Source organism: Pseudonaja textilis, chromosome 4 (genome assembly GCF_049901715.1).
Source record: "Pseudonaja textilis isolate UNSWEBS1 chromosome 4, rPseTex1.2, whole genome shotgun sequence".
Taxonomy (NCBI): domain Eukaryota; kingdom Metazoa; phylum Chordata; class Lepidosauria; order Squamata; family Elapidae; genus Pseudonaja; species Pseudonaja textilis.
The window spans coordinates 58,833,505-59,065,058 of record NC_141993.1 but is presented as its reverse complement, the minus strand read 5'-3'; the positions used below and the strand labels follow the sequence as shown (position 1 = coordinate 59,065,058).

Genomic DNA, 231,554 nt, shown 5'->3' with positions numbered 1-231,554 from the left:
TACTGGAAACCAGCATGATTCTGTTAGAAACAGGTCATGCCAGACAAACCTTATTGCCATCTTTGATAAAGTGATTTATAAATTGGGGGATATGCAGTGGATACTATATACTTGGACTTCAGTAGGGCATTTAACAAAGTAGACTACAGCCTACTTCTTAGCAAGATAGAACAGTGGAATAAACAGTACCACCACCAGATGGATTCACAGTTGGCTGACCAACTGCAGTCAGCATGTAGTCTTCAATGGAGCTACATCTGCTAGAAGAGAAGTATGCAGTGGGGTAGCTTGGTTCAATCTTTGGCCAGATGCTCTTCAATATCTTCATAAATTACATAGATAAGCAGATAGAAGGGAAACTCATCAAATTTTCAGATGATACCAAGCTGGGGGAAATTGCCAACACTTTCTTGACATAATTGACCATCGGGCCCTCTCCAACAAGATATAGTTCAGTGGTGAAATAATTGTTTCCTTCCTGCACTTAGGAAGGAAAAATGAAATGCATAAGTATAAAATAGGATGTACTTGACTCAACTGTAGGAACTGTGGGAGGAACAAAGAACCCTAGTAGATCACCACTTAAGTATGAGTCAACAGCATACTGCAACTGCAAAAAAAGCCAATGCAGTTCTATATTGCATCAGGATTATACTTCCCTAGTGAGACCACACTTGGAATACTGTGAGCAGATCTCATCACTGTAATTCAAAAAAGATGCTGTTGCCCTAGAGAGAGTGCAGAGAAGCAACAAAGGTAAATAAAGAGCCTCAAGCATAAATCATAAGATGAACGGCTAAGAGTACTAGGTATTTTTAACCTAATGAAGAGAAGGCTCAGGGAAGACATGATGGCAATCTTCCAATACTTGAAGGGATGTCACAAGGAACAGGGCATCAATTAATTTTTCAAAGCACAAGAGTACAGTACAAGAAGTAATGGGTAGAGGTTTGACAGAGGGAGATTCACCCAGGAAATAAGGAGGAACAATCAATCAATGCAACAGCTTGCCTTCCGGAGTTGTGACTGGAGGCTTTCGCTGGAGGCTTTCAAGAAAAGATTGGACTACTATTTGTCAAAGATGGAATAAGGTCTCCTGCCTTGGGAAGGGGATTGAACTAGAAGATCTCCAAGATCCCTTCTAACTGTATGAATCTATGAATTAGTAATCATAAACAAAGAAAACAGTATCTGGAAATTGTTATTTCTGGGAAAACAGAACACAATAGTTTGTAAGACAATGCTAAATGAAAGCATTTTAATAGTTTAAATTCAAACTGCAATCTGTGAATTAAAGCAGCATCTCTATCAAGTTATTAAGATGGGATAAGATCATATAATTTGGAATAGGCTTTGAACCACTGTCTCAGCAAGCAATATCTACACTAGAGACTAATAGCAAATTCTGGGCTTCCAAACATTGTTATGTTGATATAACTGTAATGAGGACTGTTTTATTTCATCTCAACCATAGCTGGATGATATCAGAAAATACTTTAATTTGCTCTTGGGGATTCTGCATGGGCTGAAATGCAGTTCAGGGTCCCTCTGAAGTCCACAAAATTTTGGCATAAAAATGCATAGAATTGGATTATTAGCAATCCTATTGGTCTCTAACATTAATAGTACAGATAAACTGGATTGTACTGTTCCTTAATAAACACTTCCTTTTGGGGTGAAATATTACATTTTAATAGAAGAAATACACTTAATTGTTCCAATGTGTACCTTTTTTATTCTACAACATTATTGGGTTTTACATAACAAGAAACCAAATAATGTATATTGCATTACAAATGTCAAACAGAGTAGTGGGTAATGGCTTTTGTTTGAAGGTTTTGTTCTGCTCCTGCCATTCCTCTGGATGTAGAATTGATAATCATATCATTCTGATACTTTGAAATGCCATCATTCACAAGAGACAACTGAAGTGCAATAGAAATTCACAATGCTATAAAGACTTGACTTATGGTGATATGCCTCATGACATGGTTGTTTTCAGTGTATTGCAGTTATAAAAGTGACTTCTGATGTTATATGCTTTAGTTTCTGTTTTTTCAGCTTTTTAATGATATCTGAAATAGATTTTTTTTTACAGCAGAAATGGTGAAGAAAGGAGCAAAAAAAAAATGAAGAAATGGTCAGTACCTGGTGAAGTATGGTTGTTGGTTAAAACATCTGACTAGACAATACCCACTCATTGTCAAGCAGTTTAACAACAGACGTCAGGGAGGTGAAACTGAAGATTGATTAACATTTTGTAAAACTTACCTGATAATAAAAGATCCAGAAAAAAGCAGCATAAAGCAACTATAGGGCAATTACCTATTTACCAATAACTTTCAAATTGTTAACTGGTATGGTAGCTAAGGAAGTCGAACAGCATCTAGTGGAAAACAAACTCTTTCTACCCGAGCAGAAAGGAAACTGGCCAGACAGCAGTGGAACAAAGATCCTAACTGACAAGATGAGTCTGGAAAACTGAAAGAGAAGGAAGACCAACTTGAGTGTAGAATAGATTTATTACAAGAATGGTTTCAATGCCCTGCCACATGACTGGATACGCAAGTGCCTAGAAATAATAAGAGTTAAGAGTCAGAATTTTGTGAAAAGATCAATGTCACAATGGAAGACACAGCTGCCACTCAATCATGATTGATTAGAAAAAATTAACATCAAGAGAGGAATCTTGCAAGATAATACATCAAAAATATCTTCCAGCCTATCCCACTTCCTTAACATGGACAAAGCTGTATAGAAAAGCATTATTTTTTGTAAAAGGCGAAAGATTTATACGATCTGACGAGAAACCAGAGTCCCCACTGAACTTATGGTCATTCAGAAAATTTTACAATGTGCAGAAATGGACAATCTAACCCAAGCATTAAAAAATAAAGGATCTTCAATTTATTCTAGCAATTGGAATCCTTTGTATATTTGGCTTAATCAAAGATAGTTCACCGCTAAGAAGACTAAGGCCGACGATAGCTTTGAAGAAGAAAAGACCTTACTGACAGTCACAAAATATGGTTTTATTATAATTGTCTTTCCTACCCTTGTTTTCCCCACTTTTCCCCCCTTCTCTTCCCTTTCCCTCTTTCCTCTCTCAAACTTTCCTTTCTTTCCCTCTTGGCTTACGCCAAGACTGGTGCGTCTCTTTGTTGTATATAATTTATAGCTGTGTTGTTGTCTTTTTTTAAAAAAAGTAAAATTAATAAAGTTTATTTAAAAAAAAATAAAAAAAAAGAAAAGCATTATCTAAAATAGATTCACAGATCAACACTGTCTATATATGCAACTAAGATATCGCCATGGAGGCTGGACATTATTCTCACCATCAACAGGGGAATAGTGGATATCAATTAAGAAATATAAAAGAATCAAGATGTCCTATGGAAATAATATCAGGAGTCTGAATGCAGAAGGCCCTACAAATACCATCCTTCAAGCTGACAACATCAAGCACCTTAAAGTCAAGAAAAGGTTAGAAATGAATACATCATGAGATTGAAGAATATTTTAATATTCAAACTTGGTGGAAGAAATACCACTGAGACAATTAAAACCCTAGCAATTCCAGTCATTAGATACACAGCTGGAATATTGTACTGGACACATCCTGAACTAAAAGCCCTGGCAATGGAAAAAGATGACAATGAACTATGCCCTTCATACATGCAGCAAATTTATAAGATTCTATTTAATAAGGAAAATAGGTTGGTATGGAATGTGCAAATATACAAGCCAGTTAGAGGGCTTTGGAAAAAATATCTGAAGATAGTGAAGATAATGCACTGGATCTATGACATCATGAAGACTTATTGAGAACTGGAAAAGCCAAACTGTCCTACAAGGAAGATCAAATAAAGGATAGAAAAGAGATATGACAAGACAAAGTATTATATAGCCAGTATTTTTAAAAATATTAAATCAGGCATATTACAAGTTCTGGAAATGTCTAAGAGCAGGAAAAAGAGACACACAGGCTAGTTCTGGCTGCACATTTTTAAAGAAAAAAATCCCTACAGAGCCAGAATTGAGAAAGCATCAACAGACAGCAAATGCCGCCTTTGCAAAGAAGCTGAAGAAACAATGGACCATCTAGTTAGCTACTGCAATATTACATAGACTGACTAAAAACAATGGCAAATAAAGTAGTGTGAAATACCATTTGCTTGCAAGCAAGAACTGGTAGGATCACAAAGCAGATAGAAAATGTGATAGAAAATCAAGAAATTAAAGTGTTCCAGGACTTCAGAACAGACAAGCACATACTATGTAACATCCCAGACTTAACAACTGTTGATAAGAAAGACAAAAAGTTTGGACAGTGGACATGGCAGTAAATGGACACAGCTTTTGTTGTTAGTGGAAGAAAGGTGATCACATCACTATAGTTATATTCATAGCCCATACTAGTGTATTTAATTTGCCTTTAGCTTATTACTTTCTGCGAAGTAATCCTTATGGTTTGCATATCATGGGAAATGACTTGGCCTTCTCAGTGAATGAAGCCACTATGATTTAATGTTGCAAGTGACACTTAAAGCAAAATCTGGATGGGATGAGCCATCTATCTTTCTGCTCAGGTGGTAATATTTCTAAGTGGGCAGGGCCTACATCCGTTCAAAAAAGATTTCTCTGTTAAGCAGAATGGGTAAGCTATGCCCATAGACTTTCCTATCATATAATTCTAAGAGTTCTGTAATTATTATAATAATCCATAAAGGTATTGTATGATTGAGCTCATTTTATCTATGGAAGTTTTGTCCCTCTAAGCCAAAGCATTCTTAGAGAAACAGTAGGGAACCCTTTAAAAACAAACAAACAAAACAGTATATTCATCTTTATTATGTGAGGTAACCATGATTTAAGTAGAGAATTTCACTCTATTCCTGCAAAAATGAAAGAAATAAAGAGAATGTTTGACAGAAAAATAACACCAAAGGAAGCAAAGTGTGGTTGTTGTCTATATATAGTTATGAATGGGACACATCTGATTTTTGTTGGAAAGGCAACATCTGCAAATCTATTGGAAGCAAGTGCTTTCCACTTCTGCTAGAGTGAGCCCCATCTGGGCTAAGATAATGATCAACACTGACAAGCTGCAGGGAAAAGCTTTGACATGTTCCCCCAGCTGCAGGAAGAAATTATGATCCAGGATGCTGGAGGGAAGAGATGTTTAAAATGCCTCCTAAAAATCTAATGCACTTTATTTTTTTTTGAGAGAAAAGAAATGTTTTAGTAATTGAAAGGAAGGGAAAAAAAGGTGAGCATGATCTCTTGGCCTAGTGAACACCAAATACCCCATATTTTGATGATAGATAGTGATAGATAGATAGTTAGGGCAATGGGGTGTTACAGAAAACATTTGCTTTTATCACTGGACCAGCTAGGAGAATGACAACATTATTAACACACACAGTCATCCAAAACCTACAAAACTGTAAAAAGGAAGGAGTTATCCAGTAAAAGCTTTACTGCAGTGAGGGTATTATATACAATAGAAGAGTGAGATGTTGCTGCTCCATTTGTATTTTCTCAAATTACATTTCTCCAATTGACATCTGAATATAGGGGATACAATATAAATTATATCATTTTATAAATTAAGCTTGCAGAACTCGAATGGAAGATTTTTGACATCTACTGTGAATATATCTAATTATACACCCTTTACATTATATATATTTTGAATACAGTGGACTTATTTGAGCTTTTCTACATTTTAAATACATATCAATTTGTATTGTTGTAATGTATTAAATACATTATCAATGATAAAACCCAAATGTTATACAGTAGTTTCTCTTAAGGAACCTGTTCCTATGTTACTTTGTAACTAGTAACAGTGAGTTTTCAAGCAATGAGATTAGGTGATAAAAGATCACTAATCTTTTATGTTACCCAGATACTTCCCAAGATGCTGTATATTTCAGAAACCCATATCCATACATCCCCATTACACCAGGGGTGTCAAGCTCAATTTCATTGAGTACTGCATCAGGGTTGTGTTTGACCTGGGTGGGCTGGGATGGGCATGGCCAGGGTGGGCATGGCCAATTCAATGTCACTCGTGTCAGTGCCTTTGATGGCTCGATGCTCTGCCAGTGAAAACAGGCTCCCGAGCTCCATTTTTGGCTCTGACAGCATCCTGCAAGCCCTATTTTCACTGGCAGAGGATTGTAGGAGGCCATCACAACTGAAAACAGAGATTGGAAGCCCATTTTCGCTGGCAGAGGCACCACAGGGTGATACTTCACTGTTTCCAGGGTGGCCCACAGGTCAGATCAAAGCATCCCATGGGCTGGATCCGTCCCACAAACCTTGATTTTGACACCACTGCATTACACTATTTTCCTTGTGTTAAGCAACATTATGCAATGTCTACAACAAAAACATGAAACAATCTAAGCAACCCCAGGAAATTTAAATGGCACCTCAGTCCACAATTGGTTGTACTTTACTGCATCCAATTGCACAGAATAAACTACTCAAAGGACAAAAATTCAAATATCAGCAGAACTGAGACAGTAGCTGAGATGGAGTGTTCTATCAGAAAGATAAGAGTCTTGACAGAAGGTAGGAAATCAGTCAACCTGCATAAATGTAGCATGGCACAATCATTTCTGAGAAAGAAGCAATTTCAGACTAAAGAATCTCTCTAAGAAGACTGAGAAAAGGTTGTCAAGAAGCAAAAGCCAGAAAGTCATGTAAGTGCCAGACAAGCCTGATAAATAATTGGAAAGCTTACGGTTCTATAAAACACATTAGGATAAAGAGCATAGTAGAGCCTAAGATATATACTTTCAGATTAAGTCATCCTGATTTTATTTTGTTCAGTATGTTTCTATATCTTTTACCCAAGGTGCTTATAAAACTACTCTGATGTGCATGCTTGCAAACATCCCATGATTAAGATTTTATACAACAGGTTTCCAGTCACACAGCTTCATGAAAATCTGTTTCCAGCTCCCAGGCAAGCCTTAATACACAAAACACAAACCATCCCATTTGTCCAGAGGGATTAGAAATAAGGCTTTTGATTATGTGCTATTCCTACAGCAATAATCTTAGCACAAAAAGGGCTTTGTAAGCAGACAGGTAAGACAGTTAAGAAAGATGAGCTAGCTAACTAAAACAATTAGATATCATACATATAAGTCTCCGAGGTGGGCCAGTCAAGAGTGGACATGGATGTAGGCATCCACTACCAGACACAATTATAAAAAAAATTACAATTCTTGCATCTTGACAGCAAACATATAAAACGTGTAAGACATACAGAAGATACACATTTTGTCATTTGCCCCCCTTTTCCGACCCTTGTATATGCTACATTTAAAAGGCAGCACAGTCCTTGACTGAATTTATCCTAGGTTATGTTTCTCAGAATTCCTAAATAAAAGACAATAGTGAAATTGTCCTTATAAAACAGCTGAAAATCCTTGTCTTATTCAATAGAATGATAGTATTCTAAATTACACTATAAATTACCTAATTCTGATGGTCCTCAGCATGTTTCAACAAAGTATTCATAAATGCTTTCACTATCAATAAAGCAAATGTATAATTACTAATACTGAAATGTCGGATACTTCCACCTTTTCAGTGATCTTGCAACCTGTTTAGTTATAATGATGTGATACAGGGGCTTTCTAGTCAATAAAATAGGACAAGAAAAATATACTTGATCTTTTTTATTTATAGATGGCTGTTTTTTTTCCAGAGCCTTCTCCATTTTATTTTAATTAACTGCTTTAGAAAATATCCGGCGTGCCACAGTCTCAATATAGACTGAAAAGGTAATATTAATGGAATACAGCACCCTACCAGATTTTTCTCCTATTTATCTACATGAACCAAAATACTTTCTATGGAAATCTCAAAGCTGGAAAGGGACATATAGATTCTGGAACATGAGAAAACAACAAGGTCTTGTTTTCAGATAATCTAATCAGCAGAGTATTCTTTTATCACTTCAATCCTAGTTTATAAGCACAGATCTTTTATTATAACAATCACACTGGAATTGGAAGATTTTGCAAATCGGTAACCAGCAGCAGAAATGTGTGATTAACCTTTTGTCACCTGGCACACAAGGATCCCACACAAGGGTATTCATCGCTGAATAGTTCTTTTTAGTTAGAAAGAAAAACTTTAAAGGTGATTTGCATGGAGGAAACAACAGATACAGAGATGATACCAAATCTACTTTCCTACTAACTATATTTTGCATTTTCTTATTTTGTGAGCAACACACTAATTTCTGTTCTGAATTCTGGAAATCTGAAATCCATCATATCTCTGATCTGAAATCCATCAAATCTCTCAAAGCTTCATCACACAGGTACAACTACTCACAAGAAATGTAGACATTGAACAAATATTGGAAGCCATTTTTAAAAGCTGCTGCTATGATTAAAGACAAGTCCAATTAATAGTCTTTGGACAGGTTGGCTTGTCTAAATATGTTTTTTGTTTCTGTAATAATCAGATTTCCTGTTGTGCTGTTTTATTGTGTGATAATTAATTTCCACAATATTTTTGCATTGAAGCAAATTTATTTTCTTAAAATGTTCTATATAACTCTGAGTTTGATGGGGCTGTTTACATAGATGGAGTGATTAAAATGGAGGGAATTAGTTGTTCTGAATATAAATATTTGGCTGGTCATTATCAAAAAATTGCTTAGATAGCATGGTACTTTGAGTGACAAGAGCTTTGGGATGGAGGACAGTGGAGAAAAATGGAACAATGCCAGCGGTCAGATTTTTATCACTGGATTTATCAGAGGAAGATGGTTTGGTGATAACTCATTGGGTGGGTGAGGAATCATGACTCAGTCTCTCGACATACTTTCTCTTTTATTTTAGTTTGTGGCAAATATATAGTATAAATTAGGTCACAAGAAGCATATTAGTATAGTTATAAATTTATTTATTTATTGGAATTTGTCAAACAAACAATAAGAGAGTAAAAATACAATGACAGGGATGATAGGCACGTTAGTGCACTTATGCATACTCCCTCTAAGTGGTCACTTAAGTATGAAGAAAGGTCCATGGAAGTCCATTTGTGATTGAAACTGTGAATTCTATCACATTAATAGTGCTTTCTGTATTGGTGCAGCTGGTGCAAAGTACAGTGGTGCACTGGTGCAGGAAGTTATGCCAACCAGGCATTTGGCATATATAACACTTCTGCTCAGGAAAAGTGGACTTAGTGGCCCTAAATGGTTCCTTCTGATCTTGTGGTTACTAGAAATAGCTAAAGCAACTATGTACTAGCCCTATATGAAAATTAATATTTACACTGAGAAAGCAAATCAGACAAAAGAAGTGACATGGCTGGACAGTTTTCGTATGTGCTGCAGGCACTTTCTTAAGACCAGGCTGCAAGACCTTTGTCATATGAGCACAGACAATCTGCTTTAGTTATTACCCATCTGTTTCATACCAATTGATTAAAGCTCTTAACAATTGACTAGGGCATCCTGAAGGAAGTGAGCTGCTTTCTTGTCTTCAGGACTGTTCAAAGCTCCTGGGCATATATCCCATGCAGGTGAGCCAGCAGTATTATCTTCTTCAATGCCCATTGCCCACAGCTCTTGGTCCCTGTATCCTTGGAAAGACAATAGATAAGTAAACATCTTTGGCAATGCAATACCTCTTGTTCCTATTGTGGAAAATATGCTAGCCATAGTTATCAGAAAGTTGAGAGAGCTTTCTGCATGGAATATTGCTCCTTAACAGATTTCTCAGATATTGCAATAGGTAAAGGCTCTTTATCAAATCAGTCTCCATTCAGTATTTTTTCCTAGGTCAAATATTATGGCAAAGATTGAGAGGATTTTCAAAGCATACCCTCCCACCTCCTAGGCCTGTTTTTGTGGGGAAAATGGAAAGAGAAAGAACTGTCTTGAGTAACTTATAAACTAATAAAGACAGGATTAAAAAAATAGAATAAATAAATACTCAACCAAAGTGACAACTTTAGAAAAGGGTATCCCTAGTGCCTAATAAAATATTATTAAGAAGATTTTTTGAAGATTCATCAAACTGAAACAATTCCTTGAAGCTCTGCACACCTCTAGTATATACTAGCCAAGACAGACCACTTATCAGTCTTCTGTCAGCTAACGCAGCAAGAAATTGCAAGAATAGATTCAAAGGCCACAAAATCTCAGATAAATTGGTTTACTGTAAATTGTAATGCTAAAGAAGCATTCAAGAAATCAGTTATAAATTAAATGCAAAAACTATTTATGTGAAATCAAAATTCAAGTTTTTGTCATTCTTTCTTCTGTTTACATGATGTAAAGCCAACCTGTTCAGAACAGGAGTGATATTTACATTTATCTTTTTATTTTGTTTAAAATAATGATATGGCAGTAGTCTATTCATAATATTCTGAGAATCAGAGTTGGTTGCAAAGTCAACCAGATATTTAGACTGGATTTGTATTTTTATTCACCTATTGAGTCCTTCCAAATATCTAGGATAGGCAGGCATTGTGGTTTGATAGTGTTAAAAATATCCTAAAATGTAAGGTGTTCCAACTAAAACTGCAATTTGCAATTGACCAATCATGATTTTGTCAATTACAATAATGTTCAAGTTATGCTCCAATTGGTTTGGTATTACACCCAAACTTCCTTTTACAATTGGTACTTTGCTTTATTTATATAATCGTTCTATATTTATTTGCATGTTGTTTTATTTTGTTATTTTCTCCAGTTCTTTATCTTTTATTTTGCTGTCTCAAGGTACTGCTGCATCTACTATTCAGACTATTTTGACCCAGAGTCTTTAGCTTCTTAAGTTTCTATTACTGTAATCCTTACCAATAAAGGAGAATATTTGTAGCTGTTGAAAGGGAATAGCCTTACACCATCAATCGAACCTAATAATATCTGATTAGCATCATCCTGCAAATCCCAAGAAAGATTTTTCTTCCTCGCACCCAACCTTATTTCTGGTGTCTTTTACATTTAAGATGCTCAAATTCAACCCTGCTCAAATTTACCCTAGTTCTTGACTACTGCAGTCCTGAGTTGATGGGATTGCAGACCAGATGACTTTCAACTTGTTAAGACTACAACCTACTTCCAAAATAAACAATAGCACAGGCACATCTTTGATTACTTGAAACAATGCATCATATTGGCTGAAAATCCACAAATGAATGGTAAGACATGAATGACAGCAACACCAAAAATGTATGAGATACAACTTTGGAAGTTCCACAAGCCACCCTGGGAGGGAAAGCATATTTGTTTACCCTTGATTTAATGAATAAGAATAATTTTAAAGTAGTTTTGGCATATACAATAATGAATTAATTAGTTTCTGTAATTCTCTCTCTGGTGCAGAGAAGCAGGCTATGGTTATAATAGCAGTACCACCTTCCACTTTCTTTAGAAAAATTAGGAAAGATGGATTCTTAGACTGGTTCCATTGTATGCATAATTAGATGCAGGTATTTTTTCTAAATGTATCAATGGAACCCACTGAAGTTCTCTATTATTTCAAACTACCTCTATATAAATAAGTACTATAAATTTAAAACAAAGTATCCATTGTCAGTTGTCTTTCAAAATAAAAATTCAGTTGCTTTTAATTGTTCCTTCTATACTGCCATATGTAATATTTTGTACCCCATTTGCAGGATAATGGCAATGGTTTGAACTGAAACCAGAATGACTTTAACCATTGTATATATGAACTGTAAAATGAACCAAAGATAACCTGTTTAACTACATGAATAACAAGTTCTAGAGAGATGAATATGAAATATATTATCTGCAAAACTCAATTTTAGCATATGGGAATTGTATTTCTCCCTATACTATTATTTTCCTCCTGCCCTTATAAAAATTACTGTTAAGCATTGTTTTTCTGATTTATTGAGAAAAAAACAGTTTGTGTGGTTCCCCCAGTTTATGGAAAACTATGGAACTTTTACATATATAATACATGCACTCAATAATTATATTATGCCAATTTAGGACAGTAGAAGCTGATCAAAACTATCTGCCAGAAGTACAAAATTAGTAGGAGCTCCCTAAGTGATCTTTTATCACTTAGGGAGCTCCTTCTAATTTTGTACTTCCTCTCTTATGAGAAATCTCCCTAAATATCCATAATCCTGAAATTCTTCTCAGAATGACAGTCATAAGATGGGTAATTAAATGGCAGCTACAGAGATAGACTGCTAGAGAACCACAAAATATGCATGAGTGAAGCGATAATACCATCCCAAAGACCTGCATTACGTACAATGTCTGTGGAGATTCTCAGTCATCCAAGTCATGATTGTCCCAGGTGCTTTTTCAAAAGGAAACTGGACTTTCTTTGTTTTTGCTTGAAGACTGAAGAACTGAAGAAACTTCTTGGATGACAAGTGAAATGTCTTCAAGCAAATACAAAGAAAGTCCAGTTGCTTTGTGAAAAAGCATCTTTGGATTAGGTTAGAAATTATTAGAAATAATTCTTTTGGTGGCTTTAGTATATTTGTCATGTGTCTTTTCCACTAGAAACAGCCTTAGATTCAGGAAATAATATGCAACCTTTGAAACTGCCATGAAGATTCATTACATGGCATCTTCTGCTAGCAAGCTCAGGAGTTCTTCCATGTGGACAGACAGTACTAATCAGAACAGCAGATAAATCAAATGTTCTGAAACTTTTATTTACAGTTTCTTATTTGAAACACTATCCAGCCTTGTCTGAGGTTTATAGCCATGAATGAATAGGAAGAATGGCCTTTGTTCAACAACTTCTCAACATTCAGCATTTTTTTATTGCTTTTGGGACACATGGGAGCTGAAATATATAGGAATTATTTTTAATGTTTATCTATGTAAAATTTAAGATATGTAAACTTATACAAATCTGCTTCTTCGTGATCTTTTTTAGGAAATGTTAGTGATGATGTGCTCTTGGCTATCCAGCTTATGGCTGGCCAAAGCTACGGAAATTTAAATTCATGAACCATTAAAATACTTCCTTATTATCTTTCTGCTGAAGTAAACTTTAAATGCAGTACAAATTCTGCAGTTTGATTATATCATGAATAAGTTATACTATAAATCAGGAATCTGGAGTTTAATAAAAGCATATTCACAATGACAATACAATATAGAGAAGGGTATTTTTACCCTATACATTTTAAAGTGATGTTAGGATTATGAAAACTAACAGTAATCCCAATCATAGTAATTTTAAAAATAGGCAAATTCATAGTAAATATTTATATACCAAACTATTAGTGTTCATATTTATTCAAATAATAGGGTATTTAATTAAAATTTGTTCATTATACAAAAACATTTTGTGTGAAACCAATTTAGTGATACTTTTTGTTGAATTACTGAATAAAATTTCCATCACTCAATAAAAAGAGACATTTTTCTATTTAGTGTCACTTTTATTGACCATGGCAAGAAGACATGCTTTATTTTCAAGAGACATAATCATCTTAATTGTATAAATCAAAATACATAAAATGTAACCTTTCATAAAGAAAGTTATTTAAATATTGTGCTTGACCTTTCCTACAGCTTTTCCAGAACAGCACATCTTTCTGAGAGGTAATTATCAAGCATGGAATTTACCTTTTGCTCAATTATGTGTACATTTTCATCAAGCTGTCTGCCATGACCTTAAAATCTTTCTTTTGGCTATTCATTATTTCTGTGCTACCACAACAAAAGGGGGTTGGCTCACAGAAAAACACTCCAAAGCTGGATCAAATCAACTCACCAGAGGGCAAATGGCAAGGAAGGCGTGTCCTTCCATGCAGCAGTGGCAGCAATGATCACCCCACCCATTTCTCACCCTGTTTAAATCCTTCATACCAAAAGGAAAGAGGCACCACTGTTAGCTTAGTCAGAGGATCTATGCATGCCATCCATGCCAAAGGGTAACTGGCAAGGGGTGGCTTTAAAACACAGGAGGATAAATTGGAGGAAGAGATGGGGGCAGGTGAGGGAAGCATCACTTTTCTTTCATTTGTATAGACTAGGGTGAATCATTCTTCTCCTAGTCGGAAAAAAGGCTATCTACTTGTGGGCTGTGTGAATTCCAAATCTGCTTCTCCATTTTTCATCCTCACACACACACACCGCCCCACTTTCTGATCTACTTCACTGTCCTGGCAGCCCCACCCCCTTTTTTAAAAAATGAGCCTCTTGGTTGGTTACATTGGTACAGGGAATAACATGAAATCCACATGTTAGGAGGGTGAGGGGATATGTTAATATGTAGGTAAGAGGGGCATATTAGTCTTGTTCCAGCACATAATAATCCTCTTGGTGGCCATGAAAGGCACCCTTGGTTAGAGTTACCTATGCCTGCTCTACTTGTAATAAGATGAACTACATTATAGCCAGTCACGGTAGTATGATAAGGGTGGGAAAGGAAAAAAAATCTTTTAAATGGAAAAAGCAAAGGCCATTTTCAAATCCCTTGATATATCAACTATTGACTATGCACCTTCAGGCACATTATTACAAAGCTCTGATTTCTGCAATTAAAGCTTCAATTTGAATACTTTTTCTGTTTGAAACTTAACATCATTGTGATGAATATAAAGTATCTGGGTTATAAATATGATTATTTATTTGTACTTTATTGTACTGAAATTAATCACAGCCAAATAATCTGCTATAAAAGCTTTCCTGTTATATTATCTCTGCATTTGAAAATATGCCAGAAGCTCAAAGATGGGCAATTTTTAATGAGCTGTTTGTAGTAATGAAGGAGCAAAACACTCCCCAACCTCCCTTGACTTCTTTACAAACTTTGAACAGCTGTTCTCTCATAATTTTTTACAAACACTTTGTTGGCTCATCGAGAATGCTCTCTTAATGTGCATTCTTTTAGTTCATGAGGGTAGCACTAAAATTATGCCAGCATAATGTTTTCTGTTTCAGCAGCTCATATTTATCCTGTTTTAACAGCAAGGAAGTCAAGTGGTGCCTCTTTAATATTTTAATTCAGAGTGAGTTAAAGGCAATGATTAGTGGCTGGGTTTCCCTCCCTGGTAGGTTTCCCTCCTACCAGACTTTCTACTCTCACATGTAGGATAGGAAAACCATGAATTTAATGTAGCCAGGAAGAATTGCGTGGTGGAACCTGGCACTTTTCTTAACAATAAAAGCTATTATAGCTATGTGGACAGTGTATTAATCACATTGAAAACGATATAAATATTCTGCCATAAAAAAGGAAGAGGGCTGACATATTGATGGCATGAAGGAGAGACACAAGATGAAGCAAAAAAAAGTGCAGAGGAAAAATACCAGTTAAACTTTTTCCTACTGCATCCCATTTCCAGTTGCCCCCTTTTTTATTGACAGGTTACTATGAAAATCAGTGCTTCTTGTTGCTCACAATGGGAGCAGTAGTAGAAAGGAATCTTAATGAACTTGCGAGAGTTCTTCATAACAATTTTCTATTACTGATCTTTCACACAGTTCTCTGTGGCTATTTCTGTGGAAGTAAGATGTCATGTCATGTGGGACATGGAATGAGGAAGCTGGGAGGAAGAGTTGGAGAGGCAGCATGGCAATCAAAATTTCTTTCTCCAGTCCGCAAGTTATGCAAACAATACCATCCCAAAGTAGCCACAGAGTAGCTGTGGAAAATGGATAAGGCAGATTAGCAACACAGAACTGGCAAAATCACTTTCCAATTTGGTACTTTTACAACTACTTTTATTAAGATTTAACTATAATATCAAAATCTTGCAAATCCGATCGTATTGTACCTTCTGTCCCTTCTTATATTCCAGTGAATCACAGCAAAGTAGTCACTTGAATATTATTTCATTTCTCTGGACTTAAACATGTTTCAGACCCTTTTGCCCAAGTAATATGCAAAAAGCACAAATAACATGACTTTTGCATATTTCAGGAACATTCTATCATCTTATTATTACAGAAATCTAGTGCTCCTTCACAGGAATGCTGGTTTGTTTTTTTAAAGGAGTGCATATGTGTTCTTCTGTAATTATATGTGTTAACTTGTAGTTGTCTCCTGTTTTGTGACCTCCGTTACTATCATTCACAATGGATGTTATAGCTGAGAGCCCTATTAATCTATGATAGCCAGATGAGTCTAACAACACTTTTCAGTGTTTTAGTCTATAATAGCAGATCTAACACCAAGGCAAGCACTGAAGATAGATGTCAGGTGCAAAGAGCACCAAGGCAACTCAAAGGACATTCATAAATCTACAAGGGCTTGTCCCTCTGCCTCATCTCCATATTGCCTAATTATTCTGCAAAACAGTTAATACATTGGCTTCTGGAGATAAAGTACTGGCAGAATTAGATCTCAGTTGCCTCTGCTCCATTGGACCTGGAAGTGGAATGAATTCGAATAATTCACTACATCACATTGTAGCCTTTTTAGAAGGACATATTTGAAGGTTTTCCCAGCAGTTACTACAGCCTTCTGAAGGATTCATTGAAGAGATACAAAAGATGAAAACATGTTTCGTATTTCATATACCTTTTCTTCCCCATTCCTCCAGTATTTTCTCCATTTTATGTCTCCATTTTATGCAGCCATTTTAGTGTGGTTGGTGTATTATTCATAGTTTACAGAGAAGACAACATTTTTACCAGGACATCTGATCAAGTGACAAGCTAAAGAAGTAAACATAACCCTCTATCCTGTCCTGTGACTTCCAGCCATGCAAACTACATTTTTGGACAGCAAGCTGTGATTGGAAAAAGAATCAGGTAAGAAGTTTTAATAGTCTCAAAAGAGAAGGAGAGTTGGAACTGGACTAAACAGCTCATGGAGATTGGTTTTGGGGAAATTGGACAGTAAGAGACACAAGGATGGCAAAATTGGAAGTGACAAATTTGGGCTGCTGAACAACTGACATATAACACAAAGTGAGATTTCCTTACCCAGTCCAAAAATCTAGAGAGAGAAGAGGATTCGAAAAAATAAATAAAAAGATTCATGTTTTATATCAATAAAAGGCTTGTTTGCTAAGCCTAACTGAATCCTAGATTAATTATTTGGAGAAGTTAATAACAGCTACATGGTCAGATAGTCACATCATCATCTTAGCCTCAGCAGGGAGAGTGTTAATTTTGGAGTAATGGAACAATTAGGTAATAAAATTGATTGCAGTCCATTCTCCACAGACACTGGAGGAAAGCAAAGGAAGGTAAGTTTGTCTGCATTAGCTAAATTTTGCTCATTTAGTTGTCTTCCTGAAAAAATCTTTCTACCCATTTTAGGCTAAGAATAAAAAGAAAAGTTGATATAGTTCACAAGAAGATTCTTGCTTGCTGTATTTTGTCAAACCTCAGAACTCAGAATATACATAATATTTCATATGCTAAAAATATGTCATTTTCTATACCAACATAACCATTCACTTGCATCTTATCTGAGATTCATTATATTATTTAATATTATATTACACTATTATATTATGAAATAAGGGAGGGGGGAGAGAATAGATGATAGACAGACAGATCATTTTGGAAGATGTTTAAACCCTGAGCTTTGTACTTGGATTATATTTTTCAAGCAAATGGCATCCATTGAGAAATTTGCTGCCAAAACTCAGGGAAAATGACTATTCTTGGAAACAAAAAGTTCTTCATGCAAACTAAAAAGACATTCTGCCTCTGGTTGAGTCAGTAGAAATTACATTTATCTCAGCAGGAAGTTCTTGCATATTTAATAAGTATTTCAATTGGAAATTTTCCATGTAAAGAACTGCCTCATCTGAATATACCCATTTTATATCAAGGTTTATGGGTGGAGAAAAAGAAATAAATTATTCCAAAAAACCGGGACAGACAACAGAATTGTTTCTATTATTTGGTTCTAAAGTAGGATTTATTTATTTTTTAAGGGAGAGGTGCTACAAATTAACTGAAGTATTTTCATAATGTAATAATCAATGTAACTACTTTTGAATCAAGTCTCTGGAATTTAAATTCAACAATAGTGACATATTTATTTAAATTATTTTAAAATAAACTCTACTGTGATATTAATTCAGTTTTTCATTGCAATGATTGGACAGCCTATTATATTGAGTGGCATGCTGTTTTGAAGATGTTGAATCTTGATAGAAGAAAAGTGTTGAATTATTATTTATTGCTTTTATGTTTATAAAACATAAAATTATTGATTGTTGCTTTTCTGTTTATAAAACACGTTCACCTGCTCTGAACCTATAGACTACATAAATCTGCATTGATTGCTACATGGCTTCTGGCTACAATCAGTGCTGTTTATTACCATATATGGCACAGGGCCTGGATCTCTGAGACTGCTTAACTCCAACTGGTTTGGCCCAACCAGTACACTCTAGCAGAATGAATGTATTCCTGGTCCCCTACATTAAACATGGTCATCTTATGTGTTTTTCTCTGCCATGGCCTCCACCCTCTGGAACAACATCTCCCCAGGGGTGGAATTCAAATTTTTTAACAACTGGTTCTGTAGGCGTGGCTTAGTTGGTGGGTGTGGCTTGGTGGTCATGTGACTGGCTGGCGTGGTCAACTCAACATCACTCACATCGAAGCTTGCATCTCCTTGCCTGGCCTCTCATGACTGTGGAGATGCTGCAACAGTTGTAAGTGTGAAAAGCGGTCATAAGTCACTTTTTTCAGTGCCATCGTAACTTTGAATGGTCACTCCACACAAGCAAAGTACCAGCAAAGGAGGAAAAAATAACTCCAGAGACGTTCCTGATACAGGAAGTCTAGTCCTGCCAATAATGTAATAAGCGTTAATGGAGAGGCAGTTTCTGTAAGCAACACTAGAATGTTTCCTTCCTGCCTTCCTTACAGGATTAGGCCAGTAATTTCTTCTAACAACCAGTTTTCCAAACTGCTTAGAATGTTAACATCAGTTATAGCGAATAGGTGTGAACCTGCAGAATCCCACCCCTGCATCTCCCAGCGCTAAGGATAGTTCTCTCTCTCCTAGGATCTAGAAAGCTTTGAAAACCTAGCTTTGATCTCAGGCCTGGGGTTAATGTATTGTTGTTTTACGGGTGGGCACTGTTTTATTTTGTTTGTGTCATTTTTAGTTCATTGTAATCCAGGCTGTTTGTGTGATTTTAGGTTTTATCTGTTTTTATAGATTTGGGGTAAAGGCTGTATGCTTTTCAGAGTCTATTAAAGTTGGCAATGTTGAAAGTGTTTATTATGAGAATTAACAGTTGGAGACAATGGGGAAAAAGGCAATGGGAAATTGCCTGAATTGGCATACAGGCATACATCAGAGAAAGAGAGAACAAATAGGATTTAGGATATAAAAGAATGGTTCAGATCAATCCATAAAATAAATCAATAAAAGAATTCTAATTTGTATCTAGCTCTGCTGCTCCTTATGTGTATTCCAGGTGGTAATACTTCTCCTAATAGGGAAAATTCCTTTACTTGTCTGAAGCCACTCTCAGAAGATACTCACCTTTACCTCCCAGGATCTGTTTTTTCCCCTTATTCTCTCTCTTTAAGCCACTCCCTATGGACAGTTAAATGTTTCTGCTCCTGCCTGTTATCTCAGAGTTTTAATGTAAACTTAATGGGATGGGACTATTCCATCTTTATTACCTGATATACTGTATATCTGTTGTGTTTATTTTTGAAAATTGCAGTGGGTATGTATGTGTAGTGATGAGGCATTCTTCCTGGTAATTTTGGTTCATTCCAATTTTGTGGCATTATGATTCTATCACAGTTTAGTAGTTTAGACTTAAGCTACAACTCTAATTTAGTTGAACATAAATTGCATTAAACATTTTCAACATTACTTCAAAAAAAATATGTGACCCCCAAAAGAAGACATTTACATAAAAGACCAGCTGGATTTGTGTGTTTTTTAAAGAACAATAATATATAATACACCACATTTTATGAGAAAGCCATCAAAAGATATGCAGTTTTACAAACAGTGTAAGTAGGATTTACTTAATCTTTTACCATTTGTATTATAATTGCTGTGATTTGTCTAATATCTATGTTAACTACAGTAATATTTAAAGTTTTGCAATCAAATGCCTAAAACATTCAATGTATTTAAATTTAAGATTTTAATTCTGCAAAAAGCATTCTGCTGGTGTAAGCACCAAGCACTAGATACATTTCACCTTTAGAATGGAAAAACTAAATGCAATACTATTCTATTCTGGTGTGCTGCTGAGACCACAATTAATTAGCAGACAGGAACAGCATTTGTTATGGTCCATAGCCCAAGTAAACTAGAGAATGCTGACTGATAATTAGATGTTGACTAACTTAGATTTCTACAAAAAAAATGGTAGGTACCCAAGAGCTCTGTTCAATTAATGATTGTAATAAATGCTTTCTGCATTGTAAATGAGAATCTAATCAAACTAGCACCTGTCACAGGTGTTCAATACTACTTACTATGTTATAGTTCTGAATCACCTATCTAAGGGTTTTTCTATAAGACCTGTTACAGAGGGTGGAAAACACTTCAGCTGTTCTATTAAAAAGATCTGAATGTACAACAACATGATCAGAGTCAGTTGGATTGAGATAAGTGGTTATAGAAACCAAATAAGTAAGCAAGCAAAAATTGTCTTCAGCTTACTTTATTCCCAACCTGTAGGCACATTCCAATTATGTTTTATCAAATTTGCATCTGGACAAGCCTAACTCTGTGGTTTCTCATTCTAACTCTAGTTCCTATCTACACATGCAATAGATATACTGATCAACAGTTAGGCTAAGTGATAGCTGGTTAGACATGACTGATAAATCACTGGATTTTCCTACCATTATTCCAAATTGATGGAATACTTTTTCTCTTTCTCTCCCTTCTTTTTTCTTGCTCTTTCTTGTTTTCTTTTCTTTTCTTCTCTCTCTCTCCCCCTCCCTCCCTCCTTCTCTCTCTGTTTCTCTCTCTCTCTCTCTCTCTCTCTCTCTCTCTCTCTCTCTCTCACACACACACACACACACACACACACACCCTGGTCTGGGATGAACAGAATGATCTGGCGAGCTCCAGTCAGCAGCAGGTGGAGGGAAAAGGAAGAAAGGGAGGGTGGGGGGTGGCGTGCGGCTGCAGTCCTCCCAAAAGCAAAGCACCTCCATGCAACGGTGGCAGCAAGGTGTTGAGCACTCCCACCCCCACCCCGGTCCTCCCAAAGGCAAAGCACCTTTTAGTGCAATGGTGATGGCAGCAGCAGGTCCTTGATCACCTGCCCCTGCCGTAGCCCTCCCCAAACACCTCTGTGGGTGGCATCCTGGCCTGCGAGGGAAGCAAGCAAGCATGGGGAAGGGCTCTGGTTGGTGCCACGATCTCCCGCTTGCTTCCCAAGCTGCCCTGGCCTGCGAGGGAAACAAATGGGAGATCTCAGCACTGGAGCCCTTCCCTGTGCATGCTTGCTTCCCAAGTCAAAGTGCCTCCACATGTGGTGGTGGGGGCAGTGGGGCCTTGATCACCCCCTTGGCCCTCCCAAAGTACCTGCACATGCAGCAGCGGTAGCCAGCAGGTCCACTGCTGCCACTGCACATGAAGGTACTTTGGGAGGGCTGGGGGGAAGGGTGCTCAAGGCCTCGCTGCCATCACTGCTATGTGGTTGGGAGAGCACCGTGTGGTGGCTTAGCCAGGAAGCCAAGCCTGGAGATGGGGAGCAGGTAAGTAGGCTGGGCAAGGGCCAGGGAGCCCCAGAGATGGCCGTGGGAGGCCCGGGAGGCCTGGAGATGGGCACGAGAAGCCCAGGGAGCCCTGGAGATGGCTGTGAGAGGCCCAGGGAACTCTGGAGATGGCCACGAGAGGCCCGAGGAGAGTGGGGGAGGGGCTAGTACGACTTGCAGGCTTTCCTGTGCAGACAGGAGCAGTTTCCTGAAGGTAGGGGCCAGGGTCTTGGAAGCATTTAGGCCGGCAGCAATGGCTGGCCTGGAAGGCAGGCAAATGCAGGCTGTCATGTATGTGCACGATGTTGCACATACCTGATAGAGACTTACTGGGCAGGGAGCAGAAAACCAGGTGGAGAGGAGCAGGGCCAGCCAGAGGCCTGATTTACTCGTTCATAACAACTGGTTCTATAGAACTGGGCAGAACCAGCAGAATCCCATCCCTGGTCTTAATGCTGGCTCCTTGAATAAAGGAAAATAAATATTCAAAATCTAGTTGTGGAAACAAAATTGTTCCGGAGAATATACAAGGATAATGACACTGTATTAACTATTTCAAAAGCTTATGGGGACTTGCCATTCATCTTTTTTAATCCCTACGAGAAACCTCACTATAAAATTATTGAGCTGAACATAATTGTTGTTGGATGTCATAGTAGAGAATCATTTATTTATTTATTTGCTTATTTATGTTTCCTATTTTTAAACTGCTGATCTCTCTCATAGTCATGGCCACATAGAATCTCAATGAGTCTATGCAGCAGAATTGTCTCCTTGCTATACAAGATAAGGAAAAAAGATATTAACTGACTAGTAACCAAATTCTAGATAATAAAAGGGAAAAGTACAATTCATTGCGTTGATTATAAGAAAAATTGCATAGGTTTCAAAGGTTATGATGGAATATAGTTCAATTTTCCCAAGCACAACAGTAGTTACAATTATTGAACAGTACAGGCTCACTACAAACTAATTCAATACTTCCAATGAAAGGAAATAGCATAAAGCTATTTCAAATGTTAATGAAGCAGAAATAAGCATATTTTATTTTGCTCATATAATCAGGGAATATTTTTCATAAAGACTACAAACCTTAAACTAAAACAACTGAACCAAACAGAAATTGGTTAGCTCACTTTAATATCCTTTTCATCCCTTTTAATGTTCCCTTTATCTAATCCAAATTGTACACTGTTTTCAATAAAATCAATATACAAAGATAAATACTGGTAAGTACTAAATAATCCAAACAATATAATCAAGTCAGCAAGCAAATTCAGTGGTCAGCAAATCAATCCAGGTAAATGCAGCAGAAATTAATCAATGAATTTGCAAAAGTTCACCCACCTGTTCTATAACTACAATGATATTTAAATGTTGATCAAAATCTGCAGTTGACAAACAATGACCCTCAAAGTTATATTACAGTATTGTTAATCAGACTCTCATCTTCTCATTGAAGAATGACACTGGGATAAAATGGAGATCAAGATAGGACAATATTCAGTGTACCTGTACTTTATATCTGCCCTCAACTGAAGAGTGTTTATTTATTTGCCATCTCTGAAACTTATAACTGAAAACCTTGGCCTGAAGAAGGAAACTTGGCTGCCATTCAAACCAGTCAACTGGGAGGGAATCTGACCGATTTTCAGAATGCTTGAAAATTTAGCTTGGTGCGTTTTGTAACTTGCTTTCTTATTTGATGTTACAAATGTATTACTTCATGTGTTGTTGCTTTCTATGGTAACATCTCTGCATCAGTCTGTAGCATGCCTAGCTCCAATCTTAAAGTATAATGTGAATTCCTTCGTGAAATTTTCCTTTTGGATTTCACTGAAATGTAGGGACACTGCTGATCTCTGTAAAAATCATTATGCAATGAAAGACAACATATTTTCACATGTTTCTTGATCATCTTGTAACTGAGTTATTTCAAGAACATTATACTAACCCAATGATAATTTGATCAAAATATTCTCTTTTGAAAGAAAGAGCAAAAACAAATTCTTTGTAATAAATTGAATGACAATAATTACAAAGAAGTGCAGCAGATTTTTTATAAATGTATAGTTTCAGCTTTCCTAATAAATGGCCATTTTCATAAATAAATCCTATTATTTAATTGAAATCTTTCTGGTAAATTGAAATTGTGGATTCAGCTGTTACTTCCTGTAGCAACAGAATAAAAATGCTCTATCACCTATGTTATGGCCCTTTAAATATTTAGATAGTACAATCGCATCGTATCTTAATACTCTTTTCTCCAGGCTCAATTTATACAACTCCTTCAATTTTAGTACACTTAGTCCTCTGAGAATATATTTCTCTATTGAGGATCATGACTTCAAATCACTTTTATTGAAGGCAAAGTCAGATCAGATCAGCTGGTTCTTCCTTTGATCTCCACAGTCAACTGAAAGCATTTTATACAGATGCAACTGTACGATTTCAAAACTGCATGTGTTCAACTATGTATGTGATCACTCTTCTTGGAAGATATTTATTTCTATATTTGCAAGTACTCTGCCTTTTCCTCCAAGAATTTATTGTTAGCATATAAAACATTATTTACTACATTTTCTACAGGTCTGAAAGAAAGAATGATTGATCCAAAATTATTCAGATAACCTCTGTATTTGGGAGTGGAGCTGATCCATTAATCATGACACTTCAGTGATACCTCACCTTCATGGATATGGTTACACATCTTTAGAGTTCCTTCACACTTCTAAATCCACAGTGCTCTTTCTTTAAATAGCATGACTATATGGAGAAAGCTATTCCATCTCTTCCAAGAGCACCATCCCAGCAAATGTGAAACTGACTGACCCAGGACTCAGACTATGTTATCAGGAAACTATCAACAAAAATGTCAGAGGCTGAAAGAAAAGGTTTCCAAAGCAAAACTACACATGGATTTGAATTTTCTAGAGCCCATTCAAGATTTAAGATAGGAGTCAAAATATGACTCTGAAGGCTCATTTGGGGAGCACAGAAGAGTAAACAGCCATGAGACTGTCTGGTGGTCTGAGAGCCCAACCCACTATGGCTTTCATCCTTGCCTCCTCAAATTTTAACTTTTTGATACTTGTTTATCTTTTAAGATTTTACTGTACACTGCCCAGAGTCCCACTCTCAGGAAAATGAACAGTTTAAAAATGTGAAAAATAAATACATAAATAAAAATATGCCTACAAAGAGCTTGGGCATCCTTTTTAAAAAATGCAACTTATCCACATACAATCTATAATAAAAAAGTAAAACAAAAATTCCTCACACTTCCTTATTCATGTAAATTCATCACCATCTGTTATTTTATAAATTATTCTTGTGAAAGTCAGTATATTATCTGAGGATTAGGCCAGTATATATCAGTATATCTGATTTTGAAAGGCAACGGATTTTTTTCAATTAAATTCTGCAACAAGCACACCATGTTTTATTTTTATTCACGTTAAGTTTCTTCCTTGTTTTTTCCGCTTTAATTTTTTTTTGGCGGGGGGGGAAGTAAAATTGCTGGACATTTAACATCTATTGATTAATGAGCCCAGAATTTTTGTTTATGAGTTTTTCTTCCTATCTACGTTTCAGGTTTTTATTTTCAAAACATTGTGAGAGCCCTGTTTAATAGATGTAGATTTGTTTTTCTAGGCTCAAAAGATCCAACATCCACTGAATAGTTTGCTTTTTGCTATTTTTCTAAGAGTCATTTATACTTTGCTAATGCTCCTCAGATAAAACATCCGAATGCAATTCACAATTTGAGCAACCTCTATTACAATGCTGGTTACACTGTAGGTTCTCCACCTACTTTTATTTTCAGAGGCCACTATTAGAAGTCTTCATAATTAATTTCATTCTATATTTTCCAATGATTTTATTAAGCTTCTTTTAAAATCTTATTTTTCTTTTCTTACAATATTTTTCCATTTGGTGTCATTCTTGATTATCTTTCCTTGTCTTTTTTGTTTGATATGAAAGGCTGTGCCCTGTTGTCATGTGTTCTGATTGCCTAAGGCTTTTATCTTGATCTTTTCTTGGCCACTCTAATAGCTTTTTTAAAAACACCATTTGGTAGTTTTCTTATTTGAAGTCTTAGAAGTACATTTTTTGCTTCAGTTTTCACAATATCTTTTATCTTTTACTTCATCTCTTTAGTTCTCCTTTGAATAAATTTAGTGCATTACACTGCACCTTATCCTGATCTTGTTTGTAACTTTCCAGGTCATACAATGCTAACATATTCTTTAATGTTGCAAAGTTAACCCATATATCTGAACCAGTAATTAATAGTCTCCTCCATAATTTACATCTGAGAAAATCCTAGCTGAATAGATTTCACTGTTTTTTAATATGTAGTCTCTTTGATTCTGATGTTATTGTTAGGATGTTCATGTCTATATTTATATTTCAGATATTATTTAAAAATTATCTTTACAATACTTCTATTTACTTTTATTATTGCATTTACCCAGCTAAAGTTTTTGTGATTCCAAGTTTTTCCATTTTTCCAATTTGGATGACTGAAAATCTCCATGGGCAGAAACTATTAATTGTCCAGTAAATAAATACTGCTGGTAGATGACACGTTCAAACAGCAAGGACTAACAGAGGCATCAGCTGAAAAGAACATACATTGTGCTGCTGCATCCTCCCACACCAGTTTTCAGCTTTCTCAGAGTTGCCCCTATAAATGAGTTAAAGTGAAGCAGTTGCTTCTAGATGTGAGGGATCAAAGAATAACACTGCAACTTAACCCAATTTGGCAACATGTTCTAAGTAATAGAAAGCTTCCAAGAGAATGTGTGAAATATTAAATTGCTCCCTACCAGTTTTGTTGTTGCCACCAGTGTCTTTAATGTTAGTATGCAAGTAAAATTAGAATATAACTACTATATCAGATGGAAGGCGAGTATGACAGCATATATTGGAGAATATCCTTTAGAAAGAAGAACTACTGAAACAGTATAGTTTGTGTGTGTGAGAGAGAGAAAGAGAGAAAGAGAGAAAGAGAGAGACAGAGACAGAGACAAAGACAGAGACAGAGACAGAGGGAGAGGGAGAGGGAGAGGGAGAACTGGTACTTAATAGAAAGGGGAGCTTGTGTGATGGATTGCAGTGAAACAGATCAGAGCAGAATAGGAGACAGAGGAGAGTAAGGATAGTCACTCCCTAAAATGTCCCAGGGTATACCAGTTAGAGTAAGAGTGGTAAGATTTTAGTCTAGCAAGATTCTGTCCATTGTATGTAAGCAAAAAAAAAAAAAAAAACTGAACCTGACTAGATTGTTCTATGTCCTTCAGCTTAGCTTGACAACGTCATATTATCACTGATTGGAAATTGGATTAGGGTTAGGCAGGATTTTATGTTTAGAAACTTATCATGACATATAATTGAATACTGGAGAAATTACAAAATAGTTTCTTATTGAATAGTATGCAATGCTCCACTGTTTGCATGATTACTTTAGCTTATTTTAGTGGGCACTGTAAACATTTTACTGTGAATGTGATTTAGCAAGCACATTTAAGTTCAGTTGATTTTATATGAAATGTATACAGTCCTTTTAGCTTTTATTAATTGGTATAATTATGTATTATACTGAACAAAAATAAATGTGTGTTGGCTAAATCTTTTCACTTGAGAAGCATGCTATCTTCCAAGAGGAGAAGTGACAGACTAACTGTCAATACCCATCAAGCTGAATAACTGATATTCTTTCCAGTTCAGTAATCTGAAAATAAAAGTATTACAATAGCAGCTATAACCTCATATCATATTTGATTTCAATGCTATAAGAAGGCTTTGACATCTTCTCTAACTGATCACCAAAAGACATTGAGTAGGTATGAAGGATTGAAACACTATTATGATAGAGCTACAAGTCATCTTCACTCATATAATGGAAAGAGCAATGACCATTATGATGCAATTTTATCTATTGCTAAAAATGGATAAAGAATTGGAGATCAGCTATCTGAGTCACATATTTTCTTGAGTATGGTTTTAATTGGTCAAGGAAAGATTCTTCCATTTCAATCTCAATATGGTTATTATCCCAATAAATATTTGATTATGACCACAATTGAGCCCAATATTTGAGTCCAACAATAGGCCTGTACTTCAACATACCTGCCACCTAAAATAAGGCCTCAACAGATAAAGAGTAAGGCAAAATACATGACTTGTATGGTGTAATATTTCTGCTAATACGGGCCAAAGTCTGCCCTCACTGTCATGCATTTCTATTCCCTGGAGAAATTGTTGATTTCTGTTGTATGAATGGAAAGGTCACAGTAGGGAATTTACAACCTCTACCTAATTAATTCCTCCATTTATATAGCAATGATAAACCTGCTGTAAACCATTTCAGGAAGAACATCAGACAATAAAACTGCCTCTTCCGAATGACATGGTGTCCAAGTTGTCCTTTCAATGTTTCTCTGCTTAAATAAGAAAATATGACCCACTGTTGTGGTTAGCCGGCAGCAGGTGCAGATGGCTGAGGAGAGTGAGGATTCAGATGACGGGCCAGGACCATTAGGGAGTGGACTGCTGCCTTCAGAGATTGTGGGGGCTGGTAGCAGTGATGAGGTTCCCGAGGAGCCTGTGCCAAGTGCGTGTGCACGAAGGATTGGTCAGAAGAAAAAACAGTTACAACAGCATGGGCGACTCAGGAGTAAGGCTACAAGGTAATGGCCCATTCTTCAAGAAGATAAAAGCCAGCTGTGAAACTAATCTTCTTTGCAGAAGGCAAAGAAGTTTTGAAGTTGGCCTCATGGACATTACAGTTGGTATTTGAAGACTCTTGTAAATTATTTCTTATATGTTGTTTTTTGTCAGACTTGAAAAAACTTGGCAAGGCTCTTTCTTGTTGGAGCTAATTAGCTGGAAGCAGCCTTTTATCTGTGAAGAAACAGGATTCTTAGCTGAAACTTAAACAGATTATACTTCTGCCTTTATCTTGTGTTTGCTTTCTTGGAAGCAGATTGGGTCGGAACACCCACTGGGCTAAAAGTTGTCAAGGAATTTCTTAGATATTAATACTACGTTGTCCTGAAAAGTTCAGCTGATAAAAAGTTCAGAAACCACCACGTGCTTAAAAGTTAATAATTAGTGTTTCATTCATCCTTTCCTTAGCAAGTCATTCCTTAGCTTTAATATTAATTCACATAAAGCACAATTTAAGTTAACTTTTTTCATTTAACCATAGGAATAGTATGCTTAAGATTTTTTTAAGTGGCAGCCAATAGTGCTATGCTAGGCATTTAATCATTTTAAGGGATATTTTTTTATAAATGAATCAAGTCATCCCTTAGGGTTTTCCTTGAGAGAAAGGTAAAGGGCAATGATTTCATCTTAGTTTTTTTCTTATATAACAATAAATAACCACAATGAAAATTTGTCAAAAAAATAGTTCTGTTAAGCTGAGATCTGATGCCACTTCACACACATTTCAGTCTCAGCTTCATTATACCTTATTTTGAGGATGCAAAAAGGAATATTATCTCCAGAATACTGGATTATATTAATTTTGTAGAGACATGAAAAATATGAAAAAGGAAATAAGTTTAAGGAAAAGAAATAACTTTAAATAAGTTACTCTTCTCCAGGTAGAAAGGCCTTTGATCTAGCAGATGCTTCTTTTGATGCCAGATCAGTGTTATAGGTCATAGAGGGACTATTAATAAATTTACCTCCATAGTCTGTAAAATAGCTCTAATAAGATAATAGAATATTTAGCCATAAATTATGTCCCATTTTTCTCATCTCTTCTGTGCAGAAGAACATCCAATGACTAAGATTTTTATCAAAAGTGTATCAGCATACAAGCAACAGACATGTGCATAATATAGATCATTTTAGCTTATTCTTTTGTACATAGCCATTTTATTTTCGGTTTTCATTACAGATTAAAAATATTTACACATATTATATGTATAATTCATATTATACTTATAAGAGCTTATAAGTAAAAAAACATAGTCCAAAAATTTCCAATTGTCTTATTGTTTTATATAATAATCAGTATATCAGTCAGATTGTAAAATAATTCCAAATCTTTGGATGTTTTGAGAAGCATTAAGTAAAAGTTGAAATTTAGAAAAATATATTTAAGGTTCATCTGTAGTTAAAATAGCTTTTGTTTCAGCAACTAGTGGAAGAAAAAGAAGGCAATAATAGACCTTATGGGACAATGGCAAAGATAGGATCAAAGTCATGGATTATTTAGAGAATTCAGATATCATCTTTATTGTAGACAATAAAGTTAGTGTTCACCTAGTCTAACCACCTGTTTCATAATGACTAGGAATATATCTTTGGGAAGCTTATGATTGAAAAAAAAATTAAAAATTATTAAACATTTATCTACTGTTTGGCTCTTTTATCTTGTATTTGACTATATGATACAAAGGATTTCTACAGGTGAAGTTGGTGTCAAAATGTTATTGGATAGGGACAAGGGGAAATGTGGTGGACAAAGTCAGGAGTAACTTCAAAGTTGCCTTGACATAAAACAAAGAGGATGACTATGTCCTATTTTGCAATATATGACACTCTTCTCTATTTAGGTAACATATAGAAAGTCGGTTGGACTGAGATGGCCTACTAAAGAAATTGAATAAATTAATAATAAAAAGCATTCTTTTAGATTTGAGGTGTGTAAGATATTAGAAAAATTGGCAAACTAACAATGATCAAAGCTTTTTTTTTTCCCCTGCGTTGCATGTTTGAAAGATGTGGCCTTTCAGACTGCTCCTGTTTCATTCTAATCCTCTTTGGGAGCCACAATGTTAGAACTTGACAAAGAAGAAAGCAGAATCTCCTATAAAGGCTGCAGCTGTCATTTTCAAAGTGGATCTTTGTTAGAAATGTCACTAACAGTGTCACCTTTCCTAGTAAGCTAAGTATCAATTTTGTTTTCCCAGTTCACATGTGAGATGCTTGTCCAATTAGTTTTTATCAGGTTAAAATAAGAAATTATAGAGCCATCATTTCATGGTGCAATACACCTACAAACCTTTTGTTATAACTTAATCAACTGTATTTTTTTCAAACATCTTTATTTTTTCAACCAGTCATTATACTGTGACAATTGTTGGGAAAGTTCTGTGTTCTATACATTTAATCATCCACCACCCAAGCTGATCCCTTGGGGGAAAAATCCTCTAATTTCATCATACTGCTGCTGTTCTCAGGAGGCATTTCCCACATACTTTTAACTTTGCTTTCATAGATGGGAAGAGAGCAACATTTAAAGGCCAGTGAGGATTTCTATGCTTTCTAAAAAGAAAAGTTTATTTTCTCAGAACTATGAATATTGCAAGAAGATTGCTTAAAAACTATAGTGTGAAATGAATTCTGTCTTTCCCTATGATGGGGAAAATGCCTCTGAAGGTGATAATGAATAACAGAAAGTTCTTAAGATAAACTTTTAATGTAGATTTTTAGAACTATTTAAAATTGTATTTTTTAACACAGAATTATTGGTTCTATGTATTATTGCATTTGATACAAGTGTATTTGATTGTTGTGTACTGCTTTGGTACTTTTGGGGCAGGGCAAGGCAATATGTAGATAACATAAACATATACATAAATGCAGACTTTTTCTAAAAATCTGAAATGGCAGATAATTTATTATCTTGTGCAAAACTATCTACATGGCCTAACCTGAGACATAGTTTTGAAACTGGGAAAGTCTCACCATAAAGAACTGGAAGATGCAAAGACAGGTCTATATTCTTGTGACAATGACAATGACTTCTCCCTCCTCCCCTGCACACACATTTTCTGAAATAAAGACATGCCTTGTTTGTCTATTCCAGTTTAAATCATCTTTCTCTTTACTGCTAAAGGAAATATCTCAAAAGAAGATTGATTCCAAATTAAATGTCAGTCAAGAGGAGGAATTCCATTGTCAGTCAGACTTGAATTGGTTCACTGTTTTTGAAGATTACTCATTCCATTTACAATGCTTGTTTAATAAAACGCCCTTCAATTATGATAGGTCTCTCCCCACACCTTCTTACCTATCACATAAGCAGCATGAACTAGTACTATAGCCAAATCTTCACAGAGGACTAACCTAGTAAAACTTACACTTAGGAGAACAGATGTATTACCTGTTATTTACAGTGCTAGCAGCTGTTTCATTTCATTTTCTTTTCAGAAAGGAGAGGTTGTATTTTCCAGATAAATATAGCTATATGTCTGTACATTAAATTTTCTCACAACTGGTAGTAATTATACTTTTATAGTTATATAAATTAGGCAAATATAGATACAGGGGACTAGATTTTAATCAAGTCATCTTTAGGCATATATGCATTTACTGTATAGATACGTTGTTTTTTCTTTCTTCCCTTTATTCTTTCAGAAATTTTATTTTCTTGTTTTTGTGGTTCTTCTTCCAAGGACTAATGTGAAGAATCCTTTTAGTGTTGTGGTTGTCAAATGCAATTGCTTATAGACTTTGGAGGTTGTGCTATAAAAAGGCTATTGAAATCTAGATAAAAATTGAATGAATGCTTGAAAAGTGTACATTGTGCACATTTATTTCAGTTCTTATTTTTTATCTACATTTATCTTCCCCTGTGTAAATACTTGATATTGCCAAGAATTGAAATGAGAAAGGAATGGACCCAGGCTTGCTGGCTCTGTATGCCAAATTCACTCTTCCGTCTATGCTGTCAGGTAGACAATATGAACTTTGAGTTGAATATAAACAAATACAATAAGCTTTGCAGGTAATTTCTTTTTTGTCCACCATCAATTCTAACATGTGGAAAGATGAATGCAAGACTTTTACCAAGAATCAATTAATAAAATATAATGAACAACAAAATATGGTCCTTTCAGAAGAACTACCCTTTCTTTTTCTTCATGCATTTTAGCTTTTTGAAAGACTTATGTATTTGTATATATTTAACATCTTGACATGAAAGTTCAATTATGTCATCTAGCACTGATTCCCCACTACTTTTTCCATAATCTCCCTAAGGAAGAGGAGATTGTACGGAAATTGACTGGATTGTGTCTAGCTATATATGGGACTTCAGACAAGCTCATGCTTACCATGGAAACCAAGAACTCCTTGGCAAATCTGGGTCCTTTCTGAAAGGCAAGGAGGCTTGCCTTCTCAATACTAAAAGTTTAATAACACAAAATGTACTGTGGGTTATATTTAGGAACACTTAATTTGCATAATGGAATATGAAAATGACTTGTAGACTGGAAGAAGAGCCATAACCCAGACAACTTTTGCATATCTCAGCCCATAGAAGGAGATAAGGATGGGAAGCATCCCAGAAGGGACTTTTCTCTAAAAATAAATGTAATGGAAGGGAGAAGTGCTTTCAGACTTGCAAAATTCTGTTACTGTAACCTTACAATAAAGGTAATATTAGTATTTTTAGTTTGTACTTGTTATCTGTACTGTTTTGAAGGGCTGACAATTTTTGATCCATTTGAGATCCATGATTAATGTCTCCATTATCCTAATGAGCATTATTTAATACAGATTTGTTATCTTGCAATGAAAACCATTCCCTATTCCTGCCTTAAGAATACTATATTGTAATTTCTAATTGAGAATACTTAAATGTGCCCCTGTACCTATGGTTCTTTTCAAAATGAAACACTAAAATGTTTTTAAGAGCACTTCAAGGCAAATAAGTTTTATGCACAACACTCCTATCAATCTATTCTAAATAAATGTATAAGATTCTGAGAACTTTATTGAAAATAATTGACAGAAAGCAAAGGTAAGGCTTTGGGAAAGGAGGCAATAATGAAATGTAGAGCAGAAGAAATTGGGAAGGTTACCTATTTTAACTATTCAATAAGATAGTTATCTGCATTAATCTTAGTTTGTTTGGAGACAATAAAGTGATGCAGTAATTGTTTATCTGGATCTGTAGATTACAAACTTACTTAAGACAAAATATAAGACCCACTGTTTTTTTTTAATTGCATAGGTATAAAAGATGCTTTCCCTACTAAGGCTGGCTAAAAGAAGTTTGGAATGGAAAGGAAGATTGGATGAAACAAACCAAAAGCAATCTTCAGTTTTGGGTAAATAGGGGTATTACCAGTAATGGGATGCTGCTGGTTCGCACTGGTTCTAGAGAACTGGTAGCTCCAGTGAATAGTTGTCCCCACCCACTCAGCCCCTGCCATTTCCTGTCCTATATTTCCTTATTTTTAGCTCAGCTGATTTGCACAGCAGAGTGGATTGCCGCACCTCAGCTGTTTTACTCACCAGCACTGACATAGAAGTGCAGTCTCATAGAACTGGTAATAAAAAAAATCTGAACACCACTAGGTGTTACTATCAGTGAATTCCCTAATTGAACCCATTATCAATAATGTTCAGCTCTTCCAGATTCTACTAACTCTTGATATTCTGTGTAAAAATGTGGATTTCCTACCAGTCTTTAATGCCTGTGCCAGCCATCTATCTTAAGCATGGATTTACATTGTCCTAACTGTAATTTTATACTTTTACTTGATTGGAAGCTCTAATGCTTAATGGAATTTTCTTCCTTCTATCGAAGGCAGGACTGTGGTATAAAAGGATTTTGAAAGCATTGATTGAAGATAGTGATGCACATGCTTGGAATTAAAGGACAACTTCCTACTATAATATGTAGTGTACATTTCTTTTCACAATAAAATAATCCATTCATATTCCACTTTAAACCCTATTATTCTTTGCTATGAATATTCTTTTTTTTCTTGCTTAATCTTGCTTAGAACCCAAAAGGTATATCAAGATTCAGAGAAGAGTGACATTTTAACATTCAACAACTTATATAAAATTAAGCATACTCTTAATTAAAAAAGCATATATGAAGTGTCCAAAGCTGTCAGAATGTGCCATCTATGGATATTTGAGAAACAACTTTATCTATGGTTTCATAATCATGGGTGCGTATGTATAGTAAGAACAGCATTTAGATTCAATTTTAAAATTATTAGTCACAATCATATGTAACAAGAAATATTCATACAATCAGATTATTTTAAAAAGCCAGAATATAATACTTTGTAAAGTGATCATAGTTGTATTAAAATCATTATAATCAACAATTAATCAGTTGGATTGCCAATGCTGAAAAAAACTAAGAATTCAACTATTATATCCTGGTTAATGGAACATGAAAAGTTAGGAGCCAGGCTCTTGAAGTCCACTTTAAGACAGATTCTGCTAGAAAACTTGTATACTTGTCATTATTATTTATTAAATTAATATAGTGATTCCTCTTTATAGAGCTCAATTCTTCTACATAATTCCATGGATAGAGTCTCTGAAATTGAATGTCTGTCTCAGAAGAAATTTTTATATGGGTCTCTTTATTAATCAGTATGCCATGAAAAATATATGAAAAATCATATAAATACAAAAGGATCTGTTTGGTGTAGTCGTTAAGATGCTGCCCTAGAAACCAGGTGACTGTGAGTTCTAGTCCTGCCTTAGGCATGAAAGACAACTTTATTTATTTCCTAAATTTCCCTAAGCAGAAGTACTCCCCCTCTTGAAATTTCTGCTTCTAGAACATAAGTAGCTATGTGCTGCCTTGTGTATTTCCTGTAAAAAAAATTTCTACAACACCCCTTGGAGATCATAAAGGTGGAGATAAATTAATAGGTCTACAGCCATCAAGTAGAAGATCATTATTATCTCCTGTCTGATCATGCAGGAGAAACATATTATGAGGCCCATCTACAAGAGAATGTCATCTGGCAGGATTCAGAAAGGCAGCCTTTTATGCTGTAGTTCCTGTCTTTTGGAATATCATCCCCTGATGATACTCCAAACCTGCTGGCTTTTCATAAAGAACTTTCACAATAAAATGTCTAAGGAGATTCTCAATCATCAGGCGTCTCCAACCTTGACAACTGTAAGACTTGTGGACTTCAACTCCCAGAATTCCTCAGCCAGCAAAGTCTTAAAGTTGCCAAGGTTGGAGACTCCTGATGAAGATCATGGTTGCCCCAAAGGAGTTTTTCAGAAGGCAACTGAACTTTTTTAAAACTGAAGAAGCTTCTTGGATTAGAAGTGAAATATTTTCAAGGAAAAAGTCGCCTTCTGGGTTTCACATTAAAAACTTTGCTCTCAAGACTGGGCCACAATTCTGTGGGTTATTCTATTGTCTGGTATTCTCAGCTGCTATTTATGTGGTCTTATTTCAAAGAATAACAGAGTTGGAAATGACCTTAGAGGTCTAGTCTAAGTCCCTACTTGAGCAGGAGAATCTATTCCAAATATTAGCCTCTACCTAGGATCGAACTCACAACCTCCTGATTGTGAGGTGAGAGCTCCACTTCTAGACCACCAGAGCTGCCCTAATGTTTATGTTTTATGTTTATGTTGTTTATGTTTTTAACCGCTGGTTGTGTTTTAGTTTGTTTCTATTTGGTTTTAATTGTTAGCTGCCCAGAGTCATGTATATGAGATGGGTGGCCATATTATATTTTTATCTCTCTATTTTCTATCCTTATCTTTATATTTAAGACTCAAACCTGTATTTTGGGCCAGTCCTAACACAATGTATTATGTTCATAAATGAACTAATGTGAAGAATAAAATCAACTAGCAGTTACAACAATTGGAAATTATGAACTATGTATTATATGTGACTAGTATAACATCAAGGACAAATTTCCTGTGAAGATTTTTTATGAAAAATTAAATCCAAAATCTTGCTCAGTATAAAAAGCAAAGCTAGTAACCTTTTCAGATCTAGTCCTTGAAATTATCTCAAGTTAATAGATTCAATTAAGGGCAGCTGTGTGGTTGACAGGCAAAATAATGGTAACATTTTGCTTGGCATTACACTTTATGGCTTATTTAGGTTTTGAGAATAAGCATTAGACCATAAGTATTTGCAGTTATTTAGGGATCCATCTTGTATTACACTATATATGGATCATATTTAGACAAAAAAACAGAATTGTTAATAAAGGTTTGTTTATGGGCATTTTTCCTCAAAGTTTTCTCTTGTGACATTCTGTTTAGTCATCTTTCCTGAAGGGATTGGAGCAAATTAAATCTGAGAAAAATATTAATAGATGATATTCACAGTTTTTCAATTCTTGAACTTTCAAGCACCAATGTCCAGCTTTTCTTTTCTTGATTACAGGGCAATATTAAAAGATTTGTGCTTCAACTAGATCTTGGCACAATTTCAGCATATGATAGTTCCCTGAGGTGCTGCAACCTTTTCAGAGGAGTTACATAATGAGAAAGTTTAAGCAGAATTAAGCGGGTAGAATTCTTTTCTGGTGCCCAAATTCTCTTTCTAACAAATTTGCCTTTGAAGATCATTTTCCAGTTTTTCTTGCAAAATGTCAGGCTGCAATGTTGGACCAATATATAACTGCACAGTTCATAATAAATTTAACTGTACATAATTCATCTTCATATCAGTTATTCTGTCGTGAAGTGTGAATATTCTGAAAGAAATAAGTATGAAATCCATTTTCACTTGACATGGTGTATCTGGAGTAAGTAGGGGAAAAAATCCTACCACAAATTCCTACCCTTTTTTAATGATTGTGGCACTTAGCTGGCTGTTTTAGCTTCATCGATGAACCACTGTATAGCAGTACAGGAACTTACGGTCTGCTGGAGGCTAGTTCTGGTAGAATGGAGTATTCTTGGTTTGGAGGCATATATAAGCCACAATAATTAAGATAATTAAAAAGGGCCAGTTTGGTGTAACAGTTAAAGCATAGAAAGCAGGAGATGATTACTTCTAGTCCCCCTTTAGGCACATTGTATATCTGATAGTGGACAGAATTTATACCCTCTGAAAGTGGTGTAGGCTTGGGAAGGAGCTCACTTACTTTCTCAGAATCAAGGATACATCCTCTTCTCTTTCGTTCTGTGACAGAATATAGTCTGGATTCCCAGGAGAAGGGGAGTGCATTCCAGAAGAGGAAAAGAATTTCAGGTAGTTTGTGTGGGAGAAAAAGATTTAAGACTGCAGTTTAGTAGGAGTTCCCAGAAAATGTGTGCAATGGTGCAAGTTGCCTGCCTTATTTTGGCAAAAATTGAGAGGAGCAATAAAGAACTGCTTATAAGAACCTCCATCTGTCCCAATCTTCTTGTTCTGCAAGCGTTTCTTGTTGCTTCTCATAGTTCCAGATCTCCATTTTTAAGAATTGAAACACGAAGCCAAAAGAACTTCTCCCTTCTTGTGTGTTTTCTTTCCATTTTTTAAGTTCCGTTTTCAGTTCTTCTAAGAGTGATACCATTTTAAAAACTTTTAAACAACCACCCAGTTAATTTTAGTCATCTAGATGCAAAATCCAAAAATCACCAAGTAATCCAAATAATCCAAGGCTGTTTCTACTTGCTTCTTTTTTCCACTTTCTCTTCCTGGGGTTCTATTATTTTGTTACCAAGTTTCCATTAAAATGTATCTTTGAGGAATCTTGTTAAAATTTCACTGTAAGTTCCTTTTAATTACAGTTCCATTCCTTAATTCCAGGCAATCTTCTTCATTTTTCCAGATCCTGCCCTTCTATTCTTTTTTTTAATCCTTTCCAGCTTTTAAAAACTTTTAAATGTCCAGAAATCTTTATTATCCCTTTGACTTTTATTTTCAGCTTAGATGCCTATTAATGTCAAAGTGGATTTTTTTTCAGTTTCTTGCTTAAGTCTCTTAGCTGTCAGTATAAGGAAGGGAAGAAAAAAAAACCTAATCCTTTCCCTTCTCTCTCTCCTTCGCAGCTTCAAAATCTTCTTTGGGAACAATGTTGTTAAGTTTAAATTCCAGGGTACCTTATTTGTTGCTTTTGCTGTTTGACCCAGTCAACCAAAACTTTCTCTTCTTATCTTCCTCCTGCACATTCTTTTCCGGTTGAATTCTTTGTGGTGGACATTTCTGACCACCTCTACAACCGCCTTCAGGAAAGGAAGTAATGGCCAGCTGGGGAGGAGAGATGCGGCTCTCCTCAACCCTGCAGGCAGTCTCCCCCATCTTCACCACCTCTATGGGGTGGCTTAGCCCCAAAACCAGCCGGCTCGGGGCACTTCAGCGACAAGCAAAGATTGAAGCCTAGGAGAGAGGAGGCTTCGGTCTGTCACTGAAGAAGCTCAAACCAGAAGAAGCCATCTTTAATGATCAAATAATTTTAAGTTGAGGGAAAAAAGAAAAGGGGGGAAAGAGAGTGAAAGGTTTAAGATTAGAAAAAACAACCAAAAAGAAGAAGAACAATTTGAAAGATAACTATAATATGAGAAAGCAACAGACGAGGGGATTACAGATGAGAGAGTTAGAAGTAGAGAGACGAGGGGGTAAAAAGGGGAGGGAGAAGAAGACGGGGAAGAAGGCAAGGAAAAGAAGTTGTAAAAGACAGAAACAAGAAATGGAGAAACAGGGAAAAGATATAAGGATTGTAACCATAAGTTTGTTTAGAGATAATGGGTGAAAATTTAATTGTAAAAGGGATTCTGCAAAGGTACATAAGATAGCTTTGTTATATTACAAATAGAAATAACTTAGAAACTATGATGATGGATAAAATATTTATTGTACTGCAGTGGGATGTTTGTTAATAAATAAATGAATTAAAATGATTGAGAGAATTAAAAGGGAACATTTTTAATTATTAGTATTTATAAAAATATAAGTGAGAAATATGGGAAAAAAAGAATTAACTATGGAAAGTTTGTAAGTGTTCCCAAGGAAGTATGATATTCGATTGAAAAGAAATGTTAAAGATGTTAAGATTTTAATGCATATTAATGATAGAATTAAATTGGAATGGAATGTGTTTTATTTACACACACACACACACACACAAACACACACACACACACACACACACATATATAATTTTTTCTTTTTAAGAATATAGTGTCTATTTTAAGAATGTACCAAGCAGAATTTGATTGGAAGTTATGTATTATATTGAATGCTAAAATCTTAAAGCTATACATTGAAGCTTAAATAAGAGCTTGAATGGATAAAATTAAGGGATATAAAGGTGTCATACTCTAATTGGTAACCACAGGGAAAAATTTGCTTAATAAGAAAAGATAATGTGAAATTGTAACAGGACAGACAAAAGTATAAATATAATGATTTGAATTGAGATAATTAAAACAAAGTTGAAAAAATTAAAAGAGGGGAAAATTATGTAGAAAATATAAAATGGTAATAAGATATGGAATAGAATATAAAAATGAGCATGAAATTGAGTTTTGTGTCTGTATGAAGAAGTGATGGGACCATGCTATTTTCAAAAAAGATGTTTTATTTGTATGTTGTTTTTGTGAAAACCCAAAAAAAAATTTCAAAAAAAAAAGAACCTCAATCTGTCTTTCTTGGTTTTCTGACCCTAACACAGAATATAGAATAAGAGAGTTGAAAGGAACCTTGGAGGTCATGTAGTCCCACCCCCCTATGCCAAAGCAGGAGAAACTATACCATTCTGGACAAATGGTTATCCAATCTCTTCCTAAAAACCTCCAGTGATGGAACATCCACAACATTTGGAGGCAAGCTTTTCTGGTTAATCCCCTGTCAGGACATTTCTCCTCAGTTGTAGGTTGCATTCCTTCTTGATACATTTCCATCCATTACTTCGTGTCCTATCATCAGTGCTTTGGAGAAAACGTTGACTCCTCTTCCTAAGACAGCTTTTCATTTATTAGAAAACCACTATCTTGTCATCTCTAATCCTTTTCTTTGTTAGACTACACATACTCAATTCCTGCAACCATCTGTATGTTTTACCCTCCGGCTCTCTAATTGTCTTTTTTCCTCTTCTCTGCACTCCTTCTAGAATCTCAACATGTTTTTTGTATTGTTGTGATCAAAATTGGACACAGGGTTCTAAATGTGGTCTTACCAAAGCAGTATAAAGTGGAACTAACACTTCATATGATCTCGATAGTATCCTTCTGTTGATACAACATTAGCCTTTTTGGCAACTGCAGCACAGGCTACTGGTTCATATTTAAATAGTTATCCATTAAGACTCCTAGATCTCTCTCACAGTTATTGCTGTTAAGCTCTGTATGGCCTATTCTATACCGGTACATTTGGTTTTTCTTGCTTAAATGTAAAACCTTAGTTGTATCACCATTGAATTGCATTTTGTTGTATAGGGCGCAGGTTTCAAGTCTGTCAAAATGCCCCTAGCTTAGTATCATCTGCAAGTTTTATGAGTTTCCCCTTCTATCCCCTCATTTAAATTGTTTATGAAGATATTGAAGGCTACTGGACCTAAGACAGAATCTTGGGGTATCCACTGCATATTTCCTTCCTTGTAGAAATCATTCCACTGAGGGCTATTTCACCTTTCCCAGCATTAAGGTCTTTTCTAGAGAGCTGGGTCTTCACATAGTGTGTGAAGTGAGATAATATGTGCCTCAAATGATAACTCTGGATTAATTTGTTTGTTTTTTGTCTGCCCATGATGTATCTCAGGTATCTTCTACAAAATCTCATCCTGCTTCTTCAAAGTCCAGCTTTCACTTATATGGAGGATCATAGGAAATTTTAAAAATTGCAATCCCCAGTCTAGTTCAGGTTTCCTAGCAAAATACTACTTCTCCACAAGCACCAAATTTTCTTTGATAGGTAGTCCTCTGAAACCTATTTATGATGCTAGTAATCTGTGTGGCAGATATAGCATTTTGTACAAAGCCACTGAATTAGCATGGCTAAACCATATAATACTTAATGGCCACTATGATTTTGTATATAGACATTCCCTCATGAGATTTGTGCCTACTCTGATGCTGGTAACAAATTATTAGCAACAAATTTTTACTGGACTCAGTGGACTGTTAGACTGCTTACCTGTAATTCATCCAACTTTGTTAAACTCCATATATTGTACATCTGTGAAGGAAAAAAAAAGATTTGGGAAATGAAACATTTTACATTCATTCAGTTACAATCCTTTTATAACTGTTTTCTATTAGAATACTTCATAAAATGCTTATGTCAGTATATCTAGATATATTTTATGATATATGGAAGATAAAAGTAAATAAAATTATTTTAAATAATATTGCTTTTCATAATGCCCAGTACAAAGTTTCCCCAATTATATTGTATACCATACAGTGTTGCTTTAGACATCCTAGATATAGTAATGAGTTTATTCATAAGTTCAGCATTATTGCCTATAGTAAATTTGAAAGAAAAAGGTCTATCAATAGAAGAATGTTATGGTCATTGGTAAATTCATAATGAATTTACCTATATGTTAATTGAAGAGGATTAAGGTTTTCATTATATTTTTAGAAAATGCAATGTGAGCTGGAAATTCTAATGTGGCTAGAGACTAGAAAATAGCAATATAATATATTGTGTTATGGTTTTCTATATTTATCTAAGTTCTCCCACATGACAAAGAATCTCAAGTTTCAAGGCTGTTTAGTTACAAAGCATCCACAGACAGAGAACATGATGAGCTCATAAGAGGTGATGAAGACAATGATAATAGTAAAAAAAAACCACTAAAGCCATGTCCTTCCTTTTCATCAAAACTGTGTATAGTACAAGATAGAAATATTTTAAAAACCCTGGCTCAGTGATGTCAAAAGGAATGATGTAAAACTAAGATAATTACATTGTATGCAGACTTCAAAAAGGCCGTTATATGGAAGAAAAAGCACAAAAAGCCCCAAAGAAAGCACCAACAAATCAATTATACATTGATTTTAAAAACACACTATGGATACAGCTGAAATTATTTGACAAATTGGATATGAGATGACAAGTGCCCAGACTGGAAGACAGTTGTGAAATATGGAGAAAAAATATTGAACTTTAGAGGTGCATGTTTAATACGGTGGAATAAAACTACAAGGAATATTGATAGCTGACACCATGAAATGGAAGAAGAGTTTCTCATTTTACAAGGTCACATAGACTTGGAACATGGTATAGGATGTTGACTATGACAAATTGAAGTTCTTGATTCAAAGTGGAAATGAAGCATAGCAACCTGAATTTTATAGAAATAGGTGAACAAAACTGAATTGGAACAACTTTAAATCAGATGATTAATGATGTCATGAGATCATACAAAGAACTGGAGTAAAAGACATTCACAAAGATAATTGCTAAAAATGCATTTGGCTCTAACTAAATGCATGTCAAGAACACATGAATTAATGAATACCATTAACCTGTCTATCATAAACATTCATACACTTAATACATGTGCATTGATGAAGAATTCTACAGCAAATAGCAAGAAATGATAATATGAATAAAAATGTAGGATTGTAAAAGTTGAATAGATGGGCAAATGTAGAATTACTTCTTTATTATTTATTCTATTGCTTTATTATATTTACAAATGGCTACTGTACAAGTAAAAAAAATCAGTAAAACAAACTCCAGAATAAAAGTCTACACAAATGCAATATATTAATATTATTTTAAAATGTAAATTTTAATGCAATTAACATAGTCATCTCTGTTAAAAATATATACTAGTCATGAAGTTAATTAGTTTTCACAACTTGTATTCTTTCCCATACGCTCATCAATATTTGCAACTTTTGTCACCATTATTCTGTATGATACCAATATACAAATTTACTAAGGGACATATTTTCTGAGGAATAGCTGTTCCCAAATATTAAAAAGAGTATGAAGAAAAACTAAAATCTTAATTTACATGTTTCTATAGAAACCATGGTGTCTATCGGTAACATATTACATATATTCCAATTTATTGTATTCAAATGTGGAGTTGCAGGAAGATTGGGGTTTTTTTTTAGCAATAATGGTTTAGAATAAAAATGACTAGAAAAGATTAATATTTATTTTTCGTGCAGAAAGATTACAGTTGTTGAATGTAAAAGATTGAGATGATTGGAACTAAACTGGAGTACAAAGTACAAATTGATGATGCTGTTTAACTGAGGTAAGGATTTCGAAAAGCTTATTGTGAATACAAATGGAAAATAAGAGTTAAAACTGAATTTCAAGAGAGCAGATAATTATAACTTGCATTTTTAGTGAATTCACAGCTGTCAGCTATAAAAAAATCAGGTACACATGTGAATATTCAATTTTATTTATTGCTAAAAGCCTATGCACAGGCATCTTCTCAACTAATCATCCGACCTGATTAGAGCTAGGTAAGTTTCAGTAGCAATCAAGGGTGGTTGGACTTAATTTATTTGTACGAACTCCAAATTGATCCTTTGTTTTTACCCTTTTCCCTGGCTCTGCCTGTCCTTCTCCTATGCCTAACTGAAAAACAGTGAAGGTAATTTTGTTTTCTAATGCTACAGAACAGATAAAGGTGGCAATGAACTAGAGAAATAATTAGATTTATATTCAGGACAAAGGCACTCAAAATTATGAATAATAAATGTGTTTATGTCATATCAAAGATCAAGCAATTAAAGAAATAGTTTTTCTAACATAATGTGTGGCTGTAAAAAGTGGACCCTAAGAGAAAGAAGAGAAAGAGCACTGAATTATGGAATGGAAAATGGTTGGCAAGAATGGACTCATGTTTCATCCATCCCAACTTCAACTGGCATGGATGAAACAAAGACTAAGTGTTATTCTAAGCAAATGATCAGTAACCCAAAACTTACATCTTCTGGGCACGTAGAATATACATAACAGAATAAAAGTGATTACTACAAGATGGATGGCAGAATTAAGATTATCACTGGAATATGTTTGGGAGAAATAAAGTTCATAAGCCGGGTTAGAGGGCATTTATGCATATAGATATCAGGGATCAAGCCCAATTTGATGGCATATAATTAACATTAGTAAAATTCTAAAAGCCTTCTAAATGTCTCTTAAACATCTAGGAAGAAAGATTAATTTGAAAACTAAATACAGGAAAATTATTTTATAGTAAAAGATAAAATGATCATGCATACTCTTTAATTATTTCATAACTAATAAGGGCAAGAATGTTACATGCCACTAAGGAAATTTCCACTGAAATTCTTTTTCATTTTAAATAAATTTCAAATGCAATTTTAATTTAATCTATTGACTGAGAATTAGTCAAATACATGGAAAAGATCTTTTCTGCCCAACATTCCTTATTTCTGCCACTCCATTTCTTAATAGATAGTGGCTTTCTTGCAGCTATATTCTGCCTCTTATAATTTGAAAGCTAAGTCACCAACTGTGCTTCCATGATAAGAACAGTCCCTATTTATAAATTAAAAGTGACAATAACTTTATCTCAATTTGTCTTTTGGGAATTTGCATTTGCAGAGCTACTGTCGGGCTCCATTAGTGATGGTAGATAAACTGAGCCTGTCAGCACATTTGCAAAAGCCACTGAAGCCTGACACTCTATACTTCCAGGATTGTGCTTTGATGGGATGGTATGGTCAACGGTGATGAGAGTGGGAATCCGGGAAAGCCCCTGTCCTTTTGCGGCTTTTGGAATCAACTGTAGTGCTGCAATGGATGATGCAGGGGGGAATCTGGGTATATAGTTTACTCATGAGTAGGTAAGGTTCATAGACAAAGGATAGATTGTAGAGATAGGAAACAATAGACAATATAACAATATAACCGGATGATGACCTAAAGGGTAATTAAGGCGCTAATTAGGGGCAAGTACAGGAGATAGGAGCGTTTAAGTGGGTGTGTTTATACCTTTAAATAGAATTGGAAGGCAGAAGCTTCCAGTGCTAACCTAGACCGGATTGTATGCTGATCTTGTCGGATGAGAAGTTTGTTGTTTGACATTAAACACCTTGAAACCTGCTTTCTGTTGTTGTATGGTGGTTTGTGTACAAATCTGCGAGCTTTCAGAAGACCAGCTGAGATATACTCATATACTCAGCATATATTGATATTTGTGTGGCAGGAAGAAATATTCTTCTCTTATTATCTAAGTGATTTTATTATTGGGTTTATTGCCCAGATATCTCACTAAATAGCTATTTATGGGCTATAGTTAAAAAATTGATTTTTAAATGTGTAGTTGAATTTTCTACATCAAGTCAGGAAAAACTAATTTTGCATCTTGCTCCATGTATTAGCTAATGTTTATACACATAATAAACTTTGGACTGAATCTTGAAAAGGTGTTTGTTTTTTTTAAAAAAATGAGATAGTTCTTGTATATGTGAAATAAATTCTTGGCAACCCTGAAAAATTACATTTTTGAAGAATACAAAGGAAGAAAATGAACAGAACCTTTTCAGACCTTGTTACTCTAAAACTTCAAAGTGTGTATCAAAGTTCACCTCAACAAAATTACTTCACAATTATATGAGAAGGCAAGTTATAGACTTTTGTCTTTCAGTAACTACCTAATTTATATTTTGAAAAATTAAATTAAGTGGCACTATTGAAAGCAACTGTGCCATTTAAAAATGCCTCAGAGTAGCTCATTCAGGGAAAGTTCATCTTTAAAACATTTTCGCCAGAAAAGATGGAGCAAAGGTGGCTTAGCCATTTTAACTGACAAAATTTTAACAGGATATCTGAACTACAGTGTTGGAATGACATGGTTAATACAATAAATAAGAAGAGAAAACCATATGCTACTAATGGAAAATAAGTCATAATGGCTTTTAAACAGTCCAGGAAATTTTTGTGATTACTATTGTTGGTAATTGCAAAAGTTGGAAATTACATTCTAATTACATACTAAGCTGCCTACTTGTTTGCCTTTTTTCTCAATTATCTCTATACTGCCTTTGTTAAAATTCTTTAACATATTTGAATTGTATTTTATTTTTTTTATTTTTTTAAAACTAAACTCCCTTTATGCTTCCTTCAGTGTCCTTATATAGACTGATGCTCAGACCTAACTGCCAGCCTGTTATTAAATTGTTCTGGCAGGTCAGATGAAGAGAAAATATTATTTCTTTTGCTTGAGATGTATGCAGAAACTTCTGGAGGAAAGATAAGTTCTGCACTATTGCTATTCAAAGACGAAGAATTTAGGATGCCAAATATCCTGCATGCACAAACACTTTTACCATGCCACAGAAAAAGTGACACTGATTAGCATCTACTTTTCTTTATTTTACTGTTTTTATTATATATGCATATTCTTCTTTTTGACTTGTTTATTAATTTTATAATTCTTCCTTAGGACCGTAACACATTTTAGCCCTGATTCTTTAGCCTAATTTTGTAACTTATCTCATAGACAACTTGCTCACATTAGTGACCAATGGAAGGTACCTTCCATTTCCACTGGTAGATTCTACTTACCAAATCTAAATTAAAGATTTGCCTCATTATTTACTTCATTGTTCTTGCTTTCATTTCTGCAGGAAAAGTTCCTTAAGGCACTGCATTTTTATCATTTATTCTGATGATGTTTAATGTGGTGTTTTTTTTGCCATGACAGCCTTATTGATTATAAAGAATATTTCTTTGTTGCTCATGATGATTTTCTTTTGCATTGATTGATTATGTGCCTTGATCAGTACTGAGTCTTAATAAACACATAGATAGCTCTTTTGTTTGTTTTATTGCCAGCTTGGCTCATCATTTCTTCCAATGGTTGCATTCATTTTTGCAATAATCAAGTCCACCTGCCTTGCTACTACTTGTCCTCTACTTTTTTTCATTCTATCTTTCCCAGTATTGCTGACTTCTCAAAAGACTTTGAATAATGTACTGAAAAAATAATAATTTGAGCCTAATCATTTGTATCATGAGTAATAGATTAATTAATGTAAACTATTTGTTTGTTTTCCTGACTTTCTGTGGTATTCTCTGGAGTCATCTTCAACTGTTAAAATGGAAAATAATTAATATGAATTATCTGCTCCAATTTTTACTTTCACAGAATGTCACAGGAATTCTGATCCTTATAGGCATAAGCGAAACACAGCAAGTCATTATTTTTCCAAAGATTTCATTAAAAAAAACAAGGATATTTTTTAGAGCTTGCTTTAAAATACAACTGGGAAAAGATCAACTAGAAAACAGAGACAGCCACAGTACTCTCTGTTGTTATATAAACAGCCATGTATTTTTCAGGTTTCTTTGTGAATATGAAACAAGTAGCTGCTTTCCTGAAAAACAGTGAAGCATTTGCACAACATCCAAAGCATGTCTGAATCATTTTTAAGTGTATACAGCTCTATCATCAGGTGAATCAGTAGCAAATATTTGCAAGTGCTGAATATGTTGGGTTACTGGCTAGATACAGTGCATTTAGCCCTTCAAAATGTTGAAGTGACATATGAAGAAGTTGGGATCTAAACTATAAGTGAACGTAATAGGAAATTAGTGCTTACATGTCATGAAAGTTAAGGCAAGAGCCTTGAAATATCAATTTCCATGCTCCATTGACTGTGAATGAAATTGCAAGATCCTTCACTCTTATCTTAAATTAGGATATTATTGTGTGTGTGTTTGTATACACCAATTCATACATATACCAATACATTCATACATCAACCTACACAAACACATACTTGCTTTTCATAAGCATCTTTCCTAAAATGAAAATCTCTACTGGAATTAACAAAGATGGAAACAAATTCAAAGTTACAGAAATTTGCAATCAATTCAGAAATCAAAACACGAGATCTCAAACTAAGAACAGGTAAAATGAGCAGTTGAATGAAAATTGGGAGAAATAAAAGCAACATTGAACTGAATAAAAATGTAGCCATTAGGGTAGCTTATAATTTCAAGAGTCATGTTAGCATAATATGAACCTGATCACATTAAACACTATAATTTCCATGGGTGAGTTTTGATTAGACATTTCACTACTAGGAACTTTCATTCCAAGTTTTTTTCCCATTTTCAGTAAGTCAATGACTTGAATTCACATATTTGAATTGGATGTAAACCCCATATGAAATAAGAAAAAAAAAACCTTCTAAAAACTGGCATTTCCAATATTACTATTAAGTAATTACTATAAAATTATTTTTTAGTTCTTCTTATAAATATCATCACCTTTAGTACTTTGAAAATTAATAATTGTTTCATGTTTTTTTGATAAATTATTAGGATTACAGTGTTCTTTTAAGGCATAATGAAAGGCAAGAGGTGATAGCCTCATCATCCACATATAGAAACATAAGGGTATTTTTTCTTGTTAATACAAAGGATGGATGATACTGCTACACAGTTGGTTATAGAGTTAATATATAAAAATTAACAATATGGGCAGCCAAATGCATTTTCTGCATACTGCTTTTTTATGAAATTGAGGTCAAAAATAAAATTGTTTATGTTGAACTTGCTATGAAAAGCAAAAGCTATATGACTAATTTTCTATATGCAGCCTCCTGCATTTTCAGAGAGAAGTTTCATAGTTTATTCCTTCTGTTCACTTGCAAGTTGAACAGTCTTATCACCAGGTGTCATTAGACCATATAATAATACCTGACACTCTTCCTTCTCTTCAGAAAAAAACTTCCTTGACTTATACTATTGAGGATAACTGAATATTAGCACTGTCTAAAGGGTTAAAAATAGAAGTTTCACAATGTTTATTAGTGCAAACAGTGCATCACTTTTAATGCCATTAAAGTAATTGAAACTTTTGTAAATGTCTTGTAGCTGCTTCAAAAGTGCTTCTAGCTGTCTCTAGGTTCACATGCATTTGCATTGCTGACATTGCCATTTTGAAAACCAGGCACAGCTTCAAACTAGCCTGGCAGCTTTGCAATAGGCTAAAATAGAAGTGCTTTGTGTTAAGGTGGATCATAAAACATTCTTTTTCAATGTTTTGCAAATCCTACTCAATATCAAATTCAGTCAGTTGGTTGAATTTTAAATCAGCCAACCATGTTTCAGCTGTATGGATATTGTCAAGCCATTGGTGATTGCCTAAAAGCAAAAGTGATCCTTTTTCAAGTACAATTCTCACAGTCTCTTTAGCAAGATTCACTGAAAAGCAAGGAATACAGTGACAAGAATTCCAAAAACTCAACATTTAGATTTTTAAAAGCAGAAACTTGAAGTTAAGTGAAACCTTCTTCATTTTCTTTTTAATTGCCTTTATGCGAACTAGTGAAACGAAGTGCCTTTTTCACTGAGAATGAAGGAACTTACAGGTGGTTGTTTATATAATCACTTCTTAAATCTTTATTAGATTCACAACTGATATGAACTTATATTTCTGTTACCATATATAATTTGTGACATAAAACAAGAATAATTATATCCTACAGTTATCCTGACATGTTAGCTTAATCTTAAGAACTAATTGTGATGCATTTTCAGATTTATTGTATGTTCAATTTTTGCAGTCTATATTTTGCATATTAAAAATTATGGCCATAAATTTTGTCTTATTTATGCATTATATTTTTCTTGGGAAGGAAGGGAAGGAGGGAGAGAGGAAGGGAGGGAAGGAAGGAAGGAAGGAAGGAAGGAAGGAAGGAAGGAAGGAAGGAAGGAAGAAAGTTTTCCAAGGAATGAAATAAACAATCTGTTATACAAAGACATTGATACATTTGATGTACTGCTGTCTTCTCTAGAAATAAAAATACGACCAGTATGACTCAACCAGTCACTGCTTTTTAAATCTCTGCTTGACTTCTTTTCTGAAGTGAAATCCTTTTGTGTTCACATACAAAAAGAATCAATTTCTCACTTGTTTAATGACATAATGACCTTGAAAAACTGTCATAATTCGAAGTTTTTTATCTTATAAAGTCAAATTTAGGAAAATATTTTTTTTACTAACAGGACTCTCTCTAGTGGTAGATATAAATCTGTTTCAAGGTTCAAATCCAACTACACACACACACACACATACACACACACACACAATCTCCATTCTCAAAAGCCTTCTGTTGTATTTCTGAAAGCATAAAACACAGTTTAATGAACATATTGCTGTTTCGTTTAATGTACATTTCCAGAATGTTACTAATTCACCAAGCAGTTCTTGTTTGTCTACGGAAAGTTCATATTAAAAACTGGAGGCTGGGAGGGATGGATTAAAAATAAGGACTAATGGTTTTTTTCCCCCTATAATGCAGGGTTCTGCTATGAACTGGCCTTAATGTATTAACTCTTGAATAAATACAAATCAGGAAGACATGCATGATTGTCAGCTTTCTCTCTAAGGAAGAAAAGACTTATTTTCTCAGTATACAAGCCAAATTTCTAACAACCCCATTGGCTGTCATGATCCTGATATGACTCAACCCAAGTAGCAAAGACTTCTTTGGCAGTCTCCCTTCCAGTTAGACTCTCCATAAAATGTGAATTAACAAAGGGTGGCAGTTCAAATTGAAATGATGAGTATGTAAATAATGTCTGGCTGTCAATTAGGAAAACTAAACATTTACCAAGGAAATTATTTATCTTATGGAAATCAAGTACCTGTAATATTAAATATATTTTTCAGTATTATCTCCTAAAATCCATGTAATGTATCGATCATTGATCATTTCTGTCTGCTTTGGAATTACTGCAGTAAAATTAATCAAGACTAATCTTACAGTTGAAAATACTTTTTTATATATTAGATTGCAAAAATTCCCTTCATCTAAGGACTACACTCCTCTATGAAACCAAAAGGAATATATTCCTAGGGTAGAACTACATGTGTTTTTTGGTTCTGCTTTAGTCAGTGTTTTGGAGAAATCTAAACAATTTCAATAGCAATAAGGACTATTTGCATAAAGCTTGGTATTTTCCTTTTGGCATTTTCTTTGCATTGTTATTACTATTAATTTTCTCATCAGTCCTTATCACCCATCCCCTCCCACTTGTGACTGTATGACTGTAACTTTGTCACTTATATCCTCACAATTTATATTGACTGTTTTCTATTATTTGATTGCTTATTGTACCCTATGATTATCATTAAGTGTTGTACCTTATGATTTGTGACTCTTGATGAATGTATCTTTTCTTTTATGTATATTGAGAGTATTTGCACCAAGACAAATTCTTTGTGTGTCCAATCACACTTGGCCAATAAAGAATTCTATTCTATTCTATTCTATTCTATTCTATTCTATTCTATTCTATTCTATTCTTCATTAAATCAATAAGCTATGAATATGGTATGAAAAAACTGTTAAGAGAGCTTCCGGTTGAACTTCCCTGAAGACGGACCGAAGACCGTTATCTTCCACTGCTTCAGTCCATGCTTCTTTGTAGGAAAACTCTGATCACCTTGATTTGGGGCAGAAGCCGCCTCATGGGGTGGCGGAGGAAGGGGAGACCGCCATCCAGGTACAGGGGAGCTGCATATCCCCCCTTGGCTTGGCAAACACTCCCGCCCCAAAGATGTCTAAAGTGGTGGTCTAAAATGGCCACCCTGAAGGGGAAGAGTCAGCTAGAGTAAGATTGTGCAGGAGAGAGGAAGAAGCAGACAGCATTGGAAATGGGATGAAATTAGACACTATAATTAAATGAAAGGTACTCCAAGATTAATCTTTAAGAATTTTTAAGAAAGGGATCAAAGCAGCAAACACAAAGGGGAAAAAAAGGGTGAAAATTGTTTTTGACAGCAGTGGGGCTTTGAACCGAGAAAGGTAGAAGCTGGAAGAAGACATTTAATTAATTTGGATAAATATACTTTAACACTATATAGGTACTATTAAGGCTGGACTTGAGAGTGTCAAAGGGGAAATTTAAATACTAATTGGAGATTTGACTTTTATCTTGGAAGATTGTGGTTTGAAAAGCCTTGAATAGATGAACAATTTTTAAAAAAAGAGGGTAAAGATTTGCTATAACAAAGAGTTCCATCTAGTGATCAAATCTAACTTGTTCTTTTTTTTTAAGATACTGATTCTTAAAAATTTTAAGAATATTGTTATAATAAAACAAGAACTTTGAAAAATTGAAACATTAAAATAAAGAAAGAAGCATGAAGATTCTGCCTTGGGATTAATTGCTAATTTTGGCATGGACTTGGTATTGGATTACTTGTGAATTAAAAGTCTGAGAGGAATAAAACAAAAGTTGACTGTTGGAAATCTCATAGGCATTATTTTTATTAAATTAATAGACAGAAAGGTGTAAAATGGTGGTATTCTTAATTCTTCTGGAATTAAAAATGGAACTTAGAAACATGAAAGAAACATTACAAGAAAGAGGTGAGTCATTGGGCTTCTTTTTAAAATTCTTGGAAAACGTGATTTCAGAATATGAACAACAAAGACAAATTCCAGAGGAGAAGGTAGAGCTGAGTACAGAAGAGGCCATTTTTAACTATTGTCTGAAACAAAGAATTGTGAAAAGAAGAGGGAAAAGAGTGGGAAATAAAAATATGAGATATAAGAAGATAAATAAAAAGGGGAGTATTTGTAAAATTAAAAAAGGCAAAAAGAAACAGCATAAAATTAAAGGGTGGAGAGAAGGTATAAATAGGCAGGGGAATAAAAACTGGAATGAAAGAACAAAGAGGAAAATGAAAGGGAAAAGAAGAGATAAGAAACAGTATCAGGAAACAAAGAAATATGGGAATTGTAAAAAATGAAAAGAAATTGTGTATTTGGAAGACACAGAGAAAATGGCTGATTAAGAATTAAGGAGATTCTACAAGATGATGGGGATAGCATAATCCTACTTATGAATATTCAAGAAAATAGGGATTTATAGATTACTAGGATGAAAAATGGAACTGATATTTTTTGGTACTAGAATGTATGCTCTCTTCTCATATGTACAAGGATAATAATTAATGGAATATGCTTACTAAATATACTGAAATAACTGAAATGAAATATGAGGGGGGCTGAAATGGAATTAATATCAGGGCACAGGATTAAGTGAACAGATTAATATGTTTTCTTTTTTGAAATTGTAAATAAGTTTTACGAAATTAGGAAGGGGAAAAAACTATGCACAATCTGATTAAAAAGATACGCTATGTAGCTTTAAAGGGATTATTATTAATTTTCTAGGTAATAAAAGTTACATGTTTAATGGAATTTAAAGGGGAGATAATTAATGAATATGTAAATCATAGAGGTGGCATACTTAAATTAGTAATTTAGGGGAGAAACTATTTCTTAAGATGATTGTATTAAATTAGAATCTATGGAAGGATGCAATAAGAATATGCGTTAAAGTATGCAAATATGACAGACAAAAGTATTAAATTATAATAATTGTGTAGATATGAGAATTACTAGTGATTTAAATAAGAGGAAAGCATTTGGAATAATACAATAAAATAGAAAATGTATAGAAGCATTGATAAGATAAGAAGTTTAACGTAAAAGTTGAATACGTAACTATGGTCATATTTGTATGTAAATGTGGAAAGCTCTAATCATGCTGTTCACTAAAAATGGATGTTTTTAAAATATGGAAAACTGAAATAAAACTTGTTAAAAAAAACTGTTAAAATTATCTTGGAAACAGACCAATATTTATTTTGATCAGATCTACTATCTGGTGGAAAACATTGCATTAGACAACCATATTTGAAAACAAATACTGCATTCACCATAGAAATCAGCTTATTCACTGCTAGCTAATTTCTAGCTATTTTTCACCATTAAATCTTGAGTTTCCTGATTCTTCAGCTATAATCAGTAATACTCAAAGTATGCACAAGAAACTGAAGTTGCACTGGTCTCAAGCTACAGGATACATTTTCTAAGATCTAGCATAAGCGAAGATGTTTTCCTACAAATGCACCCCCTTCCAGTTTCACTTATAGGAAAGATGCCTGTTTTATTGCCATGTTAGCATGGGATCATTCTCCAGTGCATCTGACGGCATCACAGTAACTATCTTCCAACAACTTCCAATATCCATCCTTCCTGAGAAATAGTTTAAGGCCTAAAGGGAAATTCAAATTCTTTTCTCAATCTATGCCCTGGCTGATATCTGCTAATATTTAGCTCGAGGATTACAGCTTCCAATGAATAACAGACTCAGAATAGATTGTTCCAGCAGACATTATAATTTTCCTCGACCACCTAATCAGTGGTGGGATTAAAAAATTTTTACTACCGGTTCTGTGGGCATGGCTTGATGGGCATGGCGTGGCTTGGTGGCATGGCAGGGGAAGGTTACTGTTAAATCCCGTTCCCTCCTGAGTCCACTAACCTGCTTTCCAGCTCTGTTCTCCTGTGCAAGGCAACAAAAGAAGACCCAGTCAATCAGCTAAGACTCAGGAGGCAGAGTATAGATGGGGGCAGGATCAGTCAGAGGTGGTATTTGCCAGTTCTCTGAACTACTCAAAATTTCCACTACCAGTTCTCCAGAACAGGTAAAAACCTGCTGAATACCACCTCTGCACATAATAATATTCCTTTACAGGGCTTTTGCTCAATAGATTCAAATTCTTCTTGAAAAGGGGAATCACTCAGAAAAGATAAAATAGGTCTGCATCATCCCTGTTAAAAAAAAAATCAAGTGTAGAATAAACTACAGAAGCATAACTAAAAATCATCCTTCTTTGGGGTAGGGGCTTCTAACCATTTCCATTATGTTTTAGGAAATTTGTCCTGGCAGGTATATGAATTCTGAAAAGTTTACAGATAGCACTGTAAAAGTTATAAGAGGTCACAAACTAATTTTCATTTGTCATCCATATCCAGACCTTGCATTGTTATTATGTTATGAGAAATTCTCACTATCTCAGATGTTGACATTCACTATAATAGAACTTCCTGCATTAGCCAGACATGAAAGCCTAGATGGCAAATCAGTGTCTGAACCCTTCTTGTTACAGGTTGGAGACTTTCTATTAACCTGGCAATCTGAACAAGATTTATTGCATCACTTACTATTACTGAATTCCACCTCCTCCCCACACACAAACACACACATTTCTTTGGTATAGAAGCTCAAATAAAATTGCATCCAGAATAAATCCTCTGACTAAAGCCTAGGTCTTACAAACAGGAGATGGTGTAATATATTCCTGGGCTGTAACACTTCAGACTAAAGAAATAAATATTTGTGCATCCATTCTCTACATGTGGTTGCTCCTGAAGACCATCTGGAAGTTATGATTGCTCCAGAAGGCAGTGGGATGCACAAGTCTGGCCATTACATGTTTTGTCCATATTACAATGCTACTATGTGAGCTCTACTGGTTTATAGTTTCTTTCCCAGTACTGGCCCTCACCTTCAAAGCCCTGAATGATATGGGACAAGTTTAACTGTTAGACCACCTCTTTTGGAAGTGTCTATGGAGATTCTCAGTCAATCCAGGTCATGATTGTAGCAAAGGTACTTTTTCAAAAGACAACTGGATTTTCTTTTTTTCTTTTCTTTTCTTATTGACTAGAAGACTTTTCATTTCTCATCCAAGAAGCTTCTTCAATTCAGAACAGAAGAAGCTTCTTGGATGAGAAGTGAAACATCTTCTAAGCAAAAACAAGGAAATTCCAGCTACCTTTTGAGAAAGCACCTTTGGGATCTCTCTTGGAAGATATCTGCCCATTCCGCCAAGTTTGATAGGGTGGATATGTTCCAGGTCCATTCCCTTAAATACTACATCACAAGGTCTAGGAAGTGTATTTTGTCTTTGGCAGCCTCTGCCCTATGGAACATAGCAATTTCCCATGATCCCAGAAGGGTTTGAAGAGCTGGGTCTCCTAAGTATGAGGCTAAGATGAGGTTGGAACCCAATATATTTGAATATGAATGGGGAAGGTTGCTTTTGGAACTTTGTTCTTTTTATAATATTTATGTTGTTATGAGTGCTTAAGGTGAATAAGGTGGACAGCTGAATGTGTCTTTTAAATAAATAAATATTCCATGTAATAAATAGCATTTTCTGATTATTGTAGCTGTTTTGGAATCATTTATTGTTGCTGATTTTCTCCATTCCATTACAGTTTAACAAGTACAGCAAAAATAATTTTATATTATCAAGGATATATTACCTCTTAAAATATATTAAATTTTAAATTGTAATGAACAATTTAAGTTCTTTGCCAGAGGACTCTTATTAATATAAAATTTGCATCCCAGACAAAGCACCTTATTTTTCCTGATTTTTTTTTCAGCATGCAATAAAATGTCCTCTTTTTTTTTTTTGAAGAAAACACATTATAACCCACAATGTAATGATGAAAATAGAAGAGTTATTTTACCTTGTTTTCATTGTCTGCCTTTTATATATTATCTGGTAGTATTTCTGTTCAGGAACAAATTTTGCAGTTGTTGCACATCTCTACTATGTCCTGCTACTCAAAGATGTCATTAATTGTATAATAATTGACTATTTAATAGAGCATCAAGATATTTTTGTCTGGAATTAATTCACTTTTGTCTGTGCATCAGCATGTTCATGCAATGAATCAAAGACATCTTTCTATATAATATACAAGGTAGTACGTTATATTGAATCAAAGCTGCCTTGGAAAATAGGAACTTAAAACTGGTAGATGCAAACCATGATATATTAATGCACATGATTTACCAGCATAAATGTTCAGGAAGTGAGTTTATGCATTATGCTCCCTCAAACAGTAATTTGATATGCTGTAGAAAATTTATGTACCCTACCTCCAAGCAGAAAACAGAAGCAATATGTTCAATAGAATGCCAGCTTTTTTAAAAAAAAATGGTATTATCTCTTTTGTATCAAACCCCACAAATGTACAAATCATAGTTTATATTTGAGAACGTTGCACATGAAACATATGAAGTGGTCATTAACATCTAAATGACATTTTAAAAAAATGTTACCTATTTTTATCTGTCTTTATTAATTTTATAAATAACTCAAAGCAGCAAATATATCTGATACTCCTATCTCCTCCTATTTTCCCCACAACAACCACCTTTGAGGGGAGTGGGGCTGAAAGATAGTGACCGGCCCAAAGTCACCCAGCTGGTTTTCATGCCTAAGGCAGAACTAGAATTTACCAGGTTGAACCCCTTATCATCTTGATGGATCGACCATAAATTGTCTTTATATTATCCATAATTCTTGGAATATTATTAATTCATTAGTTTTATATGCTGCTAACTTATTTTTTTTTCAACTCAATGTGGTATATGTACTAATCCTTTTTTAATTTCTTTACAAAAACAACTTTGAGACAGTAACAGAATAACAGAAACAGCTTCTGTTCCTAAAGGAAGAGTAGAATTCACAATCTCCCAGTCTGACACCTTAATCACTACTCCAATTTTCCTCTTATTTCACATACGATATTTTGTTCCAATCAAAACAGACAAGCTTATCTTAGCTTTGCACAAAGGGTCATCACAAATGAGAATAGGGAACGTTATTTATAACTGAGCTGGTCAACATCTGAAACAATAAACAAACCTCAGATCTAAAAGCCACTTGGTTATGCTTGGCTCCTAATGCTAAGAGTTCGATCCCCTCCCAGTCTCAAGTACCGTGATATATGAAAAAATTCTGATCATATGACTCCGATACTAAAATTAACAGAAATACTAATTACCACTCAACTATACAATTATCACTAGAGGATGGCCTGGTCAAGAAAGGCCAAGCTCCTAATTTTCTGTATGAAATCTGCATAAAGATGATGAGTCCCATTAGTTTTGTGAGAAACTAGCTTGGCTCACACAACATGCAAAAATTATGGGGTATGGTATAGGTTATGCTATGGTTCTAGAATAATCTATGGCTGAATGTATTTATGCAATTCTCTAATCCATGAAGAATGGTTTAAACTTCTGGAATGAGGTTCCTCCTAAGATCTGTATAACTCCTATCTTGTTCATGCTTCAAAGAGCCAAAAAAAAACCTGGATGCCCATTTTGTTGGATGAAGTTTGCTGGTATTAACATTGTTTTATTTGCCCAGGTCTAATTCTATTGTTTGTCTCTGCTACATTGTTTTTGTATTGTTTTGGTATATTGTGAACTGCCCAGAGTTATCTGGTGACATCAAATCAAAATAAACTTTGTATTTGCACAATGCATAGAGCCAAATAACAGGTACACCACAACTTGAACTAGGCCAAACTTTAGGACTGACAAGGTTCCGAGTAATGAACCCAACCAGTTCAGAAACTCTGAGACTTTTGGCTTTCTCAAAGAACTGCTTTATTGAATACATCATTTCAGCACAGTTGAAAAACAAACCAGCTCTGGTTTTCCTGTGCTTTCAGTATAATTAAAGATTAGACAGCTCCCTCCCTCCTTGTCACAGATCACATTGTCCAATTAGGTGTTCTGGCGTCTCCTTGGTACCCGTTTCCAGTCTCTGGTGAGTATCTGGTAGGATGACCTTGGTTCCCACAAGATAGTAAGTTGTTGATGTCTGGTATTATATTCCAAAGCTCCTTCCTCCCCCAAAACTGTCAAGCTGGGAAATGGAGAAAAAGGCTGTGACAGATCCAATCCATTTCAAAGTTGACAAAGACTCTTTAAGGAAGATAACTATTGAAGTGAGCCAAGCTTTTCCACATGCACTATCTCCCTAACATAATGCCAGGTTCATTTACTTTCTTTCCTAAAATTCAGTAGATGAATTCCCACAGTCCACTAAATAATAATGGAATTTATTTGTTTTTAGCTTATGAGCTAACAAAGATGGGTATTGTAGTTTACAAGACAGCATTTTCTGTTTTAGCACAATGTGCAAGTTCTTCCAGTTGTCATTTATTGTATTAATCATGACTAACACATCATAACTTACCACAGCACAGTGAACAATCATTCAACTGTATGCCAACGGCATTGTCACATGACATATCTGGACTTTCCCCCCTTCGCTAAACTGGGTGGGGCAGGGCCAGAATGTGACACATCCAGCCCATGGGCCACGAGTTTGACAAGCCCTGCTGAATGTAAACTCTCTCCAATTACAGCCCCTTTCTTCACTCCTATAGGAATGAATTATCCTATTAACTTTTACAAAAAAAGAGTAACAATAACCTATCACAAAGTAGGGATAACATCATAAAAACCTAGCTGTGGTCAGGATCTCCTGCACATTAATTTTCTAAAACTTTAGGCTACTCTTTTATGTCACCTATACCTTTATTAAAATTATTTACTTGATACCTGAATAACCTTTGTATACTGAACCTTCTCATTTAAATTCATGTCTGACAGAAGTGGATATCATATATAAGACAAACTACCACCTTAAATTAGTAGCAGATATGAAGGATTGGCTTAGGCTGGTAAAGTCCAGACATTTATACTTTTACAGTCCTTCACCAGACAAAGCTGAGATGCTGCAATTTTGATAGTGGATGACATGTCTGTGCTATGGTTTTCAATGATTGGGGTGTTTTCAGCAAATATCTTACTCAGGGTTAATCCACTTTTTGTAAAAATGAAAGTCCTGATTTCAAGGTTATTAAAAGAGACAGAGGTATTCATCAGTCTCTATTTATGGCCTCTAACACATAATTTTGATGGAAGCAATTACCAAATATACATTCCAGTTTATTGTGGAATGCCAAATTTTGCATTGGGGGAAGAAAATGACTCTTGAATATATGCTCTGAAGCATGAGATTTGATTACCTTTATCGTCACTTGCAAGGCCATTAACACTGCAATAAAAGAACATAAAAGCACCCAGCCCTTTCCCCACAATCTGTTTGCTGTACCTTTCCTTGTTTAAATTTTATTTTCATGCTTTGAACTCCATAGATAAAGACTACAATTGGCAATGTTTTCATTACAAATCTTTTTATAGCTAGAATGGATTCCTAGAATCTTTATTTCCACTCAAATTCTAAAGTAAGACTTGCAGCAAAGGCTTTTTCAAAAAGAGAACAAAAGGAGATGTCGTTCTTTTAATCTTTCTGCTCTTTCTAAGATAGCTTTCCCCAATTTTCTTGAGATATCTTATACTGCAGCTCCTAGAATATAAAATATTATAGCTGTAGAGTTGCAACCAAACAGCCCAAAGCTTTGCTCTTAAGAGAGAGGTGCTATGTATAATTCCAGGAAAAATATGCATCTGTTTGTTTTGTTCCACATTAAAAATAAAATATGAATTTTTTTCTTTGCTTTTCTTAGGATCCATTATGCTTTCTGTCATTAATCAGCTAATATGTGGAAAGGATAAAAAGATTGGAAAGATTGTATACCTTGGACAAAGCTTTGATGGTACCTGCATACCAGATTTATAGACAATATAAATAAGCTATTGGTCCAAGGATGGATGTGGTCTCCAGAGCTTTCCAAAAAGAGTTATCAAATTATATTTTTAATATAATGTGTTTGATTCATTGGCTGGTGACCCACAATTATTTTTAATGAATAAACAAGGCAGCTAACAAAACCTGAAAAAAGCAGAATATAAAATATTAAAAGGCAAGCTAAAATTAATACTAATCATTTTATCTTTAAAATCCCAGGAAAACAAGTGCATTTTTACAGATATCCTAAAGGCTGTCACTGAAGACCAAATGCAGTATCAGGGGAAATGCATTCATAACATTGGAACAATGCAGAATAAAAGCTTCTTTCATGCTGCAGAGAGACATCCTTCTCTTACAGCAGAGAAATCTTAAAAGTGGTTTTCTTCTAATTGGGAAATAAAAGCAACTCAGAGTGAGAGCACAATTCTTTAAAAAAATAAAATTAGTTTGTACAGGAAAAGCAAGAACATCATCCAAACCTGCTCTGTGAAATCTTTTAAATATGAGGCAATTATTTCCAATCTTCTATCTTGTTGGGGTAATCAAGCCAGGAAATTAACAATAGGGGCTATAATAGCATCTCTAACAATTATAAAATATGTTCCCTTTCATCTTTTCAAGATCAAACCTTTGGGTATGATCAGGGGTGGGATTTTAGCAGTTCGCACCTATTTGCTAGAACCAGTTGTTAACATTCTAAACCATTGGAGAACCAGTTGTTAGAAGAAATTACTGGTCTAATCCTGTAAGGAAGGCAGGAAGGAAACATTCTGGTGCTGTTTACAGAAACTGCCTCTCCGTTAACCCTTATTACATTCTTGGCAGGACTAGACTTCCTGTTTCAGGAGATTTTCCCCACTCCTTTGCTGGTACTTTGCTTGTGTGGAGTGACCATTCAAAGTTACAATGGCACTGAAAAAAGTGACTTATGACCATTTTTCACAGTTACAACTGTTGCAGAATCCCTACAGTCATGAGAGGCCAGGCAAGGAGATATGTGCCTCGATGTGAGTGATGTTGAGTTGGCCACACCCAGCTAGTCACATGACCACAAAGCCATGCCCACCAACTAAGCCACACCCACAGAACCGGTTGTTAAAAAATTTGAATCCTACCCCTGAGTATGATCCTCCTCTACTCACAATAGAATTAGTCCACATGAGAGAGTTTTTTTTTCCTGGCCCAGAATGTGACATTTACCAATCAGGGCAAAAACTAGAAGATATTTTAGCATCGTATATTCAACATTTGTTGAATTTTAGCTATTGAATCTGTAACCCATGTTTTATTTTAAAATCTATATATACCAGCAATTAAACTTATAAGCCCAATAATTACAAAGTCTATTTTCCCTCATAATGAGGAGATCATAGCTTTTCTTTTAAGTGACCAATGTATTAAAGGCATTTTTATCCATAGCTTTACTCCATAGATATTGGCTGGTATATTCTTCACAACTTTGATAGTATCTGGCTTTTATGTAATTCATACATGCAATGTATTCCTTAATCCTTCTATGTATTATAAAAATTGTTGATTTGATCTTAGATAGTAAATTAATAAATAAAACTGACAGCAGGTCATGCAGGAAGCAAATACCAGGAAAAGTTTTGAAAGTGGTCCTGCTTTGCCTGTGAAAATTCACTCCTGTTTTATCTGAGCAGGTTCATAGAGACCTTGTATAGGCAAAGCAACAAGCAAAAACAATGAGTATATTTGACAATTTTGGCTGGGAAAACCATATCCTGCTTGTGAGGATCCAACTTAACTGGCAGAACAAAGTCTAAATTTAAGAAGCCATGAAAGATAGCTAAACCTGTGGCACTAGCAATTTGCCAAAACTATCTGCCAATCACCGTTTTTATTTTTTTATTTTATCAAGCAAAGGGTGGGATCAAAATAGTTGTTTATTCTTTTGGACAAATCTGTGGGGTTTTTTTTCAAACTTGGTAATAGCAATAGAAATAGCACTTAGACTTGTATACAGCTTCATAGTGCTTTACAACACTCTATAAGCAGTTCACAGAGTCAGCATATTGGCCCTCAACAATCTGGGTCTTCATTTTACTGACTTCAGAAGAATGGAAGGCAGGTTAGGATTAAACTCCTAGCTGTGAGAAGTTAGCCTGCATATTGCATTCTAACCACTGCACCACTCATGATAACTTCAAAATATGTGGAATTCCTGCTGGCATTACAGTTCACACATCTTCAAGTTGCCAAACTTGAAAACATGGTTTTAGAAGATTGCAGTATCACAATCTATAAAGCAGAGCCTTTGCTTTATCTTGTGCCTAGTAATCCATTAGTTCGTAGTCATTTTGCACCAATGGCAAATTCTGGATGCTGTTCTGAGTCAAATAAAGCTCAACCCTCTGCATGCAGAGAGAACCCCGATTCCTCCCTGCGCACATTTTATATATCCAGAACATGATATGAGTAAGTCTACGGTGTTCTTTTAAAGAAAAACCTTAGACAGCCTGCTTCAAATTGCATGTGCTTAATCTAGCAGTTGGAAATCACTGGTCTAGAAATCAGTGCACATAAGCTTTCAACTGTCTTATTACATAATGCTGGTGAATCTCATTAGCTCTCATCACCTTGCATATTCTCATTAGCAGGTTTTTTTTTCACATGCTGTTCCACTTTTTGACAAATACCATTCCTACCTATTGATTAACAATTCCTAATATTTATTCAATGGGAATGTTATTTATTTTTCTAGGATCACAGCTTCTGATCTTCTGTGTTTTCACACAGGGGCAGTTTGCATTATCAGTTTGAATTTGATCTTTTGTATCTCTTGGTGATGTAGGAACTAAATATAAAGCTCTTAATTATGCAGACTGAATGCAGTACATTGTATTTTTTAACTGTTTGCAGATTATTTTTCTTTTGCAGAAAAGAATCTGGAAAAAGACTGAAGAAAAACAAGGCCAAGTGGATTAAATGGAAGACCTGGGAAAATAACAAATACTATACGACAGGACTATCAAATTCCTGGCCCACGGGCTGGATGTATCACATGCTGGCCATGCCCACACCCAGTTTAGCGAAGAGGGATATGTCATATGACACCGCCGTGATGACATGAATTTGACACTCATGCTATATGGAAAGAAAATAGTAAAATTTTGACTCTCTGAACAGAAATAGTTAAGATGCATATTAGAACTACCATATCTGGACTGAAAATCAACATTGTTTATAGAAGACAGAAAAAAGAAGGGGTTTTATATTATTTCATTCCTGCATCTAATATGTGTCCAGGTTCTTATGTTCAGATTTGGTAGCAATAATGACAGTTCTTCTGCACTTTTACTGTAACTGTGCTACACCAGCTCATCTATATCTGCTGGCAATCTAGATTAATACTCACAAAATGTTGATATATATGTTAATACATTTTAGCTAACTACAGTATGTGTACAATGTTGGTGTATCTCACTTCTATTTTTGGTAGCAATTAATTCTCTTTCTATGTCCCCTTTAAAAGTCTTCCATGCTGTCTGTTTGAGTTCAGAATGTAAGCATGGTTTGTCTGGTCCAGGGAATCCCTGAAGTCTAGACTGAGGTGTCGCTTCTTTTTTTTTAAGGTGGCAAATGCAAACCACCATATAGTGTTGCCAAGGAAATTACATGACTGTTTCGATGTACTTACTGAAGTGACAGTTTGACTCAGAGAAGATTATACTTTTAGTACCTGATCAGATTCATTTTTAGTATTCCTTGGCAGCTCTTAAAATATTATCTGCAGGCCTTCTAATTCCTCAGAGAAGCAACTACTATTTAGTTCTGAATTTCTGGGAATTATATTACATGCATTGAAAGAAAACTTCTAAACAAGCAGTACTGAGGCATGATGGTACAGAGGTTAGAATGTAGTACTGTAGCTTACTTCTGCTGACTGCTGGCAGTTCAGCAGTTCAATTCTCACCAGCTCAAGATTGACTCATCCTTCTGAGGGTGGTAAAATGAGGACCCAGATTGTTGGTGTCAATATGCTGACTCTGTAAACTGCTTAGAAAGGGCTGTAAAGCACTGTGAAGTGGTATATAGATTTAAGTGCTTTTGCCATAATCTCTTGTCCACAAGGGACATGGTGGCTCCATGGCTAAGATGCTGAGCTTGTCAATCAGAAACTTCAGCAGTTCAAATCTCTAGCACCATGTAATGGAATGAGCTACCAATACTTGTCCCAGCGTCGCCAACCTAGCAGTTCAAAAGCATGTAAAAATGCAAGTAGAAAAATAGGGACCATTTTGGTGGGAAGGTAACAGTGTTCTGTGCACCTTTAGTTATGCTGGCCACATGACCATGGAGAGATCTTTGGACAGCGCTGGCTCTTTAACTTTGTAATGAAGAGGAGCACCACCCCCTAGAGCTGGAAACGACTAGCACATATGTGCAAGGGGAACCTTTACCTTTACCTTGTCCACAAACATGTGTTGCAGGATGAAAATGTGCTGTTCAAAGACTTCTGTAAGGTTTCCAAGCACATTGAAAAGAATAGTGGTCTCTTTCTCTCTCTCTCTTTCTCTCTCTCTCTCTCTCTGTGTGTGAGAAAGAGAGAGAGAGAGAAAGAGAGAGAGAGAGAGAGACAAACAAAATGTTTAAAAGTTATATTTATGTAGTTACTTATCAAGCACAACTAAATTATATTAAATTAACCAAAGTATCTTTACAATCCCTAAGGCATGTTACCCCTCAAGTTTGATAATTCAAAGTTGAAAAGCACATAGGAAAGTCACTTGATAAAGAAAACAGATTCAGTGTAAAGAAATTATCAAAAATAATAGGACAAAGTATCACATTGATCTAGCTTATTGATAATTGCTGGTTCTGAGGGGTTGGGGCTGACGTCACAATGATACAATGAGCTTTTCCGGGGCTCCGGGACTGGTGTCTATATTCCCGCAGCTTGATGATCCATTTGGATCTAACCCATCCCATAGAGATGGTAGTCAAGGAGAGCTCATCCTGTCAATCCCAAGGACACCGCAAAGTCCCTGGTTGATTCAGGAAAAGCTCTCCAATCCACCTGTGGAGGATAGCGGCCATTGAAGCTGCTGGAAGGTTGGGACAGCTCCGGAATGGAAGAAGAAAGTGTGTCGGCTCTGGGTGAGATTTTTATTTTTATTCTGGCAAGAAATAAGAGAGAACCTTAAGGGAGGGAAGATTCTAAGAATATAGAAGAGAGAAAAGGAAATAAGCAGCGAAACGGAGCCTTTTGTCAAAACCAATTAGAACTTTTTTATTGCATTTTTACTAAGGATTTTTTTTAACTGGACTGGACTTTATAACTATAATTAATGGAAGACAAATTTTAACACATATTTTAAAGGGAGAACTTGGATATTTTGCTAGTTTTCTTTTTTCTCTTAAAAGGGAATTCTATACATTAGAAACTTTTCAGGTTTTTTTCCCTTTCTTGGTTGCATCATAATGAAGGAGTGAAAGTCAAGCAAAGTAAAGCAACAGGCTTTAAAAAATCTTTTTGAAGAAATTGAAGGAATAAATTGTGAGAAAATCTTCCTAGTTATAGACTGTTTACATTAAGAGAAGATAGAGAGCTGAGCACTGAAGAAATATTTATGCAGGTTTTCCTCTTGTAAAACAATTCAAATGGCTGGAGATTGAAGTTGAAAGAAAAGAGTCTACTGTGACCCTGGACTATATTTTGTTGAAATTTGTTGAAACTTTGATAATGTGCCTTGGCACATTATGTATGGTAGCAGTGATTTACTTTGTGACACATTTTTAAACTTAAACTGAACCTTTTCTTTTTTCTTTCTTTTTTTTTTCTTTGATGTCTGGTAGTCATTCTTGGCCTGAACTTTCTGGATTATTTTTTTTTTAAAAACCCTTCAATTTGGCTTTGGTCTTATTGTTGGAATATAACATTTTTTTCTCTTCTTTTTTGGTTTTCCTGTTCCCTTTTTAATACCATTTGTGGATTACTTTATATTTCTAAATATTTTTTCACCTTTTTTCTTGCTTTTTATGTTTTTTTATATTTCAGTCTCTCTGGCTTTTTGGATGAAACTGGTTTTTCTACATAACTTTTTCTTTTATCTTTATTTTTATTTTTAATTCTTTTTCCCTTTATAATTGGATTGAAGTAAAGAAGAACCTGAAGATTGTTTTTTGTGTTATAAACAGATACTTATTGACTAGGACTGCAACTAATTGGAGATGAGGAAGACAACTGCTACAGGCTTATCAATTCTTCCTTCCTCCTCTCTGCTCAGCGGTCAGCGATCAATTCACACTATGTTACAGTAGGAGAAAGAGAAAGAGAAGAGAGGGGGAGGAAATGGAGGTCACATTGCAAATGGCAATGCAAGCAATACAAGAACAAGGGAAACAAATGGAAAGAATAGAGGAGAGAACAGAGAAAGAGAAACTAGAGAATATACAACAAATGACGATGAAGAATGAAGAAAGATTTCAAAAGATAGAAGAAAAAGGAGATCAAACAGATTTTAAAAATTGGAGAAACTGATAGCAGGCTGACAGTTATTGAACAGGACAAAGGAAGTAGAATGTTGGCCTGAGAGATGGTAGGGCAGATTTCTATCTCAGATTTCAAAATATCAAGAAATACAAGGGAGACAAACTTGCAGAAATAATTATAGAAGTGCTGAAGTAGTCTTGAAGATATCCAAAAAGAAAATGATGGATAGACTAGATGAAGTGTTTCAAATGCATACAAGATATGCAATGAGAAACAAATTACCTAGAGAAGTCCATGAAAGATTTACTAAGAAAGCAATCAAAACACAAATATTACAGAGTGCAAGGGATGCATTGAAATATAAAGTAAAGGAGATTACAGTCCTAAAACAAGTACCAAGAAAAGTGAGAGACTTGAGAAGAGAATATCAATTCTTGACAAAAATTCTAATTAAGAAGGAAATGAATTATAGATGGTTGATTCCAGAAGGTTTAATATATACTTGACAAGAGCAAAAACATAGAATGGATTCAATAGAGAAAGCGGAATTATTTTATGGTGAATATTTTAGAGGAAAAGAAGAGGAGAGAATACGAGAAGAGGAATTATATCTGATTATAAATTATACAAGAAGAAGAAACATTTTTAAAAAAGACAAACGCAACAAATGTTAGAGGAAGACTACAAAAAACTTGAGAAAGAACTACAAAAATATCTACAAAAGAAGAATATTAAAAATAAAATGGAAATAGTTAAACACAAAATGAGGTTGATGGAAAAAGAGGAGCTAGCTCAAAAAATCAGGAGAGTTAAATAGAACTTCTTCGAAAATGCAAACAGGCAGATGGCTGGCATATAAACTGAAAAAGGAGGGAGAAACAAAAAAGATAATACAATTAATAGATGATCATGGAATGGTTTATAATGGAAATGAAGAAAAAAAGAGATAGTACAGATGTACTATGACAAACTTATATGATCAAGAGAATATCAAAGAAGAAAAAATTAAATAATATTTGCAAAAAGCAGAGCTATCCCAAATACCCAAGGGACATTAAGATAATGTTAGAAGGGGAAATATCAATGATGGAACTGACATAACAAATAAAAAACTATAGACCTATATTCCTGCTAAATGCAGGCTATAAAATATTTGCCTCAATAATGGCAGAAAGACTCAAAGGATACTTGAATCACTTTATACACTCTGGTCAAAATGGATTTCTGCCTAAGAGGCAAATTAAAGACAACATGAGAATAATCTTGAATACATTGGAATATTATGAAACACACCCAGAGAAGCAAACGGCCTTGGTATTTTTAGATTTGCAAAAGGTCTTCGACAATGTAAACTGGCAATTTATGTTATTGCAAATGGAAGTGATGGACTTTGGAGAAATATTCATTAAGGCAATTGAAGCAATATATTATAAACAATCTGCAAGAGTAATGATAAGTGGAGATTTGATAGATAATATTAACATTAAAACAGGAACTAGACAAGGATGTCCTCTGTCGCCACTGCTGTTTGTACTGACTTTGGAGGTATTAAATAGAAATATCAGGGATAATAGAGAAATAAAGGGAATGAAAATAAAAAAGGAAGAATATAAATTACAAGCATTTGCAGATGATCTGGTTTCCATATTGGAGGAACCATTGAAAACAGTGACTAAATTGATAGAAAAGATCGAAGAATATGGACAGGTGGCATGACTAAAAAGAAATAAAGATAAAACTAAGATTTTAGTTAAGAATATGACTGAAAAACATAGGAAAGAATTGACAGACAGACTGAATATCCAGATCACAAATAAAGTAAAATATTTGGGAATACAATTAACAGCAAGATGTGGAACATTAAAGGAAGATAATTATTATAAATTAAAAGAACAGATTTGAAAAAATGGGAAAATTTACAACTATCTCTAATAGGGTGAATAGCTACAATTAAAATGAACATACTACCAAGGATATTATATTTGTTTCAGACAATTCCAATTAAATTAGGAAAAGAATATTTTGAGGACTTAAACAAAATAATGTTGAAATATATATGGCAGAGAAAGAAGGCAACAATTAAATTAAAATTGTTACAAGGTGCTAGAATGAGAGGAGGTTTTGGATTACCCCTTCGGGAATTGTACTACCAGGCAGAATCACTGATGTGGGTGAAAGAATGAATTGTTTTGAGAAATACTAGATTGTTAACACTGGACGATCATGATTTACAATTGGGATAGCATGCATTTTTATGGTATAAGGAAAGTAAAACACATGGGTATTTCAGGAGGCATATTTGAGATGCTTTTTTGTCAACATGGGAAAAAATAAGGAAACAACATTATATGAAAATACCAATCTGGTTATCAACTATAGAGACATTCCCATATCCAATCATTTTTAAAATGGAACACATAATTAGATATAGTGAAATACTAAATGAGAAGGGTGAACTTGAAACAAAGCAAGAATTAGATGGACAGAGATAAAGTTGAATTGGTATTCATATGTGTAAATACATTCTAGATATAATAAAGATAGTAAGACAAAAGACTTTTACAAAGAACTTATTGAATTAGATAAAATCTTAACAGGTACTGAGGAAAGGATGATTAAAAAATTATATGGCTATTTACTTGGAATGAAATTTGAAGAAGAAGCTAAAGAAATAATGATAGCTTGGCGGGGGGGAATTTTGGATATGGGATAGATTTAGAAAAATGGCAGAAACTATGGACTCAAAACTATAAATTAACAATGTCGACAGCATATAATTTGTATAAGTTGTTTACAGGTGGCATCTACCCCAGCATGGATGCAAGGATGTTCAAGTACAATTGGTGAAATGTTGGAAATGTCATCAGATACTGGATCATATTACCATATGTGGGGGATGTGTGTGGAAGCGAAAAGATACTGGACTAAAATTCATAATGGCTGGAAAAAAATGACAAAGCAGCATATAGACTTGAAACCAGATATATTTTTATTGGGTATCTTACCTGAAGGATACAACACAGAATGGACATATTTGATCATTAATGTTTTAACTGCAGTTAGAATTGTATTTGCTCAAAATTGGAAAAATGAAAAAATCCCAATAGAGGAGGAGGTGATTAAGAAAATAATGGAATGACCAGAGATGAGTAGATTAACATTGGCAATTAGAGAGCAAGAAGAAAAAGAATATTATAAAATATGGGATTCATTTTATCAATGGCTAGATAGAAAAATAGGAAAATGAAATATATTGCAATATAAATGCAATACAATAGTAAATATAATACAATAGTAATGATATGCTACAGTATAATTGATTATTGTGGAATGAATTACAATATGAATTAGAACTAGCAAAAACTGAAATTTGCTCTAAAAGGATAATGTGAACTTGCAATTAAAGTCTAATGATTATGTAATAATATAACATGACATGGAAAGTTGATTAATATAATCTGAATGTAAATTTAAATCTAAGAGGGAAAGACTGTAGATATTATGCACAAGAAATACATACCAACCAACACAGTTTACAATTGAAAGGAGGTTTTATTTGTTTTTTTATGTTTATGTTTGTTTATGTTTGTTGTCATAAAATAAAAAAAATTTACACAGAAAAAGATAATTGCTGGCTCTGAGACTAAATTTCAAAAGTTCATTCTAATCCCAGAGCAGAATTGTATCTTCACTTTAAACTGCTGCACTGAGATGATGGTTAACAGTAGTATTACAATTTATGGGTGTAGAATACTGTATTGAATATCTATTTTTGTAGAGTTGTTTTTTACTTTAATTTAAAAGATTTTATTAAACAATGCAATTTTTAAGCAGAATTTACTCCCATGTGCTTTTTCTCATCTCCATACCCAAAACTGGATCTAGTTTGTCTGATAATCCTAAGTGAAGAGAAAGACCAGGGAAGACATGATAGCAGTGTTCCAATATTTGAGGGGCTGCCACCAAGAGGAAGGGGTCAAGCTATTTTCCAAGGCACCTGAAGGCCAGACAAGGAATAATGGATGGAAACTGATCAAGGAGAGGTTCAACCTAGAAATAAGGAGACATTTTTTGACAGTGAGAACAACCAATGGAACAACTTGCCTTCGGAAGTTGTGGGAACTTCATCACTGGAGGCTTTCAAGACAAGATTGGACTGCCATTTGTTAGAAATAGTGTAGGGTCTCCTGCTTGGGCGGGGGGTGGGGGGGTTGGACTAGATGACTTAAAAGGTCCCTTTCAACTCTGATAATCATAAAAGTTATGAAGTCCTATTTATTCATATCAGTGGCGTTTTGGGTATATTTACATGTTGTGATTGGAAGGACCAATCCTGTTAGGAACTTTGAATCTGATGACTGTTAGATGGTGGATTGACATCAGAACCAGGAAACGTTAATCTGATGGGCAAGCCAGTTAATTAGCACGTTACTGCAAAGAGCTCTGTCTGTTTGAATTTCAAAGGGGAGTCCTAACAGTTTTGCTTGCAGTTTTGAATGAGGACGTTACTGCAAAGAGGTCTGTCTGTTTGAATTTCAAAGGGGAGTCCTAACAGTTTTGCCTGCAGTTTTGAATGAGGACGTTACTGCAAAGAGCTCTGTCTGTTTGAATTTCGAAGAGGAGTCCTAACAGTTCCTGTCAGCAGTGATAATAAATATTTTGAATGAGGACACATTTGATTTGCAGGACCGGCCTGAACCTTCAACCTCCTCTGCTTCTCAATCAGGTTATCAGCCGGGAATGGCTGACAATGAGGAACTTATGGAGACTTCAGGTGAAGATAATAATTTAGATGATTGCTGGGTGGATGTCAGAAGCAGGCGTCTCCTTACGAGAAGAAACCAACGGGAGCACAGGAGGAGGGCAGATCAGTAATTAGACTAATTAGCTGCTGCTCTATAAAGGGAGAGAGATGACTTTGCACTTTGTCCGGAACAAAGTGTTTGTTTGCAAGGAGAACCGAAGATTTTGGCTTGGAGGATTTAAACCTGAAATATCTTGTTGGGACTTGGATTTATTTCGTTGGAACTATTAACTTGGACTATTTTGTGGAGGCTATCTACAGCTGTTATCAGTGAAGATTCCTGTTTGCTGCCTTTATTTGCGAGGACTGCTGCTTTCAGCCTTATCTGTTTATTTTGGAAGGTGGGACATAACATTTACACATGACTGTAGTGCAAAATTACTTATCATTAACTGAAGCATTAAATCTTGAACCAATGATAATACAAAGGGAACTCTCTTGTCCTTTTATAGAGAAGGCTTCATTTCACCAGTGATTTCTAAAGAAATAATTAGGTTGAACATCAGTTTGTTTCTATTGTCAGTTTTTGAATTAGCTACATCCAGACAAGCTGCTTAATGACTGGCAATAAGTTACCTCCTGAAAGAAAGAAGTAATCTGGCATTCCTAGTTCTCCAGAGGCAGGCAGTGATCATCTTATTTGCTGCAACAGCAGCTTGAAATTGTGCTGGAGTTGCCATCTGGCATGTGAGCAGGGTCTGGGTCTAAATGTGAAATGTCAAAGGTAAACAGGAAATGTGATGATCTTTTCAGTCATTTGCCAATCTCTAGTAGATTCTCTTTATTAAGTGATGCAAAACAATATGGCAAGGTTACTCTGATGACAGCTTTATCATATCATCCATCAAGCTGTCTTAGGAGTTGAAAACATTTTATAGCCAACACATTCCAAGTTTGTACACCATATTAAACCATCTTTCATTTAATCAATGTTTATTATCTCTGCAATAACATTTGAATTATATGCAGTTCTGAGACATAACAATGGTTTACCAACCATAATTGCTGTATTCCTACAAATGACAATATGCAAGCCAAAACTAAAGAAATAAAAGGGATGGAAATATAACCCATTCACTGAAACCACAGTACCAATAAGTCACAAATTGTTAAACTTTGGCATAAGTCTCGATGCTTAAGCCTAGAAATGTGCCTGACTTAAAACAGTTGTTTTGGAAAGTTATAGAAGGGACACATGATAGATTTCAAGGACAGGTGTTTATTTTAAATTGTTAAAGTTAAAATGAGGAGCTGCTTGTATGTTATATTCACATTAACAGGCAATTTTATTAGAACTGTTCAATCATTAATTATCCAGAATTGTTATGCCTGCACAATTCCTCAGCCCAAAATACAGAGTACCCATTTTAGCATACTAATGTTGCAATGGTAAAAGCCTTTGGAACAGGTTGTGTTGCTAATTGGAATCAATTAGGATAGCATTGGAGCATGGAGCCCAATCCTACTAAAAAGATTTCAGCAGCTACTCTTAGATTAGCCACTTCAAAGACAAGTGTTGGCTTCTCAGGAACATCATTCAGCACTCAGGAAATCATTATTCCTGTGAAAAGTCACAACATTTAATGATCCTCAGGGTCTAGTAAATTATGTAAACCAAATCAGTCTACACAAACATATTTAAAGATACCAGTTTAACCTGAGGAAATAATCCAGTTTGAAGAAATGTACGATAAAATAATCTTGATGGAATTATCTTTGCTAATCTTTTGTTTATACATTTGCACTTAACTTGAATTAAGGAAACCTTATTATAGCTACAATATATATCTCCAATAATCTTTAAACCCCCTTCAAAAAAGTTGATATTTTCTGTTTTGTGTTAATGTATTTCCTTATGCAGGAAGTATAAATTAGACAGGATAGGAAAGAAAAGAGAAAAAATTTCTTGACTAATTCAGTTGATTGGCTGACAGTGTAGAAAATATAGTTAAAATTCTGAAGTATTTCTGTATTCATAAATCTCACAGAAGTTCAAGAAAACTTCTAAGCAGGATCACAGTAAATGCTGAGCTTCTGGCAAGGCTGCTGATCTTTGTCATTCTTCAGAGAGACTGTGTAATTGGCAATTCTGCTTGTAATTTGTAGTTTTCTTCTGTTCTGAAGCAGAGATATTCCATGCCCTAAACCAAAAAACATCTACTTGGTTTCTCATTAGTTTATTATATTTTCTATTTTGCAAATCTCCATCAACTATCTTAAATAAATGACCAGTGTACTTCCAATAAGCACAGTGACAATATTCAATTGTAATGAACAAAACAATTAAATTTTAAAGGCATAACAATAACCTAAACAGAAAAAAAAACCATACCAACTATGCCCAAACTTTGATCATAGTTTCATAATGGGATTATACTTGATGATCAGCTTTTTAAAGTTATTTGATGGGTAGGGTATTTCAGTGGTGAAAATTTTATATGAAATAAGTGAAATTTACAGTGGCTAACTAGTTACTACCAGGAAATGCCTTTCTTAGTTACTGGTCTTTGACACAAAATCTGACAGTGTAACAGGCACATGGATTTTGGAGTGTATAAATTTTTAGATTGTAACCAAGTCTCCAATTCTTTTCTTTGGTTGTACATTCAAATGGCATGTGCTATAAAAAAAAAAACTCATCCCAAAGCATTCTGATTGCACAACTCCTGACAAATCTTTTCTTCTTCTTTTTGCAATTAAAAATATAAAATTCTAGCATGGTGACGAATCAAATTACCAAAGAGATAAAGCTTAATGCCTTCCTTACAGACGTGTCAGCTTTTTGTGAACCAATTTCAAGCAGACCAATGGACTTGTTCTAATGAGGGATTTTGTTTTACATGTTTATAGCAATGAAAGTGTAAAATGTTTATATATAATGTGAATTTGATGAGTTGTGATTCCAGTTGTACTTTATGGTTACTGCACTATGAACGATAAGTAGAAATTTGGATTTTATAAATGAACTAATCGATACAATAAAACTAGTTACATATTATTACACTAAATTAAAATGATTGCTACAAAGAAATAAAATTCCAATAATTATTATAATTTTGTTATAGCTGATATTACTTTTTAAAGGGAACTGGTTTCCACCTACTCCTTACTTTTATAAAGAAATAAACATTTTTGCACGGCCATATTTCTTGAATGTGACATGGGAGACTCCAAATGGAAGTCATGCATTTTTCTGGGGTTTGGCCTAGGGCTATGTATAAAAGAAAGAAAGTAATCAACTAAATGAGTTGGAGAATAAGTTATCATAAGCAGAAATGTCTGTGGTAAATAAGCTGGTGGCAAAGTAAGGAAAATAAAGTCACAAGCCACTCCAACATCATTTTTGTGACTTTGTACCCAATATTAAAAGGGTATTACTTTCAATGAAGCAGCAAGAGCTTACAATTGCAGTTGCTCTTAAGAATCCAAATTAAATTGTGGGTACCTGTCCAAATTTGCTTTTTTTTTAAAAAAATGGAAAAAATACTTTCTCTAGCAAATTGATTAATCTCATTTTGTGGTATGAGTGTAAAAGGAAAAGAGGAAGTCCATTAGCCAAACATTAGAAGATTTTCAGCATCATTAAATTAAGAAAGGAAAACACATTTGAATATATATATATAGTTTAGTTTAAATGTAATATAGTAAAACATTAGTGTATGTATTTTGACTTCCAAAGGCAGTTTACATCATCAGTGAATTTGATGAATAAACAAGTTTAGTGCAGACAATGCACAGGCTGGAACCTATAGAATTCAGCAACTGTAGTTCTCTCCTGTTCTTGGAGTGTTTCCCTATTTGTAAATAACTGGAAGAAAAATGTGTGGGTGATGTGAATATTAACTGCTGGGAATCTTATTACAGTACTGTGAAAATCAAAGCTAACTTGGTGTAGTAGTGGCTAAAATAGCAGATTAGAAACCGGGACATTGTGATTTGTAGTTTTCCTTTAGGCATGAAAACTGGCTAGGTGATTTTGGGACAGGTGTGTTTTTTTTTCCTCAGCACAACTGGTTGAAGATAACAGAAGATGGAGGCATTATGCATAGAACCTGTAGTTATAAAAAGTTATTATAAAAATAAAAATAATAGACCTGGCATGGCTCAAAGCAGGAAAATTGAAGAAAGAGACAGAAGCGCTAATTCTGGCGGCACAAGATCAAGGCTTAAGAACAAATGCATTCAAAGCCAGTACTGACAAACAGCAATTGCAAATGCCTCCTCTGCAAAGAATCTGAAATTAGTGAGCTGCTGCAAGAAGGCTGCACAGACTGCCTACAAAGAAAGGAATGACAAAGTAACAACAATTGTGCACTGAAGTATCTGCAAGAAATATCATTTGCCTGCTGGCAAGAACAGGTGGGACTAAAAAATAGATAAAGTAATAGAAAAATGAAGAAATAAATACTTTGTCACTTTATAATTCAAGCAGATAGACACTGCCATATAATTCCCCAAACTTAACAACTGTTAATTAAAAAAAAGACAAAAATGTCGGTATAATGGATGTGGGAGTAACAGTAGAGTAGAGAAAGAACTGGAAAAAAATCACAAAATAAAAAGTCCTGCAAATAGAAGAAGAATGATTGTGGCAAAAGAAAGCAAAAATAATACCAGTAGTAAAAGGTGTCTTGGGTGCAATCCTAAAATATCCAGAGCACTACTTGAACACAATCAGCATTGACAAAATCATCACCGGTTACTTGCAAAAGGCAATTAAGCTTTAGCTGTAACAGCTAAAATGGGCGTTGGTCTTACCTGACACGCCATTTCTAGTCGAGCTGCGAGGATCATCCAGAGAGTGGGACGTGCTCCAGTCTGCGTCTGTGTAGGCTGAGCTTAATTACTCAGGAACGCTCCACCCTCAGTCACGTGGTCCCTTGTAGCATTACCCAGTTTATGCGAAGTCGAGAGAGGAGGAAAGTCGTCTAACTCTCATCTAACTAGACTTAAGGTATCATTGGCTGAAACAAGGTTCCCCCAGACGGAAAAAAATAAAAAGGGTGGGGCTGGATGATCCTTGCAGCTCGACTAGAAATGGTGTGTCAGGTAAGACCAACGCCCATTCTCCCTCAAGCTGCTCAGATCATCCAGAGAGTGGGACATACCAAAGCTTGGCTGTCCTATGGGAGGGAATCTGTCTGGGGTGGAAGCTCCCCTGGGTCCTCGATGACCCGCTGGAGGACTCGTCTACCCAACGAAGCCTCCGCTGACGCAAAGATGTCAATCTTATAGTGCCTAATAAAAGGGGAGGGGGAAGCCCAGGTGGTGGCCCGACAAATGTCTGAGATTGGAGCCTGGGTAGCCGAGGCCGCAGAGGTGGCCGCACTTCTGGTGGAATGCGCTGTAACCCCGCTGGGAACTGGCAAGGCCTGAGACAAATAAGCCTTGGCGATGGTGGCTCTGATCCATCGCCCGATGGTGGAAGGGGACACCTTGTGGCCTAAGGACTTGGGCTGGAAGGAGAGAAATAAGGACTCGGACCTTCTAAAGGGTTGCGTGCGGTTAATCTATATGCGGAGGGCCCACCTCACATCTAGGGTGTGCCATCGTTTCTCCCTTTCCCGCGAAGGATTGGGACAAAAGTTCGGGAGTGTAAGCTCCTGAGACCTGTGGAAGGCTGAATTGACCTTGGGCAAGAAGGTCGGGTCGGGGCGTAGGACCACCCGATCGGAGTGGAAGATACAAAGGTCCTTTCTCACCGAAAGGGCAGCAATCTCCGAAATTCGACGAGCGGAGTAATTGCCACCAGGAACACTACCTTAAAGGTCAAAGTTTGGAGAGAGGATTCTCTAATAGGCTCGAAAGGAGGTTTGGTTAGGGCCACCAGGACCTTGTTAAGGTCGCAAGTGGGGTACTGGTGCACGAGAGGGGGACGGAGGTTAGTAGCTCCCCTGAGGAAGGCCCTGATACGGGGATGGTGAGAGAGGGGACCCAGATTGTCATCAGAGACAACGGTCGAGAGGGCCGCTACCTGGCGTCTCAAGGTATTAGGTGAGAGACCTTTTTTGAGCCCATCCTGGAGAAAATTCAAAATCTGGACCACTGAAGGCGAGAGTGGGTTGACCATGGAGGAATGGCACCACCTGCAGAAGCTGACCCAGGTAGCATTGTATATCCGATTGGTTGAAGGCCGTCTGGCGGCCAGGATCGTGTTAATGACCGGGTCAGATAAATTCTCCTTCCTCAACTTTTCCCGCTCAACCTCCACACAGTTAGTTGGAGCCATTGGGGCTCCGGATGTTGAATGGGCCCCTGGGACAGGGAGATCCTGTCTGGAGGGATTCTCCACGGAGGAGACACCGAAAGGTTGCGGAGATCCGCAAACCACGGCCGTCTGGGCCAATAGGGAGCCACTAAAATCAGTTCTGCCTTCTCCTGGATCAGTTTCTGAATGACTCTGGGAAGTAGTCCAGAAGGGGAAGGCGTACAGGAGTCCCGGGGGCCACGGACAGCGAAGTGCATCGTGATTCTCAGCCCCGGGGGAAGGGAATCTGGAGAAGAACCGAGGGAGCTGGGTGTTGCAGGGGGATGCAAAGAGATCCACTGACGGGAGACCGAAGATCATGGTCGCCTCCCTGAAAAGGGATGGGTGGATGCGCCACTCGGACTGGTCCATGGTGGCCCTGCTTAACCAGTCCGCTCGGGTGTTTGAGGCCCCCGAAATGTGTTCTGCTTTGATCGAGAGGAGGTGACGCTCTGCCCAGCGGCAGAGTCTTTCAGCCTCTCTCATCAACCGGATAGACTGGGTCCTGCCTTGCCTGTTGACATGGGCCTTGGCGGTAACATCCGTGAGAATAAGGACGTGCCGCCCGCGTACCTGAGGCAGGAAATGGCGCAGGGCCAGGTGGATGGCGTGGAGCTCCAGCCAGTTTATGCTGCAGGCCTGCTCTGCTTGGGACCATTTGCCCTGCGTTGTAAGGGACTGGATGTGAGTGCCCCAGCCGCTCAGGCTGGCGTCTGTGGTGATGATGAGATGCTGGGGATCTTTGAAGAGATGACCCCTGTTGATGGCAGGGTTGGTCCACCAGAGGAGAGACGAGAGGACCTTTGGAGGTACCTTGATGGAGGATTTTGAGTTGCTTCTGCCGGACCTTTGAAACGGGAGCAGGAGCCACTGCAGGGACCTAGTATGAAGACGGGCCCAAGGAATAATAGAGATGCATGAAACCATTTTTCCCAGTAATTTAGACAATTCTAATAGAGAAGCCCTCTTTGATCGTCTAATAACCTGAATTGAATTTTGAATACTCTGGAGCCTTTCCGGGGAAAGGAACACTTTTTCCTGCACTGTGTCAATGATGGCCCCCAAGTGGGCAATTCGGGTAGAAGGGACCAGTTGGCTCTTTTTTTGGTTGACCAGAAAGCCATGGGCCTGGAGAGCAGAGAGGGTAGTCTTGGTGTCCAGCTCTGCTTGGGATTGGGAATGGGACAGGATGAGGATATCATCCAGAAAGCAGTGGAGCCGGACCGGGTAGTCCCTTAAGTGAGCCGCCAGGGCCGCGAGGATCTTAGTGAAAACTCTGGGAGCGGAAGCTAACCCAAAGGGAAGGGCCACATACTGGAAATGATGGTGATTGTAACAGAATCTAAGGAATTTAGAGTGGGAAGGCCGAATTGGGATGTGGAGGTATGCCTCAGAGAGGTCTATAGAAGAGAGCCAATCTCCTTGCCTGGTGCCCTGCAAGATGGATTGAAGGGTGTGCATTTTGAATTTGCAGAGGGTTAGGAAGCGGTTGAGTCGTTCGAGGTCCAGGATAGCCCTCCATCCCCCCGAGGACTTGGGAACCACGAAGAGGTGGGAATAGAAGCCCTGGCCTTGTTGAGAGGGAAGAACTGGCTGGATGGCCTAGATGGAGAGTAAGTGGTGGATGGCAGAATCCATCAATTTGCGTTTGGAGGGATCCCTAGAGGGAAGAGATGACATGAAAAACTCGGGAGGTTGAGAGTTGAACTCCAGAGCAAGCCCAAACCTAATGGAGTCCCTGACCCATTTGTCGGAAGTGGTAGAATCCCACAGGTCGGCGAAATGTCTCAGCCGACCACCAATGGGGGGAAAGAGACAGGATCTATTTGGAGCGCCGGAAGGGTCTCCCCCCAGAACCCCTGAAGGGACGCTTAAATCCTCCGCCCCTCCTATTTCGATCGCTCGAGTCGGAATGATCCTGGGGATATGGCGCTCTATACGAGGGAGGCCTCAGGTATCTGGGGGGGGAAGGGGGACTGGTAGAAGGACCGGGAGGACCCTCTTCGAAAGGGCTGAGGGGTTCGGGAGTCAGGCCTCTGAAAAAGAGGAGGAAGGAATTTCTTCTTTCCCCTAGTTTCGGCCAACAGGGGGTCCAGGGCCGGCCCAAAAAGCTTCTCCCCCTTAATGGGGGCGGAGGCCAGCTTGACCTTGTTCTTCATGTCTGCCTGCCATGGTTTGAGCCAGAGCAGGCGGCGGGCAGTGACCTGAGACGCTAGCGCCCAGGAGGAGAATTTAACCGAATGGTACGTGGCGTCAGCTGAAAACTCTGCCGCTGCCATGATTTTGGCTATGTCCTGAAGCGCCCATATGTTGGATGGAGGGATGTGTGACTTCAGTTGACGGAGCCACCGGATAGAGGATCTGGTAAAGAAGGAGGCTGCGGTGGCCGATCTAATGGCCCAGGCGTCTGCTAGATGAGCCTGACGCAAGGCTAACTCAGACCTCCTGTCCTCGGGTTTGAGGGCCTCCAGGGGGTCACTCAGGGAGGAGGATGAGGCGAGACCAACAATGGGCTCTTCCACCTCCGGGGTATTGAGGAGGGAGCAGAAACTCGGTTCGAGGTTAAAGAACCTCTTATCCTGAGTGGATGGGGCCAGAGGACCCCCCGTAAAGCCCAGTTGGTTAGAAACCAGATCATGGAAAATGGGAGGGGCTGGAATCACATCCTCGGCAACTACGGGCTGCTTGAACATTGCATCCTCCGGTTCCTCCCCAGAGGAGAGGGGGGCAGAGGGGAGTTGAGTGGCCAGGCCTGAGGTGTTCTTGGCCTTGAACAAGATGGACTTGAACATGTGGGGTTTGAATAGCCCCACAAAAGAAGGCTGATCGGGGGTAAGCCCCTCATCCTCCGACAGCTCTGCTTCCATCGGGTCTAAATCCGAAAGAGGTTCCCCATGGAAGGTGGATCCCCATTCAAGGTCCTCCTCCTCCTCCCTGTATTGGTCTAAAATTTCCATTCCCTCCTCCGGTTCCCTTTCTGGAAGAGGGCTGGCCACCCGGGAGGGTACCTGACCAGCAGCGGGGTCCAGGGTGGGCATGGACCTAGTTGGCACAGGCTCTTGTGCAGGAGCCGTCTGAGGAAGGCTTGGTCCGGCCATCTGCTGCATGCCTTGAGCTATCCTCTGTCGGATAGCCTGCTCCATCCAAGTTCTCATGTACTCAGGCATCTCGATCGTGGGCGGGTCCTCCTGTCTTAGGCCAGCGGCCGTGGGAGTGAAGGTTGCTTCAGGCATCCGGCTGGTTGCTGGTCCAGGGCGTGAGACTCCTGGGATGAGCTGTGCCTGGAGAGAGGGAACAAACTGGAGGGGGCTGGAAGTAGAAGGGGTGGCTGGGGGTGTTGGTTGAGTCACCCGAGAGCGCCTATCGAACTCCCTCTCTAGTGCCTTATGACGCCTTAAGGCGTCCCTTTGAGAGGCCTTAGAAGCCTCCTGGGAGGTTTCCTTAGCCTGTCTGCGCACATGATGGGACTTAGATTTTGCCTTCAAAGAATGGCGGGTGTTAGGGTTATCATCTGCCATGGTGAAACAATAGAAGAATCAATATGAATATATATATGTGTGTGTGTGTGTGTGTGTGTGTGTGTACAGGCGGTTGGCATGCCTAGGATACGACCTGGGTAAGGCTGGGTATCCAGAAACTGGCCCGCGCCCCTTTTTGGAATTTGCAATGAATAATCTGAAAAATATGACCAAAAAAGGAAAAAAATTTTTAAACTGCCACAGATATAGACTTTTAATGTACAAAATATATCCCAACTGGATAAGGATCCAGGAAAAACATACTGCAGAGGCAGTGATGGGAGGCTAAGTCTCTCTAAGCAAATCTGAGAGAGAATAAATGCCAATTGAATGAGATTGGATCACCAATGTAAAGAAATATGAAGATATTCTGTATTAGGGTGGCTGAATAACAACCTGGCAGTTGGTAGAAAGAAGAAAGCCAATTAGCCAAATCAACGCCAGAAATACAAGGCCTCAAGCAGCTTGCCCCCCCTCAGGGAGGGAGTGGCTGCACTTACTTCCCCGCCCTGAGTTCTGCTGCGGAAGCCAACACTTTTACACCAACAAATAATAATATAAGGTACTGTTTCTTCCCTTTTGAGGAGAGAGGGAGATAGAGAGAGCGGCCCTACTAGGCCTGGAAGCCTAAGGCTAGGGCCAGCAGATCGTCGCAGCAATAGGAGGCCTACAAAATGGCGCCCGGCCACGAGGCGATGCCCAAAATGGCGGCCGCCTGGAGATCGAAAGCGAAAACGAAGCGGGCTGCTCAGGGCAGATGTGTCCTGCAAGCCACAAGGGCGAGGACGCTAAAATCGCCTCTATCTGGGCGATTGGCGTTAATGGAGGAAAAACCAGGAATAAAAGGATCCGGACCTCTAGAAAGGTACAAGGACGGCAAGGCAGGAACGAAAAAGAAATAAACGGCGGGGGGGGGGGTTAGCGCTAAGCGCTGCTAAGCCGCCCGCTCAACCCCCTGGGGGTGAAAACGCACACCCCTGGGTCCCAAGGCACCCTCAGATGCGCAGAGGCTAAGGAAAGAATAAACTGAAATCAAACCTGCAATTATACTATTATCCTGCTTGAATCAGCCAAGAGTGGAAGCACAGACAAAAAAGCACACAGCCTAACTCTGCGAAGGCTGAGCATAAACTGGGGAACACTACAAGGGACCACGTGACTGAGAGTGGAGCGTTCCTCAGTAATTAATCTCAGCCTACACAGACGCAGACTGGAGCACCTCCCACTCTCTGGATGATCCGAGAAGCTCGAGGGAGAATATTGCAAGTTTGCAACAATATATTTAATACCATCAAACAACATCTCATTTCAAATCCTTGAGAATGACTCTGTAGTCATTCTGTAGTCATTAAAAATGCAAATCCAGCCTAACCATCTAATTATGTGATCAATAATATTAAAAATATACACCAACCATAGGTTCATCAGTTTTTTCTTTGTCCTACATAAATCAACCAATAAAGCCTTGGAAAAAATATTAAATAACATATTATGTCTATGCCAAGATCAGAATCATGATAGCCATGGGTATTCCCTGTGACACTCTGTGGAAATAAAAATTGGATTTGAAAGAATGAAGATAGGAAGACTATTGATCATTGTTAGAGCAAACTCCAAATGGACAGCAGAGACAAGTAACAAATTGAACAAATCAAAACAGAGTTACCACTTGAGGCACAAATGACTAGGCTCAAATTATCCTGCTTCAGACACATTATGTAGAAAACTAGCTCTCTAGTGAAACTCTTCTACTGTGAAAATGGAAGGATAGAAAAGAAGAGGACAACCAGCAGCAAGTAGATGCACTCAGTTACAGTAGCAATGAGTGCATTGCTGATTGGAAGAGCTGAAAGATCAGGTTAGGAACAGATCATCATGGAAAAATTTATTAATAGTAGACAAAACTTAATGGCATGTTAATAATAATCATCATCCTCTGATATAATATACAATATTAATATTTTATAGTAGCTGTGCTTCCAGAATTAATGCAGCCATAGATTTCGTTGTCAGTGCAATCATTGCTGTATTTCTCCCTATGACTATTGAGTGAATTGACCGCTACAATAGAATGGCTAGGATTTTTTAAAAAAACCTGATCTTAAACTTGATAGTCCTTGCTTCTTTGGCTTTTCCTCCATTAATGTACTTACCACTTCATGTCTCTTGTGTAAGTCTCTTTGCCTCCACTCTGATGCCTATTGGCACGAGCAAACTTATTGACATGTGAAATTTGCTTTGGTTTAGCTCTTTAGGTTAACCCTGTCACTTACAGCTTGCTTTATGTGCAAGCCATGCCAAGTCATCATGTTTTGTTCCGCAGACTGTGGCTTAACACAAGAATTTACCCTATGAAACCATTCACAGTGTAATGACAAAATGTGTATATCTAGATTTTATTAAAAACAAAAGAAAATACCATCAAGTTGTGGCTGCTGAACATTTCTTGGAAGAAAAAAGCATCTAATTAAAAACATGTTCAGGCAATTATTTCTAAATCTTGAAGAAACAGAGGCTAGATGTATTCCACCTTCATAAAGGTAGATACTTCATGGTAGATACTGCCATGGCCCAGCTGTAACTATAAGTCCCGTGAAGTCCAGCAGGGAGGCATACTCTGGGTCCAACCTTAAGGAAATCTGGGTGCCTGGAAGAAAGCCTTTTTTGCTGTGGTGCCTGCCCTGTGAAACATCATTCCCTCAGAGATTGGGCTTGCCCTGACCCTACTGGTTTTTCATATGAACTTTAAAAAAACACTAATTTTGTGCCAGAGCCTGTGGCCAGGCTATCTAGTTGAGTCTGTATGTTGCTTACATTGACTGTGGTCTTGTTTTCATCTTGTCTCCTGGTAATTATTTATTTGTTATTGATTTTATTATCTTATCTTGCTTTAATTGTAGCCTGGAGTCATACATTTGAGATGGGTGACCATATAAATGGAACAAATAAATAAATCATCTTACAAAAGCATCTTTTAAAAGTGTGAATAGCATAAAAGACACAGAGGTAATGCTAACCTTTTAAAAAAAGAAATCCAATGAAATATACTCTAATATCCAAAATCAATAGAAAAAATAGTATTTGCATTAGAACCCTTATTCTATACTCCAATAATGGTGTATTTTACTGTCTTAACATATAAAATGCTAACAAAAATCTGAAGTTGATATAAATAAAATTTCCCATAGCAATAAAATATCATTGATATTCTTTATTTTCCAAACATTTTTAAAAAGTCCTATTGCACATGATTCATTGGAAAACCATTTGTTTGGCTTTGTAAATATTGCTTTTTTCCTTCCCTCATAAATCCTATTCTCAGTCTTTTATTATTATTTATTATCTCATTTTTCATTGTATTATATTGGTTGCATATGATAAACACTTCTATTTAAACTTTGAATATTTAATAAATTGAAGACCTGTTAACATTGTCTGAGTCTGGAAAGGATTTTAAAGAGTAAGCACAAGTTTCTATATTAGTAGAATTTGAAATCTTGTTCTTTGTTTGTTTGTTTAGAGCAAATTAAAGCAATCTTCCAACAACACCATTTGTTCTACATAAACAAATCAGCATAAGTTATCAGAAAAATGCCATCATTTAGAAAAAGATCACAGTATATTTATCCTAACTGAAAAAGTAGTGAAATTACATTGATTAGCTTGTTTTCAAACCAATATTATCTGAACTGTTACATGAACAATTTCAGTGTGACTTTATTTCTGTTTAAAATAAGGTTTAGGTTTAAAGATTTAATAAAAGATTAACACTCATTAACAACATCTGCATTATATTAATTCACATTTTGTTTCACAAAACTTTCTAAGTTTGAATTAGTTTTTAAAGCAACTTAACCATCACAGAGGTAGTGCTAACTGACTTAATTGTAGGGTTTATTGTTGATTTAGAGACTTATATGTGGTTTCTTCATTTCTTTTCTGAAAATTTCTATTTATGTTTTCCCAAACCATGACGATTTTAAGTAGTGTCTGTGATTAATCACATTAACAACAGAACTGTAATAAAGTATTCAGACACTTCCCTTCAAAAAGTAGTAAAACTCTGAAATTAAGTGGCATCTAAATAGAAATGAACTTATTAAAAGAAAAAAGAATATTTATATGCCAACTGGGAAGCTATTTTATTCTAAGATGTCATTAAACCACCCCTTTGTGCTTTTTAATTGTGGATTAACAAAATTAAAATTGATGTTATGTCTCCTGCTGTTCACAGAGGGACAGAAAATATATGGCTTTCAACAAAGGCAAGGAGCCCATGAAGTTAATAGCTAAACTTTAATTGATTTCTATGGTCTTGGATTTCAAAAGCATTGCTTCCATTTTGTCTTTCTGCCTATCAACAGCCCTGGCAAAGATAGCAAAGAGAACAATCAAAAGATTTTTTTCAGTACTATTAGAATATAGCTACTGTTAAATAATAAGTTAGTAAGATGAGAATATACCACAGAATAACTGGTAATATCCAGAAAACGTTAATATTGGAAAGGCTTCATCTAGTTGGTTTATCTTTTATTTCTTTTTATAGAAAGCAAAGTAGGGTGCTTTGAGGATCTTACCTGTAGTGGAATACAGACTTGGATAGGCTATCACTTCTTCTGGGGCTAGTGGGAGGGTTTCAGTGGTGGGTTGAAAGTTCCACAGGTAGATATTTTTGTTGAAAGAACAGCCCATGGGGAGAGGGGGGGAGGGAGGTTGGAGTTAGTGGTTAGGTCCTTGTGAGACAATAACAGTTGATATGGGATGGCCACCTTCATTGGGATGAGGATATTTTGCTAGTAAAGTTCCTAGGATTTGTTGAAGCCATGATTCCACATGGACAAGGTCTTGAGCATCACTTTTCCCCATTTAATGAGAATCCCTTTGAGTTTTAATAAAATGGATGCTATCTCAATTATCTTCTCGCAATTACCAGTTGGGTTCCATGGCTCTTCTAACATGTACAAGAATTTTTTTGGGGGGGTGGGGGGAGGTGTTTTCCATCAAATTGTTACTGTCTTATTGGAGGACAGGGAGCTTCCGGTAAGAGGTAGTAAGAGGCTGTTGTTGTCCCAATATTCCATTCCTGAGGAAGGCATCTTTGGGACTAATGTTGTTAGAAAGCTATTGATCACTCTTGATCTTTCCATTTTAGGAAAGATTGTTAAGTTAGTGGTGGTGGATTAACCTTGCAGCACCCAGAGAAAGTAGATTATCTAGATCCTTTCAGTCAGGACTTTGGTCAGGAGACAGCATTGGTTGTTCTTTTAGATGATTTATGTCATGTCCCGAATGGGGACATGTGCATTTCATTGTCATATTAGAAGCTTTTGACACCATCAACCACGGTACCACTGGGCCGACCTGCAAGGACTGGGATAATAGATGTTATTTCCCAATGATTTCACTCCTTCCTTAATGGGAAGTTCCAGTCAGTGTTGATGGGAGAAAAGAAGTGAGCTCAGTGACTCCTGATATAATGGGTGCTACAGGAGTAGGTGCTCTTTTTTCTGTTTCTGAACATCCATACAAAGCTACTAAGACAGGTCATCCAATGGTTTAGTGTTTGCTATCATCTATATGTTAATAATGCTCATTGCTATTCCAGGCCATGACTGAGGTGCTGCTGCTGCCCTTTCCAGATATCTGGAGGCTGTTGTGGTGTGATTCCGAGATAACAAATTGAAGTTGAACCATGGCAAAACAAAGCTGCTGTTGATGTGTTGGCATCCTCTGTTGTTAGGCAGGCAGTACCCATTAGGGGAAAAGTTTGCAACTTGGGAGTGCTTCTGAACCCATGGCTCATATTGCAACACAGATACCCATGTCTACCTTCATAGCTGGTGCAGCAGTTGTGGAGTTACCTAAGGAAGGAGGACTTTCTTAGGTTAGACTAATGCCCTCTTCGTGGGCTATGCTTGAAGAGTTTGGGGCTAGCCTTAAGGAGCATACAGAAAGTACAGCTGGTCTAAAATACAGTGGTCAGCATCCTTTCAGACTGGTTAGACTAATGCCCTCTTCTTGGGCTATGCTCAAAGAGTTTAGGGATAGACTAATGCCCTCTTCATGGGCTATGCTTGAAGAGTTTGGGGCTAGCCTTAAGGAGCATACAGAAACTACAGCTGATCTAAAATGCAGTGATCAACATCCTTTCAGGCTCCCAGCATGGAGAACTTATTGCACCAGTTTTGCAGACCCTACATTCTGGCTCCAGTTTAAGGTAATAAAAAGCTCTTTTCCCATGAGCATTATCCCGTCAACTTCTTCCAGATTAATAACACAGGAAGGAGCCATAGTGGTGCAGTGGTTAGAATGTAGTATTCCAGGCTAACTCACCACTCATTCCAGGAGTTTGACTCTGAGTGGCTCAAGGTTGACTCAGCCTTCCATCCTTCCATGGTTGGAAAAATGAGGAGCCAGATTGTTGGGGTCAATAAGCACACAATCTTGCCTACCGTCCCTGTCCTTTTGTCCCCAATTATTAGTTCCTATTTCTTATATTTAAATTTATCTTTATTCTTGTTTCTGTTGTATTGTAAGCTTTTGACAAATAAATAAATACAAATACAAAATATGCTGACTCTGTAAACTGCTTAAAGAGGGCTGTAAAGCACTGTTAAGCGGTATATAAGACTATTGCTATTTCTAAAGACAACCAGATGAACTAATATTACTTTATTCTAAGGCTACATTAACAGAATTTTTCAAGTCTGAAAGTAAAAATCTCTCACTGTCACTTTGAAAGCGTGCTCAATTAGGGTGGGCATTTCCTAAGTTTCTTTCTCTACCTATTAAGCCACTGGGGGGCTCTTCTTTCTTGTCTAATCATTTTCTGGGCAGCATTTTCAAGGTGATTCTCACAAACTATTCCATGACCTGACTGTTTAGATCTAACAGGGAGAAACAGCTGTAAATTTCATAATTTCAGATTTCATGGGCTGAGGCAAGAAGACATTGAAGAGATCAGAGTGGCCCCCTCCTTTTGGCCTTTTAGAAATTTTTAAAATATAATTGCTTAGAAGAGTTTTCCCCTAATTTCTATTTAGGTTATTTATAATTTAGATTGTATGGTTTTATTTTTATTCTGTTTGTACTGGCTTTATTCCTGCCATGGATATTTCAATCTGTATCACTTCAGAGAAAGCTACCAAAAGTCTTTTTGGATTGCAGCAACATAAAAGTACATTCCATAAATAATAAATAAATAAATAAATAAAACTGAAGCCAATCACCCAGGTTCCCTTCCTATCATTTTAGGAGATTTCAATCAAGCAAATTTAAGGAAAGAGCTCCCAAAATATTTCCAGCATGTACATTGTCCCACCAGAGGCAAAAATACTTTAGACCACTGCTACACAACAGTAAAAGATGTTTATAGGTCTTTACCACGAGCAGCTGTGGGACGCTCTGACCACTGCATGATTCACCTTGTACCTGCCTATAGACAAAGACTTAAAACCATGAACCCAACAATTAAATCAGTGAAGACTCGGGTCAGATGAGGCAAAGCTGAAACTCCAGGCCTGCCTCGATTGCACCAATTGGAATGTTTTTGAAGATGCCTCTACACATCTAGATGAGTTCACATATGTCAGCTTCTGCAAAGACTTATGTGTACCAACAAGGAACCTGAAAATATATAGTAACAGTAAACCTTGGCTCACAGCTAAACTTAAGCAGCTACGTCGTTCCAAAGAGGAAGCCTACAGAAAAGGTGACAGAATGTTATACAACCAGGCCAGAAACATATTAACAAGAGAGATCAGAGCAGCAAAAAGAAGCTACTCTGAAAAGTTAAGGAATCAGTTCTCAACAAATGAATCAGCAAACATGTGGAAAACTCTTAACATCACTGGCTTCAGCAAATCTCCTTCCAAGGCAGAAGGAAATCAACAACTAGCAGATAACCTGAATGTTTGAAAAAAAACTACAGCCACCTATCTCCACAACCCACATCTCAAACACACCAACAACAGCCAAGCCTCCTATAACTGGCCCCAATCCATTGGGTTCACAACCTCTGGTGATCACAGAAAAAGAAGTGCAAGATCTATTTCATGGACAAAAGCCAGGAAAAGCACCAGGGCCAGACAAAATAACTCCTTCTTGCTTAAAAGTCTGTGCTGACCAATTGGCCCCCATCTTCACCCGAATCTTCAATAGATCACTAGAGATGCGCTAAGTTTCTTCCTGTTTCAAATGCTCTACCATCATCCCAGTGCTAAAGAAGTCCTCCATCAAGGAACTGAATGACTACAGACCAGTTGCTCTAACATCTGTAGTTATGAAAATCTTTGAAAGGCTTGTGCTGTCCCACCTGAAAACCATCATGGATCCGCTGTTAGATCCCATGCAGTTTGCATACAGAGCAAATAGATTAACAGATGATGCAGTTAACATGGCTCTGCATTACATCCTACAATACTTTGAATCTCCAAATACCTAAGCAAGGGTCCTCTTTGTAGACTTCAGTTCAGCATTCAATACCATCATTCCAGACACTCTTCTAAGTAAATTAAACCAACTAGCTTATAAGAACATCCGATACCTGTACAATCAGCACAGGGGTCCCCCAAGGCTATGTGCTTTCTCCACTTCTCTTCTCCCTATATACCAATAACTACATCTCAAATGATCCATCTGTTAAAATACTGAAGTTTGCTGATGACACAACAGTGATTGGTCTCATTCACTGTTAGTGTTTGGGGATAAAACCCTGAGCTGAGTGCACAGCAGCAGTCAAGCCAGGCAGCCAAATGAGAGAGAGGCTGGGCCCTAGAGTATACACACACTTGAGACAAAATACACTGTTTGTGGTTTAAATAGGTATTTAATTCATACAGAGATTAAGAATAGTCATTCAGTCCATATGTCAGTTATCCAGTTTATCTATCCAGTTATCAAGTCCTTTAAACAGTAAATACAATGTCTTTATCTGCTTGTATATCTTCTTCTTATGATACCTTTCTCTCAAGTACAATGCTGAATCCACAGCTCACCAATAAACAGTCCTTGTGTTCAGGTGAATTGGTATCTGGCACAGTAGCCTCCAAGGTAAGCAGATAGACGTTCCAACAACAGTAGGCAGCAGACTAGGAACAGTAACCAGGTGCATGCAGAAGCCGGACTCAGACAGTTGCATCCAGAAGCCAGACTCAGACAGTTGCATCCAGAAGCCGGGGTTATTACGTTTCCCCTCCTACCTATATGGCTGGCTGCAACCGCACCCACAATGACATTGCAGTTTCTTGTGCTTAAAGCTACAAGCACTTAATCCTAGGTTTACATATTTATTCAACCCAAACCAGTTGGAGTATCCATATACCCAACATTCTCCCCTTTTGGGTGATATAAATATGTAATGCCTTTACATTCTAAACCCATATTTTTTACATCTCTCTAGATGCTTAAGAGCACCTTGGGCTTTAGTAAAATGATCAGCTACATTGTCCTCCGACATGCAGTATTCCAGCTGTATCAATTTACTCTGTACAGATTCTCTTACATTAAGATACCTCAAATCTGTATGTTTACTTCTCGTTTTAACTGCAATACTTGTAGCCATTTTAATTGCTGCCTGATTATCCTCATGTACAACTATAGGGTAGTTTACAGTTATACCCATATCCTGCAACATTTGTTTGTACATTATCAACTCAGTACATAATAGTGATAAACAGGAGAATTCTGCCTCCATAGTAGACAAACTTATATGCTGTTGCCTTATTGACTTCCAGCCTATTAATGTCTTACCCAGCATTATGGCTGTTCCTGAAGTCGACTTTCTAGTATCTCTTTCTGCTGCAAAACTAGCATCCGCATAAGCACTCAATATGAGATCACCTTCTGGTTCTAAATACAGTGCATGGTGTAATGTTCCTTTAAGATATCTTAGGATTCTTTTCAATGCTATCCAGTGACATTGAAGCGGGTCATTGTTGTGCCGTGCCAGCTGATTAATACTAAAAGCAATATCTGGCCTTGACCAATTGCTAATATATGATAAGCTACCAATCAAAGATTGATATATTGCCTTATCAAACTTGGGACTTTGTGTATCCATTTTGCAAATATCCTGACTCATTGGAGTCTTTGCAGGCTTACAAAGTTCCATCTTATAATCTATTAGCAATTTAGATATCTTATCTTCCTGAGATATCCTAAACCCTTTCTTTGTTCTCAGTATATTCAATCCTAGATATCTCTTTATCTCACCTAATTGCTTGATTTTTACCTTCTTGGCTAATGATGCAATTATTTCATTTGCTTCATCATTAGTCTTAGTTATCAGAGCAATATCATCAGTAAACAATAATAATAATGATATCTTCCCATTCTTTTCTCTCTTAAATAGACATGGGTCAGCTAAACCAGCTTTAAATCCTATATTGGTCAGTTCCTTCACAATATACTGGTTCCATTCGTAGCCCGATTGTTTAAGACCATAGAGGCTCTTCTTTAATAACCAACAATCATTATCATTATTATTGTCTCCTTTAAATCCATTAGGCCTTTTCATATATACAGTATGTCTTAGTGGAGCATGCAAGTAAGCAGTTTCCACATCTAAATGGTTAACTATATATTGCTTGCTTGCTGCCCACACTAATGCTGCCCTTAACGTTGCTGCTTTAAGACTAGGTGCAAATACTTCATCATAGTCTTTTGCACTTTGTCTAAAGCCTTGGGCTACTAACCTTGCCTTATGGATTGTGTTTCCATCCTTATCAGTTTTTATTTTAAAAATCCATCTGCAGCCAATGGGTTTTTCATTACTAGGTAATCTCACATTTTCATACACCTTCATATCCTTCAGAGATTTCAATTCTTTATTAATTGCTGCATACCATTTTTCTTTCTCTTTAGAAGGATACCTTTTTATCTCATCCACTGTATTTGGGATTCTATTTACCTGGCACACTGTGTTAGCCTGGTATCTATCAGGCGGTCTAGATACACGTGTAGTCCTTCTGGGTATTACTGGGCTTGTATGAGGACTTCTTTGTGTTACTACTTGGTCCTTTTCCTCATCTTGCTGAGCTATTTCTTCCTTTTCTTCTTCTATGGGCACAATTTCTTCCTGTACTTCTCTCTTTACTTTATTTTTAAAGTTACAGGGATACTTAATGGGATTTCTGTAGGATTCAATAACCACTTCGTTATTGTTATCCTGCTCTAACTTATCCCATCCTACATGCTCTAGAAATTGGGCATTGGCACTACATAACACTCTAGATGTGCCTTTCTCCCAAAATCTATATGCCCTATGGTTAGCTTGGTAACCAACAAAGAAAATTGTTTAGCTCTATGTTGCCCTTTACGCCTGAGTTGTGTAGGGATATGCACCCATGCTGGTGCACCAAATGTGTGCAGGTAACTCAAATCAGGCTTCCTGCCATGCCACATGGTGAATGGTATTTCACCAGTAGTTGAGTTAACCACATTATTTAATAAATGGTTAGCACACATTGTGGCCTTCCCCCACAAAGAATCAGGTAACCCAGAATAAGTTAACATAGTACGGGTCATTGCCTGCAGAGTTTGACCTCGCCTCTCAATAAATGCATTGTGCTGTGGTCTGTATGGTGCAGATGTCTTATGAGCTATTCCAGCTGCCTTTAACCTATTCTGGAATTTGCTATTAACAAATTCCGTGCCATTATCTGTCACCAAGGTTATCAGTTGCCGTTTGCTTTTCCTTTCAGCAAACTTTAACCAGTTGAAGAAATGTTGATATGTTTCAGTTTTGCTTTTCATTAAATAGCAAAACCCATATCTAGAGTAATGGTCCATAATGCTCAGTATATATCGAGCACCCCCCCATACTGGGTTTCTTTGGACCAATAATGTCTGCAAATACAACTTCTAAAGGTTCTTTAGTTTTAAAACCATTTAGCCTATTTGCAGGCAATATCTTACTCTTATCTTCACAACAGACATTACAACGCAAATACTTATCACAGGGTTTTAACCTTATTCCTTCAGATAACTCAACTGTACGTTTTAGCATTTTAAAATTTACATGCCCCAAACGCCTATGCAATAAATGGATACATTCATCATGAGGCTTGACATTATTAAATACAGTTTGTGCCTCCCCTTTCTTACTGTCATGTAAGACATATAATGCTCCATTTAAAGCTGCAGTTACCTTTTTGCCATCTCTTTTCAGTAGGCACTTATTATTCTTAATATCACAATTGCTAAACATGGCCAGTTCAAAGGATTTCTTTGGCTTCTTTAAATTCTGGCTTTTTCCTTTTCTGCAGAATCTTGCCAAATGTCCTCTGCCTCCACAATTAAAACACTTTTTAATTGTGTATGCCGTTGAAGATAACTTCTCTTCTTCCGGGTGCTTTTCTTTACACAGCTGGTTTCTCTCAGGCTTTGAAGATAATTTCTCTTCTTTATTCTTATCTTCCCTCAGCTGATCACGTTCACTCCTTCTCCTGGCTTCCTCTAAGAGCCTGCCAGTTATCTCAGTTACTGATAAACTGTCTTTTGGCAATACCTCTAAGGCAGTCACAAAATCATCATAGCTTCGATCCAGAGAAGACAATATGATGTATACTTGTTGCAACTCATTAAATACAAGCTCTTTTTCTTGCAATTCTTGAAAAATGCTTTTCATACAGTTTAAATGAGTCAACATATCTCCATTTATCTTAAGATGTGTTCTAAACAGCTTCCGTGTAAGATTAATATGAGCTCCTACACTGTCTCGAACATAAATCCTTTTAAGATTATCCCAACATTCTGCAGCATTTTCCACTCCTCGGATATGAATGAGTTGCTGGTCAGACAGGGTGAGACCTATGATGCACAAAGCCTGCTCATTCTTTCTTTCATAGTCCTGTATCAGTTTATAATCCTCTTCATCATTAGGATTTAAGTTTGATACATCTGGTGGGTTTGTAATTATGTCCCATAAGCCTTCTCTTCGTAGCAGTAAACTACACTTCATTGACCATGAAACATAGTTTGTTCCATCTAGTCTGGCTATCATGGACAGACTTGGCAAATTTACTTGTGCCATTGCTCTGGAGAAAAATAACTATTTAACAAACAGTTTGTCTTTACAGTAATGTGTAACTCTTTGACCAAACTCTCACTGGTATATCCTGGTTAGCTAGACTGTGCACACTGCTGGGCCCATAACCATATGTTAGTGTTTGGGGATAAACCCCTGAGCTGAGTGCACAGCAGCAGTCAAGCCAGGCAGCCAAATGAGAGAGAGGCTGGGCCCTAGAGTATACACACACTTGAGACAAAATACACTGTTTGTGGTTTAAATAGGTATTTAATTCATACAGAGATTAAGAATAGTCATTCAGTCCATATGTCAGTTATCCAGTTTATCTATCCAGTTATCAAGTCCTTTAAACAGTAAATACAATGTCTTTATCTGCTTGTATATCTTCTTCTTATGATACCTTTCTCTCAAGTACAATGCTGAATCCACAGCTCACCAATAAACAGTCCTTGTGTTCAGGTGAATTGGTATCTGGCACAGTAGCCTCCAAGGTAAGCAGATAGACGTTCCAACAACAGTAGGCAGCAGACTAGGAACAGTAACCAGGTGCATGCAGAAGCCGGACTCAGACAGTTGCATCCAGAAGCCAGACTCAGACAGTTGCATCCAGAAGCCGGGGTTATTACGTTTCCCCTCCTACCTATATGGCTGGCTGCAACCGCACCCACAATGACATTGCAGTTTCTTGTGCTTAAAGCTACAAGCACTTAATCCTAGGTTTACATATTTATTCAACCCAAACCAGTTGGAGTATCCATATACCCAACATTCACGACAACTATGAATCTGCATACAGACAGGAGGTTATGCAACTTGCCTCGTGGTGTAACCAGAACAATCTGGAACTGAACACACTCAAAACTATAGAAATGGTGGTAGACTTTAGAAGAAACCCTCCCATACTACCACCTCTTACAATACTAGACAACACAGTATCAACAGTAGAGACCTTCAAATTTCTAGGTTCTACTATATCACATGACCTAAAATGGACACTTAACATCGAAAATGTTATCAAAAAAGCACAACGAAGAATGTTCTTTCTGTGCCAACACAGAAAGCTCAAACTGCCCAAGGAGTTGCTGATACAGTTCTACAGAGGAAGTGTTGAGTCTATCATCTGCACCTCTATAACCGTCTGGTTTGGTTTTGCAACCCAACAAGACAGACATAGACTTCAGAGGATAGGACTGTAGAAAAAACAATTACTACCCACCTGCCTTCAATCAAGGAACCGGATACTGCACAAGTCAAACAGAAGGCTGTGAAAATATTTACAGACCCCTCACATCCTGGACATAAACTGTTTCAACTCTTTTCCTCAAAATGATGCTATAGAGCACTGCACATCAGAACAACTAGACAGAAGAACATTTTTTTCCCGAAAGCCATCACTCTGCTAAACAAATAATTCCCTCAACACTATTCAACTATTACAAAGTCTGCACTACTATTACTGTTAATCTTCTCATTACTCCTTATCACCCATCCCCTTCCATTTGTGATTATAGGACTGTAACTTTGTTGCTTGTATCCTTATGATTTATATTGACTGTTTCCTAGTATGATTTGATTGCTGATTGTACCGATTGTATCATTAAGTGTTGTACGTTGTTTCTTGATTCTTAATGAATGTATCTTTTCTTTTATGTATACTGAGAGTATTTACACCAAGACAAATTCCTTGTGTGTCCAATCACACTTGACCAATAAAGTATTCTAGTCTAGTCTAGTCTAGTCTATTTAGTATTCAACGCAGGGTAGAAATCTAATACTTTAGCACCCCCAAGAGATGCCCATTCAGCCTCTGTTTAAATATTTTCAAAAAGGTGAGTCCACTGTTCCTGAGGCAACCTGTTCCGTTTGAACATTTATTGTTAGAACATACTTCTTTATGTAAAATTGAAATCCTCTTCTTTGTAATTTAAGCCCATGGCTTCATAATAAACCTTTATCATTTTGGTTGTTCTTATTTGGCCACACTATAATTAGCCCATATCCTTCCTAAAATGTTGTGCACAAACTGTTGTAGACACAATATTCCAAGGATAGCCTAGATACTTTTTGCTGTACTGCTACTCCTGCTACTCATTTTGTTGGACAGCCATCTATAGGGTCTCCTGCTCAAATAGGTTCCTTCCAACTGTTTTATTTTGTATTCTGTATGTCCAGATTCGCTTTAATAAAAGGGAAAAATGTAAGCGGGGGCTATAACTGTTAGTTGGATTCATGGTTGGCTGAATGGTCTTTAAAGAGATCCATTCAGCTTGGAGAAAAGTATCTTGCTTTGGGATATTGGGATATTGCTACAGGGCTTTTCCCAGGCTTCACATTGTTCAATATTTTATCCATAATTTGGATGAGAAGGTTGAGAAATTATTTATCAAATTTCAAATGATGCTAAACTGACTGAAGATCTAATGTTATTAAGTTAAAGGAGATCTAGATAACCTTGAGCAATGAGCTGAAACGAATAGAATTTAACAAGGAGAAATGTAATGGTAGGAAAAATGAAAGTACAGGGAGGGAGAAACCGGACTGGGAAATAGTATGTGTGAAATTTAAACATGAACCAGCACTGTGTTGTAGTCATTAAAAAAATCAAATTTATTTTGCCTTCATCAACAGGCACATAGAATTCAATCACAATACTTAATTCACTCCACTCTGCTGTTCATGCCCCATTTGGAACATGCAGCTCTTGAGTATCCCAGTTTAAAAAGGGCAATAGCAAATTGGATAAAGATATTGAAGGAAAAAAAGAGCTGCTGAGTTGGTGCTCCTCAGTCATCCTGGAGTTATCAGAAAATTATATGTAAACAAACAAACAAACAGAGGCATGACATTTACTGTCTGAACTATACCATACCTCTCTAGCTTTTGTTTCAGATCACTAAAGTAATCTGCTTTCCTTCCAAATTAATAGATGGATAACATATTATATTTTAGCATTCCCCTTGGATGGTTTCACAGTTATAGGCAAAGGGAAATGCCGGTTTAACAATGGTACAACCAAAGACAATGAAGCTTTATTATTCTTGGACTGCGAGTGAGATGAAGAGAAAATTAGAGACACAAAGGTATGCATTGGTTTCATCCAGGATGTTGACCTTACCGTGCCAAGTCACGGATCTCCCATCGAATATTTGGGCTCAAAACTTCTCTCCTAACAAGTGCTCCTTTATATTTCTCTTGTGGTGGGAGCTGGGGTACGGAGTCCAGCGCAACCAACGACTACTACAGAATTGAAAAACTTTTTTTGCACTACGCGTCGAACGCAGAAAGCAGAAGAGAGGAAGATATGTTAAGGTAGCCACGCGTAAAACTCAATTAAGTTTACGCTTGTTTACGTTCAAACTCCACCCCGCCTTGCCTGTCCGGGACAGGCACCTCCCATCGAAGGGCAGAACTGTGAACAAGTTCGGGAAGGTAAAAGGACTCGGTGGAGGTTAGCGATATTGACTCTGGCTGGTAAGGGAGGACGAGGAGGTTCAAATCTTATGCCCCGCTTGGGCGACGCAGGGCGGTGGGGAGCCGAAGTGGGCGGGAGGTTCGTCGCGAGGAAGCTTCTGAAAGCGGGCTTGTGACCTCTGCGCTAAATGAGCGGAGGCGATTACCGGAATGAGGAAGGGCTGTTCTTCAAAAGTGAAAATAAATCGTTCAGCTTCAGGGTCAATCCTTCTCGAAGCTGTCGGCCTGGATTTCCACTTGACCTTTTAAGGCTCTCCCACTAGGTCAGACGCAGCCTGAGAAAGTGCCAGACTGTCACTTTAGGCTAAAAAGAGAACTTTTAAAATGAGCAACTCGGCTGACTTCTGGGATGTCCTCGAGATTAAGAGGCAATCTGAAGAAGAAACGCTTTCATAAAGGCGAACGGCTGTTAAAAGACCCCGGTATTTCAGTGGCCATAAGAAGCAGGTGAACTCTTTGTAATTAACAAATAGCTTTTCTTATTGGGATTAATGACTTCTGCAGAGGACCAGATTGGAAAAGAGAGGTGGCTTCAGATAAATTTGGAGCCTAGTCGATTCAAGCTGATAACACACTTGCTGTTTATTTTTAACTTTTTTAATTATATATTTTTGATATCTGTGCATACCAGATCTTATTGCAGGTTGTTAGTACCAATTTTTAGTACAAAATACAAAGTAAAGAGATACTGTCATTCTTGCATTTGTTTAATATCTCAGTGCCATCTGTGATGTTACCTAAGCAAGCATCTAGATTGTTTTCCACATGTTTACATTTATAAGTCATTGAAATATTATCTGTTGAATTAATGTCATCCCTTCTGTGCAGCATATGTTACGTTTAGGATTGTCACTAAAAACCAGGAGTGAATGAAATATAAACGTTTTATACTAATTATGAGTCTTAAAAATTTAGCTCTTTCTATTTTTAAGCCAGTGAAATTTTTATAGGATCTTGAGCTCTATAATTTATGTTTGTGCAGAATAAAATAGTTTGTAGGTGTAGTTCGATACTGTAGGAAAGAAGACACCTTAGTTCTTGAACCCAGTGATTCTAGAAAGACTGAAAATGAGTATTTCTGTTTAGAGGGTAAAAATATAGGCTAAAAAATGTTAGCCATATAACTGCTTGGAAAGTGGGAACAAATATTTAAATGCATAAAAATGATCTAGATCCTTTTCTGCATCATATAAAGCTATTTTAAAAAGGGGAAATTGAAAAGTATTTAGTACTTTAAAATATAATCTATAGTTACTGAAAATGCTTCTTTCCCTATCCATTTAATTGCTTCTCTTTATATCTGTCTATATCTGTCAGTCCTCTATGAAGAAATTGGATTTTTGACTTAATTTAATCTGACATAGAAATAGATCCACTGGCACTTATTTAGAGTATTAGGACCATTCCGCTAGTGACTCTTATCTATTCTGTTTGCTAAACTGGTTTGCCATGAAGATAAAGGTGCATAAGGAATGTAGAATATTTCATGACAGAATTACCATATAATTATTGGTGGTAAGGAAAATATTGCTTCTACAGTACTAAATACTAACAATATCAGAATTTCTACCCTTCTTAGCTAAAAACTACAGTTCCATTGATCATAAGTCTTGCATTCTACATAGTATTATTGTTGTACATGCTGAAAAATCACTATCATTTTAACTTGCAAAGTAAGTGATTATAATATGCATTATTTCTAGGCTATCTGGCTTCTTTTAACATACAATGGGCTTTTATTTCATTCATTTTGTACAATGACACTCTTGTCTGGTTGCATGTTATGTTTGCAGTACCAGAGATATGAAAAATAGTCCTTTTGTTTGCAGCACTAACTTGAACTGCTTTTCTTTTGGAGATGATTGAAAAGTACTGGAAGTGTCTGAAGATATTGGCATCTCTTGAGCAAACATAATAGAAAGCTTAGTGGAGTAGATCACAAAGAATTTCCAATTCATTTATTCAACAGTACCAAGAAAAATGGTGATTTCCCTAGTTGAATTAGGTTGCTAATATTTAAAAAGGAGAAATACACAGAATGCACAACTTTTAGACTTTTTTAAAAACACCTTAAGTGCAGTGCTTCTGCTACCATACGAGGAGAAGAAGAAGGGAAGAAAACTGAAGAATGGAGTATTTGAGAACATTCCAAGAAGCTACACAGCTTTCTCTTCCATACAATTATATTCCATACAAATATATTGATGTAAATTTTCCTGGGTTTTGTTGTTATTTGTAATTCAATCTCTAGCTAGATTTAGCCAATATATGGTAAATTTATATTGTTCAACTTCATTTGTTTGTTTCTTCACCAAATTTAGTCTCATTCTTTTCTGTTGTGAGAGAAATGCTCTGCTGGTGGACAGATATATGGTAGTATCTATCTAGGCCATCTTCATGATTTATTTCCAACATTCCATTGAGTTGGAAAGTACAGAAAAATAGAGGAAAGGGCATGAAATTTTTTTCCAGTCCCTTTACTTGCAGTAGCTATAGGAGGAAGCTATATTTTATTCTGTATGAGAAACTGTATAAAATAATGTTACTGTTGTGTCTTATGTCTATTACTTTGCGTGCACTGGGAAACATAGGACAGACATTCTGGGCATTGTTCACTGCTGCTTCCATAGAAATATATTGGAAGATTTTTTTCTAGAATATTTTACCCTGCTGATCCAGCCAGGTCTGATCCATTTTCAAATTCAACTTTTCTTTAGTTAGTCTCTCACCCAATACCTGTTTTATTTTTGATGGCACTCAGACAAATTTTCAATAATTTCCTTTATATTAGGTGATTATGAGTGACTCATTCTTTCTCAGGCCAACCTATTTTAATGTTGTAGGGAGCTACTTAATGCTATGTATTGAGCTACTTAATGAATGAATTAAAATTAAATAACAGGAAATAGATTATTTTAAAAATGGCAAGGCTGCAAGTTAGCATGGTGTGACTCAAAAAAATGTTAAAAATTGATGTGACAATGTGATTTGTTTAACCCATGTCTGAATTCTGCATCTGGCCTTGATGATTGGAATAATTCTATTTCTATTCCCTTCTAAAGAGAAGGCAAAGTATGAATACAAGAACTAAATGGTGGGTTGGTTTGTTAATTGCTCCGGCATGGAAATTTTTGATGAAAGGATATAATAGATGGTGTTGAGCAAAATTTAGAAAGTGCAGAGCAGAGGTGTACTGACCAAATTTTTATTCTTCCATAGTCATTATTTTACTATTTAAGAATTTTTATACTACATTTATTATTTTTATATATGAATGAAGGCAGTGAACATATTTAATATTCCTTCCTCCTATTTGCCTCACAACAATTCTGGGTTGACCGGAGAATGACAAGCCCAAAGCCACCTAGCTGCCCTTCATGTTTTTAAGATAGGACTAAAATTCATCATCTCCTGATTTCTAGTTTGGTGCCTTAACCGCTAGACCAAACTGGCTCATTTCTCATTGAGATATACTGTATATAAGCCCATATTTGTCTTAAAATATGCTACAGCACTATTGATTTGCAAAGATATTTCCCATAATTTGGCAGAATCTTCACAATGTACAGTTAGTTCCCAAAACAAATACTAAATAGTACCAGAATGTTTTTCAACATACTTAATAACACACAGCTGCAAAATGACTTATTTTTATACATTTGTCTAATCAAGACATTAATTTCACTTTGCATATCTTTGGTAAGCAGGTGCATTTGTAGCCAGTTTTATGCATTGGTGTAAACTGTCTTGATTCTGAAGCAATTTTTGATGTGGCTTTCTCCTGTATCCCCTGCATAGGTTTTTTGTATGGTTAGGAATTTATATTGATCCCTTGTAATCCCAGGAAGATTCCTTTGTCATGTTTCTGCACCTTGGATCATTTCAGAGTTTCTTATCATCTCTACAGGTGGTCTTTGTCAGGGACCATGGTAATTCAGTCAGAAAAGTGGTGAATAAGTGAAAAATCATGTAACCACAAATGTGCTTATGAATTTATTTCAGCTTTCCTTTGCTTTACAGCATTAGAAGGGTACGCCAAATAGCCATGTGAATCCAAAGGGCAGGGAAGTTTTCCAGAACTTTACTCATGAGGAATCCAGGTAAAGGGACAAATCTTGCAGCCCTTTTTCCTCACTCCTTTGGAATACTCCTACCGGTGCTGGGATAATTAAACAAGAAAAGAATTGATGTTTCTATTTACATTCATTGAAGAAGAAAGGATTACAATAAATGGATACACAACAAGAGAACGTACATTGAAAGGAATGTGCTAATGCCCAGTATTTGTCTAGTGTGCTTCCTGGAAGCCTCTTAGGAGGCAAGCCTTTGGTATGATACTGATTAGGGTCTTGTCAATGTCAGGCAGTAGCATGAGCCACCCTAGGGTTCTAATCAACTACTTAAGGTTACAGAGCTGAGCTTGTTTTAAGAATATGCTACACTGCCAAGAAAGCAGCTCAGGAAGAGACAGCTTGATTAGGTAATCCTTACCCTCTGCAAGGGAGGAGGGGAAAAACAGGTCAAACACAGAACATGTACTAAACTATATTGGTGAACCTGTGTGTTTTTGAGGGGTGGGCAGGCTGCAAAGTTTGTATATGTGCACTTATCAGGACATTACCTGTACATCTCTCCATCTAGGGCTAAATTTTGTTTTTAACTTTCAGACTGCTGGCTTTGAGATAAAATTCTGTACAACATGCCCATAACCAGTGTATCCGTCGTGTGTTAATGCTGGTAGCCTCTTAGTCAGTCCTTTTCAAGTGTAACCACTTTGCATAGGTCCCATCAGATGCTTCTGGCTTTTGTCTCCTGTGATTCATGGATTAGGTTTCTCTTGGACAGAGTACTCATCAGATGTATCCACACTTGGATTTTTCAATTTCTACCAGTTGGGTAGAAATTCTGTTATGGTAGGGATGGACAAATGATTTCCGTCTAAGCTATCCAGCAGTCTTGTTAAACTCAGTAGTAGAAATATTTTTCCCATTTCCCCCATATTAGGCTTTATACTGTAGTGCAGGAGTGTCAAACTCAAGGCCCGGGGGCCGGATCTGGCCCATGGGGTGCTTAGATCTGGCCTGTGGGACCACCCTGGAAACAACGAAGCACTGGCCTGAGATGCCTCTGCCAGTGAAAACAGAGCTCAGGATAGCAGTGAGCTTCATTTTCGCTGGCAGAGGGTTGCAGGATGCTGTCCCAACTGAAAATGGAGGTCAGGAGCCCATTTTCGCTGGCGGAGCAGTCAGGTAACCACAGGCACCCTCCCGACATGAGTGATGTCATGATGGCCATGGCCAACCTGGCCATGCCCACTGACCCTTCAAGGTCAAACACAACCCTGATATGGCCCTCAATGAAATTGAGTTTGACACTCCTGTCGTGTAACTAACATATACAGGAATTACCAAAACTGTAAGATAGTTCAGTGCTCTAGCAGCATATTTGTTCTTTATAAACCACCTAAGATTTTCAGTAATTAACATCAGTTTAAAGCAGTGTTTCTCAAACTTGGAAATTTTAACTGTAGACTCAGCTCCCAGAATTTCCCAGTGGTGAAAAATAGCTTGATGTAGCCCATCCTTATGGGAAGAGGAGCTGAGATATTCTCAACCAGTTATCCTCCTCCTATAATATTCTAATTGCTGTATCCCACATTTTTTGTTCTAGATATCTGTTTCAAATATTACAAAGTAGAGAAGAATTACAGCAGGCTATTTGGAAGATAAAAACTGTGAGTAAAGAAGAGGTTAAGCCCTCCCAGCTCCTTTTTATTTAAAATTCACATTAACTTTGTCTAACGCACACTCACATAAATCATCACAGGGGTTGTACTGCATTGATGTGTAAAGTGTTGTTTGCAACTGAATAATATTATAAAACAAAATTTAGATTTTGTCTCTCCTGCTGCTGTAGACGGCTTACAATTAATATGTTGCATTCAATAATTTCTTTTCTCTGCAGGTGTTGGATTACTGTTGGAATTCATGGTTCAGCCCTAGCTAATTTATGCTCGCCATGAAGAAGAAATTATAAATAATTATAACAGGAAAAGAAGAATTTGAAGTTAGGGCACCGAACACTAAAAGGTTTTATATGAAATAAGTTGCAAACAGTTATTTATAAATGTTGGGTCTTTCTCCAGAGATTTTAAAAATCTTAGAAATTATTTTCAAATTTTTATATATTAAGTGTAATTATTTATTACACTTTATTATTTTTCTGAGTATTGATCTCTTATGCCTAGCAACTGAAAATTAAGATTCACTTATCTAAATGTGTCCATCCTTGCTATTAATTATATGCTTGCCTACTAGGTAGGTTCTGTGACAAACTAGGAGATTATTATAAACTCCTTTTATCTAAGAATGTAATGCCATGTTTCACAAGGATATTTCTCATAAATCTCACTAGTGGTGGTATTCTACTGGTTCAGCCCAGTTCTGACACACCGGTAGCGCTGAAGAGCAGCAGAGACTGAACCGGTTCTCTTAAGACAGGGGTCGCCAACCTTTTGGACCTCAGGGACCACCAATCTCATAATTTTTGATCCCAGGGACCGCTAACCAGTTCTGTGGGCTGGCCTAATTTGTGGGTGTGGCTTGGTGGTCATGTGACTGGCTGGATATGGCTTGTATGTATATATTATAAATTCTTATATAAATATTGAAATTTTTATTAAAAAAAGAACAACTTTTACCCAAAATCAGACAAAACAGACAGGCAGATTGAGTTGCTCACAGAATCACAGATTCATTCAGAGATCCATCTATCTGCCATCAGCTAGCTCAGTCTGTCATATAAAATTTGCTTGCAAGCCAACTCATAAAATTTGCTTGCAAGCAAACTCACAAGATTTACTCACAACACACCATGTATGTAAATATTGATTTTTTTATTAAAAAAAGAGCAACTTTTATCCAAAATCGGGCAAAGCAGGCAGGCAGATTGAGTTGCTCACAGAATCATTCAGTGATCTATCTACCTGCCATCGACTACCTGAGTCTGTCACATAAAACTTGCCGTGAGTCTGCACTGAATAATAGAATCTTCAGTCCTAAGGGAGATTCAGCTATGCTTAAAAGCAGAGCCGAAGATCTAAGGACTAGTTAGAAAGCAAGAAATCCAACCATTTCCTGCTTCCTAGCTAATCTAAATCTCCTGGCACAGCAGAACAGCTGATGGTCGGAAAAAGGAAAAATAGCAATTTAGCAGGCAAGTTTGTCAGGTGAGTGAATGGGTGGAGAGCGTTCCCATGGGCCATGTGGGCGGTGCAGCCTTGTGTTTCTGAGCAACCTGGATTAATTGCTTTGGGGGTGCTCTGGGCTTGAGATTTTTCTGCGACCCACCAAAATTTTCTCACGGCCCACCAGTGGGCCATGGCCCTCCAGTTGGCGACCACTGCTCTAAGACGTTCTGTGGGGCCCACCCGCCCAGGCTCCCATACGTTTGAAGTGCAGCTGCTTTGCGCAGCACAGCAGATTGCTGCACATCAGTTGTTGAAGCGACAGGGAGAGTGCAGGATTGCAGGAGGTGAGTCAGAAGGCTTCTGCACTTGTGCAAAGTGCATATTTGGCATGCGTGTGCGTGCAAAGTAGGTGTGTACACGCAAAGCACACCACCAAGCCATGTCCACCAAACCAGTGGTAAACTTTTTTGAAATGTACCACTGAATCTCACCCACATGGTTGCACGATTATCCCTCTCTGGGCTTGATAGAAATATCTAAAGTATGTTCCGTTCTGTTTTTCCCAGGATAATCCTGGAGGGAAAAATTGTTACTAAATGGGTTAAGAAATCCCCACCTAGAAATACAAGTTGTCAGTAGATTCAGTCTGACTTATTGTATGTACATTTTATAGGAAAACCTGAAAGGAGAGGATCTGCCAACAAGGTTTTAAAGTATCCCTCTATATATTACATATTCTTACAGATTAATACTATGCCTATGTCAAAATTAGTTAATATGATAAAGTGGTAAATATCACTTTTGGTTATTTCTTATTATTTTCTAAGAGTACCTAGGAGCTTAATTTGCTTGATTAAACCTCTGAGGTAATGTAATAATGTATATCAAATTAGTATTGTATCTGGTGTGTTTTTAAAATTAAAGTGAAATGTTTAATTACATTCTGATTGGTATTTAGTTTGTTAACTGTTGACATAAACACTAAAACAGTTAAATAAGTCAGACTGCCTATTATTATTTTCATTTCCTATTATTATTTTCAGAGGAATAGTGAAAAGTACATTTAAAAATAATGAGAGAAGTAATAGGATTACTTAATCCTATTTAAGAATAGGATTATTAAAAGAATACCCAAAGCAGACCCCAGAGTGTTCATTGTGGTAGAAATAGCCGACTTGCATTATTTCCCTAGCCAGATAAGATGCCATGCTAAAGTAGGAAAGCTTGCTATCTCTACTATTTCACTCTTCCAGCATAAGTTTTTGGTGAAGATGGGAGAATATAAAGGCAAGATGCAACCTGGGCTTATGTCAGGTCTGTCCCAGCTTGGGTATTCAGGAAAGAAAGACATGTGGTTACAGTGTAAGCAAAGCCAGGTCTAAATATTCCTGCATAAAGCCAGTGATTTTCTCTTTTCCCAGGCTCTTCCCCATTTGCTCATTTCATTAATGTTTTCACTAGTATTCAAACGAGTGTAATGGTAATAGTTCTAAAGTTGGAGCCTCTTTGATAACCATTTGCATTCCATTCTGTGTTCTTGGATTTTTCAACCATTGTCTCTTCTCTCAGGTTGGTAGCAATAGCAATAGCATTTAGACTTATATTTAGCTTCAGAGTTTTTACAGCACTCTCTAAGCAGTTTAAAGAGTCAACATATTGCCCCCGACAATCAGGATCCTCATTTTACTAACCTCAGAAGGATGGAAGGCTGAATTTACCTTGAGCCTGGTGAGGTTCGAACTGTCAAATTGCAGGCAGCCGGCAGGCGGCGGAAGTAGTCTTCAGTACTGTATTCTAACCACTGCATCACTGCAGCTCCTGGTACCTCTGGTGCCCGTCATCTCCCTTCCTGACATTCCCCTACTCCCACTCCCCCTTTTATGGCAGGATGCCATCATAGCAAAGCAGGGCTAAAGTGATGAGATGGCAGATCTGACCGTTACTTTGATCAACTATCCAAAAAGCTTCTGAAGGTTTAGCTTATCCTTGCAAAACCTTCTGCATTGGCTTTGAATTAAACTATTTTTTAAAATGTGCTATTTTCCCCCCTCCCCCCCAAGTTAAGACTAAAGTAATTTTACAATTAAAGACAGAGATGAAAATCTCAGTTTGGAGTATTTGTTTTAAATATATATTTGGAGTGTTTCGTTTGAACTAACATTGTCAGATAATCATACAATGCTAAACTGAAAGCAATCTTAGGCTGTTCTACAAATGATTCCTTTCTCAATTAACCTCTCAGACCTTTAATATTAATGATAGAAAAATAGAATGTAGGTTGACTTTTATGAGTTATGCCCATTGATGACCTATTGCCATTTGCTGATTAAAACTGCTGCTTTTTATTAAAAATATAAAAAGGCCATTGGTTTGTCTGCAATTGAAAAATAATTATCAGACCATTGAACATATAGATCAAATTTTAGCAGTATTTACTCATATGTGCCCATTTGCCCAATTCCCACAATATAAATGATAAAAAAACACAATTTGCATTTTAACACAGAAAACTTTTAAAAACTTTTAAGGTTCACTCTGAAAAGATTTTGATTTAACCATCCATATCTTTTTGATCTATTAATGTTAATAACCAGCTAAGTCAACATATTTTAAAAAGATGAATGTTTAAATTTTGTAACAAATTTGTGGGGAAAGATCTTGGACATCAACACATATTCTGTGAATGTTTAAAATATTACAGCTGAATTATAATTTCTATATTTGTTGAGGTAATTCCCTGTTAGGAGAATGAGCGCATACAGGGAGACGTATTTGAGAGTAGTGTTTGAATAATACACATACAGCACACAGATACACTGTAATGTAGGTTTTTACTTCCAGAAAGTTTAAGCAAAGTCCAAAAAGCAATCCAATTAAGTCATTCACAGGTAAATCAGTCAGTTTTTTCAATCCAGGGATAATTCATTAACAAAGTCCAGTGTCAAAAATAGTTCAGTAACAGACTTATATTAAATCCAAAAAATATCAGTCAATTAGGAAAAATGGCAATACTCTCCAACAGAAGGAAACAGAGACTTACTCACACTCTCTTCTGAGACCAAGGCTAAGACAAACCAGGTTTCTGGCTCCATCTTATGGTCGTTTGAGAAACCATACCTAATTACAGTTTTGTATTTTCTTAAAGATACAGTTTTAAAATGTTTATCCTGGTTTATATATTTCTAACCCAAATACCTGTTAGGTGACTTATATTCCTAACAATATTTATCAAACTATTTGTAAGAGGTTTAACTGAAGGGACATAACCTTTGCAGATGTATATACAATATGTTGTTTTTTTCTCTAAACTATAGTGTTTACTATTGTGGTGTTTTAGGTGTATAATTTATGCATATTCCCAGTAGATAAAATATCTTGACTGGGGAGACTGGGAAGAAGACAAAAATAACTTCATTCTAGATTCCAGAATCTTTTCTGGGCTATTCTTAGTGATGTTCTCTAAAGCAACCTTACTTTTTTCCCTCTAATCTTTCAGAAGATCTCACCAATGGTTGTGCTTATTTCTGCTGGTTCTTCAGTTATAGACTCAATCACCTACACACAGGCCATGCAAAATCTGTGCAAAAATTGGATCTGTGCAAAAGCAGATCCAGCAATATCCAATAACCTCCTCCACAGCTTAACACCTCTGTTCTTTTATATGTTTTCAGCTATAAGGCAGATATGCCTACATTCAAGTGTTTTGATTAGGCTTGAAGCTTCTTGGTATTGATATGATTCTAAACCTGGTTTTGCTACACAGAAAAATTGTCTTGTTACAGGAATATTTTTCTTCCTCCTTGCTTATCTCTTCTTTTAAGAATTCCCTTTTTCTGGATATTCTTCCATGCAGTTGTCATATTGTAGAAGATGAAAGTTGAACATGAATGTCTCCAATTTTGCTGTTTGTGTATTATGGGGAAGTATCCCTTAATACATAGACTATGATTAGAAATGATGTGAGCTTAACTAGTTTTACATATTTTTCTGGGGTAGTTGAGCAGATTTAACAAGAATAAAATAAAAGAGAATTAGCTGATATGATTATATTGCTCAAACTAAGTAAGACTTTCCTTGAGTAACAGTTCTATGAAACTTAACTTATTTTGTAGATAGAATGGGAAAAAAGAATACAAAAATATTGTATATTTCTTAATTTAGGTTCCTGACCACAACTTCTACTTGTTTATTACTGCCTAGTACCCACCTAAAGTGGGAAAGTATCTAAACTGGGGAAAAACACATTTGAAGGTCTCCTGGTATTAACTTTGTTATTAACTTTACATAACTGTACAAAAGTTTTAAAAAAAACTTCTGTCAATGTATTGTTCAACAGTAAACCAGTTATAAAATATAAAAAGTTTCATGAAGAGCAAAAATATGTGGCACAAAATGGCAATTACTATCGTGTTACATGTTAAGGAATATAACTTTAAAAACCTTAAACTTTCCTTGTTTGTGCAGGAATAATATGATGTTGGAGTCTTCAAAGAAAAAGATATGTAACTTCTAGAGGGTTTTATATGTTAGGAAGTGCTTTAAACTTAAATAAAAAGTTAGCACTACAGTGTAAACGTCTTCTTATGTGAATGGGCCTAAAACTAAGGATGGACTTCCATCCCTGAATGATCAAAATAAATAAAACTAGATATTCTCTGACTATTGATTAAAATTGGACCAAAACATTGATGTATAATCTCTAAAATAGTTAATTCCTGGTTTTATCAATCTACAATTTAACTCCCTAATTGTACGTAAGAATAGTTTAACTGGGAGAGGATATAACCAAGAACTATACTGGAATTTTGGAGTTGCAATCTAAAAATAGTAAGCTGAGAAAAGATAAAACTGATTTCATGTCATTTGCACTTAAATTCAAATAACATGAAGACTAGATATGCAGAAGAGTCCATATTTTAAATACCTTCAAACAAATAAATATGCTTAATCATCATTCCAAATTTGAGTGAACCCTTATGTATAATTTTTGAGGAAGAGAGTTGTGGTATTGAATATAACTATTGGTCTTTCTTCCTAGTTCTCTATTCATTACAGTACATTCGTTCACTGAGGAAGCCACATTGTAAGTAATTATTCCTGTGACCATACATAACTTGGGTTACTAAGTAATAATAGGTAAAGGTTCCCCTCGCATATGCATGCTAGTCGTTTCCTACTCTAGGGGGAGGTGCTCATCTCTGTTACAATGCCGAAGAGTCAGCGCTGTCTGAAGACATCTCTGTGGTCATGTGGCCAGCATGACTAAATGCTGAAGGCATATGGAACACTAATGTTACCTTCCCACCAAAGTGGTGCCTGTTTTTCTATTTGCATTTTTACATGCTTTTGAACTGCTAGGTTGGCAGAAGTGCTAAGTAATAAACATGTTCTATTCCATTCATTCTTCTGGGAGAAGAATCAACAGTTCCTCTATCAAGTGCAGTTCACATGATTAAAATGTGTACCTGCTTGTAAAATTCAATCCATGGAAAATAATTAATATTTACATATCCCTGTATTAAGATAAGAAACCCTGAACAGGTTTTGAGGTGCTCTTACATGAGATTACAACTTTTGTACAATTTCCCTCTGAGCAGTTCTTCAAATTCAGGGGATAAGTGATAATAGGGAATAATCTCTGATAATGTTCATTGTTGCAGAAGGGTCCAGTTCAAAATGCTAGTTTTGATCTGCATGGCATAGGGATAGGTTATTTGAGGGACCACCTCTTCCCACCTACATCTGCCCATCCCTTCAGATCAGGCAGAAAAGGTATGTTGTGGGTGTTACCTGTTAAGGAGCTGCACCTACCCTCCTCTTTTCACTCCACCCCAATTTCCTGGCAACAACTCCTGTTTAAGCAAGAATAAAGTCTTCTTTCTAGTTAAAATAATCAGAATCACTGAGGAACAGTGCAAAAGGAGGACATAAAAGAAGAAACCAGGGCAAATCAGTAGGCTTCCAGTTCATTTCAGGGGCTATAAAGATCACTTAATCCAGTATGAAGAATATGATGCTTAAATCAGACACTACCTAAAACTAGTTGTGACTATTTTCCTCCCTTTCTGCAGTATTCTGACTTTCTTTAGTATCAGATACTGGGCTATGTACTGTATATTACTTGTTTTAATCTTTAATTACATAATTCATAATCTTTACTGTTATTTTATGAACCTCAAAGTACAAACATTCACTTATGCATTTTCACTAAATACAGCTGAGTAAAATAACAATTTTTACTTAGGGTTTCAGCTTTCCTTACTATATTCCATAAATTTTAGTAATTATTTATAGACTAATACTGGATAAAACAGGTTAAAAGAGTGTGAAATAAGGATGGTTTACTAGCTTTCTTCACATACTCGTAAATATTGTATAGATTCTTCCTAACCTTTCTTTACATAGAAATGTAATGCCTCCCACAACTGTTCTGACCGACAGTATTAGCCAAAATTAAATACTTAAGAATGCAAGATCATGCAAAATGACTAGCAGCAATATAGCTCAGCTTGTGGTATTGCAGTGTAGGATTTCTGGAGCCATGTGGGTGCTTAATTTGACATACTTACTGAGCAGAAATGAGTATTTTTAGCCATAGGCTTTCTTCTTCCTTCTTCGTTGTTGTACACACATTATCAGTGCCATGTAACTATCAAAGAAAAGGTTATATTTCTAAAGTATTTCTTTCTGTGATTCTTTCTTTGATCTAATGTTCTACTTCAGTGTCTCTTTTAAAATGCAATAGATTTTCTGTAGGTTGGTTTATATTTAAAGATCCCAAAAATAATAGAATTTTTATAATGGAAGTTGGGAGAATAATTACTTATAAAGATATGCCAATATCAGAATAAGCAGCTTGTCACTAAGCTATGTAGTAGTAAACTGCTTTTTGAATACAAAGACAAATAAAAAACACCCAATAATTTGTTCAACTGAGGATTCTAGGGACATATCCTTTTTTTCTTTTCTGTTTGAGAAGAACCAGAGTGCCATACTAACAGTTACAGAGAATATTATTGAATATCAGAAATAATTTGGCATTCTGTTCTTGAAATGAGAAAAAAATGATACACTTTTCTTTTGCATAATTTAGCACAGTTAAGGAAACGTTCTCCAAAGGAAAATAAATAATCCACCCTTGTCTTTAAACAAAGAAATACTGTTTTAACCTGTGGAAAGCTAGTTACAGAAAAAGTAACTAGACTTCCCTGAGAGCTGAAAGGTGTCTCTCCCCACCCTGGCTTTTTTCTTTGTTATTCTATTATTCTGTCTTATTCTGTCTTATTGACAGAATTTTAGGTGGAAGTCTTTTGTGTATATCGACTGACATAACCTCAGTGGATTATATCAGTTTATTTCCAACATTCCTACTATTTTCAGTGTTCAGAATATGCTATTTCTATAGTCAAAGCTTCACCATTTACTAAGAGAAGAATTAACAGCAGGCTCGATTTAAAAAGAAAACCCAAAAGTTTATGGAAATGCATAATACTTTTCAGATTAAAACGCCTAAAGGATTGGGACAAAAATGGTCAAGGAGAATTAAATTTGATAGACATGGCATGCTGAAAAACAAAACAAAATGCAGATCAAAAACTGGGGAAATGGAACAGTTCCTGGAATCCTGACCTGATTTTGTGTAAGATACCAATTATCTGTGCAACTGTGCAGAGTCATATAATTGACCAAGTACATTTTAGACCATCAAATCCAACTGTGTACAAATTTGAAAAAAATCTAGGGAAGTGCCTGTCCAACCTCTATGTATTTAGTGAAAGAAGCCTTTGCCTGCCTGGGTGATTTGTACCATTGAATCTCTTGTTAATTTTTCCCCTAACATTTAATTGAAATCTGCCTTCCTATAACTTAACTTCATAATTCTCGGTCCTGCACTATAGAAAAATAAGGAAGAGATCTTGGTTTTTCTTCTGAGTGACATCTTTCTAGAATGGCGATTACATCTAACACATCTGTATTTTCTTCTTAACCCTAAACATGCCCAGTTGTTTCACCTGTCTATCTTTGTTGTCCTTTTCTGAACCTGTTATAATTCTTCTGAATAATTTTCATATCAAGGATCTGATAACTGGATCTTATCTGTCAGAGAATTATACTTGGCAGATCCCAGGATGGGGGAGGGAGGGTCTTTTCAGCCATGGTACCTTATAGAATCTTCTTTCCCTGGAAATGAGGTTAACATTTATTATTTTCGCAAATAATTGAGAAAACTGGATGAATTGGTACAATTGTTATTTTCTCTTTTCAGATGAAGATTACTTGGCTCCATGAAACATCTGACACCCCTCGTCCTTCTTGCCTGTGGCTCCTTTAATCCCATAACAAATATGCACATGCGTTTATTTGAACTAGCAAGAGATCATCTTCATCAAACAGGTTAGTTTATTTAATGTCTCCAAAAACTGAGTGAGCTGTGTTGCAGTAAGGAGTCATTTGTATCTCCAAAAATGGGGGAACATTTCACATTATTTCAACACATTTTAATTTCTGTTAATTAAAAGTTCAAGACTTAGACCAATTACTTCACAGCATCTAAATTGAAAGTTTACACATTTACTCTTTCTTGAAGTAAAAGTGATGATAAGGAAATATAAAATTGTTCCTCGTCAGTATAATTAAGTTTTAACAATGGTTCAATAGAATAATTGCAGACTAACTTGTGATGAAAGGAGTCTTAAATCCTATCCCAGATTCTGTCTTTTTCTCTTTTCGGGGTGCCATGAAACACTTAAACTGCAATGTCACATCTGTATGCTAATTTTATCACTTAAGCTAAAGAAGTGATATAGTCTGCAATTTTAGCTAGGAAGAGAAATCAGGGGAAAAAAGCTTCTATATATTCATTATAACTTTCAACTGTTTCTTTAAAATAGAAATTACACAAGAGGAAAAAACATGTTTTTGCTGCTTCTGTGTTTGGCTGTAATGATCCAAGTAGCTAATGATCCAGGTAGTTGACTGGGTCATGTTCACTCAAGCATTAGCAATGATGTAAGATATGGATGAGCAGGTTCATTCAGTCTCAATATCACTAATAAATGAACTGTAAGACATGAATGTTTGGAAAGCATCAGGAAATAGTTCACAAGCAATAGCAGTCAATGATGAGCAATCTAGAAATGTTGTTTTAATGGTATACTGCTATATAAAGTCACTCACAGGCTTAGATTTCAAGGTTAACCAGGACCTTATAGTTTCAGTTTTGGGTGACAATGCAAATAGATAACATATTGGTCTCTCTTGTTAGTTGTGGAAATGGAAGATAATTCTTACAATGGTAGACAAGATTTAAAAGGGAGGCTTCCCCCCCCCACACACACACAATGAATTACTTTTTTTTTAGAAAAAACTTTATTAATTTTACTCTTAAAAAAACAACACAACTACAAATTATGTACAACAAAAAGACAAACAGGTCTTAGCATAGGCCAAGGGGGAAAGAGAGGAAGGCTTGAGAGAGGAAAGAGGGAAAGGGAAGGGAAGGGGAGGGAAGAGTAGGGAAAACAATTATAATAAAACCGTATTTTTTGTGACTGACTGTAAGGTCCTTTCTTCTTCAAAACTATCGTCGGCGGTGCTTTTCTTTATCTCTGCTTCGGAGGCCCTCGGCCTTAATTTTCCTAGAGGTGATCTATCTTTGGTTTAGCCAATTATACAAAGGATTCCAATTGTTATAATAGGTTGAGGATTCTTTATTTTTTAATGCTTGGGTTAGTTTGTCCATTTCGGTGCATTGTAAAATTTTCTGAATAACCATATGTTCAGTGCGGATAGAAGGTAGTTTCCAGCACTGGGCAATGAATTACTTTTTAAAATTATTTTTTCATTCTTTTGTTGACTCTTATTGATGATACCTGGTAATTGAAGATTTTTCTAAAAATAGAACATGCAGCTATATATAATGAGATCCTTTCAGTGTTTAATGAAGAGCTTTCTATTTTCACTTTTGCCAATACTGGTCTTTTGTTATGATGTTACAAGAAAAGATTGGTATCTAAATCATGTTTAAATATCTTGCTTTTTAAAATATTAAACATATACCTTTGCTGAAAATGGCTTTGTCTTGAAAAGAATAACTGAGAACTTTATTAACATGCCTGAGTAAAGATATCAGAAACTGCTAGGATCAAATGATAACGCTGGATGTCTTCCTGCCTAGATGACTTAAAATATTTTAGAAACCTTGTTCTGTCTATGCAGAGCAATTTTATATATATATTTTTATTGAGGCAAAATAAGAGCTAGATGGAGCTATACAAGGTTCTTACAGATGTTTCATTCTATCTAATTCCCATGGGTAAACACAACAGGGTGCAATTGTCTTGAGGTTTATTAGATCTTTCATCCTGCAAAACAAAGGCTTGTATGGTCAAGTTCATGTATATTCTCTCTTAGAGTTTCCTTTGAATTTTATTTACTTTTAAGGCTAGAAAGAAAAAAATGATTCATATTACCATTTAACACAGTATTTCCTTCATCATCTCTAATTTCTGTTAAGGAACAAAAACTCAGGCATGTTAATAAAGTTCTGTTTTATTCATACCAATGGACAAATTTTATGAAATAATTTCTTAAGTATAATGGATAGGTCTGTATATTAGTGAATAATACATCCTGCTGCATTTTATTATTAATAATGTGCAACCTTATTTATTTTCCATGCCTTATCATGCTTGTTTAAGTGTTTCTTTTTAGTGTGAGTCAATTTATTGTTCTATGAAGGACTCTTAGTACTGACTGATGCTGCTAAATTATCTTTTGGCAATCTCTTACAGTTAACTCTCCACTCATGTGTTTCTCTGTACATTATTATCTTGCACCACTTGCTATGATTTAAAGATGTCAAAAATGATCTATGTATTTTACCTTTAATGAAATCTTTCTCTGTAGACTGAAATCATGGGAAGAATGTAGAATGCATTTGGAGAGAAAATACAGAAGTAAAGAGTTGTTCACATCTTTACCAACTGAGATGGATGCTAAATGGATGGGTGTAGGTTTCCTAAGACATGTTGAAGCTGAAAATGTTGGATCTGGCAATATTCTATTTAAAAAAAAAATTATTTTCTTCAATATACTCAGTCTTATGGAAGGAATAAATGATTGCACAATATGCCACAACATTAGGGGTGGGATCCGACAGGGTTAACTACCGATTCGGTGATTTACGAGGTTCGGTGATGTACAATGTGCTTCCCTGCACGAACCTGTAAATCGTCATCAACCTAGTGCCTGGACAGCTGAGCAGCACTACGTGCCAAGAAGCAGCCTTTGAAAAAGTACTTTTTTCCTGCTTTTTTAACTTCAGCTGTACCTCGCAGTTGCAAACATAGGGAATAAAGGTCAGGTAAGAGTCTGGGCAGGTGGGCAAAAACATCAGCAGACATAGAACCGGTTCTATGTCTGCTGCTCTTCAGAGCTACCAATTCTACAGAGGTAGACAGAACCGGTAGAAATCCACCCCTGCAAAGCATGTAATACTTCAAAATAAAATCTTATCAAGAGGAGTTAAATTCTGGACTATTTGCTGTAAATTTTTCTGTAATATTATATAGTCACAAATTAAATTAAGTTTTAGAGGCATCATTTGCAATGTAACATTTTTCAGATTCTTGTTCCCATTGAGGTTTTTTTGTTAAATTTCAAAGTTATGCATCTGTGTAATTCATTACTACATCACTACCTTAATATCTAATTCAGTTAATTAAGAGTCATCTTAGAATGTCTAATATACAAGAATGAATTTAGCTAGTGCTTGACATATCCTGAAATGCTGTATATTTATATGAGCTCTTGTAGATATATTAGCATATTGGCAGTGATTAGCAAATAAGGCCTACCAAACTCAGGCAGACACATAGTCACTCACATACAGACCTTATTTAGAATACTAAAATCATCAACATTTGATGATAATAGAAAATATTGTTAGCCATAGAACTCCAAGAAACACTTAGATTCTTACCTTTTTGTTCCTTGTGTAGTATTTTTTACATGTATGTATTGTAATCAAAAGAATGGCATATATCAGTAGATAGACATAAAAGGCTTTTCTAGCAACAAGATGTAGTTCTAATAGCAACCATATGCAAGATGTAGTTCTAATGGCAACCATATCTGTTTAATTCCCAAAACAGATGCTGAACATCTTTTGAGATTTTAGGTAACAGGAATGAAATAGTCTATGTGATACTATTTTCTTCCTAATTTTCCAAGGATTCCATTGTTGAGAATACTGTTACATTCTATTTAAACGAACAGCTATGTGAAGAAAATGCTTGATCACAGGTGCCAGGTTGGTGTTAGAATTTATTAATGTCATAGCAATTGCTGACAGGAGTTTATTTTTTATATCCCATTACAAAATGAATGAAACTTGAAAAAATTAAATACTGCATAGTAAGATATTGTCATGTAGTCTAAAGAAAAGATTAGAGCTTTATTTTAATAATTCTCTTTAGTCTTGCGACAGTATCCTCATCAAACTTCTGAAATGCAGAGGCTCCTGTAAACATAAATTTAAAACCCTTTATGTTGTGGTTATACTTGGATTAGCTTTCTTTAAAAAAACTACTTAATAATGGAAGGTTGCTCTCCAAAAATTGCATCTAAAGCTGCAATAGTTTGCTGCTTTGTTTTATTATGTACTCCTTCCCCACAAAAAACCCGATCATTAGACCCCAACTTTTCAAATATTTTCACCCTATCTCCAACCTTCCCATTTTAAGGGAAATATGTGTGTTAATAACAGCCAGCTATACTTCTCTTTCTTTAGCTGACTAAGTAATGTTGTGGAGGTCCTGTCTCAGTGTCTGAAAACTGAGGTCTTCATAGGGAATAATTGAGCTCAGATCAACCCAAAAAACCTGAGCAGCTTTAAGTTTTAGGTCTTCTGGATCCAATCATTTTCCATCTTTAGTTCTGGATCACATAACGCTACTTCAGATAGAACTGGCATGCAAACTGGGGAATCATGAATTTTCAGCAGCTGTTGAAGGTCTTTTGAAAACTTTATAAAGTATACCAATGTATAGTACACCAATTTCACCCCTTCCTGTATTGAGAGGCATTGCATAAGGACACTCGTGCTTATGAGTAGATTATTGTTATATGCTATACATAGGACTACCGTTGAAGAACATCCAGAACTTGCAACTAGTATAAAATGCAATAATGTGAGAAATTATGGGCATTCCTCAATATATCCATATTACACTTTTGTTACATTAGCAGTATTGGTTCATAATAGCTTTTGAGGTGCAATTCAAATGCTGGTTGTCACCAGTAAAACCATTCCAAAATGGCTATGATATTTGAGGGACTGCATCATTCCAATTGTTTCTAACAATATCATTAGATACATTTTGCTGGTCCTGTTGCTTGAAGAGTGTCATCTAGTGGGACTCAGGAAGCGTGTCTTCTGTGTTGTAGCACATGCTCTTTGAAACACTATTTGACTAGGAGAAATGTCATGGGGATTTGGAGGAAGTTGAACTGATGAGCTGTGTAATTTTGTTCTGATGGGTTTACCCTTAAATGCCATTGTTTCCTTTATTTCTGTTTCATGCGTTATCATTTTTGTTATAGGTTTTGTTATTGCTTGGCTACCTCAAATTGCTTCACAAGATGAGTGGCAAATACACATTTATGCTGCAGACTGGAACTCACTTTCTTAAATATTATCTTTGAACTCAGTGAGACTCTTGAAATGAAATTTGCATTGCCCATTCCTTCACGTTGTAAATCCTTCTTGGTCTTTTATGCAAAAGATGTGGTATAATTTGTAATAATTGCTTAATTATCTCCTTATTACTATTGCAACTTTTGTCCCATTACTATATTTGGTTTTTCCCCTGAACCAGAATAGTTTATTTAACAATGTTTTTACTTTTCTTTTTGCTATGTACCAATGCAACCATAAATTAAACAGGTCAGGAAGCCCATGCTATCAATACTCAAAGAATATCAGCCCTTTGAGAAAACTGCTGGATAGCCTTTTTTTTTCTTGTATTGTTAATTTAGGAACTCTGTGTCCAAATGGAAGATAGCAAAATAGAAGACCAGGCGAGTGACTTGGTACCATGCATTCCTGAATAGAATTTAATTAAGATGAGAAAAATGTGTTCAGTACTGGTAGTTCTCAACTAACAATTATAAGTGGACCAATAACTTGGTTGTTAAGCAAAACAGTCGTAAGTTCAAAAACCATGAAAATGTACTGCTTAATGACATGGCAATCTGAATTACCATTATTAAGTGAACATCAAATGGGTCATTAAACAAGGATGTCATGTGCCTTCCAATCTCCTGCCAGCTTACCCATTGACTTTCTACAAGATCCAGTCATAACCATTACTTTTTCAGGGACCCAATGGTCACTGAATGAGTGAGTCATTAAATGAGCATTACTTTATTTTAAAATAAAGTACAACTTCAGTGACTTGATGGGAAGACAGCATATAAATATATAAGTAAATAAGTTCAGGAATAGGTCTTGCCCCCTTAAAGACTCAAGTTGCATAGTATTTTCTCTAAAAATATTTTTCTTAATGGGTAGTGGTAGATTTCTCATCCATTCACAGTACCAAGTTGGATAGACTAATGTTAAGTAATAGGAATATGCAAAGCAATCCAAACATGTTTTGCCATGTGTGTTAAATGTGACAAGTGGAACAAAGGAGCAAAATCAAAGTGAGACGGACAAGGTCAGCTTTCCAAGTTGATATGTGAACATCTCAAAAGCTGCAGATACTTTAATGATTCAAAGAGGGATGGTTCATTTCTATAAATGTCAAAAAATAACTCTATAAATAAGTTTGGGGAAATCATTCTGACTCAAACAATATCACATTGTTTCTACATTGGTAGGAGGATCTGCCTTTTAAAGTCATGGAAGAAAAGTAGGCTTAAATCTAATATTTATTTTATTCCTTAGATAAAACTAAGGCATAAAATAAATATTAGATTTAGGCCCACTTTTCTTCCACGACTTTAGAGATAAATCTAACTTGAAATGTAGCTTCAGCTTAATTTGGGGAAACAGGAATATTATTTCAAAGAGTTTCGTTTTCCTCTATATTTTGCTGTTTATCCAATTTTATAGTTTATAACAAAAGAGGTGTTATTAAACACCACTGACTTTTATTCATCTGAATTATGAACTTTATCATTTGCCTTGAAGTAGACATTAATTAATTATATTCCAAAACATTCTTGGAGATTCTTGACTTTACCTTTTAATTAACATTGTCACTAATAGAGAGAGATGACAGCACATAATATTAATTAAATTAGTCCCCTGTAGCTATTCACATATGGTCTAAAAATCTGTGATAATCATTTTTTTTCACTGGCTAACACTATTACGAAGATTTGCAGAAAACATTTTAAAGCACACGGCGCTGTTACTTTAGAAGTACAAGATTTTAACTTGCATTATACCAAGAAGCAAATAGTTATCAGATAAAGCATACATTAGATATGCTATCTTGAAGTTGTCCTTATAATTCTAGTACATATTTGAATTAATCATTAACCCAATCTTCAGTTATTCTAATCCTATACATTATAGATGAAAAATGTTTGCATTTGCAGACTTCTTTTTAGTAAAGTCACGAGGACAGGTTATGGCAAGATCCTTCTAAGGACATCTTCCTGTCCTAACAGATTAGACAGGGTAAGTGTGTTCCTAGTCCCTTCCTTAAATATTGCCTATTTGAGTATCTGAGGATCATGCCTTTTCCATGGCAGCCCATACCCAATGGAACACCCTTCTTCCTGAGGGTTGGCAGTCCCCTACTATTCTAGCCTTCCATAAATCACTTAAGACCTGGCTTTTCTCCCAAACACTTGTTGGATAAGAGTGTTTTTGTGCTGAACTGCGGTTAAAGTTTATTAAGGTGCCAGATTTTTATTATTTATCACACACACACACACACACACACACACACACACACACGTCTGTCTGTCTGTCTAGCAGAAATAAATATTTATTTTCAATAGTTTAATTGCAGAAAAAAAGAAACAATCATTTTTATTGTTCACATATTAAAGAATTTATCTATTACAAGAAACAGTATAAACATTGGATTGTTTATATTTTTTTTTCTCTATCCAGGAAAGTATCATGTAACAGAAGGTATAATTTCACCAGTTAGTGACAACTATTGGAAGCAAGGATTGGTAGCAGCAAAGCATCGGGTCGCAATGGTTCGTCTTGCAGTTGAAACATCCGAATGGATCAGGGTGGATCCTTGGGAGAGTGAGCAAACTCAATGGACTGAGACTCTCATAGTACTAAGGTAATATTGATAGTGTCTGCTGCTGATAGTGGGATTTAATCAAATATTTTAGTAAAAAGATATAATCCTCAAGCAAAGAAGGTAGCAAACTTTATTTTGTTTTATAGAATAAAACAGTTGTAAGTAGAGTCCTTTAATATATAGAAGAGAAGAATAAGGTAGACTAATAACTTTTAACAATCCCTCTTCTTCCAATCAGACATTTACTTTTCTTTTCTTTTTTAATTCTTATTACTTTCAGGGCTGACTATAAGGACATTTCCCTTGATACAAAAAAAAAGCTTAGGTACAGTACTGATTTGCTACCATATCCAGGTCCCAAAACAGAAGATTGTCCTGGAATTCCTTTGATTACTGAAAATGCAGGATTCTGTATATTCTCAGAATTTTTCATTCTAAATTTCTATAAGAAACTGTGTATGTCAATTATATATAACTTATACTCTGATAACAAGTATTTTTCTAGTTACTTGGCTTGCAAGCCTTGTTATTTTTTTCCTAGAACCATAACATATGTTTGCTTGGGGAAAAATGACTTGATTTTCACGCAGGAAATCTACTGCCGTCTATCATACTGCAGTCAGCACAAGGGAAGTCGTTTAATACAAGGCCTTGGAAAAGTTCTGACCTGCTTGATTTCCATCTGTTCCATTCCTATTAGTTTTTCCACTGCTTGACTTACAGATCTAACAATCTCTTTTGTTTAGGCCCTAGTATGCTATATAGTTCTTGTGTAGCCAGCAATTACCAGGTTCCTGAACTAAAGGTCCTTACAGCACCTTCTATTTCAGGGGCTCATTTGGCTCATTCTTCAGATAAATAGATATCTGCAACTTTTGCACATTTAAAGAAATGTAGAGAATATCATAAGAAAGGGGGAAAAAACAATGTAAGAAGTATAGTATGGTTGGGTAGCCAAAAAATTGCAGTTAACCAGCACATCAAATGTACCATTTAATTTGCTGATGTGATGACATGGTTAACACAAGCGATTCTGGGCACTGTACAAAGATTAAATATAAGTATTCTAGCATACCATTTACAACTTAGAGTAGTATTAGTAATTTCATAATATTTCTGTCCAAAAAAACCTCAACTGAACAATAAAAATAGCTGATTAACAAAATTAAAATCAATGTCAAAAAAATAAAAGAAATAGTACAAAATACACTAAGAGAATATAGTAAATAATGTGCATAGAATTCATTTTTTAGGTGCAGTGCAATTCCATGTAATAACAAAATGGTTTTTAAATAAGATTAAATTGTACATCAATTTACATTTTATATATGAAGTTATTCAAGATATAAAAGCATATTTTCCCAGATTAATTAGCCATTATTCCAGAAATGATGTTTTACATTCTTCAAATCTCAAATTGCATAGTATTTTTTTGAACAGGTGATACTAGATTTCTCATCCATTCATGATATCAAGTTAGACAGACTAAGCAATAGGGCTATGCAAAGTATTCAAAACATGTTTTGCCATATGTATTAAATGTAAACAGAGGAGCAAAGGGGTAATATATCAGTGATAAAAACATCTTATACCAATGTGGGAGTAATATTCAAAGGGAATTTAATATTGAATTTAATGTTATTTTTGATTGAAGTTCCCACTGTTCAATCTCTTACACAGTAATGAAATTTTAGATTCAGGTTGTAAGTCTAAATTGTGCCTAGCAAATATCATGGATTATAAGATTTCAAATTCTTCAATGTTGCACTCTTTCTATGTCAGTGACAATAACATATGTAGCTTTTCTTCATGGAATTAAAAACTGACTGGGTGACCTTGGGCCAATCACTCTCATTCCAATTCACCCCACAGCGTGGTTGTTGACGGGGAAATAGGGCAAAAAAAGAGGATTGATATGATCATAGGCTGGATTCTATTCTCAGTGAAATGCAATCTTTGGAAAACCAGGCCTTTGTTTGTCACCTTAGAACCCCCAGACACTCTTTCAGGTAATAAGCTAGCTTATTAGAGACCATCATTGGAACAGGAGTGGTTACTTAAGAATCCATATCACTTGGTTTTGTCTTCAGTCTTCCTGCTTTTGTCTTGACTTCAGTCTTTCTCTTGATTACACTGCACGAAACTCAGAAATTAAAAATGTTTAATGTTAGTTGCAATTAGTCATATATGGTAAGAAAGAGAGAGCAGGAGCTCCTACCAAAAATCTTGTAAATTCTAGAATAGAATGGGTTCAAATGAAGGCCTTTGAAAGTCTTCAATGGAAGCTTTTGTTTCATCATATATTTGTTTTCCATTCTTTCTACATGTTTTAGAAAGTAAGAAACAGCTGCATCACTTTTTCCAGGTTTTTCATTATTAACATATTTTAGTACCCAAGTTACTGTTAATTTTAATGTACTCCTTGTGATACTCTATTTTTTTTTTAAAAAAATGTGAATAATCACTAGGGTAGCAAATTGTGTTAGAAATTAAATACATTAAAACACAGTAATGTTACAAAATGTTGAAATCATTAGAGGGACAAATAGTTTTCCTATTGCACTCCAGATCCTTAGCCTTCCCAGAATAGATGGGAACAGAAATATCATTTTTTTAGTCATTGCATTTTGGGAAGTCACGCATTTAGGGCAACTCTTAGAATTTGTGAACTTCTCTTGCAGTTTTTGGGTACAGTGTCAAAACTCCGCACAAAGTTTAATATGAACTGACAGATAGTTGGCACTTGGTTTAAACTATAAGCATTTGTTAACAATTATTTAATGGTTTTAGGTAATTTCATTACAGCATTTTAAGTAATATATGAAAATGATTTTATTTATTTTGTTAAGAAATGATCCAACGAAATGTTATTTTATGTCATCTATCACTGAGGAGATTATATAAATAACAAATGGTCAATAGATATTCCAATTGAACAAGAGTGTGAAGTATTGTTTGCACACATCTTTCAATGAACAAAATTAATCTGGCAAATTATCCAACCCTGTCATTAAACTCTGACCTGAAGTTGGCAACAAGCCGATTGAATTTTAGAAAGTGCCAATAGAAGATAATTACAAATGTATCCCTGAGATACCAACACAATTACCTTATACTGACACCTTTATTTTGTACAGGCATCATTACAAAGAGCTACTTAAAACACACAATATCAGAAAACTGTATAGAGAAAATACTTGGTCCAAAGAAGAAGCAGCTGACCCATCAATCAGATCATCAGTTACAGGTTTGTTTAATATAATTGTGTTGTAGGTCACAGAATATATTCCTAGTGCAATGTACAGTCACCTTTTTCTTCTTCATGGTTCACAATAGAAAACCGATGAAATAGAATAAAGAATATATAATAGTCCTTGAAGACTAAGCCAGATAATTAGATGGTTATAACTGCATCAATTTGAAGGCTAAATAAACATTGTAATAACCAAATTATATTTTGCACTAGAGGCAAAAATACAATGTAAGAGATCAGTCGAATAATCATAAAATCAAGACAGTGACAAATGAAAGCTAATGTTCAAGTCACACAATGTCTGTCCTAGAATGCCTTCAAAGGCAGAGAATGAGTCTTTTGACAATTTTTGACCACATTATAAAGTATAACTTCAGGTATTCTTTAATTTTCCTTGAAAAAAAGAGCTGCTCTTAGCTTAGGTTCTGAAAATAACCTGATTTCTTCAGAATAAAAATTGAAAGTCTGAATTCATCTGGCTAAGGAAAACACTCCATCTTTCAGTTTTTGAAACATAGTGTTGTGGTTCACTGGCAGCAGGTGTGAAGAGTGAAGACTCGGATGAAGGGCCTTCGTGTGATGCAGGGATGGGTCCAGGACTGTCAGAGAGTAGAGTGCTGCCTTTGGAGCTTATGGAGGCTGGCAGCAGTGATGAAGAGGACCCCAAAGAGCCTGTGCCCAGTGTGCATGCACGCAGGGCTGTTCAAAGGAAAGAGAAGCTGCAGCAGCACAAGCAACTCGAGAGTAAGGCTGCATGGTGACGGTCCCTCCCTTAAGGGATAAAAGCCAGCCTTCAAAAGTGGGATTCTTTGCAGGAAGCAAATAGGTTCTTGCACTTCAAGTCTTGTGAAAATTCGGACTATCGTGGTTTGCATTTGGAAACTTTTGGTTTTGAATGTTTTCTTGCAATTTAATCTAGTGTTTTGGCAGCCTTGCACAACTTTGGCAAGGCTTGTTCTTATCTGGCACAATTAGTTTTAATAGCATTTTTACTGTGAATGAACAGAATTCACAGAGAAGCATTAAAAAGGTTTTGCTTTTATTCTGTTTGGTTTTTATTCGCTTGGAATGAGGCTTGGATCAGAACACATATTCAGTAAACCTATTCAGTAAAACAGAATTATGTTCTTCTATATTAAATAAAAGAAAATTAAAAAGTAACAGGAGCCAAACCTAAAAATGTAGGAGAAGCCCAACTTGTTTAAAATGTCTATATGGTTTGTCCATCCTTACTTTTACCAATTCAATAGCTTGCATTTAGATAGTCTTCTTTAAAATCTGGAGATTGTATGTACAGGTAAAGCAATTGTTGGGTATCAAACATGTTTGAAAAATACTGGTAGAATCTTTCAGCATTGATCAGATTATGCAAAGTTGCCAACTATGCATTTTGCTAGCTGGAAAAGTTGGAATTGGGGTGTTGTAAAACTTCCCTAGATATGATATAGTCTTCAAAGTTAATTTCTGAGCCTATTGAGAAAATATTATTTCTACATTCTTAGTTTCACTTAGCTTCAGAATATTTCATTTATTTGCAGTTTGCCTTCACAAAGAAAAAAACCCTACCCAGACATTTTTAAGGATTTTTATTGTTTTACATTTCTTTTTTTCAAATTATTATTGTAGTTCTTCACATTTCTAATTAGGGTCACTAATTTAACATTATGTACATAGTTATTTCTTTAGGATGGATTCCTATTTTAATTTCAACTCAGCCAAATAACTTATGTGTTGTTTCCTTGTCTAAGAACTCTACCTTTTAGTAAGATCTTGTTAGGTGTTAAATCTAGTTGTTTCTTTTGTGCTGTTAGTAATATCTCCATTTTCTAACCTGGCTAACCTTCTGAAAAAGTCTTAGGGAGTGTTATAATAACTTTTGCACTATTAGTATTGATTCTGGTAACGCCAGTCAAAAGTGCACAAAAACAAAGGCTCAAGAGCTGGAGTATTATTATAGGCGCTTGACTTCAGCAAAAGCTATTATCTGTTGTGAAAGTGCAAGATCGTTATTTAACAGTCGCTCTCAAAAATCGAAGGATATTATATGCTCACTTTTCTTCCTATTGAAGTTGATTCTTTTGTCAGCCTTTTTTGAAAAGCCTTTAGTGTTTCAGTTTTGGCTACATATCAATATTTGATTTTTTTTTTAAGAGATCTCTATTTTTCTCACAAGTTTTATTCTGTGACTGTCAGGAAATACATATTTTCTCCATCACTTCATTTAATGTTACCTCTCAAAGTTCTTTGTTTTGTTTACTCAGGAAAAACCTGCCATACAGACTTTAGTATATATCCTTATTTATGCCTGTGGTGCTTCCTAATTTCCCCTTGCTGGTTTTGGATTTTTCCTTCTTTTTTAAAAAAAGAGATATTAGTACATTTTCAAAATATAAACCAAACCCAACGAATATGTTTAGTCCCAATGAATTCACTGCAATTGAAATTAAAAATCCATAGCTACAGGATACCTTAGGCTAGTATAACATGCAATTTCCAAAGAGCCTTTCTAATAATGTTGTTTTGTGAAAACATCCTGCATGCAATTAAGTTTATAATTCTGAAGGATTAGATTCTGGCATTTCCATATAAAGGGTTAGCAAATGAATATTGCAAAAGGGTTCTAGAGAAGCCATGATGCATTATGGCCTAAGTGGACTAATGACCTATTACAAGACAAAAAACTTCAAGCAAACTTTCCAGAAAATAGGAGCTTAACTCAATATTCATTTTATATAAATCACCTTTATCTCATTCTTCAGACAAAATCGTATAGCAGATATAGCAATAAAAATGACAGTCTTATGAAATAAAAAGTTAACTAACTACTTTTATGCCCCCCATCAAATATATTTCAAAGCTTAACAGCTTTGGGCATCCACTGTAAAAAATAAGAGATGTCAATATCATAATGCCCTTATATAAATAAGTATTGAATATATATTTGGCATACTGGTTATAGCTCTAGTTGCCACACCTCAAAAATGGCTTAGTAGAGCTATAGAAAATTCAGAGAAGGGCAGCTAAGATAATGAAGGGGTAGCTTCCCTATGAGGAAAGGTTGCAACATTTGGGCAAATGAGAGGGAACATGATTAAGACATACAAAATTATGCATAGTGCAAATAAAGTAGATAAGGAAAAGCTGTTTTCGTCTTCCAAAAATAAAACCAATGAAAGTGGATCCTGGAATAATTGGGACAGACAAAAAAGAAATAATCTTGTGAAACAACACATAGTTAAAATTTGAAATTCACTACCAAGGTATCTGGTGCTGTCTACCAGAAAAAATGGTTAGATTAGTTCATGAAAGCCATGGGGATCAATGGCTATTAGTCTTGATAGCAGTCTAATGGCCTCTGAAGGCCATCTGCTGGGAGACTAGTGGACTTTGTTGGCCACTTCGAAATCTGAATATAGACTTAGATGGACCAAGGGTTTGATCCTGAAAGTCATATATTCTTATAACAAAACAAAAAGAAGTTGGATAAGAAAAGAAACACCAGAACTTTTCATCACTTCAGTATCTTGATAAGGAGGGGAAACAGGAAGAGGGTGAAGATTTGTTGCCTCCAGAAGTGAATATCAAATGAATTTAGTATCTGTGTGAAGAAGCCAGGACTGCAAATTCCAAATTGTAAAAGAATAGCAAAACAACAAACGTTTATGACAATTCCTAAAGAAAAAAACAAAGCATATGCTAACTTATTGAAAAGTACAAAGCCAGTCCTGCAGGGACTGTTTTACAATTTACTGAACTGTGTCAAAACAAAAAGTGTGAAATATATTACTACCTGCCTTTATTACACATAAGCTAGGTTTCTATTCAGTGCTGTTTGCTCTTCTCTGTCAAGTAAGAAGTAAGAAACCTTGATAGGTAAGCTGGAAAAATAAATGAATGTAGACAAGATTATATAGGATGTGATTCCATTCCCAGATTATAGTTGCATTGGTACTAAAGAAAAGGGGTTGTAGGAAAGAATGACATTTTGATAAGAATTTTTTCATAAGAGTGATCCCATCCTTGGGTCATGAATCCAAATACCACCATACTGATGATATTTCACAGAAAGTGAATAATTTTTGCTTGTGAGCTATTTAATAATTAGAAACACTGATAAAGTGTTTCGTGAAAGGTGTGTAGACTGCATGGTGAGCTTATCTAATAGTTAAAGTTGTGGACATTATGTGTCATCCAGAGACAGGTCTGGGTATTGCTGATAAAGAAGAATAGCTTGTCATTCCTATGGGTATCAGTGACCCTGAAAAAAAATGTATTCAGATAGTTTTGAAAAACTGGGAAACAGATCAGGACAGTTCTGGAAAACAAAGTTAAGAGAGGCAGGCTGGGAGAAGTCAAGGCAAGCTAGAGACACAAAAGTTCAACACTAATGCTGGGATGAAAAGGAAATAGCTTAGTGGGCTCTTTAGTGCAGCAGTTTTCAAAAATAGACTATTTGTATCACAGTAATAACAAGCTTTCTGGTTTCAAGTTTCTGAAATATTAGAAAGTGAAAAGAAGAGCATATAAATGTTAAAAGAAACTGCCTGAGATGTAAGATATAGTGAGCAGAATAAGTTATGGTATTGAATGTAAAGAATTCATGAAGGATCAATATTCCAATGGCAGTAAAGGAAAGGGAAATTCCAGTATACCAATGGCAGGCAGGGAAGGAAGGAAGGAAGGAAGGAAGGAAGGAAGGAAGGAAGGAAGGAAGGAAGGAAGGAAAAATTGATCTGTCAAAAATAAGATAAAAGATAAATAGCTGATTGGCTGTTACAATACAAGAAGAACAGAGAAAGAAGGAGCAGGAAGAGCCCAGAGTCACCTTTGCCTGTCATAGTTTTCCTAAAAGTAAATGATGTCAGACCATGAACAACAGGGAGCCACTTTGAACCCTCCTCCTTGCTGCCTTGAACCATCCTCCCCTCACACACAATAAACTATATAAAAGCAGCAGCACTGCCACATTGCTAAGGCATGGTCAAGGTACTTCTGCTCCCACAGAAGTACCTTGTTCATCAGCATATTTTCCTCTCAATTGAAGGATAGAAGGAAAGCACATTAACGTAGCTGTGAGGAATAAACAGTTTTATCAGAGGGGATGGAAAATTGCATAGACATTTGGATAGCTCAGTTCAAATATGAGAGCTATCAGGGTAATAAAGAACCATTAGGAAAGGCAGTTAGAGAGCAGTTTCAGAGAAAACACCTTTCTAATTAGTAACAGATCAGGGTCAGGAAGTTGAGGAAATATTAGAAAGTGAAAGGAAGAACATATAAACATTAAAAGAAACTGCCTGAGATGTAAGATATAGTGAGCAGAATAAGAGTACGGTATTGAATGTAAAGAATTCATGAAAAGAGCACCTTAAGCTTTATGTGTACTGTTTTTTTAAAAGGAAAACATTAGAATACAAAGTACAGTACAACTAAGATTTGGTTGCTGCTCCTAAACCTTAATTTGGGATGAATATGTGGAAAGTTGGGTGTAGGAAAAGCAATGTACTTTAGTACCTTTTCCTAACTTTATGTCCTTGATTGTTTGTGAAATGACCTACTGATGTGCATCTAAGGCCTACTTGGAGAAGGGAGAGTGTCAATGTAATGACATGACACCTCTTCATTAGTGAATACCCTCTAATTAAATTACCTCTACTAATTAAAGTAGCTATTCTGCTACTAAGTAATTCTGTACATATGTAAAATTGTGTCCAATAAATAAAATGGGAAATGTCATTAGATTGTTCTTCATATATATTATTTGACCAGCACTGATAAAGATCCATTGAGAATGCATATTTTATGTGAGGAAAAGAGGTTTGGAGGTATAAAATTCTCATTTGAAACTTGAAATAGGAAAAATTAAGAAGGTCTTTGTAGCCATCTGGTTTTTGGAGAGTAAAAAGATTGGTGGATTGAGTTTTAATATTTGTTTATTCTTAAACAAAGACTGCATGTCAACAAAGAAAACAGACATTAAAATTAATACTTGTCACAATATACTCTCATTATTTTTGCAGTTGATCCAGAATTAAAACTTCTCTGTGGAGCTGATGTTCTGAAGACATTTCAAACACCTAACCTCTGGAAAACAGAACATATTATAGAAATAGTGGAAAGGTTTGGATTGGTCTGTGTTAGTCGTGCTGGCCATGATCCTTCCCAGTACATCACTAACTTAGAGTTTTTAAATAATTGCCAGCATAATATCCATTTAGTAAAAGAATGGGTTCTAAATGAAATCAGTGCTACGAGCATAAGGTGTGCCTTGCGCAAAGGACAAAGTGTGAAATACTTGGTTCCAGACTCTGTTATTTCTTACATTAAGGAACACAATATATATATGGAAAAGACTGAATGAAATAAATTAAAGGAAATCTGGTGTAGCCCTTTAAAGTGTTCGTGCTGTTTACTTCACTTAAAAAAAGATTTTGATAAGATTGGGTGAGTCCGGAGACAGGTAACATATCAGGAGAGATTGGACGAACTGAATATGTACAGCCTGGAAGACAGAAGGGAAAGTGGGAACATGATTGAAACCTTTAAAAAATATTAAGGTTGTTCTAGAAGTAAATTTTTTCAATACAGGTAATCTTCAACTTATGAGCCCCAAATTTTTGTTGCTAAGCGAGACAGATGCTAAATGAGTTTTTTCCCCTTTTACAACCTTTGTTACCACAATTGTTAAGTGAATCGCAGTTAGTAACATGGTTGTCAAATGAATTTGACTTCCCCATAAACTTTGCTTGTTAGAAGTTCACAAAAGTTGATCAGCAACTGTCATAAATATGAGTCAGTTGCCAAGCATCTGAATTCTGATCATGTGACTGTGGGGATGCTGCAATGATCATGAGCGAACAATAGTCTTAAGTCACATTTCTCAGTGCCGTTATAACTTTGAACAGTTGTAACTAAGAACTGTTTTAAGTCGAGGACTTCCTGTACTAAAGCAAACTTCAAGAATATAGGGCATAACCTCAGACTAACAGGAGAAAAGTTCAGAAGTAATGGTAGAAAGCGTTACTTCACAGAAAGAGTAATGGAAGCTTGGAATCAACCTCCAGCAGAGATAATGGGTCAATCATTAGTAACTATGTTTAAACATGCTTGGGCTAAATACATGTTTATCATCTGACAAAAAATGTAAAAATAGAATAAAAATAATAAAATAAAAAATAACAGTTAAATATTAAAAAGAAAGCGAAGCCAGACAAACATAACACTCAAAGGGCAGACTTAGTGCACTACTGGGTCTTTTTCTGCCATCGGTTTTAGCTTTCAATAATTGGTTTGCTTTCTGTGGACAGAAATGTGTATGTGTATGCCTGCGTGCGTGCATGCATGTGTGTGAGAGAGACCTGTTGGAGATAATCATTTGGAAGAAATACACTAAATGCAAAATTTGCATACAACAATGTGAACCTTTCTAGAGATTGCATTTAAAACTGGATTTCCCCACTCTGCATAAACAAGATTCATGACACATGCTGTTCGTGTATTAAAATCAATAAATAAAGCTATTTTAATTTAACCTGATTTCATGATACTAAAACTTGAAAGTATTGGAGTCATGTGGAAATCATTGGAAGTCATTGGAAACAAGGTATTTTTAATGAAGCCTTGACCTAATTGAAATGTGGCAAAGTTGTTTAAGAATTTGTTAGTATAAAAAGTATTTTTGGAGAGGAAATCTGTTTCAACATTTTTAGTTAACATTTCAATGTTAACTAGTTAACATTTCAATTTAGTTAACATTTCAATGTGTTTTTTTTTAATACATCTTGAATTATTTATCTAAACCTTTCATTATACCAAGTGCCATAATGTTCTTAATGCATCTATTTTGGTATTAAATTGTCAGCCACTGTCATGTTAGAGTAGAAGAAACAATTCTGCTTGTCAGCACTGGAGGTAAGGTTTACCTGATTACATTTATGCCACTGCATCATTCTAAACATTAAAGAAAAAAGCTACATAGTTTTTTGTTAATTACTTGGTATTATTTATGGGCATTTCACTCATCCTTCAAATAAATTCAAAGAAAATTAGTTCATTTTCAGAAATATAAGTATTTTAACCATGAATACAAAGGTCAGAAGACATTCATGCTTATTTTTTAATAAAATCTAAAACAAAAAATGATGCTCCATCTTACAGGCCTTCAGGAAGCTATTCGAGCAAAATGTTGTCTGAAACTTGAATATATGCTTCAACAGTGAAAGTTGGACACCTCAGAGCCAATCAAAAATGTTGATTAGCTGAAGGGCATATTTCCTTTCAATGGTGGAGTCAGCAAACTATGGAGAAATTTGTCCTTTCTTTGATTCTGATCGGTAGAAGCACAAACATTGCCTTAAGTAAGCAGGAGCTGGCATTTCTTTTCAAGCAGCAAACACACTTTTTATTGCTTTTTTCCTGTTCTTTCTCTTTTGACTTCCTGCTTAACAATAGGAAAACCATTTACAGAAACATTTTCAACCCCCTTATTAGGAGGAGACAACATCGGTCAACATTCTGAAAGATACTTATTTTGCTATGCTGCTGTCTTCTGATGGCAGAATATAATTCAGGCTTAAAGAAATGTTGGTCTCTATACAATTTTATAAAAAAATATTGTGTATGCTAGTTGTTTCTGATAAAACATTCCTTTCCTCCAGAAACTAATTTCAATGCACTTTCTTAAAATAGCTAGTCTGAGCTGTATCATTCTCAAATAGCATTCTTTTTTTTTTTTAGGGTAAACAAAAAAAGTAAGAAAATGAATGAATACCTGATAAAGGAAGATTGCCTTTTCCAGGCAATTTTCAGGTACCCTATAGTTACAATATAGGACTTTGGCTAGTGAGGTCTAGATTCAGATTCTACATCTTTGAAGCTAATGGGTAACTGTTATTCTGAACATGTTAGACCATTTATTTGTTCTATTCTATCTCAAGATTGTCCTACAAGCATTTCATTTAAGAAGTTGTATCAACTCAGGGTCTGGGTCTGGGTATTAAAACCTAATAATTTAAGATTTAAATAAAAGGTATCAGAAATTGAATAAACTGTTTTGATATAACTGAGCTCAGTCTTGAAGACTTTTGGAATGAATACAGGAAATTAACGACACATGATTTATCTTGATGTACTGTAATTCATTAGAACTCAGATTATAACATTTTTCAAAGATCTCTTTATTTAGAGGCATAACAAATATTACAAATTAATTAATTCAATTAATTTAATCTTGAATTTATGTTACACTGGAAAGTATTTGTTCTATATTAGGATTGTTAAAATTTCCCTGCTGTATTTCTAAGTGATGAGAAGACTTTACAGTCTAATGCGATTCCCTTCAAGCAACAGCATATTGTTGAATAATGCAGTACAACATGTATTTTTTCTTACTTGCTTACTTGCACAGGAGTTAATGGGTTTCTGTGAAGTACTGCTTATTCCTCAGCCTGAAAAGACTTCACATTCTCTTAGCTGAAAACGTGTTCTGATTAATAAAATGCTCACTTCTGCTAGAGATGCTGGGTGTTAGTCCAATAATACAAGATTGAATGAGTAATGCCTAGCACATTTTTCAGCCATCTATTAACTAGTTAATATGTGCCATCTTATATCTCTAAAGAATTACTTAATTAAGCATGGTTTGTTGAACAAATTTTGTTGTTCATAAAAGAATATACAATTCCCTTTTAGTGGTGTAACCTCTTTTTGCAATTGGAAACCAGTTTTTAAAGACCATAACATTGCATCATCCTTATTAAATAAAATGCCCTCTCTAAACAGTGGATAGAACTTACCATTATCAGTAAAAGCCAGCTTCTTTGTATAGTCATTTGAAAGCAAAAATCTACTATCGTTAAAATCTTGATCCAGATAATCAGTGACCTTACAGCTGTCCTGCAGAAGGGGAGTGACATATTCCATTGAAATCAAACCACCCCTTAAGCAAAAATGTTCAGCTTTGTGGAAGAACTTAAAAATAACACCTCAATGGTAATCAGCTTAAAGGAACTAGCTTAGCTGTACTATAGATGAGCAGATAAAGAAACTAAGAGTTCAAAGTTGCTTCAGTGGAACTGAGCGGATGGTGCAGAATTAAAACACTAGAAAAAAGCTTTGACTTTTAACCAGAAAACAGGCATATGCCTGCAGATTTCAACGGCTATTGGAAAATGCTTAGTAATGAGAATTTTGAGGAGTATGTGAAAGCTCTAGGTAAGATATTTTTCCCCTACTTTTCCATTTATTGGAGCCTCAGGATGAATTATATGATTTCACTAGATATGCAGTTTGCATGAAAATATTCTTAGCAGCTAGTTTTTTTATTAATATTGCTCTTCTGGCTAAATAGGAACTGAAATAATTGTGAAAGAAATAAAATCCATAAAGTACATAATACAAATTGCAGTATTTTGGATTTATCCAGATGAATTATCAGAATTTTATTCTAAAATTTTATTTATATAAAGGCATAAGGTACAAAATTTAATGGCTTGGAAGGGCAGGTTTAAAACTATAAGATGATTTTCTTTCCTAATTTAAACCATAAATTTCAACACAAGAATAAGAAACCAGATCGGGGACAGAAAAATCTTAGTCAGCTAACAACCAGTTTTCATTGACTTCATCTAGAAATTGTCTGCATTGTTTTCAGGCCAGATCTGGTAATCTTATTTTAAAAGGAAGCATAAATATTAATCTATATTGAATTTTATATTTAAACAGCAGTACAGTTTTCAGTGTTTCCTCAAATTTTGGATCATTAATTTTATAAAATATTCTAGCCTGTCTCTTTCTTCCAGATGTAAATATTTCAGTGAGAAAAATAGCCAGTAGTCTCAAACCTGACAAAGAGGTTATTCAGGAAGGGAAACCATATGATCATTAAAACCCTAAGCAGTTTTAAAAACTACATCATGGATTTTGAAATAGGGACAGAATTTGAAGAGGATTTAACAGGGGTGGATGGTCGCACATGTATGGTAAGTTTTAGAATGTTGCTCCTACAGGACTAAACTATGAGCTTAAAAATCCCTTCATTATTATCACTGGTTTTGTGGCAAGACTTTTCTGATAATCCTGCTTTAGTGTTCAGCAGCATTTTAGCCAAAAAATTCAATCCAAAATGTATTTTCAAAACAGCTGAAATTCACTGTTTTATATATATAACATTCAACATGAAGCCATATTAAATGAAGTGGACCTTACTTTCAGGTAAATGGGCTCAAAGTATATTTTTTCATTAAGGTTCATTAAAAGTTACAAAAGAGATCTTCAGGCACATTTTGATAATTTATATAAAGCAATACTTCAGTATCTGGTATATGACTATCCTATAAATATATTTCTGCATGGAAATCTGGATGGCATTAAGATTATATCTCTATACAGTGGAACCTCCGGTCACAAATGTTCTGACCACAACCAAATCAGGTGCCGACCAAAAAATCAGCTAAATGTATCACTCTGGTCGCGAAAACATCCTTGGGTGGCGATCAAACACAACCGCAGCGATTTTCCCTGCCGTGGTGGTTTTCCCTTCCACACCATTTTTTTTATCCGTCTTGCTTCCGGTCATGAATAAATTGGGTTGCGACCAAAGTCCTGCAATGGATTATGGTTGTGACCGGCGGTTCCACTGTACAATGAACTGCATTATAAAAATAGACTTGATTTCTCAAATATGTTCATAAATTTACAAAAATAGTTTCTAGGTAATTATATAAAACAGTCCTTCACTCCTCAAGTATATTTATTCATTTGAATGGGATTTCTGATAAACTCCTGCTTGTTAGAAATTGAGTTGACAGCAACAGGTATTTATTACTTTTCCTTTTACCTTTCACCAATCACTCTAGATAAACCAAGAATGAGTGCACGTTTTCTTGAAAAGCTACTTATCAGGAACAACATGCTTATTAGAAGTGAACATTTAGGTCTTCTTCCTTTTGACAGACAAGCAGTATTATGACTTTCATAAAATCATATCAATTAGTGGCACATGTTTGCTAAATCAGAGCTTAAAATATGCTGCTCTGTTAGTCTCAGACAAATACAAATCAAGAGATTTCCAGCTGCAAAATCCCATCTTTAGATGGGAAAAAGATTTATAAATGGAAAAACAAATAAAACATTCTGAGTGAGCACTGCTTCATTCTATACTTAAGAAAACAAAAAGATTGTCTTATTACAGAAGGTGAAAAGATGTGTGTGAATTTTGTTTCAACACTAAGCAATTTCACCTTACATACATACATACATCAGGCTATCAAAACAGAATGTAATGTGGAAATGAAATGAGTGACAGGTTATTGGTTTTAAATAGATAGTATGCTAATATTTTCTTCCTAAATAACTTAAAATCTTTTAATCTAAATATATGAAAAGAAGATACAATGTTTTCCTGAAGATTCTCCATAAGTATAGCTGTTTCCATAAAAATAGGAGTTGTCACTGATAAGAATCACCATTCTCTAGAAATGTGTCTTCAAAATTTTCTGATTTATTGGACTAATAAATTGCAAGCATCTCTCCTTTTCTCTGAGACCTAAAAACAAATTATCTATTTTAATTTCATGTCCACAACAAGAGTTCTATGAGGTAAATTGGATTAAAAGAAAGCAAGTGCCCAGAAGACATTCAGAGGACTTCCATGGTTGAGGGAGACTCTGAAACAGGCTTCCGTAATTCTAATTAGTTATTAACCACTGTATTATACTGGTCAGCCTGCCAAATTGTAACTGATTAATCCACTTTTTTCCTTTGGTTCAACTGTTATCCTTGGTTGCCACTTAATTTTCATTCTTACTTTTTACATCTTTCCATTATGGCAGGTTTGTCACAAATGAGTTACTTTGGAATCACTAGAGGAAATGCACCATTACAAATGAAATGAAAAAGTGTGTGGTCCAATATTCTTTTCTAAAACATGATTGTCAAAAATTGTTGCAATAATTTCCAATTATCCCAAACAAAATCTGTGCCAAAAGTCGCTCCCTCCCCCAAAATAACCTTAGGTAAAAAAGCAACCAACAATCACAAGATAACCTTGCTTTTTGCTTTACTATTCTCTTCATCATGGCTCTTCCCTGTCCCTGAAATATTAATTGCTCTCCTTAAGTACCTGACATAGATAGAGATGATAGATAGCCATGGGAAGAGAATAAGATCCTTGAAAATTCGGTAAGGAAAGTTTTCTTCCTAGCTATAAAGTGCACCAGATGGATTTTAAATATGCATAAACAAAAATGCAATTTGTTTATTGTTACTAATACACACTGGCTAAATCATTAAGTGTTCTAAATAAATTAAATGACAATGTGCTTAAAAATTGATTCCTGCCTGTGCTCACACCAACTAAGCACTATAATCTGGCACTTTATCCTTCTCAAGGCTGCACAGTAAGCATTATACATTTTAAAAGTGGCCGAACTATTAGAATACTGAAAAGCAATTTATGCAAAGAATAAAGAGCAAAGGAAAATGCCATTTATTGAAATGGTTAATTTGAAACTCTTCCACGAACTACATAGCCTTGCATACAATATTATATCATGCATTTGTCTTATAATTATTTCCTTCACTACCAAATGAGCTTTCTGTACCCCTATCTTTTTGAGTATTGATTCCTATCAGTGACTGCAGCTTAGCTCCTCCATTGGCTCCTTGCTAAATCAAAAAAAAGTAATTTTCAAGTTTAAAATTGTATTCTACAAAGTAAAGAATTGCCCTAAGCTTGCAAAATTCAATAAACATTTATGCTGCTGATGGTAACATGTGTTCAATGCATTATATATGTTTTGTTCTGTTTTTGTGTAATTTGCAACTATTGGGCAATACTGAAACATCCAAATCTACTATATTTATTCAAAAATATCTGGCAGCTTTTCACTCCAGTTATAAATTAGTAATTTTTAAGAGAAATTGCTATATGTACTGCTGGTCAAGATGGAAAAGGTGTTATGGAAGAGTTTCCTTTTATTGGATCCCTACAATTTCAGGAAAAGTAAAAAGTATACATATAAGCAATCCAATTAATGCAGGCAGCCACATTACAAGAAATGGAATAATGCAGTGTTTGATACTCACCCATTTTTCTTAATTGTACTTAATTCAGTAGTTAGAATTAAAATACCTGCATTCTGAATCACATAACTTACTCCAATCTTTCTGATACAGCTGATATTTTCTCACATCCAATATAAACTTATTTTCTAAACACCATTGGCATTATAACATTCCACTTTTTGATCTTTAATTAATTTTCTACAATTTATGTACAGTTGAATAAACAGATCAGTAATGAGTTTCCCAGATGTAGACGGTTGGCAACTGTATGACTATAAATGAGCTGTCAAGCTGATCCAGCATGGTTCTTAAATTTTTGCAATATTTCTTTCAGTGTATGTTCTGCCTTCTAACAGAAAGTTCTAATTCAGGATTAGAAGCCAAACTTAAGAACTGCTAGCCCCCCAAATTGCTTTGCACATCTCATATGTGCCCCCATAATGCTTAAATTTAATGCAGTGAAAATGATATAGTTAAAGAGAAAACATAATTGATAATAATTGGCTATACTATCTTGCATTCAGCTGCATTCAAATACTATTACCAACAAGAAAATCATAGCCCCACCAACAGTGACAGCTATGATATATAAACAGCTAGCAAAACTACACTCATTAGTACTAATGATGCTAATCATACTTAGGTAATGAAACATCTGCAAGCAAGCTACCAGTGTCAAAGAAAACTAAGGATTCCACAAACAGTACTATTTTCTATGGTTGTTCCACTTTTAAGAAACTCCTTTTCTGCTGTAGAATTTTCAGAACATTTTCAGATATACATTGCAAACATTTTCAAGAATAGAACACAGCAGAAAATCAAATAATAAAGCTAGTCAGTATATATAATGAAACAATATACTTTCCCACATTTTGCTCTTTTGCTAAATAGGTATATTGCTGTAAAAATAAGTGATGAATGTATCCTGGAATCTGCCTATTGTGAATACTTTGCTGGTATTTTCTACAAAATTTTAGAAGTGAAAATTGACTGTGCTGTCAGTTTCCAGAACCTTTAAATCTGCCTCGAGCCTATATGCCTTGACTGAGGGATGTAGGAAAAAAATTGTGCCATAACACAAGAAAATATAAAATTAATTGTTTCCATGCCAATCTTGCTTCCTCCAATCTTGTTGCAGTTCAGATTATAATCTAGTCCTGCACACAAATTATACTTGATTTTAGACAAAAGGGCAAGAAGTAATATCTTGGTTTTTAACTGCCTAAGACATATTATTTCAGAATTGCAACTCATTGAGTTTTATTTACTTTATTGAATATGGGACTCATTTACTCATATAACATACAAATTATTAATCTCTACATATAAAAGCGAAATACCACTCATGCACCATCACAAAAATTCCAAAACCATAAAGTCTACAAACTTGAAATTTGGCACATATGTTCTTCTTGGCTTCTAGGTGCTCACTGAGAAGGGATTTTTCAAAATGACCATCAGAGCATTAGTATTTTGTATATTATTATTAACACACTCTGATGCTAAGAATTTCTACTCTCCCTCCCCACCTGAAAAGAAACCTGTTCCAATTGCAAAACACAAGCAAAGGACAATAATTTCAGTTTTAGTTTCATAGCACCAAGCAGCTTTACTACAGAACAGTTGAGCTAAGCTACGCCCAGGCTCCTTGCTGTCTCCTTGCTCACATAGCAAATACTGTTTCATTTTCCAAACAGCCCTAAATTCTCTCACACACTGACAGGACGCTAGCCAGATGACTACTGATGGATGCTGGTAGGCAGAGGCAGAAATTTTTTCCCTTATTTTCCTACTCAAAAACTAAGCCCAACCACATAGTTTCATAGTGAAGCACGGGTATTGAACTAGTTGTTATATATGTAATAAATGAACAAGTGGCCCACCACGCCCATGGCAGCAGAGGAGGCATGCTGTGGACCTGTTGGTCAAGGAATCCTGGCTGCAGGGACCAGGCAAAGAACCTTCTCTGCCATGGCACATCATTGGAACATCTTACTTCCTGAGGTGAGATTGGCTCCCTTCCTTCTGATTTCTGCAGGAGCCTAAAGATCTGGCTCTGCCAGATGGTTTGGGCCCTAACAGGAACATCATACTGGAGCTGGCTGTTGAATTAAGAGACAACCTTAGCTCCCATCACAACCACCTGTGCATCTTGTTCCTTCCCTGCCCTTCTTTTAACTATAATTTTATCTTGATTGGGATTAATATTTATATTGTTTTAGGCATATTTATTTGTTAGAACTTTAAGGTTTTAATGCTGTAAGCCACCCTCACTTGTTTTGTTATGAGACGAGCAAAAGATAAATTTAATAAATCTTGACTCAAATGCACTTAACTAGGTTATAAGTTAACATAAAGACTGGAAATATTTTCTAGTTATTATTGAGATAAGTCGTGTAAGTGCAAAGATTGTTGGTTTTTTTAGAATGTAAGAAGTTCAGTTGATTTTTGGAGTGAAAATTGAAGACAAAAGAAGAACTAAACTACTGACAAGCAAATACTGTCCTTCAATAGCTAGAAGAATTAACACTGAAACAAATTCTCATATTTAGAAGCAGTCAGTCATTGATGCCTAGATATTTATGTTCAGCTCTACATCAGAAGTGGCTTTTTAATTTTACAGTAGAGATGTTTGTTTCATATAGCCAGTTCAATGATTATTGGATCAAATATCTGTATTAAATTGGTTTTCCAAATAAATTGAATTGATTTTAACAATTTGATGCCCCGTTGCATAGGCATCACACTCTGTTTTTCCCCCTTATCAAATTAGGGAAGCAAATTCCCTCAGTTTTTCAAACAGGTTTGATTTTCACAGGTTTAACTTTCATTTTCTACTTTTAAGATGTCAGGCTGAATATTTCTTTAGACTGGTCAGCTGCATAATCCAGTACTATAGGGCTCCTGTGCTATTCTTATTTTCATTTACATAAAAGAAAATGTGTACCTTAATAAGGAACCTTTTATAGTCTTATACATTGGCATCTTTAGTGGGATATTCTTCAATTTCTGCTATTTAGTGTTGTGACAAGGATCCAGGATAAAATAATGGAGACCTATCAAATTCTTCCCAGTTAGCAGTGACATATTCAGAATAAATAATTTTTGCTGATATTGTAACTGTCTCAGAGAATCTATTTTTTTTTATTCTAGAAATTAATAGTTCCTCTATCTCTTCCACTCAAAATGTAGTGCTCTTGTGATGCAGCAAATGTAATGTGATACACTATAAATGCTGTATCAAGGTTTTTTGGGGGACAACATTAATTATTTAATTCTTTCTGACTTGGTTGATCCTTTTGTGCTCACTAAACCCGCCGAGCGCAAACGATCAAGTGAATTCAGGAGACTGGGGGGAAAGGACATTTTTACCTCCTCAAGCATCAGTTAGAAAGGCCAGGCAAAACTAAGATGAAAGTATAAAGTACGAGAGCTAAGAGAGCAATTTGCCAGAGGAAAGAAGATCATCCTGGAGTGATCCCATTCAAACCAGTTCCAGAATGCCTCGAAAGTGACAGGCGTTCAAAATGATCACGATGTTTTGTGAGATTCTGGCTACTTAATCATGATCTTCTTCTTCTTTTTCTTCAGCGTTTGTCTCGCGCTCGGGCGAGGTCCGCTAATGTCCTTGAGTACTGCTTCCACACCTCTCTGTCTGCCACGTGTGTCGGGTCTGCCTTTGCGATCTCTAGATCGGCCTTGATCGTGTCCATCCAGCGTTGTTTAGGTCTACCACGCGGTCTCGCTCCTCCGACAGTCACCTTCATTACAGATTTGATGATGGATTCTTCCTTGGCGCGGCTCACGTGGCCGAACCATCGTAGCCGGGACTGCCTCATGACCGTGGGGATGGGCACGACGTTGAACCGTCTACGCACTTCTTCGTTCCTGACGCGATCGAGTAGGGTGAGGCCTACCGACCATCGGAGCATTCGCATCTCCATTATCTGGAGTCTGCTTTCGACTTCTTTGGTCGTCGGCCAGCACTCTGCGCCGTATATGGCCACGGGGCGCACCACAGAGTTATAGATTTTCGCCTTCAGGCGCATCGGCATCTTCTTGTCACAGAGGACGCCCGTGACGGACTTCCATTTGCCCCACGCTGCATTGATCCTGGCTGCCACCTCAGTTTGTAGTAGGCCTTCTTCCCCAAGAGTAGTTCCCAGGTACTTGAAGGTGGAGGCGCGCGGTAGCTCCTGCCCGTTCACGTGGATGGAGCCTGTCATTTCATTGTCAGTGGTCAGGTATTCGGACTTCTTTAGGTTCAGCCGGAGCCCGAACTGCTCGAGGCGGTCGTGCCACTGTTGGACTCGGTGCTCTAGTTCAGCCTTGCACAGGTTGGCCAGGAACACATCATCGGCGTAGAGCAGCGTCCATGGGGCGGGCGTGTACAGGTCGTGTGTAATTGTGTCCATCACCAGAATGAACAGCAGTGGTGAGAGAGCAGAGCCCTGGTGTACGCCGACGGTAATATTAAACTCCTCTGATATCCCAGCTGCCGCTTTACACGGCTTTTGTGACATCTGTATAGGAGTTGGACCCATTGTACGAGCAGCTCAGGCACGCCGTGGTCTCGCAGTGCGTACCAGATGAGATCGTGCGGGACTCGGTCGAAGGCCTTTTCCAAGTCTAGGAAGGCGGTGTGGAGCGGGATTTTCTTCTCTCTGTGAGCCTCCATCAGCATCCGCACACCGAAGATGGCGTCGGTGGTGCCGCAGTTCTTGATGAATCCAGCCTGGTTGACGCTGATGTCGACGGTGTCCAATGCGCTTATCAAGGACGCGCGTTCAAAGATCTTCATAGTGTGTGACAGTAACCTGACCGGTCTGTAGTTGGAGCAGTCCGCTGGGCTGCCCTTTCCCTTCCAGATCGGAACAGTGGTGCTGCGGTACCAGTCGTGTGGCACTTTTCCCGTGGAGACGATGTTGTTGAACAGCTCGCACAGCCACAATGCCGAGCCCGGTAGTGCCTTTTTCCAGAAGTCGGCAGGGATGTCGTCTGGTCCTGTTGCCTTACCGTTTTTCATGGCCTTGATGGCGTCGGCGACCTCGCTGGCATAAATGCCTGAGACTGGGCCTTCAACTGGGTCACCTCGCGGGGTTCGTGGGTGTGGGAACTCCTCGGTGGAGATCTTCTCGAAGTATTGCCGCCACCTCTCCGCAGCGTCTCTGGGGTTGACGATCAAATTTCCCCTTTCGTCGTTGATCCCATGAAACTGGTCAATGTCCAGGGTCTTCCTGTGTCTGCTTTTGGCTAGGCGGTAGATCTCATTCTCGCCTTCTCGCGTGTTCAGCTTCTCGTAGATGTCATCGTAGTGGGAGCTTCTGGCTGTCGCTACTGCTTTCTTGGCTGCCTTTTTGGCCGCCTTGTATTCGCAGAGCTTCTCGCTGGTCTTGTCCTGAAGAAAGGCCTGGTAGAGCCGTTTCTTCAGGTGTACGGCATCTTGTACTTCCGGTGTCCAGAGCCATGTATCTCATTCGATGCGTCTCCGTCCTGGCTTGGTGCAACCAAGCTGTTGGCAGCCGGCAGTGTGAACAGTGCTCTTCAGCATGGACCATGCTTCCTGTGGCCCGTCGACCATCTGCGGAACTGCTCCGGTTTGATGAGGGGTCCCGCCATCTTCTTCTGGTTCCACCACTTGATTCGTGGCTGGTCTGCATTTCTTTTGTCAATCCTGGTCTTGGGCTTGCTGATCCTGATCTTCGCCATCAGCGGCCTGTGCTGACTGCTCGATTCGTACGGGTACGCCTTGGCGTTGAGCACGTTTTTAGCGGCTCTTCGTCGTACGATGATGTAGTCGATCTGTGTGTGGTGGCTCCCGTTTCTGCTATGGTAGGTGAGGAGTTGAGATTCTCGCCTAATGAAGCAGGTATTCGTGATGGTCATATCATGGGAGTCGGCAAAGTCCAGGATCCTCTGGCCATTCTCATTCGTATCGCCTGTGCCGTGCCCACCGTGGCACCGGTGTACTTAATCATGATCAATACATTAAAAATGAGAACAATCACACATTTGAAGCCTTTTACCATTTAAAACATACTGATTGGCAACCTTTCGAGAGCCATAAGATGCACTTAAATTAGGGGGGACACAGTGAGTGGGAATATGGCAAAGCAGGAAGAGCTCTATCACCAGTAACTGTGGAACTCTAAAGTTGCTGCAGATGGAAAGTTCATAACTATTTGGACTGGATGATCAGCCATCCATTGTGAAAAACCATCTGGGAGGCAGCCCTATGAGCCACTCCTTTACTAAAAATTTATAGGATTGTCGTAGCATCATCTTGCCTTTGCTGAAGTGTCAGAAACCTTAAAAAGTCTGTAGAGATTCTCAGTCATCCAGATCATGGTTGTCCCAAAGGTGCTTTTTCAGGAGGCAACTGGACTTTCTTGTTCTTTCTTTTGGAGATACTTCACTTCATCCAAGAAACTTCTTCAGCTCTGACAGGATAGTGGAGAATGGAAGGATTTATATTCCTTGTAGACAGCTGGTAATTTGGATCCTTTTAGAGGTTATTTGAAGCACTTGGAGGCTTATCTCTGTCCTCAGGATCACCTGAGTAGTGCTACTGGTTGCTGTAGTCTGAAATTCCCTGCTCCCCCTTTCAGAAATCCATTCCTACTCCCACACCATTCAAAGAGTGTTCAGCCCAAATTATATAGCTACAAAGTTGGTAGAGAGTCTCAATCATCCAGGTTATGGTTGTCCCAAAGATGCCTTTTCAGGAGGCAACTGGACTTTCTTGTTCTTTTTTTTTTTTTTTTTTTTTTGAAGACATTTCGCTTCTCATCCAAGAAGCTTCTTCAGGAATCTTGTATATTTTAGTACAACAATGGTTGAATGACTCTAGAAGACACTGAATATTGATACTGGGGAAAGAAATGTACTCAGTGAATGTCATATGAATATTTGCTTCTGCCAGGGTGGGATAGGAGACTGACTAAAAGTTTTTCTTTGCTTGTCTTCTTTGCCTTTAGTTCAAGAAGAGCTATAGTGATATCTGGGCTTCTTTTCTCTGTTCTGAACTTTTGGGCCCTGCAGGCAGTCAGGTAGCAAGATCTACCATAGCTTCCAAACAATCTTGTATCACACTGTATCGCTTTTCTACAGTTCCAAAACCATTACACAGTTCTGGGTTTCCACCACTAACATGACAGGCACTGTTGCTGCATCCTGTATCAGTAACAAACATATATATTATACCTCTATTTCATATTGTGCGACTCCCTTATCTTTTAACCATGGTTGTTGGCTAAGTCATACTTAATTTGTCTAATACTAAGTATCACTTTTCAAAGTAGACCGGATAAAGAAATGGTTCTATGGGAGATTGGAACTATACTTTAATGAGATCAGCTATAATAATAGAATCTTGTAAATCTGATTGTGATTTTCCTTCCCTTTCTTCTATAACACATTACATCAGGTAGGAGACATCTGCTGGCTTTTCTTTTAAGACTCTCTCCCTTCCCAGGTGTTAAGGAATGTTTTCTTTGCATAATGGTTTATTCAAGCTGCCTCCTGATTCTTTACAGCAAGCCAACTCTAACACTTAACTATCCTAGGGATAGATTTAGTCCTGTTATCATTCCTCTGAAGGAAAAGTTATCTTTGCAATGATAATGCGGAATCTCACACTCATAGCAGCTCTAGAGCAGCTGTGAAGTTGCTCTGGCAAACACCTCTAATTGGCAGTCTCCTTTGCAAATAAGTTTTAATGTGATTGAGCTGAACCAGCTCACGATTCCAAAGATTGTTTAGGCACATAGTTTCTAGAAGGTCTGATATGAGTAGGAAAAAGTGCTGTGGCAATTGATTCCAAGAACTATTGTGTTTACCATGACTCTAATTGTTGTTCAAGAGTTAACGTAGCAAGGGACTTTTTCAGTAGATTCAAATTTTTGTAACTAATAACCAAGTAGACAAGCATATTGTCCAATTTTAACATATTCTAGGACACATTCTAGCACAAGACTGTGCCTCCACAAATGATAGCATTCTGCAAAAATATTGGACCAGTCTGTCCTGAATTAAGGCTTGCATAGTTGATTGCAAAACTATCAAAATACATTAATATAACATTTATTGGCTCCATTATTATATGCTATTTTGGACAAAGTTGCTAAATAAAAGAGTAAAAGGAAGAGAAGCAAACAACCAATACATATTTGGTCAGTTCAAAGTGAAACTTATTAAAGTTAAGTAGTTATTGATGAAGTTTTTCTTTTTTCATTTAGTTGCATTTTAGTAAGAAGTGAAATATTTTAGTGATCCTGCAGATCATTTTAGATCTTGGTCAGTAAACGGAGTATCAATAAAATACAGAATTCTTTATAAATGTTCCAAAGGATTGTTCCTATAGACCATAAGGGCAGATACTTTGTTTACTGGTAAAACAATTACTACCTCTGTAAACTGCAAAGATCAATATTCTTGACCTTATATCAATATGTCTACACTTCTTGGTAGTGTACAATACACAGAGGAAATACAAAAATCTGACTAGCGACTTTGTTTTGTTTTTTACTAATTGCCACCATTTAATAAATCTACAGTGAAAGCAATATCATAACTAGTGTAATTTGCATTTATTGTAGATTCTAATTTGCCTGGAGCTGATAAGTCTCAAGCATACATAAGCCAGTGACAGTTCACTTAATAGCAGGAACTCTAATGAAGCTGTATTATCTTTAACTGAAACAGCATTTAAAGAGGATTTAGAATAGTTTTCCCAAATTGCTGTCCTCAAGATATTCTGAGACTATGATCTCCAGAATGTTCATGTTGGGAATTCTGGATATTGTAGTCTGGCATATATAGAGGGCAGTTTACCAAAGATAGCTGATTTACGGATTCATTAATTATACTGCTTTTCTTAGGAAATGAATAATAAAAATATATAATTGGCATTAAAAGCAAAATGTACAAAATAATGTTTTCTGCTTAAAATGATATTTGATATTTGAATTCTGTTGTAATGCTCATTGGTGTCCTGTATATGGGTAAAATATACACAGAAATACATCAATTTATATTACAAGTTGCGCAGTGCAACACTTAGTGGTTACATTCTGTTTGCAATTGCTTATTATATGCACTTTTTTTCTTTTTGGCCAACAAGAACTGCTAACGTAATTCCTTTGTTCATTTGAGATGGGAAAGATTCATGGATTTTATTTTTTCTGTACCAACACATATTTGTAATAAACATGCAGTCCAATACACATCTTTAAAAAGGAAAAATATTTTTCAAATTGAAAAAACCCTGGTTATTTTAATGGATATGTCATATATTCTCAGATATAAATTATATTAAATTCAATAGAACTCTATGCACTTACATGTTTATATTAATATGATCAAAATCTAAAAGCTTCTCTGAAAACATTAAGGAAGGGAATCTGGCTTGCAGATGTTGCTAGAACATCTTTTTTTATTGATCATGCTGTTAAAAGTTGCTTGGAATTTTAATCAACATCTGGAGAGTCCCAACTCTACATTAAAACAACCAAGAAAGATTCATCAGCTTAACGATATTAAGAGAACTTCTTACTAAAATATTGCTAAGCAAAGAATCATTATGTTTGTCTTCCCAACTTTTATAAGTTGTCAAAGAAACATTTCTGAAGAGCTCCTACTTTATATGTATACTCAAATGGGATATTAAATTATTTAAAGATTCCGATCCTACAGAGCACAGTGTTAAAGATAATGTGGTAATCTGGTTGTTATCAATTACCTCTCTATTTGCAGGAAAATTTTTATATATATATATATATATATATATATATATATATATATATATATATATATATATATATATATATATATATATATATTCTGCTTTTCATCCACTAATATGTATGAAGTTGTAAAGTTACAATTTTCAGACTTATATGTTTCAAATATTTTTTAAAATAACTACTTAATCAGTGAATGCAAATCACCAAAAGTATAAAAAGAATTAAGGCTTTAACCTGTTTGTGTTTCCCTACCTTTACCATACCCAGCTGTGCCTCTCTCCTGATAATTGCAGATCTCATTAACTTGTCTAGCTAACATCCTTAGCATCCTCATGATAGAAATTATAGACCTTGTTACAAACAATCAATTGGAGTTGAAGCAGGAAGTCTTGGCATGAAATTGATTTATGTTTGACGATAACTGGAAACAACCAGACTCTGTATTCCCTATAAGTGCCAAATGTGAGTTGTAGATAATCCACAAAGATGCAATAGTACTATGCTTATAACTTGTAATGATTTGGCATTTAGATAAAACTCAATAGAAATGTGCTTCTTATAAATAAGTTGGGAAAGTGCAAGGAAATGTGCCAATCAACTTTAAGAATAGGCACAATTCTTCTAAACATAAGTCTTTTTACAACTTTACATTCCCATGGGTGTATGATTGGAAGAAAGCTAAGAAGAAAATACTTCAATTTTTAATGTGGGAGCAGATGAAAAGAATCTCTACAACTTCTGGATCACTTCTGGAATTTAGCAGAGAACTTGTTCCTTTTATAGTTTTTTTAAAAAAAATATTATTTCAAATGGAAACATAGAAAGAAAAGTCCATACACAGAATTAATTTTAATTTTAGCATACGTTAAGGTAACCTACCCAGAATGATTACCAGATTCTGGAGAACTCTGAAGGACTGTGCTAAAATTTAGTGTCAAATTGCCAATTTTTAATAGTGCCTTTTGTTTTAAAGCATACAAAATAAGTGATTGTGCTTCCAAAAGACTTAATGTTTTTTTGAATTAAAGGTATACATGTAATGATCAACTTCTAAGAGCCAGAGAAGAAATAAAGGTAAGAGTATGATACTAAAAACTTAATTGTTTTTTCCATAAATCAAGTTTTGGGAATAATTTAGTTTGAGTTGAAGACAATGATAGGCTAAGAATATGAAATAACTTTTAATTTAGTTTGATTACTATTCAATTGAGATCCCATATAACTAGGTTAATTCCTGTGTCTGACCTATAGTATATCCCATGCTATTACAGCTATTACATCTGCACTTATTGAATAAATATTACCTTAAAACTTCCTAATAAAAATTTGCAAAGGTTACTAGCATTTCATTCAATATTAGCTTGTCATTACTCACATCCCTATGTTATTTAAGCTTTCTAGAACTATCTTTGGAATCTTTGTTATCTTCTGGTATCAACAGCTCTATGCCTTCCACTCGGTGCAGCCCCAGAGTGTGCTGACCAAGGGACCAGCAGGCTACAGTTGCTGCCAGATACCATCAGTCCCCACGCACTTGCTGGGTCTTGTGTGTGTACCAGGAGCAGAGCAGGGCACCCAGCTGGGCTGATCACCCTGAAATTGTGTTTCCCCAAAAATAAACCCTAGTGATTATTTTGAGCCCAAAAGAAAATAAGGTCTGGTATGTGAACTCTGTATATAATATCTTGTGGCTTATTAACAAATATGCTGGGGAACAGTTGCTTTCTAGATGCTATCTAGGCTATGGTAAATGGAGCTCCATCATACTTTTTTTTAATCAGATAGTTTACTCTTTGCTATGAATTTTTTCTAAGACCCTTGGATTAAGGGAAGATAGATTTGATGGGGACCAATACAAACTCTACTCCTTGGCAAAAGTTGAAATGTTAAGATAGAAAACTTAGATTTCTGCTCAATAGCAGAGAGAGCAACTAACTTATCCTTTTTGATAAAAAGCAATGGGATTGGTTCAATTAACATAAAAGTGGACTTTTATGAAATATTGGCAGGATTCCAAACAGAATTACTTCCTTAAATTCCAAACTTCATTATTTTTGACATGGTAAAAATTGCCCTTTTAAAATTGCCCTTGTAAAATATCAATTATTGTCCTGTACCTGATTAATGTATTTGTTGTTGCAGTCAAACACAAGCCATGGAAAAAGTCCTTGGATTGCAAAGTGTTACTTGTTTCATCCATCGTTTGCATGGATTTGAAAAAAATATATTTTCATTTGATCTTGACATATCCTATTACTCACGCTTTTCATAATTGCACCAATCATCTGCAAACTGAACATTTTATTTGCAAAAATCACTCTGGTATAAGTTTTCCTACATCATGAAAAAAAAGAGAGATAATATAACTTCATCATTTTTGTTCTGAGCCCCAGTAGCATCAATTATCAAATTTCTCCAATCTTGACACACTTTACTAAATTGCCTGGCTAAATTCTTTCCCTAAACTAAGAATTCTGCAGAAGTGTTTAAGACTCAATTTAGTTGGATAAGACTCTACTGCAAACTAGTTGAAGCTATACAGAATAGTTGTTTCCCACTGCTTCTGTAAAAGGGTAAATGCTTATTGAAGTCCATAGTATTTTCTTCCCACAAATTAACAAATTCTTTGTGCGCTGTTTAGAAGCCTTGAAATTGAGTGGCTGTTGAGTGTTTGCATAACTGCCCACTTTAGCCTGATAATACTCCATAGTATTTTCTTCCCACAGATTAACAAATTCTTTGTGTGCTGTTTAGAGGCCTTGAAATTGAGTGGCTGTTGAGTGTTTGCATAACTGCCCACTCTAGCCTGATAATCACTGGATCACAACCCACTTCTCAGAGCAACAACACATTAAAAGCATTACCTGAATTACCTCCAGGATTCTGAAATATCCCTTACACCTGGGAGAACATGAGGCTGAAATGGGAAAAAAGATGGTTCTTTAAATAGAACTTTGATATTCCTGGGAGACCCTGCAGCTTTCTCTACTCAATGATCTATAAACTGAATGGAAATGCGAACTTTCATGTTTTCCATTTCTGATGCCCTATATTCATTTGGGTTCCAAGCACTGAAGAAAGCAACATTTCTTTATTGTACTCTATTGTATTCTAGGAGATCACATATAATCAGGTTTAATCCATATTAAATTTATTTTTATTTAGTTCACAAGAGAACCAACAAAATGAAAACCAATTCTGAGAGACATACTATTCACAGCTTTATAACTTACATTAAAAATAATGAAATTATGATCTAAATATAATAGCAATCCAAACAATCTATCAACATACATAAACTGGGAATAAAAACAATCAATAACCTAATTGGGGGAAGGGGGACTTTTCTCACAAAAGGGAATAATCAAAATCACCAATAATGATGGTGATGGCGTAGTAACATTACAAGATGTTTATCAGTCTTTACCACAAGCAGCTGTGGGATATTCTGATCATTGTATGATTCACCTTGTACCTGCTTACAGACAAAGACTTAAAACCATGAAACCAACAATTAAATCTGTGAAGACTTGGACTGAAGAGGCAAAGCTAAAACTCTGGCTTGCCTTGACTGTGCTGATTGGGATGTGTTTGAAGATACCTCTGCAGACTTGGATGAATTCACAGATACTGTAACATCATGTGTCAGTTTTTGTGAAGACCTATGTGTGCTGACCAGAAACCTGAGAATATACGGTAACAATAAACCTTGATTCTCAGCTAAACTTTAACAGCTACGTCGTTCCAAAGAGGAAGCCTACAGAAAACGTGATAGAATGCTGTACAATCAGGCCAGAAATGTATTAACAAGGGAGATCAGAGCAGCAAAAAGAAGCTACTCTGAAAAGCTGAGGAATTAGTTTTCAACAAATGAACCAGCAAACATGACAAACTCTTTAAAATATCACCGGTTACAGCAAACCTTCCCATGCTGAAACAAATCAACAACTGGCAGATGACCTGAATGTGTTTTACTGTAGTTTGATGAGAGAAAACTACTGCCACCCATCTCCACAATCCCCATCTCAGACACACCAACAACAGTCAAGCCTCCTATACCTACCCCATCCCATTGGGCCCACCACGTCTGGTGATTACAGAGAATGAGGTGCAAGGCCTATTTCACAGACAAAAACTTAAAGGCTTGTGCTGACCAATTGGTCCCCATCTTCATCCGCATTTTTAATAAATCACTAGAGATGTGCTATGTTCCTTCTTGCTTCAAATGCTCTACTATCATCCCAGTGCCAAAGAAACAGTTCATCAAGGGACTGGATGACTTCAGCCAGTTGCTCTAACATCTATAGTTATGAAGACCTTTGAAAGGCTACTGCTGGCCCACCTTAAAACCATCATTGATCCACTGTTAGATCCCTTGCAATTTACCTACCAAGCAAATAGATCGACAGATGATGCTGTTAATATGACTGTGCATTACATGCTACAATATCTTGAATCTCCAAAGACCTATGCAAGGGTCCTCTTTATAGACTTCAGCTCAGCATTCAATACCAGCATTTCAGATAGTCTTCTAACAACTAAATCAGCTAGCTGTACCTGACCACACTTGTAAATGGATCATAAACTTCCTAACAGATAGGAAGCAGCAGGTAAAGCTAGGCAAGATCATAACAGATACCTGTACAATTAGCATAGGAGTCCCTCAGGGCTGTGTGTTCTCTCCACTTCTCTATATACCAATGACTGTATCTCAAAAGATCCCTCTGTTAAAGTACTAAAGTTTGCATATGATACAACAGTGATTGGTCTCATTTGAGACAATAATGAATCTGCATACAAATGGGAGGTTGAAGAACTAGCCTTGTGATGCAACCAGAACAATCTTGAATGACATACACTCAAAACTGTAGAAATGGTGGTATATTTTAGGAGAAACCTTCCCATACTACTACCTCTTACAATACTAGACAACACAGTATCAACAGTAGAAACATTCAAGTTTCTAGGTTCTATCATATCTCAAGACTTAAAATGGACACCTAACATCAAAAACATCAAAAAAGCACAACAAAAAATGTTCTTTCTGTGCCAACCCAGAAAGCTCAAACTGCCCAAGGAGCTGCTGATACAGTTCTACAGAGGAATTATTGAGTCTGTTCTGCAACTCAACAAGACAAACACAGACTCCAGAAAGTAATTAGGATTGCAGAAAAAACAATTACTACCAACCTACCTTCAATCAAGGACCCGTATACTACACGAGTAAAAAAGAGGGCTGTGAAAATATTTACAGACCTCCTCACATCCCAGACATAAACTGTTTCACCTCCTTCCCTCAAAACGACGCTATAGATCACTGCACTCCAGAACAACTAGACACAATGACAGTTTTTTCCCAAACACCATCACTCCGCTAAACAAATAATTCCCTTAACACAGTCCAACTATTTACAAAGTCTGCATTACTATTACTATTAATCTTCTCATTACTCCTTTTTGCCCATCCCCTCCCACTTGTGACTTTATGACTGTAACTTTGTCACTTGTATCCTTGCAATTTATATTGACTGTTTCCTAGTATGGTTTGATTGTTTATTATACCCTATGAACTATTATTAAGTGTTGTACCTATTCTTGACCCTTGACGAATGTATCTTTTCTTTTATGCACACTGAAAGCATTTGAATCAAGACAAATTCCTTGTGTGTCCAATCACACTTGGCCAATAAAGAATTCTATTCTTTGAACTGCAAGAAAAAACATTGCAACCTGCCTTCCATTGAAGACCTGTATACTGCACGAGTCAAAAAGAGGACTGTGAAAATATCTACAGATCTCTCAGATCCTGGACATAAATTGTCTCAACTTCTTCTCTCAAAATGATGCTGTAGGGTACTGCACATCAGAACAACTAAACATAAGGACAGTTTTTTCCAAATGCCCTCACTTCTAAACAACTAATTCCCACAACACTGTCAAATTATTTACTAAGACTGTATTACTATTATAATTCTCATCCTTCCTAGTACCTATCTCTTCCCACTTATAACTATAACCATGTTGCTTGTATCTTTACAATTTATATATTATTTGTTTCCTAGTATGATTTGATTGCTAATTAGTAACCTATGACTATCACTAAGTGTTTTATCTTATGATTCTTGATAGATGTATTTTATTCTTTCTTTATGTACACTGAGAGCATATGCACCAAAGACAATTTCCTTGTGTATCCAATCACACTTGACCAGTAAAGAATTATATCTATCTATCTTACTATTTCTAACACTTGGACAGTGCTTCTACTGTATCATCTGTTCATCACAGTTCAAGACTATGTTGCAAAGTACTCTGTGGACTTCCTTTGCATTTTAGGATCAAATACATCCCATATAACATTTCAGGATAAAGTTATGGTTATCCCCTCAGACTTGTTCATGTCCAAGATGCCTATTACATTATCCACAATAGCTTTCTTGACCATCTTTTCCTAATAGGGTTTAGCAGCTGCTGGATGACCATCTAAGAACATGGTTAAAATAAGAAAAAATGGCCTTTTACCATTCTAGTTGTCACACTTGAGACCAAAATATGATTTCTCATCTGTGTCCAGCTTGATTTGCTTTTGATTTATGTCAGCAATGCTTTAGGCATTGCCTTATTTGTTTTATGTTCCATACAAATGACTCTGGATAACTAACTGAGTAAAAAAAAGCAAAAACAAACAGAATTTAAAAGAGCAGAAATGGCATAAAAATAGCAAGAACATTCATATATACTCTTTTTTTATTCATAAACATTTTGAACATAGTGCATTGTCAGGCCATATCATTTACAAAAAAAGAAAAAGAACAAAAAGAAATAGTAACATATATACTAGTAACAATAGTAATGGTGTAACAGAATAGTTTTAACTAAATTTCTCTTTATATCAACTTATTTGTAATTCTGTTGGTTATATTGGCGTATTTATCATTATAAACCATCTTTATATTTAATTCATACATAGCAATAATCTTTCTTCATCAAATTTCTACCTCGTATCTCTAACCACTCATAACATCTATTCCATGTTGAGTAATATTCTGGATCTTCTTTGTCCTTTATTTTTAATATCAATCTATCCGTCTCTGTACAGTCCAATATTTTCCAAATTACATCCTCATCTGATGGAGTGTCTCATTTTTCCAGTATTGTGCAAATACAATCCTCACTACTGTCAATACAGGCAAAATTAGATATATAGTCCCTTTATTAGCGCTCTGGCATTATAGCCAACAAAAATATTTTTGGTTTCAGATCTATATGTTGTTTGATCATCTTTTCCAACCATGTATGTATTTTTGTCCAATATTTTCTTGCTTTCATACAAGTCTACCACATATGATAATAAGTACCTGGGGTCTGATTACACTTCCAACACTTAAAGGACATATTGCTAAATATTTTTTCTAGTCTTGCCGGAGGCAAATGCCACTTATAAAACATTTTATAGATATTTTCCTTGTATGCAGTAGCCATTGTTAGTTTATAGTTCCTATCCTAAAGTTTTTGCCCTTTCTCTAATTCTATAGTGTAACCAAAGTTTTTTGCCCATACTATCATTGTTTCTTTGACTTGTTCCTCTTCCATTTTATCAGTAACTAATTATATATTTTTAATCAGTCTTTCATCGGTTCCTAATAATATCTTATTAAGTGTTGTTGGTTATATACTCTAACTATGAAATGTAGCTCCTCAATGCCCCTCTATTGCCTCCTCTTAGGTCCCTAATACCCCAGAAGACCTAACAACATAGCTTCAAGAAACTTTCTGAGTGCTCTTTGGAGTTTATTAGACTCCTAAGGATAGACTGATCAAGTAGATTCATCTTCTCTGCAGAAATTGATGGCAATGGTTAACTCAAAAGCAATCAGGAAGTGGTATCATCATGACAACAGATTAATGCCCTAAGTTGTGCTGTAGGTGCTCTGAGTGAAAAACTGGATGCTACATGTTGTTTCCAATAAGGCTTGGTTCAGGTGGCTATAATGGAATGAAAACCATGGGGAATGAAAGAAAGAGATGCTGCCAAGGAAACAATCAGAGAAAAAAGGCAGGAGCACCAAGTAGAAACCAAAACAGAAACTTAGGAAGGACCTATCCCAATGAATTAAGGAGTTAAAATCCCAAAGGTACTTTTTCCAAGGGGTAACTGGACTTCTGGTTTTTCTTTGATGACACTGCACTTCCCATCCAAGAAGCTTCTTCAGTTGCCTCTTGAAAAAGCACCTTTGGGACAACCATGACCTGGATAATTGAGAATCTCACAGACATTAAGCAGTTAAAAGTGAAGTGGGAAGTTTCTACTTTCAAATTTGCAAGAATCTGTAATGTCTCCATACAATAAAATAGAATTATAGTTCACCTAGGTGTGTTTCAATTCTGGTATAATTGGGAGGATTGACAATGACCTAGAACTGGTCTCTGGTTGTTTTGATGGCAAAAAACTTTTTGCCTCTTATCTTGCTTTCCAGAGGTATCCTAATTTTTCATTCTATTTTACATGAAAGAGAATAACTAAGGTATATTAATAATTACAGTAAGAGTAATAAAATTGTTGCTTTTTATAGGCCAAGTTGTGAGGAGACATATGAATATGTTTTGAATTATTTGCCAACATTTATTTATTTATGTTATTAATCAAATTCATGTAGCTGCCCATGCCGTCAAAGGAGATTCTAGGCAGCTCAAAAGAAACAGGTAAAACCAGAGATTTTTTTAAAATGCAAAACTCACATTATTACAAAAATGCTTATCACCATATAAAAAGAATAATAGATCTTCAAGTTTGGAGATAACAAAGAAGGTCACACTTCAGTAATGAAATAACACAAGAGTTTCATCTATTTATGAGCTTACTCTTTATTCAAACAATGGCTTAAATAATATTTTGTGCAGTTAAGACAGGTTTAATGATGTGTTTAAAAATTAGACTGCATATAATTTTTTGACAATATAATCCTTGTGTATGTGTGTGTTTTCTTTCTTGTCACATTATGCTCCTTTGAGCTTTCTTTTTGATATATTAAAGCAAAAATAATAATATCCACTGTGAATCATTATTTCTCCTGGGAATCATTAAAGATAAATACCCCCAAAGATCCAATATCTGATTATTCACATAATAACAGCGGCAAGAATTGCGCTAGCACAGGCTTGGAAGATGTCAACCATTCCGTCTGATAAAGTTATAATTCGTAAAATTCTGGAGTGTGCAGAGATGGATAGACTCACAATGAAATTAAATGATAAAGGTGATTCAGAATATTATTCAGTTTGGAACATTTGGTATCAATGGGTAGGCAGTAAACAAGAAAAATATAGATTAAAAGAGGAAATAAAATTGGCATATTGGTATATAGGTAGGACCAAGAAACTGTTGAAATTGAGAAACTGCCAGAAAATGGAGATATATATAAATATTCATATTTAATTTATAATATTTATGTAATTATACTTATATTGTATAATTAAAAATATATATCTCCTCTTATGGCTATGGAATAGAGAGCACAGTACATAGACTAATTATATAGATTTATCTCTGATTTTTCTCTTTTTAGATATATATATGTACTTAGTATTAATATGATATTCTTTTTCTGTTTTGAACTAATGACCTATATACATGAATCACTTAATATTAATATATTAATATTATTAAGGCACTGTGAATTAGTATTACCAATACTATGAACAACTGTCAAGTATTAATTGTATATATTGTATTATTGAACTGTCAAGAAAATGATGTTGAAAGATATTGACACATCCATTCTAGAAATTTTTATATTTTTTTTAATATTTTGAATTTTTGTAAACTTTTTAATATTTTGAATTTCAATAAAGATTTTTTTAAAATGAAAAGAAAGAAAGAAGGAAAAGAAAGAAAGAAAGAAAGAAAGAAAGAAAGAAAGAAAGAAAGAAAGAAAGAAAGAAAGAAGAAAAATGATAATATCCAGAGCAGTAACACAAAATCTTTGGTTTTCCAGATATTTCCCAAGGCAGCATAAACTGTGCTAACAGATGTTGGTGCTTGGGACATATCTGGTTCAAGTGATAAAGCAATAGGTAGAACTATCATAAAGTAACCAGAAGGATTCTGAGAACAGTTTCCTATCAAAAATCTATTGAGCATCCTGATTACAATAAGGCTGGTGTAGATATTTCACTCCTGGAGTATGGTTTCCTAACAAAATATTGGTTTTACTTTCTAAAATAACATGCTCTAACAAAAGGAGAACCTAAACATTTGAAGTTCAGAAATGATTCAAGTTTGGCAGTTTTCAAGGCAGGTATTATTTCCAGGCTAAACATATATCACCTTCTAGGGAATTATCTGTAGCTGCTGTGTATTTAGCTATCCTTGCCAACATTTTCCTAGACAGTTTTTACTATTTACTGTCAATGCTGAGTGCCATGGGAAATACTTGCAATCATAATTTTTAAAAGCAATATTTATTTTAAGAGATGGAAGACAGCAAGGCAGATTTTGTATGTTTCATGCCCAATTAGAAATGGAAGCAATAGCCATTCTAGAAGTTATGAAGCTAAATTACATTTTAAAGAAAATGTACATCTCCTGGCTAGGAGTCTCTAAGCAACAACAACAAAATTCTAGTTAACAAAAAATAATGAAGTTCTTTAAGTATTAGTTTTACTCTTTCAAAATATATTCCAAAAGGCTTTTTTCTGATTATAGCTTCTTGAAATGTGCATTGTAAAATAAAGGAGAAATTACTTTTGTTTAACCAGGCTTAAACATAAATGCCAATTATTATGAATTAATTAATATGCTTAAATCACAATATTACATTATTTTTTCAATGTATTTGGGGCATTGAAAATGGCTTGATTTCAAATGGCTTGTATATTTTCTAAATTGCAATGTACCAAGCATGTAATTACTTTTTATATTTATATTTTAGACAGCTATGGATGGAGTTACAAATTACCTTGAAAATATAAACTTTGTAGCTACGCAACACCATTAATGAGCTCAACAAAAATGATGGAACCTTTGGAGTTCTACAGAAGTTTTTGCATATTTCCTTTTGTTTCCCACTTCTTAATTTACTGCACTTATGTCTAAGGAAGAGTTTAGATAACTATAACACTTTTACTTTCTATTGCATCATTTGTCAGCTTATAGTTTGCCAGTAATAGAATTACATTTGTTTTTAAATTCCTTGATTTCTACTTCCTATGAAGTAAATGGGGGGAAAGGCGAGTACCAATATCACAGGGTTTGCAAAAGTAATACAATGTACAATCAAAAGATATGACATACATTTGACACCTAAATTGATCCACAAACTTACATAGAATTGATCTATACTTTAATTCTAAAACTGTATATTGTGAAACAATCCCATTGATATATAAAAAAAGAACGTATGATTAGGAGTGCAACTATGATACACTGGCTTTATGCTATTAGCAAAGCACTACAAACACAAGCACATAACTATTTTTATTAATCTACATATGGTAAAGCTATCAATGATAATGATTACTTGAGGTGTATATTTTCTTAGTGAACCCTGGTATGTGTAGTCTCATGCAATGAAAATTTGTTTTTACCAGAATATCACACTAAACACAATTCCTGAACATATGGAAGTATGTAAACAAAAAAAAAGTTTGCCATGAAGAACTTTATGGAGAAAAGTCATCACTCTGAGACATTTATAAATGTATATATAGCAGTAAGAGTTGGGTATGTCTAAAATATAGTTTGTACTTTGTTCTCTATGAACATACGCCAATGCAAGAAGAATCTAGGTTTACTGGTCAGTTGGATAAAGTAGAAGCTAACATTTTTGTGATTTATGGGGACTTTGGAAATAAGTGATAAGCCAGAATAAAACAAGCAATCAAACTCAATTCAGCTTCATTTTTTTTACCCTAACTCTATGCCAGTTCTATGAAAGTTCTTTTTCAAAGGAGATCATTCAACAGTGACAATTTAGGGCTTAAGGAAAAGACAGCATGGAATATTTAGTAGGACTATCTCACCTTCAAACCAGAACTACAACTGCTGGTAGAACAAAAAATGCTTAAGGACAGAGGACTGAATATTATGAACGAATTGTTTATGAATTGTCAAAACACATTGTGTACCTCTACTTCACAGATTAAAAAAATAATGTGGGAAAGGCAGTGGGATTCTATACGGAGAGACTACATCATCTGATTCTATGTTTGAAACAAAATTGCAGAATTAAAATAAAATAATTTTATTTTTAAAGCATATCTTAGGCTGGAGTTTTGCACACTCAATGAAGGGAACAGAAATTGTCCACTGTTGGAACTTGGTGGCATTGATCCTACAGTATTTAGAATTGTGTTATATTACATTGGGACTATCCAAAAACAACATAGTATTAACAGAATAAAATGCATTTGGTTAAAATTTCTGTTTTTCCAAAGTAGTATGAAACTGTTAAAAAGGAACAACTAATGAAACAGAACCATCAAAATTACTGTAGTTTTTCAAGGTCAGCTGGTGCATTTATTCAGTTTGCAAATGCTGAATGTGGGTTCCCTCTACTGGTGGAAAGTAGCCTTTGATTTTTTGACTGAACCACTGACACAAGCTTTTACTGTATGTGTTCCTTTTGAGCATTGGGCAGGTACAAATTATGTCTGACTTTGTCTAGATTTCATTTTTGTAATCACCACTGACTTCAACGCAAATAGCTTCAGTTAGCTTCATAGGCAACACCTAGCAGAAATCTACACATTAAACAGGCATTATTGAATCTCTCCCTCTCCCCCTCCCCTCTCCCCTCTCCCCCCCCCCATTTTATTTACGTAAAATAAAAGTGCTTTCTACTATGGATTTATTGTACTAAATCTGTGCTATGTGACTTTCTAAAAGATGGATTATTACATGAACACAAGGAGTTAAGCTAGTTTTCAGAAAACTTCAGTCAAAGGGAGTGTCCAGATAATATTCTAGTATCTAGGAATAAATTAATTAACTCATATGGAGTTAGGGGCTGTTGACGTAATATTATTTAATTTTTATTTCACATATGGCAGCTTGAAAATAAAAATAAATTATTTTTTCCACTTTCAGGATCATTGTTTTTAAATACACTTTTGCAAACAGATTAAAATTAAATCTAATTTAAACATCATATATTTAAAATAATTTCCTCATCAGCCTAATAAAAGAAGATATAACACTTTTCCATCTCCTTAATTCTTAACAGCTCCAGAATAACAGAATAAATATGAACATGGAAAAAGAACACCACTGCTGTCTTTAAAATATAAATACCTAACAGCTCCAGAATAACAGAATAAATATCAACTTGGAAAGAGAACACCACTGCTGTCTTTAAAATATAAATACTTAGTTGAAATAATGAAAAACTTTGTTTGTTGATAACTGTCAACTAAACATGTGAAAAGCTATCTTTGAAAAATACTGGGATTGACATATTTAATTGGCCTTGGTCTGCAACAAAATTGCAAACTGAGTTCCTTTTTTTCCTCTTTTTAAAAATGCATTTTGACATACTTTTGTGTTTCTTAAATTATCATATGGATTATTTTGGTAATTTCATAAAGTAATCCATCCTAACATATTAGGGAACTCTCCACTGAAGGAAAGCCCTTTTTTCATAATAATTATTTTATATAAAATAATAGGGAAGATGGACTGATAGAATAATTCACTATAAGATCATTATGAGCAAATTTTATTCTCACCTGATATGGAAATAATAATTTAGGTTATCTAGATGAAAACAAATATGCTGTTGATTGTCCTGACTCTTTTATGTTTACTATAGAGAATACTACAAAACCTTTAAGAACCCTTCAGAGTTTTAAAACACTGAAGATTCTTTGTAAATGTGCAAATGTCACTGTTCAAACTTTCTAATCCAAGCAGTTACCCTTCATATCCCATGCCATCTTCATTTCATATAGGACATATATGCTAAAATGAAATAGCTTCCTGATATATATTCCTCAATTTACAACAGTTCATTTACTGACCGTTAGAAATTACAACAGCACTTTAAAAAGTGACTTATGACCATTTTTCACACTTAGGACCTTTGCAGCACCTCAGTGTCATGTGATTTGTAATTGGATGCTTGACAACTGACTCACATTTATGACCATTGCAGTGTCCTGGGGTCATGTGATCCCCTTTTGCGACCTTCTGACAAGCAAAGTCAGTGGGGAAGCCAGATTCACTTATAACAACTTTGTAATTAATTTCATGGTGATTCAGTTAACAAATGTGACAAGAAAAGTTGTAAAATGGGGTAAAACTCACTTAACAAATTTTTTTCGCAGCAACATAAATTTTGGGTCTCAATTGGTCGTAAGTCGAAGGCTACCTGTAGTAGCATAAACTAAAATGGAGAATTAGTTTATGAATGTAACATGCTGTCCTTAAGTTTGTGTTTGTTTTTTCACATATATTCCTTCATACTATTTCAAAAACTTCAGAGCAATTGGAGGGGGCGGAGCTGGTATCGCGGCGATACGGCATGCGATCCCGAAGGTCTGAGATAGCTGCCGATATCTTTGCTCCTGGATGGTCCAAGTGGATCTAAACCATCCCGAAGAGACGGTGAATGTAAAGAGTGCATCCTGTCGATCCCAGGGATATTGCAAAGTCCCTGGTAGATCCAGGAGAAGCTCTTTTTGCCAGCGGCAAAGAGGCAGCCATTAAAGCTGCTGAAGTTGGGACAGCTCCGATACGAAAGAGAATGGAAAGAGAGAGTGTGCCGGTTTGGTGAGAACTTTTTCTTTATTTTAAGACTTGAAAGGACACCCTAAGGGAAAGAAAGAATCTGTAAAAGTTTTGACATAAGTGATTAAGCGGTAATTTTAAACAGGAATGTCAAAGTAATATTTCTTTTTCTCATTGCTGGATTATCTACACATGATCTTATATTTTGAAACTGGACTGGTTTTTTTTTCCTTCTTTTTATCTATTCTTTTCTCCTCTTTGATTCTATAATATTTTAAGCTAGAGACTTCCTTTTAGTTATTTTTTAAAAAAAATATCTTTTTCTTTTTTTAATTAATTCTTATTATATTTTGCTTGAAAAAGGAAAGGGAAAGTGAAAGCTAAAGAAACTTTGTAACACTGCCAACTAGAGGCTTGGAAATATTCTATTTCTCTTTTGACCAGACAAAGCTGAGAAAGAACTGAGACTTTTTTCAAGGGCATTGCCTGTTTGATAAGATAGAGGAGAAGAGCATGGAAGAGTATTATTGCAGGTGCTCTTCTGGGTTTCTATCAACATCTGGAGTCTGGTGTTGAAGTCTAGGAAAAGAAAAGGTGATAAGTCTTTGGAGAAGAGAGTTATAACAAGAGCCTTGGATAATTAAACAAAGTGCAGTGAGCTCTTTTTATTCTTCTAAGCTGTGCTACCCCTCCTCATCAGTTTACTTTTTTTTTTGTAATAGCTATTTGGATTTTTGGTTCTCTGGAACTTGTCTTGTCTTGTTGTTTTTTTTTCTTCTTGTTTTGGAAGTTAAATTTCTATGCCTGCTTTTTATTTTAAAGGGAAAGCTTTAGTATTAACGTTTCCCTTCCTTTTCTTTTTAAGGGAGTAGCCTTTTGTTCTCTCTCCCTTCCTGGTATTTTTGTCTTTCCATTCACCTTCCATATTGGTTTTTCTTTTTTTTTCTTTTTGTTTTTTTGGTTTATTTTTATACATCCTTTTATATTTGAGACCTCTTAATTGGATTAAGGTGTTGAAGAACCTGAAGAAATTTTCTTTTCTTTTTTTTAGCCTTTTTTTTCACTTTTTCGCCTTTTTTAGGATTTTACAACTTTTTAGGATTTTACAACTTTTTCTTTTTTTGTGTGTTTATGGTGTGTTTATGGTCTTTTCCTTCATTTTGGAATTTTTACTGCCATCTAACTAATTGATTGGATTAAGGTATACAAGAACCTGAATAAATTTTTTCTTCTTTTTTATTATTATTACTATTTGGCTTTTTTTTTCCTACTATTTTTATTTGGAACTGCAATTGGTTGTTCCACAATTGGATTAAGGTTTAGAAGAACCTGAAGATTTTGAATTGCTCAAAATGAGTAGGAAATTAACAGCTCCTGGTTCTTCAACTTCTACTTCTTCCTCTGCCCCATCTGGAGGATGATGTTCAAGACAGACAATGCTAAGGCAAGAAAAAGAACAAGAAAAAGTGACCCTGCAGATGATTATGCAAGGAATTCAAAATATTCAAACAAGATCAGAGAATATTGAAAAGAGAATAGAGAACATTGAACAAAGAACAGGGAAAACTGATGAAAAAGTGGAGAACAGCCAACAAATGATGAAGTATGATGAGAGACTCCAAAAAATTGAAGAAGAAGTTAAACAAAGAGACAAGAAGATTGGAGACATTGATAACAGATTAACTATGGTTGAACAAGATAAAACTGGTATGCTAAGATGGGAGATGGACAGATCAGAATTTTATCTTAGATTCCAAAACATAGAGGAAGAAAAATGACAAAATCTAGCTGAGATAATGATAGAAATATTGGCTGAAGCTCTGGAAATAACTGAAGAGAAGATGATGGATGGAATAGATGAGGTTTACCAAGTCTTCACAAGATATCCGATGAGAAATAGCTTACCAAGAGAAGTTCACATCAGACTTACAAAGAAAGCCATTAAAACACAAATACTGCAAGTGGCAAGAGAGAAAACATTGAAATACAAATACAAGGAGATTGTGGTCTTGAAACAAGTACCCAGAAGAGTAAAAGAGATGAGAAGAGAATACTGATTTTTGAACAAATTGCTACTTTAAAAAGAGGTGAATTATAGATGGCTGATTCCAGAAGTTTTAATGTTCACATGGCAAGATAAGAGATATAAAATTGACTCAATTGAGAAAGCTGAATCATTTTACACAGAATTTTTCAGAGTGGAGTAAGAGGCAGAAAAAGAAATTTCACTAATTGAATTCCAAGAGGACTCCCAAACGACGATTGAAAAAGAAGAAGGTGCAGTAGGTGGAAAGGAGGAAGCCAAAGAACAACGTGAACCAAGATCCACGAGAGCTGTCAAACCAAACTACAAAATATAATCATGGAAGAGAAAAAATTGATTATAATTAATATAAATGGACTTAACTCAGCCATTAAAAGAAGGAAAACCTTTCATAAATTAGAGAAATTAAAATTTGATATAATCTGCCTACAAGAGGTACATATTAAAAAACAATATGAACAATTGTTGATACAGCCAAAATGAGGAAAAATGTTTACTTCCTTGACACAATGTAAGAAAAGAGGAGTGGTTTTATATATTAAAGAGACCATTCCAGTGAAATTGATTTATACTGATGACAGCGGAAGAATATTAATGGTGGAAATAATGGACAATAATACAAAAACATTCCTGACTGAAATTTATGCCCCGAATGACAATCAAGAAGAATTCTATAAAAAATTACATATGAAAATAATTGAACTGGACTATGTTAATCTTAAACTGCTTTTGGTTGTATTTTCAGTATGCCTACAAGGCTTGCATTATCACTTTTCTAAACCCTAAACATTCTGAAATGTTTATTTTTCTTTCCTTGTACCTTTCAAATGTGTGAATGCTTTTTTATGAATATATTTTAATGTCTGCTCTACACATTTTTGTATTTTTGAAAAAGCTTTTCAAGTGCAAAACATCTAGTTGACATAAAAATTATTTCATGAAGCTTCACTAATAATATTTTATGTCCTCTAGAATGCCAGCCCCTATCCCAAATGTTAATTAATCCTTTTGCAATGTCTATTAAATGATCTGCTATAAGCTTGAGAGGTTTGTTCATGATTATTTCTGGACAGCTTCAGTTTCAAGTCAGCATTTTCAAGTCAATTAATGCACATATTTTTTCTTAGGTTAATTTCTGTATTATTCTAGATCTCATTTCTCTGTTATTGTCAAGCATGGTTATTCGTAACTTCTTTTAATTAAATGACTTTTTCTCTTCTATAAGTCACCTTTTATGTGATGCTCTTCGTGTCATAGTGACCCATTTTTAAATCCAAAGTGTTCCTCTGCTTCCTGCTCAACTTCCATTCAGAACACATATTCCCTTTAAGTCCTTCACTCCAAAAAATGTTTTTATTCTCTGAGAAGTTACATCAAAAGCTTCAATTTTGACTGAGAAAATTATGTTCAGAGCATCCAGGTAATTTATCTCTTAAAATATATTGGTACCATTGTCTAAAGTCTCCCCTATTAAAGTCTGATATTTTGTGTGAAATCAAAGACATGAGAAAATGACATGAAGAGCATCCTGCTGAATCAGAGTATAAGCCCATCCAATCTAGCTCTCTAGGTCACAGATGCATTTCAGAAGTTCAGAAACCTTGACTTGACAGACACAATCCTTCTCAAGAATTTAAGGCACAGTGTCATGATTCAAAAGGTAGTAAACAGCCATCAAAATTAGTAGCCACTGATAACGCTAGTTCTCCATAAATGCCTCTGATCCTCCTTTAAAAGCTTCCATTACTATAATTGCTGGCACAGAGAGTTCCCCAATTCTTGTGTTTTGATAAAAACTGTTTATCCTGAATGTGCTTGTATTAAATTTCAATTCTAATCTTCTGAGAGAAGAAAAACTTGTGTCTATATTATCATAGTGATTTTATATCAATCATCAATGATTTTATATAACTCTATCATGCTCTCTTTGTAGCATTACCTCCCACATTTCCACCTAAAAAGTCCCTGTTGCCACAGCCTTTCATCAAAAGAAGTTTTCTCTAGTCCCCTAATTATTTTGATTGTCCTCTTTTCTAGTCCCTGATACACAATTTATAAGGTTTGTGACCAGAACTATATACACTGCTCCAAAGATGTATTTGAACAAGGACTTTATTATATTTGAAGTTCTGCTTTTAGTTCCCTTCATAATAATGCCAAGCATAAAATTTGTCTTTCTTTATAGCAACTACATCCTGAGCTAACTTTTTATCAGGTTTACTGTAATTCCCAGAATCCATCAGCACTAGCTCAGAGCAAATTAATGTATAAGAGGAAATTCTGAATCTGTTGATGTTGATCATTGAATAGTATATTATGAAAAACAACTAAAAACAATTAAAAAAGAATACAGCTTTGTATTCTTGGGTCATTCAAGTTTTAGCCAGGGACCTAGAAAGCTGTTGTTGTTGTTGTTGTTGTTATGCATTTGCTTACCCAGAACTGCACTTGCCATTTTGAAGCCAATTTATTCAATTTGGTGAGGTTCTTTCGCAATCTTATTTTTATTTTATCATCTTAAACGAACAAGCCAAGTTTATTCCAAAGTATTCACTCCATATGTACAAATGGAAAATTTCCATTCCTAATAGGTACAGGATGCCACAGTAGGCGATCCCAAAAAGACAATTTAAAAAGAGAGCTATCTATTTATTTCTACTTTAATGTATTTTTATTGTTTTCTAAACCATGAGGCTACCTGTGCTCTTTTCCAATGCCTGGGTTTTGTCCAAGAGCCTTTGATGACAGAATTATCAAAGGCCCTGTTTTTTCAAAATCTAAGTGTACGGTATCTATTGGATTTACAGGCTTGTTAACACCATCAGAAAAATGTAGCTTAGGGAGACTAGGTTTAGCTTTACAAAAGCTATGCTGGCTTCTTTACAGCAAAGTTAAAGCTTTCTTCTTGCATTTTTTCACTTCAAAATTATTTCCATTTCACAAGATTTCTACAAGACCTGTATCTATGTTCTTGAACTTCAAATCTTCCACTTTAGCATGAAAAATCCTCACATTGAAATATAAGGGCCTACATTAACTGTCCCTTTCAGATTTCTTGTAGCATATTCCATCTTTACTTTGACTGCAGTGATTCCTCTAAATATTTACATGTCCGTCCTCTTCTTCTGGGAATAATTTTTCCAGAATTAGCTCTTTCCACCCTGCCAACTTTTTCCTGGGATCAGTTTAAAAATTGTTCTTTCCCATTTTTCATTTTATGTGCCCACCTGCCTTGTACCTACCTGGTTCAAGTTCAGCATGTCCATTTTTTCCAGACCTGCCCTGTCCCTTGAGGTATTCCAATAATTCATAAATCTAAAACATTTCTACAGTGATAAGCCTAACCCCAGGGATCAAGAAGCTTGGAGAGAATGAATTAGCCTGCTGCCAACTACAGGTGCTGTGGTGCACAAATATTCTTCAGTAAAACCTAGAAAAGAAGCCAAGGCCAACATGAACTTGCATCATCAATGCACTAAGACTATTCAGCTCTGCCCTATTCAGCTCTGTCTATAGGAAAGATATAATTACTGAGAAATCCATCATGGCATCCTGGTTTAAACCAACATAAATGGAACATCCAACATCCGACATTACACACTGTTCTGTTAGGTAGTTCTTACAGGAATGCATGATTATTCATTCCTGCAAGAACTACCTAACTGAACAGTGTGTAATATCTAGTATTTTCATCCTATCCATCTATGTGTACTTCTAATAATAGTCCAAATCTCACATATAATAACCATCACAACCCAAGGGCATATCCTTGATGTAACAAGATACCCATTCATTCTTCAAAGATTGGATTCTAAGATCCTCTTCTTTAGAAGGATATCCTCTATCTGTGAATTTATTCTCAAGACATTATAAGTGAAGCCGGATAGCACTAGCAATAGCACTTAGACTTATATACCACTTCACAGTGCTTTACAGCCCTCTCTAACTGGTTTACAGAGTCAGCATATTGCCCCCAACAATCTGGGTCTTTATTTTACCAACCTCAGAAGGAAGGCTGAGTCAACCTTGAGCCATTGCTATTTCAATCCACTCAGTACAATACATAATCATGCTGCTAATATGACCACATACTTATAATTAGTTGTTAAGGGTTATTTTGATGGACATCCAAGTAACTTAAAGCATCAAGACAAGAGAGGGTCAAACTCTCTGCCCTCCTTACTGCTGCAAATGTGCACAGATGCTTAACCTGCAAGTCTGCTTGACTGTAGTTTATTAAAAAAACATTGATGCTTTGTCCCTGCATACTTTTTGTGTAACGATCATTGCAGCTACTGACTACTGGTGTTAAATGTAAATAGGAAATTCTAACCACCACCACCACCCAAAAAAAGCTTTTGATATTTCAAATGTGATTCCATGTTACAAAATTATTTTCCAGTAAAAGTATGAGATCCAGCAAAATTGAATCAATTGTTGCACACAAGGGCATTTAATAGATGATGTCTACTTGAAATACTTAACACTTCCATATCAAATGTCTATGTTTGGGAAAGAAATAATTTAAGACAGCATATATCATTCTTTTTACATATTCATTGTATCTTCACGGCAAGGTGAGTTGGACTGGTGAAAGGTGAGTTGGACTGAAACAAGAAATGTCATACAGTAAAGGAGAACATTTGTAGCTCATGGCTGAAATGAGAGTTGAACTTGGTTGCTTTTTTGCAGATGTTTTACTATCCAAACTAGGTAACATTGTTAGTGCCAGTAATCATTACTAGCATTAGTAGTCACTAATAGCACCATAGATTAGGTAATGAAACATCTGCAAGAAAACAACCAGAGATTCTTTCTGTTTTAATCTTTGAGTTTAATTGCATATGCTTCTTTTTTAGACAGCAAAGGTTTTGCATGAGAAACATAGATCTGAATAAATAGCAGTTAAAAATGAACTTCCCTTTTCAAGAAATCAGAGCCTGTGGTGTCAAGTGTAAGCAAGTATATAAGTAGGTACAGTGATAAGCCTAACCACAGGGATCAAGAAGCTTGGAGAGAATGAATTAGCTTGCTGTCAACTACAGATTCTGTGGTGCACAAATATTCTTCAGTAAAACCTAGAAAAGAAGCCAAGGCCAACATGAACTTGCATCTAATTTTCTCAACTCAGATATAATATATAAATTCACATTAACATTGATGAAACCTACTGCATATGAACATATATGTTCTGTTGATTGTGACATTTGATGTGATGGATATTAAATTTAAATACATATTAGAATTGTCCACAAGGGATTCAACTGTGAAACCAATTTAGATTTGATTTAATTTGAAATCATGGGTATACAGCCACTATTTAAACAATCAGTTTTTCTGGAATAGTTAGATTTCTTTTCCATAAATAAGCTCTCTTAGACAGATTCACCCAATTACACAATTTTATAAATACTTTGCCACAATTTCATATGTGCTGCGCAGTTTTCGTTTAGCAAGTGCAGATGAGACTGGCAACTCAGTAATTAAATGAAGCACTTGCTAAGTAAAAAAAATCATACAGCCACAATTGGCTTACAATTTTACACAGGACAACACATACTGACTGGTGAACATGAGACTAAGAATAGAGACAGAGACATTGTGAAGGTCACAAATGTAGACATTGGTCACAAAGTAAATTTTTCAGCACTGTTGTAACTGACTAATCACTATCCAAAACAATCACTAAGTGACAACTACCTGTAGAGAATTATTACTCATAGTCATTGAGAGTAAAGTTAACATACTGTACAACAGGGTTATCAAACAGGCGGTCCATGGGCCAGATGCATCATGTGCAGGTCACACCCATCCCAGCTCCGTGAAGGGAATAATGTCACAATACATCACATGACAGCAACGTGACGCCACAGGTTTGACACCTGTGTTGTACACAATGATCACAATCTACTCACTAAGGGCATTTTCACATAGCGCCTTTTTTAATTCCCCAGTCCCTCTAAGGCAGATTGATATAGCTTCCTTAATCATCTTCATTCTTGCCAAATTATACAATTTGGACTGTACCAAAATATTCTTGAGTTACATAGTACAGGTAATCCTCAACTTATGGCTGCAAATTTCTGTTGTTGAGACATGTTTTTAGTGAGTTTTGCCCCATTTTATGACCTTTCCTACTATTAAGTGAATCACTGCAGATGGTAAATTAGTAACATGGTTGTTAATGAATCTGGCTTATCCATTGACTTTGCTTTTAAGAAGGTTGCAAAAGTTGATCACATGACGTTTGGACATAGCAATAGTCATAAATATGAACCAGTTGCCAAGCACCTGGATTTTGATGCTGCAAAGGTCATAACTGTGAAAAATGATCATGTCACATTTTTCAGTGCTGTTGTAACTTTGAAAGGTCACTAAATGAACTGTTGTAAGTTGAAGACTACTTGTACACTTTCACCTTTGACCTGTCCAATAAGAGCATTCAAAAAGTCTACTTTGACAGAATCCTACAATAACCATCTCTATGTGATACAAATATGCCTTTGTTCTAAGTACTTATGTGTATTTGTCTGCCTGTTTAAAAATAAATCTGAGAGTTTTTTAATGGGCTAAAACTATTATCAAGCTCTTGTTCTTTTTGTGTTAAAAATCCAAGTGACAGCATACAGATGGAATGATGTCATATAATTGATTTCATAATCAGTTTTCTGAACGCTTTTAATCATGCTTGTAAGACGTATCAGTGATCAAAACAGTTCAAGCTATTGTTAAATTTTGATCAAGATGCAAAGATTTAAAGCTTCAGAAACTGGAATTCATGGAAATGACACTTTCATGCCATCATTTCTATTCCGCTAGTGGTATAAAAACACCTTATCCCTCCTCTCCATTTTAGCGGTCCAAATGTTGCATTCCCTCCTTCCTAAAGCAGGTATTTCCAATGCACTTGATGAAAAGGCAGCAAAGGAACATACAAATTTGTTTAATAAATAATAAAATAAGTTTAAGTATCCTCTGTAATTTCACTGGTCAAATTTCATTCTCTCATCACAAAAGATAAACAAAAAATAAATAATGGTAGATTCTCTCTTATAACAAGAAGATTATCCCCAAATCTTTAAGTTCAGAATTTGGTCCATTCTTCTATTATATGGGAGAATCTCCCATGGTTTATTTTTCATTTTCAAAGTGATGCGTGTAATCAGTGTATTACAATACACTGTTAATCTTCAATCACTAGTACTATGACAATGGTTATACCATTACATATTATATCTATTACAATTACCTATATATTAAGCTTTATACTATTACTATTATGCATCAACATCTCTTTCTTAAACCCAGGCTCCTGAGGTTTCTTCATTTTTTGTTAACTGCCAGCAAGTAAAGCTCTTTCATCATTTTTCTATTGTGTTTTGTCTTACTGGGCTGTTATACGCCTTTTCATCGCTTTTGGACCATTCAATTCTTCTGAAGGAAAAACACCTTCTTTGCCTATTGCAGGGTGTCATTGGCAACTTGAAGATCTGTGGACTTCAATTCCCAGAATGCTTGTTGGGGAATTCAGGAAGTTGAAGTCCACAAGTCTTAAAGTTGCCATGGTTGGATAACCCTAGGCTAGTGTATGGGGTAGTTTGCTGGTGGCTTTAGAGCTGCGAAACACACATCACCTCCCACACTAGTGGGAAGGCTATAGCTTTATTGGCACCTCAGCTGGCTCAGGCTGGAGAGAAGGCTTCAATGGCAGGGAAAGGAGGCAGCACAGGTGCCTTCAATTTTGCTAAACAGTGCTCTTCCACAATCATATTTCATTGAAAATAAAATGCATGTTAATCTTATGCTAATTAATTGACACTGTGTTAATGTACTGGATACAGTTTGTAATTTAGCACTAATTAGAAGCCTTTAGCTAAAGCATCGGCAGGAGTGAAGTTCACTTGGACCATGAAGATCCAAGCTGATTGATATTTACTTTGCGGTAGTTCCAGAGAGATTATTCCTGAGGAACAGCTGAAGCTAACTGCAGTACTATCACTGACCCCAAAAGAATTTTGGCTGTAGATCATGGCTAACATTGAAACTGACCCTTAATACTAACAGAAATGGAATACCTAAGTATTCACTATTTTTTATCCTTTAAGAATTCTGTTTGCAAGAATTATTTTTCTAAAATGCTATTTTTGAGATAATCCAAGGAAGAACTCTGTCAAGAACTCCGTCAACAGAACATTGGCTGTTTGCACTGAAATGTTTTTATTCCAACTCTGTGATTGCTGGTTTTGTTTTTGTTTTGTTTTTGATCTCCAACATCAACTCAGCTTCTAAAAGAAACAATATAAGATGCTTCAATAAGCTGCCAGAATAGATTTAAGTTTATTAAGATTTACTAAAAGTAATAATGAGTCTTATACTTGCTTGAAAGTTGGTAGTATATGAAAAAACAAGCACAAAGAAAAGGCAGGTCAGGTCTAGAGAGATAATAACAGGACTTATATTAGGAAAAGAAAAAAATAGGTAGAAGAAAGACTGGGAATATGGAAAAAAATATAACAGCGAAAACTGGAAACAGCAAACTCTGAAAGTAGAAACATTAGGAACATACTGGCAACTGATTAAGTCCAAACATATCTATAGAGTTATGTCTTCTTAAAAGAAGGGAAAATACCTTATGGCTAATCTTGTGAATTTCTATTCACGTGAGAAAACATTTCATCTTTACCAGCCAATCCCAAACACAAATCTATCTATTTAGGGAAACCTTTTAACTCCTAATTTTGCAGCCCAACCAACATAATACACTACTTTGTGTTTTTAGCAGTGCAACTTCTAGTCAAACTAGTAGTTAAAGTAGTGAACAACACTACTTTGTCCTAACAAGCATAAGACTGCTGACTAAAGTTATGATTACATGTTGATTTTCATACCTGAGACTCATCAAACTTACCAAACATTAGTTTATAGTACACAGTACTCTATAAAATCTCTTGTGTGTTCTTATATTTGATCAGAATGAGAGAAACTAATCTATTGTATGTTACTGTGTATTTCATAATTTATTTCTCAGCATGTAGTGATAGATTACAGCCTTTATTTGCATCAAATAATCAACAGCTTCATTTTCTGTATTCAGTAATATGAAGATGTTCAATCAAGAATATTCATCAATAATGATACTTAGCTTCATTTGGATTTATCCATTGTGTATAGCTGTGTTGGGTTCAATAATAGAATTGCTACTTAGTCTCAAGCTACTGCAAGAAGTTAGAGCTCTTTTACCTGTTATGCACAGCCAATATGGTGTAGTGGTGAAGGCATCAGGCTATTAATTGTGAATCTTATGTTTTGCTTTAAAATTGTTCTGTGAAAAGGACTTAAGTAGTTAAATTAACAACTAGCCAAGTAAAACAAATTGTTGGTAATTGCATTACCACTATAATTAGATCCAAATATTTTTCCCTTGGGGACATTTGACACAGGACAAGATTACCATTACAGTAAATAAAGGGAGGGGAAACTTATTTAAAAGAGAAGCACTTAAGCCTTGATGAAAAAATGAATATATACAACATGCAATCACTGAACCGGTTGTTACACCAATTGAATCGCACCGCTGGATGTTATCCACAACATGCTGTCTCTGTCAAATGGGACAGGCTAATGTAATTGGGGACAGGTTGTCTCTTAGACAACTTCTCCCCAATTACAATGAATTGGATCCAGAATCAAAGTGGCAGCCTATGCAGTTCGCAGAGCAAGGGAATAATATGTGCTCTTCTGAGAGCAGGCATAACTGTTCGTGTCACTGCATTTTGCATCAGTTGAAGCTTCTGGATACTCTTTAAGGGAAGCCCTCTTATAAATTAGAGGACATTATAGTAATCCAACCAGAGATTCTAGGGCATGAGTAACTGTAAGCAGAGCCTGCCAATCCAGGAAAGGGTGTATCTTTACACCTGTATCATAGATCCTCCCAGTCATGACTGGCAACTGCTCCCTGATTTTCCCACCCCAGATTGCACACTTTGGGCAGTGCCACCCCTCCAGCAGCAAATATGGCATAGTCCTGGAACCAGTAATCCTAAAACCCAGAGTCACTCAATCTTGTGAGAGTTTCTCTGAAGTCTTTTGTCCCCCATCCAGACCCCCACTGCCTCCAGGCATGAGATAAGATGGTACAATCAGCAGATTCCAAGGTGGAGAGGTGAGCTTTAGCAGGTGAGAAGACAGTCCTTGAAGATAGCCTTTGGTGTACAATGAAAGTATAAGGGATGGACCTGAGACATACAATTGATTATGTTGATCCAAGTGTCACTGTGGTCTCTTTAACAATTATTTAGGCACCACTGGATTGCAAAAACGATATCCTTTTTCATGTCTGCAGATCAGCTGGATCCCACATTTAGCAACCTCTCCAGGCACTCAGAAAAGATAATAACAATTGAACAATAAGGAAATAAAAATTATAGGTGATAGTAACTATATTTGATATTAAAGAAAACAATGCTGAGAAACCACTGAATTTTCAGATCACAGTTGTAAAACAAAATCTTGAAATCTCTTTGGGATATTATTGTTAAACAGACATCTAATATAGAAGAGTGGTTTGAAGCCTTGATCTGTATTCATTTCTAAGAGGAAGAGAGAGATTTAAGAGAAAAACAATATTGGCCATGTTCTTAAGGTTCAAAAGAAGAAGAAACATTTCATAGAGAAGTGTCAGGTCCATTCATGCTGTCAGCCAGATAGACAGATTGCACCCTGAGGCAATACAACGTGTCCCTTTAAAGCGTAATTCTCCAATGATTAACAATCACCTATTCTTACCCCTTCTCTACTCCCAGAGCTGTCACTTCTATATTAGCATCAGAGGCTGTCAGGAGAAATTGCTTAATGTTTAACTTTTGTAAATGTTCACACTTTTTTCTTTCTTTTTTAAAGCTGATTTGATTGGAAAAAAGAACCCTGTTTTGCCTGTAAAATCAAAACAGACTGATGTATCTTATTTTCAGAGAGCTTTTGACATATAGGCTTGAAAAGAATGTTAATGCTGCTTGTGATGGGAATGAATAAATGTGACTGAATTTTCATTTACTGCCTGTGTCTACAAAACAAGAGATTTAAATAGATAGAAAACCAGCAGGGATTGGAGGAGGAGGGAGTTAATTTCCTATTTTTTTTCCTATCATAATCTCCTGCCTTTCTTAAATTAGAGAGGTATGACAAAGCATTTGCAAGTCATCTAAATGTATTTAAGAATTTATTTCCTGCTGGTTATTCATTTTCGCTCTTGTATGGATGTCAGTTAGAGATGGACAGCATCTCTGTCAATTTGGAATTTTTTTGAGCTTGGAAAATTCAAGGAAATGAATGTGTCACTGTGAGCTAGATTCTGCCCCCCCCCCCCTTTATATAGCTGTATTGTGGAGATGGTTAATGCTTCTTTGAGAGATGGTACTATGCCATCAGCTATAGTTTCACTAAAGCAGCTTCATTTTACCTTTTCCTGAACTTAAGGTGACAGCAAGGAAGCTGACATAAGTAATAGTTTTAAATTCCTACTAAACTAGTAAGAGTAGATTAATGAAAGAAATATCTTTATCACTATTCTGGGTCTAGAAGAATAGAGTCTCCAGCTGGATACACGCTAAGGTTGTGCATTGATGCATGAAACTAGGAAGCAATTCAAGAAAGATCAGAGACCAAAATAAAATGAGTTATTAACTGCCATGGAGGTAAGTCAATTTGATTCTGCAATTTAACAGGTCAGCAAAAGGCTGAGAGATGTGGAAGGAATCTGAGATGAGACTTGTGGCAAAGGATTTTAAAAAATTCTGCAGGAAGACTCCATTGTCCAGGCCTTTATTCCAAACTTCCATGCTATATAGCTGTCATTCTCAACAGTCCAGGTTGAGTTCAGCCATCTCAATCCTGGGCAATAGGTAGGGTGACTTAATATTTGATTGATTTTTTTTACAATGTTTGAGATCAATACAGTTTTATTGTTGCTGAATCTTAGTATCTTCTGCTGCTCACTGCATAAGATTAAGCTATTGCTCTGGAGACTAGCAGCTACTCCTATAGTAAAGCACAAGCCAATAAACTGATTTAAGAGAAAGCAAGGGCAGTGTCCTTGGAGCTATATTCCTATAAAACACATAATATTTTAAGGAAGTGGAGGTGTACCATTTCTTGAAGAAGATATCTTTCAATCCAGTCATATATTTCATATATATAGATACAGTAGATTTTTATCTTGCCTTTATTACTTTATAAGTAACTCAAGGCAGCAAGCAACATAATATTCCTCCTTCCTCTCTTCCTTCCTATTTTCACATTATTTCCAGCCTCTTTTTTTGTGGAAGTATTGTTTGGTATAACATAGGTCACCTAACGTAGTTTGGGTAAAATAATATATATAAGCTATGATTGTTAGTTTAAGTGTGTGTCACTTTAACTGCAAAGCATGTAGTTTTTGGGTGTGGTGTGAAACCACCATAAGAGGGAGCAAGACAACCTGATTGATTGCTGACGATTTCCCTGATTGATTGCTGACGATTCCCTGGCAATTACTGGATTGGATTACATTGATGGTTTGTTAGCTGCGGTTCCCCTACTGAAGAATTGCTGATAAGAAAGGTTAGGTTAGGTGACCTATGTTATACCTAACCTATACCTCACCACAGAGGTCGATGGATCGAAACCATCCTCTGCTACCATTCTCCCCTTTTGGGTAATATAATAATATATATATCTATTTACAACCTTAACCCATAGTCATCACAACTCTCTTTGTGTTTGACTGCACCTTGGGCTTTCGTGAACTGATCAGCAATATTTTGCTCAGTCATACAATATTCCAATCTTATTAAACCATCCTTTACAGATTGCCTTACATTCAGATATCTAAGATCTGTATGCTTAGATCTCGTTTTTACAGCAATATTTGTAGCCATCTGTATGGCTGCTTGATTGTCCTCATACACAACAATGGAATCATTAACAGTTAATCCCATATCCAATAATAACTGTTTATACAGAATTAAATCAGTACATAATAAAGATAGTCATGAAAATTCTGCTTCCATTGTGGACATACTTATGTGTTGCTGTCTAATTGACCTCCAACCAATCAATGCTTTTCCTAATAGTATAGCCATTCCTGAAGTTGATTTCCTAGTGTTTATATCTGTTGCAAAACTTGCATCAGCATATGCACTTAAAATCAAATTATCTTTTGGCTCCAAATACAATGCATAGTGCATTGTCCTTTTAAGATATCTTAAGATACGTTTTGCTGCTTGCCAGTGTCGTTCAGCGGATTCAGCGTTGAATCGAGCCAATTGATTGACGCTATAGGCAATATCTGGCCTTGACCAATTACTAATGTACGATAGACTACCAATTAGCGACTGATAGATAGTCTTATCGAATTTTGAACTCTGAGCATCAGTCCGGCAAAATTCCTGACTCATTGGAGTTTTTGCTGGTTTACAAAGTTCCATCTTATATGTTTTTAGTAATTGATAAATCTTATCCTCTTGAGATATCTTATAGCCACGATTGGTTTTATTTATTGTCAATCCTAGATACTGTTTTATCTCCCCTAATTGCTTTAATTTTATCCTCTTTCCTAATAATGATATTATTTCAGTAGCTTCATTATTAGTTTTTGTAATTAATGCAATATCATCTGTAAACAACAATAATAATGACACTATTCCATTTGTCTCTCTTTTGAATAAACATGGATCAGCTAAACCTGCTTTAAACCCTATATTGTTTAACTCCTTAACAATATATTGGTTCCATTCGTAACCAGATTGTTTTAATCCATAGAGACTCTTTTTAAGCTTCCAACAGTCATTATTAGTTTTATCATCCTTAATCCCTACAGGTTTCTTTAGGTATATAGTGTGCTGCAATGGCGCATGCAGATAGGCAGTTTCTACATCTAAATGATTTATGATATAGTTTTTCTTAGCTGCCCACACTAAAGCTGCTCTCAAGGTTGTTGCTTTTAAACTCGGTGCAAACACTTCATCATAATCACATGCAGTTTGATTAAATCCTTGAGCTACCAACCTAGCCTTATGGGTAACAGTCCCATTTTTACCTGTTTTTAATTTAAATATCCATTTACAGCCAATGGACTTTTCACCTGGAGGTAATCTAGCATTCTCATAGACTCCCATCTGTCTTAATGAATTCAGTTCCTTTTGCATTGCTGTATGCCAGTTCTCCTGATCCTTCGCAGGATACAATTTCAATTCTTCCACAGTGGTTGGAATTTTACTAATCTGGCACACCACACTTGCCTGGTACCTATCAGGTGGTCTACTTACTCGTGTTGACCGTCTAGGTAGAACAGGACTCACAGGTGGACTCTTATCTATCACCTGTTCCTGGTCATCTATTTCTTCTTCACTTATTTCTTCTTTAATTGGATTTTTCTCATCACTAGTATGGTGGCTCGGGCCCCTGTAGGTTTCTATGATTACACTTTTATTCGAATCTTGTTCCAATTTAGTCCATCCTACATGTTCCAGGAATTGTGCACTAGCACTACAATAAATTCTAGTTGTGCCCTCTTCCCAGAACCTGTAAGATCTATGGTTTGATTCGTAACCTACAAAATATAATCTTTTAGCCCTATGCTGTCCCTTATGTCTCAGTTGTGTGGGAATATGCACCCATGCTGGTGCTCCAAATGTGTGCATATAGCTTAGGTCAGGTTTTCTACCATGCCACCGTGTGAATGGTAATTCACCTGTTGTTGAGTTAACAACATTATTCAATATATGATTACCACACATTGTTGCTTCTCCCCACAAATTCTCAGGTAATCCTGAATCTGACAACATAGTACGAGCCATTGCCTGCAGTGTTTGGCCTCGCCTTTCTATAAAGGAATTATGTTGTGGCCTATATGGTGCAGACTTTTTATGTTCTACACCTGCCATCTTCAGTCTATTTTGGAATTTATTATTTATAAATTCCGTACCATTATCAGTTACAAGAGTTACTAGTTTCCTTTTAGTTTTTCTCTCTGCAAACTTCAACCAATTAAAGAAATTTTGATATGTTTCCGTTTTACTCTTCATTAAATAACAGAAACCATATCTAGAGTAATGATCCATTATACTTAATATATAACGAGCACCTCCCACACTTGGTTTTTTAGGACCTATAATATCAGCAAATACGACCTCTAGAGGCTCCTTAGTCTTAAATCCATTAATTCTATTTGCTGGTATTACCTTGCTTTTCTCTTGACTGCAAGCATTGCAGTGCAAATACTTACTGCAAGGCTTCAGTTTTATACCTTTAGACAGTTCAACCGTTTGCTTGAGCATTTTAAAATTTATATGCCCTAAACGTCTGTGTAACAAATGTATGCATTCATCATGAGGTTTAACGTTATTATACACTGTGTTAGCCACCTCTAATTGATTATCATTTAACACATACAATTCACCTTTTAAAGTTGCAGTCACTTTTTTACCTTCCTTTTCTATTATGCAGTTTTCTCCCCTAAAGGTAACTACATAACCTAGTTTAATCAAAACTCTAACCGAAAGCAAATTAAACTTAAGTTGTGGTACATATAACATTTTTACATTTTCTTTTATGCAAGAACAATATGCTGTACCTTGACCTCTTGCTTTCAGTTTCCAACCATTAGGTAACGATATCTGCTGTGAACTCGTGGACATCTTAATAAATCTTTTCTTATCTTTTGTTATACAGTGCGATGCTCCACTATCTACAACCCAAAAATTATTATTGTTCACAGTTTTGTTGCTATACATGGCTAACTCTAAGCATTTTTTATCCTTTTGATGCCTTTTTGCATTCTGGCTGGCATTTTGGCTTTTTGCTTTCTTGCAGAATCTAGCCAAATGTCCTTTTCTTCCACAATTAAAACATTTTCTAATTGTGTAGGCTGACGAAGATAATTCCTCTTCTTGTGGTTGTTCCCTTCTGAGTTGATCCCTTTCAAGCCTTCTCCTGGATTCTTCAATTAATCTGCCAGTAATGTCAGTTAATGTGAGGTTATCCTTTGGCAGCACTTCCAATGAAGTTACATAGTCGTCATAGCTCTAATCTAATGAAGACAAAATTATATAAACCTGATGCAGTTCAGTGAAGATAAGCTCTTTTTCATGCAGCTCCTGAAAAATCCTCTTCATAGTGTTTATATGAGTCAACATGTCTGCATTCTTTTGAAGATGTGTTCTGAACAGCTTCCGTGTAAGATTTATATGAGCTCCTACACTGTCTCGAACATAAATCTTCTTTAAATTCTCCCAGCACTTAGCAGCTGTTTCTTCTCCATGAATATGGACAAGCTGCTGGTCACTGAGTGTCAGTCCTATTATACAGAGAGCTTGTTCATTTTTCAGTTTATATTCTTGTATTTTGTGGGCATCATCTTCATCCTCTGGATCCCAAGCATCTACCTCTGGTGGGTTTTGAATTATATTCCACAAACCTTCTCTGCGTAGAAGTAGGCTGCATTTCATAGACCATGAAACATAGTTTGTTCCATCCAGTTTGGATATTAGAGACAAACTTGGTAAATTGACTTGTGCCATCTTTCTCTGGATATTAAACTATAATTAATAAAACACAGCTGTCTGTTTACAGTATTGTGTAACCACACTAACTCTCACTTTATATAAGCCTGTTATATCCTGGTTAGTCTGACTGTGCAGCTGGGCCCATAACCAGTGTTAGGGATATACCCTAGCAAGATCTGCAGGGCAGTCAGGCAGGCAGGCAAAATATGTGAGATAAGTGTTTTTGTAGCTTACACTCAGTAAACCAGATACACAGTGCCTATTAAATAGTTTTTATTCCAGCAAGAGTTAAAGCATAGTCAAAACAGTCCATATATCGTTCACTTAGTTCAGTCCGTCCAGGGATTATTCATTTGCAAATTCCAGTGTCGAAAAAGAGAGGTCAGTACACTTACAAATATCAGTCGGGTGATATATCTCCTCGCAGTAGAGAGATATGAATAACTCAAAAACTCCTCTCTTCTTATCAGCAATTCTTCAGTAGGGGAACCGCAGCTAACAAACCATCAATGTAATCCAATCCAGTAATTGCCAGGGAATCGTCAGCAATCAATCAGGGAAATCGTCAGCAATCAATCAGGTTGTCTTGCTCCCTCTTATGGTGGTTCCACACCACACCCAAAAACTACATGCTTTGCAGTTAAAGTGACACACACTTAAACTAACAATCATAGCTTATATATATTATTTTACCCAAACTATGTTAGGTGACCTATGTTATACCTAACAAGTATCATTGAGAAGATAATGGGGAAACAGCTACACAGGCTCCTAGAGAAATCCAGTCAGAACTCTGACCACTCAGAGATTCAAAACAGCATTGGTCTTCTAGTAGATAACCTTCATCTTGTTTTAGGTCTCTTTTGTGGATGTTTTTTTTCAAGTGGGACCCATTCTATGACTGCCTTGGTCCACATGCCATCAGTTCAGTGGTGGGTTTCAAAAAATATTACTACCAGTTCTGTGGGAATGACTTGGTGGGCGTGGTGTGGCTTGGTAGTGTGGGCATGGCAGGGGAAGGATACTGTAAAATCTCCATTCCCATCCCACTCCTGGGAGAAGATTACTGCAAAAATGCCATTACCTCACCACACCACTAACCTGCTTTCCAGTTCTGTTCTCCTGTGCAGGGCAACCAAAGAAGACCCAGCTGATCAGCTGGGACTCGGGAGACAGAGAATAGATGTGGGCAGGACCAGTCAGAGGTGGTATTTGCTGGTTCTCTGAACTATTCAAAATTTCTGCTACCGGTTCTCCAGAACTGGTCAGAACCTGCTGAATACCACCTCTACATCAGTTCTTGCTATGTGACCCACCCATTTCCATTTCAATTCTTTTACTCTCTTGATGATACTTTCATTTGGTTAGAAGCATCTGGAAGAGGCCTTCATCCTGCAGTGGATAAATAATGGCTAAAATGTTGGTGCTGATGAACCTTCATCAGGACCTTGATGTAGTAACTATGTCCCTCTTAGTCTTGTTAGAACTCTCAGTGCCACCCTAAGCTTAAACATGGAAACTGGTGCTGTTGGGAGATTTTAAAGAATAGATTAAATCTTGTCAAGACAAAGTTGCTGTTAATTGGGACTATCTGCTAACAGATAGTTTCAGTAATTACTCTTAATGGGGTTGCACTCTTTCTGAATAGTTGGTCAATGACTTTGGGATCTGCTTGGACTCCCAACTTCTGTTCATCACCAGATAGAAACTGTAGCTAGGGGAGCCTCTGCCCATTTTAATTTGATGTTGTGGCCCTATCTGGATTGGGAGCATTAAAGATAATTATTCGCACACTAATCAATATCTGGTTGGACTGCTGCATGGTATTATATTCAGATCTACTTTTGGAGAAATTTGGAAACTGCCACTGGCACAAATGTTGTAGTCAGATTGCCAGTTGAACAAACCTATTATTGCAGAGTAATATCTATTTTGAAATCACTGCATTGGTAGCCACTAAGTGTCCACAATTCAAACTGCCACTTATTACCTATCAAGATCTATATAATGTATATTAAAAGTACATTGTTATGTATATTGCATCCTTATGATCTGAGGGCTTAGGGTAAGTCACTGATGCCCTAGCCATGAGCTACAAAGGATGCTGATTATATGCTAGTTCTTGATAATAATGTTTATGTAATGGAATATACCGCACCCAAAGGTATATTTACCCCCAACCATCTTTGTGTTCAATTGCAATAGCCCTATGGCTTTTTGTATGATTAAGGGTAACTATATAACTATTAGTTATGTTATTTTATGAAGTAAGAGATTAATTTATTTTTGTCCTTTTTCTGTCCTTACCCCTGATATGCATTTCCAAGAGTCTTGTTATTGGGCTGCTATGTAAATATAGTTAAATAAATAGTTACTGATTGCATAAACCTAAAGCTTTTGTTATACACCAGTTATGAAAACAATGCCTAAATTCTTGACATTTTGAGGAGGGAAAAAAAGAGAAGGAATAAATACTATGAATGTGCTGACCTGATTAAGGAAAGTCAACCGATGTCCCAATGAAAGAGATGGAATTTCAGACTGAAGTTTTCTGGCTTTCCAGACTGTTGAATGGCATAATCAATTATCCCAGATGCTATGGTCAGTGATAAAATATAAATTGTAGTATAAAAATTGTAGTGTAAAATATATGGAGGACTGTTGTGACTGGAAGGGTTGAGCCTGCTGTGAGTTTTGAATCTGAAGCATCTGAAGATGGAAGGTTTGAGCCTGCTGTGAGTTTGGAGTCTGATGTATCAGAGGACACAGGTGTGAGTGAGGAGGAGGGGTTGGCATTGGAATTGGAGCCTGCTCTAAGGAGAGATGCAGACGTTAGCCAGGAGGATGAGAGAGTGTCGGAGACAGGATCATCTCCAGAACCTTCCACTTCATTCATATCTCAGGTGTCAGCAGCTGATCCACAGAATGTGCCAGAGGCTTCGAGTGATGATGAGACTGACGGATGTTGGCTTGATGTTAGGACTAGAAGAAGATTGAAACGTCAATCACAATTTGAAAAGAAACATCAAGCCAGAGATTAATTAGAGAGACTGACATGCCCCTTCAGGGGATAAAAGGAAGTGTGCTAGCTCTTAATCCTTGTTCGAAGCAAAGTGTCTTTTGGTTTGGAGAATGTGTCTGACTCTCTCGGCTGCAATGTCTTGATTTATGGTTAGCTCGGACTTGCCAGACAGATTCCAGGAAGACTGCCAAGGACTATGTAAACAGAAGCAGTTAACTCTGTCGTGTCTGGGTTTGTCTGTTTGAGCATTTGAACTTTGGATTCTCACCTGTGGATACAGTGGGGACAGAACAGAGGACTTATGTTCCCCTTATTCTAGAAACTAAAGATTATGTTCTAGTTTGCAGCTAGCAGAAGGGCAGCAAAGTTGCTGGAAGATTTGTAACAAGGACCATCATTAACTATAATTCAAGATTCAGGTGAAAAAACAAAACAAAAATAAAATCTATAGTCTTCTATACTTAGTAATCTATACTATACTTTCACAAAGAGGCTTGTGCAATCAATGAATTATCCTCCACTTCACAGTGAAGTGTGAATTATCCTCAGCTTCCATCAGTATCTGTCTCTAAGGAAGTCTTGTCTAATGCTCAAGGGATTGTCTCTAGGAGTATTTGGGCAGGGAACTATTTATTGTCATCTGGCAATCATAATACTTATCTACTAGTATCTCTGATTTCTAGGATATTCTTTGTGTGATAGGGAGATAGAAGTTGCAGTGCAGAAATCAGGTCATAGTAGAGCATTTTGCTTAGGTGTATAGATATAGTTTTTTGCATTTTCTCTGAGCTGACAGTTTCCATACTTCAGTGCATGCATGGATAACCACTTAGAACACATAAATATTAAATGATAAGAACAATTGCTGAATTCTATCTCTTTGTGTGTGCCTGTACATGTGCTGTCCCACTCCCATGTACACACACACACACACAAACAGCTGTAACAAGTCTTTATTAAGGCTTCCAAGCCTGAACTGGTATTCCCCAGCAATTCCTTGTGACAGTACCAGCTCAATCTCAATGAGTTCCACAGGCAACTCAAATGAAGTCAACACTAGTCCTCAGGGCAAAGGCAAGTCCCCACCAATATGCAAAAGCAAATTAAAAGGTTAGTTCCAAGACAAAGGCAAATCCATAAGCAAAGGCAAGGCAAGGCAAGGTAGGACAAAGGTAATAGAGAGACAATCTGAAGTTCAAGGCAAGAACACACAGCAAGGAAACAGACACATTCTTCTCAGCATCATCTTCATCTTTCTGCTGTGCTAAATAGCCAGCTTCTGGTGCAGCCCATCAAGGGAGCAAGGCTGCCTTCTTATGAGTTCTCTGGCTGATCTTAGCTTCTCCTGCCTTTTGTCTGCCCTACATGTTCTTGGATCAGTGCAGAAGGCGGTTTCTCTTTGTTATCGCTGACCAGCTACAATTGCATGCTTCCCCATCTAAACAGTCTCAGGGTTGTCCTGCTGCACCGTTGCTTCAGCCAAATCATTCTCTGGTAGCTGCTTGGAACCATTGACCAACTCCCCTCCTGCTGTATCCAGAACTGGTTCATCTTCATCCAAAATAACATCTGGAGAGATATCTAGGGAAGCATTCAGGGGAGTCATCACAATCCATAACTATATTTAAAATTGCCAAAATACAATTTCTACTGTCAACTCAATGGTGTCAGTGTTTTTTTTTTCCAGGTGGACTTTAATACACTTTGGGGCCTGGTGATATATAGACTTTCTAATGGCTGATGATAAAGGTGGAGGTGCTGGCATTAGGAATTAAAACTGTGAACTCCTGAAGAGCAGTTCTCATTTAAAACTCAACACAATCCACAGTTTGCCAGCATAGATATAAGGCCAACTTATTGTTCCTACAAATCAAAGAGTCATGGCATCTGCAGGCGCCTGCTGCTTTCATCAACTGTTCCTTTCTTTCATCACCTCCCCCTTTCACCAATGGATGTCACAAGAGAAGAATAATTGATTAAGCAGAATGTACAAAGAAAGAGACAGGAAGGATCTCAAAGTCCTGTGCTTATTTCTGTAGCAATGGACAAAATTGCCTAATAAATATAAAATCATGTCTTTACATCACTCTATGTATAACTGATTGCTATACTTAATAGCACGATCAATACAAGCACACTGAGTCATTGGGGGAAAAATCTAATGACCTAAGCCTCTGAAGAAATGTCCAAAGTGCCACGTAGTTATTTAACCTTTATTCTCTGGGCAAGGAAAGAACAGTAGAATTCAAAGAAAATTAACAGTTAAAATCTACAAAGGACTTAAGCACTTTTTAATCTGATTACAAACATCAAAGAGGTACAAAATTGCTCAGAGCAATTTGCTATCTTTCACAGATTTTGCCCTTTGACATAAACACTGATTGCAGTAGTTGTGATAAGATTAAGCTTCAGTTGTAGGTTTGACCTTCATACCAATGAAGTGCAAGATTCATTTTAATCTCTTAGTATATCCAGAAAAATATTTTATTTTTATTGCTGCAAAAAGAGAAGTACTGCATTCAGGTTTTGCTTGAAAATAACATCTAAAATCTGAAAATAACTTCTAAAATCTCTATCTTATATACAAGCAAATTCTTGGAGGGGAGTGATTAATTTCAGACTTAATAGAGGCCACTCATTATTTTTATGAATCTTTTTATTTTTATTTCTCTGGAATATATATATATATATAAGCATAGCATCCTGGGCAAATTACATATTTTCCAATTTCAAAAATAAAATATCTTCACAAATCAGAATGGTATTTATTATCATGAAATAATAAACTTTTGAAGAATAAAACCTGCATTGTATTGAGATTCAGAATACAAATAAAATGTTTGTATTAGCCACCTCCAACTGGATATCCTCTAGGCATATCAGATTTTAATTCTAGTCATTAATGGAAGGGAATCATGATCTATAAGCAGCAAAGAAACCAATACTTTTCCTTTTGCACTTAGGTTAGCGGCAGGATGTAGGGAAAATAAAAAATAAAAATGGAGACCCCCTAAAGGGACCAGGAGTGTTTGTTAAAAATATAAATCATCTGGAAGAAGAGCAGGAGAAGACAAAGTCCATATACGATGTAGTCCAAAATGTGTATTTGCACACTGTGAACAGCCACTATTGTTTTTGCAGGTGCTGTTGCTAAGAAAGTGAAAATCAATTCCAATGGTTCTTTATTGAATGGCAAGATCCCATCACCAAAGAACGATTCCTAGTCAATAGCACTATGATTTCTGCATCAATTATCCACATGCTATTTCTCTCTTTAAATCACAGCTGTAGGTCCTGGAACAAATTTCTCCAGAGCTAATTGAGTGGAAGATAAAAGAACTAGCCTATCTATGTTGTGTTGGATTATACATAATTGCATATATTTTATTGGGTAGCTTGCAACATAAACTGACTCAGTGCTTCCAACTGATTTACCTCATTTGACTATAACACTATCATTCCTAATCAGCAGAACAATATTTCACATTCTTTTTTCTCATTGCCATCATATATATTTATTTATTTTGATTTCAGGGAAGGAAGGAGAAGAGAGAGAGAGAGAGAGAGTAGTGATTTTGAGACAAATTGTGATTTTGAGAAAGCACTACCCAGTCACAAAATTGTGACTATATGGCCAGATACTAAACATCCATTACATGTACAGTCATATAAGGAGGCAAATGCTTGACTTGGCCACTTTCCAACTTGCAATTTAAAAATAAATCTATTTAAGTCAAGTGGGCAAGGACACTAAAGCAGGGGTTTGTAGATATGGGCATTGTGTTGAAAATCTGAGACTAACATATTTTGGATAATAATTGACAATTGTAATCATATTAAATTATTTAATTTTCATAAGTACTTATTGCAAATGTTTCTAGAATATCAGAAACAATTGTTGTAGAAAAGCTTATGGGAAGGATTTCAATGTGTTAAACTGGCAGCTCACAGGCCAGATGTGTCATGTACAGGCCACGCCCACCAAGTTCCATGAAGGGAAAAAATCATCATGAAACTTCATGTGACAGCAACATGATGCCGTGAGTTTGACACCCATTTGTTAGACTATATGTCAGCAATTTCTTGAATCCCTTCTCCCTAAAAAATTCATTCACAGAGAAGACACCACATTATATGTAGTAATTAATGAAAACACATAATGCAGACTGAAAAGTGGAAGTAGCATTCCACTTTCATTCGTTTATATACTAATACCGCAACCAAACTGGGATGCACTCAAAATATAGCCAACTCACACATAGCAAGGTGCAAAATCAGGTGCTATCCCAGTGCTATATTCCCTGGATTTTTTTTTAATCATTTCTATATTTGTACAAATAGGTGCAAGTAAGGCAAAAGCAGGATTCTTCATCAATAAGCAATAGCACAATTTATGGGTGTCACTTGATAGTAACCATGTCACTGTGATCCCAACACCTCTTCATACCATATTTGTACATTCCATGTGATTTGACTGAATAAAAATATATAGTCTGATCCATCACCCTTTGTGTATTATAATTTACAGTACACAGAGGGTGTATAATACACCCTCACAATGATTCAAAATCTAGAAAGATGGCAGCATCTGGTACAGAGTTACATGAAAGATTATTGTTATAATAATCCCAAATCAATCCACTGAAGATGAGAGACTCTTTATTCAAGACAATGGACTATAACTCACCACATGATCCACTGGGTGTGGTAGATGTTTTTTCAGTTCCCAGTCTAGGGTTGAGAGTGTTGAATGCAAGATCACCCAATTGGCTTCCAGTGCCTAAGAGGCTAGAACCAAGGTTCCTGCTTTGATTTGAGTACCTTAATCACATCACTTCACTGCCTGTCTAGATTATTTGATTACCATTCAATATTTTAACAGTGTATATAATTAGCATTAATATATCCAGAAAAATAGAGAAGGTACATTTTATAATGATAATTTTCCCATCATTTTTTTTCAGTCAATAGTTTTCTGAGTGTTTCACAGATCCATCCTTTCAAATGTTCCTGAAACAAATAGAAAATGTTAATAATTGACATTGTGGCATTCTCGAAGGTCAGGCATGAGAAAGCCTAATGGTGTATATATCCTTTTAGTTAAATTATGCTTGTCAAAGAGGGACCAGAAGGGTGAAATAACCCATACTGCTTTTTATGGAACCTTCCCATTCAAATTCCATCTATCACGCTTGCTGTTCAATTGTGGAATAATTTAACCTTTATCTGAGGAAAATAGAAATTGGCAGTACCAATTAGAAAACTTTGTTGCAGAATACGTACAGTTATAGTGATAGATTGTAGATGCTAAGAATTAATCTCTAGAATTTGGAAAGCACACGAAAGCTTGAGAAATTTCTTTGGATTTATAAGTGGAGTCTCTAGCCTGCCCTAATATAAAAACCCATTTCTTCTGTCTTAACAAATAACTCTCTATAGGACTCAGACTTTAATTCCCTGGTTCCCAGCGCCATTTCTACTAATGATCCATGTGTATCTGGAGGGCTGCAGTTTGGGAAGCAACATACATACCTTCTGCCAGTGGCTGGTATTATTCTTTTTTTAAAAAAAAAAATCACAATTTAAATAGCAAATTGTCTTAATAAAGCAAAAGCATAGCTCCAACCCACATTTTATTATTAGAATCTACTGTAGATGCTGTCAGTCAAATTACAGAATTACTATGCTATCTTTTTCACAGCATATTATGTGAGCTCTAGATGATGTATTCTCTTTGTAACATTTCTATTTAAATCCAGTTATCAACTGAAACCTAGAATATGTCTAAAGACTGTGGCTGAATGATTGAGGTTTAGTTCTTTACCTGAAAGTTCTTTGTCAGAATTCTCAAATGCCTCTCACTAAAAGATTTTGATTGTGATGGATGTTTTAGCCATTAGTTGCTATTTTTGCTATAATACCTAGACAGAAGTTTGAAGCCAGGATTATCCGTTTTAACTTTTTCCAAATCTATTTTACAATTTTCCCACCTTTTCAGATGTGACAGATATATAATGGAGCATTGCAGAAAAAAAGGACACGAATGAAGCTAGACCAATCCACTTAAAGGAAGAGGCCGATCTATGGAAGAGTTCCTTAACCTTTCCAGCTTTGTAGACCAGTGGGGATGGAAGGAGATGGTTTCACATGAGTGGCCGGCAAGCATGCATGAACATGCAGCTCCATTTGTGCAAGGTGCATGTATGCATGCCTGCCACTCATGGAAATGAAACATGCTTGCCTGCTATTCGTGCAAGTAGGGAGCGCATGTGCCCTCACTCACCCAATATTTCCATGGCCCAGTTGCAGACAACTTATGGCCCACTAGAGGGCTGCAGCCCATAGGTTAGGAACCCCTGGTCTATGGGTTGGGAAGGACAACCATTGCACACTATTTTTATATATATACTTCTTATTCTTGAATCTTTCTTGAATCTCTTGCTGAAATTCATTATGGTTTCTAAATTTCTTCAATATGAATTAACAAGCTGACTTTCTTGGATTTATTCTGAATGGCTCATTCTTGCCTGGGAATTAAATTTGACTCAGAAATTCTATATTTTTAAAATAGCTTTCCATTTTTCAAATGCTGCATTAATATTCATGGGTATAAAATAATTTGGTCAGAATTATTTTACATTAACTCAGATCAATCTATATTATGCTCATTGATCAACTTGCATATTAACATCTCTTAGGTTATTTATGAATAACATTTAGAACAATAGATATTAATGAATGGTTAATTACTTTTTGACTAAACCCATTTCTTTTCTTGTTCCTTGCACTCAGAAACAGCTTAGTTCATTTTATAAGTTTGGTCCATAAATTGTGATTGATATTAACTGCTAAACTTTTACCTACAGATTTACATACAAAGCAGAATTTAGAGCACAACTTGTCATTTTTAGCTTCATTCACACAATGTAACAAAACTATTCCATGTTCTGGATTTTTACAATATAATGAATAATAAACTGATCAAACAATAAATTGCTGGCTTAATAAAAACACTAAAGTCATCAAAGCCTAACCCTCATTAAGTATATATAACATGCTCAAGAATTCATTTAGTTTAGGAAAGACTTGTGAATTAATATAGTTACCATCATATCTCAATAGCTCTCAGGAAATCATAAGTTCTGGTCTCCATTTGTTTTTCTTTCCAGACTGAATATTTTGGTGGTAATCACTTTATTCTTCCTTAAGACAGTTTTACTTTACCAAGGTACTTCTTACAGAATCTCATTTAGTGGAATCAAAATTTTTCCGGGGCTTACCTCACGCCTCTTACCTTTTACTGAAATGCCATGAAGGAACTTTGTCAGATTGTATTTATGGTTTGTCTCTAGAGACATTCTGACAAGTATCCTCATACTAAGGGGAAAAGTTCTCTCTCCCTTCCCTCACTTTAGTATGTTTGCAAATACAGGCTAGTAAAAAGTAACATTATATCTGGAATGCAGGTATAGCTAGAAATCACTTATTTAGTGGACTCCATGCTCCAAGCAGATGACCTCCATGCTTAGTCTAAAATTGTATTTCTCAAACTTAGCAACTTTAAAATGCATGGGTATGAACTCCCAGAGTTCCCCGGCTAGCCAAGGAATTCTGGAAATTCATATCCACAAATTGATTGAGAAACAGTGAACTTCAGGGATATTACAGAGTGTCATTTAACTGACAAAGCAAATGCTTCCAGAATTGCCTTGAATAAAATTTAATTTAATCATAAAAGAAACAAGGAAATACATATCCTATCTCTCAATTTTCCTTATTCATTTTTGTTGTGAAATTGTACATTGCCAATAACATTAGAAATTTAGATATCAAGATTGCTTCAGAAATTACACTTTACATTTCCTTGAGTTTCAGAGAGCAATACTATCACCCTTACACTACAGCCAACATAAGGTTCACTTAAATTATTCATGCTCTGTGATTCACTTTTACATTTACATTTGATTATAGTTATGTTAATTAAATATAATTAATATGCATCATTTTTGAGATACTCTGAGAACTATACTCAAGGTTCCTACAGCAAAGACTCAGTTTATTACTTCTACCTTAAAACCACCATTTGTCAAATTATGTGGGAAATTACAATGGCATTCTCACATTTTTATCTATCATAGCAGGAACAATAGAGTTATCCAAATCCCTTAAAGAAAACCAAGTTGTGCTCATTGATCCCACTACATCTGGAACTGATATAGGTAATCCTCAACTTACGACCACCATTGAGCCCAAAATTCCTGTTGCTAAGTGAAACCTTTGTTAAGTGAGTTTTGCCCCATTTTACAACTTTTCTTGCCAGAGTTGTTAAATGAATCACTGCAGTTGGTAAATTAGTGGTTTACATCAGTGCCCCCCAACCTTTTTTGAACCAGGGACCGGTTTCACAATTATTTATTCTTCCACGGACCGGTACCTGAGTAACATGAGACTCTACCGCCATCGGGACGGTTCTTTGTTCGAAGCCGCCCCCCCCTTCGACGAAACTAAGGCGCGAGCACCCAAACTCCACTTTCCAACTGAAAACCCGGAAGCACTTTCCAACCAAAAACCCAGAAGCATCCAAAAACCCAGAGGCGCCGTCAAAACAAGATGGCGGCGCCCAAGCTTTGCGGCCCAGTAAAAAATGATCCACGGACCGGGGAATCCCTGGTTTACATGGTTAAGTGAACCAGGCTTCCACATTGACTTTGCTTGTCAGAAGATCACAAAGGAGGATCATATGACACCCAGACATTGGAACCATCATAAATATGAGTCAGTTGCCAAGCATCTGAATTTTGATCATATGACTGTAGATGCTGCAATGGTCATAGTGTGAAAACACTCACTTTTCTCACTTTTTTTCAGTGACATTGTAACTTTGGATGGTCATTAAATGAACTGTTGTAAGGCAAGGACTGCCTGTACCATGAGGGAGGAAGCAGAATTGGACACATACGTTAAACAACTAATCTAATGTTTTAAACCATCAGGATATAGATTTTTTTCCTCACTATTCCTTAATATTACAGGGATCCTTTCTAGACTTTAATTCTGGCTAAATGAATAATTGAATATAAATATATTTATTAGGCATTTGGGGAGAGTATTCATAAAATACAGGGCTGTTGTTGTTTTTTAAAAAAATTAAAAAATTATCTATGCCACTATGCCCCTGAGTTGTAATGAACTCAGAGTGTCTAAAGAACATTATAAAACACAAGAAAACCCCTACCAAATCCAAATAAAGTTCCAATGAATTATACACAATACCAATAAATTAGTTAATAAAATCCAGTGCACAATCCTTCATCAAAGTCTATTAAAGATTGGTCTTCACTATCTTCTGGAAAGCTATCAGCAAAGAGCTTCTAGAAAGAGTCTATTCTAGACTATCAATGTTGTGATAGAAAAGAAGTTTTTCCTAGCTTCAGGGATCATCACTACATGAAATTGGAAAGCCAAAAGTAGCTTCTTCCAGGATAAACTCTTCAGATAGATCAATTGTAGTTGACATAGGCACCTGGAAGTATCTATGTGACAACCTAGGTAAAGCTTTATAAATTAAAACCAGCACTTCAACTATAAGATTGATAGAATATCCAGTGCTAAGTGTCCTAGTTGTAGCTGCTTGAAGAAATCCACATTAGGAGGAAGAAGCAGAAGGACAAAACAAAATTCCAGTGTGGTTATATTGTCACCTTGCAGTAGGCCTCCTACTTTTTGTATATCTGAAGCATCCAGAAGTACCTAAACAGCTATGCTCTAGTAATGCATTGAATGTTGGTGTACCCATCTCAAGTAGAATAGGATTATTGGGAAAAAATTTCAAACTGAACTGAATCAGCTAGATAGCACACCTAGTAAAATTCAAACAGAAGTTGAGGGTCTTAGACATATTTAAAAACAAAGCTACCAATTTAGACTTGATAATTTGCCATGATGGAATACATATTTCAACCATATGCTTTCATAAAAAATATTCTATTGTCCTTTTTCTTAACATTTTACAAAGGTCATTGCAACATCATTTTCCTTCTCACACCTAGTTCTCCTTTTAACTTTAATAATGAACATAAAGTTCTGCTTAGATTATCTCGGTGACCCTTAGACTTTATTATATTGGAAACCATAAACTACATCCAAAGAACTATAAAAAGGATAGAATTACAGTTCATTCTTTTTGGAAAACACCATTTCATATTCCATAGCTAAACTATCCTTGAATTTAATCACCTAGCAGCAATGCCAGCCGATTACAATGGAACGTGGGAAATGGTATTAAATGAAAACTTTGAAGGTTATATGATTGCTTTAGGTAAGTATAAACTTAATTCCAATGATGAAGTTCAAATGATGAAGATTTGTCTAACTTTCTGATAATAGCAGGAATCTGGCTCTGAAAATATAACATGGAGCAACATTTCCTATCTATGTTTCAAAAGTACATTAAGCTCCAACACAAATTAGGGAGCATTAAAATGTTCAGTAAAACATATTCTACTAGTATTTAAGATTAGTGAGACTATGATTGCAATGCCTTGGACAGAAATGGGATAATAATTCTCCCCAATAGCATATACTTTTAAGAATATATGTTGAGAAGAGATCTCTATCCCAGATCTATCTCAGGTATAGCAATCATAGGATTGTACAAGTAGTACATTGACATCTGGATCTTAAATCTTATAATATTTTCAATAGTATCAGTACAACTAAGCAGTTAGACATTGCATTATGCCCTGTATGCTCTCATACAACACATCTAATCTTTAATTGAGTAATCTAGAGATTATGGTTGCCAGATTTTAAAAAGAAAAAAGGAAATCAGTAACATTACTGTATGGTAGAGTTGTTCTTATTCATTTCACTTTCTACCTAATAATCAATTGCATATATAAACTCTGATTTACTGTAATGGCAGCTGGATACTAAGGGACATCAAACCAACAGACGAAAATTACTGTTAGCATTGAACAGATGGTTAACAAAACTAGTCAACTGTTAGGAGTTCCTAAACTAAATATGAGCTCTAATTCTCAGGCTACCTGTTCTAAAGAGAGCTGAGTTTCAAATGTACAACTCCTGCAGATAGTGCCAGTCATCAGTGGGGCAATCATTTTGGAAAGATTCTCTTTTTATTATACATGTCTATGCTCATATTTTTCCCTCTGAACAGTAACTAGGCAATGATATATTAGTATTACATTGTCACTTTATTAATGGTTTCTGGGACAGGTTTCTTCTTATATATAATTACATTAATTGCAATATAATATGCAATATAATAAGTATACTAGTATAACTATCAGTGTCAATATTTTCAATATTTTATCATATTTATGTATGCCCTTTTTACTTTCACAAGAAAGTAAAAAAGAATATAACATAACTGCATCAGAATAGGAAATCTGAGGGGTGGGATTAAATTAAATGAAAATATTTACTGTGTTTAAGAAGGGATAATTTTTTTGTTCAGATTTTCCTAACTAAAGACAATACCAATAAATTCAATAAAAGATTGCAAACTGTATTCATATTTTATAAGAATAATAATGTAATATTTCACAGGGTAAGTTAAAGGATGGTAAAATAAGATATCTGTGTAAATCTCTCTCTCTCTCTGTGTGCGTGTATGTATGTATGTGTGTCTATGTGCCTGTGTGTATGTAAGTATATGTTTATTTATATTTAAGTTCCACTAAATTGTTTCTTGGGTAGGATTGCACTATATCTCTCTTGAGGAAACTGGCTAGATATTTTAGCTGCAAAATATTATCCACTTTGCAAAAACATTCAATTTTATCTATCAAATATTTTAAGAGTTCACTGGCATCTGCAAGAAGAATCAAAATGAGCAAGATGCAGATGCATCATGATTCAGGTTCCACCTCTTTAATACCTCTCACACATGAACAAATGGTCTAGGGCTTACATCACAACACTGCATTTGCTTTGCAATCTTATTCAATCAGTAGCAATCGCTAGAGGGGTAAATGGATAATAAATGACACAGCTCTCCATCTTTGAGCTTTTGGCTGATGGAGCTTTTGGCTGACAGAGTTCAAGGACATGCTTACAACAATCTTGTTTGACTGCTATTCCCACTGATGAATTTGTTTAGATCATCACAAGCATCTTTTACTGAAATATGACAAGAAAGAAATCAGTCCAGTTTATTCTTTCTTGTATTTGATCCTTTGCACACCATTGCTCTCCAAATATCCTATTCTAATCATAATAGCAATAGCAGTTAAATTTCTATACCGCTTCAGAGTTCTCTCTAAGTGGTTTACAGAGTCCGCATATTGCCCCCAAAACCTTGGGTCCTCATTTTACCAACCTCGAAAGGATAGAAGGCTGAGTTAAACTTGAGCTGGTGAGACTCGAACTGCCGAACTGCAGAAGCAGCCAGGAGTACTGCATTTTAACCACTGTGCCACCATGGCTCATGATCAAAATAAAGTGATAAAGCCATTACATAATGAAAGGCAATGATGGTTAAGCTACAAACCACTAATGCTTTCCACCCATTTCTTCACAGCAAGCTCTGAACATAATAAGATGAGACAGCCAGTTTTGTCTCACGGTTATGGCACCAGGCTAAAAAGCAGAACACCATGACTTCCAGTGCTGTCTTTGCCAGGAAAATTAGCTGGGTGACCTTGCACCAGTCACTCTTTCTCAGCTCAACTCACTTCAAAGGATTATTGTTGTGGGGAAAATAGGAGGAGGAGGGGTGTTGGCTATGTTCATCACCTTGAGTTATTTGTAAAAATAATAAACATGGGATAGAAATAAACAAATAAATATAATATAATATGTGTTTCAATCTTCTGTTACCTAGATGAAGATTGGTTCCTTTTCAAACTTTGACAATTCTCTCTTTCCACCCAAGTGATTATAACATTCAAATACAAAGTAGATTAAGGTAGAAAAATACCAATAGAAAGGAGTTCTCCAGGCACAAAAGGACACTGAAGCTCTCTCATGTGGCTTTAATTTCTGAGTTTCAGTCATTTAGTGGCCTGCTAAACAATAATAAAACCTAACTGCCTTTGATTGAGCATAATGTGTGATTTGAGCATGTGGTTTATTATTCAGTACATGTGTGAACTGCTTACAAATGTATTTAAACCCTTATTGTACTGTAATTAACTTTAGAATTTGCCACAATGAAATTTAGTAGTTATGAGATTCTGCCAAGAGATCTGCCAAGAACTTGACTGGTTTGGAAAAAAAAAAGCTTGGCATGCAATAGGTTCTGGTGTGAAGAACTGACCATAAGACTGAGTGTACAAGCCAGGAAAACAGTAATAGTTAGAGAACTAGAGTAGTACAAGGAATTGTCTGATTGACAAAGAACTTTGCATTCAGAATCCTATTGATAATTGCAGATAACTGTATCACATCAGCACATTATTAACATTTGTACAAGTCTATAAACGTTGCCTTAAATAATGAGATATTCTTCTGATGAAAAATATGCATAAATGTATGTATGTGTAAGTATACATCACCTTTTAGGACACAGTCTTGTATGAGTTTTCCTAGAACATCACTCCCACTGTTTTCAATGGGAAATACTTCCAGATCCTTATGTGGAGGTCTGCTATCTTGAGATAAATTCCTACTCAAAAATGGGAAGACATGGAAATTTAACAAGGGATTTTTTTGATGCATAGACCATTTCAATATAACTTATTAAAAATCAGTTCATAGTATAGAAGAGATTCACATTCTCCTTAGAAAGCCAAGAAGTCTTATTGGGCATCTGCATAACCTCACAAACATTCAAATATTCTTACATTTAGAAACTGAATTTAATCAGGCACATTGTTAAAATGCATATCTCTTATTCTATCTGCAGGCATCGATTTTGCTACCCGTAAGATTGCAAACCATCTAAAACAAACAAAAGAATTTATTCAAGATGGAGACAATTTCAAGACAAAAACACTGAGCACTTTCAGAAACTATGAATTGAATTATACCATAGGAGTGGAATTTGAAGAGCACACTAAGGGGCTTGACAATCGAGTTGTGAAGGTAGAAAACCTATTATTTGTTTCCCATTTACACAGCAGTCAATATAAGCCCCTGACATTCAAGTAAACAAGTTGAAAGCAAATTAAAATGTTAAAGAAATGCTTATTTATAAAGAAGCTTAAATTTGCATTTCAGAAACTAGAGCTTTCTTAGTGCAACTATTTGTTCTATATGTAAATCATGACAATTTCTCAAGCAGATGACAACAAGGTAAAATTACTTTTTATTTGCTTTCAACTCTTCATGGTTCCAGGCTGTTATATTTCCCTGGTTGACAGCCATGCTTCATAGTTTGGCACAGGGAAAAGCAGATTTCTGTTAGCCACAGTAGTCACTGCTATTTATTCTTCTAGGTTGCAGCACACAAAACATTTTACTTGTGGTCAGCAAAACTAGGTTAGAACCTATTGATTGTTCAAAGTCCCTTATCCAACTGGAAGCCTTTCAAGTCCATCTTGCTGTTATGATGCAAGATGGCCCTTCCTCACTATCCTGCAAACAAAAGCTTTCCAGTCTGTAAGCTGAACTGTCAGATCTGGAGAAGATAGAGAAACTAGGGAAACTTTTAATGTATATTACAAGGGCAATGTAGTCTTTTCTGTTGTCTTCCAATCAACAGCCAATCTGGCCTTGGGATGCTGCTCGGATTGTTGATGAGTTTCATAGAACATATTGGTCAGATGCCAGCAAATGTTTGTTTTATTGCTTCCACCCTGGATTGAATGAGATTGGGGTCTAAATTTCACTAATTCCAAGTTTCATAATGTGTAACTCTTTGCACCTGATTCTGATAGTGTGTCAGAGATGCCTAATGTAAATTGTGTCTTATGTGCCACTATATCAGATCTCCAGAACAGAACAGCAAACATTACAATCACCTAATTATTTTTTCCAAGGAGAATGGAGAGATTTGCTACTTATAGCCAACATCTTCCTTATCATCCATGACCTTTCTGTGCCCTAACATCACAGCATGCTCCTTATAACAAAGCCATCCTTTACCAGTCCTATTCAGGAGCACAAAACTGCCGCTTTGCTGAACTTTTAGCAACCTCAATTTTCTTTTTCTATCTCGGTCCTGTTATGTGACTACAGGAAGAAAAAGCACCTCATTTCTTTTATAATTCTCTCTGATTTCTTATCAGGGTGATTTCTGCCCAGCATTCCTATACCAACACACTGACACATTTTTTTTCCAGCAGAAGCAGGGATTAATTATTTTTAAGGCAGTCATTCTGTTTCTTTCTGAGAATCAATTTGATCTAGTGGTTAAGGGACCAGGCTAGAAATCAGCAGTGTGAGTTCTAGTCCCACTTTAGGCATGAAAACCAGCTGGGTGACTTTGGCACAGTCGCGCTCTCTCTCAGCTTACAACATCAGACTTGAGCAACAAGCCAGTCAGTTAGTTCCTGTCACAACCAGTGAATTAACATTTGTTTTATACTAAAACAAAATAGATCCTGTACTTTTGGGGGAAATGTTAGGAAGAAAAAAAATCTGCACTTTCTATTTTTTCAGGGTAGAGGTGTGGGATACTGCTTAAATACTCATAAATTAGATAGATGTTTTCTTGTATTAACCACTGTAATAAACATGGACAGGATAAGTAAAATGCAAAAACCAACTTAAATTGGGGGAGGGAAAAGGTTACCTCTCTTATCAAGACAAATGATATCTTAAGTTTTATTGCACCTTCTATCAGCTTCAGAAGTGGCTACAATCAAATACTGCTCAAGCAATACACTGGAAAGTATGGTGCATAACAAAAGTTTCAGACCACATGGCTAGATATTTTACCCCAAAGCAGGTTTCAAGAATATAGTTCCCAAGGATGAACAGCTTATAGTTGTGTTTCTCAACTAAGATGAGCAAAGGCCCGGAAACTAAAACGTATGAAGAACAGCTGCAGGATTTGGGTCTGGTTAGTTTGGGGAATAGAAGACAGGGGCAACATGATAGTATTCCAGTATTTGAGGGCTGCTATATTTAAAAAGCTGTCTAGCCCAATTCAGGTCTACAGATTTTTCAAAAATAGTAAGAAAAAGGTGAACAGAGGCTCTGAAAATATCCACCAATATTAATAAAATAGTAGATTTGATGAGCAGCAACAGAATAAAAATGTTTTTGATTTTGAAAAAAAATTCTGCATCTTTGCATGTAGAATGTAGAATGTAGAATACTTTATTGGCCAAGTGTGATTGGACACACAAGGAATTTCTCTTGGTGTAAATATTCTCAGTATACATAAAGAAAAGGTACATTCGTTAAGAGTCAAGAATCATAACATACAACGCTTAATGATAGTCATAGGGTACAATCAACAATCAAATCATACTAGGAAATAGTCAATATAAATCATAAGGATACAAGCAACAAAGTTACAGTCCTACAATCACAAGTGGGAGGGGATGGGTGATAAGGAGTGATGAAAAGATTAACAGTAATAGTAGTGTACACTTTGTAAATAGTTGAACAGTGTTGACGGAATTATGTGTTTAGCAGAGTGATGGCTTTTGGGAAAAAACTGTTCTTGTGTCTAGTTGTTCTGATGTGCAGTGCTCTATAGCGTCATTTTGAGGGAAGGAGTTGAAACAGTTTATGTCCGGGATGTGAGGGGTCTGTAAATATTTTCACAGCCCTCTTTTTGACTTGTGCAGTATACAGGTCCTCAGCTGAAGGCAGATGGGTAGTAATTGTTTTTTCTGCAGTCCTAATTATCCTGTGAAGTCTGTGTCTGTCCTGCTGGGTTGCAGAACCAAACCAGACAGTTATAGAGGTTCAAATGATAGACTCAATAATTCCACTGTAGAACTAGATCAGCAGCTCCTTGGGCAGTTTGAGCTTTCTGAGTCAGCGCAGAAAGAACATTCTTTGTTGTGCTTTTTTGATGATGTTTTTGATGTTAGGTGTCCATTTTAGGTCATGTGGTATAGTAGAACCTAGAAATTTGAAGGTCTCTACTGTTGATACTGTGTTGTCTAATATTGTAAAAGGTGGTAGTATGGGAGGGTTTCTTCTAAAGTCTACCACCATTTCTACGGTTTTGAGTGTGTTCAGTTCCAGATTGTTCCAGTTATACCATGAGGCAAGTTGTATAACCTCTTGTCTGTATGCAGATTCATCGTTGCCTCGAATGAGACCAATCACTGTTGTGTCATCAGCAAACTTCAGTATTTTAACAGACAGATCGTTTGAGATGCAGTCATTGGTATATAGGGAGAAGAGAAGTGGAGATAGCACACAGTCTTGTGAGGGGCCCTGTGCTGATTGTACAGGTATCAGATGTGATTCCGCCTAGTTTCACCTACTGCTTCCTGTCTGTTAGGAAGCTTATGATCCACTTACAAGTGTGTTCAGGTACCGCTAGTTGGTTTAATTTACTTAGAAGAGTGTCTGGAATGATGGTATTGAATGCTGAACTGAAGTCTACAAAGAGGACCCTTGCACAGGTATTTGGAGATTCAAGGTGTTGTAGGATGTAATGCAGAGCCATGTTAACAGCATCACCTGTTGATCTATTTGCTCTGTATGCAAACTGCATGGGATCTAACAGCGGATCCATGATGGTTTTCAGGTGGGACAGCACAAGCCTTTCAAAGATTTTCATAACTACAGATGTTAGAGCAACTGGTCTGTAGTCATTCAGTTCCTTGATGGAGGACTTCTTTAGCACTGGGATGATGGTAGAGCATTTGAAGCAGGAAGAAACTTAGTGCATATCTAGTGATCTATTGAAGATTCAGGTGAAGATGGGGGCCAATTGGTCAGCACAGACTTTTAAGCAAGAAGGAGTTATCTTGTCTGGCCCTGGTGCTTTTCCTGGCTTTTGTCCATGAAATAGATCTTGCACTTCTTTTTCTGTGATCACCAGAGGTTGTGAACCCAATGGATTGGGGTCAGTTGTAGGAGGCTTGGCTGTTGTTGGTGTGTTTGAGATGTGGGTTGTGGAGATAGGTGGCTGTAGTTTCTTTTCAAACCTGCAGTAAAACACATTCAGGTCATCTGCTAGTTGTTGATTTCCTTCTGCCTGGGAAGGAGGTTTGCTGAAGCCAGTGATGTTTTTAAGAGTTTTCCACATGTTTGCTGGTTCATTTGTTGAGAACTGATTCCTCAACTTTTCAGAGTAGCTTCTTTTTGCTGCTCTGATCTCTCTTGTTAATTTGTTTCTGGCCTGGTTGTATAGCATTCTGTCACCTTTTCTGTAGGCTTCCTCTTTGGAACAACGTAGCTGCTTAAGTTTAGCTGTGAACCAAGGTCTCCTAAAATGATGGGAAGGGAACCTGGGTGTTTGGCTTCAGTTTGATCAGCAAGAGTTCGTAATACCTTGTTTACACCGGATTGTGGAGGAACATACACAGCTATTAGGAGAAATGAGGAGAACTCACATGGAGAGTAAAATGGCTTGCAGTTGATGTGTAAAGACTCTAAGTTTTCATCACAAAACTTATATATTATAGTTATATCCTGAGACCAACTGTTGATATATAAAACATAATCCTCCATCCTTTGTTTTACCTGATGTCTCTTCAATTCTGTCTGATCTAAATGTTGTTATTAGTACACTGAAATTCACCTTGCAAAAGCTTTCTTGCCTGTTCAGGAACTCCCATGTGCTACTTTTGCTATTCATACATGAATATGATTTGAATTATTTTTCTGCTGTTATTCTTCGCTTTGGCAGAGTGAAGGGCTGCTAGGATTGTTAACTTCTCTGTCATTCTGATGCTTTCCTAGCTACTATGCTTTCCAGACTGAAAATACCCAAAATACTTTCCTTGCAGTCTGATGGATGTATGGAAATCCTGGGATGTTGTATATCACTGCAAAAATGATTGCAAAATGTTACATGGACATTCACACACAACCTCTTCATAATAAAATAAGTACAAAAACACCCACGTACCTCCAGATTCCACTGAAATGCCTTTCTCTTTGAAAAAAGAATATAGCGCATTGAAAATAAAAAATATTTTGCACTGCATAAGGCATTACATAAACAAGGAGAGCAGGCTTTCATAGGTTAACTATCCTAGTAATTTGATCTGTAACCTTTCCTCAATAAATTTTCAGTTGTTTTTATGCTGTACTATGTCTCTAATAAATAGCTACTTTATTTGCGACATTGTAAAACAACTGGAAGATTTAATCAATTGGTGTGTCACTTTTATACAAAATAATTTAATTTATTCTACTGTGAACACCACCCTAATTTCTTTACTGAAATAGAAATATGTGTGTGGATGTTGCATTAGTTTAAATAAAGCATGACTTTTCTATTGGAGATTAGTTACTCCGCTCTTAAAGCAGAACCATATTTCATATTGGTTTTCTTTTCTAGGGAACACTTCCATCATAAGTAAATTTGTGTAATTTGTTTCTATGGTTATTTCATGAATCAGGATGAAGAGCTGGGAACATAAATGACAATCTTGGTTTGCAACCAGAATTTGAGATTTTGCAGGGGATGGCTGTATTTCTCTCCACCCTTTTTCTTTTTCTCTTGATATGTTCCCTTGCATTTAATTCCAGCTTGGAATATTTCAAATGTCTAGAATATTGCTTAATGCTATTTTTTAATCCTTGAAGACAACAGTGACTTGGGATGGTGACAAACTTGTCTGTGTCCAGAAAGGTGAAAAAAACAATAGAGGCTGGAAACATTGGATTGAAGGAGATAAACTGCATCTGGTAAGAACCAAATATGTTGATTTTGTATAATTAAAAATTGTTTCACATTAACTCACTTTTATAAAGTTTTTTTAAAGGATCAAGTATATGTACATGCAGTGGTGGGATTCAAATAATTTAACATCCAGTTCCCTACCCTAATTATTTCTTCCAATAACCAGTTCACCAAACTGGTCAGAAAGTTAACAACCGGGTTCTCCCAAAATGATGTGAACTGGCTGAATCCCACCACTGTGTTTATGTACATGTGTACATGCACACATATATACACGCTGTCTTGTTCTGAAAATGCTTGGATGTTTATTTTGGATCTGTTATGCTCCAATTTTAGCACTACATATCAGACAAAGTATGAATCAGCAGTATGTGAAGTTGCAAACTTCACATGAAGTTGCAATTGCATTATGCACAACAGTTTTCCTTTTGAAGATGTCACAAGAGCAGCAACAGGATAGATATTTAGATTGCTTGTCTGGAGAGAATGATGGATAACAGGATTACTGATTCAGCCCCAAACTGTATCTGTTATAAAGATGAAATGTGACAACCTCATATATTTATTTATTGTTATATTTGAGTTCTAAATTTGATATATACATTTATTTTATTTATATATCAAATTTAGAAATCACCCATCTCCTTCACAGGAGCTACCTGGAATAGGAATATTACATAAATGACTTGTTTACATGGATATGTCTTTATTTAATAGATTTATTAAGTGCTTTTCAAGAAAATGCAAGCCATTGTTTTACTTCCAGTAAGAGCTAAATGGCTAATAGAATTCCTAACAAAACCAGGAAAAAATACTCCAATAAAAGAATTAAAAACTCAGATTATTTTGAAAGTTGTGGTCCTTTCCATAAATACTGAGGTGAATTTGATTCCATCACTGGGATGCTCATCTGCAGGGGCTTATCCTGTTTCCCCTATGTTTTATGAACCAGGGTCATGTGGGAGAAAGCAGTCTTTTATTCCCTTATAAGTTAGGGATTCACTGCCTTAAACTGTGTCCCAAAAATAACTACATGTAAATAAATAAGGCTAGAGCAGGGCTGTCAAATTCCTGGCCCACAATTGGATGTGTCACGAGCTTGCCATGCCCATGCCCAGTTTACCAAAGGGCGAAAAAGTCCTGATATATCACGTGATGCCACCATGACAACTTGAGTTTGACACTCCTAGGCTAGAGCAAACAGTCTGATAAACATTCATTGGTCTACTCTGAATTTCAAGGAATCTCTCCTTATCCAGGATTAAAGAGTGAGACTCCTTTTCATGCTAAGAAGAAATAAAATTGGTTCTATTTGGAGGAATGATGGGGGATGAACTATAAACATATAAAAGCACTTTTGTTTCAAGTTTTACTATGAGATAGCCTGCAGATTATGTCAATCATAAAAAAAACAGCATTGAAGGCAGTGAGGCCATTATAGTGAATAACAAATTCCATTTATTTAAAGAAGGAATTCAATCTCAGAATACCCTTTCAAGTGTACCTATGGGTTTTTAATGGTACTTCTTTTATGTTGAAAAGTCCCTCTAGATAAGGAGATCTTTTTAAGGCAGGCAAATATGAGGCAAGATGGCAGAGCTGGGATTTGCCAATCTTTTCCACAATCAGAAATGATATGAAAGTGTGCATACCCTTCACACAATGAACTATACTATCGTTTCCTTATACTGTCTCAGCTCCATTAGTCTGCAAATTAACAAACTTTGTACTTATTTGAACACTTAGAAATGAATGTTTGATGGTCTTGCTTCTGTTTTCATTTAATAGCCCACAAGCAATTCCAGGTAGTAGTTAAAATTAAGAAAATGCTGATCAAAACCCTACCATTATTTATTAAGGAAAGTATTGGGTATAGGATATCCTAGCAATAGAATCTGCTGCAACTGATTAGAACAATCAGTTGACTTAAGCTGGCTGGAATTTATTCCTGGACACAATCTCAATGTTCCTTACTGAGGTTATACAATTGCAACAGTTGCACATTTTGGTTAATTAAAAACAAACATCTCAACAAAGATAGAAAAGATAGAAATGTGAAGTGGAATCGACTTTTTTGTCACAATATAATTTTCCAGTAATTGACAGAGATAATTATTTTCCTCAACTTCATTGTAAGCTATGGGGAATACAATTTAATACAAGAACCCTCTTCTGTAGGCTGCACAGAAAATTGAAAGATTGAAAAAATGGAGTAGAATAATCACCAGGCATTCAACATTTTATCTTTAAAATGTATAATTTAGTGCTGTTGAAGAACATCTGAATTCATATACATAGAAAACTTGAATGGTGTAAAGTAAATTAAGCAATCACCAAAGTATGAGAAACAATATATGAGAGATTAAATACTAAAAATGTTCAAGTGAACAATCTCAAAAGTGAGGACTGGTGTAAACCCATTTCCACTGTATTTCTGCTAACTTGGACCTCTCCCAGAATCTTTCCCTCTCTAGCGCCCCCATGTAACCAGGCCAATCAAGGGAACATAAAATATGACTCACAGCCACCACTTTGCAAATCCTCCTGTCCTTTTGTTTCATGGCAAGGGGAACGAAGTGGGAAGCAGCAAAGTTATCAGGATGACTAAAACTGATGGGTCTTGATTTTATAGCTGGACGGAAAAATAAATGAATTATGGAATCTCTTAAGCAGAATTCTTGAAAGAAAGAGGACTTCCGGCAAACCCAAAGCAAACTCTAAGTTAGCAAGGCTGCAGAAATCCAGATGATGACTAAATAGCCTCAAAAGCTATAGGAAACTAAACTTTACTTCCAATTAGAGGCTGTCCGATTTTTGCAGCCTACATTCAATAACTTTATTCATTTTCTTCACTGAGATCAAGTTTGCTTAATGAGTTAGAAATTTTAAGTAATCATTTTTAAGCATTGTCAATACTCCAAACCACTTTTCTCAGAAGGTAAGGAAATTGTTTTCAGTAGAACACACTTCTAAATCAGTATGGTTAATATTGCAACTTAATGCATTAATGTTTGGTATTCTAAATTTAGATGCAAACATTGGCTTGCATAATTTCTAAGCAAAAAGAACATCTGAATATCCTGCTACCCTCTCCCAGTTCCATTATTCAGTCCTGCTTCAAAACCTATTAACAAGACTCACATTTTTCTACAATAGATATGACTATTTTAGTAAAATAATCATAAATCTAGAGATTCTACACACCTGGTTCTACTAACACAGATACCTTGGAAGACATATTGTGTTCTACAGAAGTTCTATTTGTTGGTCTGCATTTTGAGCGGGAGTTTTGTTTGTTCTTATTGGCTGAGCAGCCTGACAGTGAACTATAAAAGGGAGCTGCCAGACAGCATCAGCTGTTACCTGTCAGCTGGCCGATTCGTTACAATAAACATTGTTTCATTCTTCAATGCCTGCCTCAGCTCATTCTTAGAAAGAATATAATAACATAGTCCATAATTTCTGATCTCTTGAAAATTATATTGAAAAGGTAAATATGACTAAGCAGAGTGGAATTGTCAAGAAAATGGGAAGTATGATTTTCTAGTGCTGAAAAAGACAAAAAAAAATATCTTTCCATAGTTCTCAATTACTTTATTAAATTTATTGCCACAATTGGAAGTATTGATCATTAATTATCTTAAAACTTTTTACATAGTCCACAAATAAATATTAGGAACTAGGTAACAGACTTCCAGAAGATATGTGACTGGATAATTTGGGGAAAAAGAAACTACTTTAGATGATCTTTTAAAACTGGTTTACCAAGTAAGATCATGCTGAACCCTAATCAGTTTGGTAGGAATCCATCATGTAGGAATATACCACCCATATTTTAAAAAAACCAACTTTTATATTTCCTCTTCTGAATAATAATGCTTATAGTATCTCTTAAAGCATCACAAAATTCATATTGCTTCACGTGAACTGCAAAGCAACTGCAATTTTAAAAAAATAAAATTAAAAACAGAATTGTGTTTGGGAGTGATTTTTAAAATATTTCATCCCAGAATCATTAATTTCATTTTACAGATAGAGCAACACTAGACTAGATAATGGTTTATTTTACTGATATGACTGCAGAAACAAGAGCTGAAGAAAATCGGCTGCCCTCTTGCATCATTACTGTTCTATAGCATCTTCTCTTCATTTTTATTCTGCAAAGCCTTAAGAATCACTTAAGGAGTTAATAGCAAAGCTTAAGAGATTGCTACATAAAAAAAATGCTGTGTAAAAAATTGCTATGTAAAATAGATATCTATGGAGAAAGACCTTTCATGATAAAATATATCCCAGACCTGTCAATAATGCTACTGACCCACTTTGTAACACTTGCTATAACATTTCAAGCTAATCCACTTTCTCCAGACACACAGTGGCCTATTGGCTAAATACTATTGTACTCACCTTGTTACTTTTAAAGCCTTGCCTTTTCTCCTTTTGCAATTTCTTGTTGCTCCAGTAGTTTTAATACACTACAGTGTGTGGGCTAATAATAGACTATGAAATGTCCTACTGTTACAGAGCAATTTTCATACTTTTTCATTTTTATCCTTTTAAAAACTTAACTGAAGTGTCCAAATCTAATTACTGCAATCTGTAGTGCTTACTGTCGATTGGTTACATAAAATACATTGTTCTTTTCCATTTAATAGCCCAGCCTCACTGTTAATGTGGTGGCTGAGCTGTTTTTATCTTTGAGTTTAAGGGAAAGCCTGGGGTACAATAAGGGCAATGAAAAAAGTTGTGCTTACTAATGGTTTTTCTGTTGTAGGAATTGACTTGTGAAGACCAGGTGTGCCATCAAGTCTTCAAGAAGATAAAATAGACTGTTGAAACTGATGTAGCTGCCACATTTGTGTTTTCTCTCTTTAATGATAACTATAGGAATAAAAGTTTGATTTAATCAGTGATCCATGGCTCTGTTTGATTAGCAAATAAAGTCTAAAAACAATGTCAAACACTGTACACTTTACCAAAGATCTTTGCCTTCCAAATAGGAATTAAGCAAAAGTTTTGTTCTATTTCCCAAAACTTAGCAGGTCTGTTTTCTAGTAACAGAGAGATCCTGGTGCAATGATGCAAGCATTTTTTTAAAAGTTTGCACTGAAAATAGTATCTCTGTATATTTTCTTGTTTCCTTAATACATTTGGGTGGTATCTAAGAATAAAGCATCACTGACTGAGTTCACATATTGTACTGAGGCTGTAAATGATTTGTCTGATACCAGCTTAGTAAGATATCCTAGTTAACGGTGCTACATTCATATGGAGAGAAGTAAGCAGGGTGTTGTGGTTCACCGGCAGCAAGTGCGGACGGCAGTGGTCTCTGAGAGAGAGGACTCAGATGAGGGGCCTGTGTGTGAGGCAGGGATAGGGCCAGGACTATCGGAGAGTAGAGTGCTGCCTTCAGAGGTCATGGAGTCTGGCAGCAGTGATGAAAAGGACCCCGGGAAGCCTGTGCTCAGTGCGCGGTGCACAGGGCTGCTTGAAGGAAAGAGCAGCTGAAGTAGCACAGGTGACTGTGAAGCAGCTGAAGCAGCACAGGGGAGTAAGGCTGGAAGGTGATGGCCCCTTCCCATAAGGGATAAAAGCCAGCCTTCAGGGTTGGCTTTGCAGGAAGCAAAGAAGTTCTTTATGCTCAAGAGTTCCTGTCCTCCGGTTTGTTTTTTTAAACTTCTGGCTTGGGATATTTATCTGCATTTAGTCTTTTGTTCTTGGCAGCCTTTCGCAACCTTGAAACGGCTTGCTCTTATCTGGGATAATTAGTTCGAAATAAGTGTTGGCTGTGAACACATAGAATTCACAGCACCGCAGTAAAAGAGGTTTGTTTTTATGAACAATTTGTGTTTGTTTGATCTGAATAAGGCTTGGGTCAGAACACGACGGGGGGAACCACAAGGCTCTGTCATAGGGCTCAGTATTCTTCAATATCTTCATAAATTACTTAGATAAGGGAATAGAAGGGAACTCATCAGATAAACTGGCAGGAATAGCCAACACCCCAGAAGATATGCTCAGGATCCAAAAAAATCTTTACAAACTTGAACAATGGGCCCATCCAACAAAATGAATTTTAATATGGAGAAAAGCAAAGTTTTACATTTAGGTAGGAAAAATCAAGGTATAAGTACAGATTAGGGGACACCTGGCTCAAAAATAGTAACTGTGAGAGGGACCTTGGAGTTCTAGTGAATGATCACTTGAATATGAGCCAGCAGTGTACAGCAGCAATAGCCAAAACAGCTAATACAGGGGTGTCAATCTCACAATGACACATCATCAAGTGACGTATCACTTTTTCCCCCTTCGCTAAACCGAGGGTGGGTGTGGCCAGCATGTGATGCATCCAGCCTATGGGCTACTAATACAATCTTGCGTTATATAAACAGAGGCATAGAATCAAGATCACATGATGTATTAGTACCACTTTATAAAAATCCTAGTAAGACCACACCTGGAATACTGCAACTAATTTTGGTTACCATGCTACAAAAAATATGTTGAGACTTTGGAAAAAGTTCAGAGAAGAGCAACTAAGATTATCAAAGGCCTGGAGACCAAAACACATGAGGAATGGCTGCAGGATCTGGGTTTGGCTAATCTAAAGAAAAGAAGAATTAGGGGTGACATGATAGCAGTATTCTAGCATTTGAGGGGCTCCCACAAAGAAGAAGGGTCAAATTATTCTCCAAAGCACCAGAGGACTGGTGCAGGACAAGAAATAATGGTTGGAAATGATCAAAGAGAGAAGCAACCTGAAATTAAGGAGAAACTTTCTAATAGTGAGCACAATTAACCAGTGGAACAGCTTTCCTTTAGAAATCATGGGCGTTCCATCACTGGAGGTTTTTAAGAAGAGGCTATCTTCTTAAGTGACTGCTAAGTCACTTATTTGAAATGGTATAGGTTCTCCTACTTGAGCAAGGGGGTGGACTAGAAGACCTCCAAAGTCCCTTCCAACTCCTATTCTATTCTGTTCTGTTCTATACTATTCTAAAACTACAGTATATTGAAAAAAACTATACTTAAAAATCCTGGTTTAATGTAACGTGTACTCTAGCCTCTTTCTGCCTTGTTTAGATCTTGGTCACTAAAACAGTTTCTTTGTGACAAAATGGTTTTCTAGAAAGATAAGAAACATCAAAAATGAGATCACTAATTTAAATGATTTTCTCAGAAAGGGTTAACTCACACTGCTCAAGGTTCTTGACATACCACAAAACCAATCCTTAAATTAAGCAGGCCTCAATTAATCTGAAAATATCAGTTGAGAATTTGACTAAAAGTCATTTCCTGTATTTTAAATTTATACATATGTTTATGTATAAATATGCAACTTAAAAATATGGATAGTTAATCTTCAAATGTAGAGCATATGGTTGTATTAATTAAGGAGATAAAAATTGCTAATTCATTGCACTAAAGATTGTTATGATTCATTGATTAATCTAAACAGTCTGGATTCACAGAACATGCTGAATCACAACCCTTGATTTATAAATTAGAATTGAATTTACATTATGCAAAACAAAATTAACATAACCACATTATGGCTTAGGTTAAAATAATGTGCTAACTCAGCCAGCGTATGCTTGCCTACAACAAAATGAAACTAACATTTGAATAGGAACTGTATGTGAAGGACAGCAGAACATGCTGAATATTTCTGCAAAGGTGAGTGGTGAGTATTTTTTACTTAGAGGACAGGGTTTTTGACATTCTTAAATTGCTTAGATCACAGACTATGTATGCACATCCTATTAAGTCTCTTTTCTTTGTTATTTCTATATCAGCGGACCTCTTCTGTTAGCCAGTGTTTTTCTCCAGTTTTGCAGACAGTTTGATTAGAACTTTTACCAGTGGTGGGATTCAATTTTTTTACTGTGGGCGTGGCTTGTTTGGTGGGTGTGGCTTGGTGATCATGTGACTGGGTGGGCATGACCAGCTCAGCAAGGTTGTGTGGAATTGCTGCGAGTAACGTAGAGTTGGCCATGCCCACTCAGTCACATGATCAATGCTGCAGAGACAGGGTGATTTTCTACATACACCCAAATGGTTTTTGTTTTCTTTTTGGCCAGAAGCCCCTCAGAGATAAATTTGCACTGCCAAATCTTACTGTACCTTGTTGTTGTGGCATTGCTTCTTGCTGCTGCAGCCGTCTGGCTGCCCAAGTAAAGAACCGCAATGGCTCAGGACGACTGTGAGGAGCAAGTGGGGAAGCCAAGGTGCTTGCCTCATAGCAGTCAACTTACTGTCTGTCGCTCCGGTTAGGTGCTCCCGGCATGCACAAGGAGCATGAAGTGAGGCAGACATTGGGCGGATGCATTTTAAAAGTCAGAGAACTTTGCCCAAGACTTCTTGTGTATTCAGGGGCTACACCTCTGTTTCATTAGATCAACGCCAATGAGTTGGCGTTGATCTAATGAAACATCTTCCTTAAAGATCGAGTATGGCTCGAGGCTCATGGTTTAATTGGAGTTACTGCTGGAATCCTGACTTTAAGAGTGCTCCCATGGAATAAGCTGAGAACAAGAGCAAAAGTAGTCGTGGTGAGGCAACAGAGACGTGTGATGGGTTCCTCTGCAGTCCCCTCCTGGGTGACAGCCATGGCTTCGGCACCTCCTCTTTTCATCAGAAGCATGGTGTCTGCCTCCCTTCACACTCCTTGTGGAAGGACACACATGCCCGTCACCCCGCTGCCACTATGTTTGCTCTCAGTTCTCAGCTTCTTCCATTGGGGTGCTCTTAAAGTCAACCTTTAAGTGGTCCCGGGACATCCACCCCCCTGCCCGGCGCCCTCCCTCACAGAGCACACTTTCTGCCTTCTCCTGGCAGATGCGCCCCTTCCAGCCAAGCCTGACCTGGCCAGCCAGCAGGTGGCCACATGTCCTGGGGCTTTTTGCCCCCCTTGTTGCGAGATGCCTGCAGCGGCTGCATGCTTTTTGCAGTGCGGCTGCAGTCCAGCAGCCACACCGAAAAAAGCATGCCCTGTTCTATGTGCTGGGCCCAGCAAGTCCGAGCACTCAGCACATAGAACAGGGCAGCACCAGACTGTTGGAGAAGCAGAGCGAAGGCAGAGATCAGTAATCACCTCTTTCGCAGTGCAAAGAAGCCTCCCCCAACCATCAGGCTGGCCTCTTTCTTTGCCTGTTGTTCTGTATGACCGAGGAGGATGAGACCAGCGAGCCAAAGGGGCCGCTGTTGGAGGTGACTCTTTTTTGGTCTCCAGCCATCTATTTCAGCACAGAAAGCCTCCCCCAACCAGCCAGCTGGTCTCCTCTTTCTCTGCCTGTTTGTTCTGTATGATTGAAGAGGAGACCAGCCATCCAAGGGGGCGCTGTTGGAGATGACTCTTTTTTTGGTCTCCAGCTGCCTCTTTCAGTACAGAAAGTCTCCCCCAACCGGCCAGCTGGTCTCCTCTTTCTTTGCCTGTTTGTTCTGTATGACTGAGGAGGAGACCAGCCGGCCAAAGGGGCCGCTGCTGGGGGTGACTCTTTTTCGGTCTCCAGCTGCCTCTTTTGGCACAAAAAGCCTCCCCCAACTGGTCATCTGGTCTCCTCCTCCTTGGCTATACAGAACAAACCGGCAGAGAAAGAGGAGACCAGAAAACTGGGTGAGGGAGGCTTCTTGCACTGCGAAAAAGGAGGCTACTGATCTCCAGCTTCCTCCACTTCTCCAATGGTCCAGCACTGCCTTGTTCAATGTGCCGGCTGTTCGGATTTGCTGGGCCTGGCTGTTCTGACCCAAACGTGGTTCCAAGAGAACAAACACAAGACAAAGGCAGCAGTATAATCTTTTTAAGTTTCAGCTAAGAATTCTATTTCCTCACAGATAAAAGGCTGCTTTCAACTAATTATTTCTGACAAGAGCCTTGCCAAGCTTTTTCAAGTCTGACAAAAAACAACAGATAAGAAATAGTTTACATAAGTCTTCAAATACCAACTGTAATGTCCACAAGGCTGAGTTCAAAACTTCCTTGCCTTCCGAAAAGTATGTTCGTTTGCAGATAGCTTTTATCTTCTTGAAGGATGGGCCATTACTTTGCAGCCTTAACTGTTCTTTCCTCTGAGCAATCCTGTGAGCACGCGCACTAGGCACAGGCTCCTCGGGAACCTCCTCATTACTGCTGCCAGCCCCCACAATCTCTGAAGGCAGCAGTCCACTCCCTAATGGCCCTGGCCTCTCATCTGAGTCCTTGCTCTCCTCAGCCATCTGCACCTGCTGCTGGCTAACTGCAACACCGGCACATAGAACAGGGCATGCTTTTTTTGGTGCAGCTGCTGGACTGCAGCTGCACTGAAAAAAGCATGCAGCAGCTGCAAGCATTTTGTAACGAGGGGGCGAGAAGCCCCAGGACATGTGGCCATGTGCTGGCTGGCCGGGCCAGGCTGGGCTGGAAGAGGCACATCTGCCAGGAGAAAGAAAAAAGTGTGCTCTGGGTGGGTGGGCAGACGGTGGATGTCCTGGGGCTGCTGCACATGTGCACTGTGATGTGACATCTGCTCGAGCTGCGTCATGGCCGGGATAGAGAAAGCTAGGATAGCGACTGGGACAAGTGAGCGACTGAGCAACTGGGGCGGGGGCATGGCCAGTTAGGGGTCACCACTGGTTTGGCGACCCACACCAAATCACTGCTACTGGGTCATCCGAGCCGGTGCAAACTGGTTGAATACCACCTCTGACCTTTACTAAATTTTCTGTTATGTGCCATATTTCTGTAGATATACTGTCAATTTTTGTAGCCTTTTGATACAGGAATTTCAAGAGTGCTGATCCAACTTCACCGTCTGTATTAGATGTTATTGTAAATAGAAAATATGTGTTATTTTGAATGTTGACTTCTCTGTTGTAGAGAATTTCAATACATTCCTTCCAAGATCTTTGCTTGACCTTCTACTGTTGTTCATTTTCAGTCTTTAGCACATCTACTCAAAATTGGAGCCTCCTTCTGAGTTCAGCTATATTTTTATTAACAATCAATCAATTTCAATGGACCTGATTCCAAATAAGTGACAGAATAAAGAAAGACTTTTCTTATTTATCTATATCTATTTCCATTTCCAGTATCTTTACTGATTACATAATATTTTTTCTGTTATCTTGCAATTCTTTAAGTACCTTCCTGAGGTCTTTTGGCGGGGAGGGGCTTTGGCTTTTCTTAGCAATTTCCACTCTTTTCTGATATCCAATTTACTTTTTTCTGTTTTTTAATCTCTGGTAGTCTCTTTTCATACTCATCTTTAATAATTTCTTTAATTTCATTCTCTAGTTCCTTGTGTTATTCATCCAGTTTTGGTCACAATGATGTAAAAAAGATTTTGAGACTCTAAAAAGAGTACAGAGAACAACCAAGGTGACTAGGGGATTGGGGTCTAAAACATATGAAGAACAGTTGCAGGAATTGGGTATGTCTAGCTTAATGAAAAAAAGAATTAGGGATGATATGATAGCAGTGTTCCAATATCTAACAGGATGCTGCAGAGAAGAGGAAGTCAAGCTACTGTCCAAAGCATCCGAAGGCAGAACAAGAAGCAATGGATGGGCATTAATCAAGGAGAGAACCAACCTAGAACTAAGGAGAAATTTCCTGACATCTAGAAAAATTAATCAGTGGAAGGACTTACCTCCAGAAGTAGTTGGGTCCAGTTTTTAAGAAGAGATGGGACAACCATTTGTCTGAAATAGGATAGGGTTTCCTGTTTTCCTGTTTTTCTTCATCAATGTTTGGATCATAAACTTTAATAATCATATAAAAAGCTGTATGCACACTTCATGATAGCAATAGCACCTAGATTTATATACCGCTGCACACAGGAGCGGGTTTCTACTGGTTCTGTCCACCTCTGTAGAACCGGTAGCTCTGAAGAGCATCAGACATAGAACCGGTTCTATGTCTGCTGATGTTTTTTCCCATCTGCCCACCCAGGCTCTTACCTGATCTTTATTTCCTGATTTTTCAACCTCAGCTGCCGAACGAGGCACAGCTGCAGTTAAAAAAGCAGGCAAAGAGGGCTGTTTCAAAGGCTGCGTCTCTGCACACAGCATGCTGATGACGATTTACAGGCGCGTGGCTCAAAGTGTGCAGGGAAGCTCGTAAATCCCGAACCGGTAGTTAACCCTGTCGTATCCCACCCCTGGCTGCACAGTGCTTTACATCCCTTTACATCTCTAAGTGCTCTACAGCATATTTTTCCAACAATCTGGGTCCTCATTTTATTGACCTCAAAGGATGGAAGGCTGAGTCAATCTTGAGCCAGTGAGGATCGAACTGCTGACAGTCAGCAGAATTAGTCTGCATTCTAACTACTGCACCACCATGGCTGATAAAATTGGTATTTAGTGGTGTACTGTATTGACCTAACTATTCTTCCTAACTATGAAAGTAACACTTTTCATATCCTGAGCAGTAAAAATAGTATGGTCTTCTGAATGAAAATATCAATTCCAGGTCATTCCAATTTGCTGATGTCTAATATGTTAATTCATAGTCAATTAGACATAGTCAGTTAGACAAAGATGTAGACAATTCATCTTCTTCTGAGCTTTCCCATAGTTAGTCTTCTTACGTTCTATCTTCCCACTGTAATTCTATTTTTTTAGCTTTGGATTTTCTTTTCTTTTATGAATCCAGCAACAACTAGATGTCTGGAAGCCCATAATTTATCTGTGTCAAAAATATCCTTAGTCTTACTAAACATATTCAGCTCTCTCAGTAACATATTGAGTGCTGTCTTACCTGAGGGGCCCATCATTTGGCACTGTATTATCACTTTATTTTGTAGATATTCGCTTGTTTTAGTCAGGCAGATCAAATAATCTTCACACCTTAAGTGGCCCTGCTGGAATATATACTCTTGGCATGTTCTCCTGGCATTCTTTTCTCATCCCTTCCAAGAATGCTTCCATTTCCATTATGAGGCTGCATAATAAGAGTTGGAAGGGGGTACAGGCCTTATCGACTGCTCTTAACAGCCAACTCAAAGCAGCATATTGTGAAATGGTCTTTTCCTGAGCTAAATAATACACAGCCTGAGAGAAACTGCAGATTTAGTGCCTCAATCCATTGCTTACTGAGGACTGAAAGTTTTTAAAAAACCGTTAGCAAATAGTAACACTTTTATATTGGTTGGTCCTAGTGATGTAAGCAGGCATTCACGTTTACCTAGTTACATATTCATATTGCTTAGAACCAGACTTAATGAGTTCTGACTACTTTGGACTAGCTGCCAGAGATAAATTGGAAACTCCCTAGTGAAAAGTCCACTTGCACCAGTACTACTCATTCAGTACAGCAAAACTTGTTTTAATGATCAAGGGGATGGTTTATACAAAAAAGGAAAACTAAATTGAAAAGACTTACCTATTGCTTCTAGTCTTTTCTTACATTATGGTAAATGATTTCACATATTGTAGGGAATCAAAATTATTATACTTGGATAAGCATGGATTTTATTGAAAATACAGGATGAAGCATAACATATGATAAATAATATTCTGAAGGTTACCTCTTTACATATGCCTGACCATGGTTGTCTTTCTAGAACATAGGTGTCAAACTTGCAACATCACGTTGTCGTTGCATGACATATTGTGACTTTTTCCCCCCTTCACTAAATTGGGGTGGGTGTGGTCAGTGTGTGACACCCCTGCTTTAGAATAAGAACTCTGAAATCCATATGATTGAATGTTTTTCAAACTTTGTGGTATTTGAATCAATTGGTGGCATTGTCTTGCACTGTCCCAGATCTGGATGAATCTAGTATCTTGTAGCAGAAAATTTTCATTCATTCTTACCTATGAAGTTTCATAAGAGCCTAGGAATAGTTGAATCCTAGTGCTAGGTTGGGAGACACTATAACTTTTCTTTCCTAATGCTAGAATTAAGAATATGCTAATCCCACATCTATGGAGATTCTCAATCATTCGGGTCATGGTTGTCCTAAAGGTGTTTTTGTCAAAAGGCAATTGGATTTTTCCTTTGAAAATGTTTTGCTTTTCATTCAAGAAACTTCTTCATTTATTTTTCGCTTCTTGAATGAGAAACAAAATATTTTCAAAGGAAAAAGACAAGAAAATCCAATTGCCTTTTGGAAAAATCATTTTTGGGACAACCATTACCTGGATGATTGAGAATCTCCATCGATGTGGGAATAGTGTATTATTCTTAATTCTATCATTAGGAGAGAAAAGCAACCAAGTTGTAGTGTCTCCCAAACCTACCACAAGGATACAACTATTCCTAGGCTCTTTGCCTGTTAAACTTCATAGGTAAGAATCAATGAAAATTCTCTCCTACAAGATACTAGATTCATCCAAATCTTGGCTTGCGCAAGGCGATAACACCAAAGGTGATTCAAGTATCATCTTTGGGATGCCACACAATTTCCACACAATTTCATGACAAGATTTCTGAACCTGTGGATTGTATAATTACTGCAGACGATTGGGGATGTGGACAGTTAGGTTAAAAATTTTGGGAAATTTTGTTCTAATAAACATGAAGACTAGAATCCATTTAATTGCAGAATCCATTTAATTACATTTGTTTCTGTTCTAATTGGCAAGTTCATTTAGCTTAATACAAATAAATTAATAATTGGGGCCTATATGCTTAAGATTTTAATGCAGTTTTTTTCTTATTATTTCCAGATTCCTCCACCCCTACCCATTTCTTTTAGATGAACTACTTTTCAATTTTAATTTGTGAGTGATTGAAAGGCTAGCAGTAGGGATGTTTTAATTTTGGTCTTCTTGATTACACTTGTTACGCAGGTGTGAAGATTAGAAGATGAGGTGGAATCCTTTTCTGAAAATGTGATTAAAGGAAAATTAGATAGACAGGCATTTTGAAAGCTGCAAAGATGTTGTCAATTATTTTTCCCAACTTACTACTTGCTGTAATTAGATCTTATGCTGCACAATGAACGATTGCATAGCTAGATAATTACTTGAGAGTAAAAATGGCTGAATAACCAGCAAAATACAGAAACCTGTGTTATGCTATAATATTGTACCCACTGTACAAGAACATTGCACACAAAAGGCCACAAATTTAATTTGCCTGGAAAAGAGTTAGTGAAGATCTCAGGTTCAGTTTTAAATGTTTTATATTTTCTCAGTTCTGCAGGTTTACCTGCCAAGCCATTTCTAGGCAGGATAAGCCTGGCCATAATATTGGTAATTTCAAGAATAAATTATCACAATCTAATTTATAGGAAGCTATTTTTGAAATTGGTTCAGAAGCTGTGCTAGCACAAAACACAATCCTAACGTGCTGAAGAGGCAACTTACAGTGAATATTACATTTGTTTTGGAAGACCTACATTGGCTGTAGTAACGTACTGAGTCATGATTAGGGTGCTTGTATTGGCACTATAAAACCTGGCACAGTGTAGAACTTATGCCAAATAGAAACCTTATACCCATACCTACCCAAACATTAACTAAGGACTAGAAGCTAAACTCTCTTAGAAGTGTTATAATTGTTAGTTTCTCACTATATGACTGACATTTGAGGGAAGTCATCAGAAGTAACAAAAAATTCCTTGGAGTGTATATACAGATTTTTTAAAAACATTCCCATTTTTTATACTTTATAAATTTAGCCTAGTTGATCTTAAAATGGTCTATTCAGGGCTTTTTAGATAAATGGATTTAGATAAACTAATCTATAATCCCAAGATTCATTTATTTTGTTTTGTGTGCTATTTATCAACCTACATGTTGCTTATTCAAAGCAGATGATTTGAAAATCTCCATTTCATTTGTGCAACTATCCCGTAAGTTGGTCTAAGTATGAGTGACTGGCCCAAAGCCACCTAGTGAGTTCCCATAACTGAGGGCAGACTTGAACTTGTATCTCCCAGCTCCATATATTAACCAACATTCCATGCTGGTTCTCCAGATGTTTTTCCATCCACTTATGAATAAATTCTTTCACTTATGTTTTAGATCAAGGATCTTCAAACTTGGCAAGTTTAAGACTTGTGGACTTCAACTCCCAGAATTCCTGAGCTAACATGACTGGGAGAGGAATTCTGGGAGTTGAAGTCCACAAGTCTTAAAGCTATCAAGTTTGAAGATCCCTGGTTTAGATCAACAAGTCAATCAGTTATGCTAGTTGCTCATTGGACTATCTTTGTGAATTGATGCATCTATGGTCGTCAATTACTATAATCTTTTCTAGCCAAATTCATATGTTGTTGATTTTTCATAAGGAATAACCATGATGCTAATAAGTCTGAACCAAATGCAACTTGTTTCTTAGTTCCCAAGGATGACAGGCTTTTTAATTGACATTTTAAAACAAAAAATATAAATGGTAAATAATTTCATAGCTGTAAGATTTATAGTTTTTTTGAAGAAGCAAAATGACAACATACACAAATGTTTAGAAAACATACCAGGAAATTAAATTTAATATGTAGATGATGAAAAGAACAGAGAGAATCCCTGCCTCCTAAAATAACTGGTTGAAACTTCTAAAACATATATTGCTGTTTGCTAGTAATGGATGTGAAAGCATTAGCAAATTGCTCAAGTGAAGCATGTACATTTTTATAAATTATTAGAAAATCTAAAATTACTAAGCATAGTAAAAGGTTTTTGTAATAAAAGGAAACATTTATTTCAGAATAGGTGTCTCTTGGCCACGCTATGCAACCACCAAATGTTTTTTCCAAAGGAATAATTTTGGGTACATAAAGCAGACAGCCAAACAGTAAACCTGTCATGTGATCTGACAAAACAAGGTTGACTAATTCCTGATCTGATGGAGTCATGAATGCAATCTCCCCATCCCCAAGTCTTGGATGCAGCCCCAGAATTTGTCATTGAAATGTAGTATTTAATGTAAAAACTTATTAAATATTTGTACGTGAAACCTTCACAGGTACTGAATTTTACTTTAACTAAAATTAAAATCAAATTTAATTTTTGTCTTGATTCACCCACTTCTTTCATCGAGCACATATATTTTGGGGACTATGCCTTAGCATGCTTTTCTATAACCAAATGTCATCCTTGGTGTAAGAAACCATATACATCCTTAATCATTCAAGTCTAATTTTTATTCTTAATATGGAACATCTTTTTCACCAAACTCAGAATTGAACCTTATCTGATTCTGCAGTTTTTGTGACACTCATTTTTATTCTAAATTCAGCAGCACTAGAAATTGGTTGTTCCAAATTTAGAATCATGCAATCTATGCAAAATCATGCAATCTATGTAGAATCATTCAATCTATGCAAAACCTAGAATTTCCAAACATTCTACCACTAAAAGAAAATAGTAATATGATTTCCTACAAACAAAATTGCTGAGTTAGGTATCCAATAGTTTAACATGTCCATAAAAATATAAAAAAGGAAGAAGTAGTTGAAGATTTCAGTTCTTTCTGTTCTTAACACTATAACAAATTCTATCCCACTTGGCCCTTAGCAGATAAAAAATAATAATTAAAAAGGCAATCTGTGGGGTCAAATGACTGATATACCCACTGACCTTACAACAATCCCTGTTGAACTTAGTGGTTTTTCCAAGTAGCCTTAATTAGACTTACAAAATTGCTTTATCATGCTTCTCTGCCATTTTTGCTAACTAGATCTTTCATTTGGCTTCTCATCTAGTTTTCATAGCTATTCATAATCAAATCGCTGCTACCAAGAAATGTTACTTAGATACACATTATTTTAAGAATTGGTTTGCTTGATATTCATTTCTTAGTGTGATCAAATAATTTAGTATTGATTCTGTCCCAATTCAGCTTTTTATTCCACCTTTCTTACCTCACAGATGCATACCTTGTGTTTTCACAAACATCTTTCTCATACCTATCATTGCCCATCTGGCTGCCAATATCCACTGTCTTTTAAAGAATGCAGCAGCACACCATACAAAAAAAGATTTATGTTATTCTGTTGTCTTAACTGGTGAATATGAATGATAGACAATTGTAAATTATGGTCTTTCAGAACATAAGAAAGATAGTTTAATGAACTCTTGCTCTCATCCATTTCTGATAACTGTACAGACTATAGTTAATCTCCGGGTACTGATTGCAGGTACATTTTATACTCAGGGCTTTTTTGTTTCTTTAATTATTTGAAATTCAGTCCCATTTTAATCATGTTCTATTTAGAACAATTGGAGACAAGATAATTTAGCATACACCTACACTGCTCAGAAATCAGGACAAGCAATCTAAGAAAAAATTAACAAGAGAGCTGAACTATTATTATACATTGTTAAGCTCTAAAGCTTAACATGTGTTAAATGTTCACCAATTAATTTTTTTTTTGCTGATATGGTTCTACAGATCGTCATCCACTAGTTAATGATCAGCTAAATCAAAAGACTATGAGGATTCTACAAGGTGCTCAGAATTGTTGAACTATGTGGTATCAAGGTTAAAACAAATTTTTCTTCGTGGACTACATTAAAAGTGACATATAGTTCCATTTTAGAAACCATGTAAGAATCTATATTTCAAGATTGATTCTCTGTCCTCTTCTATGTCTTCAAGAAAAAGGTGTTCAACAGTTACCAACTTTTGTCATAATTTTGAACTTCTTGGGAGTTTAATGAAAAAAATGGTTATGCTCATCTACCATGAACAGCTATAACTTACCATTATGAGAACAAGCCTCAAGCCTATAGATTCCATTTCCTTTTACATTGCCCGAAGGGCATTGAGAACATAAATTTCCACTACATTTATTATTACAAAATCTTAAAACTAGGAGCCTTTGACCTATTTGGGTGAGTGGAATTTTCATATGTTAGGGATACTCTGATAAAATGGCTGCCAAACAACGTAGCCAAGTTCTTTTTCAAGCCAAGTTTAACTGATGACTATGTGAACATTCTTCTGTAAACAGATGCAATCTTCTATCTGTAATGTGGGAATTGTTTGGCACTTTCTAGAGAGCCAAACAGAGAGCATTCCTCTTCATTCTAAACTTTCTTTCAATTTTTCTTTATTGGTTCAGCCCATTGTCATCCTTCACTATCTTATTCTGAATAAATGCTGCTAGAAATGTTTTGGAAAAACAGAATTAATTATTTTATTTAAATTATTTATATGGTTGCCCATCCCAAGACTGTGATTGTGGATAGTGTCCAAAGATTAAAACAAGAACTACACCACATAAACCAGTTATCCACGATTAAAGCAATAAAGTCCAAATCACAAAAACTGCATTAGCAGCACAGCTAACTCACCTTTTGGTCTAAATATCTTCGGAAACAAAGCCTGACTATTCAAAAGACTAACAACTTTGTATTTTCCAGAGAGAATCCAAATGATGCCACCCAGAAAGCACAACTCCTGGGTCCAACAATATTTCTTTATTTGATTTTATAAAATTTATACAACCATTTATCTCACACAAGTGTGACTTTTTGCGGAACACAATAAAATTAACAGTTAAAACCATTTAGAAACAATTAAACAGAAACAGAAACAAGATCAGGAACAAGGATGCACCCAAGTCATCTACTTTATTTTTGTTTATTTATTTATTTAGCAGATTTGTACAACCAATGGTCCTGTTCAAAAAAAAAAAAAACAGAACATGCTGGCACTAAGTCTGGTAGGACAAGCATAAAGAATAGGAGAAATATCGTGTTTCTCCAACAATACGGCCTCCCCCAATAGGAAGTCCCAGCATGTTTTACTGGCATAAAATCAAACTAAGTCCCTCCCCCCAAATTAAGGCCTATATTAAACATGCGAAATGGGGGGAAATGGCAGGCAGGGCTTGCCATTAGGAAGTACCTTTGTTGCATACCCGGATATGGTGCTGCTTGCATTGACTTTGGCGTTGGTGGGGCACTTCATATCAGGAGACCTTCCACCACCATTGCTTTCTTTCCCTTCTCTCCATGCTGCTGCGGTGTTTAGATCAACACTGTGGCATTTGGCACAGCCAGGTGTGGCCAGCCAGGGCTCCTCCCTGCAACCGGAGCCCGGCGAAGACACTTAGCTTCAGGCACTCCTGTCGCTGCCTTCCCTTCACCTTCGAAGGCAAAGCCAATTTTTTAAAAAATGACGCCCTACTACCGGTATGACAAAGCTTCTCCTGCCCGCAAGGGCAGCACAACCCCACGTGGGGAGGCGAATCTCCCGGGGCCGCAGCGCAGGATCAGCCCACCCTGGGAAAAGTGCCCAGCCGCCATCCCTGGCTGGCACCGGGCAGAGTGTGAAAAGCTTCACCTGGGGCACCCAGCACAGCTGACAGGCGGGCCCTCCTGCCCAGCAGTGGAGCTCTCACCAAGGCAGCAAGCGCCTACCTGCCAGGCCATCCGCTCATCCTGCCAGGGCTGTGCCAGAGCCATGCAGGCTGGGCAGTTAGGAAAGCAAGCCGCGGGTGCGCACCCGCTTGCCAAGCAAAAGAGCTGGGCCGACCCGAGCTTGGCTTCCTTCCCAAGTCCCTCCAGCCCAAACCTGAATGGCCACCAGGAGAGGCTGCCTGAGGCAGTGATAGCGCCCACCCGTCTGCGGACAGGGAGGTGAAGCGATAGCGCTGCTTGCCTGGCCGGTGGGGAGAGCCCAAAGCTGCCCGTCATTTCCACCCCTCGCCCAGCCCGTCCCCACGCATCTCCAAATGTGCCGTCAGCTCCAAATGCTGCAGTGGCACAGGCATTGGACAGAGGCGCTGACTCGGCGGGGCTCAGATCAGAGGAGGATGCAGCGCAGGCCGTCGCCTTGTCTCCCTGTCCATAGATGGGTGGGTGCTATCACTGCCTCGGGCGCTTCTCCCGGAGTGGGCCGATCCTGCGCTGCGGCCCCGGGAGATTCGCCTCCTCATGTGGGGTTGTGCTGCCCTCGCGGGCAGGGGAGGCTTTATCATACTGGTAGTAGGGCGTCATTTTTAAAAGAATTGGCTTTGCCTTCGAAGGCGAAGGGAAGGCGGTGACAGGAGCGCCTGAAGCCGAGTGTCTCCACTGTGTTCCATTTGCAGGGAGGAGCCCTGGCTGGCCGCACATGGCTGCAGCAAACACCAAGGCGTTGCTCTAAACACCGTGGCAGCATGGGAGAAGGGAAAGCAATGGTGGCAGAAGGTCTCCCGATATGAAGTGCCCCACCAATGCCGAGGTCAACATCCAAGCCGTTGCCGCCCGCCCACCCAAGGATGCAAGGGGAAGGAATTAAGTCACCCCTGAAGACGGCCTAGCCATTAACACAAACAACAGAGGTGACAGTGGACAGCCTAGCCTGGCCTTATTTTGTGAGAAACACGGTAGGTGATCCTGCAAATATCCTGTTTGTGCCATGTAAAGCTTTACGGTTGGCATCTTGAATCACGCATATGCCCGAGACTGTAATTTTCTAGCTTCCTCTTTATTTTTATACTTTTAAAGAAATAAATTGGGGCAAAGAGTCTACCTAGCAGCAAAGTATCTGTCTATAAAGTCACACAAATATTTTCTTGATACCTGAATCACAGTTAACATTAATAACCAAAGATTGCTTGAAAGAAATTCTCAAAGAGAAGTTTGAAGTTTTACGATTTCAAACAACCTGCAGTTTAATTAACAGATAAGCGAAGGAGGACACAACAAATAAAACTCTGATCAAACTGACTGTCTTGTCTCTAAAAGAAAGAAAGCTGTAAAAAATATAGCCAGAGAAAATAAATAATAAATAAATAATAGTAAAAATAAATAAAATGCATCAGGTTTATCAAATTTATTGTGAAAATGACTTTACAGTAAATCCAAATAAAAACAAAAATAGAAAACTATTTAATTCTTTCTCATGCAGAAATCATTTTAAAACAGTGGACAGAGTTCAGATGCCACCTAGTGCCAAAAACATACTTTTAGGTCTAGAGACAAAAGTACAAAATAAATAGGATATTTTTAAAAACATTATTTTAATTAAACAAATGCAAGAAATGTTTTTCATTTGAAGAATCCTTGGCCCCAAACTAGACAAGAAAAGAAGGTAACCAAAAGTACATTTTCTGAAAGATAATATGGATTTCATACAAATTAAATAAAATCAATACTTTTATAAAGATTTGACTTTCTTTTTAATTATTTCTACTACAGCTGAATATCTAACCCTACTGCCTCTTCTGGCCATTACAAATCACATAGTTTCTGTAGTTGTTAAAATAAATAATCAGCAATAGTTGGAATAAAGAATAATTTATTACCATGTGGATTAGAAATAGTACATATTGTAGCAAATGTTACAAAGCCATAACAATAATCTAATCTTAGGGTATTCATTTTAGTGAAAAAAATTGTTAACTTGCTCTTGATACATAGATATAACAAGAGCAGCCTTGTACAATGAACATTTTTATGTTTGCTAATTGTTTGACCCATGATACACAACGGAAATGCCAGCAGGAAAAAAAATCACAGCAATAATTGATTTTAACCTTTCCAACAAAAGCATTAAATAGGCATTACAACATCCAGAGAGAGAAATTATTTTTAATATACCCACCATCCACACTGATGAAGGAGGAACTTTCCACTTGAAGGAACAGAGCTAAAATTCAATGTCTTAATTTAAGGCAGTGGTCGCCAACCAGTGGGCCGCGGCCATGAGAAAATTTTGGTGGGCTGCAGAGAAATCTCACGCCCAGAGCACACACCCCCAAAGCAATTAATCCAGGCTGTGCAGAAACACAAGGCTGCACCGCCCACATGGCCCGCAGGAACCCTCCCCGCTCACTCACTTCTTACCTGGTAAACTTGCCTGCTAAATTTTTATTTTTCCTTTTTCTGACCATCATCTTCTCTGCTGTGCCAGGAGATTTAGATTAGTTAGGAATCAGGAAATGGTTGGATTTCTTGCTTTTTTGTTAGTCTTTAGATCTTTGGCTCTGCTTTTAAACATAGCCGAACGTCCCTTAGGACTGAAGATTTGCTTGCAAGAAAATTCGGTGCAGACTCATGGCAAGCAAAATTTGAGAGACTGAGCTAGCCAATGGCAGATAGATAGATCACTGAATGATTCTGTGAGCAATTCAATCTGCCTGCTTTGCCTGATTTTGGGTAAAAGTTGCTCTTTTTTAATAAAAAATTCAATATTTATATACATTGTGTGATGTGAGTTAATTTTGTGAGTTTGCTTGCAAGCAAATTTTATGTGACAGACTGAGCTAGCCAATGGCAGATAGATAAATTTCTGAATGATTCTATAAGCAACTCAATCTGCTTGCCTGCTTTGCCTGATTTTGGGTAAAAGTTGCTCTGTTTTTATAAAAAAATCAATATTTATATAAATATTTATAATATTCACATGATCACCAAGCCACACCCACAAAATAGGCCATGCCCACAGAACCGGTTAGTGGTCCCTGAGATCTAAAATTATGAGTTTAGTGGTCCCTGAGGTCCAAAAAGTTGGCGACCCCTGATTTAAGGCATACCTAATGAGAATTCTTGCAGATTAGTCACATACTGGGTTTTCTAAAAGCTTCTCTTGACAGCCTATTTAAATTATCCTGACCTTAAGCAAATTTTCACATTAGGATTTTTCATGAACATAGTGCGTCAAGAACCCATCTGTGAATTGGTGAAACAAAAAATCATTAGGGTCAGTCAAACACAACCAAACTATACAGAACATTTATACAGGTAGTGATCAAGTGTGCTACAGTAGTCATAACTTCAAATTCAGTTCATTTAATTGATTTAGCTTTTTTTAAAAAAAATAGGGTTAGATCTGCAGCTGCTGAAAATTATAGTCAGTCAAAGCTAGCATAACCTCTTTTTTTCCCAGGTAAGTTAAATTTAGATTCCTTTGAGCTATACTTTTGGAAAATGATTAGTTGCAAATTTAAAATCTTCTAAATATTATTCTGAAGCACTAAGAAATTTAAATGCTTTAAAAAACAGATTTATGAACTATTACTGTTTTCATTCTGTCCAATTAAAATGGCCCGTACCTTTATAGAACCCCACAAATCCTTCCTTTCTATATGAGATTTCATTTCAGCATTAATTCTGCTGTCTCAAAACAATTAAGGAACAGAATATTTGAAGGTTTCAAAGCATTTCAATACATAATCACAGTACTTCTATTAACAGAAGATGGGTTGACTAAAAGGCTCTAACAATAGAGATTAAATTTCTATTTTGATCATGTTTCGGGATTAATGCAATTTCTGATACACATTTATTCATGCTTTTGTTTATACATCAATAAGTGAAATATGAGCAGTGTTCATATTCATATGCATCCATTACACAATTTCCTTTTGGGATTAGCAGTGTTACTTAAGGAACAGAAAAATAGGAAAGAGTAAGGAAGGAGAAAATGAAAATTTTATAAGCAGTTCCAGTGGCCTAGAGGTGGAGTTCTCTCCTCACAATCAGGAGGCTATGAGTTCAATCCTAGGTAGAGCCTAATAATCAGAATAGATTCTCTTCCTTGAGCAGGGGGTTGGACTAGGTGACCTCCAAGGTCCCAAGGTCCCTTCCAACTCTATTATTCTCTGAAAGGAAATCTAGTTAGCATCAAAACCATTCAAAATTTCTTCTCCATACTTTTCTATCCTTGCAAACTATCCTTTCTTCCACTATGTCCATATATTGTGTAACAAACTGTCTTTGGAGCTTTAAATTTTCACTTTTTTTCTTCTTTGAGGATCTCATGAATTTTATCAAATTATATTTGAAGTCTTCCCAAAGTTTTTATTTTTTACAACAAACATATGAACAAAACATAAAAACATAAAGCCCTCTTTCAATTATATACATACAGTATGTCAGGCCCTCCTCTGTCACCGTCTCTATGGGACGGTTTAGGTCCATTGGGACCATCCTGCAATGGAGATATCAGCAGTGATCTTAGAGCTTAAAGATCGCATGCTGTACCGCTGGGACGCAAGCTCCGCCCCTCCACCTCAACTCATTCATTTTTCGTGTGTGTGTGTGTGTGTGTGTGTGTGTGTGTGTGTGTGTGTTGAATTTCAATTTGCAATTATTCAGTCCACCTCAGTAAACATTTTTCATTTTCCTCACACACTTTTTGTATTTTAACCATATTCATTCAAAATAATTCCCGTATATGTTTTTAATTTTTATTTGTTACTATAGAAACTATCCCATTCCACTGCACTGAAGTTTATCTTTCTCCTTCTTCACCCAACTTTCATTTCAAAATAGCACATTGTAGAATTTCATCTTATTCTGATGAAAAGTAATGATAAATACATGGCCTGTTGTGAGGAATGAATTTTGTCTAACAGAAAACGGGGAAAACTGTTGTTATAAAGAATCAGCTTGCAAGATCTGAGGTAGTCAAGGAGGAACTTAAATGTCATGTCATGCATTCACATCTTATATTTGTCATGTGCATTGATCCTAAATAGTTAACCCACTGAAAGTAAAGCAGGAGTAAGCCAGTGGTGACCTCTGCCATGAACCTTATTATGTCAGGCTATCATCTTTGAATTTCTTTGCCTGTTCTACAATACAGAGATCAGTAATAGGTCATACTTTTATATCTACCAAGCTTAGGTTTACAGAAAATGTATTACAAAAGATTTCCTGGTACAAAACTCCTATATTGGAAGGTAATGCTGCAGGGACCCTGTTGTCGTAAGTTTAAAATCATGTGAGATACAACATCAAAGGATCTTAAGAATAGTTTTGAAAATGGTGCATTAGCAATAGCATTTAGACTTTTATATTCTTCCAGCGCTTAACAGCACTCTCTGAGTCAGGGGTTGCCAACATTTTAGACTTCAGTGACCAGCAAACTCATAATTTTAAATCCCGAGGACCACTAATATAAATAAAAAAATATATTTAATATAAAATTTTAATTTTATATTAAATATAAATTTAACGGTAAAATTAATTTATATATATATATATATATATATATTTGTTTTCTGAGGTTCTCACGGGTATTTGTATGTGGAGCTTTGGTTGTTCGGGTTTTCTCCGCGTAAGATTCGAAGTATCTAGGCAACGTTTCGATGAGTAAGTGGAGTGAGTGAGCTTCACTCTGAGTGAGCAGAGTGAAGCTTCACTCTGAGAAGCAAGAGCCGAAGACAGAAGCCTGAAGATGATGAATGAGACTTCATCAAAACGTTGCCTAGATACTTCGAATCTTACGTGGGAGAAAACCCGAACAACCAAAGATCCATATATATGGGAGGGGGGGACGGAAAGGTGGTGGGAATCTGACATGGTTGGTCGCCTTGACTTTGCTGTGGAAGATAAGCCAAAAGAGCAAAATAAGGTGGGAAAAACTCCAGGTTGTTTTGAGTGCCTCCATAGCCACCTGGAGAGTGAAGAGGAGAGGGGAAGATTCTTAAGGAACTGGCCTCGTGGTGCGAGCTGCATTGATTCCGCCGGCACTTGCAGAAGCAGCCGACTCGTGCTGCAGAGTTGCGGAAGGGAGAAACTCTTGGAGGAAAGTTCATCAAAAGTTGCAGTCCTTCACATGCACTCTTCACGCCCCCCTCCAATCCTGAAGATCACCAGGTTAGAAAAGGGCTGCCAGGGAAAAGGGCAATGAGGCTTTTCTCTCCTGGATTGCAACCTTTGGCACGTCAGGGTGTCAACTTTGCAGGGATTTTGCTTTGTTTTCTCTCTCTCTCTCTCTCTCTCTCTCTCTCTCTCTCTCTCTCCTGCCGGTGGTACCACCTCTGTTGCCGACAAGGGTGTGACTGGGCGAACGTGGGTGGAGCCAACCAGGGGTGATTGTTCAGCTCAGTGAACTGAACCGTCCCTACCACCTGGTGCGAGGTAGTCGAAATTCACCACTGCTTCGGAGGCTTCAAATGAAGGGAGTG

General features: G+C 36.3%; 2 protein-coding genes, 2 long non-coding RNA genes and 1 pseudogene across 23 annotated transcripts; 4 read left to right on the top strand and 1 right to left on the bottom strand.

Moving 5' to 3' along the window:
• Positions 1-8,998: 8,998 nt before the first annotated feature.
• Positions 8,999-113,747, bottom strand: LOC148125852 (uncharacterized). Its single transcript, XR_015743568.1, has 4 exons — positions 113,612-113,747; positions 97,823-98,171; positions 41,487-41,528; positions 8,999-9,624 (listed from the first exon to the last, which is right to left on the bottom strand). It is a non-coding gene; the product is annotated as an uncharacterized LOC148125852 (long non-coding RNA).
• LOC148125853 (uncharacterized) lies at positions 30,470-34,295 on the top strand. Its single transcript, XR_015743709.1, has 3 exons — positions 30,470-30,561; positions 33,642-33,738; positions 34,221-34,295. It is a non-coding gene; the product is annotated as an uncharacterized LOC148125853 (long non-coding RNA).
• On the top strand, positions 97,994-131,296 carry NMNAT3 (nicotinamide nucleotide adenylyltransferase 3). Of its 19 annotated transcripts, none has more exons than XM_087933176.1 (8): positions 98,109-98,178; positions 102,199-102,278; positions 103,849-103,912; positions 104,143-104,267; positions 113,634-113,761; positions 121,503-121,686; positions 124,785-124,894; positions 130,921-131,296. In XM_087933176.1, the coding sequence occupies exons 5-8, from the start codon at positions 113,653-113,655 to the stop codon at positions 131,259-131,261; spliced, it is 744 nt and encodes a 247-aa protein (XP_087789302.1). In that variant the 5' UTR covers positions 98,109-98,178; positions 102,199-102,278; positions 103,849-103,912; positions 104,143-104,267; positions 113,634-113,652; the 3' UTR covers positions 131,262-131,296. The 19 variants fall into 19 exon arrangements, with proteins under 19 accessions (XP_087789299.1, XP_087789302.1, XP_087789311.1 ...); XM_087933185.1 differs by having other exon boundaries at positions 98,109-98,625; XM_087933173.1 differs by lacking the exon at positions 104,143-104,267 and having other exon boundaries at positions 97,994-98,136.
• Positions 131,297-134,902: 3,606 nt separating this feature from the next.
• On the top strand, positions 134,903-150,358 carry LOC148125851 (retinol-binding protein 1-like; annotated as a pseudogene). Its single transcript, XR_015743567.1, has 3 exons — positions 134,903-135,112; positions 135,700-135,879; positions 150,101-150,358. The product of XR_015743567.1 is annotated as a retinol-binding protein 1-like (transcript).
• A 44,929-nt stretch (positions 150,359-195,287) lies between these two features.
• RBP2 (retinol binding protein 2) lies at positions 195,288-209,602 on the top strand. Its single transcript, XM_026701120.2, has 4 exons — positions 195,288-195,360; positions 198,913-199,091; positions 204,678-204,779; positions 209,549-209,602. The coding sequence occupies exons 1-4, from the start codon at positions 195,288-195,290 to the stop codon at positions 209,600-209,602; spliced, it is 408 nt and encodes a 135-aa protein (XP_026556905.1).
• Positions 209,603-231,554: the final 21,952 nt, after the last annotated feature.

Coding starts and splice junctions, on each gene's coding strand:
- RBP2 (XM_026701120.2), top strand. CDS start 195,288: ATGCCAGCCGATTACAATGGAACGTGGGAAATGGTATTAAATGAAAAC. Junction 195,361..198,912: donor AGGTTATATGATTGCTTTAG/GTAAGTATAAAC, acceptor TTCTATCTGCAG/GCATCGATTTTGCTACCCGT. Junction 204,780..209,548: donor AAGGAGATAAACTGCATCTG/GTAAGAACCAAA, acceptor TTTCTGTTGTAG/GAATTGACTTGTGAAGACCA.
- NMNAT3 (XM_087933173.1), top strand. CDS start 113,653: ATGAAACATCTGACACCCCTCGTCCTTCTTGCCTGTGGCTCCTTTAAT. Junction 113,762..121,502: donor AGATCATCTTCATCAAACAG/GTTAGTTTATTT, acceptor TTCTCTATCCAG/GAAAGTATCATGTAACAGAA. Junction 124,895..130,920: donor AATCAGATCATCAGTTACAG/GTTTGTTTAATA, acceptor TTATTTTTGCAG/TTGATCCAGAATTAAAACTT.